At 31.8% G+C, this 279,834-nt stretch overlaps 5 protein-coding genes and 2 long non-coding RNA genes across 8 annotated transcripts; 5 read left to right on the top strand and 2 right to left on the bottom strand.

Moving 5' to 3' along the window:
- The first annotated feature begins 44,183 nt into the window (after positions 1 to 44,183).
- On the top strand, positions 44,184 to 114,401 carry LOC143083102 (uncharacterized). The gene is made up of 20 exons (XM_076259335.1): positions 44,184 to 44,831; positions 90,119 to 90,190; positions 91,270 to 91,341; positions 92,893 to 92,964; positions 93,264 to 93,407; positions 94,382 to 94,453; positions 95,240 to 95,311; positions 96,443 to 96,511; positions 96,922 to 97,065; positions 97,736 to 97,876; positions 98,520 to 98,585; positions 99,641 to 99,784; positions 101,834 to 101,905; positions 104,248 to 104,425; positions 105,306 to 105,402; positions 105,905 to 106,069; positions 106,770 to 106,997; positions 107,667 to 107,846; positions 109,028 to 109,153; positions 112,640 to 114,401. Exons 1-20 carry the CDS (start codon positions 44,629 to 44,631, stop codon positions 114,295 to 114,297), a joined length of 3,975 nt encoding a protein of 1,324 aa, XP_076115450.1. The 5' UTR covers positions 44,184 to 44,628; the 3' UTR covers positions 114,298 to 114,401.
- A 24,663-nt stretch (positions 114,402 to 139,064) lies between these two features.
- Positions 139,065 to 151,350, top strand: LOC143083104 (uncharacterized). 2 transcript variants are annotated; one of them, XR_012980540.1, is made up of 6 exons: positions 139,065 to 139,197; positions 139,411 to 139,556; positions 143,532 to 143,605; positions 146,465 to 146,549; positions 148,408 to 148,620; positions 151,261 to 151,350. It is a non-coding gene; the product is annotated as an uncharacterized LOC143083104 (long non-coding RNA). The 2 variants fall into 2 exon arrangements; XR_012980539.1 differs by lacking the exon at positions 139,065 to 139,197 and having other exon boundaries at positions 139,215 to 139,556.
- A 14,024-nt stretch (positions 151,351 to 165,374) lies between these two features.
- On the top strand, positions 165,375 to 174,089 carry LOC143081720 (perlucin-like protein). The gene is made up of 6 exons (XM_076257455.1): positions 165,375 to 165,428; positions 168,976 to 169,247; positions 170,648 to 170,721; positions 172,139 to 172,223; positions 173,377 to 173,598; positions 173,995 to 174,089. Exons 2-6 carry the CDS (start codon positions 168,983 to 168,985, stop codon positions 174,000 to 174,002), a joined length of 654 nt encoding a protein of 217 aa, XP_076113570.1. The 5' UTR covers positions 165,375 to 165,428; positions 168,976 to 168,982; the 3' UTR covers positions 174,003 to 174,089.
- A 12,965-nt stretch (positions 174,090 to 187,054) lies between these two features.
- On the bottom strand, positions 187,055 to 189,852 carry LOC143084207 (uncharacterized). Its single transcript, XM_076260618.1, has 3 exons — positions 189,822 to 189,852; positions 188,019 to 189,555; positions 187,055 to 187,422 (listed from the first exon to the last, which is right to left on the bottom strand). The coding sequence occupies exons 1-2, from the start codon at positions 189,850 to 189,852 to the stop codon at positions 188,843 to 188,845; spliced, it is 744 nt and encodes a 247-aa protein (XP_076116733.1). The 3' UTR covers positions 187,055 to 187,422; positions 188,019 to 188,842.
- A 443-nt stretch (positions 189,853 to 190,295) lies between these two features.
- On the bottom strand, positions 190,296 to 191,597 carry LOC143083106 (uncharacterized). The gene is made up of 2 exons (XR_012980541.1): positions 191,260 to 191,597; positions 190,296 to 190,663 (listed from the first exon to the last, which is right to left on the bottom strand). It is a non-coding gene; the product is annotated as an uncharacterized LOC143083106 (long non-coding RNA).
- A 21,751-nt stretch (positions 191,598 to 213,348) lies between these two features.
- On the top strand, positions 213,349 to 225,473 carry LOC143081721 (ficolin-1-like). The gene is made up of 6 exons (XM_076257456.1): positions 213,349 to 213,576; positions 216,381 to 216,425; positions 216,925 to 217,052; positions 217,403 to 217,499; positions 219,309 to 219,473; positions 225,176 to 225,473. The coding sequence occupies exons 1-6, from the start codon at positions 213,435 to 213,437 to the stop codon at positions 225,427 to 225,429; spliced, it is 831 nt and encodes a 276-aa protein (XP_076113571.1). The 5' UTR covers positions 213,349 to 213,434; the 3' UTR covers positions 225,430 to 225,473.
- A 42,047-nt stretch (positions 225,474 to 267,520) lies between these two features.
- On the top strand, positions 267,521 to 277,408 carry LOC143081722 (ficolin-1-like). Its single transcript, XM_076257457.1, has 6 exons — positions 267,521 to 267,667; positions 271,657 to 271,701; positions 272,183 to 272,310; positions 272,844 to 272,940; positions 274,108 to 274,272; positions 277,090 to 277,408. The coding sequence occupies exons 1-6, from the start codon at positions 267,526 to 267,528 to the stop codon at positions 277,341 to 277,343; spliced, it is 831 nt and encodes a 276-aa protein (XP_076113572.1). The 5' UTR covers positions 267,521 to 267,525; the 3' UTR covers positions 277,344 to 277,408.
- The last annotated feature ends 2,426 nt before the right edge of the window (positions 277,409 to 279,834 follow it).

Below are 279,834 nucleotides of genomic sequence, written 5' to 3' on the forward strand. Positions count from 1 at the left end.
TATTATGACTGAGGAAGAATATCAAACATGATTTTTGACACACTTTTGTCATAATGGCCAATAAGCTTATGATGGCGACCGTAGAATTTCTTGAGTGATGACCTTAATTTGATTGATTTACAGTCCTGTCTTAGCAACTGTTGAGAAAGCAGTATTCATCGTTCAACAAAATCAACGTACTTTGAGCTAGCTCTAGAGTAAAGAATCAATTTAGATACATATATTGCATGTGCTGGTGCTGCTGGGATGTTGCTACACAGAAATGGAAAGTTAACTATAGGAAAATTAAAATTCCTCGTGTTTGTCATAAATTTTGGTATTTAACCTACCATCAATAGTCGTTCCGACAAAAAAGGTCTAAATATGAAGCAGATTTATATGTGTTGGTCTCACTTTAATTTCAAGTTCACTTGGATATATTAAATGTAAGTGATCACTGAATCTTTTAATATTAAGAGACAGTACATCATCAATATACCAAAAGCGGATATTAAAAGACTGGGCTAATTTCTTTTCTCCCTTCTGTACAAGTCCTTGGATAAAATCTGCTTCATAGGAATACAAAAACAAATCTGCAAGTAGAGGATCACAATTGGTACCCCTTGGGATTCCAATAGTCTGATTGAAGACCAAACCTCCAAATTCCACAAATATGTTGTCAATTAAAATGTCCAGCATGGCAGTGATTTCCTTTTCGGTGTATTTTTTTGACTCTGTATGATTTTTCATAAAGTAAGCTGAATTCCTGCTCAAAACTAGATATTTAAAACGTCTAGTGCACTTTTTGTTAAAGAAACATAAGCTGACGAGTTCTTTCAGTCATGCATTGAGTTTAGTATGTGGAATAGTGGTATAAAAAGTTAAAACTCAAAGGTTTTAATGTTAGTACAATGTTTTAATAATTGAGATTGTAAATTCACCAATAACTCTTTTGAATTTTTCAGTATCCACATCTGGTTAACACCACTTCGTCAATATGCCGTTTCGGAATATTTCCGAAGTCCTTCCATAACTGCAGTGAGTATGACAATAAGAACTTTAGAAAGTGGTTTAGTGTAAAAGATTCAGATAAGGCCATTTTATTAAATAAGGACCATAACTTTCATTCGCGATATCTCTGCTCAGTCGCTCTGTAACTCTCGTGTCACGGCCTTGAGACTTGAACAGACATTTAACATCGAAGTCACAACATCTACGCCGACGTTTTCAAGATTACCTTTGACAACATCAAACATTGTCTTTTGGACGATAAAAATACTAGTATCCGCACGATAGACAGACGTCGGTGTTTTCTACGTACAAATATTATTCATGCCCAACAAGTTAAAATGCATCAAAGTATCGTATACCTCATATTTCTTAATTTACTGTAATTGTTTTCACATAAAACTAGTTTAGAATATAGTGTTGTTTGAAACTCGTACATTTTTCAAAATGAAACAATATAAAATTGTATTTCTGGCTTTTTATCATCTGATTTGATATACGTCACTACAATAGGAAAACAAACGGGCATTCGTCTTCTCATATCTATTCGAAAATGATAAGTTCAACAACAAACAAAAAACCACTAAACATACTTATCCCCAAATAATTCAACGTAAATACACAGCTTATAACAGAACACTACAAATTAAACGACATAACTAATTAATGTCAATCACCTATTTGTATTAAAGAACTAAATAAAGGCAACAGTAGTATACCGCTGTTCAAACCTCGTAAATTTATGGACGAAAAACAAAATTGGGGTAACAAACTAAAACTGAAGGAAACGCATTAAATATAAGAGGAGAACAACGAAACAACATCAAAATGTAACACGCACAGAAACGGACTAAGCATAAGACGAAATCCGACGAAAATAACAAATATAACATCAAAACCAAATACATTAATTTGGGATAGAAAAGTACCGTGACACGTCTTATAGTAATGTGAATTCATATTCAAATATAAGAGAAAACAAACGACACAACCGAAACACAACGTAAAAATGTTTCTCACACAGAAACGAAACTTTGATATAACAATGGCCATTTTCCTGACTTGGTACAGGACATTTTTAAAGAAAAAAAATGGTGGGTTGAACCTGGTTTTGTGGCATGCCAAACCTCGTACTTTAATGGCAATGTTAAATATAACATGAAAATGACAACATAATATTACAGGACTACAATACAAATAAATAGGAGAACGTATTAGGCACAGAAACACATGAATAATAGATAACAAAAGGCATCAGGTTTAAAATCCAATACACCAAAAACGCGCCTCGTTCACACAAAACTTACCAGTGACGCCCAGATATAAAAGTTCGAAAGTCAAAAAAAAAGTACAAAGTTGTACAGCACTGAGGTTTAACAATTGAAAAAGGTTGTGCCAAATACGGCTAGGGTTTTCTGCTTGTGATAAGAACATCCTTCTTATTTAGAACAATTTATGATATTGCAAACAGTAAATTTTATCAGAAGAATATAAAAGATATACATGATAAAACTGAAGTCTTAACTAATTACAGAAAACAAAACCCAAATACATAATACAAAGACCAACACAGAAAATAGACACACCCGACTTAGTCCAGGCCTCAACGCAAAAAGTCAAGAAAATGACGTCACATTTGAATTTCTGAAACAGCCCCAAAATGACGTCACATTTGAAAAACTATATCTCAAAAATAAATGCATTATAAGGTGAAAAATCAGTCTTTTCATTGGGTAAAAAATATAATTATGAGAAAATTCAAAGTACTTTGTTGAAACATTTCATAAATGCAGACTCATTGTTCCTTAAGTGAATCAACTATTGCTTCCGTGTGAGTTTTAACATCTCTTTCTAAAGAAAAAACCTCGTATAATGATAATTAAATTTAGAATGTATAACATATTAAATACAATTCGATGTGCTGAAACAGCCATCTTTGAAAGAAAATTTTCCTCCATTTCTGTAATAATTTCTATATCCTTTCCTGTTTAAATCGTCAATGGCTATTGTTATTGATTTGTGATTCTTGCTGAAGTATTCTTGATTTAGTGATATCATTATATAAGCTGTGTTGGATCACAGACAGCTTGACATTTAAAAATATTTACGGTTTTGAGAAAAATAAAGTTGTAGCAAGTCATATAGTACAGAATGTCAAAAGATATACTTAGACTAAACAAATGTAATATATCAAACAAATATGAGAGATAAATCGGTGCGAAAAAAAAACCCACATTTATTCAAAAATATTTCCGTTGCTTTATTTCTACCATTAGTCTAATATTTTTGTATATTGACCTTATGAATGGGCTTGTACAATTAAAAGACTTCAATATCTCTCGCGTCCTTTGGAAACGGAGACTAACTTTTATAAATGTGATATTTTCATGTATGCAGTTGAAGGTAAAATTAGAAATTCCATTAATCTTTTCAGGTAATACATGTAAGCACTGATTATATGTGATTTTTAAAGCTATTTACTTTTTCAAAATTTTAGACATAATTCAAGAAACCAAATAAAATAAGAAATGTTCTTCAAAACTACCTGCTTTTTTGTTTACAGTTTGTGTATTGAACTAAGGAAGGGTTGTTCAACCCATGTAATTCTTAAAATTTTAGTAGCTATATGTAATTCTAAATTTCACTTATTTAATGAACTCTTTTAAAATACTAAAATAAAAGAAATTGACTTATTATTTTTAAGATATTGGAGAATTAAACCATATATACAAGATGCTAATATGGCAAATGTGTTTTACAAATACCACCTCTTTCCGTTATGGCATCTCTGAATAATCGCCCTGTAATTCTTGAATCACGGCCTTGGGACTTGAGCAGACATTAAATTTCGACGTCATAATAGATTCAGAGACGTTATCAAGATTAGTTTTGACAACCGCAAAAAAATATTTTGAACGATTAAGACTAGTGTCCTAATGATAGACATATTTCGGTGTTTTCTACGTACAGATATCATTCCATGCCCTACATGTTTGTTGTCGCTTTATGCGGTCATCTCGCCGAAACAACCTTATTATTACCAATTGTTTTGTGTATGTCGAGTCATAAATTTAATTTACTAGTCATCTTTAACATTATTGCCTCGATTGAACATTAAAAATCAATCATTATTCATGAGAGAATAACAAAAGAATAAATATAATTTCACCCATTTTTGGACATCGACTTTAATTTTCTGACATGTTAACAAACATTGGATAGAATATTCCAATTCATACATCACATGTTTCTATTGGTATGTAGGTGTTTCAGTTATGAAGTTTATTCATACCTTCATAATAAAAGAAAATGTAGGATTGCCATCCATCATTGACAGCTATCCACCAGAGACCAACTCATGTAAATGAAATCAACTAACGGTCATCGTACTGTCTTGTTATGAATAAAAATATCCAATATCAAATGTCTTTTTATTTACGAAATAATTAGGGCAGCCGTAGATTCTTTTCATTAAACCATGGATTGGGGATTTATATTCGATTATTTTACCCGGAGCGTTATTCAGTTTGTAAAACATGACATCTTTTAACCAATAGTTGTTTCGTCTTGCGTTGGATAGTTGTTTCGTCTTCATTAATTATGTGCTTCTATCAGTATCCCAGGTGGTAGTAACTTTCAATGCACAATAAAGAGGATATAAGAATTTCGTTTATAAATAATTTTTGATTAAAAAAATTATATTGTGTTAACTGGGATGCAAAAGATGCCATGAAGACGTTTAAACCTAAATATAATGACATCGCCTGACAAAAATAAAATAAATAGGACAAATAAAAGCATATCAAGAAGAGCATAAAAAAACAAACAGACAAATAATAGTACACAAGAGTAGTTTCTGATTTAGAGCTAGACATATGTCTAATGAAGACCATATATTGATTAGTTCATATTTTTTTGTTTCGGTAGATTATTTGTATTGCTATGTACCCAAAAATATGAGGATATTGAAAATAAATCAATGAATTTAATCTATAACCTTTACATTATAATTGTTTTTTTTTAAATATATGTAAATAATACTTTTATGGGTGTGTGTATGGTAAATTATACCTGTTAGTGTTCATTTTAATTAAATAGAAGACACACAAGTTCTCAGTTTGCCATCATCTACCCACATTTGAATCACGTGTGACACAGGGAGCGTCACAATACTTCGTGTGTGATCAGGTATAGCATATGAATGCATCAGAAGATGTCGATTCTGGAACACTTCATTTGTTATACCCTAATTCCATCATTATCAATTATGACAAAATATTTTTTTTAATGACTAGATATTTCTGTGCAACATCACATTCATCAATAGTAAAACGAAAACTGTATACCATCAGAAGTGTTCGATAGCATCTCTAGCCTTGTATGGCCAATCCTACATAATATTTTTGGTTAAACTGTAACCTTGATATTAGTCATGTCTATTGCATGTAACGAATATGTTAGTATTGAATAGCGGCTGTTAACATTTAAAGGGTTTTTTTTATTATTATTTCTGTGTCATATTGTCCATTATCATATAAGTCGGTACCAAAATCTTATTCAGTTCTCATCAAATTCATTATTTGATGGTTAATCAGCTTTTAAACGTTTGTATTAGGTTTTGAATTTTCGAATAGTTTAGCCTCGAGCATAACTGAAGAGACGTTAATTTTCGGAATCTTCATCTGGTGCAATGAAATTGGTATTCTAAATGTAAATATTATTTTTTAAAAACTGGGAGAAAAAAGTGAAATAGCAAAAATACTGAACTCTGAGGAAAATTCAAAAAACGAAAAACCCTAATCAAATGAGTTTCTAAAGGACCACCTGATTAGTATGACATGAACACTGTGTGCTCCCTTTAAAAATATTTAGAACATAGTTATCATTTACGTCAGAGATGTTATGTCGTTATATACATATATATAAATATATAACTCGTCTAAACATCAACCCAATAATGTTAGATCTGTAAATTTTCTTTCGCAAAGCCATGTATCACCATCATCATTGCGATGGATGAAAACCGCAATTTTTATACGTGCGCATGTAAAGCAAATTTTGTTGTAGAAGGGTCTAAATACAGAACAAACAACATTTTCCAAAAGACCAGAAAGTGAAAAAGTATATTTAAACAAAACGCATTTGACTCACAGGTCGAACAACTGATGTTCTTTAACCCTGCTGACTGCCATTGGAGATTTCCAAAACAAAAATGATCACAAGATGTAACAAAATGGATCCTAATATAAATTTAATACGAAACAGAAAACAATAAACTTGTGGGCAAGATGTTTTGACACAAACATGAGGTGTCAATATTTATTTGTACACCAGATCCGGATTTCGACAATAAATTCTCTTCGGTGATGTTAGGGATCGAAACGGTATTTGGAAGGCCATATAGTATACCTTCAATTTTAGACAGACCTTGCATTTCAAGAGTCAACATAGGATGAACAGATCATATAAACCGGAGGGAAAATATGATACAAGCCCAAACGAAAAAAAACATAAACAAGTCTAAATTGAAAACTACGTTCAAACCTATAATTGCGTTGGATAAAAACCGCAATTTTTATAGGTGTGCATGTAAAATAAATTTCGTGGTAGAACGGTCTAAATACAGCACAAACAACATTATACAAAAGACCAAAAAAGTGAAAAAGGAAATTAAAACAAAACGCATTTGACTAACAGGTCGAACAACTGATGTTCTTTAACCCTGCTGACTGCCATTGGAGATCGCCAAAATAAATTGATCACAAGATGTAACAAAATTGATCCTAATATAAATTTAATACGAAACAGAATACAATAAACTTGTGGGCAAGATGTTATGCCACAAACATGAGGTGTCAATATTTATTTTTACAACAGATCCGGATTTCGACAATAAATGTCTCTTAAGTGATGTTAGGGATCGAAACGGTATTTGGAAGGCCATATAATATACCCTCAATTTTAGACAGACTCTTGAATTTTAAGAGTCAATATAGTATGAACGAATCATATAAACCGGAGGGGAAAATATGATACAAGCTCAAACGAAAAAATATAAACAAGTCTAAATTGAAAACGACGTTCAAATCTATGATTGTGTTGGATAAAAACCGCAATTTTTATACGTGTGCATGTAAAAACAAATTCGTTGTAGCAGGGTCTAAATACAGCACAAACAACATTTTACAAAAGACCAAAACAGTGAAAAAGTATTACATTTACTTATAGATATATATGTCAGGGAGTCATATCAAATTAGAGAAATAAATCAACTTGATTTACAGAAATTTCCGCTAAGTATAGAGTAATAAAGATATTCTAAATGGTATTTTTTTTTTATAATACTAGTGTTGAAATGTTTAGTAAGGACCACTTGAATGGTGTGATATTGACACTGATGCAAAACTGCCTGACACCTTTAATAAAGATATGACACCTATTTAGTATTTGAGTCAGAGGTGTCGAGGAATTATATGCATATTAGAGAAATAAAAAAATTAATTTACAGAAATTTTCGCTTAGTATAGAGTAATAAAGGAATTCTTAAATTCAATATTATTAAACAATATTGGAATGTTTATAGAGGACCACTTGATTGGTGGGACATTGCCACTGTTGCAAAACTGTGTGACCCCTTTGATAAAAATATGGCAAATATTTATTATTTGAGTCAGATATGTGGGATAATAGTGTGCATATTGGAAATAATGATTACATTTGATTAACAGAAAATTCCGCCAAATATAGAGGAAGTAAAAAAACTTTGGTGTCCTTGTTTTTCTTTGGGTTTTTTCTTGCAATTTCATTCAGGAGAATTTTGCCCATAGACTCAAATATCGAAATATGAAATGCACTTAGATATACTACAAAATATGTTTTGGCAACACCACTGTGGTTATTATAAATCATCATTTAACCGATTTCTCTTTTTAATAAAATCGAAGTCGATTAGATTTCATGTGGATTTGCTGAGAAGTGAATTGATTCTTGGAGAAAGAGTGGGGGGTAAAGCTAGATGAAAACAGATCTATTTCTACAGTAAATGTCCTACATGTCGTATGTACACGATGCTGTTTTAAGTTCTTTTGCTTTCGTTTTGCCCATTTTTCAACCATAAATGTTCTTCTCGTGTAATTACTGTGTATGCTGGGGCGTCCAAGAAGCGTCTGGTGTTTCATTTGATTTTTTTTTGTTTTCGGAAGCATGCATATGGCGTGACCTTGTTTCGTAGCCATGCGAAGACGATAACACCACTTCGTGGAATTTTCGTTTTATAAAATTTTAACATAAAAATAAATTCAAATGGACTGTTGTTAATTTTTTTTTTTAGAATAGAGATAACTATATTGTTTTAGAATATTGGTTAATGTACACTGTGGGTTTTGATGTCGAAAATTGAGAATGCCTGATAGTATAATTTAGATTAGTCAGAACAGTCAGCTTTGTGTATTAATGCGATTGCGCTAAAAGTCGATATACTGGTTAACGATAATAAATCCTCTTATTAGAACAACTTATAATTCGCTAGTTCAACTAGTTTAAACATTTTCAACGTGATAAATCGATGACGTGAACATGTTATAAAAAGTATAACTGTTTGTTAAAGAGTTCCTATATCTTAGAGCTAGACATATGCTATAAATATTTGTCTAACGAAGATCATATAATGACCAGTTGATATATTTTTGTGTAGATGGATTATTTGTATTGCCATATACCAAACAATATGAGGATATTGAAAAATACATCAATGAGAAATTAATCTATAACCTTTACATTCTACTTAAATTCTTTAATAACATATATAAAGTATACTTTAATAGTCGTATGTATGGTTCATTTTAGACAAACAAAAATATTCCTCTGTTTGCAAACATCTATCCTTATTTCAATCAAACAGGTCTTACACAGTGGCTTCACAAGACTTTGTCTTTCGTTATGGGATATTAATGCACCATCAGACTTCGATTAGTGTACACTTTATTTGTTGAATCCACATTCTCAATTTTTTCAGTTATGGCAAAAAATGCGTTTGATGACTGGAGTGTTTAACCTTTCTGTGCAAAAAGTAAAATCACAAAAATACTGGGAGAGGAAAATCAATTTGGAAATCTATAATCACATGGCAATTTCAAATAACAAAACGCATCAAAAACGAACGGACAAGAACTGTCATATTCCTGACTTGGTACAACACCACAATCGTCAATAGTAAAATGTAAACTGTATACCCTCAGAAATGTTCGGTAAAAATCCCTACCCTGGTATGGTTAATCCTACATATTTTATTTTGTTAAACTGTTACCTTGCTATTAGTCATCTCTATTGCATTGTACGGACATTTGTATTGAAAAGCGGTTGTTAATGTTTAAATGTTTGTTTTATGTGTCATATTATTCATTATGATAGTGATGGGTTCTCAACATCTTCTTATCTTCAAATTGATTATTTAATGATCAGTTTTTTAACGTTTTAATTAGGTAATGAATTTTCAAATAGTTTCGCCTCGAGCATAACTGAAGGGGCATGAATTGTCGCAATCTGCATTTGGTGCGGTGAAATTGGTATTCTAAATGTAAATACAATCATATTAGAGAAATAAATAAATTTGATTTACAGAAATGTCCCCTTAGTATAGAAAAATAAAGGTTTTCTAATGACATTGACACTGTTGAACAACTGTGTGACCCCTTTAATAAAGATATATCACATATTTATTATTTGAGCCAGAGATGTGGGAGAATAATTTGCATAATGAAAATAATGATTACATTTTATGAAAAAAAATCAAAGGTTATAGAGGAAGTAAAGGAACGTTTTCTTTGGTGAAATTGTTTTGCTTTGGGTTTTTTCTTGCAATTTCATTCAGGAGAATTCAGGAGAATTTTGCCCATAGACTCAAATATCGAAATATGAAATGCACTTAGATATACTACAAAATATGTTTTGGCAACACCACTGTGGTTATTATATATCATCATTTAACCGATTTCTCTTTTTAATAAAATCGAAGTCGATTAGATTTCATGTGGATTTGCTGAGAAGTGAATTGATTCTTGGAGAAAGAGTGGGGGGTAAAGCTAGATGAAAACAGATCTATTTCTACAGTAAATGTCCTACATGTCGTATGTACACGATGCTGTTTTAAGTTCTTTTGCTTTCGTTTTGCCCATTTTTCAACAATGTTCTTCTCGTGTAATTACTGTGTATGCTGGGGCGTCCAAGAAGCGTCTGGTGTTTCATTTGATTTTTTTTTTTGTTTTCGGACGCATGCATATGGCGTGACCTTGTTTCGTAGCCATACGAAGACGATAACAGCACTTCGTGGAATTTTCGTTTTATAAAATTTTAACATAAAAATAAATTCAAATGGACTGTTGTTAATTTTTTTTTTAGAATAGAGATAACTATAGAGTAATAAAGGTATTCTAAATTTTAATATCATTCCAATGGGATCAAATTGTGCCCCTCTTCTTGCCGACTTGTTTCTTCATCATAAAAAGAGGGTTGCTGCTCACAAGAAAGCCATTAAACCAAGAGTTCCAAATGGTGAAGTTAATTTCATCCTTTCGTATATTTTATGGACGCCATCACGAGTTGGTTGACCGTTATGGCATAACCGTTTCACAAATAATATCGAATATGTTCCTTACGTCGTAACTACAATCCCCTTCCCTTTTATGAATGTGACCTACCGAATTAGACTATTTACCGGATTTGTTATAACATTAGCAACAAGATGGGTGCCACATGTGGAGCAGGATCTGCTTACTCTTCCGGAGTACCTGAGATCACCCCTAGTTTTTGGTGGGGTTCGTGTTGCTTATTCTTACTTTTCTATGTTGTTTCATGTGTTCGTTTGTTTGCTTGTTTGTTTTCTTTAATTTTTTGCCAGGCGTTGTCAGTTTATTTTCGATTTATGAGTTTGACAGTCCCTTTTGTATCTTTCGTCCCTCTTCTTTAACAATATTGGAATGTTTATAAAGGACCACTTGAATGTTATGACATTGACACTGTTGCAAAACTGTGTGGCCTCTTTAATAAAGATATGGCACATATTTATTATTTGAGTCAGAGATGTGGGGGGGGGGATGATATGGATATTGGGAATAATGATAACGTTTGATTAATAGAAAATTCCGTTAAGTTTAGAGTAATAAAGTTATTCAAAATGTTACTATCATTCCAATGGGAACCAAGTGTGCCCGTCTTCTTGGCATCTTGTTTTTTTTTATCATTATGAGGATGAATTCATACGTGATCTTCTTAGGAAGAAAGATAAGAAGTTGACAATATCCTTTAACTATACTTTCCGCTATATAGATGACGTTCTTTCACTAAATAATTCAAAATTTGGTTACTATATTGAATGCATCTATCCCATCAAACTAGAGATAAAGGATACAACAGATACAGTTAAGTCGGCCTCATATATCTTGACTTACATCTATAAATTGACAATGAGGGTCGATTGAAAACAAAACTTTACGACAAAAGACATGATTTCAGCTTTCCAATTGTGAACTTTCCATTTCTAAGAAGCAACATTCCAGCAGCACCTGCTTACAGGGTATACATCTCCCAATTGATACAATACACCCGTGCTTGCATTTCTTATTATGATTTTCTTGATATTGGGTTGCTGCTCACAAGGAAGCCATTAAACCAAGAGTTCCAAATGGTGAAGTTTAAATCATCCCTTCGTATATTTTACGGACGCCATCACGAGCTGGTTGATCGTTATGGCATAACCGTTTCACAAATGATATCGGATATGTTCCTTACGTCGTAACAATCCCCTTCCCTTTCATGAATGTGACATACCCAATTAGACTATTTACCGGATTTGTTATAACATAAGCAACAAGACGGGTGCCTTATGTGGAGCAGGATCTGCTTACTCTTCCGGAGTACCTGAGATTACCCCTTTTTTTTATGGGGTTCATGTTGTTTATTCTTTAGTTTTCTATGTTGTGTCATGTGTTCTATTGTTTGTCTGTTTGTCTTCTTTCATTTTTAGCCATGGCGTTTTTTTTTTTTTTTCGATTTAAGAGTTCGACTGTCCCTTTAGTATCTTTTGTATCTGTTCTTTAACAATATTGGAATGTTTATAAAGGACCACTTGTTTGTTGTTACATTGACACTGTTGCAAACTGTGTGGCCTTTTTAATACAGATATGTCACATATTTATTATTTGAGTCAGAGATGTGGGATAATGATGTGCATATTGGAAATAATGATTACATTTGATTAACAGAAAACTCCGCAGGATAAAGAGGAAGTTAAGAAACAGTTCCTTTGGTGTACTTGTTTTTCTTTGAGATTTTTCATGCAATTTCATTTAGAAGAATTTTCCCATGGACTCAAATATCTGAAACGCATTAAGATATACTCCTCTCAAAATTATGTTTTGTAAACACTACTGTGGTTATTATTTCTACACCAAACATTATCTTTATTTATGGTTAAAATCCATATTAAGACATTCACTAAATCATGAAAGTAAGTCAGTTCAACATAACCGAAGCTATTGTCGGCTTTAGATTAACCGATTTGTCCTTTCACAATAACAAGTGAGACATTATAAGGAATATGTTTCTATAAACATGAAGTTATGAGCAATATGAGCTACACATTACATGTTTATTTGTGAATAAACGAATACGTTGTTAAATTCCACATCTCACCTTGTATTGTTTTACATATTAATTACTAATTATTTACACATTTAGTGAATAACTCATGCAGTATATACGAAAATAATTCGTAAACATACAGCTATACAGTGTACAGTTATCAAGGTTTCACGTTATCTTTTGGTTTTTAATTGCATTTCAAAATGTGTGTTTAACATATATTTAAAAGGGGCTTTGACTTTCTAATTCAAGTTCACTGAGGTGTCTCAAATTATCAGATTTAATTTAAATCATACAGAAATGTATATCCAAATTACAGTAAGTCTAAAATAAACAACAAACAATACATGTACTCGACAAAGTGCGTGTGTACTTAAGTCAAGACGCCAGCTAGAATTGGGAATCTTGAAGTAAGTTACTTACTTCGTGTGTGAAAACAAAATGAAACTGTTCTGAATAGCTAGTGATGATTTCTGCGGATTTCATGTTAACGGTTTGTTTTTCAAACATGCCATTTTTAAAAGTGTCTAAAATGTGTACTTTAATATGCAACTAAAACCACCAAAATAGAATACGAACTTGACAAGTTCAACATAGAACAGTATGTAAATACATGTAATACCTGTTTTCTTTTAAAACAACGTTGTTTAAAACACGACAAATCATATCGCGTGATACAACATTTTGAATATTTGATGTTAATATCGTTATGGAATAATAATGACATAGGTATACTTATAACAGTTTGAAATACAAACATTTGGTTAGTCTATGAATGCTTTGCATGAACAAACATGACAAGAGTTATTACAAAACTATGACTCCAAGTATCTCAGCCAAAGTTGACTTGTGTTTTTGTTTGCGTTCTTTTATGTGGTGATTGCTCCACCTTTTATCGCATACTATTGTTGACTGCCATTAGGTTGATAATTTTTCATTTGCATTAACTAAATTCTTTGTAGAAATTACGTAAAGCAAAAGAATGACTTTTGAGGTATTTTCTTTATTCGAATTTTGCATTCAACAATATCTGTTGTTGTAGAATTCATTCAACGGAAAAATTAAACTCCAAAACATAGAAATGAACTAAAGTTAAAAATCATTCAAGACTAATAAAGACCAGTCTCCTGACTTTTGACAAGCGAGAAATGCGGCAGCGGAAAATATATGTTGTGAGGTCTCAACCTTCCCCATATCTTCATTATTTCCCATAAATTTTACACAATTTTTATATTTTTTTCAGGGAAAATTCTATCGGTATGAATATTTCGAGTTAAAGATGTGGGGATTTGGGCAATGATTAAATTGTTAATGAACAGAAACATTTGCTGGATATAGTTAAAATAAAAAAGTAGTTTCCTGATCACATTCCTAAGAAATTATGTTGCCCATGGACACGCACTTAGAAATATTTCCTTTTAATCATGCGAGTAGGATATTTAAACACAAGTGTACCGATTGTCGATTTTAACTTAACCGACATTTCCTTATAAAATTCAAAATAAGTGTTTTATAGACAAAATAAATATAAGAAAAATGTTCTACACTTTACCCGTCTGACTGTAAAAAAAATAGTGACGTCTTGCTTAAATTCAACATCCCAATTGTTTTAATTCATCGATTATTCCAATTTTGATTAATACTGGAAATTCTAGAATCATTTAATATTGTTGAAGTACTCAAATATATATAATGTATATGTACACATTAAGTCAATTCAGGTATATATCGTTCTTTATAAGGTTTGCTATGAAGTTCTTGTATCCATTATAAAATAAACAAATAATCTTTCCTCGTCCTTTTCATGTTGACGAACATGAAAAATACATCATTGCCAATTATTTAATCGAAGGTATTAAATCGAAATGGAATAATGATAGCATATGTATAATGATGACTGTTCGTAACTTAAAAGACAATATAAGGTTTATCAAAGACCTAGGGTTCAAAATCGCTCAGGCAAAATTAACGTTGAATGAATCAAGAGACTCCTTTTGATCGGCTAGCTCTTCACGTGTTTAAGTTGTTATACATTCTTTGCGTTCATAATATGAAGTATGAAGTATGAGCCTTCTTGAAAAGTGCTTCGAAAGCAAATCATATTTAATAACTTATGATAGGATTCAGTACCACAACATAAAATGTAAGAGATCTTTAAAAGATATCAATATGATTCAGAATTTCCGAAATGGTTTGCATCCTTAATTCTATATTCATTTGATATGAGGGACAAAAAAAGGAGAAATGAATAAAAAGACATCATCGATATATTTGAAGGTGAGATAACAGTCTATTAATCTTAAATAAAGATAAGTAATTCTAGATTGGTCAAATATCAAACAGGGATTGAAGTCATATAAATATGTAAACAACGGGTTTATTTTGGCACAATGTTGTCAATATAAAGATATTTAATGTGACTGTCATACAAATGAGGTGTTAAGTTAGCTATAAAACCAGGTTTAATCTACCATGTTCCGCATAGGAAAATGTCTGTCTAAGTCAGGAATATAATCCATTCGTTTATGGATTTGAGCTTTTGATTTTGGTTTAATACTACTGACTTCCCGTTTTGAATTTACTTCGGAGTTCGGCATTCTTGTTATTTAATTTTTCAGAAAGTGTAGCCTGGCAGTCGAATGTTGACGATATAGTTGCAATGTTAATTCAACAAAAAAGCAAACATGTCAGTTGAGATGGCATTTGAAAGTGCATTTTTCTAAAAGCAGTCGATGTGAAAAGACATCATTGAAAGCAGAACAAAAGGAAAATTGCTTTTTAAATTAATGAAAAATCACTGGATAATAACGATAAACGGATATTAGCCGGAAGACAAATACCGATCATCTTGCTATTAAATCGGAATTGATATAAAATGCAGTTCCATATGATGAAGGTCATACAAGAACAATCCTTATAACCCATGGAATTTTCATTACGGTACTCATTAATTTTAGTCTATAGGTGCAGATGCCTTCAAGAAGAGAACATTCGCAAACTTTCCAGTATAATATTCAAACAACCGATATATCGTGATTTGTTAGTTACATTTAACACATTCCATTTTACTCAGATAAAGTATAACATATCTTAAAACAAATGAACCAAGCATAGAAACACATGTTAAAATCACATTTCGAACGACAAACCAATATGGATAATTTTATCAAAATATGCTTAACAATGTAAATGATGTACCACCTGTTCTTGAGGGGATTAATTGAATTAAAAAAATGCATCAACATTTCAGTCATCAAATGTATATGCGATTATGATGCATTATAAGTATAAAGAACACAATAGAAAAGAAAGCAGCACGAAAAGTCAAACAACTATATTCAGCAAAATACATCGGGAAAAGACTTCGAAACACATACCTATTGTATTTTGTCTTACCGTAAGACCTATTCCAATTTATAAATTATCGGATATGAATATTCTTAAATCAGTATCAATAGGAATGATTGAATTGAAACCAAACACTTTTTTTTTTTAAATATGGAACCGATAAGACAGATACTAATCGAAATATGATAAGTAGCACAAATACAACATAGTAATCGCATGGTCTTGATTACAATGAAAGTCTCTGGTTTGCAAATTTTTTTTTGGCATTTTAATAACCATTTTGTACCTTAAAGAAATTAATATGATTTTGATAAACGAGCAAAAATTTAAAAGATAAATAACTAGGTCAATATTACTAATTGATGATTATAAATAAAAGATAGAAATAAATAGAACTGGAATTAAATGATAAATATATCATAGTAAAGCGGACAGACCCTTTTACTTCTAACATTGAACTATATATTCTTCAAATTCAACTTATCAAACATAACATCATTATATTTAACCTATTTTGAGAGTAAAAACATTATATTCGTGACTTTTCCTACAGCTGACCACTATAATCTGTTCCGTTTGCTAATAGCATTCTTATTGGACGCAATATAGATCAAGACTGACGCCAGTGCATACGCAAATGTCTTCCAAGTCTTTATTTGAAGGTCGATAAATAACTAAAATGCGCTAACTACTGATAATGGGTGATCAGGGAAACTTTGTCATCACTTATACATTAACAATTGACAGTCGATTATGACAAGTTTTAATGGACGAACAAAAATGGAATAAATTGAAATCGGATATCTTTTACGGCTGAATAATGATAAGTAATGAAGTATAAGATCATTAAGGACATAGTCGCTAGTCAAGGATTTCCGCTGCCTACTGAAAGGGGATATTAAAAATATTCAAGACGCGTCTTGGTAAATCAAAAGTTTGACAGGTGCATGCAATATTAGGTATACTTGTACTGTGACTGCAAAACATTAATAATAACAATTATGCTAGAGTGGTCTTATTTAACAACGGAAATTTCTATCATTAAATGAAATCATAGACACTTTCACCGATTTCTATTGTAATTATATCATGTAAATTTATTTCATTAAGATATAAAAAAAAATATATAGCAAACAGTGTTCTCATTGTCTGTAACGAAGTGTTTCTCTGTATTAACCCATCTAAAAAGCTTTTAGACAAAAGTTGATGTCATTGATATTAGTCATTTTTGTTGAATTGGTGAAATCATTTAGAAAAAAATAATTAGCTCCAATGATTTTTTTTCAAAATGCCATATAAGCTGGCTAACAAGATATTCCAACTGAACGACTGAAAAATAATTGACTATTCAATATAAGGCTAAGGCATACTGTTAGAGGTAGTTCATTTGATCATTTCATTTGTAAGTGTTTACCGTAAGTTGTATATCTTTCCATGGTGTTTCACGTTCGTTGCCAGAGATAAAATTATTTTCATTTACCCTTCACCAGTCTATGAAAGAAGCGAATCCATAAAAACATATGAAATAGCGATATTGTCTAATATGAAATTGTAAATATACACACTCCATTCGGCAAAGTTGTTTTCGGCAATGAAAAATATGTTTTGTTAAGAAAATACCAACATTAAAACATATTGTACAAATTCATACAACATTTAAGTCTAAACATATATTGAAAAGTTGGTTAAAAAAAGAGTTTATGTCCGTATAAAAGTGCTGTGTTTTTCTTATACATGTTACAGTAAATAGGTGAAATTAGTAATTACAAGTAATTACTAACAAATTCAGTAAATACCTGTAATTACTAGTTGAATTAATGAGTACAAGTTTTTACTTATTGTCTCAGTTAGTACAGGTAATCATTGATTTTTTTAGTAATTTGTACAGCTATTTACTAACTTTATATTTTTGTTTCAAAGTTTGAGACATAATTTAGGAAACCAAACATGAAAGGTGACATATCTTGGTATTAATAAGGTCTTTGCATCAGAAACAAACACATTTATTCTAAAACCATTTGTTGGCATGACACGGGTTATGTTCTTCTCGCATATTGTATGATAACAAACCCCCAACAGGGATGGAGGTGAGGGGGCTTGATTTTCATATTGTTTAAACACAATATTTAATCAGTTTAATTGGGTCTTGGGTTGGCATGTTAGTAACGGCTAGAAGTCTCTGTTAATCTATGTTTTATTGACATTTTACTTAGTTTCTTTTGTAAACAATTTTGACATCGGACGCGAGTTTTGTGTGTATTACATTTTAATGTTGTGGCGCTGTTCTCCTCTTATATTTAATGCGTTTCCCTCAGTTTTAGTTTGTTACCCCGATTTTGTTTTTGTCCATAGATTTACGAGTTTTGAACAGCGGTATACTACTGTTGCCTTTATTTACTGTGCATACGTATATAGCTGTGTGTGTTTGTTCTTTTTTGGTTAGAGGTAAAGAAGGGGGTTGAGATCTATCAAAACATGTTAGCCTAGATGCATGTGTGTGCCTGTATCAAGTCAAGAGCATCAGGCCTTTGTTAGTCTTGTATGTTTTTATTTTTATTTTAGTTCATTTATGATGTTTTAAAGATTAGTATGACGTCCAGTTTCATGTATACATTTTTATGTAATTACCTGCTGACCCCAACCCTCCGGATGTGGGATTTCTTTCTGCGTTGAAGATGCATTGGTGGCCTTCGGCTGTTATCTGCTCTTTGGTCGGGTTGTTATCTTTGACATATTTCCCATATTTCCCATTTCCATTCTCAATTTTATATCTTATGCCAACAACTTATTGACTTGGTAAGACAAATGTAAAATAAAAGTTGTAAAAGATTTTGTGTACAGTTAAATCTTGAAAATTGCTAATTCCGATATATTACTGTCTGCTTTTCATTGTTTATTTCATAATAAACTGTGTGTAATAAGATCTTTGAATATTGTTTTACTGGTGTAGATATAGATTTTGTTATCAGTAAATTAAAACCATATTAAATATTATTCTTCTACAAATATACACTTTTACGGTACTACAATCTGTCGATACTTTTGGCATTGGACAAAGGTCATGTTTTCTCTGATTTTAATGACGTCTTTACACTAAATCTGTTGGATGTTGGTGTGCATATATTGATATTTTAGTCTTAGATAATAGATAATCAAAACCAAGGAGTTAACTAAGACTAAAAAACCATTGTAAATTTATAGATGTTATTGGCTTTGAACAGCTGTAACTGCGAGTACTTTCAGATCTTTTGTGTTTTTTGTTGTTATGGTGTTCAAATACCGGTGCCACGTCCTTTCTGTGTTAATGTGACAAGTATTTCTGATTTGTATAGTATGAGTGCTAACAAGCATGTCCGACCCCACCACATTATGTAAGTTCCCATCCCAAGTCAGGCGTCTAAGTCAATGGTTGTCGTTAGTTCAATTATGTCATTATTCTTTTTTTTACGTAAATTCATTTTCTTATGAATTAGGTCGTTTTTGTCTTAATGACTTTTCTAATATTTTCCATATTGATGTTTTAATAGCCGTCTATATTATATCTGTTCTTCTCATGATTGGAAGCTGTAAGGTATAATCATATTAAACCATATTACCAAATCTCCACAGAACAGCCATCTCAGTGAAATACTATTTACAGTTTTACAGTATTATTACCAGAAATTGAAATCATACACACAGACAGTAAATATATTAAAATTAACACAAATATAAACGAATTCTACTATATTTGCAATTTGAGTGTGCTAAAAATAACTTTCCCGCATTTCCTGTGGTATAGAAATTCAAGGTGGTACCCAACACTTTCACTGAAATTCATTTGGCCCGTTTAATTTTCAAAAAAATTTTGTCAAAGTATTTTCTTTTACCCTTTAACAAAAATATAAAAAAAATCAAAACGTTTTAACCAAGCGTTTTGTCAGAAAAATTACACTGGTTTTATAGCAGTTTGACAAACACCTATTTTGATCATTGAGAAGCTTAATATTCCTTTTACAACAAAACGTAATTAAAAATTTTAGCTGACTTTATAGAGTTATCTCCCTGTAGTGTGAGGTACCACCTTAAAGGCCATGACAAATGTTTCAATTTGTAATCAGAGTTATTATGTGACGGAAAATAAATTACAAGGTCATTGTTTTAGTACTCAATTTCGAAAGTCATTAAATGTTACAAATCAATTCAAATATTTCATATAGTTATAATGAAAACAAATTATTGAGAAAGCAAATAACAATCTTAATAATCCGATCAGCCATGATCTGCATAGCAATAACAATAATAATGCATCCCATCTCAGTTATGACAGCTCATTAATCATCAGATTTAATCTTGTTAAAGGCAATCAACTGTTGAGACAAGGAAGCCATTACATCTTTCTCAATCTAAAACTAACTGAATTTTTAGATTGCTTTCCAATTTTAAATGAAAAATATTTGTTCTTGGATTAGATTTAGCAAATGCATCATTTAAGTGCAAGTTATAAGTTTACTGTACTGTTTGGAAAATTTAATTGATTGGCGAGTTAAGTTTCAACTTGAAGTAGGAATCTACGGAAAACGCAATATTGAATATTTATTTCTCTTTTTTTTTTTTTTTCTTTATTATAATCTCACTTCTATATACATATCACATATTACAATTACACATATATGAAACATTTATATCAATTATTGTCATTTTTCCCTGAAAAGAAAAAAAAAAACAACAAATCGCTCATTTACTCTAAGTCAACAAATCGCTCATTTACTCTTAGTCTTCAAAATGTCATATACTAAACTGATTATATCAATGTAACTATTTTAATCAATCTATACTATAGTAAACTAATTGTATAAATATACTTTCTTTTTTTATATTTTCATTTTTATATATAAAACAATAAAATATTGAACTATTACAAGAAAATATACACAAAATGTTAGCATACGCAAATGTTATATTTAATTCATAGTTTTAAGTCCTAACAAAATAGGTTGGTTTCCAAACTAAATTTTGATACATAATAAACAATACAATTAAAAAGTTAATTCACGCATGAAACGGATCTTGTTTTTTCCAATAACTGTTCATTCCACAAAACACCACGGACAAAGTTTGTTAACTTCCGCGTATCTTTCTAATTTCGGAACATGAAAAACATAACTACTTATAGCTTCATCGTCCGTTTTTCTCAAATCTCTAAATCTATTAATATAATACATTGTGTCTTCATAATCTGATTTGTTCGTATCAAGATTCACATGATTAATTTTCTGCTTTGTTGTATTACAAATAACTATTGTATCTCTCTTTTTAATTTTTCCTAATACGAGATCACCTTCTGGTCGTCTGTTAAACACTATTTTCTGATAATGGCTATCGTTACACGGACTGTTCCCGGTAATTATCGATTTGGATGCGACTGTTTTTATTTCGTCATCTATTTCTACACGTTCACATTCCTTTATATTTGTGTGTGCACTTTGTTTTTTAACTTCCAAACTCGTTCCACATATCGAACTACGACACACTCTTTTTTTCTGGTGGCGATTCATGATTGCTTTTATTGATTGACTTATTAATAGACACTCGTACCGGGTGAGTAATTTTCGCTACAGGTCTAATATTTACTTTTTCGGGGGCTACCAGCGGGATATCTACCTTGTCAATTTGTTCATTTTCATCACTTGATTCACTCATATCTTCCTCCGAACTATCGCTTTCTATGTCACTAGTGTCTAGATCGTCGTCGTTTTGTGTACTCTCTATTATTTTATCTTGCCACGTTTTTAACCGTTTAGTGTCCCTGTCTTTGTTGGATCTCGACTTATGCTTTACACTTTTGTTTACATTCACCAATTCACCTCTGGTCCAAATCAACGAAATTCTCATTTTATCACCTAGGTAATTCGAATTCCAAGTAAAATTTTCATATTCGTCTACAATACTGTTAATAAGCGCAAATAATGGTTTTGGTAATTTCTCCATTATAATATCCCTGCTTCGTACCTCAATATTTACACATGAAGAAGTAAAGTTCACAAAACATCAAATAAAGTCATTATTTTTGCAAAAATGTCAGTAATAAAACTTACATTACTGTTAGGAAAGCGTTTTTAACTATTCCGGCTGGTAATATCCAAATCCAATAGAAAAATATAACTTCAAAACAGGACAAGCAAAATATACGTCTATATCAGTGTATGGTGTACTCGACTTCTCCTATATTTCTCTTTACTTTATTAAGCTGTCTCATTTTCTCTTTATTTCGTCATAGACTTACTTGCTACTTCATTTTTCGAAACTCAAAACACTGTCATTGAAAAAAGGGGTGCGTCATATTTATTGATGACATAATTAACACACATGTACAAATTGACGCAACGGAACAATTAATGTATTGCTATTTTTATGGAGAGTAATAAATAAAAACATCAATAAAATCACTATTTTATGTTTGAAAATTGTTTCATCAAACTTACAGCATTATATATTTCAACATACCCAGACAAAGTGTGCAGTACTATACGTAAAAATCTCTTTTCAAATATTTGATTTATTCTAATTACAAATTTTAAAAGTAAAATTACAGAAATAATTCTAACAGGAAAGTCCCTAATCAAATGGTAAATTCAGCTCAAACAGATCAAACGAATGGATGACAACTCTCATATTCCTGAACTGATGCAGGTATTTTCAAAAGTAGAAAATGATGGGGTGAACCTGGTTTTATAGCTAGCTAAACCTCTCATTTGTATGACAGTCTCATCAAATTCCATTATAAGGACAAGGATGCGTGAACAAAACAAACACATACAATAGGTACAAATGTAAAAAACAAATGGGGTTACAATAGTCAACATTGTGTTATATTAATCCCTATAAAAACACACAAATGTAAAAAAGCACAAAAAGGCATACATCAAATTATACAACTTCATTTTGCGTTTTAATAAAAGATTTTATTTATCTATGTTAAATCCACCAATAAAGGATTGAAATATTTTCAGTACTGAGACCGAATCCTTACGCTAACAGACACATGGTTAGATTAACATTAACTGACGTAGAATTGCGCGTTTGAGGTCACACAGATGGTAGATATAAGATTAATTTAGTTTTTCAAAGTATAACGGGATGCACGAGTACAGAGTCACGTCAAATGAATATCACAAAAAACAGACTCAACAGAAAAAGTAATATTAGTTAAGACAAATAAAAGAATACTATAAAAGAGGGACGAAAGATAACAAAGGGACAGTCAAACTCATAAATCTAAAACAAACTGACAACGCCATGGCTAAAAATGAAAAAGACAAACAAACAACAGCACACATGACATAACAATGGTGTAGCCTATTATATACATATATACTTACATGTATGTGGTGTGATTTCCAATGCGACAAATGAAATGGATGTAAGCAATCAAAGGCCATTGCATAGCCTTCCTTAATGACCAAACCCATACCGTACCTATAAAAGTACTGAACACAATTTATCAAGAAAACAAAAAAAAAAAAAAGGTAAGCTTATCATTCGTTTATGTTTTTTCCTCTTAAACCAGCTGTACATTTAAGTCTTGCCTAATGGAACACATACTGAGTGTATTATCATGGGTTAGAATTCTAGAATTCGTTACATTTTGTTTTGATAAGGTCCTTTTCCTATCCTTATTTTGTATTGCCCACACAGTAGCCTTAGTTGACATTAATTATCATAGATATTGACATACTGTTTACAAAACAAAATCATTACGGTTTTCCCAAGTTTGGCCTTTTTTAGTTAGCTTTCTATGTTTTTTTATTACATTTAGATCATTTATATGTTTTGGAGTTAATGGTTAATGTGATGTCCATTTTCATTGAACTAGTACACATTTATTAATTTTTTGGGGGAGAGGGGGCGGGGGCAAGCTGAGGCCCGCTTCCGGGTTCGGGATTTTTTCTTTGTGTCGAAGACTCATTGGTGGCCTTCGGTTGTCTTCAGATCTTAAGTCGGATTATTGTTTCTTTGACAAGTTCCCAATTTCCATTCTCAATTCTAGGAATAGACTTGTACCTAAGTTGTATATGACAAAACCTTTTAGAAATTTGCGTCTCAATACACTTCAACTTCCTAGATTTGAGAGTCACTGACAAGTCAACTGTAGTTAAACACGCGTCTGACATACAAAAATGCAATCCCGGTATATATGATTATTTAAGTCATAATAAACGAGTGACAGGTGAAAAATAATGTTATTCCAATTCTTTAACCAATGCATACAAACATCATAAACTTAATAGTCTTCTGTGAACGATTTTATCATTTTGTTCGCATTAATTTCGTATAATCGTCATTTTTTTTTCAATCGGTCAGTGTTGTTGTGAAAATATCACAGGTAATTAAAGTTCGTGTTTTGAAGCCGAAGTTTAACGATTGTCACCTGTTTGTCAACAAACAACAAATCAAAGTACTGAAGTACTGAACATCAGAGGACCTCAAGTTATGTTGAATTGTTGATAAATGACAGGTGTTTATATAATACCTGCCAGACAGAAATGTTCACCTTACTATATAGTACAAATAATATAATTTGCTATCATATCTGAGATACTGACTTGAACTAGGAAACTTAACTTTGTGAATTATCAAAGATTACGTGGTCAAATGAGAACTATTAGATTGGCATTATGACCATATGGTTGCACAAATACAAAAATCATTGCATATAACTTATAATAGAGAATCAATATAGCAAACAATTCTTCGAGTATCTATATAGTCACTCACTGAACTATGAAAAAGAGGTTCAAGACAATCATATTAAAACAGATAAATTGTAATATTAGGACTAAATATACCAGATGAACAGCAAACTCATAAATCGAAAAGAAACTTACAATTCCATGACTAAAACTGAAAAAAAACATGCAGACAAATAAAAGTGCACTAGAACAACATAGAAAACTAAAGACTGAGCAACACGAACCCCACCAAAACATGGGGATGATCTCAGGTGCTCCGGATGGTTAAGCAGATCCTGCTCTACAAATGGCATTATTAACAATGTTTGTACATGTAGTATCTAAGTCTTCTATTTTCTGAAGCATTTAGCTTTTGGATCAACTGCTAATTAAATGGATGTTAACACAGCAAGATTACTATCCCTTATTCTAGATTTTTGTTGCAGTCAATACAAACTTTTTAAATGTTCATAAATAGCTTCACTGAGTTATCTTGGTTTTATTGTAATCACAGTCAATCATTTATTCATTATATTTTTTTTTAAATCAGCAGCTATACATGTACATTGTAGGTTCTGTTTTCTAATTATTAAATGGTTCATTGTAAATATTACAATGTATTATATGTAGATAGCCTTTCGCTATTAATGGTATTTTTGTAAATTGAATTTCACAACATCTGGATAGTTTTTCAACTGTTAGTCTTTTTTTTACTTTGTTCTAGATTTAATACTTTGGATACCCCTGGTTTTAGCAATGAGAATATTTTGCACCATACATATAGAACACAACTACCATATGAATGTGTTGGTCCTTAGTAAGAAGCCTGTAAAACAGGGCTTGTAATTTTTTGGTGTATATCTTGAATTTCAGTTTGTTCATTGATGTGACCATTAGTTTTCTTGTATATATTGTTTAACATTTGTCATTTCATGGCTATTTCTAACTGATTTGTGTATAGTTTTTTTCTGATTGTAAAAATGTTGTATGTTAAGCTTTATTTCTTTTTCATCGTTTTGTCTAGAGCTGGTGTCTGATTACCAATCATACATCCCAGGGTTTTTTTTTTTTTTTTTTTTTATGAATAATGACAACAGTTTGGTTTTAATTTTCATTTTAATATGTATGTACATTTAACAACATAAAACAGTATGTATGCATGTATAATCTCATTCCATCATTATTATTGGTCATTGGTGGTATATAGTTATCTTTAAATTTAACAATGTACTGTGAAAGAGCTATCTTCTAACAGATACTTAGTATTATGGTTATTGTGAAACCACTGATTCAAATGACAAGGTTCACTTATTGCCCAAAATGACCTAAAATATAAACAGTTACTTTACCATAAAACTCCAAAAAGTTCACAATTTGGTTCGTAAATGGGTCTATTTCAAAAGTCTTAACGCTCAATTAATCAGTTCTTTTCATGATAGTACATTTTATGTTCCAAATGTGTCAAAATGTGATGATTTTGGACAATTTTTAGACCTGAAAGCTTTAAGCCTTTAGGAAAAAAGATTTGGCCGCCACCTACCATCCAAAATGTTTTGTAACCAAAAGAATCCAAATCTGATATATACAATTTATCAATTTAAAAACTTTTTGGATCTTGGATGGCAGCCAAGGTTAATTATGCCAAAAACAATTAAAGTATTACCATAGTTATCTGTGGTATAATTTTCACAATTATTCAATGATTTTGTTGCATGTGTATGGTTTTCGAAAAGAAAAAATAAAGATGGCAAAACCTGAACGAGGCCGCCTGATTTGTTTAAGTGACATAAAACAACAGAGTCAGTGTGGGTCACTATGCTAAACTGCCCGCTTTGCACCAGCCAATATAAATGAATGCCTATGGTGGAAATCGAACCCACATACACCAACTCTGTTGTCCCTATATTTTTAAATGAACAAAAAATTGTCAAGAACAAATTTAAAACAATGTATAAATGTGTTAAAATTTAATTATCAAATCATACATGAAAATATAATTAGGTAGATTTTCGGTGATTCAGATGTCAACTAAGATTGAAGTCCCAAAGGCTTCCCTGTACAGCTACATGAATATACAGCGTAAAAGGGTTTAAAATTGCAAAGGCAGATTTATTGGGGGAGGAGGGAGCTGAAGGCACGCCCTTTTCAGGGAGCTTCATGTATGGTAAATGCGTAGTCCTTTTTTTTATAGCTTTACCCAAAATGTTGACTTGCTAGACCCCTTCCCCTTTAAAAATCCTGGATTCTCATCCGATTTGATATTTTTAACTGTTAACAATGTTAGCTGAACATTTTGTTTAAATTATCTAGCATGTACATGTGATTTTAATCGTGGACATTTTAAATTCCTGTTAACTAATGCGTGACGTGGGCTTCTGGTACATAATAAAACATGGAATTATTCATCCAAACTCACAGAAAGATTCCTGAGACTTAAATTTCCACAGAATAATAAATTATTAAACAATAAAATTTTAAACATTTCGAACATTTAACATTTTGATAAAATAAAATAATTCACTAACCCTTTGCCATGTTGCAGTTCAACTTTTAATCTGGGGTTCCTGAAAACTTAAAATATATCTTGCAGTCATATGCACTGCAGCAGAACATCCAATTTCTTTTCTCTCTAACGTAACCCATCAACAATGTATATGCACATCCATCGCTGTGGAAAAATCTTGTCTAACCACCCAATTTTTTTTTTTTTTTTTTTTTTTTTTTTTTTGTGGTAATGAGCACTGTTGAATAGTTTTAAGTTTTATATTTGTCTGTGGCAAATAAGAGTTAGAAATATTATTAAAAAGAGAAACATTATAAAAAGATAAAAATATTTGCACATTTAAATGGACAGGGGAACTGTTACATTGAATGCCACCAATGGCTTAGCAAAAGGGGCATTACAATTGTAATAACTAGTAAAGATGCATTGGGACTGAGAAAAGCATTATTCATGCATTAGTAGTTTATAGCATACAGTTTAAAGTACTTATGTATATGTGCAAACAAATGTCTAATTACTAAAATTTTATATGGATAAGGTTATACAATTAAATACTGCTGTAGTGTATGATTAGCACATATCATCAAATTATCTTATAATTTCTACAATACACGTACATGTCATGTATTGTCAAAATTATACAATACTTTTAGGAAGACTTATAAAAAACAGGACAGTTACTCTATATCTATCATGTTTATATCTCCAAGACTGTAAGGATTCTCTCAATATATCTTTAGGCGTAGCCTAGTAAGTTAGGTACGGACTTAAAGGCACTTGTTTCTATCAATGAGGGGTTTATTATCCACACCCATATGAAAAATCACGAAATCACTTGATTTTTCGTACAGGTGTGGATAGTTAACCCAACATTGACAGAAACAATTGCCTGTGTATGTCACTTACATGTATGGTAATTCAGTATTATAAAATGTGATTTACCCAGACTCTGTCATTTTAGTGTAAAGTAAGACGAAGATTCTTCCAATATGACATAATAACAATAAAATCAACCAATAATTACATATAGCTTACATACGTGACATATTCAAAGTCATTACAAATTCGCGTTTTTCATTCCAGTTTTAAAGGGACATAATTTACATATACATTACTAATGCAGCAAACTTAGTCGGAGAAGGAACGAAAATCCGACAAAGTATCTTAAAAAAAAAGTTCCACGTGTGTGTGTCTCATTGGCGGTTCCAAAAGGGGGGGTCCGGGGTTGGCACCCCCTTTTTTGGCCGATCAAAGCATTTGAATGGGGACATATAGTTGGAACCCCCTTTAGTCCTGGGTTGGAAACCCCCTTTTCAAATGGCTGTATTCGCCCCTGTTGAAGGTTACAAGAGCGCAATTATTCATAATGCATTTTCCATAGGGTACCACTGGTCTTCCGTATTTTTTTCCCTCGAAGACTACCCTTACAGAACTGAAATGTTTGCAGCAGGTCTGCAGCATACTTGCTGCAGGTCTGCTGCAAACAAAAAGCTTGCAGGAACCCTTTGAATAATGTTTGCAGAAGTTTGCAGCTAGCTGCGAACCTCCTGCAAACATTGCAGCTTTTTGCTGCAAGCTTGCGGCAAGTTTGCAGAAACTTTTATGTTTGCAGTAAGATTGCAGGAAACTCTAGAATTTAAGGGATGTTCGCAGCTAGATTGCAGGAATCTTTGACAGTTCTATATGTTTGCAAGAGCATTGCAAGAATTACATAAAACGAATGAGCATGCCCATTGGTAACTTCCTGGAAGATACAGATTTGAAATTTGAAAATGTTGAAGGTGTTTGAGTCATGTTATCATACAATGTAATAGTATTCAGGGAGTATTTTAGGTTGGAAATTAAAAGAAAAGTTTTCAAAGACATTTGTTGTAAGTATTGATTCTTCATAAACGTGTAAATATATGAAATTTCACCTCAATAAATACCTGCATGAAGTTTTGTGTTGTTATAATTCAAGTTGAATTATGTAAAAATATTAATTAAAAAGCAGAATATATGCACAAAATAAATTTCAAATAAACCTTTTTTCGTATTTTAGATATGCATGCAATTCATTTTAGCACGTACTTGAACAACAAGAAATCTTTAAATTATTTTTTAAAGAAAAAAACCTTTGCTAAGATAATTATGCAAATGATAAATTATTCGAATTATTGTATGTATGTATGTAACCAAACTTTTCAGAATTTACTGTGTAATAAAGATAATGTGATGTGTATGCACAACATGACTTAATTGGTTAATATTGTATAATCATTTATGTAGTTCCTGCAAGTTTGCAGCAAACACGCAGGAGAAAAAATAATTTGAATATAAATGTTTGCAGCAAACACGCAGCAGGTCTGCTGCAAACACGCAGGAGAAAGATTAATTTGCATAAAAATGTTTGCAGCAGGTCTGCAGCAAACACGCAGCAGGTCTGCTGCAAACACGCAGGAGAAAAATTAATTTGCATAAAAATGTTTGCAGCAGGTCTGCCGCAAACATTCATTTGCATATAAATGTTTGCAGCAGGTCTGCAGCAAACACTCATTTGCATGGTAAATTGTTTGCAGCAGACCTGCAGCGTATTTGCAGCAAACACGCTGCAAACACAGACTCTGTGGTCGCTGCAAGTCTACAGCAAGTTCGCAGCAGACCTGCAGCAACTATTTGCAGGAGGCTGATTTTTTCGGTAAGGGTACACAAACTAGGGGAAAACGGGTAGCAGTTCCTGTTTCTGGAAATGTACAAGGGCTTACAACAAAAAAAAATTTAGTGTCATGTGACTCAAATTGACTTAAAATCCAGTTGAAAAAGATCGTCTTTTTTTTTTCCATTAATGAAAAAGGCATATTTTTAAAGGCAGTGCATTTGGTAGTGTCGGCCTTGATAGATTTTGTCCTACCCGATTCCTCGTTATTACCTTAGACGTATTTTGCCAAGGCATTTGTGGGGCATCCGGGGTAACCCTTTCCCATTTAAAACATACAGATGTTTAAAAAAAAGGATATTTTATACATAGAAAAAATACACTTTTTATACTTTGAGGACTGAGCGAATCAGGTGAGTGTGTGAGTTCGTATGTTTTATTTTGTTATATTGTATTATGCTTAGGGAAGGTTAGCTTTCTGGTAAAAAGACCCCTCACGGCCTGGATGGTGAATTGGGTAAGCAAATGATCACATTAATCTGTATCGATACAGGCTCCAAATGCTTCCTTTATACGCCATAACTCATGGTGGTGATCCTTATAAAGGATGCTTGTACGGAGACAAGAAGAAGAATGGCTCCGACGGGCAGAAATGGAAGATATTTTCTTTACTTCGTAATATGTGAATATGATTTTCAGAAATTTTTAAACCTCATTGGAATAGCTTTCGATTAAATTTTATTCCAATCCTGTATCATACATCAGAAGCCCTATAAGATTCTGGGGCGGTAAAATGTAAACAAATAATTGCGCTCTTGTAACACATGTGTAACCCTATAAGTGATCTACTTAATATTACTTTAATACGAAGAAAATATATTTTACTCAAACAATTGTTGAGATCTAATATAAAAAACAAATTGTTGCAATAAAGAATGTACACAAAAAGTAACTTATGTTTAAAAGCCTTGCATGTTCTCGTTTCCCCAACTCAATCAGCTGGTTTTTTCATAATGGCGACAGGGAACGAGAAAATTATTTTCATATTGTGCCAGATTAAATATTCCTGGTTTTGCCACGATAATATGATAGACAAATATGCTACAAACGGTTTTAAACAAGTTACTCAAAATCTAATAATTGAAATATATAAATATATAACCTTTCTGTGTATAAATTCCTGTATTGATCGCCTCTCGTGTTTGTTCAAGCTCGCTCTTGATGAATGCGCATTGGTTGTATGCATCCGCAACAACAATTTGTCGGTACGTCATTGATATTAAAGACCGTTTGACTAATAATCTAATATTTCTAACGACAAAACATTTCCATATTATTAATTTGTATTTAATAAAAATAAATTTTCTAAGTATCCATTGAAAGCATGAATTTAAAAGAAGCGATAAGGAATTTTATTTTGCACTATATAATGCGCGCGGATCTATAATTTTTATAGGTCTGTTATCATTCCAAAACTAATTATATATGCACTTAATGATTCAAATTAAGCGGAAAATTAGGCGATGGCAATACACCCGAGTCCCTGACGGTCCTCTGATGTGAAAAGTATGGATATTGAGCACGTGTTTAACATGAACAATCAGATAATAGTTTATTTTAAGGACATCCATGAGTATTGTGATCACTGAATTTTTACGAAATGGGTCACACTGAGGTCACTGTGCATACGGAAAATATGTCGGGGGAAAAGTAAACTTCTTCTAAATATGAAAAAAATAAAGAATTTTCTTCAGAAGAAGTATATGTTCATAAGTTTTATATTGAAAACTATCCATTGAGTTATAAAAAAACATATGCATTATCTTTTTTTTAACTTTGAGGTTATGTATGACTTTAATCTTCAACCTTTGATTACGATATTTGTCAGCTCGAATCGTGTGAAAAATTGAATGAGGATTGAACACACTCAGCATAATTATACATGCGCGCACTGCTGAATAGTTGTAGCGGGGAATAAACTGCGGCAAATTTAATAAAAGTGGTGCTTACGTAAATTAATCGAACTGGTCATTTTAAGTTAATTGACAAACAAAATTAGACAAGTACTGTTACCTAACCATATTCCAGACAATTTTATTTCGCTGGCAGATACTTACTTGCACAGCTGCACTGACTGAAGTTCTCATTAACTACCCAAGCAGTCATTCTTATATGTGCTCGATACATGCGCTAAATCAGTGTTCAGAAAAGCTTTGTCTTCTTTTCATGACAACTTTATAAATAGGTCATCGATGTTTCTTTAACATGATATTTATTTTAGTCTGGCAAGTTGTGTAGTTGCTGCAAGTAAAACGCGGAATGAAGGCTGAAACCGTGCACGAACAGGTCAGATGACCTTTCCCAAATCTCTGATACTCCAAAACATGTGTAGGCCCCGATCGACATTATTTGAAATGGGCTATAGCTATTTAAGATAAAATTATTAGTGTGCCAACTAAAATCAATCAATTAATATGTACAAATGTACATCTAAATACATTTATAATTTCCTCCTGTTAGTAGTCAGTTTTGTGGTTAAGGATAGAGTTTTAAAGAAAGTATTCGGTCGATAAATTTATCACTAAAATGCACTCAAATATAGTTTTAAGATTCTCATTTTTCTGTTCTCTTATAACGTTTTGTTTGCCTTTCATAAATAAAACATATAACAATGTCTTATTTGGATTGTGTCTTTGATCTTTGACTACCTTGATGTTTATTCAGGAAAGAGACTCGGTCTTAGGAATCAAAATATGTTAAATACGCACAGAATACATGCAGACATACATAACTTATCAATTTCAGAAAATCACTATTCGCATTATAGTACGTTATATTTCCTCGTCTTTTTTAATACTCAAAGCAATCTGTAACTTTTGTGTTTATAGTGCCTAACAAGATTTTGTGAGGGAATTCGATGTTTGCTATACCACTGTTTATTTCAACGCACTTTATGAGAATACTTTTGTACCAATCAAAATGAAAAATTTTGCAGTGTTTTGAGAAATGATTTTATTTTGTAGTTACGTATTGTTTTTGAAACATGTTATGTTTTAAAAGGACAAACTTTCTGTATAAAGTCAATAATTATGTGGACTTTTGAAGCCCAAACTTTGTATGGCCTTAAATACATAAATGAAAGATCCAAAAACTGTACTAATACAGATCTACATGTTTATGAAATTATATCAAATTGGTTGCAAAATTTTTATTCGTTATTGCAAAAAAATAAATTTTTAATATCTTACATTTTCTCCCTAACCATTTTACCCCTATTACTTATTATAATGTGGACCAGTCATTGCTATTGAATATTACGCAATTTGATTGGGTAAAGTTATTATTAGTTTACCTTCAAACTGTTAATGCTTTACATACATGACTATTTATTAAATCAGAACGTGCATGAATGTGACAATAACTAAAATGACCTTCAATCTGGACACTGGATGAGTCCATGTTATGTTTTATCAATGAAAGTATAGGTATGAAAGGTAAGAATTGCCAATTCTCCTATTTTCACAAAATTTTCCAAATACACAGTAGATAGATTATTTTTTAATAGTCAATTGCGGAGAAAAACAGAAAAAGTGTACCATTAAGACGGTATATTCCAACCAAGAAGTCATTTTTCGGAGAGAAATGTCAAAATACACTTAACACACGGCTACGCCAGGTAAAATTATTATTCATCTTACAAAAAAACAACATTTTTCAGTCTCATAGGAACATGCTTATTACAATTAATCCCAAACTAAGGTAAATAAAGTCAAAATATGTCCGATCTACCTATTTTTGGAGCAAAAAAGTCAATACGATCGTTTTAAGGTCAATTTTGTCTACCTCACAAAATCTTGTTAGGCACTATAACTGTTTTTTTTTATCATGAAGTTTTTCAATAATAAATGCATGCTATTTTAAGCTAGGTTCACACTGCCGATCAGATCAACTCGATCAAACCCGATCAAGACAAATTACGTGATCGGGAGACTGGTCTGACTCAATCGACATGAATGTTCGGGATAGTCTACCTTGCTCGTCATCGATCTGACTTTCTACCCGAAAGTTTTTGACATGTCAAAAACATTCGAGTAAGGATCGAGAAGCAAGTCACTCGAGAAGAGATCGAGAATTCGTCTAGTAGCGGTCGAATTGATCGGGAAAGGATCGTGTAGAGATCGAGTTTTGTCGGAATACAAAAATTTTACCAATCACTACTCGATCATTTCGACCTTTGCTCGACTAATGTCCGATCATTTCCAGATTTACTCGACTAATGCCCATTCGCTTTCAGATCACTGCGACTTGTATATTTATATTATCCCAGCCCAACTCGACCAATACCCGATCCCGTCGCGACCACATTCGACCACTCTTCACTCTACTCGGCCATACACGAGAACACATGATTGCTACACGATTCTCTGAAAGTGTGTGCAAATCTGATTAACTCTCATAACTATGCTTTCGCAAAAATATTTTGGCAACATTATTCTTAACTGTACAAAAAATCCTCAATGTAAAGTACGTGTCTTTACTTTTGTAAAGAAATGTATCATTTTAAAAGAGAGACAAAAGACACCAAGGAACAATCAAACTCAGAGGTCGAAAACAAACTGACATAGCCATAGCGACAAATGGTAACCGACGAGAAGACAAACAGCAGTCCACATAACATAGAAAACTAGAAACTTAGCAACACGTAACCCAACAAAACCTGGGATGATCTCAGATGTTTCGGAAGGGAAGAAAATCCTGCAAATTTGGCACTGGCGGATTTTTCAAATATTAAAGTAATTGTGCAATAATATTAATTGTTAGACTACTGTTGACTAAGTTATCTTTCAAAGTTGGTTTATAAGAACATCAAGATTAAAGTTTTCCTGTTTTATGGGCTATTTTCTGTTTTGTCTGCCCGTATTTTCCGTTTGTCCAGAAATGTTTGTAGCATAAAAAAAAGATGTGGTACAATTGCCAATAAGACAGCTCTTCACAGAAAACCAAATGATACAGAAATTATCAATAACAACTATAGGTCACCTTACAGTAAAAAAAAATTCATTCGCACTGTTTGACGTAATTTCACACAAAAATGAGACGAAAGACAAATATTTTTTTATTTGGTGCAAATTCTTTTCTAACAGTAACGATACAAACTGTTCAGCGAGCACAAGTTTTGTTTCTAACATACTTTTGCAAGTTTGAATCAACTTTGACAAACTATACATTGTACACTCGCTTCAAATGCGTCTACGGTTTGCCGTTCGTCGTTTGTTAATTCAAACGATGCATTTCTTTCTAACTTTAACATTAAATCAATTATCTAAACGTGTTCTTGCTTGTCATAACTCAAAACATTGTCTAAAATTACTTGAAATTCCATTCCCCTCTAACCAAACGATGCATGTGTTTCTACTCCTGTTATGTTTAACAAACTATAACAAACGGCACACAACGTTTACCAAACTTTGGTTAGAAATAATTGCACTCTTAATCTCTGGATAAATATATGTAAAGTTGTATATATTTGACAAACAGTACGCTTTTATTTGTAAGAAACGATATGATGGGATGGGAAAGTTTATGTATATTGCTATCTAACATAAGTACTAATCCAGTGACAGATCTCATTTTGTGGTGTCATTTCCAAAAAAGAGCAATAAAACAAATCAGTGTCCACTCTGAGGAAGTTTTTATAAACATTGGGTTCCTCTTTATTAAAAGTGCAAGTCTCTCAAACTGCCCACACAGTGGTCGTCGTGTCAGCCACTGCATCACCTAGATTTCTCGGCGCCTGTTGATGTCTGTACCATCTTCTTCGTTTTCTCTGAACTCTACAAGCTCCGTCACAGCTATTAACCTGTCTCTCTGAGCTCTTACCACCTTGCCAACAAATCCAACTGCTTATTTCTATATAGATATTTTAAATGTATGATTTTATTTTGACCTTCTACTGAATATAACCAAATAAACGGAAAATGTGTCCATGGGACACCAATAATGCCCCAGCTAGCATATATAACATAATAAAGGGTCATGTTGGGACGTACGTGCGTACGGATGGACAAGGGTAACACTAAATGCCCACTCCGGAGCGGCAGGGAATAAAAAATTCGGACTTTTTTTTACTAAAAATTGCATACCCGACCAATTCCCGATTATCTCTACGACACATATACGATCAGGTAGATCTGGTCTGGTCGAGATCAGGCTGAGATCGTGAATAGTTGATTTGGTCTAGCTAGTCGAGTAAAGATAGTGAATTGATCGGAACTATCGAATAAGTAAGACTTAGTATTCATTTTGTTGTCGGGATGGAGTCGTGATGGAGTCTTTAAGGAGTCGTGCATGGTCGAGTTAAGGTCGTGTACAGTCGGATGGCGGTCGGGAAGAACTCATAAACAGGCCCGATCAAGAATTTGGTTGAGCTTGTTCATGGAAATAGGGACAATTGGGATCATCGAGTTGATCTGATTGGCAGTGTGAACCTAGCTTTACATTTGTTTCAAGTTACATGAGGTAACGTAATCTAAAATGATACAACTTTTTTAATTTCTTTTAAGATTAAGATATTATGTTCTTCTCGGTACCTATGATCGCAATAAAAACGTAAACAACACTTTAATTTCAATGTTAAGGAGTACTTATTGCGATCATATTTTAGATTTCTGTATCGATGTAGCACACAAGTCATATAATCTACTGTCATGCCCTTAGTCTGCTTCTTTCTGTTTCTATTTATTCTTGTAAATCAAGCGAATAGATAGCAATAAAATATCTTCTGAATTCGCAATTTGAATTTATGTCCCAAAACTCACTCAATATATGATATGTTTCTTCGCGGTACCCATGCTCGCAATGAAAAAAAGAAAACAACACTTCAAGTTGATAAGGAGTACGTATATATGGTGAGCATATTTAAGATTTCTCTATCGATGTATTTACTGTCTGTACTGTCATATCCAATTAAATTATATTAAAATAATAGATCTTTCTTCGCGGTACACATGCTTGAAATAGAAAACAACGTTTTAAGTTGAAGGATAAGCAATAGTATGAGGAGCATATTTAAAATTTCTCTGTCGATTTAGCACATATAGAAGCTTTACTGTCATATCCTATAAAATTCTAAGTCTTCTTTTTTCGATTTCATTTTGTTGTTCTCGTAAATAGATAGTTATTTTGAAGAAATAGCTTCTAAATACACCGTTTTATTCTGTGTCACAAAACGAAACAAATAAAATTGAGAAAGGAAATGGTGAATATGTCAAAGCGACAACCACCCGACCATAGAGCAAACAACAGCCGAAGGCAACCAATGGGTCTTCAATGTAGCGAGAATTCCCGCACCCGTAGGTGTCCTTCAGCTGGCCCCTAAAATATGCATAATAGTACAGTGATAATGGACGTCATACTAAACTCCGAATTATACACAAGAAACTAAAATTTAAAATCATACAAGACTAACAAAGGCCAGAGGCTCCTGACTTGGGACAGGCGCAAAATTGCGGCGGGGTTAAACATGTTTATGAGATCTCAACCCTCCCCCTATACCTCTAGCCAATGTAGAAAAGACTTTAGTAAAAGAATAACAATACGCACATTAAAATTCAGTTCAAGAGAAGTCCGAGTTCGATGTCAAAAGATGTAACAAAAGAAAATAAATAAAATGACAATAATACATAAATAACAACAGACTACTAGCAGTTAACTGACATGCCAGCTCCAGACCTCAATTAAACTGATTGAAAGATTATGTCTTCATCATATGAATATCAGGTACAATCCCTCCCGTTAGGGGTTTAGTATCATACTATCATAAAATATATGAGAAGAACATAACCCGTGTCAAATATATGATTAACATATGTTGGTTTTCGGTAGCCATGCTCGCAATAAAAAAGAAAACAACACTTTCAGTTGAAGGTCAAGGAATACGCATGGTGAGCATGTTTAAGATTACTCCATTGCTGTAGCAAAGAAACAATCATTATTGACATATTATATAATATTGATTGTTATTTTTTAAGTATGAAGAGAAAATACCTCAAGGTAACTTCTGTAAGTCTTAGAATGAAAAAAAAGTTGGTCACTTATAAGAATCTAGACCAGGTTCTACATATTTTAGCAAGATGTTTTTCTCTGTTATTTTTTGTCTTTTCTTTATTCTTTATGTTTTTTTTATGTTTGCTTATTTTTCTCTATTATTTTAATCCACATACAGTTTCTAAAGTAATATGTTTACTTTATTTGTCACAGTCCTCCGAGAATTTCTTGCATATTGCATAATCCTATATTTTTGTACATTTATTGAAATAGACTTTCTTTCGATTGTATGAAATCTACAGAATATTTCATAAGAACAAACAATGATTGCCACTTAGCCATAGAATAATCAATCCTTCAATTCGTTTCGAACTTTTTCAGCATCAAGATTCGAGCATAAGGTTTTGTGTTTTTTCCCCCTTTTTTCAAATGCATAATGTATAATATAACATTCACCCCCTCAACTCATCGGTATACGACTACAGCTAATGACCCATTATGTTTGGGGTGTAAGGGGAAGGGGAGATCTCGTTGTCCAACATAGTTTTTTTTTAAATTATAGTATATCTATTCTTATGTTTCCCTTTTCTTATTAATGCCTAAGATTTAATGGGGTGGGAGTGAAAGAAGAGAGTTGAAATAAACTTTAGGATGTTTATCTTAAATGTTCAATATAGGTTAGGAGTTATTATGTGCAAACGGTAATAAATAAATTTGGTGTATTAACTGTCTTCTGATTGGTTAAAAGTATTACTTTTATTTTCAATGTTGTCAATTTTTATGGTGACACGCCCACTCTGACGTTATGTATTCATACACCATTATGTCTGTACGTTGTTTTTTGTTAATATAAATAATATAAGAATTTCTTTGGGCATTTTTTATAGAAATTTATATATAATGAATGGCAATACTTATTTTGAATTTATTGGACCATAGAATTAAATAAATTCAAAAATAAAAAATAGCCATTTATTAAATATTTATAGTTTTCGATACATCTCTTGACTGGTTCATACAAGTAGGAAATCATTCAATGTCTAATGGCTAGATCTGTACTAAAGATTGCATGCACCAAAGAAACCGCTAGTTAGATTTTTAAAATGTGACAAAACGTTATAAAGAACAAAAAGTGGAAACTAATTAATTGTGGTCTATCATGGTCCACCGACCTTGCCCTATATGTACGATACACAGATGTCACACCAAACTTAACCTGAAGCATTTAATTTGTGTATCAATAATATCATTTTTGCCATTATTAGCTTTTTACTGAAACAACATCCCAGTAACAATGATCGTATTGATAGTTATGCATCTTATAAACATGTGCTTGTTGTTAATAGAGCTTGTGTTTCTTTCCAAGATTACATTGAACAAATTTCAAAGCTAAGCTGTATGTTAAAGTAGTCATTACTTTTAACAATTTACGTGCTTTGTCGGTTCTACATGTAAATTATAGCGTATAAGATAATTCAAATACAAATATTCAAGTCGCAAATAAACTAACTCGTTACTATTCTAAGTTCATGACTTGATATACAGCCGATATAATGCCTTGATGATTTGTCACAGGAAGCACAGCGGTTACCACTGTTATATCAAGAATGAGTCCCCAGTACACGAATGCCCCATCTGCACTATCATTTTCTATGTTCAATTTACCGTGGAAATATGAGGAAATTTCTAATTTGACATTAAAATTAGAAAGATCATATCATAAGGAACATGTATACTAAGTTTCAAGTTGATTGGACTTCGACTTAATCAAAAACTACCTCAACCAAAAACTTGAACCTAAAGCGGGGCGGACGGACGAACGGACGCACAGACCAGAAAACATAATGCCCATAAGTGGGGCATATAAACAAGGATATGCATGTGGTATGATTACTAATGAGACAATTTTCCAGCAAAATTCAAATGAAGTGCATGTATGCATTTATAAGCAAACGTACAGCCTTCTAAAATGATAAAAAAATCAAACAATACAGTATAGTTGGCTAGGAAAGGACCCAATATGAAAAAAACTTTAGACCATTCAATTCTTGTAGTTTTGTATGGAGCTGATTCAATTTCCGTTGTATCTGATAGTAAAATAGTTGTAAGATTTATATAAATTCAAACATAATGATATTGATAATTAGAAAAGCATCTCTTGTCATGCATCACTCTATCGTAATGCCACCGTAAGCATGTTTTGTAAAGCATAATTCTACCGTATGCCAACGTATAGGCATCTACGATCATGCTCGACTATAGAGCTATACCGTAGTGAATAGGAAGAAGCATATTTTGTCTAGGAAAACTCTACCTTAATGCAATAAAAAACACAATTGTTGTCTAGCATACTCTACATTAATACCAACGATTAAGCATCTAGTTTCAGGCTTGACTCTACTGTAATGCCAACGAATACACATACATTGCCATGCATGAATCTACCGTAATGCCAACAAATAACCATGTCTTTTCATGCTCAACTCTACTGTAATGCCAACGAATAACCATATTTTGCCATGGTCGACTCTACCGTAATGCCAACGAATAAACATATCTTGCCATGCTCGACTCTACCGTAATGCCAACGAATAACTATATCTTGCCATGCTCGACTCTACCGTAATGCCAACGAATAACTATATCTTGCCATGCTCGCCTCTACCGTAATGTCAACGAATAACCATTTCTTGCCATGCTCGACTCTACCGTGGTTTTACTAAGTGCGAGCAAATATTTGTGGTATGTAGTAGTACACCATGTGTCTTCTTGACTATATGTGTCTGTAGTGTAAGGTTTCCTAATGATTAAGGTTCGTGCTGTCATATATTAACAGTTATGAGGTATTCATTTTAGAGCTAAGTTCTTTTACACGAATTCTTTTCTGGTGTCTTTTATTCTGCACGTTTATTGAAATTGATTCGTCAGTTTGCAATGCTTGACCTTTTCACAAATCATATATGTTGTCTAGTTATTTAAATTCTATCTCGATGTGTCTGATGTCGGATAAATGTTAATATTGTTTTAATATTCTACAATGGTACTATCGGACAACTTGACATTTGTTCTATAATTTCTTTCATAACTTAATTACTAGTCTGTAATTATATAAAGTGTTGATCCGTATCTTTATATATGTCATGCTTCAAAGAACTGTCATAACAACGTCAATCTATAAAATCCAATCCAACTGATGTGTGTGACAGTCTTTTTTTAGACTGGTACCCAGCCATAATTGAAAATCTTGACAATATTCCGAAGGTATACCGAATATTATACGGAAGAAACCAACATAGACCGTCTTGAACTTACAATGATATGTTGTGTTTTGCTTCATGTTAAATGCCTCATTTTGACTTTGACAGGAAACAAATCAATACATGCATTGTTTCTCTGTTTTTTGGCTTTGATAATGACGTCTAATATTAATAAGGAACTCAAAAAAAAAAAAAAATAATACATTTTACATCATTTTCGGGGTTTTTGTTTATACTAAACAAAGAACTTACCAATGAGTAAAATCGTTCGCGATTTTTGTCGATACTCCGTCTGGATTACAAAATTGTGAGATAAATCAAATTTTATATTTAGAAAACAATCTATTTTAAGACGTTCTAAACCCAAGATTGAATGACTTAGTCTAGTGTTTTCTTAACATCCAATATAATATGATTGAACAGGACAGAAACAAACTAAAAATAAAATGAGTAGGTAGTTTGAATAAATAAAAAAGTAGATGTGGTATGATAGAACATGAGACAACTCTGCACCAGAGACCAAAATACTTGGAAGTTGATTAACAACTATAGTAGGTCACCGTACGTGCTTACACAATGAGAAAACCCATACCGCATAGTCAGCTATAAAAGGCTCGTGCAGAAGAGTGTTCTGGCGTTGATAAAGAACTAGGATCGAAGACTGCCACTTGATTTGAAAGTCCACTGGATGAAGCAGAAATTTTGCATTTTAACATGCTTCCCATGAACTCTACAAAGAGTTATAATTGATTCATTCACATGTAAAGTTCGTGATACTTTCGCTACCTGCAGAATTGCATTTTACGTGGCCATCTGAGACTCAGATATTTCATTATTATAGTCAATCACATCATTATCATGATTAAAGCGTCATATTTCCTACAAGATATACAAATTGTGAATCATGACATACTTAATAGTTATACTTCATTTTAAAATACCATTAGAAAAACATAAGATACGACATAATACTACTTCTGACGAGCTACTGTATCAAAATATGTGGCGTGCTTAAAAGTTTGTATTTAGATAATGAAATATAGTTCCCCGCTACCGCTCTGGTTAACCACAATATGGTGTAATTTAAGTATAATTTTATAATGTATATATTCTTTTATGGTAATATAATCAAACTGTGCTCGGGTGTCTTGTGTTATCATTGTTAGTTCACGATGCATCCAATATTTCTGTGCAATACATGAGATCTTATTATAGCTGCTAAATTGGTGTTTATCTATGATTTGGTCATATCAAGTCATCACGATCATGGTACAAATGTACATGTAATATGCATTTTTTTTTACATTGATGTAAGTAATTTAATATATAAACAAAGTGAAATAAATGACAAACAGATAAAGCATCAGGCTAGTGATACCAGACCAGACTTCATGCGTAAAGAAGTAATGCATAGGACCAATCTCGTACGTGAGTCAACAGATATTTTAGCGTAAATATTTTTTTAGAGATTTGGTAAAATTGTAAATATACAAAATGACACAGAAATTAAAAACTATAGGTCACCACACGTCCTTCAACAATGAGCAAAGCCAATACCGCATACATTGTAGTCAGCTATACAAGGCCTCGAAATGACAATTTAAAAAAATTCAAACGAGAAAACTAACGGCCTTATGTATGTTTAAAAAATGAACAAAAACAAATATGTAACACATAAACAAACGACAATCACTGAATTACAGGCTCCTTACTTGGAACAGGCACATACATACATAACATGGCGGGTTAAACATGTTAGCTGACCCCCCTTGTAACCTGGGACAGAGGCGTAACAGTATAACATTAAAACAAACTATAAAAATCAGTTGAAAAAGGCTTAACTCATCAGATGAATAAAAATACAAATAATACAAATACAAGTGGACGTGGCCGGGTACTTGTACATCCCAATAACAACAGAGAAATACTAAGTACAGATCTGAGAGTACTCGCAGTTACTGACAGCTAGTTCAAAGCTACTGACTAATAAAAAAATCATGCATCTAAGACTACAATTAGTACGTACTTATTACAATTGGTCAATTGTATCAATTTTGACATAAAAAAAATATTTTGATTCTCAATAATGATTAGAGAAATTGTCATTATACCATTTGTCTCAAGCTACGAGCATACCCGATATCAAATATTCGGAACAATGATCTTTCAAGTCTTTTTATTAATAACCAAAATGACTTTTTTTTCTACTAAGCATATAACTAATAGTTTCAAAAGGCATTATCAATTTTCCTCTCAAATGTGCTTGTTGCATCTTTCATTTCTGTCGAAGCGGACACTTTTACAATGATATAAATTGCATTCATACAAATTTGAACTATAATCAACGTTAATCATAGGCCTTTTTGAAAATTATTTTCATGCTTTTAAAACTATGCAATACCATAATTACATGACCAAACTTACAGTCACGAGTATTACAAAAAATGAAATAAAACTTTCAGAGATGGTCAAGTTTCGAGTAACTTGTAACATCATGTTTTCAATTCTATATTATGTCATGTGTCCACTGGTGTTACGACTCTGTAGTTTTCGTTGTACAATATCTCAATATGGTCAAACACAACACAACTAGATAATTTCATTATTTAATCTTTTTTAAATAGTTTTCATGTTCCTTTTTCGTTTTATTCACTAGTGCATTGAACAATATCTGAAAACCCTTATGAAAACATTTGCCCTCATTGATTAATTTTTTTATATCATTAATTTCCAACCATTTTATCCATTTTCAGTTAGATATAAAATCGATGTACAATCTAGAATAATGATGGTAGTATATTATTGACTCAAGTTACTGTCAGTATTCTCAAAATATCGAATAGTTGTTCGGAATTATTATTCATATATTAATATTGCTTGCTTTTGTTGATAAACAATCCTTTACATTAGTATTAATTGTGATATGATGGTAGATTGGCGTAAAGTCTCGTCATGCATTTCGTATCATTGTCTAACAACAAGTACGTGAAATCAGAACAATTGTAACTCGACTATTACCGATTTGTTAAGTCATTAGTAATTAAGCAGTGCAATTGTAAGATGTGTATTCGATAGAAAATAAATGAAAAAAGTATTTAGAATAGATTTGTGGGAACGAAGAAAAGAAAGTATCGATATTCTGTCATTATAAAACATCGATCACTTCGTTGATTAAAGTGGTGAAGTATAGATCTTAAACTACAGTCTGTGTATAAGGATTACACCTAAGCATAACTAGCTGAAGGACTATTGGTCGCTTATCAATCAAAAGGCGAAATTATCTTTAGCGGATAAACATTGTTGAAACAGTCACCAATTATAGAAATATGGTTGATAAACTAAGACACTTCATTGTAAATTTTATCTGTATTTACAGTTTACCCGGGAAAATGCACCCGTTTATCGAAATTGTCTGATAGCAGAGATGATACTAGAGTGTCAATCAAATTTGTTCATTCATTGTGGGAAAGAAGACAAGTATTCATCTTTCATAACCATATCATTATGGCAAAGAGAAATTACGAAAAGTTAAAATGTGTCATATTATTAATGATGTTTGTTTATTGTGTAAGTGCTGGTACTAATTGTGAAAATGAATGTCCAAAATTATGCCATTGCTCCGGTTTATGTAATTCAAGAAGAGTTGATTGTTCAGGAAAAAACCTGACAGCGATACCAGATGGCATTCCAGAAGATGTCGTAAATTTGTAAGTTATATTTTACTTTTGTATTCACAAGGATACGTTTAGTATAACGAGAGGTAAATTAGTAGTGTCTTTTGATTATCAATCAGTAATCTTAACAAGACACTGTATATAATTGCTGCAATGGTGATACAGCTGGTATGTTTGGTGTATCTTACGAAAATGTAGGAACATGTGCTAAAACGTTTGTTTAAAATTTTGATTAGTACTATATATATCACCTTTGAACTTTAAATGTTTGCACCAGTCCTAAGTCTTGTGTTCAGAAATTTTCATTTGTTGATGCGGTTCATAAATGTTTATCGTTTCTCGTTTTTTTTTATATATATATATATAGATTAGACCGTTGGTTTAACTGTTTTCATGAATTTACAATAGTTATTTTTGGGACCATTTATGGCTTAATGTTCGGTGTTTGCCAAGGCTCTGTTTGAAGACCGTACTTTGACCTATTATAGTTATCTTTTATTAATTGTGATTTGGATAGAGAGTTGTCACATTGACATTCATACCGCATCTTCTTATATAGAGTTTCATAAATTTCCTAATATACATTGTACATGTAGGAAATTATCTAAAATCATTAACGTGGTGTACGTTTTGTACATACATGTACGATTAGGTATAAATAATAAGATTCTCAAATAGAGATTGCAATCACTTGTATGAATATCTATATGTTTCCTGGCAGAAAATTGGGACTACATTAAACAAGAAAACAGACTGTACTTTGTATTCATACATACTATTCTCGACAAATTGCTTTTAATCTGGTGGTACTGGTGAACATATGGTAGTTCTGTATTTTCGGAAACATTTTGTTTGCCATTATTTTCATATACCATACATACGTGTAGGTGTGAATCAAATTTGGACAATTACAATAACATTTTGGTTCCTTATTACCTAATGGTATACTTTGTAATCACGGAACTTTACTAAAGACAGCATGAAAAGAAGAAACTTTTGGTTGGTTAGCAGGACAACTACTCGTGTTACAATTCGCTGTTTCAGAATCTAATGCATTCTTCAAAAATTTACACCAAAACGTCATGATTGGCTGAAAACGTCCAAAACAATGGAAATTCAACCAATGACGTCACGTTATTTTCATTTTGGGCTACGAACAATGAGATTACCCATGATTCTTTAGATTCTGAAACGGCCAATTAGGGGACCTATCTAGACTATTGTGGTCAGAACCGCCAAGACCGTCAGTTTTCGAGAGCACTTAAAACTAACAACAAACACGAAGAATTTAAATCACTTCTGATTGTTTGCCTAAATCTATTTGTGTCCTTAATTTGTTGTTGATTACTTTAATCTCAACTCATTTATTTACTTGCTTTGCCTTTCTACTATAATGAACAATATCGAAACCTCAATATATTTCTAGTTAACGTGGATAACATGATTAATCAGAACATGTATTGCAGCTTTTATTTATAGTCTGTATTAAAGTGGTATTAACGAGCAGAACAAAAGATTTAATCCTATAGGTCTTTAGACGTGTCATCATTTTCCCCAAGCCATAATTGCTTTGTTTGTATATTGGCAAATGAATGCTATTAAGTAATATTGTTGAATCCCTCGGCCCCTAAATAGTGGTATTAACGAGAAGAAAAAAGATAAAATTCTATAGACATGTATCCTCATATTGACCTAGAAATGTTTGTACATACGGAAATGAATATTATTTAGTGAGAATTGTTGAATCCCTCGGCTCCTTAATAGTGCTATTAACGAGCAAAAAATATATAAAATTCTATAGACTAGTGTCCTTATTTTGACCCAGACGTTGGTTTGTTTGTACTAAATTCTCAAAGGAATTCTATAAGTGATATATGTTCTCTTCCTAGGGTCCTAAAAAGCAATACATGTAAACATAAATATCAATTAGTTATTGTGTTGTTTTGTAGTTTATTGTTGTAGTTATTATTCAATATTATGATCAAAGCTCTACAAGCGTTCATCATATTTAGGGGAATTCCCCATGCACAGAAGAGTAATAGTTTTGTACCAAAGTAAACTAACACTGTGACGTAAACGAAGACATTTGTTTTCACTCTATAGCTAGTAGTGAATCTTGAATATAGATTCGTATCTCGTTAAAAAACACATTACTGACAGTACATTACAGATAAGTATCTTCAAGTTAAAATATATAATTTTTATGTATCAAATGAAGCCACTTGCAACAAACTGCTATTTTATTAGTGCTCACTGTAACAATACTTATTGTTCTATTGATGATAATTTACTGCAATGAAATCATTTTCCGGGTGCGAGATTAATTTTACTCTCTGTATTAAACGACATATCCGTGGCCTTGTGCTGCTGTCTCCTCTTGGTCGGGTTGTTGTCTCTATGACACATTTCACATTTCTGTTTTGAATGTTATTTGCTTCATCATTCACTTTTGTTTCTTTACCGATGTATATCACAACATTACACAAAGGTAAACCTTATCGATTGAAACTTATTGAATTATTAAAGAAAATGTGCAAGGTTTATAGATGAGCTTTTGTCCTTAAATTGCTTTTTATTTTAAAGGCTAGTTTATATTTAACAGAAACTGTTTTAAAAATAACATTATAGATTTAAACAAAATAATACTTATACATTTTTCAATGTTTTTTTTAATTTTTTTCAACTATTGATCTAACTTATATGATGAAGATTGATATTATAGCATGTAACAACACCTTCGTTTCCGTTTGTAGATTTTTAATACTATAGTTTGTCTTGTAATTCACATTTCCCTGTGGAATTTTGATATTGATTTCATTATCCATCATAAAAGATAGAATTGGTATTGAAGTTCTAGACCGAGAAATAAAACTGCTACAATAAAGATTCAATTAGAACACTTAATTATAAAAGAATACAGGAGGTCACATCGGCTGTGTGGAATAAAGACGCGTGTACGGGGAAAGTAACGCTATCTTCACGTGAAAGAACCATTATAGCTTCATGCATATTCTTTGATAGCTTCATTGGTGGTCAGTGATACATAGTACAATTTCTTTCCTTATCATTATACCCTCATTTCACCTTGTAGTCTAATTTCCAACCATATTTATGTTAAACAAATCGCGGTGACACCTTGTAGACCCTATAAATATAGAATTGATAGTCAACTTGTTCATTTAATATATTTGCTACTGTACGGTAGGAAATCAAGAAATCTAAATTCCTCCTTAATAGATTCATTTGATTCATTTCCTATGTTTGAATTCTATAGAAAAGTCGTGATGTCCTGGGAAATCTACGAAGACGGCCCAACATGGTCAATTTCTTTCGATTATCCAATAATGTAGACATAATTCTGCACGTCTAAGAAGAGTAATTTGTTTACCGTTACAATATGCACTTGAATTTATGTAAGTTAAAAGACACATAAGAATAAACAAAGACAGCAGCAATTGCCAACGAAATAAACACTCCAACCAAGTTAAAATGTATAAACATGGAAAAAAGTATTGCAACACCTTGATTTTTTAAAACTTGAAAAATCAGCCTCTTTTTTTGGATGAAATACAATAAAATATGTGTATAATATTATTGAAACATAGTTTATGATAACATTGGCATTGAAACGAACAAAAAATGTTTGAAAAAAAAATGATTTATATAACCACAATTTTAATACCAAAATGGAGTGTTTTTTGTGCAAAAAAATGCATTTTACAACTTTTACTGTAGTCGAACTTTACAATGTCAGACATTTCAAAATTAATCCTTAGATGACTGTTCATATCATGGTTGATCGTTATACACCGAAGAATTAGTACTTTGTGCGCAGCCACCATTCAAACGGATAACCGCATCTAAACGTCTTCTGATTCCTGCCATAAATCGACTAATTTGTTGCTAAGGTAGCAGCAACCATTTCTGATGACGGGCATTGTTTATTTCATGATGTGTTTGAACTGGGGTGTCCTTTGCGCACTTTCCGCCCAATAGTGTCCAAAATATGCTCGATATGGTTGAAATCCGGGCTACGATCGTGCCAAGAAAGATGAACCGAATTCCATTTGAACATTGGATCTTCCTCCACGATGCTAATTTCCAACTTTGGCGAGCTCTGCACTACATTGGATACGGGAAAACTGTGTGTCTGTTCGTTAGCAAAGGTCTCCGAAATGGTCTTATCGCACGATAACCAGTAGCGATGAGTCGATCTCGAAAAGTTCTTGTTAAAAGGCTCCTGTATGGCCACCACTCTCTTTTTAGGATTGTCTTGTATGCAATGGGTTTCCTTCTGACCAACCTTCATTATGCTTGATTTTCCTTAGCAAATGGTATAGGGGGTCTTCATTATCTCGGAATGTCTTTAACAGCATTTATTGCCTGATTTATTCTCAAAACGACTTATAGAGAAATGGTGATGACCAAAAATACGTGCAGTTTTTACAGCGACATCCCTGCTTCCCTTATGCTGATAATCTGCCATCTTGCTGCAGTTAAGAGTTGTCCAGGACCCATTATAAGATGTCAATCACATAACTTTAAAAATTTGGTTATTTAAAGGGTTGAAAACAATGAGGATAAAAACAACTGTTTTGCTGTTTACGGGTACAGTAGCTGCATGTGCAGATAAAAAATTATCGAGTCGATATTTTTTTTTATTAAACTCAGGTGATACTTAAATAATGTTTAACTAGTTCTATTTTACCAAATTATATCCCAAAAAAATGAAAAGTGTTTTTTTAATTTCAATTTCAATTTGATGTTGCAATACTTTTTTCAATGTGTATATAAAAAGTTAACATATATAGTTTAAAGTACAGCCCTTCAACACAGAGCCTTGAGTCCAACCAAATAACAAGCTATAAATAGACACAGAATGATTAGTTCCCATGACTACTACTGAATTGCCAACCTTACTTTGTCTTGAACTTCACGTCAAGCTAACTTTTTTTTAGCGAAAGTCTAAATCACGACGAAATGAAATAAGGGAATACATAGATTATTTCTGTGTTGTTTTGGTATCTTGTGGAGAGTTGTCTCATTGGCAATCAAACCATATATTTTGTTATGTGTATTTATACTTTATAGGAAAGCTAAGTAAACTTTTACAAAAAAATGACTTCGACATTAAATTACATCTATTTCGAAGGCTTCATTTATACATGCATTTCTTTCTATTCATGGTAGTGAAAAGAGCGAACGAATTAGTAATTTCTATACAAAATTATCGAGGCTGTCTGTTTGTACACTTGTTATGATCTGTCTGTCCTTTCATGTATCGCGTTGCAAATTAAGCCATAAAGTGGTATTGATTTGCCAAATGAAGTAGGCAAAATGAAGCGGTTATATTAATGATGCCAATTTTACATACAAGTTAATCAAGTTTTCCTCGGATGTTTTATTTGATCTGATAGAAAAAGATGTTATCAATGACACTAACATGACGCATGACATATGTTTTAGAAGGATATAACTTGTTATTTGCGTGTCTAAATTAGAACTTCACTTCGGACAATATCATTTTTTATTTCCTAACGAACATGGCGATGCAATCACATACTCTGTACTTTTCCTTCATAACCATACGAAAACAGAGTGTACTTTTTCTGAAAAAAATATAAAATGGAAGAACTTTGACTAGAATTAAGTGATTGGTGGGCATTACGATCATAAATGTTGTTCAATAATGCTTGACGTTTAACTTTGTTGTTTTTTTATACAAATTCTAATAATTTAATTTTGGATGTAACGCGTCTTCTGATTGGCTGACGTTATTTTGTAATGAGCCCATAGACATAATTTAGTCATGTGACCGTGACGTCATCAACGTTTTTTCATGGTTTTCTACGGTTTAAAATGGAATTTAGAATTAAATTATAAGAAATGAATGTAATATTTTTTCTGTCTATTCGAAATAACATAAAAAATGTGGTGCACACTGTTAAATAACCCGCTACGCGCGTTATTCAGTGTGCACCAAATTTTTTATGTTATTTCTTCATAGACAGAAAAAATATTACAGTCATTCCTTAAATAACCGTTGATTTTTGATGTAACGCGTCTTCTGATTGGCTGACGTTATTTTGTTATCAGTCCATAGACATAATTTATTCATGTGACCGTGACGTCATCAACGTTTTTTCATGGTTTTCTACGGTTTAAAATGGAATTTAGAATTAAATTATAAGAAATGACTGTAATATTTTTCTGTCTATTCGAAATAACATAAAAAATGTGGTGCACACTGTTAAATAACCCGCTACGCGCGTTATTCAGTGTGCACCAAATTTCTTATGTTATTTCTTCATAGACAGAAAAAATATTACAGTCATTCCTTAAATAACCGTTGATTTTTGATGTAACGCGTCTTCTGATTGGCTGACGTTATTTTGTTATCAGTCCATAGACATAATTTATTCATGTGACCGTGACGTCATCAACGTTTTTTCATGGTTTTCTACGGTTTAAAATGGAATTTAGAATTAAATTATAAGAAATGACTGTAATATTTTTTCTGTCTATTCGAAATAACATAAAAAATGTGGTGCACACTGTTAAATAACGCGTTATTCAGTGTGCACCAAATTTTTTAAGTTATTGCTTCATAGACAGAAAAAATATTAGTTATTCCTTAAATGTTAATTAACTTTTTATGTTTGGCCGAAACATATTTCATGTATCGACGTAAAATCTATAATATATACACTTGTCGCATTTTACATTTTTGTTTGCTATACATCTATAAGAATTGTTATGTGCTGGAGCAAATTGTTGAGGTCTGGACGGGATTGACAGGACAATGTATAATGGTCAATACATAAAACTAGTAAACAAGTGAAAATGCAAACTGATTAAAATTAAAAGTGTATATGTTGTGTACAAATTGTAATGTTGTACAAATTATAATTTGTACAGAATTTTTGTACAAGTTATCAGTGTTTTATGACCTGCTGAAGAAAAATGAATGATGCAAGCACACAGTCTCTTGCTCCGCATATTTCTGTCAATTTTTCACAACTTCATGATACAGTCTAATACTGAGCATTGATATAAAAACATTATAAGACCTCACAAAGATTTTGTATAGATATGAATATGGTATAAGGAAAAAAATAAAATTAGAATTTAAACCACTCAGGTATCCTCATTTCCAGTTTGAAGGCAAGGAGAATAGCACTAAATGTTAGGTTGACGTATATTTGTTTGAATTTAAAACATTACACTGGTACATTTTATAAGTTAAACCTGTATCCCCTGTTGCAAGAAGGTAGGTGTCAAAAAACTTATAACTTGTACAAAAACCCTGTACAAATTATAATTTGTACAAACTTACATCTTGTACACAACATATATAATGAATAGAAAACATATGGATCTTGAAATGTGTTAAGCATAAAAAAGTGAAGAATCCTCTCCCTCCCACGACACCTCCTTACAACCACACTACCGTTTCAGACCCTCAATTTCATCTTTTATCATTTTTTGTCTTTATAATATCATTTTCAGAAACGAGTTTCAGTCGTGTTAAATGGTTAGCGGGACAATATGGATGAATGTTACTGTAGGATAATTTATTACTCATGACGCGTTTATTTTTACTAAATCAACCAGTAAATCCAAGGCTTATCATTACTTTTTCGAGTAAGTGTCTATTCCTTTTGCAACTCGTAGACCTGCTAACCTATTTATATACGACCTACACCTACCACTTCCCAAAATAGAAACACTGATACCTCTAATTCTAAGAGTTTGACAATACATTGTTTCATTTTATATTATACGAAAATTACATAGGAAAATTTGTAACCGTCAACACTGTGTTTTTCAAAATATTTTGATGCACACAAAACGTCTTTGATATACAATCATTCGTTTTCAATATTGTTATTTTGATTTCGTTTTTAAAAGTACAATTTATTGAAGCAAATATATTTTATGATGTTACATAATTTATGCGCCTAGCTCGTTCGTTTTACACTTCTGACATACAACTTAGAACTATTCTCTGAAACGTTTATTTGATTATTCAATTGCGAACCATTCAAATCAAATCAATCTTGATGTACTTGATTAGAATTAAATCAGTAAAGGATATGTTTGGTATTGGTAAATCATTCTGTTCCCCTTTGGGGATAGACTATACATTCGCTTATATATAATTAATAGTTAAAAACACGAAACATAATATGGTTCTTCATTTTCTTTTGTATGACATTCTGTATTCTGTAGTTGTATCAATTTTGAATTGCGCATGATCGTGTATTTTTGTACTAATTTTACGTTGTTGTATTTAATGTACTCGAAAGAACAACAGTGATGTTGTAGTGCTCAGTGGTGTGATTTCTATATCAGCAGATATTTAAAGTACTTATTATATAAAAATTCATGTTCAGTATCTACAAACTGCACCACGGTCATAATATTTCAAGGTCGTAAAATATATTAAGATTCAAGTACATTGTAGTCTATCTTAACATTAATCGTCGCCTCGTCTAGACGTGAGACAATTTAGACATATATATAAATATTGGTAAAACACTTATCAATAATTCTTAAAGACTGTTTGCTGATCTCAAGACGTCTTATATTGAATAGTTTCCAGACTTGCTGTCTCATTGATCCGGCGTCGGCGGCGTAACAAACTTCTGAAAAGCTTAATATTTCAGTTGGTAAAACACCTGGTCTTATTGACGCATATTCTGAGTCTTTCAATACTGGTGTTGTTTTCAGTACTATATCTTGAATATTCAAATAAACAAATTACATTTTAAGAATAATTTATGACAAAGAACCTTTCAACGTAGATTTTGTTTTGGACTTCGTGTGGCTAAGTATCATGTTTTCTATATTGTGTTAAGTGTACTGTTGTTTGTCTTTCGATTATATTTCGTTTTGGCCATGGTATCGTCTGTTTTTTTTTCTTTCTACTTAATCTTATGAATTTGAATGTTCCTTTGGTATCTTAGGACTCTCTTTCTCCATCTGGCAAAATGAAGAAAGTATTCAAAACTATCTCGAAAATATTTCACATCGAAATCGGTGGTAATGTATTTTGCGAAAATGTATTTCCCCCATCTATTACTAGTACTTTTAATTGAACCCCTTTTGTACTTTCGAATTTACCACCGTGAATTTATACGCCCATTAGATAATTACAAATTCTGTTTCCAATCAACACACTGACTAGTAGACGGCAATATTATAGTTTTCACTACATGATACGTGCAATCAACGTCAATATTGTCATTCGCAAAACACGTTTGGAAAGTGGTAAATGATACTCATGTGATCATTGTGTCACTGTGGGGTAACATTTCTGTCACTATTAAATGCAAATTAGTGTATAAATATTGTGGATCCTGCAGATTTTACTAGTTCTCGTGAACCCAAATCGAAAACAAATGCACTTTATTTGCACTTTATTTGCTCGATATAACATAACTGATGGCAAGAATTGGTAGAATTTTATATCAAGAGCACTAATGAACATACTATCTTATGTTTCGTGTTTTCAAGTAATTCAACATATTTATGGACGTTATACAGCAATATATAGTTAATTGAAATAGTTATCAATCATATACTGAAAATATGCGTGGTTGCAATAAGCATTTGTGGAATCAATTTAATAATTGTAAAAGGATTTTTTTATAAAAGTTTGTGTAGTGGAGTATATATTTGTTTTGATATCTTGATATTAGAGATCGGCATCCTTTTTTCAACATTTGATAAGGGTCTTAATGTTGGTTTACGGAATGAGAAAATGAGACAAAAATGAAATAAAAAAAAATTGCCTAAAAAAGAAAAATAAAGAATCAGGAGGTGCTATAAATGGATATAAAATAATTGTCAACCAAGGTATAGAACATAGATTAAAGAGTGAATAAGTGAAGAGCCCTCTCAATCTGACCCTTGTAGTTACAATGTGTGTGGCAAGATCTCAACCTCTTTATCACCCCAAGTTTAGAAACAACAACCAAAAAACAATAGACTGTCAAATGTTCTCAATCAACACAAAATCAGAGGATAAACGGAAAGCATAACAAAATGACAAAGGCCAGTAATAGAACAGGAACATTCTTGCGCAACAAATGTACATCTTGTGCAGGGATAAACTTCTATCCCTTTTTATATTAGATTTAGGATGAAAGTTTTGTTTTTTATATCAATACACTATTTTCATATATATCATATAAATTAAGGTGACAATGTAGAGAAGTAAACCTTTAAGTAGATTATCAAGAATATACTCAACTTTTGAAACACATGTTAATCATGGAAATCGCATCCGAACAGCAAACGTACACATAAAAACCCTTTTAAATAGATATAGGAAGATGTGGTATGAGTGCAAATCATACTGATTTATAAAATTTAAGGTTCGGTCTTCAACACGAAACAGCAAGCTATAAAGGGCTCCAAAATTACTAGTGTGAAACCATTCAAACGGGAAACCCAACGGTCTAATCAATATAAAAAACAAGAAACGAGAAACACTTATGAACCACATAAACAGACGACAACCACTGAACATCAGATTCCTGACTTAGGACAGGTGCAAACAATTGCAGAAGGATTAAACGTTCTAACGGTACCAAACCTTCTTCCTTTACTGAATAAAAAGTATAACATCACAACATAGAAAGACACACTATAAAATACCAATTGGAATGGCTTTTCTCAATAAAAAAAAAAAACGTAGGAACACGTCATTACATGCACAATGAACGAATACATTGGATTTGTGAAAGAATGTAAATACATAGTTAGTACAAATAAGGGATGAATAAAAGTATAAAAATAGAAAGCTTGATACCATACACAATTATAATACACCAAACGGATGTTGTTTATACTGTTAGGCATTTAAAAATATTAACTCTTTCAAAAAATGGAGAGAATTGTTGAAAAATTCAAACAGCTAACAAACTCGTCTTTTAAGGAAATGCGAAGTTGATATTTTAGTATAAAATCAATGTTTTAAAGTATTCATGCTGCAAATAACCTGTCATCTTTAAATAGAAATTATATTGCATTACGTGATTTAGATGCAATATCTTAATCGAATATTATAGTGAACGAAATCATAGTATTGAGGAAGGTAATGCATCTATCAGTTTTATGTTTAAAATTGTAAAAAAGTTTTTTACATGCTTCGGACTGCGCCGCCTGTTACAGTAGTTTATTATATAATATGTATTGTTTGTATGATACAATTGTTATCTAATAGTCGATTTTAGTTATTTGTCATGAGATTGTCGTTCGTTTGATAAGTTTAATAAAGGCAATAGTAATTTAACAAATCCGTGTTACAAAATAAAACCGAGGGAAGCACGTCAACTATAAGAGGAAAACAAAGTAACAACAGGAACACTGAAATGTAACAAAAAGAAAAGCCAACCTGATTTATTGACTAGCCAAACCTCCCGCTTTATGTCAATGTTAACAAATATCGCTAAAATGACAGCACTACGTGACAGAAATATAACAGAAACACGAGCAAGAACATTCATCACAGAGAACAAATAACATAATAGTCGACACATCATGCAAACTGCAGAACAAAAACGAACTTATTCCATCAACAACACTGTCAACAGGCCCTTTTGTATCTTTCGTCGCTCTTCTTTGTGCTAAACAGAGTCTGTCTTATCAGAAAGGTGAACACAATTTAAAAACAAATGAACATGACTTCTTAATTTTATTAGAAAATATAGAATACCAATCAGCATGACACTAGAATTTAAAAATTTTACTTGAGTTTGTATATTGTCCTCTTTCAGTTCATTTAAACAAAAAAAAATCATTCTGTATTGTCTTAAAATATTTAAGTTGGAATCCACAATCATCATTGACTGTATGAACGTTTGGTTAATTCGTTTATAAATCATGTGTTCAATAATTCGAGCACATCATCATTATAAACAACACTTAATTTCTTTGTCATTTAGTATTTTGCTGGAGAGTTGTCTCATTGGCAACCATACCACATCTTCTTTTATAAACAGTTCATGCTTCTTGTTATGCTTTCTTGTGCTTCAAGTTGATGGAAGTCTACTTGATAAAGTAACAACGGGATTTATTGGAAAAGTTGTTTCAATGTATGTTTCTTTTATTATCTTGTTAACTGTTGGTATTAAGACGTGTTGAGATGAAAATAAAACTTATAAAACGTAATCATCGTCAGACAATCATGGAAGAAAAGTCACTTATATGGTTCTACAGTGTTAAATCTGGAGATATTGATGATTAATGAGCTACATGTCATCCTTTAACAGTGTAAAGCGATACCTTGTCTCCTTAAATGCTTTGAAAATCTGGGTTGAGTTTAATCTTTTATATATTTAAAACAAAATTGATAGGTTATGAATATATTGTACCTACCAAGTAGACTGTCAAACAGCAAATCAGAACATGCGCATGCTTGACTTAAAATATATTTTCTATTACATTTATGTAGGTATTAAAAATAAAAACGAGAGCCGTGGTGTAGTGGTTAGAGCATCGGACTACTATCACAAAGGTTGCTGGTTAGATTCCCGTCTGGGATGAAAATTTCAGGAACTGAATTTTCGGCTCTCTCTTGACACCATTTGCGAGTATGGTCTCGAGGAAACGATGATAGTTCGTCGGAAGGGGACGATAAATGGCTGACCCGTGTTAAGAGAGAGCCATATCTCTTGCATGTTAAAGACACCCTTGTAGATTTCGAAAAAGAGCAGGCTAATGCCGCTACAAGGCAGCACTCGCACCCGCAAAGTGGAAATGGATTAATATAAGTTGCAAAACTTGTTTCCCAATCCACTATAAATAAATATGTTTAAACTAAAATGAAACATTTATACTTTTTGCCAAGATTATCAAGTTGATAAAAACCTGAGTATTGGGTTGTAGTCTTTGATACGCTCACATGTAGAATAATTAACACATTCGACGCATGACATTTATAAAGTGTCGTTTCAATTTTTTGATTATGTTTTTATTTATGTAATAAAAACCATTGTTTATTTTAAGTTGTAACTATAATATTAAAAAGGAACTTTCATCATTTGGGTGACCATAATATAAAATCTGTATCTCATATAAAAGAAATTAGAATTGTTCCATACACCGTACTCACAATCTTGTCATCTTTATCTGTTCATTTGGCTTATAAGAATTTAATACAGGTTTAACACCTGTTTTGGAGAAGATCTCTTCTTCGTAGACTTGTATAACAAAATCTTCACTGAGGGCAATTTGTTTAAAAAAGAATCAGCAAAAATGTAGCATTTAGCAGTATATATTGTTAGACATATTGTATATCTTTTAAGGAGACATTCATCATCTATAAAAACTCTACCACAATGATTTCAAAACATAAAATGCAAATTTCCCTTTTCTGAGGGTACACTCTCATATTTATAGCATTTTAATTTGTATCAGACGGAATTTTTAGTACGTATGAACGTTCGACTTTATTTTACTACAAACGATGCATTCAGTTTAATCATGTAAATACTTGACAGGTTTTGCTTTTGATTAAAAAGAAAGAGTAAACTACTTGTTGACTCGGTTTATGGCAAAAACATATTAACTTTTGTGTATTCTAATTTGTATTATCTGATATGTAGTGTTTGTGATACTTTAGTACTTTCAAGGTTGAACAGCACGATGGATGATGCAGGTCTAGCTTTTAATAAACACGCGTCGAGCAAATAGTTTGACAATATTTTGTTGACTGTTATCTGTCTTGCAAAAAGTGACACTTGTCGAGCACCAGATTAACCGTCGTGTTTTGGTGAGTTTAGTGGTTCTCAATCCATCGTTTTCTGGTATAGTGTTTCGTCGTTTTTAGATTGCCTATAGTGATGTATGTCTATATTGATCTTACCCCGCTGTTATCTTCTATCCCTTTTTATATTTGATTTAGGATGAAAATTTTGTTTTTATATCAATAAACTATTTTCATATATATCATATAAATTAAGGTGACAATGTAGAGAAGTAAACCTTTAAGTAGATTATCAAGAATGTACTCAACTGTGTTTTGTCTTATTTAAAGGAATGTGCATACTATTTCATAAACATTCAATTTGATTTATATCTTTAGTAGTTAAAGACCCCATTATGGTATCATAATTTCATTGTACCCAATAACTAGATATACAATTGTCTTATGTATGGCACTTATTTCACAATCGTTTTAACCATATTTTAAAGAATGTTAATTAAGTTTTATGCAGATATCTTCAAGGCAGTCAATACCAATACTATTTAGTTACTGTTACTGTCTTTATCTCAACCGATGTATCGATACTGATGATCTAATATTGGACTGAATTAGAATTAATTGACCGCAAACTACTTTCACAGAAGTTGGTTAATTTTTTTTTTGTTTTTTTATGAAATGAAAAATAAATATAAATTTTTCTTATACGATGCTTTAGAAATTGATTTAGTTATACTGGTTCTCTTTCGAGATACAGTTTATGTTAAAGATACATGTAATGCATATTTTGAGGCGTTTCTTGTCGTATAACACATTGAGATGTGTCAGTATTGATCAAATGAAAGACCGACCGTAAGGAGTTCTTTATTTGGGGAATTCTAGTACCCCGAGGTTTGTTAAAATCATCTTAACATGTTAATTATCTGACTTATATACCATCAAATCTATATTCGTTTCTGCATTAGATATATTCAAATACCGGTATCTAATTCATCCTAATATGAACAAAACAAAAAACAACATGGAATGATCAAAACTCCGAATCAATATGGTGCTTATCTCATGCTTATTTCAACAACCTGTTCAAGTTGTATCCACGAGCAATGCATATTTATATATCAAATCAAGGAGTATCAGAATGGACCAAAGTTAACATATATGATCAGTTGCAGACATAAAATGTCACTAGTAAATAATGTAACGACCAAATGATGATATTTGCGTCCGTTGATGTTGTGAAAAAATTATTTTACTGTCATCGATATCCTTCCTCATACAATGTTTGGAGCAATCCTTTTTACTAATGGACAGAGAATGCTGTTAGGTTATAAAGAATATGACAAAGTTCTGGTTTAATATCAGTTTAGGTACTATAAGACAATTATTCCACAAGTGTTTCTTAAAACGGACCTTTCGTTTTTAAAACAAGCGACTCTCTTCAAATTAATCTTACGATAACATTGATCTTAAAATATATTAAAATTGTCCATGGCTTATGAGTATTTTATACGTATTCTATTTTGCGGAAAGAGCAACACTTACTGAAAATATTAAATATTCATTTCAATTATCGTGTTTATGTCTTGTGAATTTTAAATTTTCAAAACACAGTCATCATGTATTACTCGGTGATGGTTTTAACCTTGATCTGGATAAAATCAGATGTTAACGGAATAGCAATCTAGCATTACAAGTAACCAAAACAAAAAAATAATGGCAGCAATATTTGATTCTAAGGATGCAACAAGTAGAGCTCATACTGTGTGATCATTAAATGCAACATATTTCTTGATTAAATATGTCAATGGAGAACGCAATAAGTGCCACTATTGGATCGTTTGGTTTGCCTCAAACACATACGTTAGTCATGAGCAACCAATTTCCAAGTTCATACGATATTCCAAGGTTTGCTTTATCTTGATAGAGGGTTACTGCTCACATCGAAGCTTTAAAGCAAGAGTTCATAGTAGTACATGTTGAAATATTCCTTCAAAGAATTAACGGACGCCATCATATTGGGTTGACCGCGATGGAGTATCTGTTTCACAGATGACGACGGATTTGTTCCAATTGTCGTAACTCCAATCCTGTCCTCCTTTTTACTAATATGATCTACCAAATCATATTATTCATCGGATTTGTACTTGCCCAAGGAACAACACGATAATTGCTATACGAGGAGCATGATACGCTTATCTTTCCGAATCAAATGAGATCATCCCGATTTTTGTGGTCTTAAGATGTTGTGTTTTGTATTACTTGAATATATTTTGATGGCTTATTTTTGTCTCATCGTATATTTATTTTATTACTTTATTATGTTGGTTATGAGAAACACAACAGCTACCAATTTTGGGTCGATAACTGTATATAATGAAGATAATTTCAAAATACATGTATGATATTTTGACTGTTAATTGAATATCACAGCGGGATTTGTATGCATAGCTGCTTATTTTGTCGGCCACCCTCCCCGGTCTCCGGATCATTTTGCAGTTTATGCGATTCCCTCCGATTTTTTGTAACCTTGATATGTATCTTCTTTAATAAATTAAGAGATTTAAACGTTAGTAAACTATTGTAGCCTTAACTTGCAAAACAGTCGTCAATGTTATCGTTCGATAGTTCCTTCTTCTGCAACAAATGCAACAAAATGGGTCATTTAAACCGTCACATTATTACGTACTGGTTCTGCGATACGTGATAATTATATCCTGTGACCTAAATATCGTACTAATTACTGACAGTCTTTGATCGTCATTTACGTCAAAGATACGATGTATGCTCATCTGCATATATAACAGATCTGTTACTTCTTATATCACGGAAGAGGGTATAACTCTACAATCAGTTGTCAATTAATATACTTATTTCCCTAATGGAAACCTTTCATTGTCGAAAATGGATTGCTATTTACATATTTGAAGCCATATAGTCTAGACAATTAATATGATCTATTACCTAAACACGGCTAAAAGTAAAGATTGATTCATATACTTCCACAAAAAATAAAATACGGTTAAATTTAGTCATTATATGATCAAAAGGTATAAGTTTTCAGGAAAATCTTAATTGCAAAGATAAATTCGAAGTATTAGAATTGTAATATCTTATTTTCAAAGGGTCAATCAATCAGGTAATTAATGCAATACATTTTGGTGTAAATAGATGTTATTATGTTGTAATGTTTAGCGGAGTTTTAAGCATAGGCCGTTTTTGGTTATAATATTATTATTTTTTTCTGAAGCAAATTTTATGTTGTCGTATTGAGAAGTTTAGCTAGCTACAAAACACAAAACCAGGTTCTACATAATAAAATGTTTGTACCAAGTCAGGAATATGACAGTGGTTAACCATTCGTTTGATGTGTTTTAACTTTTGATTTTGACATTTGATTAGGGGCTTTTACGTTTTGAGTCTTCATCGGAGATCAGTATTTTGTGATTTTACCTTTTAATTGTATCTTTGTTTGTCAACAAAGTGCCAAACAATACTATAATAAAAGTCCCATTCAACAAGTGAAAGTTCACAAAAACCGTCAAAATCAAACGCTGTCAATCAACACATTCGTATCAAGTTAAAAACAACAGTCACATTTTCAAATATCGTACACATACAACGAAAATGTTTCTGGGTTCAACCTTGTTTCATAGCAAGTCAAACCTCCAAGTAATATACATGGCAGTTGTTTATAGCTCCACTATATTGACATAATTGAATGAGCAACTTTTTTGACAAACTAATTTGGAGTGACAGTTTTGTACAGCATTTTTATATTCGTAAGATCATGAACCATTTGTGTTAACAAATGGCACTACAAATTATGTTTACGATAAGACTAAACATGGACAGCACAAGCCCTTGTATGTAATCATTGGAGAGCTATATGATACTTTTTTATATTTAGAAGTCATTAGATGTAATAGAAAAAAAGGCAACAGTAGTATACCGCTGTTTGAAAGCCATACATCGATTGAGAGAAAACAAATCCGAAAAACAAACTAAAACTGAGGGGAACACATCAACTTTAAGAGAAAAACAGCGAAACAACATAAACCCATTGTTCCTTCGCTTATGACGTGCATGGTTATAATGTCACAAAAACTCACGCCAATTTATTTAAAAAACATTTTAATCTTTTAAAAAAAGATAACAGTCTTTATATTAAATCAGGGGAAGATATTTTCATAAATTCTTCATAAATGTTTCAGCTAATGTATCATAGATGTTACTTTTTTTATTACTACCAAACCTTTAATCTCAATAGACCAATCCACAGACTGACTTTTATAATGTAATCAACGAATCATATCTTAATTGATGAACATTTATCTAAAAACTACACTTTAATTGATACAAATGTTTTAGTTGAAATCTTACTCTTAAATAAGTACCAATGTATTTTCAAAGAAAAAATATAGAATTATGCTAAGTTGAAGTTATTTTCTAAAAAAATCGTAGATGGCGAATCATGCTTTGTTAAAGCAATTTTTATGCTCGATTTTACAATAGTGTTCTACTGTAAACGATACGTACATTTTTAATATATGTTAAACCAATCTTACAATTTAAAAGCATATAATTCATTTCAAGTGTTTCTCTGATTAAAAACAGGACGACGGACCTTTACTATCCTGATCAACAGAGTTATCTCCCTCGATTCATCAAATGTAGTAAAAATTAATTGTAAAAGCAAAAGGTTTATTAGTATTCATTTTTCTTTTTTACATTACTAATTGTTTCTTCTTAAATATTCATGCATGTAATGCGATTATACAATGTATCTCAAATATATATCAGCTTTGATAAGTGTTTGTCATTACTATAAATTTTCACTTCTATATACTTTGAACAAAAAAATAATTAGTTTTGTAAAAAAAAAAAAACATGTCCATTCTCAATAAAAACTGTATAAGGTGATCAACGAATCATATCTTAATTGATGAACACATATTTGAAAACTACAATTGAATTGATATACATGTTTCAATTGAAATCTTACTGTTATATAAATACCAAATTGTATAGAAAAGACGTATATATATATATATATATGCTTGGTTTGAGTTTGGTTTGTTGTGATTTAGTTTTGTTGTTTTACTTATTTGCAGTGTTTACTCATTTTTAGGCTAAAATGTTTTAGAAGATAAAACTTGTAAAATTTCATACATATACTGAATACCATCAATTCATTTGTATTTTGATTTTTTTCAACACTGATCACTTACCGAGCTTTAAACTATTATTCCCTGTAAACATTAAGCATGTAGGATGAACATATGAACATGTTTTGTGGCTCTAATGAGTCACAATGTTTAATTATTAAAAAATCTTGTCTAAAGTATTGATATATATATCAACATTTTGTTATAATACGAGTGCCTGTGTTGCATGCGTGACATAAATAATCGAAAAAAGAAATAAATGTCAATATAACAGTAATAGATAGTCTTACTATCATTGCACTTGTTGCAATAAAAAGTAATGGTGCTGTCTAGACAAAAATGAATAAATGTATATTTGTTTCAGTCGTATAACAAAAATGATGCTCAAAACGCGTACAGATACATTCATAATAAGTATTTTTTTTTCTCGTAGATCCTTGATAATTGGTAAAAAAATAAAATGACTTGTCGAAGTGATTCAACACCATTTGAGTTTTATCAAGACTTCATTACTAATAACTTTATATTTTTTTTTCAGAAATATTACTTTAAGGAGACTTAACAGATTCTCTGATTTACTGATAATTGTTTATGATAAAAGACAGAATATTGAATTGTGTTTTTCATCAAAGTATGGTTGAAGCTTTGTCTCGTTATTGCAATAATTCATTTTGCCTTAATGCAAATAAATATATTTATAGACAGAATTTAATCTACTTCAACAAATAACTCCTACTACATGTTTTTTTAAAGACATTTGGACTTTTCAAGGTTTTATTGAAATCCCAATTATTCAAATAAAAAATCACTGATTCTGACGTAAAGTACATTGAATAATGAGTATGTTTATATCTTGACATGGAATACGTAGACTTTTGAATTGAGAGCTGATAAGATTTGCATGTACTTTATAAGCGTTATTCAAATATACTGCGCACTTTAAGATTTCCTTGATGAATGTATCAAGGTTTAAATTATATAAGCCTTGTGATTTCATTGCATTCATGTCTTGTTACTTAAATGTACAAAGAAAGTCTGCAAACGTTCAAACGAAGTAATTTCAATTCAAACTTCAGACACGAATACATTCTTTTTAATTCAGATTTGATGGAATGATAAAAGTGATTTTTGCTTGTAAGGAAAATATACAAAATCTCAAATACTATTTGCATTTGTAAGTGATGTTTTTCTTTGATGATTATTTTTCACATTCGTTGAATATAAGAAGGACATGTGTACTTTTTTGTCATTGTCCTTTCTATATTTCAACGTGACTGTATTTAAATTCCATGATGACTGTTTGCTATCATGTTGTTCAGTTTCTTGATATACAATGTAAGTACCTGTTGCAGTGAATTCTTAACTTATAATTTAATACTTTTTGGCTATTTTATCCTTTCGACAAAATAACGTGGGTTGATGGGAGATGAATGCATTCATTTGAATAGTTGATGAATACTCATAAAAGCAATGCGTGGGTGACCTTGATAAGTTAAAGCTTGTGCTATGTGTTGAGGGATGCGCTTGTATATTAAAATCCTTAACCGAAACAGCTCCTGTTTATGGCAGTGACTGTCCGTTTTTTTTTTAATTTGTCAAGAGCCTCACTGTTTCTTCTCCCAAATACACAGAAAAAAGGACTAGTGTCTATATTTGTTTTGTACTGAAAGAAATATTAATTATAAGTAATACATGAAGACTAAGATGACAACCTTTGACTAGTTTTTGGTAGATATATTTACAATGTTTATAGAATATCTATATCATTACATAAGAACTGATTAGAGAATAAAATTAATATTTTGTAGTTTTTGGTGTTTTTGATGCGCTTTCTGGAATTAATGTCACCAGAAACATTTAAACCCAAACATTTGAAAGTATAATATATTAAAGTACGTTCAAACGTAAGGCGAAATAATCTTTGGTCTACATATAAAATACCTTAAAGATCGTATCATTACACATTTGTATTTATAAATGATCTACGTTCCTTACAAGTACAAGTAAAGGATAATTACTTTGATAAATAATTTATTTGTATCCGTGATTTGGATATATATAATCATGACTTAATTGTTGTGTTGCTAAAACGTTCTTGACTTTCATAGTGGTAATTGCTGACTTTATGTTAGTTATTTTTGAAAAATTGATATATTTGATCCTTTATTATAAATGATCGATAGACGCATACAAAATTGTGTTCAACGTTCAAACGTTTGTGCACTCTAAATATCCCTATATTCACATCGTTCAATATAAATCCTATGCAATCAATAAAAAAAACTCGGATAGCGTTCGCGATGCATGGTCAATGGGGAATCCCACTATACAGAAATACAGAAGATATAAAGATGATACAAGTTTTACACGAAAAACAGGAGCTAATGGCTCAGTCAGAAACACCTTAATTGTCATTTTCTGCTGGAAAAATGGACATGTATGGACTGAACCAGAAAGGAATACAGAGAAGAGTTACAGATCAAAACAAAATATCAGAGTCAACTGCCAGTTTCTAAAAAAAAACATGTACAAAAAACATTCATATACAATGTGTGTCAATGCATGTTATACTTTTAAATAGCTGATATTCTCTGAGTTTATTTGCGCTATGAAAGACATTAGTTCTGTAGTATAAGTATCATATCACTTGCGTTACAGCGCAATGGGGTTCCACTGTTTAACCGTCAGCTGAACTGTCATTGATCTGTTTTAAGACCTTCATACGTAAATAACACAGAAATAAAAATAATTTACTTTCTTTTGTAAAATAGAAACCGATCTTATTACCATATCAAATATAATGGTATACAGTGTTTATAACATGTCTTAGTATATAATTGATGCTGAATACAAATAAATGTTTCTGTATATATAGTCGAGAGTTTGATTTTGGCAGGTATTATGAACAAACCCTTTTTGAAATTACCTTGAATCTGGTATTTTTTAATACTTTTTCCCTGTCTTTTATCATAGGCAAAAAATATATACATTGGACTTACTTAACCTTTTAACTATTTTCCTGTATTGAGTGTTCTAATCATATTGCGTTTTGAAAATTGTTGCCTTAGTTCGTTGAACAATTGAAAAGATATAGATATAGGAAGATGTAGTATGAGTGCCAATGAGACAACTCTCCATCCAAATAACAATTTATAAAAAAGTAAACCATTATTGGTCAAGGTACGGCCTTCCACACGGACCCTTGGCTCACACCGAACAGTAAACTATAACGGGCCCCAAAAATTAGAAATGTAAAATCATTCAAATTGTGTATATATAAAACGAAACGATTAACTAAGGAATTTGCCTGTAAATAGAACATAATGGTTATTTCACACTTTTTTGTACTTTAATATAAAACCTATGAGATGTGTTACGATGAAATGCATTTAAAAAAAAAACGAACTCATGTCAAATTGATATCATGGCTGTTACATCCTTTCTAAAATTTCCTTTCTCAGTTAGTCAAACTTCATTATAATAAATTTAAAGGTCGTTAATTTTTTAACGATATGTAAATGACGCCTTTAATAGGAAATTGCTAAAATTAAACTTCTATAAACATGCACAATTTCCATTCATCTTTTATACATTCATTTTGTCGTGAAAGTCTTCAGGGATCCATACCTTTATATCAATACTTAAATTTCGAACAGCTGTTTTGCAAAAGAAAATTCATTTTTGCCTTAAGCATGTTGATCATGAAGTATGTGTTTACCAAACATTTTATGAAATACTTAACTCCTAGGTAAATTTAAAAGGAGGAAATTGTAGTACAGCAGACAAAATCAACTGATCGACTATTTCAACTTACGGAACAAATGGAAAACAACGGTTATATATCGGAACTCGGTACACGCATCCTCTTAATTGAGAAAAAGGGGGGTCAGACCTGTGTTTATAGCTAGCTAAATCCCAAGTTGTATGACAGTTGTTTATATCAATTTCACAAAATTGGTTACCAACCCAAATAGAAATTATTAGTTGACTTATAAATTATTGATATCATTCGGTAAAACTATGTAAATATACATCACAGACGTAAACAGTAGATTTGAAGCAACACATTAAAGTGCATATGTCTGGTAACAGACATCTTAAACTTTGGGAGGAAACAATGTTTGTAGCTTTCATTCTTTCAAGAGAAGTAAACAACTAAAAGAAATAAACACAACATACTTAACGAAAACAAGAACTTACGTGACCACTGCTAATGAGAACAAAACGCCCCTTATCAAGTAGACACATTACAACACTAAAAAGCCTTGCACAAGCAAAGTGATTATGATGATATAATAGTACAATGTTTAAGCAGTATAAGAGGTCGTTAAGTGAATTTAAACGCATTTGAAAAACAGTGGTGGGCAAGATTCGTTTTGTTTATTATAAGAGAAATTGTTTAACATTTTTTTTTTGCTTTCCTTTTTCGTTTTTAATCATTTAAAATAGTATGTCTTTCATGTGCAAATGCTATTATTTTAATGTTTATGTAAATGAATGATTCAAAGGGTAGTTTTGAATCGTGCTCAGGACCAGATTGTCTTGAATTGAATTAAACCTGTTTTGTACTTCGATGATATGCTATTATATAGCCAGAGTGTCATTCAAGTTAACAATCGGCTATAGAATTATTCCTCAGGATCAATCTTTCTTGATTCTGATGACCAGTACGTAGGTGTAAAGAATAAGTTGTCAATTACACAGTTAATGGTTTTAATCAGTCGTTTATCGGATCGACGACCTCCTGCAGTGAGGTATTAAACAACCGTTGAAGCGTTCTAGTTGCATATGATACGATAAAACATTCAAACAGCGTTTAATTGTTCATGTATATGTAATGTCTGGATTAGAATGTTAACAAGACTATAAGATATTGAAAGGATTGCTGCGTGTTTATCTTCATATAAGAATATTTTCACCAAAATGTAAAGAATAAAATATGCGATTAAATTGTGAATTATTGAGCAGGACAATTCTAAATGTTCTATTCTGTGGCATATGCATATGCCAGGTGGAAGGGCAAAATAGAATTATGTCTTCTAGATTTAAAAATAAATTAAAAAAGGACAAAATTAAACAATATGAAATGTCAGGAATTACAAAACAGATTTGAAACAACATCTGATAAACAAATTTAATAATACTTTTAGATATTTGGATGATATTTTGGCTCTCAATAATGACGACTTCAGTATGTATATTAAAGAAATTTATCCTTCTGAACTTACTTTAAATAAAGCTAATACTAACAATGACCACTGTCCTTTCCTCGATCTTGATATATCACTAACGGAAAGCTGAATACTAAAATTTATGATAAAAGAGATGATTTTTCATTTCCTATCGCTAATTATCCGTTTTTATATGGTGACGTTCCCTTGTCACCATCTTACGGTGTTTATATATCTCAACTTGTATGATTCGCTCGTGTATGTAACAATGTTTTAGATTTTAACGAGAGAAATTTATGTATTACTGACAAATTATTACACCAGGGTTTTCGATATCACAAACTAGTCAAAACATTTACTAAATTTTATCTTCGGTATAAGGACATCATTCGTAAATATAGCTCAACATGCAGACTTCTTATACGTTCAGGTATTTCACATCCAATATGTTATGGAAATATTCTTTATAAAGCACAAAGGTGTCAGTATTTACCTCAAAAACTAACAAAACCTTTGAATAGACTTATTAAGAAGCGATATAGTTACGATACTGTTGTCAGGTCATTAAAGATTGCATATTTTGGCGTTAATATTGATTCACTTATAGGGTCTTTGCATCGGAACTAAACACATTTATTCAAAAACCAGTTGTTGGCATGACACGGGTTATGTTCTTCTCATATATGTTATGATGGTATGATACTAAACCCCTAACGGGAAGGATTCTGTCTGATGTTCATATGATGAAATCATAATCTTTCAGTCAGTTTGATTGAATTCTGGAGCTGGCATGTCAGTTAACTGCTAGTAGTCTGTTGTTATTTATGTATTATTGTCATTTTGTTTATTTTCTTTGGTTACATCTTCTGACATCAGACTCGGACTTCTCTTGGACTGAATTTTAATGTGCGTATTGTTATGCGTTTACTTTTCTACATTGGCTAGAGGTATAGGGGGAAGGTTGAGATCTCACAAACATGTTTAACCCCGCCGCATTTTTGCGCCTCCCAAGTCAGGAGCCTCTGGCCTTTGTTAGTCTTGTATTATTTTAATTTTAGTTTCTTGTGTACAATTTGGAAATTAGTATGGCGTTCATTATCACTGCACTAGTGTATATTTGTTTAGGGGCCAGCTGAAGGACGCCTCCGGGTGCGGGAATTTCTCGCTACATTGAAGACCTGTTGGTGACCTTCTGCTGTTGTTTTTTTCTATTGTCGGGTTGTTGTCTCTTTGGCACATTCCCCATTTCCATTCTCAATTTTATTTCCGATTTGGCCAACAAAATGCAGAAACGAGTTTTTATTCTCATAAACAGAAATTATATAAGCTTCTATAGTGATTGCAATTTACTCTTTTCTACATTGTATCTACTGACAAAGACATAATTCAGACTTAATGTAATTATACTAATTCCTATTTCTCTAGGTTTGTGGTAACGTAATTTACAAGTACAGATAATGTAAAGTTACAACGTTGAGTGCAACAATGTTATTCTTGAAGGATACACATAGACAATAACGTGTTAAGCGATCAGGGACAGGGTTTTCTATTTAGAAGTTGTCAGCAATTCAAAATTGATTTAACCCATATCATTCTCAGTTTTTGCATATTTGCTTTCGCATTTGGTATACACATGCACATATAAAACAAATTGAATGCATCTTTGATACATCGAATCAAAAATAACAGTCATTTCTTTCTTTATGAATATGGTGATATACGAGTAACATCAAGGAGAAACCTCAATGGACCAATCACTTTTTGAAATTTAGCCTTTAAGCTTTCTTTTTTTTTTTCAAACAGAAAAATATCCTGCGCCAATTTCTTGTTAATTGTTCTCCAAAAATTATTTGTGCAAAGAGTTTACCGGTTTCCATCATATATGTTCCGCTAAGGTTCACTGGTAAAGGTCTATTAATCTTACGCAGAACATCGGGTAAATCTAAATAAAACAATGTAAAGCAAACTTCAGGTTTTTTTCCTTGAGATTGATGTTTCCTTCTCTCTTTATTGTATATTCAGATTGATGTGCTGATTGCAGGTATACGGCATAATCTATTGCACTATCCCTTATATTTAGTTTAATATACTGCCATTGGCGTTCCATACTGAAATATTAAAAAAGAAAATGAATTATTACAATCATGTCGATGCACTATTATAAGTGATGGTAAGAATGTCATAATTACTAGTTGTAGACTTGATACATGGTGAATAAACATTTCATTTCGACACAGTTTATTATTTTCTTTAGTTTTACTCAGTAGTGTTGTGGTTTGTTGTATGAGTTATTACAGCAAAACTACTAGAATCAATATAATTGTTTGGTGTTCACATTAAGATTTATTGTGGCTCCATTTCAATATGCATAATTGATGTTTATGAGCTTTCTTTTCAATTGAACAATATGACACAACGTATTGTTTGGTCTATACTTTCATTCTATTTATTGTTTAGATTGGTGGGTTTTTCTTGGAAAAGTTCATTCAATATCATTCCGATATAATGATATATTCAAATTCAAAAGAACCTATATAAATAAGTAGGTATACGGTTATTATAAACATTGTCCCTTACTGAAATATTGTAAATAAAATCTTTCAATATATGTTTGTTTTAAATCTAAAAAATTGGATGACATATATACAGAGTATAAGGATATCATTTTCTACTGAATATGAACAACTGCAAAGTGATTCATGAGTTTTAACCATGAGCATTTATCAAGGTCAGGGACATGCCAAAACTTATAGTGATATAGGATGGACAATAGTGGACATGTGGGACCTTTTGAAAAACGACTATCGATAGTTAGATAACAAAAGTGAGACACTGTTACCAGTTGGTGATAACAATCATCTCCTGCTATGTCGTAACCGCTGGAGTAATAAGTCTTTCTTTCGCTGAATTTTTTTTTTCTTTTTTAATTTTGCTTCATTGCTTCATTTGCATGTAAAGTGTTAGAATTCTATGTTTAAACTGTGCTGGATATTACGACATCGTTATGCTGTAGTACATTTCTGAGTCAATTGAAGTAAAGTATAAATAAAAAATTTCTATTATTCAACAATTGGCACTTATTATATGTATTTTTGTCCTCGCGAGATTTTTGGTTGCGTCCGAACTTTCCTATTTCGACATGTTTTGTTTTCTGTCGATGTGCATTGTTTGCTTGGCAATTGTTTTTCCTTTTTTAATGTTTTGTCTATTTTTGTCTGAGTCCATTTGGTCATGGTACGTACTGAAAATGTGTAAACGTCATTGCTTTCGTCATTGATATAATAAAAGCGGCATATGTTATATTTTATTCAGATTTCGTCAATGCTAATGAATGAATCTTAAATAGTAAATCGTTAAATAAATCTTGTTTACGTAAAGGTCTGTAATTGATCATATTCAATGCGTAAGTCTGTAGTTATTAAAGCTTTAATAACTTGAAGATAATCAATGACCACTCGTCCAAAATAGAACTGCATGCAGATAACCATACTTAGAAAATTGTATTGTGTTGTACCAAGTCAACTAATGCATTTCTATAGACACAAAAGTGAATGAAAAAAAAAACAACTTTTCTTCATGATTCGTTAGTGCTGTTTTTTTTTTTAGAATCATTCAGAATACTTCAATGATTTATGCATCAAAAAGATTCATACGGTATTTTTATTTGAAAACTTTGATGCACATTATGGTTTTCATAAGTTTAATATTAAAGTACCAATTCTGTTATACTGTATTTATATGTGATCAGTAAGAAAAAGTCTATCTAACAGCATAATATAGAATTGTTGTATCATCAAAATCGCTTTTAGATTTTAAAAAGTGTTTTGAACTTCTGGGGTTATTGAATGGTCTTCAACTATGTCGTATTTGATTTTGCTTTGCAACTATTTCATTCGAGCGTCATTGACGAGTCATGAGTATAAGGACAAAACGTTCGCCTGGTATCTGGGATAAGTGTTTCAAATTGACTACTTCAAATTCAAGTCTGTTGTGTTAAATTCGATGAATATTATCAACATGACATCAGTACCGGTAAAATCACGTTTCACTGTTGCTAAACTTTGATGCACATGCCAGACAGTAGATATTGCTTGTATACATTTTACACATAGACTCATCATTATTTTAGAGTTGATGCAAATGTGTATAACCATTTTCGTTTGTGCTCTACTGGTAACGCACCAAATTTACAAAGAATTATATTTTTTAGCTTACAACACTATGTAGCACTGTGTCGATATCTATTGTGATGAACTGCTAGTCCTGAAGGTATCAGTACTTACCTGATTTATACATAACCTTCTTAAATTTTCCGTTAATAAATATTTTGGGATTTAATCCTCTACAGGAACAATTGAGCTCAAGTGGAATTTATCCATGCTTTCTCAATCTCTTTAGTTTTAAAAGAGCCTATAGAATGCCCGTATTTGTACTGTTTTGCTTTCAGATTTATGAATTTGAGTGTATTGAGTTATTTTTGAACTTGGTTGTGGCGGTTTTCATATACATCATCTTAGTAGTCAACGTTTGCCACGACTTTAAAAAAAACACTTCATTAATTCTTCATGAAGGTTATTCATAAATAAAAACTCTTAAGGCGCACAATATATGTGTTATTTTCAATTCTAAAATAATCCATTGATAAATTGAGAAATCATTAGAAAACTAACGTTCAAACTGCTTCTGGCAAAGTTGGCTTTATGTGGATCTTGTATATCATTTTTGGTTCTTGTTGAATTCATTTATTTATACATGCCTGGCTTTTAAATTGTTAAGTTCATACGTTCTTGGTGTACGGTAATCCAGCAAAGCTTCGAACTCACAAAAGGGAAGGTATGATAAAACCATTATTTGGAAAATGTAAAATATTAAACTTTTTCAAGCCTTTGAAATTGCTGTAAATATTTTTGATAAATGAACAGGTTGGCATACTCTGGATTCTGTACTGCCGAAAGGTCATTTTTGATGTCGCTGTTGTGTAATCAACGTGTCAAGATTTTAGTATTTGACCCCATGGAGGTTGGTCGAAATAATAATGAGCTTCAGCCTTACCCAACGAGATTTGTTACGCAAAAGTAAATACTTTAAGATATAAGCTGGTATCTGAATATTAGTGTCGAAATTAGTAATGGTGACTTTTTTTGGCAGGTTTGCTGTTTTGCACTTGGTATAAGACAAAATCTAAATAAATAAATATCGATATCCATCTAACATGTCTTCTGTCATTTGATATTTTAAATATTTTTGATTTTCGAATTAAAGGTGCCAGAACGGTTGCCTTATAGTAATTTATCCTGAATTAAGATTTTATTTTTATTTTTAAGTACTTAGTCTATACCGCAGTTATAAAACTTTGCTCAGTGCTAGGAGCACAAAATTCATGCTCGAAACATGAAATCCAGCATTTTGATTGGTTGATTTTGAAGTGTAAGTACAAACATCTGACTCGAAAGTTTCATGACTTCAAGGCCTGCAAGTCGCCGTGTGTATCATCATATCTGCAGTCAACTATACAGATTTATTTTAACACATTTTGTCACATGCAACAGCATTATACGTTAATTTCATGAGATACTCCATATGCCTTTTCAACCTTATATTTCCCATTTTATGCATTTTTAATCCAGTTTGATGGTAAAACATCGATAGAAAATTATCAATGTGTCATGTTCCCTGAAACAATACTATTAACCTTTGTTATTTAATGACATTCTAGGAGTATTGGATGTTTTTTTGCATATTTTGTTAAATGAATGGATTTTCAAGGCCTATATATAAATCCGACTACTTGATATATGATCATGAATTTCCGCTGATTCAAGTTACTGTAAGAAATTGATCATATGAAACATTTAACAATAATTTTAAATTACAGCATAGGAAGATAAAACACGTGGATGTTTTGAGCAAATGATAATGGCATTGTTATTCATTAAATTCCTTTGAGAATTCAATGTATGCTCATCAGTTAAAAAGATTTGCATTCCATTTGATAATGATTTTTTTCATTTTTCTATTGTCTCGTTAGAAGAAAAAAACAAGAATTGACGTCATATTTAAACGATGTTTTACACAAAATATTAAAAATTGTTCTGGGGGTATACAATATACCCTAAACGTCACTATGCATTAGGGACTGAAGGGGAAAGTAGTAAGGAAAATATGTGATGGATCACACTACAGTTTAAATCCTTTCTGACGATATCGCAAAAGATTTTCCTTGACATGATACTTGAAGAAAGTCAAAGTGAAAAAAGGCGGGAAAATCAGTTATCGTCCCACTCACATTTTCCCTTTGGACTGTGTATAATTAAAACATTCTGAACAGATATTTGATTAATATTTAACATATGCAAGGTTATAAATAGTTAAAGACCTATGGGTCCATATAAAGAAAAATCAAAAATCGTTCAAGGGTGTTTTCTAGTTTATTAAACTCAAATTGTTTTATAGTGCATGAACATGTTTATTTTCCTCTGGATTATTTGATACAATCAAACATTGGCAGACTCGATCATAAATCAGGAGAGAAACAACATAAACAATTTACAATTACATAATATCAATAGATAGAAACATCAAAGGAAATAGATTTGTAATATATTCAATTAACTCAATGAAAACAACAGATTAAAAACAGGCAATATCTTGATTTGGACTCAAATATCAAATTCAATTGCTCGTAAATATCGTATACGAAATGTAATTTTGATATCCCAAATTTGCAATAAACCATCTAAAGAGCTAGAGTTTTCCTCAAAATGGGTTGCACTTAATAAATGTTTAATGTAGAGTTTAGACAAATGAACATGAAATTTGAATTTCAAATCTGATTGTCATTGCGTTTGTGTTGGCCCTAACTATCTTCTTACTTTTCTTTTTTAGAGTTTAAAATGCTCTATCACATAGTGAATTTATCTTTCATTTTTATTTCATTTTATGCATGCATGTATACATTGTATACTGTAGATAAATAGACTTGGGCAAACACGACGTAATGCTGTTTGAACGTGCTTGTCCCAAATCATGAGCCCTAAATTCAGTGTTTGTTTGTTGTTGTGCTACATATTTTCTGTCGTTAATTACTTTTTTGTACATCAACTTGGCCGTTAGTTTTCTCATTTGAATTGGTTTACATTTGTGATTTTGGACCTTTTATAGATGATTTCTTGACTAGATGCGACTAAAAGAAATTAATTGCATAACTTTGGCGTTGTCAGTTTGTTTTAGATATATGAGTTTGACTGTTATTTGGTATCTTTCGTCTCTCTTTTGTGATTGTATTGTACTCATTGTATTTATCCGGCCTTTAAGGATGTTGACTCAGTTTGCATTTCATCCATTGTTTTCACAAGCACATATTATATTAAGGAATTGTACAATCACTGAACGGCTTGTTTTTAAACATCTTCATTTGATGAAGATAACAGCGTAGTTCTTTACGATCGACGCTGATTGTGTTAACTATTCATTTATGCAACGTAATGTTTCGCCGTAGGAAATGGACTAGCGATTTGATTCAATTCAGTGTCTCAACTCCTATGCAGGTTTTTCGTTCATTCGACACTTAAAACGGTATATTGATATAGCAGTTATAAATATCCATTTGTCTTCTTTCTCACACCTAACAAGTATTCGAAGCTTTCAAGGGATATCATTTACTGTATTTAAAAAGACATTGAAGCTAATGCTAGTACAAAAAATCCTGTAATGTACTAGACAAACAAACATTATCTGATGTGTACATAAATTTATAAATTTTACCATATTGATGAATAATGATGAACCATTAACTAAAATTGTATATTTGGCATTCATACCACATCTTCTCAGTTTTATATCACAATTTTGCCCTATAGATAGTTACTGATTAGCAACATTTTTTCAAACAGTTTAAGCATGAAAATCTATTATCCTCAATATTAGTTGTTGTTGTTGTCGACAAAACCAGTTTAAAAGCCCAATTGTCATCATCTACATAATTCTAAGTTATGTAAAACAAAAGAATTGTTCGAAATCAAATGGTGCTGTTTTGTATAATTTGACTTATAGTAAGGTTTATTCCCTCCTAGTTAAAATGGTCAATGAAAGTTTTTTTTCAGTTTTCTTTTTTATGTTAAATAATGATTATTATATTTATCAATTTCGCTCTATATTTTTACATTACAGCTTATGAAGATTAAAAGACACAGCAATTGAATAAATACTTAGCTCTGGTGATACATAATTGAATGAGTTAAATACATCTTAATTAAGTACCACGGCTTTTTTAGCAGCTAAACATTTAAATAGTTGAATTTTTAAAGCATTACTGATTTTTGTAATTACTTCCCCCCCCCACACAAATCTAGCAGATGAGCTAACACATCTTCAGTGAAATAAACACAATCGCTATATCAACGTTATCAGCTTGGAATGTCATATATTTTGTGAAAAGCTTAGTTAAAGACATATAATCATCAAACAACTCTTTTAACTAGCATATGTAATGTTATAACCTTGAGGAAGAAAATGGGGAATGTGTCACAGAGACAAAAACCGAAGGCAGACTTCAGTTTTGCTAATAATCATCAGAATCAAACAATCGACACGTATAAGAGTTTTATTTTAAGGTATATTTTGTATTTGAAATAAACTTATAGATCGAACACCTTCAACTTGTTTTCTGTGTGATCTCAATAATAAATTTACAATAACACCTTTCTCCACTGTGGAAACTTTGAAATATATTCTCTTTACGTTTTGTTAGATCTCTAATACTTTTGTTGATGATCAATGAAAAAAATCTACAATGAACTATATCTGTAGAAGTGACATGAGTTTCTTCAACATTTGCATTTACATTACTTTTATCTGCCTAATATCATAACTAGTGCTGTCAAATTGATGTTTCTAAAGCACACGAAGACGTTGCTTTATCTGCTTAAAATTAGAATTTGTTCAATGTCGCTTAATTATCGTAGCTTACTAGTAACTAGTTTAAATTAATTAAAATTACTAGTTTATCTTTGTACGCATTTGCCGATGGAATGAGATGCACCGTGACATAATTGTTAAAAATGAAATCAGTGAACAGTTTATGTAAAGACTAAATATTGTTATTGTTTTACTGACCCTTATTTCTATATTTGATTTGATATGTGTCAAGGGTAAACAAACAAGTAATCAAGTAAGATTAATTTATCTGATTTAAAAGTTTTTTTTTATCTGTATATTTGTTTTTCTTTTTGTGTGTTGCTACATTAAACATTATTATGGAGGTATACATTATACCTTTACTGTTTATAGGCAGCAGAAGTGGAATGGAAAATGTAATGCGACACACCTCACAGTTTTCATTTTTCAATGCAAATATTGCGATGCAAACTTTGACGGATACATTGTAACTGCATGCAATATTTAAGCGTCAATGTCCTCTCAAGAAAGTGTGCTATACAAATGTCAGTTATGCTCCCACCAAGTTCCTCAAAGATAATGGAAACATCTTACATATATAAGGTTATACATGGTTTTATAATTTTTGCACCTTAACCACCAGTAAGCAACCCTCGAGAAAACATTGTTATAGAAGAATTGATTTTAACATGGTTTATATAGTGATAATTAGGTAAAAAAAGTTAAATTACAAAAATACTAAACGCTGAGGAAAATTCAAAACGGAAAGTCCCTAATCAAAATGGCAAAATCAAAAGCTCAAATACATCAACCGAATGGATAACAACTGTCATATTCTGACTTGTATTTTCTTATGTAGAAAATGGTGGATTGAACCTGGTTTCATACATGTTTGTAGCTACCTAAACCTGAAAAACATTGCTTTCGAAGATTTGATTTTTACCGTGCTTCATATATATTGAAAGGAATTTACTAATAATACTAAAATGTCGACGTGATAGATTGTCGTAGATATACTAGTTTTGTTTTCATGTAGACATTAGAAATCGTTTAAGTATGTTTTCTAGTTTAATAAACACAGATTATTTTATAGAACATGAACATGAATATTTTTCCACCAGATTATTTGATACAATCAAACATTGTCAGATCTGATAATAAATCAGTACAGAAACAACGTAAACAATTTACTGTTACGTAATATCAATAGATAGAAACATGAAAAGAAATAGTTTTGTAATATAATCAATTAACTCAAAGTAAACAACAGATTACACATGTTTCATAGAAGAAAAAAATACAACAGACAATATCTTGATTTGGACTCATATAAAATTCAATTTCTAGTAAATATCATAAACGAAATGTGATTTTGAGATACTGTACCCCAAATTTGTAATAAACAATCCAAAGAGCTCGAGTTTCCTCCAAAATGCAATGTGTTTGATAAATATAAAATGAAATTTGGTATCATTTCTTTTTTGTTGGCCCTTACTATCTTCTTAATTTTCCTTTTTGAAGTTTAAAATGCTCAATAACATAGTTTATCTGTCGTTCATCTTTTTTTTTTAATTTTATGTATGCATGTACATGTATATACTTTGCCTGTCCCAAGTCATGAGCCTGTATTTGTTGTTTTTTGTTGTGCTACATATTGTTGTTATTTTTTTTTTTTTTTTGTACATTAACTAGACTATTAGTTGTCTCGTTTGAATTGGTTTATATTTGTGATTTTTGCCCTTTTATAGCTAACTATGGTATGAGATTTGCTCATTGTAAAAGCCGTATGGTGATCTATAGCAATTCATTTCTGTGTCATTTTGCTCTCTTTTGGAGAGTTGTCTAATTGGCAATCATACCACATCATTTTTTTTTACATTAGACGTCCAATATAGAATGTATAAATACGCATTAGTTCACGTCTGTCTGGATAATTATAATGACGGTTGACACTAAATGCAATGTTGGAGACTATCATGGTTCCTATAAGTAAACAAAGTTATAATCAGCTTTCTATCAAAGTTGACCTTTTTGTAGACCTCACTAATCTTGTTGACTGTTTCATTCGCCCCTGTCTTGAATATGCATATTAGATTGGCAATTGGCCTCTTAGAAAATAGCACTCAATCAAGCGCTGTCGACCTGTGTATATCACAGGACTTGGTACTGTCTAAAAACTGACGTAAGAAAGATCTTATCAAATTTATTGATCATCAGAACGTTTGAATTTCATTTTAGCACTGCATTTGGTATTTCGATTTTTAAGTTCTTGATTAGATGTGACTAAAAGAAATTAATTATGTAACTTTGTGATTGTATCTTACTCTTTGTATTCATACTGCCCAATAATGATGTTGCATTTTTAGACACTCGATCCCTGTTTATTTGATGTTAAAACAAGCACGTAATATATTAAGGAATTATGGTTATTATACAATCACTTAGCAGCTTGTTTTATAACATGTTCAATTTGATGAAGCATAGTTCTTTACGATCGAAAACAATAAATGGTGTTCACTATTCATGCATGTCAAATATTTTTTTGCCATAGGTACATGGACTAAGTAATTGATGCAATTTAGTGTATCAAGTTCTTTGCTGGAATTTCTTCTTGTAGATTTTAGCCTTTCAGTCTACACTTACAAAAAACTGTACTGATAAAGCAGTTATAAATATCCATATTTGTTCTTCATTATACTTAACAAGTATTTAAAAAACTGTCAAGTGGTATCATTTACTGTATTGATAAAAGAAATTGAAGCTAATGACAGTACACCAAATCCCTTATTGCACTAGACCAAACAATATTTTAGAAATGAAATAATGTTGTATTGCAAGTTTTTTTTTTTTTTTGTGTTTTTTTTTTTTTTTTGTTTTTGTTTTTTTTTTATATATATCAAATCAGCTTGATGACCTTCAACATATAACAGATGACCATACCTGTCGTTTTGTAATGAGTTTGAGCGGAATTATTTTCAAATGTGGATTTCGTTACACGAACCTGCAATTAAAATAAAAGACGCGGTGTAATTTTAACATACGACAGATAATAACGAGCAAAGCATGTCATCCTGTTTTTATAATGTGACTGACTATCGCAATGTAAAATACAGAAACGTTTATAAAAACATATGAGCACAACATAATGTTTTTATCAGCACGATTATCTATTGGAGAAAACAATTACATCAAGGGCAAAGAAATCAAACAAAGTGCTTCAAAAGCATAACATGTTAATGCATGGGATGTAATTTATGTGGTTTCTCCATTCATTGTTGGTGTTTGTTCAGATCACCAGCTGCGACATGTAATACTTTAAATACTTTTTTTTATTGTCACAAGGTATCATTATCCTTGACTGTACCATCTTATTTTGTTATTTTTCGTCTTCAAAACTTTAAAACATTCTCTTAGTAAGAACATGTTTTAAAATATGACGAAAAATCATAATTAAACGTCATACGACATTACGGGCTCTATTTTCAGTTTGTGTTACCATATAAAAATCATGTTCTATTCAAATGGAGAATGTAACTATCACTAGATGAAATAAATACTAATTTTCAAACCCAAAACTAACATTGTTTATAAAAAGAATATTCTTGTATTTATGAACGAATTCATGTTCATATTTACCAATGTTTGTTATGCAAAGTTCTTTTAAGTTCAGGTTTGACTACAATTGGAATATTTTACGTGATTTTGTAATAAACATGAAAATCTTTAACCCTTATTTCAGTTGTTGCTGTTGTCGACAGAACCTGTTTATAGACAGGTTAAATTGTCATCATCTACATAGTTCTGAGTACTGTATAAAACTAAACAGTTGTTCAAACACAAATGGTATTGTTTTGTGTAAATTTACTAAACTTCAGGTTCATTCCCTCCTGGTTAACATAATAAAAGAAAGTTTTTCTTCTGCTTTCTTTCGTTATCTGTCATTATTTTATCAATTTTGCTTACAAAATTTCACATCTTATTTAGCACTTGAGCTACCGGAGCACCTGAGATCACACCTAGTTTTGTGTTGTTTATTCTTAAGTTCTCTTTGTTGTGTCATGTGTACTATTGTTTGTCTGTTTGTCCTTTCATTTTTAGCCATGGCGTTGTCAGTTTATTTTCCATTTATGAGTTTGACTGTCCCTCTGGTATCTTTCGGCCCTCTTTTATTTAGATTAAAAGAGAGAGCGATTGAATACTACTTATCTCTGATGACTTATTAGTGAATATGTGTAGCTATTTTATTTTGTAACAGCTAAAACTCTGCCAATGGTTTAATTTCATAGACATCACTCTTTTCATAATTCCCTTTTTTAACCAATCTAAAAGATAAGCTACTATATCTTCAATGAAATAAACACAATCGCTATATCAACGAAAGCTGTACTTCAATTAAAGCAAAATCAATTAATTTGTCATGTCAGGTAAGTTTGTTTTAGGAAAAAGCGTATTAAGAGACTTATAATCATTAGAAAAGTATTGCAACTGACGTTTATAGTGTTACACGATTGATAATGGAAATGACCAATGTGTCAAAAGACTACAACACGACCAGTGAGCACCAAAGAGCCTTCATCACAGAGAGACAATCCGGCAGCCGCAGGCGGCTTCAGTTTTGCAAGATAATTAGGATCAACAGTCAAACAATCGACACGTATACGATTTATTATAATGTTAATATGAGAAACACGAGGGGTGCCACATGTTGCGCAGAATCTGCTTACCCTTTGTGAAGCATCTGAGACCATTTGCAGTTTTGTTTTTGTTCGTGTTGCTAAGTCTTTAGTTTTCTATGTTGTGTATTGTGTACTATTGTTTGTATGTTTTTCTGTTTTAGTCATGGCATTGTCAGTTTATATTCGATCTATGAGTTTGAATGTCCCTCTGGGATCTTTCTTTGTGATACATTTTGCACCCAGCAGATCGTTTATCGTTCTTGAAAGATCTTATTATTAATAATACGTTTATTATGGCTATGCATCATTTTTATGGTATAATTTATGTTTGAAATAACATTTACGAAGTGAACTCTAATAGATTGAAATCCCTTCAAATTGTTTCCTGTGTGATCTCAGTAAACCATCGACAATATCAACTTTCTCCACTATTGTAAGAACGAATTGGAAATAAAAATTTTTTTTCTTGCTTTGTTAGATCTATTATATTATTGTTTATGATAAATGACAACAATATTTTTGTTTATGATGATCTACAATGCGATGAATTATATCTGTAGGAGTAAGAGGAGTTTTTCGAAGGTCGTATTTACGTTCCTTTTATCTGCTTAATATCATCACTAGTGCTGTCAAATTGATGTGTCTAAAGCACACAAAGACGTTGCTTAATATATCTAAATGAGATTATCAATGGGTTCAATGACGTCGCTTACTTAACATTGCTTTTCTGGTTTAAGATTCTAAAAATTATTGGTTTACCTTTGTACAAATGTGACAATGTTATTTGTCAAACCTTGACATATGTGTTGAAAAGACAGACACATGGAAAATGTAATCAGTGAATGGTGAGGTTTTGTAAAGACTAAAAATTGTTATTGTTTAACTGACCTGTATTTTTATATACGATATGTGTCAAGAGTAAACAAACGAGTAATCAAATAAGATTAACTTATCTACTCTATTTGTTTTGAAATATAAATAGGATTTCTCATTTTCAGTACTGAAAAGTCTTGCTTTTTCATTTTTTGTCTCCGTTGATTCTTTGCATGTGTATTAATTCTTAGAAATTGTAATTTCCTTAGTTTTTGATATTACAATAAGAATTACTCAATTAAAAAATATATAAAGAGTAGTAAAATAAAACATAAATCATTGTTATGGAGTCATACAATATACCTACATCTTTACTTTACATGTATACACCTTATAGTCAATAGAATGGGAAATTGTAAACGTTAGGTGGCACACGCCACAGTTTTCATTGTTGGACTCGAATATTTAATATGAGACCTATGACGAATAACTGCATGCACAATGCTCTCATAGACATAAAAACGTGAATAAAGTGTACGATAAAGATACCAGTTATGCTCCCATTTACTCCCCTAGGTCTATGAGATTTGAATACTGCAGATATGATTGATGCATGTTGTACATATGCATGATTGTATATTCTAAGATTTTAACACTCATCCGTAAGCAACCCCTGCAAAAAGAAACATTACAAAAAATATTGAACTCCGAGCAAAATTAAAAAAAAAGTCTGTTATCAAATTTGAAAATCAAAAGCTCAAACAAATCAAACGAATGAACAACAACTGTCATATTGTTGACTTGTTACAGGCATTTTCAAATGTAGAAAATTGTGTATTGAACCTGGTTTCATAGCTAGTTTAACTTACAAAACATTGTTATCGAAGAACTAGTTCTTTTCATGCTTCATATATATTGATAGATAGGGGAATAATCGAATCACATAGAATATCGACGTAAAAGATGTCTTAGATATACTAGTTTTGTTTATATTTAGACATCAGAAATCGTTTAAGTGTGTTTTTCTAGTTTCATAAACACAAATATATTCGTTAATAGTGTGTTAATTTACGTTTTTTGATTGAGTTAAGCCTGCCAATTGATATTTTATTGTGTGATTCTCTATGCTGTGATGCTATGCTATTGTTTCAGAAAAATAGAGAAGGTTTGGTACCATTAAAACGTTTATTCCCGCTAAAAATGTTTATACCTGTCCTAAGTCAGGAATCTGATGTACAGTAGTTGTCGTTTGTTTATGTAATTTATACATGTTTCTCGTTTCTCGTTTTTTTATATAGATAAGAACGTAGGTTTTCCAGTTTGAATTGTTTAACACTAGTAACTCTTCAAGCTTGTTGTTTGGTGTGAGCCAAGGCTCCGTGTTGAAGGCCGTACATTGACCTATAATAGTTTACTTTTATGAATTGTTATTTGGATGGAGAGTTGTCTCATTGGTACTCACACCATATCTTCTATATATATCTACAAATTATTTTAAAGTGCATGAACATGACTATTTTCCACCAGATCATTTGATACAATCAAACATTAAATAAATAAGTAGGGAAACAACGTAAACAATTTACTGTTACATAATATCAATAGATAGATCATCACTAGAGCTGTCAAATTGAAGTTTCTAAAGCACACGAGACGTTGTTTCATATATATGTTTGAAATAAGAATATCAATGACATGAATGAGGAAATTAATCGTATTAAATGTCGCTTACTTAACATAGCTGTACTGGTATAAGATTCATAAAAATATGTGTATTTCTTTTTACATTTTTGCCGATAGAATAAGTTACACCTTCCCAAAATTGTTTAAATAAAAAAAAACATATTAAAATTGTAATCAGTGTACAGTTTATCTAAAGACTAAATGTTGTTATTGTTTTACTATCCTGTTTTTTTTTCAATATTCTATTTTGATATATTAATTTCAAGGGTAAGCAAATGAGCAATCAAATGAGATTTACTTATCTGCTGTAATTGTTTTGAAATAAATAGGATGTTTTCCTTTTCAAGACTGAAAAGTCTTACACTTTTCATTGTTTGTCTCCGTATATTTGGCTTTAGTTTGTGGTTATAACTTCCATGAAATTATGAGTTCATTACTATTAAACTTCAAAATGAAGAAAATACTAATACAAAATGAATGTAGAATAATTAAATTACTCATTGAACATTGTTATGGAGGTATACAATACATCTAAATCTTTACTATACATGTATATTGCGATGAGACTTAAAACGAAAAACTGCATGCAAAATCTAAACGTCAATATTCTCATAAACATGAAACCTTTCAAAAAGTGTAAAATAAAAATATCAGTTATGCTCCAACTAACTCCCTTATGTCTATGAGTTCAGACAATGTTTGATACATGTTGTGCATATGTGAGGTTATAATTGGTTTTATAATTCTTGCATCCTTACCACCCACGAAATCATTGTAATAAAATAATTGATTTTTAACATGCTTTATATAGTGATAGTTAGGTGAATTATGTAATCAAGTACAATTTTTACGTACGAGATTGTCACAGATATACCAGTTTAGTTTTTTAGACATCAGAAATCGTAAAGGTATATAGACTCATCATAGATACCAGGAGTAAATTTTGTATATACGCCAGACGCGCGTTTCGTCTTCAAAAGACTCATCAGTGACGCTCGAATCCAAAAAAGTTAAAAAGGCCAAATAAAGTACGAAGTTAAAGAGCATTTAGGACCAAAATTTTTAAAAGTTTTGCCAAATACAACTAAGGTAATATATCCCTGCGGTAGAAAGCCTTAGTATTTCAAAAAAATCAAAAATTTGTAAACAGTTAATTTATAAATATGAACATATCAATGAGTTTCTAGTTTCATAAACACAGATTATTATATAGTGCATGAATATGACTATTTTCCACCAGATCATTTGATACTATCACACATTGTCAGCTCTGCTCATCAATCAAAACAGAAACAACGTAAACAATTTATGGTTACATAATATCAATAGATAGAAACATGAAAAGAAAACGTTTTGCAATGTAACCAATTAAATCAAAGAAAACGACAGATTACACAATAGGTTAATGTAAATAGAAAACAATACACAACATAACAATTTTTTGACTCATATACCACATTAATTTTCATAAATAACTTAAACAGAAATTCAATAGCGAAATATATTAACATCTCATAAAGTTTCCCAGGGTGCAATGAGCGCTGGCAGGTTTAGTGGTGTAAGTAGACAAACTAACGTAGCCTGTAAACATTAATTTTATGAGTACGAATCCCACAAATGGCAAATGCACTCGACTCCAATCCTAATTGGCTAGGATTTTTTGTCAATTTTCTTATCAAAGAGCAATGTTTCTATCCGGGCACTCAAGGTTCTTCCATAAAACAAAAATGTTTCCCACAAAATATCACAACAGTGCTAAAAACACCATCCAAGCAATCAATCAATCAATCAAAAATGAGATGGGTTTTAAAAATAAATGTTAAATGTTTTCTAAACACATGAATCTTCCAATTCAATTGTCAGGGATTGTTTATTATCCCGTAGTGTGTGTGTCTACTTTTTGTAGGGCTTTATGGTATTAAACTATGTAGTATAATAATACGATAGGTTATTCTATTGCTCTTTATTAAAGTTGCATGCAGTAATTGTGTAGTTAGATAAATACAAGAAACAGCTCCTGATTTTTGGCCGGTATGTTTAAATATGCACGAATTCGCGTCCGATTGAAGAAAGCTGTTTTATACCATCTTCCATGTTAGAAACTATCGTACTGTCTTCAACTTAAAAATTGTTTGGTCAAAACCCACACTCTATCCAAGTCGACCTATTTTGCAAAGCAAATTTGTTTAGTTTACTGTTTAAATGTTTTTGTCGTGTATATGCATAAAGCATGATCCATTAACCGATTACAATCAACAACCAAGCAGGCACTGTCACCTCGTGTATATCAAAGGAATTACAATCGTCTAGTATTAAAGGCGCTTAATTCTAATCAGACGTACAAAAGACCTAATCATGTGCAAGTGTCTTCAAAACGCTTTGTTTTATCATCTTATTTATTTGCATTTGGTCTCTTGAAGTTTAATGACTGACTAGTTGTGGCTTACTTCTAGAAAATTTATCACGTATGTGATTTTATAGTAATCATGTTGATTATATCACGATTTTCGGATGTAAACTCATTAGACAATGTATACTTGTTCGTGTCATATTATAAAAAGGAATGGTAATTCTACAGTAATTGAACGTTATTTTTAACATGTTCATTTTGATGAAATGCTTCTTTCTCTGTGATCAAAGACAATAAATTCCGTGATTGTGTTATCATGCATACAACATAATTATTCGCCCTAAATACATGTACATACCTGTTTATACAATTTCGTATTTTAAGTTTCTTCGTGTAAATATCACGATTCTCACCACACGTACAAACAATATTTCAATAATACAGCATTAAGTCTTAATTGTACTGCGAATATTTTTTATAAATGTCCATTTGTCTATGCTTTATTTAAAAACAACATATGTTTACATCTGATAATTGTTACCATTACCTGTAATGAAAGGGAAAATATATGTATATATATATATATATATATATATATATATATATGATAATTACATGCAAACCAAAAGAGAACATTTTGTATTACTGTACTGCAAAATACTATTATTACACCTTAAGTGCGTTCTCTACGAAGCAAATAAAACAAGTTTTGTTACTTGTAACGAAAAAGTACTAGATGTTTTTGTCGATTACTCAAAGTAAGAATAACCCCAGTGGTATCATCTACATATATTAAGGAATAAACCGGAACTAGTTTACATGTAAAACGATATGATACACTATAACGTTTTTTGTATTTACGAGTTAAATATATGAAATTTAGCAGTTTGTAACAAATAATAATTCTTTTCATAGGTAATATTTTATTATTTCTGCTATGACAAATAGTCGATAAGCTGTTACACCTTCAGTAAAAAGTGAAGTCATAGCCGCTATATCAATTACGTATGTCTTTGATTAAAACTTATTCGTCGAATAATTTGTTATGTCAAACTTGGTTGTTTCAGTCAAAAGCTTTGTAAGAGACATATAACCAACAGAAATGTATTGCAAATGTCATTTATATTTATGAACTTTACACTTAGCAGATAGTTTATTGTTCTAGAAAGACATTAATATTAATAATACAAAAGACCTTCAGCTATTTTAGAAATGCATTAATTTTATAGTATATTTTTTATTTGAAATCATTCTACTGAGTGAACTTTTATCAATTGATTCCATTATACTTGCTTGTTGCGTGATCTGTGATAAAAAATAATGCACCAAATATCAACACTGCAGGAGATTTTACTAACTATTACAGTTTTTGTACATTTTTATCCAAAATGTAATTATATCAGTAGGAGTCTAATGAGTTCCTTCTGCAAGACCAAGTTCAGTTACTTTTATGTGATTAAGATCATTACTGTTGTTTTTAAATAGATTTGAACGGAATCACATGACAACTTTATTTAAAAAATTTGAAATGACAATAAAAAAATAAGAACAAATCTTGTTTCATGACGATCATACATTAACATTGTTTAACTGGTTACAGATTTTGACCATTATTGGTTTGGATTGTCCTCATGCGATAATGGGATGAGTTCAACCTTGACATTATTATTTAAGAGACAGAAACATTGATACATGTAATCAGTTTACTGTTTATATAAAGACTAAACGTTGTTGTTGTTTTAGTGACCTATATTTCTATATTTGATTTGATGTGTGTCAACAGTAAATCAAGGAGTAATCAAATGAGATTAACTTATCTGGTGAAATTGATTTAAAATATAAATGTAAGATGTTTACATTTTAAGGTGGTACCTAACACTACAGGGAGATAACTCTGTAAAATCAGCAGAACGTTTTAATGACGTTGTGTTCTTAAGGCATATTAAGCTTCTCAATGATCAAAATGAGTGGTTGTCAAACTGCTATATAACCAATGTAATTTTTCTGATTAAACGGTTGGTTCAGTTTTTTTGATTTTTTTTATATTTTGTGGGTTGTTTTTATATTTATTCGTTTTTCCTTTTTGTGTATATATCATTTCTGAGAATTTATCAATCATTTAGTATACATGTGGACCATAAAAAATATATATATGAATACTGTAATCCAACTTATTTTCCCTTATACTTTATTTCGCGTTTAACCCTTTCTAGTCCTCTTTTCTGCTATTCAATTTCGCGACTTTCTAATTCAATTGAAGTAGTAACTTAAAGAAAGATCTTAGTTTTATATTCGCGACAATTTATTTATCGCGTTATTTGTCTACTCGTTAAAGTCGCGAAAATAAGTTGTTTACAGTAGTAAAAATCTAACGTAATACATTTCAAATGTTTTCATACACTTACAATGTTAAGCTACATCAGGAATGCTGCTACAGTTAGCTATCATTAATAATACACAACGTATCTAGCTGAAATAGAACAAGACATTTCATAGTCAGGATGAAATTTAATAGAAACCCGTAACTTTATAATATCATAGATATAGCTAAATAAAACGAGGACACAGCAATATAATCGAACACATATAGCAGTAATAAACTTTAATATAACTTTGAATAATACCATATATGTGCGTACTAGTACATGAAACTGAATGACGTTACGTCTGCTTTTTTCACGATGTTTGTACTTTCTAATTATGTAGCTCTCATTATCAAGAGATCTTTATTATTGCAATTCATATATAATTCGTTTGGGATGGAATATTCTTTACCTACTCTATTTTATTACTGGTATGCAATGGGTGTTTTTTTTTTATTAACATTCAATTATTTTTCTATTTACTGTACAGAGATCTTAGTATGAACAACATGACTAGCTTTCCTGACAACGCCTTTTTAAAGTTTAGAAAGTTAGAAGAATTGTGAGTATATTTTCTTTATAAATTGTTTATCATCTGTTTTATCCCGTTGATCGTCTTTCGTTCAGTTCTTACTCTCTTCTCTAAATTAGCACAATCTATGAACAAAACCTTAGAAATAATAGGAATAATTTGTGAACAACTTTCTCTATGTTATTTATATTATTTCTCAGGTTTGATTCGTAGACTTTGCATATTCAGTGAAGAAAGTAAGAACTTAATTAAAGGCGGTCAACTGGCTATGCAAGGTGTTTCGAAATTCCCTTTTTTGATAAAATCCAGCACAATATACCACTTGAGGCAAATCTTGATTTAATTGGTCTTTGATACAAGTAAGCGAAATACGATTTAGATAGTCGCTCGACCTATTTATTATTTCGTTTGTGTAGGGGCTGCAAACACATCAGGAAAGATGCATCATAAAATTGTAATGAACTAAAAATGAAAGTAACATTTCATCGTCATGCATCCCTAACATTTATAATACTGTGTACGTTAATTGTAATAAAACACATGTGCCATTTTTTCTGAATGGATAAACGAATGTATAGTAACTGGAATCCGAAGTAACGTTAACACATCTAAACACTATCTTTTTTGTTGCAAATTTGTTTTCTAAACAGCTTTGAATTTCACAATAAAAAGACACACACAAAGCTTTTAACAAAAATAAATATATAAATTTGAGTGTTTTAGAATAACACTGTGTTAGGACTACAATGTTAAATTTCGTGCGTCCGAATAATCTTTCGGGATTAACTTAACAATATCATTGGAAATGAAGGAAGTTATAAATGCATAGAAATGTTTGTACCTATATGTGTCTACAAAAACAAGTCTCTAATAATCTTATTACAGTATTACAGTAGGCATGGTAATGCTTAAAAAACGAAACTTTATCCTAAATATAAAATTCAAAAAAGGAAATTTTTAAAATACAGTTAATTTTAATCAATAGATTAGATAACAATAATGTTTTCTAATTTTTTCATATATTTCAATTCACTTTGTGTGAATGTGTATGTTAAATGATATCATCGAACAAGTGAATAGTCCTATTGTATGGCTTTTCGTTTCTCCAGGCGACTGGCAGGGAACAAATTAACAGACATTCCACCTAAAGCTTTCCAGGATCTTTACTTCTTAAAAGTTATGTGAGTATTTAGAATAATGCAATATTTGTTGCCTATTGAAAACAGCATACGTGTATTGAAGTAAATATTTCTCCGTTTCTTTATTTACATGGTTCATGAAAAGTCATACATAGATATAGGAAGATGTGATATGAGTACCAATGAGACAACTCTCCATCCAAATAAAAATTTATAAGTAAACAGTTTTTTATACAGATTTGTGTTTTCTAAAATGCATAAATTCCGAACTATTGGATATAATCATATTTCGCCTCCAAATTCAATAGGATTTAAATTCAATTTTGCATGGTAAAACGATGAAAAAAGACAAATATTTAATAAAAAATCGATGACAATACCATATACGAGGAGCTTAGAAATACCTGTATATTAATGTAACTCGCAACGCATTTTTCTTTATTGTGAGAAAAAGTCATTGACAACAAGCAACGTCATTCTCTAAATAATTTATAAAATTATGCAATTCAGATTTTAAAAAAACTCATAACTGCAATATATGACAAATCGAATTGAATGACTCATAGAGATCCTTTGGCAGTAAAGATAAGAGGAGTAAAGTTGCAAACACAAACAAATATACGCATGCACAAATAGGAATATTAACAATGTATCTACCAACATACCGTATCACATAACTTGTAAGGGTTAATTCGATTATTTCTATTACAATTTGATAGAAAATTAATAGTAAATTAAGTTCCGAGACACTGATATATCAATGATGATATGAAACTAAAGGAAATCATAGCATACATTATGGCATTCTGACCAAGCAAATTAAATAACTATTTCATATGCTCTTAAGATCAAATAGAATGAATGTGCTTTAAACTTTACCATACATGCAATCATAAATTAAAGATGCATACCACTATATGCCGACTACTTTTAATTCATTATGCTACACAGTTTCACACTTAACACCAAATTTCGACTTACCATCAGCAACACGACAGTTGTCCTATGTCGAGAAGGATATTATTGGCATTTTTGAGCACCCTGCATAACATATGTTTTGTTTAGTGGTCATTTCTGTTTAGTCTTAATTTCAAATGCAGTAGGATTTTTTCAGATCGCTGGGAATTCTTTTCGATATTGTTCGGTTTTTGCTGAGATTGTTAGTCAGTCTCTCTTCCTTTTGTCAGTTTTGATATTCATGTTATCATATCTCCCGTCTTTATTTTCATATGCATAAAAATGATATATTTTTACATGGTCATTTGATTTAGAAATTATTAGAAATTCATATACTGTAGGTCTGTACCAATCTAGCCAACCATAAAGCAAACGTGCATTGCAATAATTGTTTTATTGTTTGCCTCCAAAATTGGTTTAAAAGATCACTAAATATGATTTTCTGTTAATGTAAGATTCTTATATGAAAATTAATGTACATGTCGTTTATTTCCATCAAGGGAAAAGGCCAAGTTCAAAATTAATCTTATCAGCGCAATAATGTTCCAGCAGCAATAAAATAAGCAAAATAGAAGTAAGACGGAGTGTTGTCAAATTACATATTTGTATTGTATAAATAAATTCTTGCTTTTGTAGAAACCTTCAACATAATTCATTCAGAAAAGTTCCCGCAACTTCATTTCAAAACCTTTCATATCTCAGAGAACTGTAAGTACTTTCATATTCAAAACATGCAATGTAATATCAGAAAATAAAGTATGTCATTTATCTTTTTTTTTATTTCATATTGTTAAAAATGCACACTTATCTTACATAATATAACTTATAATCTTATACAAACGAAGCAAAGATGTGTAGTCATGTGACTTCGTGTAATTCGTCTTTATTAGAAGATAAAAGAAATACGTTGAAAATTTGAATTTAATGACTTTTTTCCACATATTTTGAAAGTGTATACATTCTATGTCAATCAAGAAATGAATAATCATTGATTATTGTATTTTCAGAGATCTTGACGCCAATTATATAGAAGATGTTCCAGACGAAGCTTTTAAGCGTTGCATGAGCTTACAGTTGCTTCAATTGGATGCTAATCTATTAACCAGAGTTCCAACAAAGGCATTACAGTATTTAAAATCCCTTCATGCTTTGTAAGTCTTCAAGTCTAAGATATTAAAATTATGATTATATTGATGTAATTCATGATATTGATTACTTTTTTGCCATAAGTAAAAGAAAAAGTAATCAATCTTCAGTTGCGATCGATCAAAATTTAAGCTTTTCTTTTGAAAAATGATAACATAAAATACAGAATAGAAATGGGGAATATGCCAAAGAGACAACAACCCGACCAAAGAGTAAAAAAACAATTAACCGAATGCACCAATGCTTCTTCAACACAGCAAGAAAATCCCGCACAAGGAGGCGGACTTCTGCTGGCCCCTACGTGATTGTTTGCTAGTGTTTAGGGCAGAATTCTTATGGCGATTTATGAAAGCTTAAGTACGAAAGACTATTTGGAATGTAATGTTTTTAGATTTATTATTTTCAATTTGACATTACTTAACTTCGACTATTTAGTCGTCACTGGTGCTCAACATTTTTAAACCCCATTTATGGGCATTATGTTGTTTTGGTGTGTACTTCCGTTCGTCCGTCCGCTCGTCCGTTTGTTTGTCCTGTCGTCTGTCCCGCTCCAGTTAAAGTTTTTGGTCGAGGTAGTCTTTGATGAAGTTAAGGTCCAATCAACTTGAAACTTAGTATACATGTTCATTTTGATATGATCTTTTTCATTTTAATGCCAAATAAGAGTTTTTACCCCATTTTCACGGTCCACTGAAAATAGAAAATGATAATGCGGATGGGGCATCCGTGTAATAGGAACACGTTCTTGTTCACTTCCAAGATGGCATTTATCAGTTCTGACTTGGACGTGAGAAATAAGTGAGAAATGCTAAATATCAACTTGAAACTGAGAAATCTAATTTGGAACTGTGAAACGTCAAGTTTAAAATGAGACATTTTATTATCAGATTGTCCTTCGCGTCCTTCGTACTTGCACCAGATGAATAACTGTCATTGTCAATACTCTAATGTAGCTTTAAGTTTTATCTATTCTTTGTAGAGACCTTTCAGTGAATAAATTGACGAACATTCCAGATTATGCATTCAGCAACTTAACCAATTTGATCGAATTGTAAGTATCATTGATGGATGATCAGGACATGTTGGTTTAAGTCAAATCTGTTTTCAAAGAAAAAGTGTATTATGCATTCATACGAGACGTAAATATTAGCATACATTTCATTTTATCTCCAAATTCACCAAGCTTTGGATACTGCAATAATTTACCACATATAACATCATATATCGACAAAAATCACTTTCCGAAATTTGTTTTTAATAAAAAAGAATAGTTTACATTTTCTCACTTGAATAATTTGTTTGTCGAACCCTGCACTCGTAGACGATATTTCCTGCGGCTAAATAAAATTGAATTCCAAACAATAGATTTGTCAACATTGATCAAATTATCTCATGTCTCAAAACAATACCGATATTGGTCAAAGTTGACAATTCTATCGTTTGTATTTCAGTCACATTTGGCCCTAGGAGGTACTTATCCAAAATGTTTATTAACAATAGAAAAATGACGCATTAGCAGTTATTTTCAGAAAATATATGTTATCAAATTAGGATCAACTAAAGAAGATACTTCAAATATGATAATACAGTTTCTAGCTTCTAATTAGTTGTTTAAGCGAACGAAGAAATTGGCAAATATAATAGAAAAAAAATATAGTATGAGAATAAATTCATTGAAAAAATATCGGTTAAGCTGCCATTAATCATTACTTAATCTCAAATTCATGATTATACTGTATTGTGACGTGAATTTCTCTAATTACTCTTGCTGTTTCATACATAACATCACTCTCGTCAATATAATTGGATTCAATCAATCAGTCTATATTGTTTTTAGAATACTTCACGAGAACAAAATAGAAGAAATCAGTGACCACGCATTTGAAGGATTGACTTCCTTGTCGCGATTGTAAGTATATACATGTCATAGAAACTCCTAAAAACAAGACTCATTAGGGATAAAAATAGATGAAATGTAAACACAAACAACAAAATTCAACAAACAAAACATGGTCCCTAATAACCTGACTTGTTAAAAGTAAACAACCTTAATTATATGATAAAGTTGCACTTAGTAATAAAAAAAACCAAGGAATTAATAGTTCATTTTCAAAAGTACTGATTTTGAAATGTGTACAAGATATATATGTTTATCTTCTTTATTGACAGCTGTCAATTGAACAACATAGAAGACATTCTTCAAAATCCAGAATGTTATGTATTTTTATTTGTTCAGTTTAAATACATATTTGTTTAAAACATTCTCTGAAATTCCTTTAAACGTACTTTGTGGTAGAAAAGGAGCTTAGAGGACAGTTAAAAATAAGGACAAACAATACAAGAGTTTGAAGGGAAAAAAACGATAAAAAAAATTGTCAAAAAACACTACACATAACAATACAGATTGTTGAGGATGAACATTTAAATGCATGGATGAATCTTAGGTCACATACTTGAGTTTCCTGTTTCATTGACCTAATGGAAATCGCCATATTGACAAAATTATAATAATCCATTTCTTTTATACAAATAAGGCCGTTAGTTTTCTCGTTTGAATTTTTTTACATTGTCTTATAGGGGCCTTTTATAGTTAACTATGCGGTATGGGCTTTGCTAATTGTTGAAGGCCGTACGGTGACCTATAGTTGTTAATGTCTGTGTCATTTTGGTCTTTTGTGGATAGTTGTCTCATTGGCAATCATACCACCTCTTCTTTTTATATATTATTTTTACTTATTTGTTTGTAGACATTGGTCTTAAACGGGAAAAAAACGAGCATGAAAAATAGAACAAAATAGACGCTTTGTAGGAATAATTCAAAACAAAATTCAGACCAGCAAATATCAAATGTGCAAAAGATGTCATTAAAATTGTTTATAATGAATATAAATAAGAAAAAAGTATTATAAACATTGTTTTGCAATATTGAGAATAATTATCAAATACATATATATGACAAATGTGGATTTGTTATATTAATAATAAAAACAACAAAGACTAATATAACATACGATGTTTTTAGTTTCAAATTCTATTTCAGAGAACTGCCAATGAATAACTTGCGCAAAATACCAGCTGCCTTTATATCTCTTAAAGATTTAGAAAAATTGTAAGTAGAAAGATTGTACTGACACTGGCTGATAACATGTGTAGATTTTTAAGACGTGATGAAAGTTGGAAAAATATTTATGTTTGAATAACTGTTCAGATTTTTTTCTGGAGTAGTTGTGTTTGTGTTTGTGGTATATTTTGTCCTCCTCTTAATTAGGGGAGGGGTCTTAATGCATTAGAATTTCTTACATGTTTGTCAAGAGCGAGTAACATGAAATTAATGAAATGCATGTAATGTGAATCAAATTTATTTTTGCATTTTACCATTTCAGTTATGCATGCAGTATGTTCTCGTTTCTTCTTTTTCAACTGCTTCGTTTTTGTATTGATAAGTCACAATGTCATTAGTATTCAAACCATGTTTCATGCGCCATAAAATTCTTTAATCAGTTTAAAATATAATTTCAGGTCTTTAGAGGATAACAGAATAGACTTTATACCGGATAATAGTTTTGCTGGTAATAAGAAATTGGAAATTCTTAAATTGCGACGAAATCCTATCAGATCGTTCGGAACTAAAGCTTTTAAAGAACTTCCGAATCTAAAGGAATTGTGAGTGAATAATCTTAACTGACATTAGTTCTTAACTTGATTTCCTTTTCCTTTCCATTCACGTAAGAGGGCATATAGCGTAAAACAGCGAATGATGAATGTCTTCTGGAAACCGGAAGAACATAGTTGTCTAGATGTTCTTGATGAACTTTCAAAAAATAGAGAATTATAGGTACATGCTACAAAAAAGTGTAAAAACAATAAATATTAGACAAAATTGGCCTTGAAAAAAAATTGAAAAAAAGAGAATAATGGGAGCTAAAATATGCAGAATAGAGAAAAATGGACAATATCTATAAACAAAAGAGAAAAATGGCTAAATAAGACTTGTAATGAATATGGAATTGAATGACCCAGTATCCAAACCTGTTAGTATAATCCGTAAATATAACAAGTCATAAAGATAGTAATTCTTTCACAATATAACCATGTTATCGTCTCAGTCATTTTGCCACATAACATCGGAAACATTTCACGTGTTTCCTTCGAAGTGTCCAGAATATAATGTTTTGCGTGTTTAAATTTTCATCTATGCATATGTAACCTATTAGAAAAAAACTAGTTTTGCATACCCCTAAATACGTATGCTTACTATTATAATTGTTCATATTCTTTTATCGTTTACTTTGATTTGCTCAAATCAAAACATTTTGATATATTTCATTAACAGGATTATTTCGGAAGCCAGAGATATGACAGAGTTTCCAGATTTAACGGGGAGTGTTAGTTTGAGAGAATTACAGTTCGACAGAAGCAGTATATCAAAAATTCCTGATAAGTTTTGTGACATGGTACCTGCTATTCAAAGGCTGTAAGTACTTTGCTCGTTACATTCCTTGATTAAAACCCAAACGATGTGTCGTATAACTAAAGATTTTTTATAATTTAAAAGTTGAATGGATGAATAGTCTAAGATCTCTTCAAAATGGCTTCTTCAAAATGTGAATGAAAATATAATCTAACATCGGAGCCATGCATTTTTTGTTATTTCAATACAGCAGCTATAACTTGCTTCCAGAAATATTCCAGGTTTGTAATAATTAACCTAGTAAAGTTAAATTACTACAAACACGTGTCCTTCCAAGAACTAGGTACTTTAAATCAATTAAAAAGTAACATAATTACAACAATTTACGTAAGAACAACTACATCAAGGTTATATTACGTCATAACCTACAAAGTAAATTAAAATATCACTTTGATATTTCATTGCTTCCGAACCGCTTTTCTGGATCTTCCGCTTTTCATCAAGAACATTGAAACTAAAACATTTGAAAGCAAAGAGTGTATAAATAAATATCCACAATACATGACGAGGAGCAATAGAGCAATAAAAAGAATAACACAACTCATCTATCAAGGTCAACTTTGTCTTAGTGCGTTGGAACCTTAGTTTCTTATTAATTCCTTAATTCAAAGTATCTCTGCATTGCATTTACTACATTTTTTTACAGCGATCTACATACCAATAAGTTAACAGAGTTGCCTGTTTTAAGTGGATGTTTAAATCTTAAATTGTTGTAAGTAGGCAGTTTTATCTCTTTAGTAATGTGCTATTGCTTTTGTTATGAAACATGTTAAATGAACTTTATAATGAAAATATACAAAAGTGTATACTTTATTCAAATTTCATTAAAATTAAAAAAAAACGTCAAAGACCTTGAACTATCAACATGCATCAACAAACAGTCGTATGTAGGGTACAAAGCTATAATTCGTCCCCTGTTGAGTAAATCAAATTGAATAGATTCGATATCTGAAAGACAATAACAATTAAAACCAAGAAGTAAACAAAGACTCACAAAACCAAAGGACATTTACATCAACAGTTCTAATAATAAATAAGCAACAAAACGAACTCCACTAAAAACCGGGAGTGAAATCATGTGCTCCGGAAGGGTAAGCATTTCCTCCACGTATACGGCACCGTCGTGTTATTTCTTTGTTCAGTTCGGTAATGATTCTGAAAATGATAGAGAACTTTATGATATTACTTTAATCGAAGTTAACTTGTACAGTGCTTTGACATATCGGTATAGTGTAAAGACAGGGATTGTCTTTCTGCGTTGAAGACCGACTGATGGCCTTCAGCTGATGTCTGCTCTTTTGTAGGGGTTTTGTCTATTTGGCATATTCTCCATTTCCATTCTCAATTTTATTGCATACTAGTATTTCACGACTTTCTCCATGTAATAGAAATTTATGCATGACGGGTTAAAGTGTATAGCAGATAATTGTCCTATTCAATGCGATTGGTGATATTGGAGTTATGGGTGTTCCTCTCAAATACCTTTGAGTTTGTACTTTAATTTATGATATTTTGAGTTCCATAGGCATAATAACCTTTAAGTAAAATATGCAAACGAAAAAAATATGTAAGCTCAGTTTTTTTTATAAGATGAACTTACCATTTCAATAAAACTTGTATATACAATCATTCAAAGATGAATTATCAAGTCCTCTGCCTATTAAATTTAATAATGTATTCCCTTGATAGGCGGACTTACGTACATGTTAAAACAATGACTAAGCTTTAGATCTATAATAACATTATTAATTGTCTTTTGATTTGTAGAAATATTGGAGAAAATGAAATAACGTCACTGCAAGACAGAATATTTGTGAATAATTCAAACCTACGAGATTTGATATTATCACATAATTGTATTGAATCTATTGGAGAAAAGTCCTTTGTTGGTCTGGCTAATTTACAATATTTGTAAGTGTTTTTATATAAATGTAAATCACAAAAGTTTTACCATTTTTATTTTTCCCTATGGTAAATAGAGTTAAGAATTTTACTGTCGTCTTTTAGACATGTAATTAACTTATATTTTAGGACAATAAAGAGGTCAATGATAATTCTGACAAATACAGTTTTATGAACAAATGTAAAAACCCTTTTTTTTTTCTTAAAATAAAGTAATCGTGTTTGTTTATTAGTTACATTTATATATATAATTGATAAATCTGATAATGGTATCTTTGCGAAATATTTGTTATATAAATTTGAAATGTCTTACATTATGATAATAAGCATTAAAAAGACATGAGACAATACTTTGCCTGAGAAAATACATATAGTTTATATATATAAGCAACCACTTTAGACCACTGAACGGTTTTGAACAATTAAGAAAACTTATCGTCGCTGTTATGCAAAAACTTCGTATCTCAATTTTTTGCGGAAATCTTTTTATCGATTATTTAGAATTAAATATGTATGTTCCACTGTAAGCGAAAATATCTGATATTCAAACCAATCATTAAACGGAATTCTGAAATGTGACGAAAAAGTGTAGTCGGATTGGTGAGACATTTTGTTGTGCAAAAATATCGTATCTCAAAAAAAAAACACATGGCACGGCAGCTGCCATTATAACAGGTACAGTTTTTATCAATTTTAGGTTTTCAAAGCTAATAATATAGCTTAGAAGTAATGACAAGCTTTGAAAATACAATATAGGTGCAGAAATTTTTGCTTGTCTTTGTAATTGATTGGTTAGAAGATCAAATATCGCATACAGTGGAAGATACATATTTAATTCTAAATAATCGATAAAAAAAATTTCAGTTTTTACTGCCTGGTGTAAAATTATCAAAACCTTAGGTTTTTGCATGACAGGGACGTTATGCTGTACAGTAAATTATAATCGCTATGACCTGACAAAATGTAAAACAATTTAAACGGAAATAACTAACTCATGATTTATGACAAAAGGAATAACGTAAAACGAACATGACAGACAGCGACTAACGAGTATATCATCTGATGGTCAATTCATCATTATCCTTTAGCTTTCTTTCAAATTACAGATTCTGGAATAATTATTCAGTCGGATTTCATGTAATCCTTTACTATGCATTTGTCAATCATTCCATATTGTGTTTGTCTTAATTTTAAGTATCTACAAATTTATAAGGTCAATTGTATGCTGACTTGAAAACTGTTTAATTGTAATATCCATTATTGTCCTTAGAAAATGTAAATCCCTTACTCCCAATGATAATTTTTATACAAAAAAATTGTAAAAAAACATTTAAAACGACGATGATAATGGATTATTTCAATGCAAAAAATGAAAGTTTATTAGGACTAATATGCCATCGTCTACACAGGATTTATCAATAGAGAAATAAGAAGATGTGGTATGACGTCACGCGACAACTAGCCTCTGAAGTTCAAATCATGTGGTGTTACAGAACAGAATAAGTCTGTAAGAACAGAAGCTATTTGAAATCATTTCATTGGCTCTAATCTTATAGAATATTTTCGAGAACTCTTTTACCCGACTAGTATGAAATTCCAAAAACAACCTATAAATTAGGCTATCCATTTCAATTATCATATCTCTCACATCTTTATCTAGCATTACATATATCTTACAATTTTTCGCTTTTTAACGGCAATGCATTAGATTATGTCCATTACAAGGCGTACAAAATATTTCAAAATATAATTCATTGGAGACACAAAATATCACAAATAATAGGATCTTTTAATACGATTTCTTTGTCAGTCGAATTGATATAAGCTATTATTATCTAATTCCACCATATTGGGAATAGTCTTTATCTACGACTGAATAACTATATTTTACAACATTGATCTCATCTATAATTGAGAAATTCTGCAAGAAATTAAAATAAAGGATTCCGAAGTAATGTATTTGATAAATATCATTCGTAGTGCAAATCTGACATTTATTACAATTGTATCTGTTATTTCTTCTTTCATTGCGTATTTGCATTTTCAATGTTATTTCAGAGATTTATCACACAATCAGATTGCATATATACACGATAAAGCTTTCTCTCCACTGGAGAACCTGGATGACTTGTAAGTACAATATATAACACTATAACACTAGTTCTGTAATATATTGTTACTTGTTTTTTCAAGACTTAGTGTTTTACATGACCAACTAACGTTCATTCATGTCTGTGATGAAATTTACATATTTTAAAAAGCGTAGAAATAAAAATAAAAAGGTGTGATATGATTGCCAATAAGATAACTCTCAATCAAAAGACCAAATTACTTATTAATACGTCACCATAGGTCAGCGTACAGGCTTTCAACAATGAGCAAAACCCATACCGCATTACAAGCTACCAAAGGCCACAGAGTGACAAATATAAAACAATTCAAAAGATAACACTAACGACCTGATTTATGCTCTTAATAAAATGACACGTCAATTTTACAATTAGACACTCAAAAGCAAAAAGTACAAAAGACATATTCATAGAGATTAATACAAGGCCTTTTCTAATCAGCCTGGATATCATCCCGAGACCCCCATTTCAGCCCGAGACGGAGTCGAGGTTCTGATATGGGTCGAGGGATGATACCCAGGCTGATATGGAAAAGGCCATGTATTAATCGCTTTATCATATACCTCCGACAATAGTGTTATGTAAATAAACTCATAATAGATACCAGGACTAAATAAGGCAAATAAACAAATGCAATAACTAAAACAGTCAAAAACTTTATAAAGAAGTTAAATTATGAATCAAATATACTATAATTGTCCAACAACAGCATCACTACCTCCATATATAAGTATGGTAACATTTCCTATTATAGAGGCATTTTGAAACATTGAAAATTTGGAAGAGTTTTATGATCATTATTACTCCATGTTTGTTGTACTATAAAATGATTCTTAATTGTCAATGTAAACAAGTACTAAACTGGACACAAAAGTTCCCGTAAATTTTGACGTCGTCATCAAAAAATAGCTGACCTCACAATGGAAAAGTAAACAATCGATACAAGAAACACCGGAAGTAACATGTACGAGAAGCACTGTTATGGGTTTTTGCACGAGACGCCCCTGGTATGGGTTATCAGCCCGAGATGATATGGGTTATCAGCCCGGGTGGAAAATTAGGGCTTGTGTACTTCCGCTCATTACACATATGCAAAAGCTATCATATCAATGCTAAGTATATGCTAAAGATCAATAAACCGTTTTTAGCTTTGTCTATGTCAGTATCATGGTGGTTACATTGAATTTCAATTGCATTTCCCGTTTTGCGAATACTGTGAAATTTCTGCAAAATTTATAATAAAAGCTCATTCATGTTAACTTTACCTTGCAAATTGTGTATTCAGTATGGTCCTTTCTATTAGAAGTAACGAAACAAATTACAGTTTGGTCTGTGTATTCCATAAAAAAATCATACTTAGTATGTCTTCTTAATTTTTTATTTTTAATGTGAGGGAGGGTACATGTAGGTTATTATTTTTGTGTCGTTTGGTCATTGTCTATGCTATGGATGAGTATTCCGTGTCACGTTTAAATTATATTCATGAAAACAAAGCAACTTCAATATTGAAAATTGATTAAAGCTGCTTTTCTATTTCGAGTTTTAAACTTATATTGAAACACAATTTAAATGAAGCCATCTAAATAAAAATCAGTTGTATCTAATTAATATTGATAAAACGTTGTCCTTGGTCTTTCTCAGTTAAAGCTTTTAGTGTTATAAATGTAACGACATTTGCACAGCTTCAAAGCAATATTATTTGATTGACAAACTTTTCCAATAAAAGATTCATTAACAAATTTCCTATGGCGGATATAACATTATTAAAATGCAAAAAGAGCTTGAAGATGATTTCATTCATTTTTAAAAAGAAACGATTGATTCTAAGTCGGTCCGTTACTTTAATTATGTATTTATCATGCATAGTATTAGAAGGTTGTGTGATGTAATGTTACACCACTACTTCAGGTTAGGCTGAAGTATGGTAACTGTTAAATTGTTTAAACCTGCTGCATTTATATTGGCACTTGTCCTAAGTCAGGAACCTGTTGTTAACATGTAGCTCTTGTTACTTGTTGATATGGTTCATAAGTGTTTCTCCTTTCTCGGTTTTATATAGATTGGAAGTTTTGGATTTTTTTGCAGAAGTCATAATGTGTACGTGGCCCTTTAAAGCTTGTTGTATGGTGCAAAGGTCCCGTGTTGAAGATCGTACTTTGACCTGTTATTGTTTACTGTTTACAAATTGTGACTTAGATGGAGAGTTGTCTCATTGGCATTCATACCACATCTTCTTCTTCATTTCTATTGACATATATGATTAAAATAGAACTAAATCATTTTGAACATAACTCAAATACACTATATATAGTAATCCAATCTTGCATTTATTTCAATTTGAAGAAATCTGTCTGAAAACCAGTTTCCAAGTTTACCAATGGACGGACTACAAAACCTTCAACAGTTAAAGACATTCCATAATGAAGAACTCAGAGATCCAATACCTGCAAAAGAATTACCAAAGATTAAAACGCTCGTGTTGTCCTATGCTTACCATTGTTGTGATTTTTTAAACCCGGCGGTAAGTTAAAAAAAAAGATGGAAAACTTCGAAATTCTAATCTAATAGTTTAAAGAGTTAAATGTCAATTCTGCAAGAATGTTTTTATGAAATGTATTTAAAATGCAATTATGCCATTAATGACGATTGAGATTGTCTTCAAAATGGAAACAAATACATACTATATAATTCATTAAGAAAATGATAGAAGAATAGTACAATGTGTGTTAAAATTGGACCTTAAATCAAAGTTATTTCAATGGATGATCAAAAGTTGAATCCAGTTATATTGAGTCTATAAATCACTGAAATTTCGATTTTTTTTTCATGAGTTGTCGAGTCATGATGTGAAAGCAAACCTAGCCAAATGGCAAATTTACGCACAGTTTGATAGTCTTTCCTAAATCTTGCGCCATACAAAATAACGCTTAGCGGGAATGAATGTTTTATTGCGCACTAATATGATTCGGAAAATATTTTGGGCGTTTTTTTTCATATCATGTTAATTTAAACCGGCGTTTTCAGTTTTAATAATGTAGTTTAATTTATTGATACGTGAAGCTGTTCTTTTGTTTGCCAACTATGCCTTTTGACAACGCGCGTCTTGTACTAATTTATAAGCCTGATAACTATAATGAGATTTGGCATGTGGGTTCTCAAAATTAATGTGTCCTTTTTTCTCTTTTTTTGTCTTGTTGACCCCTAAAGGATTTTTTTTTTCATTAAGTTGCTGTATCATTGAACTGTATAGAGAGATTAATTAAAAAAAGACACGCATACACTTATTGTTTTAGAAACTAATTATAAAAGAAGGATACGACACTGAATTATAATAAAACAGCTTCACACCGTATGATAACTACCTTAATAATCGGTATATTCCAACTTTTCTTTATTTCCAGACGAATGGTGAATTAAAATTAGAAGAGCATACTAACTGGTTATTTCCAAATACTTCTGAGCCTCGGATTGGCAACGGAACAAATTTAAATCATCCATGTAAGACAAATTACATCAATTTTGTTTTCAAACAATTTGTTTAACAATAAATCGAAAGTCTTTTGGTAATATGATATTTATAAACGTTTGTTATATTTCAAAAATCGACGTCTGTACAAACATTTTCAATATAGAACAAAGAATAATTGACATTAACTTTGACATTTTTATAGTACATGCCTTTTTACATTTTTTTATTCTGATTATTGTTATTCCAGTCTCGTTTGAGTATGAGTGTGTCAGAAAGATTTAAGGTAGAAAATATTAAACTATAGCTATAATACGCTGGTGTAGTTAACTGCCTGCTTTTTTCTGTTTGAACTTCAATTGAACTCAGAAACTAACTGTTTGTATTTTCGTCAAAGTTTTTAATGCTTTGAATATATTAATATAAATCGGTCTGAGTATATTAAGTAGAGTGTACCTCGGAAAAGGATCACCTGAAACTTATATAAAGAAAGATCTTTACTTGGTTTTAAAAAATGAATACTATTTTTTTCAGATGGCACACAGTATGTTTTCCCGTTTAATAATTATCATTATAAACCAATTGAGTACTTCGCAGCACCAGCCGATAAGGATTTCACATTCCCAGATACTCCAGATGTACAATATCCAGAAGAAGAAATATCTGTTAAATCACCAATTCAATGTGAACCTCTGCCAGGTATAGGATCATATAAACATAGAGATGTGGTATGATTTGCTAATGATACAACTAACCACCAAAAATCACATGAAGTGGATGAAAGCAATCTCTTGCATCTGTACGACTCTCAACAATGGGGAAATACCATACATGTAGTTTATACAATACAAAATGGGTAAACGGGTATCCAGTTGTTTATGTTTGATTAACCGGCTTTACAAAAAAATTGATATTATACTATAATTCTCGACAAAGAATGTAGGTAAGTACATGTAAGATCGGCATGGCCAGTTATCATATCGGCTTCGCTTGGTAGATGAAGGAACTATAACTATTTCAAAATCTTTAGCGTTAATCAATTATTTAAACAAAATATCCTTTTGAAATGGTGAAGATGACATCAGAAACGATTAAATTTGTAAACGAAAATACAGCAACCAACTTTTTAAAAATCTTTTTCCCATGCAAATGCGGACTTGAATAATACAGCATTCAGCAAAAAAATTATAGAAATGGCAAATAACACAAAATATTAGGTATACAAGGATATAATTGATTTGGGTCATTGATACAACAGCATAGTTATAATTTGCCTTTTTACCCGAAAATTTATACGTATAGCCGTTTATTTGGCTTAAAGTAAGAAAATATACACTTAAAATAAAAAAAAATCTTGCATGTTCAGGAAGCCTTAATCATAACCATATTTATATTTTAGGACCTTTCCTCCCCTGCAATGACTTATTTGGTTGGTGGACCCTTCGATGTGGTATATGGATAGTGTTCATGCTGTCTATATTTGGGAACGGCACTGTTCTATTTGTTTCAATAAGTGGCAGATCAACGATGAATGTTCCTAGATTTCTAATATGTAATTTAGCATTGGCAGACTTCTGTATGGGTATTTATCTTGGAGTTTTGGCTGTAGTGGATGCTTCAACGTTGGGTAAATAAATAGTTCTAGATAATTTCATTCCATCTGGTTTATAACTATTTTCTGTTGCTACAGCACAAGTAAAATTATATGTAGCTTATGGCGTGCAATGTAAGGCCTTAACACGCAAAACCATGGTAAAACTTAAAATGTTATAACAAGTAAAAACACTATTGAGTAAAGAAAGTTTCATTTACTGCACATTTAGATAAATGAAATTATTATGTTTCGACAAATTATGTCTAGAACACATGTAGAAAGTTGTATCGAGTTCATGAATGTTTTATACTGTGTTAACGTTGAACCCGGTCCCTAAAATAGAGGGTCTGAATGGGATTTACAAAATAGGGAGTGATGGTGTAAGATAAAGATAAAAAGAATAAGAATAGAAAGAAAAAAGGAGAAGAGAATAATATATATATAGAGTGTTAAAATATAAACAATAAAGAAAAATTACAACTGGTAATACGTTTCAATATCCCTTCGATAACTCTAGCGTCTTTGAATTGTTCCATCCAGAAGTTTGACGTCCAAATAAACGATAAAAAAAGGAAAGTTTATCATAAGAGTCTGGAGGGATTAATTCTTTTTTTATAGACGATTTTTTCTTTTTTGTTTATATTTTAACAAGCTGACAATGACAGGTCTTTTAGAAATAACACGTATAAAATGTATTTTCAGGAGAATTCAAGAATTATGCAATAGATTGGCAGACTAGTCCTGGATGTTTAGTTGCAGGTTTTCTTGGCATTGTATCCAGTGAACTTAGTGTTTTCACTCTAATGATCATAACAGTAGAACGGCATTATGCTATAGCAAATGCCATGCAATTCAATAAAAGACTGTCACTGAGAAAAGCGGGTAAGATCATCATCTTTAAAAATCTGTACATGTGTACTGTGTATATGTGCACTGTGTACTGTCTACATATGTAATGTGTATATGTGTACTGTCTACTGTCTACATATGTTCTATGTACTGTTTACATGTGTACTGTGTTCTGTCTATATGTGTAGTGTGTTCTATCTACATGTGTATTGAGTACATGTCTATTGTGTACATCTTTTTTTGTGTACATGGTTTCTGTTTTAATCTAATAGTCGGATAAATTAAAGAAAGAGAAAGCTAAACAAGGGTATGGCTATGAATTACATAATAGATAATCATGTGCAACTTTGGCCAAAAATAAGACGTAGAGAATAGTTCAGGACCTTTTATAGCCGACCACACAAAATGGGATTTTTCTTATCGTTGAAGGCCGTACGGTTGCCTAATATTGCATACATCCACTTTATTTGAAATTTGGTGGATAGTTGTCTCATTTTGATTCATACCATATCTTATCTTTTTAATTATTGGATGCCAAAATATAAAGAAAAGAAAGAAACAGGTAACAGGCCAGAAAATAAAGAATAGAAAAATGACATAACTAATTTCAAAAATAAAGAAATGAATCCAACCATATCAGTCCCTCGTATATATTCATAAAAGCAAATGACATGTCGTATCCCTTAAATTGAAGTACTACGTAATCATACACACTGTCAGTACTAGTACGCAAGGACGTCAAAAACATTGGTGTTCTCAGAGTTCACAAAGTGAGATAGCTTTAACATGGAGCAAATCTAACACTTCACTGCAAATTCACTAATTGTAATCCAGAACAATCAAACAAAACTATAATTTCATTCTAGTTCTTTCTAGGATGGATACATGTACATTAATACAAACTTATGAAACGATTTTTTAAAACCTGCATCAGTTTTAGATAAACCATACTTAAAACACCCATGTTCGAAATGATTGATTGATTGATTGTTGATTGCTTAACGTCCAGTGGCAAATATTGCATGTATGTTCAGGATGATGTTCGAAATGAAGGATGCCTGTTAGAAAAGAAATCATAAAATCTTGAGTTAATCCCCTTTACAGAAATAAAAAAAAAGATTGCGAAGGATTATAATAAAAATCCGAAACTAAATTATAAAGTAAATAATTTAATAACCAATATATATTTAATAGTGTTTTAAATTACATTGTAGGTATTATTATGACAGTTGGATGGTTGTTCTGTGGTGGTCTTGCCAGCTTGCCTCTGTTTGACATCAGTAACTACCGAAAATTTGCAATCTGTCTTCCATTCGACATAAATGACAAAGCGTCTTTAGGTAAGCTAATAAAACTTTAGGGACCACGATATTCTTATTATATGTTCGAAGGAATATCAGCAGATATTTAGATATAGAGATAGGAAACAACATCTTACAACACTAAAAAAAAGTAAATTAAAACGTCTATGGGGAAATTACCTCACTGACTACTCTTGTTATTCTTTGAACAATAGTAAATAAAACGTTTTTTAACGATTGTGTGTAAATGATGTACAGTTATTTGATATTTAATTGGGATTCTTTTCTCCATACTCTATAAATGTATGTCTGACTCAATAGCAGAGATGGAAATTCATCCAATTAAATGTCAATTGTGAGAAAACAAATTATCCAAGGGTACAATTTTATTATTTTTGGTCTTTAATCTGCAAATGGAATTTCAGTGATACTTTAGGATAACCTACATCGCAGCACGTTAACCTACGACTTGATAATGATATAAAACCTAATACCGTAATGAAATTTATTTTAAACCAATTCTGAAGTATAAACCGCTACCGATAAAATTTAAGTCGATAATGTGACACGGAAACTATTATTAGGCGACAACCATTAATCTAAAGGTTATTGACATTGGAGCAACCATATATTTACATTGCCACAACTGATGGAAATATATGTTTTTGTCTGTAAGCAATAACGATATTACTTAAATACTGAAAACATCACAAAAACCTATACAAAACGTGGATATTTAAGCAGAACATCATCTTTTTGGTTTTATCTTCTTTATAATTATCAATATAATGCAGAAAATAAAGCAATGGAATCCGATAAGTTAGGTCTGTGACAATATAACATTAAACCAAATTAACGTTCTCTACTACATTAGAAGTGTGATTTTCATTTAAATGTGAGTCCCTCTTGTTCAGTTTGTCATTTCTTAAAATTGACAATATTAGATTGTCACGATCCTACAAAACAACATTGACCCGTGTTATCTAAAACAAATGATTGATATATGGTTGTTGTACGTTCAGTCGCAAATATTTCATGCATACAATGGACGAGTTTACTAAGTAAAACAACTCACTAAAATCAATCCATGGTGATAACTATTTTTTTTTGGGGGGGGGGGGGGGGGGGAGACATGAAGGAAATTAATTTCTCTGATTTTGGCACTGATTCAGAGTTTGACATATTGTATAGACACAGTCATGCTCACATGAATAATAATTAAACTCATCATAGATACCAGGATTGAAAGTTTATATTTACGCCAGACGCGCGCTTCGTCTACAAAAGACTCATCAGTGGCGCTCGAATAAAAAAATGTTAAAAAGGCCAAATAAAGTACGAAGTTGAAGAGCATTTGGGACCGAAAATTCCTAAAAGTTTTGCTAAATACAGCTAAGGTAATCTATTCCTGAGGTAGAAAAGCCTTTGTATTTCAAAAATTCTAAGTTTTGTTACCAGTTAATTTATAGTGGCATCGACTCAGTGGTTGTAAATAAACTTATCATAGATAAAACACCCTAATTCTAAGTTGACCTTTAGGTGCCCTTTTTTGTTGGGTTGCTTTCGTTTTATTGTAAAATTTACATTTCTGGGGAATACACAATTAAAATTCGTTTCAGAATTTGAGACAAAACCGTACAAAATTAAGAAGGTCAAGTCGTTGCAGTGATAACAAAAATGTTAATCGTCAAAAACATTCGTGTATCATTCAAGATACTATAAATAGTCATATGCATTTACGTTTTGATTTATACAAGTAGACCCCGCCCAAAAGAAGCCGGAGCCGTATAGTTTTCAATTTGAAGGTCCGTCCGTTTGTCATAATGTTTTGGTAACATAAAATAAAAACCCAAGAACTATTCCACAAAGGCCAATGAAATTCTGCCCTATGCTGTTTACCATAATTATTTGTAGATGTTGCTCATTTATTTTGGGAATGGTTTCTATTTTGTGAAAAAAAAATGAAGAACAAAATTTGTGTAGGATTTCAATAAAAAGTAAAATCAATCATTTTTCTTACACAAATTGTAGAATGGGGATTTAACTGACATCGCAAGTAATGTTTTTTTTTTTTTTTTTTTTTTGTTAGTCATTTTGTAAACATATATCAATCTTACAGCCTTTTACATTTTTCTCAGTTTTTCTTTGATACTTTGTGTTTCGTAATTTGATAATGCAAATATCTTCACAGCCATAAATTACAGTTTACTACCAAATACTGGATGTAACTTGAAATTAGCATGACTTTTATTGCTGTTTTATATTTTTTGTGCACTTTATCTATCAATTGTTAGCATTTTTCAACGAAAGATTATTTTTTTCAGACAAAGTTATTAATACAGTTATTTTTAGAAACCAATTAAACAAATTGTTTCACTTTAAATTATCGAGTAGCTTCTTGAGACTATTTTTCTTAACAAATTGTTTATTTTTTCCTAACAAATATTCCGTGGGACTTTGCTAGATTGTTTGTTGTTTTATTAACGTCCTGTGGTTATTATTTCATATACGTTTTTCAGACATTTAAGCACTTTGCTTTCTGTTGATTTAAATTAATATGTTTTTCACTTTTCTTGAACCCAATATGTCGATCTTAACATGACACTTATTTGTTTAGTTAAACAATGTTTGTTTATTGTGAATTGGGATACAAGTAATTATAACTTATATTAATCCCTCTTCACTTTTCGAGTGCATATGTTGCCTAGTAGCGGCGTAAGCCTCTTTTTTTCGAAATCTTTAAGAGTGTCTTTTACGTGAAAGATGTATTGCTCTCTCTTAACACTGGTCGGCTATTTATCGTTCACTTCGAATGGACTATAATTGTTTCACAAGACTATACTCGCAAAGGGTGTCAAGGGAGAGCAAATCATTAAGTCTTTGCAATCCCCCCCCCCCCCCCCCCAATTGATTTTGTAGTCCGATGCACTAACCACGATACCACGGTTCTTGTTTTTTTACATACAAGATATATATGGGTATCTTTTGAATAATGATTTCGAAACCAAAACAAAGCATCCTTCCGATGTTCATCAGACTTAATTCTATCAGATATTATATATGTATAGTATGTCCTGCCATCGAAATTTGTCTAACTCTTTTGCCTAACGTCTTCCAACTTTTAATGCATTTTGAGTACTTGCTTTATAAAAAATTTAATTAATATTGCAAGGTTATACGCAAAACTATATTTTGCTTAATTATTTTTCAAACATGATAATCTCTTAAAGTATGGCCTCAGCTGATATTTATTTATTTTAAATATGTATCCATTTGATATATACCAGGGACGTCAACAGTTACTGTTATACAATTAAGTATCCATATTGTTTCGTCGTTTTCATTTATCAGTCAAAATTAGCATGATATTATGAGACAATTTCATGGTCAAGAAATGATGATTTGTGTAATCTATTTATTCTGTATTGAATTTGCTTCTTTCAACAATTATAATGATTAAAACCATGTAATTGAAACACTGTAAATGGTAAATTTCTATTTTTATTTCAAAATTTTATATTTTAGGATTTGTTTGTTTCATCATGCTGTTTAATGCTACATCATTCATTGTAATTGGTGGATGTTATGTCAGAATGTATGTGTATATAATGAAATCCCAAGCATGGAATTCTAAAGACTTTAGGGTTGCAAAACGAATGGCGGTTTTAGTTGTCACCGACTTTCTTTGTTGGGCACCAATCATATTCTTTTCTGTTTCTGCTGCGTTCGGAACACCATTGGTAGGACTCAATGAAGCGAAAGTACTTACCATATTCGTTTTACCGTTGAATAGTTGTGCAAACCCCTTTCTTTATGCAATATTTACAAAACAATTCAAACGTGACTGTGTGAAGTTGTGTAAAAGAATAGAAGAGTCGTCTATTTCAAGAAGCTTCTCAAATTTCAATAGCCTACGTCTTTCATTCGGAATAAATGCGTCTTGTCGTAATTCCGAATTGCATAGTCCATTCCACGAGAAAAGGGGAAGCAGTCGAAGTAATTCTGATAGTTTTGCCAGTAGCTCTGCAGGTGTTCCGAACCAAAACGGAGAAAGCGATACTATTAATGGTCAAAAATCGTTTACAATATCAGATAGAGTCTTTCAAAATCTGGAGTTAAAACATGGAGTTGATAGAAACAAACGTAAACCACTTCTTCATCCAAATAATAATTCACAATTTTCACCTGACAAGGAATGTGCATGTCAGAGATGTAAGAAACAAAATACAATTTCTGTTGGGTCCGGAGCAACAGATACTGAAATTGTCATTCATTTAGATAGAAACGGAGAAAAGATTGTTCCGAATGACGGACTACAACAGTTGAATGGAACAAATCCGAATGATGTTGCTCTAAGTGACGAGAGTGATAACGAGACTACAAAGTCAGACGATAAATTAATATCAAAAATCACAGATGAATTATGCACTGAATGTGGGAATAACCGAAATTCAATGCATTGTAAAAGTTATTGTCAAATTGATAGTAAACTGAAAAATACATCCGTGCGACCAAAATCTAATATAGCAATGGTAGGGAAAATGCAGCATACAAAATCTGCACCTTTTGTCCCGTGTCGTTCAAATGAGAATATTTTAAAACTTCCACAGCTTTCAGCTAATAAAGACAAAACATCACATATAAATGAATGGAGAAAGTCATCGCATTTATCATTCCTTTGGAGAAATTCATTAGATCTAGACACCGGTATGCCAAAATATAAATCAAACAGTTTGGTGGAACTTGCCAGATTACCAAAAACATTTGATAGGTCACCTTCGAAAAGACGTAGTCTTTCCTCGAGGCATGAAGGCTATCTTTTATTCAAGAATTTAAAGAGAGATTCAGCGTATGAAAATGAGGAAGAAATGTTTGAATATGAAGAAAATCTAAAAGATTTTCCAGTACAGTTTTCACAAAATAAATACTCAAATTGTGATTCGGAATATTCACAAATTGCCTTGGAAGAAATAGCTAATCACAATATTCAAAACTCTAAAGTGCCTAAAGTTCAGGAGGCATACAAAGACATAACGGACTTTTCGAACAGTAATGATGATGATGATGTTGCTGAAACACAAATGCTATTAACTGATTCCAATGTGGCGAACAATACACTTAACCGAGACGTATGTGATAAGGAGAGTGGATTTAGTTCAGACAGCCAACTTCTCAAATGTTAATCAGTCTTTATTTCATAGAACGCTCAATTTTAACCTGTTTTTTTTTCTAAACACATTGAATGTATATAACTACCAATATTGACATATATTTTTGTTTCGTTAAACCTGATTTGTTGTTGCCTTGTCTGCCTAACTTTGTTCCTACATCGATATACACCAGACAATATCTTAAATAAAATAAACTAAGAAACGTACACACAAAACTCAATCAAATTTACAAAGGACTATATAGAAATCTGAAGACCGAGCAACACAAATCCCATCGCATACCAGAGGTGATATCGTGCTTTGGTATAAATAGTTATTGTGCTATCCATGTCCCTTTATTTAATTAGTTATTAATTGACCGCATACATAATTGTTAGCTCATTGTGTTCTTGGTGATTGCTCATCCAATGTCTATTACAATTGCAGCTAAAAGATACATTGTCATTTTATTTTTTAAACAAATATTATATGCTAAGGCTCATTAAGTGAATATTATTTTTTATCAAAATGTGCAGAATTTACAAATCATATAGACGAACGAAATAAAGACAATCATTGTTTTGATTATTTTGGATAAAACAAATACAGAAAAAGTCTGCTTCATATAATGACTTACGTCTTAAAAATGACAGTGAGGGTCGGCTGAAAACCAAACTTGACAACAAAAGAGACGTATTCAGCTTCCCAATTGTTTCCATTCCTACGTATCAACAATCAGCAGCGCCTAAATGTGGCGTATATTTATCTCCCAGTTGATACGATATATAAGGGCTTGTATTACCTATCCAAATTTCCTTGATGCATGGTTGCTATTTAGATAGAAGCTATAAAACCAAGAGTTGAAATGATGAAGTTGAAATCATCCCTGTGTTAATTTTACGGACACAATCATCAGTTGAATATCCGTTTATATGATAGAGTATATGTTTAAGTGTCGTAACAACAATTTGCCTCCTACCTTTCTCCCGAATGGAGCATACCGCATTAATCTTATTACCATGTCTGTACTCACACGATCAACACGAAGAGTGGTACAGTGTGCAGAAGGATCTGCTGTCCCGAATGCTCTTCAACTTCGTTCTCTATTTGGCCTTTTAAACATGTTTTGTTTCGAGCGTCACAAATGAGTCTTTTGTAGACGAAACGCGAGTCTGGCGTAAATATTAAATTTTAATACTGGTATCTATGATGAGTTTATTTACACTTCCGAAGCACTTGTGATCACCTCCAGTTAGTGGGCGGCTTCGTGTTGCTGTTTTTGATTTTAAAGTTTTGTAAACTGTTGTTTGTCCGTTTATTTTTGACGTGAGAGTTTCAATGTTTATTTGGTATCATTTGAATCATTTGAGAAGTTATTGTCACTCCTAGATTGTTCTACCATTGAAACGTAAGAAAATTAAAAGCAGACTATCGCTAATGTTATTCGACGCAGGATGGAGGAAACCATGTCAGTAGTATTGCGTAGGTTATTATGATTGTATTGACTGTTATTGTATATCTGTTTCCTTGTCAGAGATAACCATACACGTATTATATTTGTCGTAGCTAGATAAAGGCTACAGTAGTATACCACTGTTCAAAATTCATGAATCGACTGTGAAAAAAACAAATCCGGGTTACAAACTAAAACTGAGGGAAACACATCAAATAGAAGAGGAGAATAATGACACAACAGAAACACTTAAATGCAACACACACAGAAACGAACTATAATATAACAATAGCCATTTTCCTGACTTAGTACGGGACATTAAAACAATGGTGGGTTGAACCTGTTTTTTTTTGGCTAGCCAAATGTAATTCAACGAGTGTAACTATTGAGTCTTTTCTGTTCGAAACATACGACTGGCGATCAAAACTATCAGCCTGGTATCACTAATAAACGTTTCATCTTTTGCTTGTTAGGAACATCATTGAATGCTTTCTGTTACTAATTTTCTTTTGATGAGAACGACAAACGGTGCCATGAATAGACATGTAACGCTATCTGGTTACATATCATGCCCGCATGCATCCGTCATGGGCTTGTTACGTAAAAAGGTTCGTGCATACTCAGAATGTTTTATCCTTTATAAATGAATGATTCTTAATCCCTACTTGGTATATCTTTACTAATTTCCGAGAGTACTATCTACATGTATCTAGTAACCATGTCATTGGAAGTATCAAAACTAAGATTACCTGACAAAACCATAACATTAGATCGTTGTTCAAAGACAAGTGACGAAAAGACCAGCAATAGCCTAAGAACATTACATAGAAAATTAAAAAAAAAAATGAGCAACACGAACCTGTCCAAATACGTTATGCGAGTGTGGTTCTTCGGAAGTGTCAGCAAATTTTGCTGCACACTTATCACAAATGACATTGTTTTGAGGCTAGATTGTGGACTTTGGAAAATATTCAAGTGTGCTAATAATGCAATATCAACTTTTCTTTACCTGGTGTTTTATGGTGGCACTATGAATAAACTAATGGAGAACTACTGCTTTTCATGGATAAATATTTTTTTTTCTGTTTTGTTTTCACACTCGTTCCTGATAATGTTTATTGCAGGAAGATGTTCTACGCTGTTTTATTATAGATGCATTCTACCATTTGTTTTTTTTTTTTCTTTTTTCTTCAAATCTTTGATCAATTTCTGTTAATGAACATTCTTATCAGCAATTTCATATTTAATCTTTTTTTTTTTAATTACAAACGTTGATCCAATAACTGTCTTTTTCTTGGAATAAAGGCTTTTGGGTGAAAACTTTCTTATTATTAAAATCCGTAGGATGACATATAGTTGTTAACGTCTATGTTATTTTGGTCTTCGACTGAGAGATGTTTCATTAGCAATCATACCACATCTCCTTATTTTCATATACATGTATCTTGATTGATATTATATTGGTATCCGTGTAAAATAGTTGTCTAAAAGCCTTGCTAGTATGACAGTTCTTGTTTTGATGTATACCCGGTAAGATTTGTTTATAATTTCAGCTCGGATCGTTTCCATTGAATGTTTAAGCAAATTTAACGATCGTATTTGCGTCAGAGACTATAATAGTTATTTGCCATTAAACTCTTTTATGTTAACTATGTAAAACAATATGGCGTGTAGTTCCGATCTGAAATGGTAAAGGTTAATGGATTAACCACGTATGACATTTCTATAACCTTATGGTATATTTCACATATGCAATACGACATAATGATATTGACATATCTCATCTTACAGATTCCTGTTTTAATAATAAATTAAGCAATTAATAAAAATGTTTAAATGATAAATGGTTTTAATAAACATTTGCAGGATCGGTACCAAAATGTAAGAAATGATCATTTTTCCGTAATGACTTTTTCATTTTTCTACCAATGTGTTCATATAACACTTAATTAGAGAAATTATATGACTATACCATTAAATTATGTAAACGTCAAGGAACCGCGAAACCTAATCATTTAAGTGTGTAATAATTATCATTATTCTAGAATTGTATTCGAAATATATCCTCTAATTCAGAAAAAAGGAAAACAAAAATAGTGAATGCATCAAAGTAACGCTAATCACCATGATGTTGAACTGTTGGTCAAATACATATATATTTAAAAAGGTGACATTCTATTCCCGTTACTCTATCATCCTCTCACAACCTGATTCCTGAAGCTAACGAATCTTTTTATTTTTCAATTAAAGTGGAAGAACGAAATTACAGACACACAAATTGGTCTTCAACAATGAGATAAACCCATACCGTATAGTCGGCTTTAACATGCCAAGACATGAAACATATGAAACAAATTAAACAAGAAAACCAACGGTCTACGGTTAATCTATAGCAAAACAATCTAAGAAATATTAAAAATGACAAGTATGAACCAAGGACAACCACTGATCTGCAGCTTCTCACTTGGCACAAACACATGCATAATGTGCTTAGGATGTGTATGTTTGTAAGCGTTTCAACATACCTGTAACCTTAAACAGTGGTATAAAAGCTAAACATTAAAACGATCTGTAAAAATAAGCAGCAATTGGTTAAACTCTAAAACTCGATACGAGGTACAATTAACACAATAAAAAATCAACAGAAACATAACTGTATAATATGAGTACTTGCAGTTACTGAAAGTCTGTAATTACTGGACGTAATATAGTACTGGATGAGGTATGTTACTACACGAGTCCACAACTCCTCCAGTTCATAAGACTCATAACAGAGAAGCTGCACTTTCTAGTTTGACTGTACCAGTACCGTCGACAGCAACCCAACAAAGAGCACCACAGCCACAGATAAGTGACAACACTTTTAAACTGTTTACGTCGTACTTCGATTCTAAATTTTAAGCACTGAAGAACGAGGTAGTGTCGGGCAACGACTCCCTAGCCACTAAGTTGAAAAGGGAAGCGTCGGTGAAACTAAAGGGTGAAGGTAACCAAATCCAGTTTACTTTCAATTCCGAAGTCCTTGCTGACTACATAAGCTGCAAAAACGTCATTTGCAAGAAAATTTCGTTTCTATCAACTTAATTTCCGAACTTATCTTAAAGTTGAACAAAATAAATAAGCTCATCAGAATAGCCAATACATCTGCTGGTTGGACCACAGTTTGTAAATACGAGAGTGACGAAATAGCATCAGATTCCGATGACGAGAAAAGACTACGTCAAGCTGAAAGCAGAGCACTCAAAACCATCAAGGAGAAGAATAGTCGTACAAAACCTTACACTAAGCCTTTAGCTACTGTTTCCAGACCTCTTACTAATACTACAGATATGTCTCATCAACAGTGCAACCAGCCCTTTCGAAGGAACAGTATCCGTGGGACGACTTCCTATGACATATGTTACGAATGCCACCAGTTTGGTCACTGGAAGACAAACTGTCCCAATCGAAGCAGCAAGAAATTTACAACAAGGAACAACCCAGGCACGTTAGATAAAAGATAAGTATCTTAATTAAGTAGATGAATATTTGTTGCATGGGCACATGAATGTACTTTTCAAACATGTTAAGTATTTTGATAAAGTTGATTTTTCAAAATTTGCCAAAGGCGTAAAAAGTAGTTTATCTAAAAATGTAGTATTTTGTGAGCACATTGGAGCAAGAAAATTTATAATTGATACTATAAACTCAGGTTATATGATTTCTTTTGTGAGTTTACCACCCCTATGAAATTCTGCAATAATAAATCTGCAGTTGATAATACTGGTTTTGTAAACGAAGCTGTTTTTGAACTTTCGAAAAACGGATGCGTACACGAAGTACCATTCCAGCCTTTTGTAGTAAATCCATTAAGTATTGCCATTCAAAAGTCAGGGAAAAAGAGATTAATATTAGATCTATCTGAATTAAATTTGTACGTCTTGAAAAATAAAATAAAATTCGAAGATTGGAAAGTCGCTCAGCAATTTTTTAAGAAAGATATATATCGAAAGTATGCTACCCTCACAAGGAGAGCTCATTTCTGATACATGTGTTGAGTTTTATTGAAAAATAATTTATGTTCGTTTAAGTCTGGCGAATTAGAACATAACTTTTATTATAGTATAGTGCCTGTATTTACATGCTTCAATGTAGAAATTCATCTGGTTGGATAGTAATTTGATGGAAAAGTCTGATCCCTTCAACTATCGATCGTGTTCGTGCTTTGATATCGTGTATGATTTTGTAATCAATCGAAAATCGCAACACGAGTTTCGAATTTAACTAAAATACAATCTTACAAGTTCTTGGCCGTGCTGTGTTTTTCAAAACCATGCAATGATCATACGTGGTTAATCCTTTTTAAAAACACTAGAACACACCCGCGAAATCGCGATAATATACAGCTTGTGAACTGTTGTAGGATGATTTTTTGTAAAAGATATTATGTATGGAGAATTTCATAAAAGGTATCAAAAGCCCTCTCCCTTTTTCCAAAGTCCGATATTTGTTTCCATTTTGTTAAATTTTATTATGGTCGTGTTTCTGGCCTCAGACCACAATTATTCTTCTTCTTTGCTACAATGCATCTTTTGGTAAAAGTCATATTAAATTAAAAGTTTGCACCGCTTCAAACATAAAATTAATATAACTGCTTATATATAGACAAGTATTAGTCTAATAAAATGCTTCTATGACAATCCATCAGAGCTTTTTCTTTTGAGAGCCTTACTAACATGCCACTGGTAGGATATGAATCTTATATAAATGACCAAGACCGACTAAAGCTAATTTGAGGGGTGGTCGGAGGGGTCCTGGTTCCGAAATCCCGGGCTTAAAAACATGAAATCCCGAGATGCAGATTTTAAAGAAATTCATATCCATAAATCTCGAAATCGAAAAATATATTCCCGGATCCCGTAAGGATCAATCCCCCGAATCACGAGCTTAAAAACACCCGATCCCGACGTCCTGTGCCTCCCTCTTATCTCTACCTTACTTTCAATTTTGCCAAATCACTACTTTCACTTTCAACAATAATTTGTTATGCCCCATTTTTGGGCATTATGTTTTCTAGTCTGTGCATTCGTGCATTCGTTCGTTCGTTCGCTCGTTCGTCCGTCCGTCCGTCCGTCTGTCCCGCTTCAGGTTAAAGTTTTAGGTCGAGGTAGTTTTTGATGAAGTTAAAGTCCATTCAATTCGAAACTTAGTAAATATAGTGCCGATGTGGCATCCGTGTACTATGGACACTGTGATTCTTGTTTCCACATGTTTTACGTATTTTTCTATATATGCAACTGGTATGACCCCTTAAATATTCAACATTTCAAAGAAAACAGTAGTCAGAATACAGAATTCTATATATATTAAAGCAGTATAATCGTTGTTTACATGTAGATAAACATAAAAATAATTGTCCATTCTAAGGAGGTATAATAGTTGTGGTTCTTGCGATCTAAACACCATGATATGGAGAACGCTCTGTTTGGCTTATTTATTTTTCATTTTATTATCTATCATACGATTGATTGTACTTGTGCATGTTTCAAACCGGAAGTCTCATATATGACTAACGTCAGTCTGATGATGGAATCATATCCGGACTCCTTTTTTTTCGTTTTTCTCCAAAATAACTCAATCTGAATAATTATAAGAATGGATGACAAATGCGACTATGCATGGTAACTATAAGACACAGAGGCATAATGATCGTTTAATAGTATAGATATTGAGCTTAAATGTCGTATTTGTATAATAAGTAGCAGATCGTCGTTACGTTTGGTTCCGCTCCTGTGATGTTTGAATTTTGAAAATGTCATTAAAATAACAGATGTACCGAAAAAAAACATTTTCACATTGAGGAGATACAGATCGACTTCAAGTTTGTTTAGCTCTGCTGATTTTGGCGAAATAATTGGCTTTGGAGTGAAAATTTTACGAAACTAACAGTTCTACCAAATTGTTTTCTAAACGCCTTCACATGTCGAGATAATTGTTAGTAAGTGAGTATACATGTACTATGATGAGATACAGATTGAGTTGATGTTTTGGTTCTGATCCACTAATAATGGATGAAATACGTGTTTTGAACTCTGAAAATATCCACATCTTGAACTACTTTCAAGTATTTTGAAAAACTGTCGAATCGACACATCTTATTTATAAATAATTATATCATTGGTATTCCTTCCACGTTTCTTTTTTTGGATCAAGTTTTAATATGCATAAAATGGTGTCAGATTTGAAATTATAGTTCTTAAATTGCAATGCCTAAACTAGTTAATCACTTTATAAAACTTTACGCAAACTTTGTAATCCTGATGAGAGATGTTCCTACTGAGAGCTAGTCGTTAGCATGTAACAATTCATTTTATTGAACGCTGTTGCTTATGGTTATGCAAAGAACCCTCAATTGGCATTCATGTGCTACACGATTAAACGTATGACAGTAATGACGTCGACTTTAAGATAAGTTGGGAAACCAATTCACAAGTTTGCATTACATTAAACAATTTTTCGTCATTATTCTTTTTAATTTGAATTTTTATCGGTTTTTGTTAAATGATTTTTTTAACAATCGAGGCCGTAAATAATGGAAAACAAGCAACGAAATATAACATAATTCAATGAAATACGAAAAACAACGAAACAGCCATTCTCGAAACACAACATAGAAAACTTAAGACTAAGTATGTTTAATCTCCCAAAACACCAGGGGTGATCTCAAGGTCTCAGGGACGGTAAACAAACTCTGTGATAAGTCTAATGCGGTTGATCATATTAATAGAAAAAATGACTGGATGATAGTTACAACAATTCTGATATAGTGAGAAGTACACAAGGCACAACTGTATGTGAGTTTGACACATCTAAAGGTGTTCTGCCTAAGTTTTAATGCAACAGGTTTCTTCTACTGCGAAAATTGCAAGCGCAAGAACATTGCTACATGTATATACCAATTTTTAATTTAAGTTCTTTAATTACAATTAAAATAAACTCATCATAGGTACCAAGACTAAATACGCCAGACGCCCGTTTCGTCTACAAAAGACTCAGCAGTAACGCTCGAATCCAAAAACGTTAAAAATTTCCAAATAAAGTACGAAGTTGAAGAGTATTAACCAATACTTTATGTTTCCAATTTGAATATTGCAACATACATTATGAATATGCATTTCATGACTTGATACAGCGAGCTAGCGCGTTATGTAATCTTATTTTATATGTCTAGCATTCCTTACGTCATACAGTGACCTTTTATTCAATAGACCTATAAAAAGTGGGATAAGATAATTACCAAAAATGATATTACGCAATGCCCTATGTGAATTTCATTAAAGTAAATGCATTGGAACATTCATTATCATTTTTAATTTTAAAAGGTATCATGTGACTTTGTATTAAACTACGGTATACTCTGCGATTTGATTTTGTTACTTAGAAATTAAAGAGCAATAGATGAAAAGAAAACGATTAAATAGTTCTTTTATTTACAAGCTTCAAAGTGGAAATAAATGTTGTTGCATGGTGATTTAATATAAAAGTTTTATCCATATTATTTATCTTGTCATCTTATTTGTGCTTTGATATCGTCAATTAGGTTGTATATGATTTGATGACATACCGAAAAACAGACCGCAAAAGTCTGATTTCACATAGGAAACTAACAAGTTTATGTCCTTGAATCGAAATTTAGAATTTATGCTGAAACCATGCAAATATTTAGTTTTGTTAAAGCCTTTTCATGTGGTTTTATTGCTTATTGTCACAGATAATGTTAATACCATACATTGTATATCCTTATTGTTTTCGACATAATTTCACATCAAAAGATGTTCTAATTTCAAATTGCAAACCTAACAGAACAGTGTTTTTATTACCGTGTCTTCACTTATTAGTTCATTTTATTAAAGTGAACGCAAACTATGTTATATCAGTTCGTTTTAATCAGTTACATTTATTTTATTGAACGAATTATCTGTTTACAAAAACCTTTATCTGACATTTTAAAATATATTGGTATACCACGTGGTGTAATATATGACGTCAAACTGCAGATAATTTTAAAAACCAATTCACATTTATTATTTTATTACAGTACATCTTACGTCATCATACGTTTTTACCATTAATTGTATCGGTTATTTGTGAGATAACTTGTTTACTTTTCAGCCACGAAAACACTGATAAATGAGAGCTAGAGTCTTGCTACGTGATATTCAAGCTCTAATTAGAAGAAGTGGTTGCTAAATGGACAATCGGGACATAGTAAGATGTAAAACCGATATAAAATTAATCACATATATAGCTATATACTACTAATGGAAGAGACCTATGTCATTGAGATGCAACTCATTAGAAACCATACAAAGTCGGAAATATTTATGATATGACACATACATGCAGTGTTTTGTAAATTTGTTTTTCAAACAATTGTTTGTCCACGGGAAACGCAAATGTTTTAGAACATATCCAAATTCGAAGGCTGGTGTCGATTAGTGTTTTAATCGCGTTTGTGCATTCACAGATAACGTACTGCCGGAAGAATTTAAAAGAGGGGAGAAATATACCCGAGGGACAGTCAAACTCATAATAAACTGACAAGGCCATGGCTAAAAAAGAAAAAGACAAACAGATAAATAATAGTACACACGACACAACATAGCAAACTAAATACTACGAAACACCATTTAACCTGGTATATAAATAATACCGGACAATGATGTAGATTAAACATTTCACCATACCAGACCTTTTTCCTTTCCCCCATAATTGATATTACCAATAATAAACAAGTTCCTGGTGTAAGTCGGTACTGATTCCAATTGCTTATGTCACCAAAGTACCTAATCCCAGTTACCTAATATGTACGTTCCACCTTTGCACACAGTTACACGGTGTATTCACAGTTTTGTTTATTACCACCGACTCGTAATAATCACACTCGAACGTCGTCATTATACAGGGAATAACTGCGCACCTTATATCAGCGTGACTTTTCAAAAAGACGATACGAATATAAGAAAAACAGGCTCAAGATTTTTTCTTGTTACATATGAAGTACAAATATAGATTTTATTTTTCTGCAGTGTACATGGAATACAAAGGTTGTTGCAATTTAAAATTTTCCTCTAGAAAATATAGTTTTTTCATATTAACTTTTGAATTTGTTTTTTAATGAAATCAATCCGATTTAAACGGGTATCACAATGAGGACCCCAAATTGACCTATAACGACATCAATAATTTGAAATATAACCGGTTGGTCATTACAGAGGCGGGATACCGGGAGTCCGTATATTTTATCGCCTCGCGTTACCTATCAACCTGCATTTGTTTGATAAAAAGTTTGACTTCATGATATATGTTTAACTGTTCCTGGTTTCTACGCATGTTTTTGATGATTAATTGTTATTTGATTGTAGCGTTTTCTTTTCTCACAAATTTGATGAAGACTCTGTCATTAAGTATAAAAAAAAACGTAATATTTGTCAAATCTTACTCATTTCGCATTATAGTGGAGTTTTGAAATTATCCTTTATCAAATGTTTGTACTTAGTTTGAAAATGACTGATAACCGAAAATGGTGGAATAGTAATAATTCTACTACGTTTTATACAATGCAAATATATGCTTATGGACCATGGCCTGAAGGGTAATCGACTCCTACCAAATGATCGGTCTCAAACCGTTACTACAGATTTTCTTTGCAGCCAAGTCTTAGCTTATGCAAAGTGTTAAATATCTCACTGTTACTTTAAGATAAGGAGAAGCAATAAAGGCAAATTTCTCTGTATATGTGTTACATCCAGACATTTTATGATTTAATAAACCATATAACTCTGTTCTTTATGAACACAGTGTGAATAATAATTTCAAAGCACCAATTTATTCGTAATTATTTGTTGGTGTTATTGGTGATTTTCGAAGAACCTTAATTATGAGATGGTTGTTTAAACCATACATTTAACTGCATACATTTAGTTGTTGCGTTTGGTTCTTTTTTTTTTTGTGCTCTCGTTTGGAATACAAAACCAATTGATTGATGAGTATGTGTGCTGATGTTTACTTCTTACACAATATTCTACACAGATGTATCATTAAATGAAAAAGTTCTATACTTATGAATCAAATCATATAAAGAAGAAAATGATCAGATAGATAAATACCATTTGAATATCTTATGCAAACACATTGATTTTCTAATTCCAAAACACTCAGTTAAACTTGTTTCTCTTTACTGCAGACATTTCGAATGCAAGAAAATTGCTTAGAATCAAGGTACAATTTAAGCTCTTTAAAACACAGAACATGTATCGCAGTTACAGTGTGTCAAGCTGTTTCTGCTTTAAACATTGCGCTTTGAATATTGCTACATAGATAATAAATCTTTATTACAAGACTTTAATACGCTATTTAGTATGTTATGTAATCTTATGTTCTACGTTTCGTATGTAAAGCCATATGCCTTTGTACAGTTTTATTGTAAAAAAAGTGATAGGCAATGCACTAATGGCAAATTCTATTCAGGTTACTTCAATTAAGCTGGTTTTAGATTAAAACATGATTTAATAATTCATTTGGTGCAATATTGAATTAGATTATACTCAGCAATTTGATCGTAACATTGAACAATACAAAGCCTTTTAAAAAGGAAAATATTTGTGAATTTTAATAATAAAAAGTGCCTGCCAATTTACTTGCTTTGATATTGAAAACATGTTGGTTTCAGTGTAATATAATGTAATAACATTAACGGTAATAATTTTCCTGCACCAGATGCGCATTTCGGCAATACATATCTCTTCAGTGATCGATGCCCGTGGTCAAAATATTTGAAATCCAAAGCTTATATAAAACATGAAGAGCTATAATCTAAAAGATCCATAAAATATAGCTAAATCCGTTAAAGGAATCAGAGATTAAAGTCTTATTCCTATTAATGTTGTATCATATTTGTGTGCTAAAATCGTCAAACGTTGTGAAATTTTACAACGAAACGAAATACAGAACATGAATCTAGCTAAACAGATATAAATATAAAACGTTCATGTCCGCGGTGTATTTTTGTTGCGTCTTTACCTTATTGCAAATGTTCATTAGAAATATAAATATTCATTCATTTTTTTACATAAATAAGGCCGTTAGTTTTCTCGTTTGAATTGTTTTACATTTTCTTATCGGGGCCTTTTATAGCTGACTATGCGGTATGGGCTTTGTTGAAGGCTGTACGGTGACCTATAGTTGTTAATGTCTGTGTCATTTTGGTCTTTTGTGGATAGTTGTATCATTGGCAATCATACCACATATTCTTTTTTATAATAGTATCTTATATGCAGTGATCTGTTGTTGTTTGTAACCTTCTCATTTGTTAAAAGATATAAGAAAATGCAGTATGAGTGCCAATGAGACAACTCTCTATCCAAGTTACAATTTGTAAAAAGTAAACATATATAGGTCACAGACCGGCCTTTAACGCGAAGCCAAACAAAACACCAAACACCAAGCTATGAAGCACCAAACAGCAAGCTATGAAGAGCCCTAACTTCACGTTTTGCAAACGATTCAAACAGAAATACTAACAGCCTAATCCATAAAAAACGAGAAACACTTATAAACCACAGAAACACACGACAACTACTTAACATCAAATTGTTTATGAGAGATGCAAAGAAATGCAGCGGGGTTAAACCTTCAACAGATTCTAACCTTCAACCTAACCAGAAACTGTAGTATAACATTGCAACATATAACTTGGGGCAAATTGTTGTAATAAAGTAATATACGCCGGCAACTTTAGATACTATAACTTTGTAGTTATGAATATAGATAAAGTTGTTCTTTATTGTAAGAGAACAAAAGTGAACATTTATCGTTATACTAAACAAAAGTAGGACATATACAAATGTGCAAAAAGATATAACACTAAACTGCAAACGTTGAATAACAAACACATTATAAATTGTGTCAACACGTCAAATCAACACGAAAGTATAATTTGAGAGTGTGTATGGATAATTGTATCCTTGGCATTAATAGACATCTGAGGGAACTGTCATACACCTATGATTAGGTTTACAATTACACTTACAGGCAATTTTGGGCTTTCTCAAAGAGTAAAATTAAACCGTCGATCCAAAACAATGTAACGAAAGTAATGTTTTGCTTTTGTTGAACAACGATTTTTCTAATACATTTTCAGCAATGTGTTAACATTAATTATTGTATACGGTGTTATCCAGGTTGAAAATGCTGTAATTGTACGACATATGTTAGAATGAACTAACATCATTTTAAAAATTAATTTAACATGAGACACACAAAATATTTATCGTTGCAGTAGCTAGATTGGGACAATTGCTGTAAAAAGTCAGCAAGACTTTAGGAAAGGTGCAAACAAACATGGAGTGTGTTAGCGTGTTTATGCTAAGACATCCTTTCTCTTTTTTATTTTGTTTTAAAGAGAATGAGCAAATACAGCGGACGGATGAGCTATTTATTCTTCATGAAATTTCACTTGCCGTTCGGTGTAACTTTGAAATCTTTTATTTTTTTCTGAATAGGACAAACACTTTTGTCTACGTTTTTGGTTTCAATAGAAAAAAAAATCAAAATTATTCGAGAAAAAAAAACAGTTATCAACGAAATTCTCTATGTCGGAAATATATTTTAGATTGTTCGTCAGACTCAGGTGAAATGTAAGAGTATAAATGTACTAAAATAGTTATCAAAGGTACCAGGATTATAATTTAGTACGCCAGACGCGCGTTTCGTCTACATATCAAAATATGTTTAAAGCCAAACAAGTACGAAGTTGAAGAGAATTGAGGATCCAAAATTCCAAAGAGTTGTATCAAATACGTCTAAGGTAACCTATTCCTGGGATAAAACTTGCCAACTATGTTTTCTACAGCAACACACAAAAAAATCAGAGGCGGATTTAGGAGGGGGCAGTGGGCCTGGGTCCCCCCTTTTAAGAAAAATAAATTGTTTATTATATAGGGAATCACTGACGAGTGACGTGAGCGGACCCTCTCTTAGGCAGCCAGTGGGCCCCGACTTATATAAATTTCCAGATCCGCCACTGAAAATGACAAACCAGTTCCAAGTTGTTTTTTTATGATAAAGATCTTTGGAATCATTAAATATGGACTTTTATTTTCGCTGTGTCGATAATTATCCGCCATGAACATGGGTGGGACTGGTATACTCGAAACATGAGCGTTGACCACTGTTCCGAGACTGGTACTAATTTCATGGAATTGTAATATAGATTGCCCTGACGACGCAGGGGTCGCTCCAGCCATCTTCAAACGGGGATTCCAACCCAAGGTAAAGGGTGGGGTCCGACCATATGGCTCTATTCAAAAGCATTGATCGACAAGAAAAGGGTGTTTTAACCCCCGGAACAGCCCGTGATCTCTCACTTCGACGTTGTTTATTTCAACACAAAGTTTATACGCAAATCTAATCAATTGATTGTTAGGGATAAAAAATGCAATAGGGTAGCAGGCGAGAAGAAATTGTTAAAAACAATCACAATCTATTTAAGTCGGCAAGGCAACAGTTGCGGATACAAACTTGTAATCGTGCATAACAAACACGACACCAACACTACTATTTCAAATGAAACAGTCTGTTGAGTATCCTCTCAGTGAACTTTTTTTGCTGGTTTTTGTATACTAACCATTGCATTAACAGTTTCACGTGGAAAGCCTATTCTTCCTGCTTATAATATATATCATACATCTATCTTCACCTTCTGTCCTTATAAATCCATGTCTTCAAATAATCGGCTTTGTGCGGTCCTGATGGTAAATCCAGAAAAGCGGCGCTTCGGACACATGAAATATTAACGTGTTGCCTGGTATAGTAGTATAATAGTCCCAAATATAATGGTCCCAGGTGTTGCTTACATCTTATTTTTTTTTTATGTTATAAATAGAAGACAACTTTCTTTTATTTTGTATTGTATTTTTGCTTTGTTTTTGTATTTTCAGATGACCCCTTGTTTTTGTCACCTGTAATCGTAAGTCTAAAGTGTAATCCTAGGTATAGACCTAGTTTCCGCAAATGTCTAATACCACATTATTTCATTTGTATCCTTTTTATTTTGTGTTTATCGACAACGTTAACTGTCTTATTGGCACTAATACCGTATTACATTTTACGGTATAACTGTACATGACAAGGTGTGAGATTTTGTAATTCCAAAGACAACAGTTCTTCTATTACCGTGTTATAACATATTAGTTACATTTATAAAACTTGACGCAAACTGTGCTATCACGATGATTGATGTTTCTACTGGGAGTTAGTTTTAAGTAGTTACAATTTATTTAATTTAACGTTTCAACTAATTGTTCTGCAAATTACCTTCAATTGATGGATGTGCTATGTGGTTAACTATATGAATTTAAGATAAGTTGCAAAAGCAGTTAACCAAATTTCGTAACGTTAAATCTTATTCATCGCCGTACTATTTGCTGGAATCTTTATTGTTTATTTGTGAGGTGATTTGCCTACCGCACACACACAGAAACAAGTAAAATTACAAAAATACAAAACTCAAAGGATAATTCAACAAGGAAAGTCCCGAATCAAATGGCAAAATCAAAAGCTCAAACGAATGGACAACAATCGTAAAACACTTGCAAGATGTATACATGATATGCTAGTATTTATTTGAAACAAATCATGTATTTGTATAAATCATAACGTTCCCCTGCTTGAATCACTATCTTCTTGCAGGAATTAAGTTCAAACAACGACACCAAATATTTTGTATACTACGTTACTCATGTTACCTTTTCGCTTCAAAATCGGAGTACCTCATCAACATAGAGTTGTTTTATTTTCGATTCAATTACTATAATCGAACATTTATAGAATTCACAAGTCAAAAGTGTGATTGATTGGTTGATTTTCAACGCCACTTTTAGTATTATTGTGCCATTTCGTGGCGGTCAATTTTGTTTTGGTGGAGGAAGCCGGAATATCCGATGAAAACCAACGACCGTTGGTTGGAAAACTGACAATCTTCAGCAGTTAATATTGGGGTCGAACGCTTCTACCACTGTCGGCAAGCATGTCCACTTCTTAGATACCATTTCAGACTTTTTAATTATGACATGGAATGAAAACTGTGGATTTGATGGTTAATTGTATTATACATGTTTCTACTTCTCAGACTTATCCATTTGCATCGGGTACATACTCCATAATTTCATCTAAGATAAGCAAGTACGCGTCAAAACGTGCCCGTAATATATCATTAAAACATACGAGTTATTCTTTTTGGTTATCATTTTTTAATTCCCTCTTAGTATAAATTTTAGACTGCACAGTAATTTTAAAAGAGAACCAATCTATAAAAAGGACGTGTTTTGCTATTCAAGATATTATCTGATGATAACTTAGTTAAGGATAATTACTCCTGTCTGTTTTCACAAAACGATACGAAGACTAGTTTGCTGCATGCAGAATATCTTTTTCGTCTTATATTATCAGTTTGTACATTAAATTGATGAATATATCTACTTATAAGACTTGGCGATCGTAAGTAACAGATAATGGCTTTTATTGAACTCGTTAGTAATGTGCATACATACACCACTGAATGATATTTTATGACCTAGTTGAGTGGTGTTACAATTAACCGTATATTATAATTAAACGGGATACGGTCACGATAATAACGAGATCTTAAACTGACAGACGATAACATGGAATGCAAAAAAATTAAAGACTTGTCTTCAAAACACTGAGGCGAAAGTTAGCGTCGAAATATGAAGCTCTAAGCCAAAGCAGATCGGTATATATCTTTCATTTTGCATTGGAAATTCTGAAACTATCACTATTCTCTGATGGAAATTAAAAGTTTGAAATGATTAAACAAACTTTTCTGAACCTAGAATAGATGCGGCTATTTATTGAAAAAAAAACAAAAAATAGAACTTGAAAAACAAAATATTTCAAACCTAACGTAGGAAAATTTCATTACAATTAACATGAGCTCAATTAAAACTTGAAAAAAAAGTGTTGAAGAGGCTGCGGGTAAATCAACTACAGTTCGAAATGCTACAGGAAGTTTTGCTATTCGTAATTAATGTCATCTTCCTATCATCTGTCTTCTTCGGATGCAAAACTCCATGATTATCAGAAAAGGTATAATTATAGTATTAATACCCCCATGTAACAATTGCGAATAGGTGCAAATATTGATAAGACAGCTTGAAAGTCTCATATATTTGTATTTCAGAAATGATTTACATAATATAAATTTTTGACCTTGACATCAACAAAATGACGTCATAAATGCGTTTCCTAATACATTTTCCTCGAGGGCATGCTTTCCGTTTAATTTTGACATTAGAAACGTCTACCTTTATTATATCGTGCGTGCTGTTTCAAAAAGCCTGACCATTATATTTTGTATACAGGGCTCTGTAAATGTTGGCATGATTAAGTATTTAGAAATTATGAGTAGATTGAAAAACATTCATCGACAAGAAAGGTGTTTTTGTAGTTAACCACATGAAAAAATAATACAAGGACACCCGATAGTTTAGTAAAGTTTAGCTGTTTTAAAAAGTAAAATGGGATCACATTTAAATGTGAAAAAAGAGATAGTAACATAAAAAATAAAATTCGTTTAACCTCACAAATTGAAAACTAAAGTAAATTTTTGTACAAATATGCACTATGTGAGCTCTATTTGTTCCCCCTTCAAATAAAAATTTGAGAAAATGGACAACTATTGTAATTGGTCTACAAAATGTCAAGTCTAGTGTCGTTTAATAATGTAGAATACAATGATTCGACAAAAATATGGTTTCTATTCATTTTTGTTTGAAAGCTAGCGGACGATTTGTTACTTCCGATTTACAAAACGATACTTCTGGTTCACATGAAAAAAATCTTCACACTGGTTGTAAAAATATATGGGTCCCTTTTAAAGTTATGGCAACATTTTGCTTGAAGTTCAAATAATGTTAATTTAACGTTTTTGATTTTATATGTCATCCAAACTAGGACAAAATAGTATGGCCTTTTCACGTTTGAAGTTTTAAAATACGTCAAAATCGAAAACATCACATTGACATGTGCTATTGCTCTCAAATTCAAGGTTATGGATCATGGATATTATTCCGAAAGGTTCAGGTTTCTGATAAATATTATATAGATGTTATCGTACAAAACAGCTAATTTCGAATATCGGAAGAAAACTGCTATAAAGAAAGTCACCAGAGTATTTCGAAATCTCATCTAATGAGGGCTTCATATCATTCCATTTATTGATTTAATAACAATCGCTTCCAGTGTTAGTAGGTCAAACTTTTATAGCATAATTTGTATTCCTGTTAAACAAGCTAGACATTCATTGACATAGTTATCGTCATGCAAACGGCGACTAATTACCTTTCGTTCATGGCATATTTTTCTCAATTGGTGATATAAATGTGTCTTATGGCAACATGAAATAATTGTAAAATCGTCTGGATAACATAGCTTGTCTCCTGATGAACTGAAAAACCTATGATGTATCACACTGAACATGAGTGCATTTTTAGAAATTCATGCATTTCATATTTACATATTGCATTATATGATTTACAAACATTACAAAATCATAAAATACAATACAAACAATGAAGTGATTAATGGAATTGTGATTTAAAGTAAGTATGCAAAAGTGTTTTAATTTAAGTGTTTTGATTGACGTCTCTCCTTTTGGCTCTTGAAGAAAGTTATTTATTACGAAAATTAGGCAGTAGCTGCCATTGAAAATCATATTTTATACTTTGTAAATAGGTATTCATTTGACACACAACAAAAATTACACTAAAAATTCATCAAAGAAAGAAATCAGAATCCTTCATATCAATGAATGAAAATCACAGTTGCCGCCCTTAGATCACATGATCCAACATTACCGGAAGTAAACAAACGGACTATCAACTTTTTCACTTTGACGCTAAAACTGTTTATTAATGAGGCTTTTCTCTTAACCTGTACTCCTGAGTTGCCCAGGAGACGAAGATTAACAACTGCTCAACTAACAAAATTACCCTCTTTTCACAGCTCTGAAATTCGACCACTAGTAAAAGGTATTATTATAATGCAGCTATATTATACCCCACTGATCTTGTCCATCAGATTATTAGTAATTACCCAACTAAATGTATTTAAGCCAGTATATACATGTCAAGCTCGTTCTATCATTAACCATTCAAACATTCGAACGACAGGAGTACTTGTCACCCAGCTCAAAGTAAACAAAGGTAGACCAGCAAGTAAATACATCTTTATCTTACTACTAGCCAATGCCTTCGACACAGAAACTAACCCAGGGCCCAGAACACCAAAATGGCCTTGTAGTACTTGTGGCAAGGCTGTAACTTGGAAGACCAGGGCAGTATGTTGTGATAATTGTGATAAATGGTTCCACATACAATGCCAACATATCCACACAGGTGTATTCAGATTCATGGATGCTAGTAATGTGTCCTGGGAATGTATCAATTGTGGAATGCCAAATTTTTCAACTGCTTTATTTAACTCCACCTATAGCATTGAAACAGAAAACCAGTTCTCAAACTTAAGCACAAGTTCTCTGGTCAGTAGCCCTGGTGTCCCAGTAGCTACTTCATCACCAAAATTGAATGAAAAAAATCAAAACATTCCATCTAAATCAACCTCGTCTAAATTTAAAAGACCAATTAGAGTGGTAAACATTAATTTTAAGTCTATCTGTAATAAAAAACCAGAACTTGAAGAATTATTAACTCTGCAAAACCTGATATAATTATAGGTACTGAAACCTGTTTAAATCCTAATATACCATCACATGAACTTTTTCCACCAAACCTTTACAATGTGTACCGAAAAGATAGAACACATAATAACAAAGGAAAAAAGTTATGGCGGAGTATTTATTGCTATCACCAAAGAGTTTATAAGCTCCAAAGTAGATGAATTCCAAACAGATTGTGAAAATGTATGGGCCGAAATTAACATTTCAGGCACCAAAAAGATCATTGTCGGATGTTATTACCGACCCCCATCAGATGATGGAACGTCTCTTGAAAACTTAAATAGTTCTTTAACAAAAATCAAAAACATCTCAAATTCTAACATATGGCTAGGAGGAGACTTTAACTTAGGCCATATTGATTGGTCACTTCCATCTATTATTGCTGGAAAACCAGAACAAAAATTACACCAACAACTTCTAGACATAGCTTTTGACCATAATTTACAACAAATGGTAGATATAGAAACACGCAAAGACAGAACCCTAGATTTGTTCTTCACTAATAATCAATCTAGTGTAAATAAAATGACAACTTTACCACCAATTGGTTAGGCAGATCATGATATAGTATACCTTGAAATTGACACATGGCTAAAAAGGGTACGGGAACTACCTAGAAAAATCATGAAATTTAATAAAGCAAATTGAGAGAACGTAAAAGCTGATCTCACTGTATTATTAACAACAATACAAGAAAAATACAAACACAGTAATGTAAATGAATTGTAGGAAAATTTTAAGATAGACCTCATAAAATCTATAGAAACAAATGTACCACACAAAATGATAACTTACAAACATAGATTACCTTGGGTAACAGACAAACTGTGTAGGCTTATAAATAAGAAAAACAAAGCTTATCAAAAAAGGAAGGAAGATCCAGAAAAATATAAAAAGTTAAAACAAATAGTACAAAAAGAATTACGAACAGAATATTGGAAATATATTGAAAAAATGATCTGTGACATACCAATAGACGAACCTGGTCAATATGAAACATCAAAACCAAAACCAAAAAATCTGTTTAGCTACATCAAAAGCACACGATCTGATAACACTGGTGTTGCACCTTTGAAAAAAGACGGCAAACTAGTTACAGACACTGAGGAAAAAGCGAACATTTTAAATCAACAGTTCCAATCAGTATTTACAGATGAAACAGATGATAACATCCCAGACAAAGGTACAGGCCCCCACCCAAAAATGCCAAAAATAACAATCACTGAAGCAGGTATTACTTAATTACTGTCAAACATAAATCCACATAAAGCTTGCGGCCCGGACAATATCAATGGCAGAGTCCTTAAAGAACTAAAGGAACAAATCTCACCAATTCTTACATTGATATTTAAAAAGTCACTTAATACTGGAGAAACACCTAAGGACTGGAAACATGCTAATGTAGCTCCAGCTTTCAAAAAGGGGGAAAAATACAAACCCGTAAACTACATGCCAATATCTTTAACCTGCATATGTTGCAAGCTAATGGAACATATCATTACAAGTAACATCATGTCTCACCTTGAAAAACATCACATATTATACGATCTTCAGCACGGCTTCAGAAAATCAAGGTCGTGTGAAACACAATTAATAGACTTCATTCAGGAACTAGCACGATCAAATAATAGTAACACACAAATTGACTTAATCATAATGGACTTCGCTAAAGCGTTCGACAAAGTCTCACATCGTCACCTCCTTTACAAACTCAAATTCTCTGGTATTGAAAATAACACCCTAAATTGGATTCAGACATTTTTACAGGACAGAACACAAACAGTAGTCATTAATGGCATTTCCTCCACCTCAGTACCCGTAACATCTGGTGTACCACAAGGAACAGTATTAGGCCCGATACTGTTTCTTATCTATATAAATGACTTACCGGAATACCTAGATCACAGTAAATTAGACTCTTTGCTGATGACAGTATAATTTATAGGGAAATAAAAACACAAGATGATTGTCATAAGCTACAACTTGACCTTGACTCAGCAGCTCGATGGGAGTCAGATAGGCTTATGGCATTTCACCATGATAAATGTACAAACCTTTCCATCTCTCAAAAAAAAAATAACTACCGGCATAATTACATCCTCCACAATCACATTCTCGAATCAGTTACATCCGCAAAATATCTAGGCATTACCTTACAATCAAATCTGACGTGGAACAAACATATAGACAACATAGTATCAAATGGGAACAGATCACTTGGTTTTCTAAAATGAAATTTAAAAATTACAAACACAGAAACAAAACCAAGAGCATACCAGGCACTAGTAAGACCCAAACTGGAATATAGTTGTAGTGTCTGGGATCCCACGATTACACGAGCAGTGTCACAAACATGCTAAATCAGTTGAAATGGCCACCACTAGCTGAGAGACGCTTAAAAACCAGACTTATTTTATTTTATAAAGTAATACATTGTCTTGTAGCCATTCCATCGCATATTCTTGAACAAACAGACAGCAGAACAAGACAAAATCATACTCAGACATACAGACACATCCAAACTTCCAAGGACACATACAAATGGTCATACTTCCCGCGAACAATTATTCAATGGAATTTACTACCACAAACTGTAATTGAAACCACCACTGTTGACAGCTTTAGAGATCAGCTAACACCAGCTGTTCTCTCTAGCTTCAAATAAACAAATTCAAACAAAACATGTACATATATTTTTAATCACAATCTGTAAATACAAACACTCCAATTGTTATAAAATATTTTTATAAATTTTGTATAAATTTTTGTCAATCACGCATGCGCAACAACATGTATTCTTCAGTATTGAAGCCTTGTTGACCTTAAAGAAGAAGAAGAAGAAGTATGTTTTTAAACTTGTTAATATTCAAATTCAGGTATAATCCACTATTTTCTACATATGAAAATGCCTATACCCAGTTAGGCATATGACAGATGTTTTCGTTCGTTTGAACATTTGATTTCGCCATTTGCTTAGGGATTGTCCGTTTAAAATTTTCCTCGGAGTTATTTTTGTTATTTTTTACGTGTTTCACGTTAATTTAACAACTATCGAAAATTGATTTATAACGAAAATACATGGTGCAATGGCCACATTTATTGCAAATTGATATTATTATCGTCAATAGAGAACAGATTTCTTGATATATATGATTGCTTTTAAATTGTTTACCTTGTACAGTAAAATTTGACAATTAGATTACAAACAAGAGGTCGACTCATAAGAATGTGTCTGGGAAGGGTGACATGTAATACAAATGTTAACGACGGATGTGTATATATATCCTTATGCAACTGGAAATAATTATCTAATATTTTTACGGTATCTAAATCAAAGGTTCTTGAAATTTACAGTATATCTATATATATAATTAACTTGCATTGCGTCTAACGTCAAAATGAACTGTCTGATCCAAAATATTTTGGAACAAGTGAGAAATTATTGACATAGTAACTCGTGTTACTCATGTTACTGTTAGGCATAAGGCGGTAAATTATATTTAGATTTTGGCCTAATTTTGTTTATTAGTGTTATAGATATGTCTATTTGTAAGTTTGAAATAGCAGTAAATTGGTTTGTATAACACAATTGAGTTGCTGACCAACAAAATAGCACTAATTTCACTGAACTTGATACCATTTAAGGAATACGTAAAAGTAACAATCACATGCGATATCGTAGACTACCGATAATTGGTGAAATAGTTTTCAGTATCAGATCATATCCAACTTCCATCTCAGACTTCGTGAAAAGAAGACAAAGGGAATGGGTAGTTTTAAGTTGATAAATAAACACATGAGTATAATTTACCAGTCTTTACTAGTAAATTAATGCAGGAAAATGTACTTCAAACTTGCCCGCAAACGTAATGAATTCTCCCCGACTATGTAACGGTCATGTTCGATAATGTACTTACCTAGCGCAAAAAAGGCTTATGGCAAACGAAACAGAAAGACAAACATAGAAACCGATCGAGTAATTCCTATATACCCCTCTTTTCCCTTAAATTAAAAAATTAACGAATACTGTATTTGTTTGTACTTCAAAAATCTCATATAAATTATTTTGTTTAACCTTTTTAGACACATTAAAGCAAATACATAGACATATATCTGTACCTTTATTTCATGTTCTGCTTTTTACATTTGAATGTTGAAATTCCTAAATTTATGTATTATTTTTCAGAAGATGTTGAACAAACCTCTAAAACTTTTATGTGTGGCAAGTGTCAGTATTTCGATTTAATTTTATCTTTATGTAATATATTGGAGCACATATGATCATTGTCAGACGTCGGTATGTCATCTTGTCTGTTATTAAATGGCGTTTTGTTTAAAAATACGTACGGAATGCTATTACTTTGAAACGATTTCATGCATTGTTTAATGTTTTCTAAGGAATCTTAGATATTCTTGTGCGTAAATGTTTTAGTAAGTCATAAATCATAATACAACAGTTTGAGTTACTATGATAGGAAGGAATTTAACTGATAATTCGGTTTTTTTTTTAGAATTTGGATGTTTTCAAACTTCTTTTATATTGATTAAGATAGCCAGTATATTTTTTTTTTTGTTTTTTGGGTGTTTTCCCAATATTTGTTATTTAAAGCTACAGGTCTATTGGTTTTAGAGTTCTTGATTAAAGTTGATCAGAAGTTATATGTGAAAGCTGTAAAAACCAAAGGTAATTTTTACTTTTCTCATCATAGATATTTGGAAAAATTTTGAAATAATAATTTTGGTATGTGGTACATAATGTAATAACGCTAACCTTATAGATACCAATTTCATACAGTGAAATGATGAACATGAAGTTTTTTGTTTTTATTGTGTTTATCTGTGAAAGTGTTTTAAGTTTTCCAAGCCGTGTAGTTAACCAAGATTTTAACAAATCTAGGAACGCACTTATTGCTTTGAAAACGAATCTTAGTGAAACTGTTGATACTTTGGAAACCGATGTAAAGAATACCTTGACCACTTTGAAAAGTAATATGAAAGATGTGGATGGGAAGATTTTATAATTAGTAGAAAACGATTTCAAAGGTAAGTTGTTATTTTATGACTAGAAATTATAATTAATGCATACCAATCAATTGCTATAATATGCAGAAATGTATGTGATGGTTCATGCCGATCCACATCAATATGTTCTTTGTATTTTTCCCTTCTTTTGTATGATGTAACAAAGTATCAACCGAGTCATGGCATTTTGTTCAATAATGTGAAGGATGAAGAACCAACTTTACTTTTAAAATAGTTCATCAAAATTTATAACAATGTTAGTGTTGTATTTCTGTTGTGTCGTTGTTCTCCTCTTATATTTGATATGTTTCACTCAGTTTAAGTTGTAACCTGGATTTGTTTTTCTCAATCGATTTTTCAATTTTGAACAGCGATTTACTACTGTGACTTTTATTTATCAATATTACCATTTACAATTAAATTTCGTAAACTTATATTCTGCTATAGTATTTCCATTTATCTTACCTCCTATACATTTCTATGAATGTGATTGGTTAAAAGCGACCTCGTGGAAACCGTGTATATTTGATATTAGGTTAGTAGGGAGGCGGGGCTTATTTCATACACGGTTAGTAGTGGAGTTACTTCCCTTTATATTCCATATAAGGTAGTAGGGAGGCGGGGCTTATTTCATACACTGTTAGTAGTGGTGTTACGTCCCTTTAGCAAACAAAACAGTACTTAGAAAAAATCTTAAAGGTTCCAACAGACGAAGAAATTGATGATTAAGATTGAAATAAATTCATAAAACACATTTAAAGCTAACAAGTTGTCATTGTTGGCATCTGTTTTTGTAGGATCAATGGAGTAGTTTCTTAATCATGTTAATGCTAACTGTATTGAAGACTTGCTCATTTTGATAGGTCACTGGTCTAAATTTTACACGTAAAGATAGTCGGTAAGATAAATTCGTTACATAGTTTGCTATTGACGTAATACGGTATATATGAGGTCAGTAAATTCCATATATACCGTTTTACGCTCGAATCCCCATATGGAATTTACTGACCCCATATATACCGTATTACGTCACTAGCACACTATGTAACTAATAATATCAATGATCTATGTTTATCATTGCAAACAGGTCAGACTTCAATTTTTGTCGGAAAAGTATCCTGATGATCTTTCCACACTTTAATTTCATCCTTTAACTTAATCTCCATAAATATTTCTAAAATTCTACCTTTTACCATTTTCTAGTTTTATTGTTTTAATGTCTTTTATACATTTCTGGTATATATTTGTACTTCTCACTTGGTAGCTTTTTTCTCGCAATTCGTTTTCGACTTTAGATATTTTTTAATGTAATTATAAGTTTGACCTCTGTATAGTAATATCAGTTTCTAGTCAAACTCTTAGAAGCATTCTAACTGAATTGTTCGATTCAAAATTTTTCTTGTCTACAGTAGGAGATAATCAAAGTACTGAAGTACTGAACACCGGATGACCGCAAGTTCTTGTGGGTGGTCACAAGCACTTGTCTCAGATAAAAATCACATCTTTATACCTGAAAGTGAGGTTAAAGTCATATGAAACGAGTGAGTGGTGAAAAATAATGTTTATCTAATTCTTGAACCAATACATGTATTTATCGTAAACTTAGTCCTCTGTGCACGATTTTATTATTTTTTACTCAAATATATCGTATAATCGTCAATTTTATTTCTCTCTGTCTGTTATGATTTAGCAAATATGGCTGCTCATTAAATGCCGTGTTATGAAGCCGAAGTTTACCGATTGTCACCTTATAGTAAACAAATAACAAAAAGCATGGGTGTTGAGCACGTGTTTAACATGTATAATCAGATAATTGTTTATTTTAATGACAGATCCATGCGTATTGCTATCACCGGATTTTTGCAAGGAGGGTCACGCTCAGGTCACTATGCATACGGAAAATATGTCGGTGAATTGCTTCCTGGAAGCAAGCAATTAAATATAAGTAAACTTCTTCTAAATGTGGAAAAATGAAAGAATTTTCCTCAGAAAAAAGTATGTGTCGTAAGTTGTATAATGAAAACTATCCATTTAGTTATAAAAAAACATATGTATATTTTTTTTTAATTTGAGGTTTCTTATGACTTTAAAGTTCAGATATATTTTTTTTTGAGACAAGTTCGTTCGTGGATGATAAATTAAACCTCATCGTAATAACAATTATATTGTAGTGATACAAATCTGTTACATGTATATATAATTTTCATCAATTTGTATATCATTCTATTGTACTATATTAATAAAAGCGCAGTGCAAGTGCAGGATGGACACTCTTCTGTATTGATTCGATTTTTCGAATAGATTGGATTTTAGAAGGCATTCGTATTTTCCCACAAAACGTTTAATGTCCCATGCAGAGTTATCGGTCCTTGAGAGAGAGCAAAGACCGATTGTTCTGAATGGGATATTGCAAACGTTCTTGACATTTTCGTCCACATGCATTAACACACTTTGTTTTTTCGTGTGCATAGATAGTAAAGATTTTTTAATTATACATATATTTCCAACGTCAAAAAATGTTCAAATTATTAATTTATGTTCTAAAATAATCATTTTTAGGAGTATCCATTGAAAAAATTAAGTTATAACAAGCGATAAGGAATGTTATTTTGCACTCGATAATATTCGCGTATTTATCATGTTTATATATCGGTTACAATCCCAACACGAAAGTAGAAATACTGGCCCTCACGGTCATCCGATGTAAACCAATGTTAAATTTATTTGTAGATAAGTCCATTGTTTGTTTCTTTTAAAGGTTTTTATACATGGTATTTACATAATACTATCCTACCCATATCTTTTTAATAGTTGTGATGTGTTGTTTTAATGTAGAATTATTTGCGTTAGTTAGTCATGTTAATGAATCATTGTCTAAATAAGATTCTGTATTTGTCCGGGTTGTGTCCGTCATGACATATTATTTGTTCGAGAACTTTATCATACACAAGACTTAATGATCAGTCGACCACATCGCTCAAGATTACGTCATGCATTTGTCCTTTGATTCCCATTTGATGTCAATTTCAATAGTTTTCTATGTTGTGTCTTTTTTACTATCATTTGTCTGTTTGTCCTGTTGTTTTTTAGTCTTGACGTTGTCAGTTTATTTTCGATCTATCAGTTTGACTGTCTCTCTGGTATCTTTCGCCCCTCTTTTGTAGTTTTCGTAAGGTTTTTTTTTAGAACCAATTCTTTTTGAAAGCGTTGCTCGCATACGGACTATCACGGGGTACATTCAAGGTTGCATAACAATGCTAATGAATAAGAATGTCCTTATTGCAACTGTACAATAGCAAATATTGTCCACTTACACATTTAGAGTTAAGAATATATTTGTTTATGTATATATTTCGAAATACAAGTTCTAAGCATAAATTGAAATGAAATTATCTTAATACATTTTTATACATGCATATAAACATTTAAGATTAGACAATAAATAATAAAAAGTAAAATCAGAAACATATAATACAAAAATTACCCTTGCGCACACGCGTTCGATTTCAAGGGGAGTCACAAGTAAATTCAAAATGAACACAGTTTTTCGTTCAGAGAAACCGTATTTAGTGGTGAATATCAATTTTATTTTTACGTAACTGTATATAAAACAAATTAAAATACACATCCTGTGTTTTTTCTATATTTATATTTACAAGAATCGATGAACATTCCCTTCGACTGCATCCAATTACGCACACCTTTTTTAGGTTTTATTGTGTGTCAAAACGATAAAACAAAAGGATCTTGAGAAATCGTTAAACCTTAGACTGAAGAACAGAACATTGTAATGTCCTTGTAAGCTGGGCATAGTAGTAGTATTTCAAAATTAGACCGAAAAAGAAGTAAAACAACCGCTATTTATAATTTTATTTCAAACAATATTCCTAAGCGTCATACACAGGTGTAAGTCGCTATCGGAACTTTTGCCGTGTATTCATTTCTATAATAATAATATAACAGCTATCTGAATTATTTCATTTTTTTTAAATAAAGCACGACAATGGCAGAAGTATAACGGACACTGTTATTATTTTGGAACTGAGAAAGTCAACTGGTTCACATCAGAGGTAATAAATAATTTAGTGTAATCTTATTTACTGATTAATTGCATGGATACAGACAGACTATATGTTCATTTGTACAAGGCATGACACGGTACTTTAAATTAATCATTGCCTTCTTTTCTGTTTGATAAGATGCAAGAGGCCTCTAACACGGAGCCTACGCTCATGCTGAACAGAAAGTTATAAAGAGCACCAAAACGCATAGTGTAGAACCATTTAAACAGGAAAACCATCCTTCTAATCTGTATCAAGAACGAGAAACGAAATACACCCAGTAGATAACAAAGGACAAAAACTTACCAACAGGTTCCTGACTTTGCGTTTAAACGGTTTAATAGGTGCCAACCTTCACCATTACATGAAACAATAGTGTAACGTCACAACATATAATGATAGCGAAAACATACAACCAACATTGAAAGACATTATACAATATCAATTGAAATGGCTAAAAATCAAACAAAAGACATATTTACAAAAAATGTGAACATTAATATTGAATGTGTTATCTGTAAATAAAAAGGCAAACCAAATCAATTATAGTATTGGATTATACATGTGCACTTAAATGGATCTACAATCTGTCAGTGCCTGTTTCTTGGCATAATCCGTTAGATGTTTTCTGATTAACAGTTTAGACCTAGATTTTTTTATTAGTTGTATGTGGCTTTGAACTATCTTTCGGTAATTGCGAGTACACTAAGATCTGTACCTAGTGTCCTTTTGTTGTTGAGTTGTACAAGTACCCGACCACATCCGCACTGTTCTTTTGAAAGATGCATTTCTATTTGTATCCATCTGATGAGTTCAGCTTTTCCAGACCTGTGGATAACTAGAAATGTAATTGAAATAAGCTGTAATTAATTACAATTTTGAAAGTAATTCAATGTAATGTGCAATTGAGCATATTTTCAATTACATGTAATTGAAGAGCATTGAAAGTAATGAATTGCATTGCCTATTTATACATGTAAGTATGGGTTACTTTTCAAATAGTTTGAATTACATTTGAATAATTACATAACATAGAAATTTAAAACATTTTGTCTCTTCTGGTTCAAATTGTATTTTATTTCCCTTCATTTAGTTTGTACTTGGTACTTTAATTTTTCTTAATACTTTTTAAACATTTATCATGATGATAAACATTAATATTCCTCAAGATATTTTATTATTCATTACAGCATGTATATTAATCTTTATTTATATTTAAGTCACTAATTTTTACATGTTTACATTAAAAGTCTTAAAATTAAAAAAAAATACCAATTTAATAAATACAATTTGTAAATTTGTTGTTCTAATAATCAACAATAATCTTAGTTACATTGTAGTGTTGTGTCGTTGTTCTCCTCTTATATTTAATGCGTTTCCCTCAGTTTTAGTTTGTTACCCCGATTTTGTTTTTTTTTTTTTTTTTGTCCATGGATTTATGAGTTTGAACAGCGGTATACTACTGTTGCCTTTATTTAGACTCGGGTTATTTCTTTCACTTAACTAATAATTAAGTACAATTTTTTCCCTTGCTTAAAATTCCAAAGGCATTCCCTTTTTAACCATAAAAGTACATGTTAAAATCAGTACCGTTGGATGTTATTTTAACAATTTCTACAAAATCTAAAAACAACAGCCAAAACAAACAAAATTGGAGTCCAAAAAATTTGAAAATTTTGACTTGTTCTAAAACAAGTTTTTTTTCCCTTAACAAATCTTGTTCAAATGTATTTTTTGTTAAAAGTGAACACACTGGACCAGTATATTTGTACCTAAACAATTGTACATGTTGTTAGTTCATTCTATGTGAGTCTGTTTTCATTTTCATGCTTGTATTCTAAATAACATAACTCTTACATGCCTTTAGATAAAAGTATTTGAAAAGTAATTAATAACATTGATAATGTATTTGTAATGTAATTTTAAAAATCAATGTAATTGGAATGTAATTAATTACTTTTGTATGTAATTGACCCTAGATGTTGCCTTTTTCAACTGTTTTTTATAGTTTGTTCTTATGTTGTACTGTTACACCACTGTCGAAGGTTAGATGGAGGGTTGGGTTCCCGTAACATCTTTAACCCCGCCGCATTCTGTATGTATGTACCTATTCAAAATCAGGAGCCTGTAAAAGAGTAGTTGTTGCTTGTTGCTGTGTTACATATTTGTTTTTTTTTCGTTCTTTTTTTGTACATACATTTGACCCTTAGTTTTTCTCGTTTGAATTGTTTCACATATTTGTCATTTCGGGGTCTTTCATAGCTGATTATATGGTATGGACTTTGATCATTGAAGAAGGCCGTTTGGTGACCTATTATTTTTAATTTCTGTTTCATTTGATGTCTCTTGTGAATAGTTGTCTTACGAATAAATTTGGTCTATGACAAAATATAATTTAAAAATTAATAAAAAAAGGGGAAGTGAGATTTAAAGTAAAATCAGCTATGACCTTGTACAAAATGCCGCTAAAAAATGTACATAGGTAAATAAAAAAAACTTTGTTGTAAGAAGAACAGAAAGTACGAAAATATGTATGAATGAATAAAAAGTATCCAGAAACTAATGGTCATTCAGTTTCAACTACGATTTTTAAAAAGACAAACAAAAATAACAACGAAAGAAACGTAAACAAAATCTACAGTACACAAAACTCTACACAGAATACTGAAAACTAACAAATTGAAATAGAACCAAACAAAAACGTTTTCAAACAGACGATGATCAAATATGCAATTAAGGGTATAAAACAGTTTTGTTTACCAATATTGGCGGTCGTCGTGCATTTACTTACATGTATAACAAGTAAATATTCTTTTTATGACACATTGCTATAATATGCCTATCTTTTTTATTTCTAAATCGTCGTAGAGAAAATGCAGAGAAATTGGTGGATATATAGCGAAAATTGACGACAGTTCTGAAAACAGCTGGGTGTCTTCCAATAGACCATTAAGTACATATTTTAATGTTTAATCATTATTATAGTCGTATTTTTTATAATATTCTTTGATATCTCTTAAAAACCACACAACACATAAACTATTGATTTGCAAACGACTTCGCACCTGGGGTCTGCTTGAGTGTTATTTCATTCACAATCATTGAGTATCTTCTTAATTGCGTAAACACTTGACTGTTGAAAAATAATTTCATAGACTTGTTAAATAAGCAATTATACCCTAATTATATAATTCTTTAAATTTATCGCCCTATGAATTATGACCAATCGACAGAATTTTCCCTTCCACTCATGGCAAAATAAGGATAAACGAAAAAAACGTCATAGAAGAAAAGGTCACGGGAAAAAAGTCACCAATCAAAATAACCTCATGGAGCCTTCTATAAAACATATATTAAAGTTGCTTAATAACCACCCTAAGGAGACATGCTACCCAAATTAATGCTTTAGTCACGTTTCTCCAACATTTGATAATTAGACTAAAACAACATAAGGGATTAGGGGATAATCATACGGTCTGGTATCTTGATGTTTACCTGTAATTTACCAATATCAGTTCTTACCTAAGATAATAAAGATATACCGGAATCTATGAGGAAAATTACAATCAAACTGACAATTCTTTTTTTTTAAAGGAATTTTATTGAAAATTACACGAACAATCGAAATAATCAATGACTGTACCTCATAATAAATTCTTATGCAATTTTGTACATGTTCAAATCAAAACCGATGAACTACAGTTTGATTAATTGTGAGAACTCGCTTATATCTACTTCATTTGAAATTTGGTGGATTGTTTTTTCATTGGCAATCACACCACATCTCCTTATTTTCATATTGGTGAATTGTAAGCTAGTATCAGATCTAAATATGTATTACAATCTAACTAGAATATTAAGTACTTTATTTAATTAGTGATGTACTTAGAATATAAGTATGCTAAAATGGTGTAAATAATAAAAAAAATGTTTGGATATTTTGTTTGCAGTTATTGTAACGTCGTTCTTTTTGTGAATTGTCATAGTTATAAATCACAGGATTTCGATTTTTGGAAACCCTTGTTAGAGGTCGCAAAGGATTTTGTTTGTTTCTATATAGTCTATGATGCTACTTGTTATAATGTACTCCATTTTTTTTTGCAGCAGATACACCTTAAAGGGTGTCTCAAAGTTATCTTTTATTAATGCACAGTATTTGTAACTATGATTCGGGAATTTGTAACACTGTTTGCTTAACAAATAAATATTTATTCTGTGATTTAAAAATCAAGAAACTTGTACCCCGGTATCTTATATTAAAAAGATACCAATATAACATGTATAAGATCAAGTCCTTTAAGAAAATGTAACCGGTCGGATAGATTTCAGTAAAACAAAGCCCATGTTCTCGGTAAATTATAATTTCATTGGAAAATACATGTACGTAGTAGGTACACAATTACAGTGACGGTAACACCATGCTAATTTATCCATACTGGTAATAAAAGTGTATCTTATCTCTATGATGTCCAAGTTTGTAGAGTGCTAATAACAAAATATATATTTTGGCTGATTGAAATGACAATAATAAATGTGAACGTAAACTACAAGAAAATATTATATTTCGCACACGACTCGGTTTGTATTACAAAATGTGTTCGGAAGTTAGTTTGCGATAAGAAGACTTTGGTTTAAATTGAACTAAATGGAAAACTTACATGAACTTACTAAAAACTCTGTAAAGAAATTGCTCTTATTCAATCAAATATGACATCAAATGATCAAGGGTTTATGTTGACATATAGGAAAAACTTGTTTTCAACATTATCTGCTGTAAGTTACTTTAATTGAAAAAGATATTTTTTTCACAGAAGGTCTAAATTACTGGATTGGATTGACAGATCTGCACGAAGGTCAGTTTCGATGGAGTTATGACCAGTCAATCAACACTTACAATAACTGGTTTAGTGGTTTGGGGTCAAAAGGCACAAAGAATAATTGTGTCATGTATCGTTCTTCAGATGCACATTGGTTAGACTATATATGTTCAAATAATTATTACTACATCTGTGAAAGTAACTTTTGTAAGTTTATCTATGTATATAGTTATATTTACATAATAGTTATTGAAAAACTGGTCATTATCATGATATATGGACTGTCCACAGGACAGTGGTATTGACTGAGAAAGTCAATATCATCAAGTTGCATACATGTACTAGATGCATTAGTGTTGTAAACAGTTTGTGGTACTGTTGCAACAGTTGTTGGTGCTCTAATGGCAACAGCATTTCCTATCGAAGAAGAAATGTTATTGACACTGCTTATATTGCATTGTTCTCAGTAGACGGTACATGTATCTCTGCTGTAGTATTGTATAATGATGACGCAAGAGCTTTCGAAATCTTTTTCTTTTGTGGGAGTGAAGAGTCCCTTGAGTAGCTTTCAGTACTTTGTAGTGACTTGTAATTAGATACAGTTTTGATTTTTCTGTCCTCAAAACCACTTGCACTCAGAGTTGGTATAGATGTTGATCGGATGGAGTGATAAGTATATACTTTTGATAATCCAGCACAATTAGAGATTTTCGCCATTAATGTACCTAAAGTATTTTTTCCAAGTGGTTTGTTCCTGAACCATGTCTCATCTGCTGTATGGTAATTTGGTCGCGGACGCTGAAAATGTACATCACATTTATGGTTCAATTTCCCTAGATAAAAAGTTTAAGACGCAACTGGACACAAGTCGCTATCCCTTTCTTCGTAAATTATCCTACCGAACGAATTTTCTACATCAGTGCGATGATTTTTTGTCAATTCTTATTCATTTTTTTTAATGAATTTTTGACCCAATCCGTCACAATCAACAACATAGGAAGTTTTTGAAAGTTCTTTCAGTCCCTCCCTTCCTCTACGGCAGCCAAAAATCATTAGATCAAACCAAACCTTTCTAATAAGGACTACTGGATCTGTTTCCCAAGTTTTGAATTAGGCAGATATCTTTGCTATATCTTCATTATTAATCACAGGATTGTGGGTTACATCACCAAGACCACTTTTTTTCAAGTCTACACACACAGCCTCAAACATAGCCTTTCTACGGTTAAAATTTTCACTGCTGATAATGTTGATCTCCCGTTTACGTGGCGGTTCAGTGTAGGGCCTGAAAAATAAATAACACATATAAATACACATCCAATTTACTGTGGATTCATTAATATTCGTTGGATACCAATTTTCGTGGATTTCGTGGGTACAGGGGAACCACGAATTTAAATGTTCAACGAAATACTGATTTTAATGGAATGTATGCAGAATTTGCCAAAAACAACGAATTTACATATCCACGAATATGCAAGTTTTCATCAATCCACAAAAATTGGTACCCACGAAAATAAATGAATCCACAGTACTATGATTTGTACATTTGTCATTTATCATGTTTATAGGTATAGTATATGTAAAATATACATGAATTAAAGCTAGTTATTCAAATTCAGATGCAGTGTATTCCCACGAAAATCAGGGCCTTTTGTAGCAGACTATGGGGTGTGGGATTTGCTCATTGTTGTTAATTTCTGTGTCATTTTACAGAGAGTTGTCTCATTGGCAATCAAAACACATCTTCTTTTATATATTTCTACCCAGAAAACTAAAGAAACGTGCCTGGAGAGCATGTAAACAAATTGATTCGGGCACAAAATTCATTGATATTTAAAATTATCAACATACACAGTAACATAATTATCTACACTTGCACAAATAAAGTTCCAGAAAATGAGACATATCGACCACCATTATTATTTTGGCAAACAGTAAACATTCACAATGCAGCTCGAGTGTACCTACCTTTGAATGCTGGCTCGTATTGACCTCAAGCTTTGAACAGAATACTTTTCTCCATTCTTGTTTCTTATTGATGGATAGAATTTTTCAAGCAGTTGATCAAGAGCCATGTCGGGTAGCAGGTCAATGGCCACGGTCGTCTGGTAGTTCGCCGTTAACATGCAATAATCATGAAAAGTCTTGACTGCAAATTTAGTGGCTGCTTTGTTGCTGAGGAGTTTATCTCTGTCAGCTTCAGAAAGTACTGCAAAACGGTCATTACAATTGTCAGTAGTAGCAGACGTGTCTTCCATTTTCAACTGTAAACTGTAAACATGTCTGAATCACGATTGCGTTTTATTACGACACGTCACTCAAATAGACAAACCACGCCCCACCGGTCATTATCATGTAAAAGTCCGTTGTTAATGACCGGTTTTCCGGTCCGTTTTGTTCTGATAATGACTGCTGGAATTTATTACTGAAGAATAAAAAATGGCATGTGGCCCATTTTTATCTAATAAGAGAAGCTGATTCTTAACCGATATGAAATAATATAAAATTCACATCAAACAAATATGTAAATGCAACAAGAACATCTTAATTGTTGCTTGTTAAGTTATAAAAAATAAGTAATTACAAAAACACTGGTTCAAATTTGAAATGCTCATATTTAAAGTAATTTATGCATATTACAGATCAAAACATTTTGTACTGATGTAAAGAGATGGTTACAATATTTTTTCAATCAGTGTACAGTAGAACAAACTAATTTTTAATACACGTTTTGATGTTTTCAGATATATAATTTTATTTGAAATGAATTTCAAACATGTCAATTATACTGTTATTTAGAATTAACTGAAATAAATTTAAAATTTGTATTTTCTGTTTTTATAGGTTTCTAATTCAGGGCAAATGTTTGACATTCGAAAATGAAAAAGACGTATTATGGATAGTCCAACAAATACTTGCAGTTTATTTTTTTTTTTGTTATTTTGTATAATATAGTAAACATAAGTGAAATAGTTGATATTAGTTCATTAATGTGTGTTTCAGTGTTAAAAAATAAAAATGACGATGAAGCCTTTGTCTTTTTTTCCCCTTTAAATATTGCTAATTGCGTTCTTTCAAAAAAAGTTTGTATAGAAAGCACATAAAATCTTCGAAAAACGTTCATGAATTTATGTTAAAATCATAAATTTCCAATTTTTACTCCATAGATTTTTCTAAAAAAACACTATATGATGTTGATGCAAACATCACCCTTTAAACATGTTTAATGATGTAAAATAATAATACTTCGGTATACATCAAGCAAAGCGTTGTTCTTGGTAAAAAAAAAGCACAAAACATCGAAAGTTTCGTACGTCATCGCGTGGTAGATGACCAATCAAGCTAGCGACCAATTCAATGATTTTTTAAGTTGTTTTTTACTATTGACTAGGCATCGGATTTTTTAATACATCTAAAAGTCGGTAATCATATTCCTATTTTGTATCATTAAAACGGAAATGTATGAAGAAACAATGGTAAGAAAAATGTATGGAGTAAAATCATAAAATTTGATGATTTTGAGGTAAATTGATGATTATTTTCGCCAATTTCATGTGCTTACTATACAAATGTTTAACTATTTTGAAAGAATTCTATCAGTACTATTTCAGAAATTAAAAGAGATAAACGTATTATTTTCTCGATTTTCAGATATAATTCTACGAGCCCAACTGGTATGCGAAATGTTTACTATAATCTGTGACATAGCCTATTTACTGTTCCTTGGCCGAAAGTTCATACTGTGGCCAATGTTCCAATAAAATTGAGAATAGAAATAAGGAATGTGTCAAAGGGACAAGAACCTGATCAAAGAACAGAAAGAGGGGCAAAGGTACCATAGGGACAGCCAAACTCATAGACTTAAAACAAACTTTCCACGCCATGGCTAAAAAGAAAAGACAAACAGACAAACATAATACACGAACCCCACCAAAACCTTGGGGTATTATGAGGTGCTTCGGAAGGGTAAGCAGATTCTGCTCCATATATGGAATCCGTCGTGTTACTCGTATTATTATAAACCAGGTTAATAGTCTAATTCGGTAGGTCATATTCGTGAGACGAGAAGGGGACTGTAGTTACGACATACGGACTGTGATCCAGGATTTCCTCTTTTGTGAGGAATGTAATGATATTTACACATACAAACGATGTTGTTTTGGGCTTGATCTGCGGGGACAACAACATATTTGTCATGGAGGTAGGATCAGTGTTTTCCAACATTTAGGTCTTTAAATATTGAAGTAGCATGGGTATTGCTTGACCCATTAAGTTTCTTAATTCTTATTTGCATCAACGACCTCACAGCCTCAATCCATTCGAAAATAGTATCTACGTCTTTTTTCGCGTTTAGCCCATAGCCTGGAATAATCCTCAACTGAATTCATCAGTATTTAGAAGTGGTATTTTCAGTTGATGGATTTAGGCTCCCGATGTTTCGGACCGTTGGATAACACATTTAGCAGGGAAGTGTTATTGACAATCTAAACATACCTTAATTATATTTTTTTGTCTGATTTGTGAAGTAAATATTGTGTCAGAGGTCAAACTGTATATCTCAAAAACTTAATAAAGAACCCTAATATGCACAAATGTAATTGTATAAGGCCTTTAGTTAAATGTAGTTCCGATAAAATACATACAAAAATAGTTGAAAAATTAGATTGTCATGTCCAAAAAAGTGTCATTCATGATTAGTACAGGCAACTAATATGACTATTAAATTAAATCTCTCTGCTAAAGAAATGATACCAAAAACCACATAGAATTTACTGATACAAATTTGTCATTTGTTACATTTCTATTGATTTGACCATATTGATTTACACAATCTGACTCTAATGTAGCAAGAATATTTAAGAGGTACATTTATATCGGTATTTATGTAAGTTTAAGATTTCAGAAAATCATTTTGTATGACTGATAATGCGTTCATTGGTTAGTTTATCAGATCAACATTGCGAATAAGCGTTTCATTGTATATCATTAACAATAACGTATATTAGATGTTGTCGTTAATTACAATCTGCAAGCAAGAGTGTTCAAATGCACTTAAGGGCAAAATACAGTAAATGGGCTATGTCACAGACTTAAGTTAAATTTTGCATACAACTTTGGCTCGATAAACTACAACTTAAAATCGAAAAATAATGCATTCATCACATTTATCATTTCAAATATTACTGATTGAAACCTTTCAGAATGGATGAAAATTTGTATAGGAATCACATGAAATCGGTTAAAAATCTTCAAATAATTTTCTTTAAAACATGAAATCTTTAATTCTACTCCCTAGATTTTTCTTAAAAAATGTATGTTGTGGATACATAAATTTCCGTTTTTATGGTGCAAAAAAAAAGATGGGGTCACCAACTTCGTTTTTACGGTATACATCATCCACTGTCGTGCTCTTTGTGAAAAAATCCCACAAAACTACGAAATAATCGTAACGTCGTCGCGTTACAGGCCGTAAATAGTGGATTTTTTCACTACCAACAAGGTAACAGATTGATTATTAGAAAAAAAACGAAGTCGGTGACCATGTTATTATTTTATATCATTAAAACAGAAATTGATGTTTCAACAACATATAGTTTTTTAAGAAAAATCTATGGAGTAGAATTAGAGACTTGATGCTTTTTAGTCGCCGATTCCATGTGCTATCTATACAAATATTCACTCATATTGAAGGAAATCAATCTGTAATATTTCAGATAATAAAAGAGATAAATGCATTATTTTTTCGATTTTCATTTGTAGTTCAACGAGTCAAGGTTGAATGCAAAGTTTTAGAAAATTTCTGCGACATAGCCCATTTACTGTTCCTTTACCTTAACATGTTCAATATGATGAATAAATGCCAAACCTAATAATAGAACTCTGTAGTATACTCAGGTTGAAGCCTGTTTGGAATCATTTCTTATTATTATCAACAATAATTCGCCTGTTAAATTTAAACTCGCTGCAGTTGTTTGCACCTGTCCTGAGTCAGCACATGTTGTTAAGTGGTTGTCGTTTCTTGGTTTGGTTCATCAGTGTTTTTTCGTTTTTTGTTTTACAAATAGATTAGACCGTTGGTTTACCGGTTTTAGTGGATTCATACTGGACATAGTTGATGCTCGTTTTATCTTGCTGATTGGAGTTAGCCAAGGTTCCGTGATGAAGATCGTACTTTGAATTATAATAGTTTGCATTTTACACATTGTTACTTGGATTGAGAGTTACATCTGCGAACATCTATTATTTGTATATGTGTTACTAAAAGTCTGAAATATTTATAGTATAGTCACCAATGGTTTGATTTTTAATCTTAATTGTTTATGAAATGGATAGGATGATAGTTTTCATAAAATAAAATAAAAACTTTAATAATTAGGCATAAAAGCTACATTTTAGGTACATAATTTTGGTACGCATTTTTAAGAAAGGTTTTCATAGAGGGTAGAGATGTTGAAATCACAAACGTTAACATTGATTTAACTTTACATACACTATATAAAAAGAAAATGTGGTACGATTGCCAATGAGACAACTATCCACAAAAGACCAAATTGACCCAGACATTAACAACTATAGGTCATCGTACGGCCTTCAACAATGAGCAAAGCCCATACCGCATAGTCAGCTATAAAAGGCCCCGATAAGACAATGTAAAACAATTCAAACGAGAAAACTATTCAATCATTTTTGTCACTCGAATATTCATTGTAAGGTTTCATGGTTTCATTGACAGTTTCACAGAGCATACTATTTCGATTTTGACCGGACTAGCCGAAGAATTTATACATTCCACATATTGAAACGGACTCATCACCATCATGGGACTGACTGTCGGAAAATTTGGAGACTATAATCCTATACCCTTATTCAACTTCATTAAACATTATAACAAGTCTGACCAGTTCAAAAGTAAGAAAATGTGGTTTGATTAATAATGAGACAACTAGTTACCAATCAGTATACTTCGTAGATGTACACAACTTTAAAAACCGGTGAGGTCAGTTTCCCTTATAAATATTCTCTATTGTGCCAACAAAAGTATTATAATGATGGTCTTTCACAAATTCATGGCATTTGCAACTTCGTAGTTTATGTTTATAACAATATTTCTAATAAAAATAACAAATTAAAAATGCCTAAACAACAATTTTGATATATTTAAGCAAATTTAAAGTAGTCATCAACTTTACCAGAGCAGAACTAAATTTTTGGAAATTCATCTTTTGAACTCTGTGTTGTTGATATTTGTTATTGATAGTCATACTACATTTCCTTATTACTATGTCTTTTATATTTACTATGAAATTTTTTAAAATACAAATATAATGTTACCTTTGTTAAATTAAATTTTGTATTTCAAATAAAACTTAATAAACTGATGAAATCACGGGTAGTAAGGTCGTCCTATCGAGGAGCGTTTAGTACAGTAATTTTGTCATAGTTTGGATAAGTTTGACATGACGGCCGACGCGGTGTTAAGTGTTTTTGATGACAATCAACGCAAAAATGTTAACATTCGGATATTTTGTAAAAGGAACTTCTGATCAATAATTCTAGCTGGTAAGTACCTTTGTATAAAGGAAATATGTTAGTACATCACAAGTTGTATCATATAGTTAATGATCAAACACAGAACAAAGCTTGCGTATATCAAAATTTAAAAGTTGCTAATTGGTTTAACGTGCATACAAAATTTATTATCTTTCTGTCTGTTTCATCACATATTTCTGCGTGATATAATGCTGCCATCAATTATTCTGAAAAAAAACCTACATTTGCACTCATTTCAAAATTACTAAAATATCTGTGTCATGGTTTGGTTCATTCGTATCATGGTTTAGTTCAAGTTCGACATGGTTCAGTTATGTAATTTTTGTCGTGTATAATGAAGAGTTACTATCAAAATTAACAACAATTGTTTCACTTGAAACACAAAAGGGCATAAGAACGCACATACAATGTAGTAATATGTTATAAGTAAATGCAATATGATTGATAATGAGACAACTATCAACATAAGTTCAAATGAAGTAGATGTTAGCAGCTATATGTCATCACGAGGCCTTCAAATATTCAACAATGAGCAAAACCATACTTCTTAGCAAGTTATAAAAGGCTACGACAAAATTCAATGTATAGGAAGTCCAATTAGAAAACCACCAGCCTAATTTCTGTTCAAAATAAATAGTAAAATATGTTATACAATTACAAACGATATTCACGGCATAACAGACACTTCACTTGAGACAGTATATACAAAATATTGCGGAGTTAAACATTTTTGCGAGTTTTCCAACCTCTTCTTTGCCTTAACCATGGCAGACATGTAAGATTTACCAGATTGGTTGTAAACAATAAAATCAAGTTGATTTAGTGGAATCTAGTTTCAAACAAATAACAAATTATCATAACAAAAAATCATGATTCCAAGATAGCTGCCTTTTAAATTTCAGGATGGAATTCTGCTACCAATAATTTTAGGAGTACAATTTAGACATATATATAGAAAAGGAAAATTCACAACTGGGAAGCTGCAATTATCTTTTTCTTCGTAACGTTTTCTTTTCAACCGGCCCACATTATCAATTTCTAGATGTAAGTCAAGATATAATGCAGACTTAACTATAGTATATTTTATCTCTAGTTCTAATGGTTGTACAAATGTATACCAATTGTTTCTTAGTCCCGTTTATACATAATCGTTTAATTAATGTTAATGCATAACAGTATCGTTTAGTCCCTTTCAAGTCATGTCTTGTAAACAGATAACGATCAAAAGAAAAAAGAAAAACGGGCAATTTCTTTGATATCTGTGATCATGTAATTCATATAAAATCTTATGAACTTAATATGGCAATAAAGATCTCAACAAGTTATGCGCGCTCTACTGCAAGTAAATCTATGTCTATTAAACAAACAACACAAATGTCAATGCAACAATCAAAAAAATATGGAGAAGACGGAACTAAGTTGCAAAACTTGTGTCTAATCCATTTGTTTTGAACAATAAAATATGTTTAAACTAAAACAATCAGTGCAGTTACTTTCACAGCAATAAATTTCAGATTTTAAAAACATGATGGGTACACGTTCTTCCTTACAGTTTACATCACGTTTATTTATATTGGAACCAGCAAGCACTAATAAGTCACACCACATAACGCTATAGTAGGTGTCTTCTCACATTTAGTGACTATTTAGAATCGAATGTATCACATTAGACTTAAAATACAAGAATATCACATGTACAGATAAGTCTGTTTCATTGATTGACCTACATTTAGAAATTGACAATAGGAATGGTCGATAACCAGTTTTCGACAAAAACGGGGATCTTTATATGATAACGTTGATGTCATTCCTTTCAAAGTTCAATGGATGCCTACATGATTTGGTTGTCCGTTTTGTAATATATGTGTAACAGATGACCACGGATATGTTTCAGCTGTTTCAGCTGTTTTAGATAGCCACAAAACCTTTTCTCTACCCTCAAATATAATATCAGAGAATGCAATTTATTATAAGTGGTTTACTTTCCATTTACAACCAAAATTGCAAGCCTTTCCAGTGCACCTGTATTCTCCAATGTTCTCTGGTTGTTTCGATATGATTCGTCGGTTTAAATATTTCTTTTGTCTTCTTATATTACTTGTTTTTTGTGAATAGTGCGTTCGTGCCAGTTTTCGTTTGTTCGTACACCCCAAAAAAACAGTCAAATAAGTTTGTATTTTGCATAATACTTGCCTCTATAAATTAACCAGCAAACATATATACTGTCGTGCATTATGATGAAACATAATTATAACAAACAAAAACTATAAGGGTTGTTTTCTTAATTCTTTATTAATATTACCCAAAATGTGTCATCACTATAAATGCTTTTGAGTCTTTACCTTATTTACAAATTGTAGCGATCGACTTTGACTATTGTGTTATACGGAGGATGTCATAAGATATGCAGAATAGTCTTAAAATATCTTATCTTCCTGTATAGAAGCATGTATCTTGCCAAAAGCTTGACACATAATAATTTTGGGGTTTTTTTTGTTAACCAGTTGTTAACTCGATCTTTTTTATGGGTTTAATCAATATGCATATCTTCTGATGTCCTGCAGTTTCATTGCCATTAATTTTCAAAGATAAACTATATCGTCCACCAGCTATCAAATTATGTGCACCTACACCTTAAACCCGGAAGACATTCATTTTAAGTGAATAAATTGCTTTAAGTTAAGAGTCCTGAAATGTATATCGTTCAAGAAAACCACAATTCAAAAAAGTTAGCTGACATTAACCAAAAAAATGGCATATTAAATGTATTCCCGAGATCATCAACATTGTCTAGGATTAAAACAGATAATATTATTGAAATCATTTATTTGAGACATGAAGATATATTTTTTCCCCATCAAACTTCTGTTGAAATGTTAAAAGGCATATTTAGAATACCGTTCTAATGAAATATGTAAGCTATGTCTGAACTGCTCTTTGGTCGGGTTGTTTTCTCTTTAAAATATTCCCGATATCCAATTTTCAATTTTACAAAAATGTACGTTTGTATCAATAAATCAAACATGCTGGTATAGAAATGCAGACTTTGGGTCATCAATCTTGTATATTCAAAAGTCTACTAGTTTCAATTGTGATTGCCTTACTTTGTAACGTCGACTCTGTGCACATTAAATATTCAACTTATTTGACAAATGCATGCTAATAACTACAATCCCATTCCGAATATGACCTACCGAATTTGACTAATTAACAGTTTTGGTACCACATGAGCCAGAAGACCGGTTCTACATTTGGATTAGGATCTGCTTATCCTTCTAGATTGCATTTTTTTGGCAATGACGGTTTTTTTTTATACATGTACATCATAGGATGTATTATGAGTGTAAATGGAATAACCCTCCAACCAAGCCACAATGTATTAAAAGTTAACAATTATACGTCAAAATACGGACTTCAATGCACACCCTTGGCTATTGAGTCTGTACCAAAATCGGCTTTAATCTGAACGAAGAATGTCGCAACCTACGACGGGTACTTCTATATGTGCGTCTGGTATCATTGATTTGTATGTTGTCTTAAAACTTCTTTTTTTATTTACATTAATTAAACATATACATGCTGTTGAGTCTTATAATAAACTATATTTAATTATTAGAGAAATACAGATAATAGAGAAATAAGGTGATGGAACACGTCATTTTTAAAATAAAATCATTTGTACTCTGAATTTACTAGCTTTGTTACAACATTATTGTAGGATATTATTCTCAAAATTGAGCTATTGATCTAAACTGTATTGGTACTCTACTTGATAATCGAGTTTTCCTGATTGACTTTGATTTCTGATCTAACAACTGATGTTGCATACTGCAAATGATGGTACTGACCTATCATAGTTCCTTGTACTAGTTTATGAAACTTAAAGTTTATATGTTGCCTAAAGCGTAACATATTGTTTTTGTTTCCTCTTTCATGTTGACCGAGTTTTTTTTCTGTAAAGATATACGTATTTTCTGATTTTCTATTATTTCCATTTCCTTTATCTTTCAAAGATGTTATTATATCGCCCACCTGCAAAAAAAATAACTCCACTTAATTCTAGGCCTTGGAAGTGGTCCAACTGATAAAAAAAATTAGGTCACAGAACTGAAATGTATCTCGTTCAAGAATCTTAAGAATAACAAAAAACACATAAAGTTGGCTGACATTAAAATAAAATGATTATGATATACATTCCGCAGATAATCAATGAAGATTTGTCTAGGATTTAAAAGTAATAAAATTATTAAAAATTAGTATTCAATGTTATCTTTTGAGACAACGAGTTATATTTTGACTTTTTCCTCATTAAATCTCTGTTCAGTTATTTCCAAGACGTGATCACAAAACCGTTACAAATAATGAAAATATAATCATTGTACAGTCAGCAATGATATAATGCTGTCGTCGCCATAGAATAACATTAATATGTTTGTGTATGTAACTAATTATATTATAGGATGAACCATATTTTTTCTAGATATGTTGGTGCGTTAATGCAGGGTTATTAAAGCACACACAGAATTTGAGTCTAAAGGAGGGAAGTGTGCAAGACTCATTGGTATCTATTTCAACCCCTTTGAATATTTTATAATAACAGACGAAGGGAAAACCCTATACCTCACTTAATTACTGGTCAGTTTATGTTAAATAAAATTAACGGTACCAATTTTCTTGCACCAGATGCGCATTCCGACAATACATGTCTCTTCAGTGATGCTCGTGGCCAAAATAAAATTAAAGGTGAATGTGAAGATAATCAATCGTTTCGGTTGAAAATGGATACATTGTTACACTAAGGTTGATGTAAATGCAGTCACAGAACTTCAAATATTTCAACCCTTTATAGGTTGATTTGAAATACATGTTAGAGTAAGCAATGAAAGTGGTTGTTAAATTTGATAAATGCTTTTTGTGCTTCTTTGTTAAATATTTGTTTTTGTTCTAATTGAGATTGTGACACAGTGATGACTGCTTTACCCCTATTTCGACAATTTTACCTATAATGTCTGTTTTGTTCACGTATCGTTGTAAATATAATAGAATTTGATGCGACTGTCATACAAGTGAGAAGTTAAGCGCTTTACAACCAGGTTCAATCCACCGTTTTCAACATTTGAAAATGCCTGAACCAAGTCAGGAATATGGCAGTTGTTGTTCATTCGGTTGATGTGTTTTATCATTTGATTTTGCCATTTGATTAGGGACTTACCGTTTTGAATTTTCCACGGAGTTCAGTATTTTTGTGATTTAACTTTTTGCTGAAAATTTCAACCAACGAATAAACGATTGTGCTTTAAATTTTATAATACGAATTTAAATTAATTTGAAAAATAAAAAGTAAGTCATAAATCATGTGATAGAATGGAGGAAAGAACAAAAAAATGCGACATAATAAAATAAATGTCTAATATCAAATGAAATTATTTGTATTAAAAAAAAAATTATGAAATTATTCTAAAAAAACAGATACTTTTGAATCAAGTAGAACATATCTACAACATATTCACATTATTGTTTGTCTCCACTTTTATCGTATTGGAATAATAAAAATAATACAATACTGAGGCTTGAAAAAAGTAAAATCACAAAAAAAGGTAACTCCGAGGAAAAGTCAAAATGGAAAGTCCATGATCAAATGGAAAAATTAAAGCTCAAAATCAGCTTAGTGACACAGTGTGATATCAATTACTTATATACTATGGCAAACTAAATATATTTATTTTAAATCCAAAATTAAGTTTACCGTCAGATTATTGAAAGATAAAAGCAGGATTATAAAGGACTTAATTGGTTTGTCAATGAGTATATTACAATGTATATAGGAAAATCATTATAGTCCGGACTAAATAAAAAGCCTTAATGATCAATTGAAAATATATAAAATGTCAAGTCTGAGTCAAGATTGAAATGTCTTTATCAATAACATGAATGTTGTCTTTTTAAAATGACAACTATATTTCGACCGGGCCACCGGTGAGTGATGACAATTTATCATTACATTCTATGTCCCTTTTACAAGATGGACCTGTAATGCAAATATTCGTGCCCAATGTCTGTGTTGTGTTTCCTATATCGACTTCCCGTCGCTTGATCTTGATTTGATTTGTATCTGGAGTCTCTTTGCTCTAATGCATTATATTTGACAATGTCTTAATACCGAGCGTTAGTGGTATGTTTAATGGTGACAATTATTTAATACCTACCAATGTTAAAATGAGCATAGCGCATGGCATGTTAACATTATTTTGATGATTATAGGCCAATTTTGAGCATGAGTACTTCAAAGCGGACCTATAATACAATCTCGAAACTATGTTTAATTTAACGAACAAAAAAGTTTAAGAAAATCGACAGTTTAACGATATTAAATGAACTGGTATAGTAAAGTCAATTGTAGAATGACTTTTTTTTATTTTCTAGCGAGCAACACCAACAAAAATATCTATGTTGATCTCCCGTGTTTTCCAAATCCAAATGACATTGCAATGTTGAATGTTATGTCAATGTCAATCACGTGCAGTCCATGTTTTATTGCCTATTGGAAGTAGAACATAGCTTTGTATTCAAAGCCAAAGAAGAACTTCATATGATAATATTTATTTAAAAGTTGCCTTCCTTTATTCTTCAGTTGTGTAATGTCTTGTGAGAATTGATGCATCTTTTTATAGCCACTGCAACAATACGTATTTAAATAATTTTATCAACACAATGATTCTCTTAATGAATAAAACTGATATGTCATAAATATATAACGAATGTCTGTAGCTTTTTTTAGTAATCAAATGCTTGTTAAACTGTTTTAGTGTCTGCATACCATCGTGACATTTTATGAAGATGTGTATATTAACTTGTTTCGAAGGCCTACTGACAAGCTAAGTTATCGTATCCTGAAAATACATTAAGACATTATTTTTAACTTTTAGTCGATTTAAATTCATGTATAGTAAGTTTGAATGAAAACGAAAAGAAGAATGACATGTATGAGCTATGTTTACCACCTTCCAATCTCTTGAACTTTAAAATGGCAATTAGGAATTAGGCACATTTTGTTGTATTGCAAGGATATTTATATCCATTAACAGAATGTAACTAATTGCAAACGTCAAGGAGGTTAGTTTCATTGCAATTCATCTAAGATTATGACAGAAAGCAATTGACTGGAACATTTTGTGCAAACAATATCCTAGATATAGTATCACAGAGAATTCATTGCTGTCAGTCGAAATACAATAAAGGAAGCTAATCATTTTACATTTTGTAACATAACATTTAGTAATAAAGCTATATATAGATGTCATCTCCTCAATAGTTGTTCACTTCACGGGATGTGTAATCACACGAAAAACACGGCAGGTGCAAGACATGAAGTAGGGTCTGCCTACCCTTCCTAAGCATCTGAAATTTTCCCGGTTTCTGATATGAATGTGTTGCTCAGTCTTTGGTTTTTTATGTTGTGTTTTGCATACTATTGTTTGTCAAAGGTCTCTATCAATAGTTTAGTCGTATAGTTTGTATTAATTATTTCTTATCCCAATTGTGACATTTTGATGATACATGCACTGCAGATTGAGGAGACGCGTATCCTAACTGATAGAGGTCTTTGATAGAAACAACAGTTTTCTTTATTTCATTTATGTAAATATCCAAGGATATATAACTCTCATATTGTTTTGATAAACTTTTCAATAATTTCATAAGACATTAGAAACATGAAAATTGATATCGAAAAAACTTTTATGAACGTGAAAGATGATCCAATTTTCCCCACTTATTTGATTAGTTATAGGCTAATGACACTTTTTTGAAAGGTTCATTAGTTAATTAAGATTAATTCTGTTCAGATGTTTTATTAGTACACGAAGCCATGGTATACATTGGAAAGCATTGGATCAGTACACCGTTAAGTCCAGATAAATGGTAATTTGAAATTTTGTTTTGCACTTTTATTTTTTTTATTCAGATAAATATTATTAAACAACCGACCTTTTCCTATCGAGTTTAAAAGCGTTGATGATATCCCTGCAAAATTTTCTTGGACACTAGCGTGTTTAACTTACTGGAATAGATCCATGTTTCACGGATGACTGTTTTTGCGTTCTACATAAAGGAGCCACAATTGTGTTTTTTTTTTTTAAATTGCAATATAATAGAATTTGAACCGCCATCCGGAACACAATGGCTGCCACTAATTGGGAAATAGCTACTCTCCCTCCTGAAGTATCTGACCATGGCTACTATACCGAATTTTGATATAATTTGTGACCTGCAAACTTTTTGTTAAAGGTTTGTTCACTGGTGGTACCCTTTCGTGGGTTATTTTTCATTGTGTTCTCTGTTTGTCTTATGGGATTTAAAAAATAAAAAGCATCTATAAAACATTTGAAGAGGAAAATGTGTACAGCATTATCGCCTATCGATTCTTCTATATTTAGACTACTATTCTTCATTACAGAATATTGCATAAATTTTCAATATTCAAAATTAAAAGGGCAAATAAAATTATCTTAAACGGTTATGATATCAGAAAAAAATGTATATTGATAATAAATTATTTCATAAATCAAGAAAAAAAAAACGAAAACAAGAATGGATTAATTTGTATCGTTCGACATGCTTATCAGCATGAACAAATTCAAAACATTTCAAACGATCAAGCTTAAGCGCCTGGTTAATTAACGCATAAAAATTTAATTCATTAACCAAACATCTAAGTATAAAAATATAACATTTAACTTTTGTAGATGTTTTGTGTAATCATAAATTGACATAACTACTGGTAAGCAAAGTTTGATTAATCCTTTTTAATCATTTTATTGTCAATTCGTGTAATAATTGGTTTAGCGGCAACCATTACAAAATGGTATGTATTAGTGGTTTGAATTATTCATGATTTTTGTTGAATATTCATTGTTTATCAAAGACTTTTTTGGAATTTATTATGTTTTGTTATGAATAATTACTACGCGCAGCATTAGCCCATCATTTGAAAACATGATGCGTTAATATTAAACGATAGCTTGTATCATAAGATTGTAATGAATCAATAAATCTATTTAAAGCCATCTTTCAAGGTTTCTAAATATACACCGCAAATCATTGTAATAAAACTATTATTTTTAAACATCAAATAAGAGGACAACTACAAACAAACTAAAATTGTATTATAAACAACCCCTCACCCCAAAAAAGCTCTTCCCATATCCCTACAATAGCAACAAATAAAATGTAATGTTCATTCGGTAGTTTCCATTTCATGTTACTAGGTTCGATTTGTTCCGTAAAATGTTACCAATATTCCTGGAATGACATAGATAAACATTAAAATGGTATATATTGTTTACCTGCTTTGATATCGATGTCAACAGCTGTCACCTATACTTATATTTATAAAATTAAAACTTTACTATTGTTACCCTTACTACATCGACACGATTTACTAATTGGTTGCCAATCGCAATGTGAGTATTCCTTGTTATGGTATATTTGTTTATATAGTTTAATCAAAATGTTTGTATATCTAAAACTTGAAGTGTGGACATGTTGACTACTGAAACAAACAATAGCTGGCTACTATATTTGTACATTGAGTTTGTTGTTCGAATTTTCAGCATATTAGAATAAAAACTATAATAGTACTAAGAAATAAGTAATATCATTTGATAATAATGGTATTTTAATATTAATACAATAACTAAATATGTTAACAAAATTCGACTTACCAAACACTGACCTGAAAATATTTTCAGCACACAAAGCTTAGTTTTCAGCTGACGTATTAAAAGAAGTAAATATTCTTTAATATTCATTTACCTTGATGATTGATATTGTAAAATGCTTTTAATGATTGTGTCAATCTCTGTCTTCTTCACTTTCATAGTTACCCTCTTATATTTGAAGTGTTTCCCTCAGTTTTAGTTTGTAACCCGGATTTGTTTTTTTTTTCTAAATCGATTTATGAATTTCGAACAGTGGTATACTACTGTTGCTTTTATTTATTCAAGTATAAGTTTTTTTTCATTGTATATTTCTAAACACGAATAGCAAATTGTGCTTTGCTTATCACATAAAAATGACTCCTTTGACCTGAATTTAAAAACATTCTACTAGCATATCCAAAATGATCCAGACAGTGACTGATTTGAACCAATGTGAAAACGGTTTAATGTGATAAAATTTGAAACACCGATGCATATTTTGCTAGTATTGGTCCCAAACATAAATGATTCAACAAATATTCGTTAACATAATTATGTTTATTGAATAATATATTGTGGTGAACTTAAGAGGGAAATCATTATTATAATTGCCTTTGGTATTCAGATTTCATTGTAAATTGCAAAATTCTATCCACAGTTCCAATCAAATACTGATATTACATACTGTAACTTACTGTCGATGACAAATACAAAATGAATGGCATATCAATTTATTAACTATGAACCTATGTTTTATCAAAACATTACATATATCGTTTAAAGTTTTTCACTCGCGACAGTTAAATTTTCATATATAAAACGTAAGGCTTGCAGACCGTTTAAATTATTAAAAATTTAACTGTCTAGAGTAGATAAAAATCGTATTGCACAAGATTACGTGGTAGATTCTATTTCTCTAGTGCTTTTGAAACGACATGCAGACAAATTGAATCCTTCCTTTCGCATAAGTTGCAAGAAGATGTGTTGTTTTTATGTAACATCAACAAGCATAGTCGCCTTTTTTAAAATCACGTTAGGAAATTCAGAGAAAAGCATGAAAATTTGACGTCATAATCGAATTTTAACCAATGAAGAACTGAGATCTAAAGTTGATTAGATAAAGTTAATAAACAGGTCAGGAAAAAGACAAATCTTGTAAGCATTAGATAAAATGCTTTTGACCACTATGGGGGTGTATATATTGTTTTTGTTGTTACCTGAGAAGGGACATTCATTGATTATACCAAACTTTGCCTATTTGAAAATATAATAAAGGATCGACCAAAAGAAAATCAAAATCTCCCAAAAGGATGTTATTCTTATACTTCTAAATGAACAGGTATGTCTCTCTGAATTATGTTGCATTGACTACGTAAAACACCCATTTTTGTTTTTAAGTAATGATTAAGCTTGCGTACATTACGGTCATCTGTTTTGATTCTTGAAAAAGATAGATATCACATATCTAAGTTTGAACAGCGTCCTTCTAAGGTTGATGGTGAAGGAGCAAGGACAAAGTTCGTTGTGTTGTGCGATAATTTCAGGCTGAACCTGTTCATGGACTCAATATCATCCTCTTTAAGTGTCTTTATGTTAACTTTTCGCACAAAAAACTAAAGGTGATCTCTGGTGCTCTAGAAAGGAAGCATATTCTACTCTAATATGACAACTGTCGCTAATGGCGATACACACCCGTGATATGTCTTATTCGGAAGTTCACAGTCCGAGAAGAGGTGATTGATTGTATTTACGATAATAGGAACATATCCGTTGTTCTCTGTAAAATAGATATTCAGTTATAGTGAACCAACTCGTGAGGGCGTCCGCAATATTTACGAAGAGATGATTTCAAATTCATCATATGGAACTCTTGTTAAACAGCTTTTTTTTTAGCAACAACCCTATAATAAGGAGACTCTGATTAGAAATACTAACCCTGGAATATCTGTAAACTAACTGGAAGATACATAAATCCGTATGCAGGCGCTGCTCGAAAATTGCTACATATAATTCGAAAGTTCACATTTAGGAAGCTGAAATTATTTCTTTTCTCGAAAGGTTATTTGTTCAACTGGCCCTTATTGTGATTTACTAGATATAAGCCAAGATATGAGGCTTAACTATAGAAGTTAGTTGATAATTATTTATAAATCACAAGTCCAGTAGTCAGCACTTCTGTGGTGTCGAGAATTTCCTTTGGTACTGCCATAAATCATAAATTACCTGTTTACACAAAATTTTTACAACAACTTATGATTTCATATCCCAGGAACAAATTTAATTTATTTAAGCTGTATTGGGCACAATCGTTGAATTTCATGACCTCAAAGCTCTACAGCTTCGTACTTTCTTTGAATGTTCAACCTTCATCTTTATCTTTGTACTCTATGTGGTCTTCAACACGGAGCCTTGGCTCACACCGAACAGCAAACTATAATGGGCCCCAAAAAATTCTAGTGTGAAACCATTCAAACGGGACAACCAACGGTCTAACCTAAAATAAAAAACGAGAAAAGATAAACACTTGTGAACCACACCAACAAGCGACAACTACTAAAGATCAGATTTCTGACTTAGAATAGGTGCAAACAATTGCAGTGGATTTGTATGTTTAAATGCTACCAAATCTTCATCCTTATCTGAAACAATAGTGAAAATCACAACATAGAAAGACACATTATAAAATATCAATTGGAATGGCTTAACTTAATCAAAAGACGTTGTAACAAAACGAACATACACTGAGCGAATAAATTTGATCTATGATACAATGTAAATACAAATTACAGTTAATAAAAATAAGGGAATAATAATTAAGGTAAAATCATAATACCGCCGTGAAATACTAAACAAATCTAGGAAAACATCAACTTTGAAAAAAATTCCGCCGTTTTCAAAATCAAAATATACACAGGTAAATGAAAATAATATTGTATTCGTTCTTGATTGAGTTCATCAGCTGATAAAATTTTCGATTTTGTCGGCCTTTATGGACGAACACTGAACATTTTGTAATAGTGATTATACAATTAAATACGACTTATTACAGAGGGTTTATATGGCATGAGAAATGATACAGGGACCACAATGTTGCTAGAACTTATAGAGAACACGAGAATAACCCTAACAAATTGGGTTTTAGCGGGTTTGTTGTTTTAAGTTTTCAAAGGGATGTTTTGTAGATTGTGGTTTATCGTTCTTTCGTTTTCCTTTTGATCACCATATTGTCTATTTTAGTTCGACTGGTGTTTTTTTTTTTGTTTTCTACAAAATAATATGATTCTTAAAAAAGTACTATTTTATATTTCAGTAACATTATGAACATGATTTATCTATTGGTACTTGTGTTTTGTCCGTATGATGTCTTATGTTTACCGTGCCTTACTACTGGATCCAAAAAAGATTTTGACGATTCAAGGAAAGCTCTAACTGCTTTAAAATCATATCTTGATTCAACTGTTAATACTTTGGAAACCGATGTACAAAAAACAGTAGCTACGTTGAAAAGTCACATAAAGAATGTGGATGGGAAGATACAAACTCTAGACAACGATTTACACTTGTTAGAAAGTGATTTTAAGGGTACGTTCTTAATCTATGATAAGAACAGTACTTATTTATAACTATCATACAGGCGAAACCCCAGTTTAAATAGAACAAAAGAAACGAAGCTCTCTTTTGAGAAGTCGATAAATGCTTTCTGTAATGTTTACTATAGTAACAAGATTTTAAAAAGTTAATAGAAACAAAAAAAAACAACAACTTTTTTTCTCAAGTACGAAGTGTTTTATTTTAAAAACACCGTCTGGATAAATTTTCAATTCATCTATTACATAGTTCTGCAGATATCAAGTCGACGACATTGGTATACATCAAGTTGGATGTAGAAAATGCATAACCTTCGATTTAAAAAAAAATGATGCCAATTTATTAGTTCATTAATTTTCGTGTCTTCCCTTCCATTATGTGACTAAAAAAAACATCCAAAAAATTGGTAACAATTGTATCGAAAAGAGAAAATCGAATGCACCTTTTTATGTTAGGGCTTGTTTGAGGTGTATATTTTGTCTTTAAAACGTACAAAGCAAGAGTATTTGACATATCATCTCGTTTCAGATTCTATCATGTTTATATATCAAAGCTACAGGTTGACTTTATAACATCCAAACATCGAAAAGATAAAATATATGGGTCAAGTGAAATGCATATCTAATGAATCACAAAAAAAAGAGTAGGTGTGTACGGATAGCTATTTTTATACTAAAATTGCTTGACGACAGTCTTTTAGCTTTTAAGTTGGATGATGAAATAGAATATCCTCGAGAAAAATTTAATTATAATTTTTTTAAATGTTAAAGAATTTTCCACAATTCCACCTAACAACAGATCAGACAATAGTTTTAAGTTGAATCAATGCAGAAAAGATCATTAACTGATGCTCATTAGCTAGTAGATACAGTTGTCTTTTAAAATACAACTGACATATAAGAATCGTAAATGTAGATAAATTTATCGGTTTTCAAGAGCAAAATTGGTAGCGCGTGATCCCTACAATGGCTTTCTACGATTGTGAAAATGAACTGGCGTAATGGGGAGATAATTTTGACGAAGTAGAATCCTGACTGTATATAGGTAAACATATGATAATGCGTATTGGTCCCCGTTAATTATTTTCTGTTCGTTCTTTCGTGTATGGAATTACAACCTAGATTTTCTGCTTTCAGGCAAAAACATTAACATGAACTTGATTGTCAAAGTTTATGAATCTTAACAAAAATCTAAATACCCAATTTGATCTAACTATTACATAAGAAATTGTATTGGTATAAAATACTTTCTATAATTTAGAATAGTTTGATTAGGGTCCAAACTTAAACGGGTTGCTATGCAAATCAATGATACAAAGTTTAAAAAAAAGGTATCACACTTAGTGAAGTTCTCAACTAAAGAATACATTTTTACTCTTCTAATTTACTCAAAAGCAAGACAGTGGCAGAAATACAATGGGCATTGTTATTATTTCGGAACAGACAACCTCGACTGGTTTACATCAGAGGTAACATATATATAGAATAATTAATATCTGCAAACCAGCTTATATAACGTAATTTATCAGAGTTCAGTTCACACATTTGGTTATGTTTACAAACGACACAAACAACATTGACAACGCTACATTATAAATCTTACTCGTGAATATTCATTGATCTTAAAATACGTAAATTATATTCAACAAGGTGAAATGCGTTTTGTTCACATTTCAAATGCATCATTTATGTGAACAGTTTCAATAACTATATAAAGACACTCTTATCATAGGTTTATATAAACCTAATAATGTACAAAGCAAAATACACTTAACGTAATACTGGTCAGTGAACAGTTAAAGGTTTATAATACAAATGTACACATGACTCACACTCGTGCAATTAAAAAGCAGTGTTCACCTTTTACATGGTTTAATTGTTAATAGCTATAAATAAACAATTAAAAGATAATTGTTACCTTGACTTCTTTTTTGAAAAAAAAGAATATTCCGTATTGGTATTATTTTTGTAGACTTTTTCAGCATATTTACTTGAAGAGAGAAATGTGTTATCTCCTCACTTTTCAATACTTTTTTGGCGATTAAAACTACCAAATTACTAAATTTGTTTTAAAAAAAGAGACTTGAGGAAAAAATAACTTACATTTTTAATTACATGTACTTGAAAATGAAAAAAATTATAACGAAGAAGAAAATGAAGAAAGACCAGGTTTTTATATGATTTCAGGAAATTGGTGATCTATAATACTTTAAATGTGCAGTGATCTTTTTATGAGATTTGCTTATTGTTGAGGGCCTATATTTGTTAATTTCTGTGTCATTTGGTCTCTTGTGGAGACTGTCTCATTGATAATCATACCACATCTTCTTTTTTGTATTCACCATTGCAAGACCGTTTGTTTTCAACTGACAATAACGATAACTCAAGCCAAATATACCTACCATACGCACGTCTTTCAATAGGCTGGTTTGCGCGTAATCCTCAGCATGATCTTTGAGTTTTGTTCTATGAAAAAATCTATGTTATGCAGACAAACACATACCGCAGATTGAATTGTATTGAACAAAACCGATGCTTCAAATGATTGATTATAAAAGTGTTTGAAAGCCATTCTGAAGAAACATAATAAAACATGTTGGAAGGGGATATCAATCACCAAAACCATCGGGAAAAAAGACGATTCGTAAAACAATTAGAAGAAAATTTGATAACGAAACATTATTATCTTGAACAACTTAAAGTTCAAGGAAACTTCGGAAGAACAATCACTTTCTGTTCCTCTAGTGGCAAACCTATGGTACTTTTTTAAAGTAAAAATCAAGTAAATCATTAAGCAAAAACCATTTCGAAAATATAAAATGTGTTGGTGTTTTGCTGCATATGCTTTTATGACATGTCGTATTAATTATTTTGGAAACTTCGTAGCGGAAATGCAGAGAAATTGGTGGATATATCGTCAAAATTGACGATAGTTCAGAAAACAGCTGGGTAATATCAAATAGGCCTAAAAGTAAGTATTTTAACTTTAAAAATACTCTCATTAATTATCAAATCAATGATTCTACAAATGTCATTAAAATCTGGAGCTGGCATGTTACTCTCATATTTGACACATCAATGATTAATTTATCCCAAAATGTCATTGAAATTTGTAGGTGGCATGTCAGTAACTGTTAGTAGTTCATTGTTAATTTATGTATTATTTTAATTTTGTTTTGTGGTTATTGTTACCTACTCTGACATCGGACCCAGACTTCTCTTAAACTAAGTTTTACTGTGCAAATTGCTGTGTGTTTAATTTTTCTACATTTGTTAGAGGTATAGGGGAGGGTTGAGATTTAAAAAAAAACATGTTTTACACCTGTCCCAAGTCAGGAGCCTCTGGCCTTTGTGGTCTTGTATGATTTTTAATTTTAGTTCTTGTGAATAATTCGGAGTTGAGTATGACGTTCTTTATCACTGTACTAGTATACATATTTGTAAAAAGACCACCCAAAGGACGCCTCCGGGTGCGGGAGTTTCTCGCTGCATTGAAGATTCATCGGTGACACATTCTTTTTTTACATTCTCAATATTTTTTTATTAATTTGTTGTCATTGTTACTTTTATTTATTCATCGAACAATATCTGATTTTCTCTTTTTCATACTGAATATCGTATTATTGAATATATCATTGGACTAAAGTAATTTATCCAATTATCAAAATTTCCGAGTAGACGAAAATTTATTACTTCATGTTTCGTATTCACTTCAAAAAATAACAAACACTGAACTTCGTTTGGATATTGAATTGTCACGGAAACATTTAATCAAAATTAATTTAAACAAAATCACCATCGATACACAACAAATTTATTTGACAATCAAAGAATTTTAGTGACAATTGACCTAAGCATTGCATGACAACTGGGCGATCCAAAGCTGATATAGTGAAGGGTGATTCATTTAGATACCTTCGGGGACTATCAGTTCACCGTCAGAGTCATCGACCCAGTGGTATTAATTACATAAATGATACCTTTTTTCTGCAACAGAAAATGTACACTTGCATAAGCATGTCACGGTCTGAAGACATGAACAGACCTTTGACTTTCAGGCATTACTAATTTGTTGAAAATTAATAAATCAACATTTATAGAGATTTTTTGTTTTATCTTGACAGAAAATATATTTTACTGGATAGGACTGACAGATCTCAAAGAAGGCCAGTTTCGTTGGAGTTATGACCAGTCCCTAATGACTTTCAAGTTCTGGTATCCATCAGGTGGCTGGGGTTCCAAAGGTCAAGGGTACGATTGTGTTCTTTTACACAACGATTCAACTGGTAACTGGTTGGACTACACTTGTTCTTCTAAAGTTTTCAATATATGCGAGAGTAATTTTTGTAAGTCATTGAGTACATGTTCTATCAAATCTGAATCAAAATAGTTTTCAATGAAAAAAGAATTCCTAACTTAAGATTTGCTTATTGTGTTGGTGTTTACTTAAAACACGAGACTACTCCAAATTAAATTTCTTTAAAGAACCTTAATATTTTACTTACTGAATAATAATGTCTACATAGTAAACATATCCATGCAGCATACAGTTAAATGCATCATCAAAAGCAGTTAAACATATCAAATTTGCTAAAAAAAAATTATAGTAGAAGTAAACGTTCTAAGGACAGTACATCATTTTACGTGTAGGAATATTGAATATGATTCAGTACGTATTTGATCATTTTGTAATATAAACAATTTGGTCTATAAATGTATAATTTCATATCTTATTTTTATAGGTTTCTAGTTCAAAGGAAAACACTTCAAACTCAAAGACTGAAAAGAAAGATCATCGGATATATAAATATATAGTCTAATAAATGCAACTATTAAAAGTTTGGTCAATATTATAAAGTAAGCAAGCCTTATAGAGTGATGAAACTCAGAATAATTTATACTCTATTAAACAGGTTGACTTGAAAATAATGTCAACCCAGTACATCAGATTCTGACCTTGCATAAGATGATTTACATATAATGTCAATATTAATTGACGTCACCAATGGACTTGCATGAGTAGCAATCTGAAGTGGTCCGTAATACGTAAGAAAGATTGACCACCGTACACCAATCAACTAATATTCAGGATATTGAATCTCTTTACAGTGAAAAGCCTTAATCAATCGAATAAATCGATTGTTCAATTCTATTCACAACCTAAATTTTCTTGAAAACTAGAAAATTTAGGGGAAGATGAATATTAAAAAAGGAACATAATAAAGCAGCAACACATTAACTCTACAGAAATAAAGACATGTGGTATGATTTCCAATGAGAAATCTATCCACAAAAATTCAAAAGAAGTCAGTGTAATTAATTATAAGCAACTGTACGGCATTCAATAATGCGAAAATCTCTTACTATATGGTCGGTTAAAAAAAGGCCCCGACATAAAAAAAAAACCAATGAAACAGTTTAATTGAGAAAACTACTAATGGATAACAATACAGGTTAAACGATATGATTGACTCGAATCTAAGACATCCACTGAACTACAGGTTTATGACTTTGGACAGACACATATATATTGTGGCGGGGTTAAACATGTTTGTGATAGCTCAACTCTTCTCCTAACCTGGGGCAGTCTTGTAACAGTACAACATAAGATAAAACTATGAAAAAAATCACTTGAAAAGTACTTTACTCATCAGATGGATACAAATAGAAATACATTTAACACAGAATGAACGTATGCACTTCTAGATCTAAAAACAAAAAGTATACATTGTTCAAAGCTGATAACAACTAATGAAACAAGCTCATATATTTTAGACTAAAATATCAATCAGTTCAGATCCAATATCCAATTCATTTAGTGAAAAGACGTCATTAACTGTCAAAGAAAAACATGACATGGTCACACTGTTGTCTTTTCTATTGTCGGGTTGTTGTCTCTTTCACACATTCCCCATTTCCATTCTCAATTTTATATATATCGAAAGATTTAAGTACCGTGAAAGTGCATATGTGTAATATTTAGATATAGGAAGATGTGGTGTGAGTGCCAATGAGACAACTCTCCATACAAATAACAATTTAAAAAGTAAACCATTATAGGTTAAAGTACGGCCTTCAACACGGAGCCTTGGCTCATACCGAACAACAAGCTATAAAGGGCCCCAAAATTACTAGTGTAAAACCATTCAAACGGGAAAACCAACGGTCTAATCTATATAAACAAAACGAGAAACGAGAAACACGTATATATTACATAAACAAACGACAACTACTGTACATCAGATTCCTGACTTAGGACAGGTGCAAACATTTGCAGCGGGATTAAACGTTTTAATGGATCAAAACCTTCTCCCTTTTTCTGAAACAATAGCATAACATCACAACAAAGAAAAACATACGATAAAATATCAATTGGCAGACTTAACTCAATCAAAGAACCTATGATTAAACAACGAACGAATAAATTTGATCTGCGATATCTGAATACAAATGCACAGTTAATTAAATATTAGAGACAAACATTCATGACCACAAAGCTAACAAACAAATTCAAACACAGGACATGACTGAGAAATATTTAACCAATCAATGTTCACATTAGAAAAAAACCGTTTTTTTTTAATAATCTTGAAGTTTATACAAATGTTGTAAGAATAAGTGAAAAATTGAAGATATTACAAATAATCAAAGCTGGTGTACAGACAAGATCCATATAAATAAAAAATAACAAAAAAGCATTATAAACGGTATCAACAGGTCGAATTAACAAGAAAAATAAGATTTGAGAGTACTAGCAGTTACTGACAGCTAGTTAAAAGCCAAAACCAATTAATAATAAAAGATCATGCATCAGAGACTAAAATCGACTAAAACACATCACAGGGATTTAGTATTTTAACGTCATTAATAGTCAAAGAAGACATGACTTGTGCAATGCCAAAAATAAATTTATCGACAGGTAGTAGTATAGTGAAGAGCGACTTCTATAGAAATAAAAGTTAACGTGTCTGTGTCTCTATACATCTCGCCTCAAAAGATAATGAAATTTAGTTATGTTTTAATTTGCTAATGACAATATCAATATTAGTGCCAATGTGAACTATATTCAGAGATCTTATTACAATATTGGTACGATAACCCTTACTTATAAGTTTGTTTAAAGGTTCGATGAGTTTACAAGGATCACATAGTGATTTCCTCGCTTTAAGTACAATATTACCATAAAATTTAGGATGTGAAATACCATTTTTAATAAGCTTTGGTATAGCCAAATTTACTAATCAAATCTTTGTATCTATGAATTTAGTATTGTTTTAATTTGCTAATAACAAAGTAAATAGTTATACCAGGCTTTTCTACAACATCACCGTAAAATTTAGGATTTGCTATTTCGTTCGAAACTCGTTTTCTACAAGGACATTTAAACTTGAAGTCTTTGCATCTATGTAAGAAGCTAATATCGGTTGGTATCAATAAGCAAACAAACAAAAAACTATGAAATTACTGTTGATAAAAAAAGTCTTCGTATTGGAATTTGTTTTATATTAAAATCGTACGAAAAAACATGCATCTTTAATGGACAAAAAATGATGAGATAAAAAAACGAAATAATTATTAATAAGGGCAACAGCAAACCGCTGTTCGAAAGTCATAAATCGATTTAGAGGAAACAAATCCGGGTTACAAACTAAAACCGAGGGAAACACATCAACTATAAGAGGAAAACAACGATACAGCAGAAACACTAAAGTGCAACTACAAAAAACAAGCAACAAAGTAACAGACACCAAAACGAACTTTAAGATAACTTTAACTGCTTTTTTCCTGACTTGGTGCAGGACATTTGATGAAAAAATTGTGGGTTGAATCTGGTTTTGTTGCTAGCCAAACCTCGAGATTTTATGGCAATGTTAAATATAACACTAATATGACAACATTACATGGCAGGACTACAGTACAATAAAATGCGAGAACATTCAGGACAGAGACATACACAAATAAACAATATAATAATACATTTCTACGTTTTTATATTCATCAGCGGTACCAGGCTTATAATTCAATACGCCAGACGCTCGTTTCATCAACTTTAGACTCTTCAGTGACGCTCAGATCAAAATAGTCAGAAAGCCAAACAATTATAAAATTAAAGAGAATTGATAATAAATTCTACCAATCAATATCCATATATTCATAATTAATATTGACTTTTTGATTTAGATCTTATCATTATATTTTTTTTATTTTGATTTATTTGTTAACTGTTAATTGTATCTAAACATCTATTTTGCTTTTACAATTAGTTGTTCAAAACAACAATTAGCTTTCATAGAGGATGTAGAACAGACATTAGTGTCATGGAAACTTTAACCGGATTGAATGTAAGCCATATCTGATTCAAATGATTTTTGTATAGTGGTTTTGTCAGTTTCTTCTGTTTCAAAGTTCAGAAAATGTATGGTTCTATTCTAATTAAATCACTTACAGTGCGAAATTGATACTCTGTTACTGTGAAAGTACTTTAATACGTGGGTATCAATTTTCGTGGTTTGAGCAATATTTACATGTTCGTGGGATTTTAAATTCATGGACTTATTTTCTCTAAAAAAGACACAAAAAAAAACAAGCCTTTAGAAACGAAGGTTGCACATAGTCTTGATTGAAAGAAATTGCAAAAACAACATTGACCCGTGTAAATCGTAGTGATAACACCAATTTACCCATGATAAAGTGATCAACAGATTAAAGACCATCAAAGGTGTTAATTAGGCCATAAACATGTCACTCAAGAAAACAATAACATAAACAAATGCTATAAACGTATCTTGAATTGTCAAATAATTCTTATTAAAATCAAGCTTAGCATGAAAGTATCATTTCCCATATGTCCGAAAACTATGAGGATATAAAATGAACACTAGATCATACTAGCATATCAATACTGGAAATCTAACTTTCATCGATCAAAAATATTTTATATGATAATTAAAAGATCAAAAGTTGTATGTTTCATTTCGTTGGACATTTAAAATCGTGGATAAAGTCATCCACGAAAACCTCGAAAATTGGTACCGCACGAATGAACGTACTTTCACAGTAGTTGTTTTCAGGTTTTTTTAATTTGGAATGTCAAATGTCAGCTTATTACAAAGAAGTTCTTTAAATTTATTTTAGTAGATCACGCAGTAGTTGGTACCTGAAAACAAAATAAACAGGTAGTAGCCACATTCAAGGCAGATTTTACATTATATCAGATTCAGCAAATGCGATAACTTATAGTATAACTAATCGCCGTATTTGAATATCAAAAACAAGACAACGCGTGACCGAACGACGCATGGATTTAACGAGTGCGCAGCACGAGTTTAATCCATAGTGGTGTTCGGTCACAAGTTGTCTTATTTTTGATATTCAAATACGGCGATTAGTTATACTTTTTATTACACTGGCTCATAGCTTTTTTTATGAAATTAATGTAGAAAATGTAAGGAACTATATGTTTTCCCTACGCATTCGCAATTTGTTTTGATCCGACGTTATCGACGTCTTAACAACGCCTATTATTGTATGACGTCAGAGAGTGAAATAACCACGTTTATTTCACATGTGAAATTATCGGTTTTTATCCAACTGGGAAATCAATGTAATTTATTGCAACCAATGTAATAAAAGTTTATAACAAGACATGAGGGTTACACGTTAATTATCAATGCAGCAATCCAAGAAAACAAGCACCCGAAAGAAATTTAGAGTAAATCGTACAGTCTTACAAAAAAATATGAAATAGTTATCACTGTACGCAAAACAATTACCAATCATGTGTCTAAACAATCATGTTTATCTTCAACATGTTTAAATTGTCAGTCTATAAAACTTGTATAAACGTCAAACCTACAAAATGAATACCGACGTCAAAATGATTGGTTTGACCGTACGGAATATCTGTGTCACAGTTGACCACTGATATGTTCAACTTGTCAAAACACCAAATGCAAAATATTATCAACGTTTCACTGGCCTTCCTGGCAGAAAAGAGAAATGCTTACGTTTTCAAACCTTCATTATGTTTGATCGGGTCGTGTTGCTCAATCTTAAAATTCTTTTTAGTGTTTCGCGGACTTCAATTTATCTCTTCGTCGTTTTTTCTTTTTGATATTGTCAGTTTACTGCCATTTATGTTTTTATTGGCCTCATCTTTCCTGTAATGTCTTTACTTCCATCTTTTAGGATGAACAAATTAATATATAGTTGTCAATCGTTTCATAAATATCGATGAGTTCCATACCCTTATAGTTTGCATATATAATTTTGTACTATGAACATGTATGAATAATCTTGTTAACTTGGAAACATTTCAAAATATTTTGATCAAACTTTCTTTTGAATATGGGATAACGCATTGACATAGATTTTTTTTTACTGAATATGACTTATTTTACAATTTAATCGACCTCATCAGTGGCGGATCCAGAGGGCGTACACCCCCCCTTTTTTTTGCTTGGACTTTTTTTTTTTTGTAAAAGATTAATCAGACAAGACTTCGTGAACTTTGATATTTCCCGTGTATTTAGTTTTTATGTGGCAATTCTTTAATTATAAAGATATTTCTCGCTCGTATGTACTGTAATATATTATTGGTTATGTCAAAGTCCTGTGATTCGCTACGGTGGAGTAAACCAGTGCGTCGAAAAAACTTCACTATGTCAATTTGAAAATCAAATTACAGTAACAAATTGCTTATGCTGAGGGTGACAAGAATGACACCTTCAAAGAGACAAGGATTGAACAAGAACGTACTGACTTCTATTTCACAATTCCACCAAAAAGAAAGTAATACTCTATTATAATATCAGGAACAAAAAAACAATATCATTTACACGGCCAAGTCTATTAATAACATAGCTGAATAATGATCCTCTGTCAGTAAGCTTAAGATCTAAGGTACGGACCATTTTATTTGAGGGGGTAGTCTGAGATGTATGAGAGGAAAATTTCTGACACTCTTTTTGCCTTAACCAAAAACATGTGTCGTATCAGGATTGAAAACAATTATCTTGTCCACTTTTTTGTCATTTGAAACCAAAATTTCCAACAGAATTTTTTTAGAATTAAATGAACATGATGATTAATAAACGGGAGTAATTTTTTGGTGGACGGGGTTTTGCATATCTGACCGGAATGTCTGTTTCGCCGAACTGATATATTGAATACTTTGTTCAAGGCCCGACTGCAACCTTCCTAATGGATGTTGCCTTAATGTTTCCATTTTTCGACCGTCATTCATAAATTTGTTGTCATTTTAGACTCATTCGTAGCCTTTGGTTGATTTGGAAACCCCTGACTTTCCTTGTTGGCGGAAACATTTCTACCATGCATTTGGATACAAATTGTCTGTTTGTTTCTCAACTCGTGTCGGTCGTATTGTAAATTTCATCCGGAATAGCCCGGCGTATATATCTTGATACTAATTAAACATACAACAAACGAGAATTTTACATGTCAATTTTTAACTGGCAAGTCCCACATCAAATATATTAGTACATAGCTTTGGATCAACACATCCTTTTATAATAGACAATTAATGTGAAGAATACGGCATAAAAAATGTCCAACCCGTACACTTTACAGCAACTATAAAATATACATGCCCGAAGTCAACAACCGTTTAAAAAGTACATTTTACACTTATTTTATGTTTTGAGTCTAAAAAAGGTTCCAAAAATTTTTCAAAGATAATTTAACACGCCAGACTCGCGTTTCGTCTACATAAAACTCACCAGTAAAGCTAAACGAGTACAAAGTTGAAGAGCATGGAGGACCTAAAACTCAAAATACAGCTAAGGTCATCTATGCATGGGATAAGAAAATCCTTAGTTTTTCCACAACTGCAAAGTTTTGTAAACAGGAAACACAATTTATATTTGTATTAACTACTTACAACAACTATAATAGCCATATTTCTCGTAACAAGATTTATTTAGCTAAAAGAACTCGTTAACTCGCCAAAGAATTGGTTTTTGTACGGTTGACCAGGTTGGTAATAATACCATCCCTAATTCACCTACATTCCAACTTACTCCATTTACAGGAATTGACATCTGTAACAAACATAAACCTTAAGCTACCTCTTAACACATACGACAAGCAGAATCAAATACAATGAAAGTTCCTACAATGTACTCCTTCCAAGTCTACAAAAACACTCACAAATATAGATTTATTTCGTCTTCAAGCCATTTATCCACTTCTAAACTGTCTGTTCTACTTAATAATTCGGTAAAATGATCATCTCTGTCAATGGCCTGACGATTTAAATAGTGCCAATTTTCATAGTATTTTAAGATAATACCTCACGTACAAAAGTACGTTTGAGAGTCAAAATTAGACACAATTAATGACAATTCCTTGATTCTCATAGTAAAATATTCAAATATTGTTTTTATCGGTACTTATAACTTTGATTTTATTTTTGATTGATATATAGGTACGAGTCATACATCTTGTCGATACTGTTGCGTTTCTCTGTGAGAGCATGATTTATCCACCGGCTGCCTTGACGTAGAACTAGCTCTAAGTGACTTCGAGTTCTCTTTCTTTGTGTCTACTTTGTAGGTTCGTTGTTTGTTGTGTTTCGTACAAGTTTATTGAGTTTATAAAGAGTAGCGTTCAAAAACATTTGTACAATGTAACCTATCCATATTATAAGTGCTCCATGAAACCGCTTTCTAAATTATAAACATCAACTTCATCAATAATCAAAGCCGCGTTTCAAATTTAAAGTTATTGTGAAACAGCCTATTCTAGAGGTGGCGTGAATAAAATATGGACACCAAAAAAACAAAGATCTTATAGAGTACATACAATCTAGGTTTTATTATCTGGCAATAGTATTACAAACTTTGACTTTTCTGCAGTTTACATAGTATCCCCCTTTCCAAAATAAAAGACAAGTTGAAAGAGTTAGTAAAAAAAGAATGGTCAACGTAGAAGCAAATATCTTGTCTTTTTGGAGGGATAAATCCTACTTTGAAAAAAAATCACTCTCATTAAAACAAAAAATTCTCTGTAAATTTTTTCATCGTCAAGATGCTTCATTATTGATTGAAAAATATTTTGTAACGCTTGGAGGTCGTGTTTTTCAACAAACAATTATCATTCATATGGAAACCAATTGTGCACTTTTTCTTGTCGACTTGTTCCTCTATTCTTATGAGGATTACTTCATACAAGAACTTCTTTGAACGGTATTTTACGACAACAGAGATGATTTCTGCTTCCAAATTATGCATTTTACATTTCTATGTAGCAACATTCCAGCAGCGACAGCATACGGAGTATAAGTCTCATAATTAGTACGACATTTCCTATAATGATTTTCTTGATAGAATGGTGCTGCTCACAGGGAATCTAGTAAACCAAGAGTCGAAAATAGTGGTTGAAATCATAATAAAAATTTATTATGTACAGCAACTCTTGACAACAATTGATTTACAGGTCTCCGACTTTGGACAGGCACATACATAATGTGGCTATAAAGTTAAAAAGATGTGATATTATTGCTAATGAGACAACTCCCAAGTAAGGCAAAATGATACAGCATTTTGAAGATCAAACATGTAGGTTCCCGTTCGGCCTATAACAATGACCCAAACATGGCCGCATACTCAGCTCTAAAAAAGCCTTTAAATGACAAATGTTAAATAATAAATGAGAAAAATTAACGACTTGGTTTATAGTATTAATAACGAACAGAAAACAAATATGATATTCGATATAATAACACCAAGCACCGAAATGCCGGTTCCTGGCTTTTGACAGAAAAATATAGAATGTTGAAATAGTTTGTTGGCGTTAAGTCCTCCCCTAACATAAGCTAGTAAGACTGTGGTGTTGCATTACAATATAAGTACTAACTATCCCCACATCAAAAAAGAAGATAAGTACATATCTAAAAGTACTTGCAGTTACACTTGTATTGGTACATTGATTTCGCTACGTTGGTATACATGTATTGATATACACACCTGCCTTACTTGCGTATAGTTTTAAAATGGTAGCATTGTACGTGTATTTGATTGGATTAAAACTGTTTATTGCATGTTATACGTTGGTACTTCAGAGGGGCTGATTTGTGGCGTTTCCTGAAGGAAAGAGGGTATAAGTTACTAAAAAAAATGGAATGAACGAAACTTTTAGACAAACAGATGATGGAACGGGGGTATTCATTCAATATATAAAAAATAAAATTGAGAATGGAAATGGGGAATGTGCCAAAGAGACAACAACACGACCATAGAAAAAAACAACAGCAGAAGGTCACCAACAGGTCTTCAATGTAGCGAGAAATTCCCGCACCCGGAGGCGTCCTTCAACTGGCCCCTAAACAAATATATACTAGTTCAGTGATAATGAACGCTATACTAATTTCCAAATTGTACACAAGAAACTAAAATTAAAATAATACAAGACTAACAAAGGCCAGAGGCTCCTGACTTGGGACAGGCGCAAAAATATTTATGTGACTTTAAAACTTTAAAATTATTTTTGAATTTTGGCATCACAGTAAAAAAATATTATTCATGTTATTGGTCGAGAAAAGTTATTATACAAACTTTAAAAATTTAGATAAACGTAATGTAAAAAAAGTATAAATTATCTGCTAAAAACATCTAAGATTGAGGACTGTCTCTTCATTTTTACACCTTAATTAACTTCAAAGAAATCGATCAAATAATTAGCGATTGTTGATTACATGTTCATTGTATAAACATACCTGTCAAAGTACATGTATTTAGCCTTAAGGTAAGTAATGACAACTTTATGACTGGTGATTACGATAGTCAAATTGATTTGATCGACGAATTTATTTTTCAAAATGTTCAAGGTGCACCATTTTTTGGTACATGGTGCACCATTTTTGCAAACCCAGGGGGTGGTCACCGGCACCGGGTGACCACCCCCTGGATCCGCCTCTGATGATCCCGTTTACACTAATAAAGTAGTTATGCATGTCATCTGTAAAAGAGAGGCGAATTACACCAAAGGTGACATTTAAAATCATTAGTCGTAAACAAACTGAAAGCGCCATGCGTTCAAAAAGGAGAGAAGACAAACAACAGTATACAAACACATATAAAGTCCTAAAACAACGGAGTGATATCAAGTGGTCCGGAAGGGTAAGCCGATCCTGCTCCACATTAAATCAATGAATAAAGATTTGTTTTACATATACAGGGGAAATATTTCAATTGACAACATAGAACTGTTCAAAACAAAAATTTGGCATATCGGTTTAGCTGGTTAGAATTTTTCTCCTTTATTTTCACTATATAATCTGCAATAGACTGCAAAAATGGTAAAAGGCAGTTAGTCCTATGAGGAATCGACTTAAAATGTCACCCTTTTTTATTTATTTGTAGATCTTATCCTGATGACCATTTTGACGTTCAACTGTTTCTCTTTATCTACTATAGTTTCCAAAAACCTTTTAGGTAACGTGACATAAAAATGTTAAAGGGGCTGGGCATAATCATAATTGATATGATAATTACTTTGTAGATTATGCTTTTAGAAACATATATACTATTCAGAGATATTTTGTTTTGTCTACTTACTGGTTCTTATATATTATCTCTGTTTCAACTCATAGAAACATAACTTTGGAATATAACCAGTAGATTCAAAATGGAGTGAGGTGTATAACTTAAAAACTCTTAGAAGTTTGAAGCATACATCACATAAATGTTGAAAATATGCTGCACTCCCATATAGTTTGACCGTTGAAAAAAATGCATATGAGCTCCCCATTTAAGACATATTTTGTTACGAATCTTCATTGAAAAAGTGGTAATGTTAAAACCCTCAAAGAAGTTCCTAAAGTAAAACATGGTCTATGTTATCAGAAATGTAACCTATAAACCCATTTGTAAAACAAACTGATAATCATCAATAATAAAAACGATACTATAATTCTATATCATCTTTTTTCCAGTATTCCCAGTATTTATCTAATCTATTTTTAAATGCGTTAATAGATGGCGCTTTTGTTACTTTATCCGGTAACTTGTTCCATAATAGGCAATTCTTACTGAAATGCTGTTTTCCTCAGACTTGTTTTGAATCGTTGGTCAATGATTTTATTACTATTTACTCTTGTGCTATGCCTATTATCGGTGTTTGAACTTAATTTAAGAAATGGACTGGTTTCTGGATCGTATTTACCGTTTAGTATCTTGTATGTCTCAATTATGTCCCCTCGGACCCTCTATATGATAATGTTAGTAGCTTTAAGTTTTTTCAATCTTTCCGGGTAGCTTAATTTATTGAATCTAGATACCTGGCGTGTTTCCCTTTTTTGTACATTTTCGATTTTGTGAATGGATTTCTTTTTGAAAGGTGCCCATACTGAACTAGCATAGTCTAAGTGTTTTCTCACTAATGTTTTGTAATGTGGTATAAAGATTTTTTCATTTAAGTTTGTCCTTCTGATTGCAGCAAAAATTGAGTTAGCTTTGTTCACTTTTTCGCATATGTGTCTTTCAAAGGTTAAATCTGCATTAATAACTACTCCAATATCTTTCTCTTCTTTGCATCTGCTAATATCATGACCTAGTAGTTTATAACTTGTTTTGTCATCTCTTACCCCTCTACTTGTATTTATGTTTGCATTTTTCTGGATGGAACTTCAACAGCCATTTATCACTCCATTTCTCGAGATGTTTAAGGTCATTTTGTAGTATATTTTGAACTAATTTGCTTTCAAAAATTCTGAAGATTTTTGTGTCATCCACGAATAAGTAGGCATCTGATGTCACGCAATCAGGCAAGTCATTTATGGATAGAACAAATAACAGGGGGCCTAAAACTGAGCCTTGTGGAATTACTGATGTTTCATCTTTCCACTCTGCTGTTTCTCAATTCACTGATACTCGTTGTTTTCTATAAGACAGAAAATCTGTAATCCAATCTAGGATTGGATTTGTTATCCCAAAATTCTCGATTTTCTTAACGATTCGCCTGTGGGGTACTTTAGAGAAGGCTTTCATGAAATCTGTATATATACAGTCAATCTCATGGTCATTGTCTATAGCTTCTGTTTATTCATCTATAATTACCTCTAATAGTTGTTGATGATGTTGGTCTCCCAGAGATAAAACCGTATTGCTTGTTTGAAAATAGTTCATTTTCTTTCATATAGTTAATTATATTTTCTCTTATAATTTTCTCCATTATTTTACAGACAACTGATGTGAGACTAACTGGTCTGTATTTTTTTGCTTGTGATTTATTCCCCTTTTTGAATATTGCACTCACTAGGGAGCTTTTCCAAACATTTGGAACTACTTTTTGTGTTAAAGATTGACATAAAATGATGCCTAGTGATTCAGCTATACCTTCCTTGACTTCAAACAGCAGTTTAGGGTGTAGATTATCAGGGCTAGGTGATTTGTCTGTTTTTATTTTCTGTAGGTGTTTCAAAACCAAATCAGTGCCAATATTTAATTCCTCTATTTTCAAGATATGGAATATGCTTAGGTTATGAAACATAACCTTGTGGTTCATTAGTGAACACGCTTGTAAAATACTCTGATATTGTTTGTTATCATCTGTTTTTTTTCCGATTTTCCATCTTCTGTGTCTACATGTATGTCTCCTATACCTTCCCTGATCTTGGATTTGGATTTTATGTAGCTCCATATGGCTTTATGGTTTGTCTTAGCATTTTCAGATAATCCTTACTCGAATAATTTCTTTTGTTTGTTGACTGATGTTTTTGCCTGGTTGTCACGGATAGACGAGAGCTGACTTAGGAGTTTGTACTTACAGATAATAAATGACTACTTCTTTAAACAAAATAACAATTTAATATTGTACAAATTTACAAATATAAATAAATGAAATCAAATGAAATAATAATGTCAAATGTTTAATGAACTGTTCCTTCTTTATATTTAGCTTTGAAATCTGGATAACGATACTACGGAATTTTACGTATTTGGTTTTTGGTAACTACACAAAACTGGCCCAACATAAGCGGTGTACACATTACGGCTGCCCTATTGTCTAGACTCGACTCCAAATATTGTAGGTTGCCAAACTATTGATGAAAAACATGGAACGTCGCACCGTCAACAGGTGTCACCACCATTTGTAATATATCTCCATACTTTACTAATCAAAACTACATACATCTAACCCGAAACTGGGACCTATTGAAATACATACTGTACGTTAAAATACAATACTATACTCAAGAAATATACATAACTATGTTTATGTATTACACATGTCGCATAAATAATGACAAATACTTAGTACGACTACTTATGTTCAATCTATAGAAGATTACAGCATATTGAATAATGCATTACTTACACTCAAATAATTACGGCATATCGTATAATGCCTTACTTTACAAGTCACATAATTGACTTTATTGTATACTATCATTATACAATTACTACACACAATATACAGCTTTTAACGCTGAATATACATTTATGCTTATACGTTGCATATTACTTTACATACTTATGGAGATACATACATCATTGCATTATCGTACACAAACGTTCCTAAAATACCAAACGATTTCGACACTCGAATATTTACTACAACCGAAAACATATAACCGTGTTAAACTTTCATTATAATGAACATTAATTAACTTGTGATATTTACAAAATAGCAATGTCAAAAATTCCAATTACAATTTAAATAATTATTCTATATTTGCGTTGTTGCAGAAAACTGAACACTTTAGAACGAATAATGATTAAATAAATAAGAATAAATTGAGTCCTACCTCAGAAATCCAGTGTGTGTGTCCACGCCACATTGTAAACTAACTTTATACAAAACATATCTGGCCACACCTTGACTCGTTAAGGTGTTACCTGAGAGTGAATAGTCAGCTCATCAAATACAGGTATCACATGTTACTCAACCCGTTCAACAAGTTTACAGGTAAATGCCCAAGTAAATAGTTGACACTACCTAATTAATTAGATGTAAAATGTGGACATGTATTATACACTGAAGTCTGCAGAATATAGCATTTATAAGATACTGACGCTCTGCAAATCGAAATAGAATTAACAACCAAAATAACAACATATATGTGAGTAACCAAAGTCACCCTGTGACAGTTCCTCCCCACAAAAAGAAGTACGAAGTACTGATAATAATAAAAAAAAAAACAACATATAAACAGAAATAGATTTACATACAAAAATCCATCAATACAAATAAACTAGTCCAAATCAAAAAGAAACTATTCATACTAACGACACTACCGGACAGTACTCGACTCTTGACCAGGTCCAAATAAAATACCAACCGACCCTTACAAAAAATCGACATATACTCACCTAAAAGATGAATAAGGATCATTATCAGGTCTAGTCGCCCCACAACTTACCTATTCAAAGTGTTATATCACGACATATCCTGCCCACAACATCACGGTTTGTCACCATTTCAAATCTAGTCCTGTGATATTTAGACTGTTCAACAAAATAAAACTAAAACTATCAAATCTTCACTACTTACTATTCATTATAAGACAAAACACTAATATTTACATCCTAAACCCTACTGAGATAATCTGCACCCACATTATCTATACCTTTAACTGCTACAATTCTGTGCAATATGTCCATTCTTACCACACCTAAAGCACTTTCTATCCCTAACAGGTACAAATGAAGTACGTTCTGCTGGTTTTATACTTCTCTGTTCTTTCTTTGTACTATAATCACCTGCTTCCGGACCACTTTGGTTTCCTACTGAAGATGTGTTCGACTGATTACCTTTATCTATATGATTGGAAGCACTAGTATGTCTTGCCTCACGATACTGATCAGCTAAAGCTACCATTTTCTCTAAAGAATCTGGTATTCTCTCTTTCAAAAACAAAGACAAGTCCTTCGAACATATATGTAGAAACTGATCCCGTATAATCAAGTCATACAAACTTTTATAAGTATTTTCTGTATGTGCCATATCAATCCAACGCTTAAAATAGCTATCTAACCTAACAGAAAACTGTATAAAAGTCTCACCTGGCTCTGGTCTGCAACTTCTAAATCTACGTTTAAATACTTCTTCAGTCATATCATACCTTTTTAGTAGAGCATCTTTCAAAGCTGGATAATCAAGAGCTTTATCAACTGGCATAAGTGCATATACATCAAGAGCCTTGCCCTTCAATAACGCACTAAGATGAGTGGCCCAAATATCAGGTTTCCACTTTTGAGCAGTAGCATAACGCTTAAATCTCCTAAGATAACTATCTATCTCATCCTTACCTTCTTCAAAAGCTGGAATTTTAGGTCCACGAACTGTATCATGTGACCCCCTGTACTTACTAATTGTGGTAACTCAGCTTGTTTATTTAACTCTTCCATTTTCTGACTATGCGTCAACTTTTGTAGTTCCCATTCATTCTCAACCTTAGCTTTCTCAATCAACGCTTTTTCTATAGCTGCTTTCCTATCTAGTTCGTCTTTCTGTTCTTGCCTTAAAGCAGCCCTTTCATCTCGGACCCTATCCTGCTGATCTTTAACAAACCTTCTCAACTTATCATCTTCATACCCTAATGAAATACCCAAATCTCTAATCTGTTGAATCTGTTCCATCTTGAACAGTCAACAAACCAAACATCAATTTCAAAAAACAAAACTCCAATACCCAATGCACCTACTGCAACCCCCAGCGTACTACAATCAATTACTAAATATATGTAAGTACCGATACTCACAGTTTACAATGTAGAGCAGAAACAACACCAAACCTCCAAGGCACGAACCAACATAGACACAACTGTGAAATCTGGGTCCCAAATATTCAGTTCTCCTCACAAACACCTGAAACTATACAATTCAAATATATAATAAAACAATACAAATGGAAAAATACATGGTGGAAAAAAAAATATACAATCAAAAAAACATGAGATTGAAAATTTAACTTAAATGAAAACTCTCTAAGCGTTTTAAACAAATCCCACTTCTGACACCAATTGTCACGGATAGACGAGAGCTGACTTAGGAGTTTGTACTTACAGATAATAAATGACTACTTCTTTAAACAAAATAACAATTTAATATTGTACAAATTTACAAATATAAATAAATGAAATCAAATGAAATAATAATGTCAAATGTTTAATGAACTGTTCCTTCTTTATATTTAGCTTTGAAATCTGGATAACGATACTACGGAATTTTACGTATTTGGTTTTTGGTAACTACACAAAACTGGCCCAACATAAGCGGTGTACACATTACGGCTGCCCTATTGTCTAGACTCGACTCCAAATATTGTAGGTTGCCAAACTATTGATGAAAAACATGGAACGTCGCACCGTCAACAGGTGTCACCACCATTTGTAATATATCTCCATACTTTACTAATCAAAACTACATACATCTAACCCGAAACTGGGACCTATTGAAATACATACTGTACGTTAAAATACAATACTATACTCAAGAAATATACATAACTATGTTTATGTATTACACATGTCGCATAAATAATGACAAATACTTAGTACGACTACTTATGTTCAATCTATAGAAGATTACAGCATATTGAATAATGCATTACTTACACTCAAATAATTACGGCATATCGTATAATGCCTTACTTTACAAGTCACATAATTGACTTTATTGTATACTATCATTATACAATTACTACACACAATATACAGCTTTTAACGCTGAATATACATTTATGCTTATACGTTGCATATTACTTTACATACTTATGGAGATACATACATCATTGCATTATCGTACACAAACGTTCCTAAAATACCAAACGATTTCGACACTCGAATATTTACTACAACCGAAAACATATAACCGTGTTAAACTTTCATTATAATGAACATTAATTAACTTGTGATATTTACAAAATAGCAATGTCAAAAATTCCAATTACAATTTAAATAATTATTCTATATTTGCGTTGTTGCAGAAAACTGAACACTTTAGAACGAATAATGATTAAATAAATAAGAATAAATTGAGTCCTACCTCAGAAATCCAGTGTGTGTGTCCACGCCACATTGTAAACTAACTTTATACAAAACATATCTGGCCACACCTTGACTCGTTAAGGTGTTACCTGAGAGTGAATAGTCAGCTCATCAAATACAGGTATCACATGTTACTCAACCCGTTCAACAAGTTTACAGGTAAATGCCCAAGTAAATAGTTGACACTACCTAATTAATTAGATGTAAAATGTGGACATGTATTATACACTGAAGTCTGCAGAATATAGCATTTATAAGATACTGACGCTCTGCAAATCGAAATAGAATTAACAACCAAAATAACAACATATATGTGAGTAACCAAAGTCACCCTGTGACACTGGTTTCTGACATTATTGTATTCAGCTCTTGTTTCTGTATCTTGTTTAGTTATAATCTTTTTGTATAGTATATTTTTCCTTCTAATTAACTCTCTGTTATTTTGTCTATTGGGAATACATTTTTCTTTTTACCTATTTGTTTCATAGTTTTTGTTGGTACAAATCTGTTTTCTAATTCCCTTAAAATGGTTAAAAATAATTCCAGTTATTATCAATGGAAATTTCAGCATTTAGCTTATCATGACAGTCTATTTTATTCGGGTCTTGAATAAAATCTTTGTAATTTCCATGATTATACAGTTTAGCTATTTTTGGTGCTCTTTTTATACTTAAATAACAGTTAAATTCAAGGATAGGACGCAGTGGTCATTTTTTCATCTCTTCTCCGTTTGTAATTAGTAAATCCAGTGTATGGGGTGTGTCAGCTCCTCTCCATCGTGTTGGTTTTGTTGTGTGTTGGTATAGAAAATTGTCTTGGTGTGCTTCCAGAAATTTATTTTCAATGCTATTTGGTCTTTCTCCCTTTGTGTTCCATGTTTCTCAATTGATTTCAGGATAATTAAAATCTTCCATAATGAGTGTGTGGGAGTACCCCATATCTGTTGCCTCTGACATTAGGTTTATTAGATTATCATTGTCTTCCTTTGAACTGTTGGATTGGGTTCTATATATCAGACCTACAAGGAGTTTATCATTTTGATTAAGTTTTACCTTTTTAAATATACTTTCTTGAAACTCTTCTCTTCATTGTGATTTCTGCAGCTTCTAGTTTGGAGTCTACATATATTAAAAGGCCTCGTCCTTCATCTGACTTTATGTTTTTCTCGAATATTTTGTAATGTCCTACCTCTGGTAACGAGTATTCCGTTGATGGTTTATATCTGTTAGCTTTTGGTTTTACTTTTGTTATACCAATTATATTTGGTTTGTTGTCTCTTGTTCGGACGATCAATTCTGACATTTTGTTGAATAGCTGATCTGCATTATTATAAAAAATAGTTCAATTTGGGTAGAACTGTAAAGTTATTTACATTGCCGTTAAAAAACCTTCCCCTTCTTGTGTACATTTATATTAAATAAAGGCAACAGTAGTATACCGCTGTTCAAAACTCATAAATCCATGGACAAAAAACAAAATCGGGATAACAAACTAAAACCGAGGAAAACGCATTAAATATAAGAGGAGAACAACGACATAACACTAAAATGTAACACACATAGACAAAATCCCACGAGAATAATATATATAACATCAAAACCAAATACATGAGTTTGGGATAGACAAGTACCGTGACACGTCTTATCGCAATGTGAATTTACACTCAAAAATAAGAGAAAACAAACGACACAACGTTATAATGTAATACACACAGAAACGAACTATAATATAACAATGACCATATTCCTGACTTGGTACAGGGCATTTTTAAAGGAAAAAATGGTGGGTTGAACCTGGTTTTGTGGCATGCCAAACCTCGCACTTTTATGGCCATGTGAAATATAACATCAAAATGACAACACAGGACTACAATATAAATAAATTGGAGAACACAATTAACAAAGAATCACACGAACAACAGCCAACAAAAGGCAACAAGTTCAAAATTTTAATACGCCAGAAGTGTATTTTGTTCACACAAGACCTATGTGTGATGCACAGATACAAAAGTTTGAAAGCCGAAACGAGTACAAAGTTGAACAGCATCGAGGACCAAAAGATCAAAAAGGTTGTGCCAAAAACGTCAAGGGTTTTCTGTTAAGTTACCAGAAAATCCCTATAATTTAGAGTAATTTATACTTTTGCAAACAGTAAATTTAATAAAATGAATATTCAAAAGATGTACATGATAAAGCTGAAGTATTAACTAATTACAGGAAACAACTGAAATACATTTACATAACCAGACATTTGAAACACAAAAGTAGACACATCCGAATACGTTTAAACCTCTACGCCAAGTGACGTCCTATTTGAAACTGAAAAATGACGAAAAAATGACGTCATTTGAATTAGTAAAACAGAGCATCAAAAAATGAAAAATGACGTCACATAAGAATGAATAAGATAGAATAAGGATTAATTTAAGATTATATATTTGAACTAAATACTGATATTGCATTTAATAACAAAGTACATTTTAATTCTTATTTATATAAAACTGAGGTAGCAATTAACTATATTATAAAACTATGTCCGGTTTGCTATGAATCTAACTTCAAACGTAAAATATCGTACTGATTACTTTGAACGAAATCAAATCTGATAAATGAAGGCGGTGATTAATTTTCTTTACCATAACACATAAATATAATAGAAAAGACGTCAACACATTTGACAAAATCCGATGAGAATTACAAATATAACATTAAACATTTAAACTAAATACATGAATTTGGGATGGATAAGTACCGTACCACGTCTTATAGTAATGCGAGTTCACACTCGGCAAAATAGTCACAATCGGGAATAAGTCACGTTTGGTAATTTAAAGATTAGACGACATTATGACAAAACACAATCTACCATGTGGTAAAAATGTCCTTAGCTAGTTTGGTCAACGAAACATCGTATGGATCCACCAAATCGTGATGGTGTCCATAAAATTTACGGAGTGTCAATTTTAATCTGTCCTCCTCATAACTTTGTTGGAGCAGTTTCTGCGTAAGGAGCACACTCCTGTATATGAAGTCCGTATAGTGTGAACAAGCACGAGAATAACGTATCAATTGTGATATGTAAACACCATACGAAGGGGCAGAGGGTATGTTACTGCTGAGAAATGGGAAATTGATAATTGGGAAGTTGAAATCGTCCCGTTTATCATAGATTTTCGTGTGAAGTCGTCCATCTACGTCAATATTGAGGAAAAGATCAAGGTATGAAGCAGTCTGAAGCAACATTGCTTGTCCCTCTTCTTATTTTTTTATTTTGACTACTTTCCTCGCCCATGGCGGTCCCCGCACTTTGAACAGGAATGTTGCCTTAAATACTAGGAATACTGCAAGGAGGTTTGTACTATTTTGTTTTTCTTTTATATAGTTATTCAGTATTCTGCTTATAAGAATTGCCGACATTTTATGTATTTTTTGTAATGCCGCTGATCGAGAGAAAAAGGGTCACAGAATTAAAAAAAAAACAGTTTATCCCTGTCACATGTTTATGTAAAAATTCATGAATACTTTTCTTCTTTTCCCTACCCTGCTCTGCTGGATGGGATACACAAATTCTTCTATGTATGTCCATCAGTTAACATTTCAATCGCTATTTTCTGAGGAACTTGAAGGTATGTAGGAGAGTTTATAATAATGGGTTTTTATAATGTTTTCCCTTTCATCTCATCAATATCTTATAAACCATAAGAAAATGTGTTGAAATTACTAATGAGAACTAACTACCAAACTTAAAATGAATTTGAAATGACCAATTAAGACCCCGTATAGCATTAAATAATGAGAAAATCCCATACTGTTTACTTGCCTATAAAAGGTCCGAGATTTCCTATATTTGTCACGGTTCTAATCATTACGTCTTCAATTAATCCATTATACAAGGAAATCATATTACTTTTGCCTTATATGTATTCTGAGATTCAGGAGCGAAAGATTTTTTTCCCGTTTATATACACAACTTGATCAACTCAAATCGCAATTCAAGTTATGTTACCATATATTTAGGTTTACCTTGCTAAAATGGCAAGTCAGACAACTATTGTTTGCTTCTGAAGTGTTTTTAACTGGTGATTTTTTTATCAAAAGACCAGAGTATGGAGAATTTAAGAGAAGTTGCATTTGGAAAACGAACAAAAGAAAGTTCAGTCTTTTATAGTAGTAATTTAGCTTTCGATGGAAATTTTGATACAATATCAAGTACACAATTTGAAGAGATGCCATACTTGGAGGTTGATTTAGGAAACCAATATCAAAAGTTTTCGACAGGGAAGATTGTTGTGGTAAGTAGAAAAATATATCTCCCTCTATCATATGCATATCATTAATGGAATTACATATAAACAGAAGATATGGTATGATTGCCAATGAGAGAACTCTCCACAATAGACCAACTGCCACAGAAAGTAACAACTATAAGTCACCATACGGCCTTCAACAATGAGCAAAGCTCATACCGCATAGTCAGCTATAAATGCCCAGACATTACAAATAATAAAAAAATTCAAACGAGAAAACTAACAGCCTAATTTATGTTAAAAAAACGAACAAACATATGTAACATATTAACAAACGAAAACCATCGAATCCCTTGTTTACATGTTCTCACATGGTCCTCTTGTTACCAGTTATTACTGAACTCTTAATAGATGTAGCTGATCTGCTTTCAATTCTTGAACACGAGAAATCAAAGAGTATGAATAAATATAGTAACGCTCAAAATCAAAATATGTATTTGGCAGGTTTCAGTGAGACGTCTTCTGGTGAACTGTTACCATATGATGTAAAACATGAAACTCAATTCAAATCATGTGTCTACTGCACATCAAAATGTTTTCATAATATCAATAAGTATATCTACTTGATGCCCTCATAAAAAAGATACAAAATCGAAAGATAAACATTAGATGACATCTACTATATTTTTCTGTTGATCTGAAAACAAAACGTATTCTTTGCTAGGCTCTGAGTGTGTGATAATCTTTTTTTTTAAACTTCGCATTTCCTGTGATCTGTCAAAACGCACTGTTATTGATCAAAATGAACAGTTTAGCAAAATCAAATATTTCAGGAGAACGACTTCATGACTTAGACATAACAATTGGACCATCACACAACCAAATGTCGTTATGTGCTCATTACAAAGGACCGGGTCGCAACGGAGAACACCTTGCTTTTACATGTCACCATACCAACAAATATGCACGTTACGTGAAGTTGACGATAAAGGGAAAAAACTTTCTACAAGTTGGTAAAGTAAAAGTGTATGCTGTTGTAGATTTAAAATGAAGTGATAAAACACTTTCAAACTATTGTCATAAATAAAGCTTTAACTAATCATTTTCATTGAAAAATACCAGTACCAGGTCAGGAATATGACAGTTTCAATTTGTTCTATTGTTTGTTATCGTCGAGGAGCGTAAACCTTTGAGTTCGTATTTTTTTATGGTATATAATTTTTATTTCCAAATAAGCACTGTTTGATCTGAGCGTCACTGATGAGTCTTTTGTGGATGAAATGCGCAACGAGCGTATCAAATTATTAGCTTGTTATCTTTGATAACTTATTTTCACCACTGGCTCATTGCCACTGCTAGTGGACGTTACGTCCCTGATGTTACCACCAGCGCATAAGTCAGGACTTTGGTGTTGACATGAATAAATAAAATATGAATTGTTAGAAAAACTAAGGATTTTCTTATCACGCGTATTTGGCAGAACATTTGAAAATTTTGAGTCCTAAATGCTCTCCAACTTTGTACTTGTTTCGGTTTCCTGCCTATTTTGATATATTCGTCAATGATGAGTCTTAAATGCCTGGTACCTTTGATAACGATTATCATTTCGCTCAATTCTATGGTAGTCTACAATTGTGATACTGTCAAATGGTAATCACACAAAACTGTCTTTCAAACAAATTTGATGTAATTAGTTACGACTCATCAGTGCCGCTCAGATCAAAATAGTTAGAAAGCCAAACAAGTACAAAAATGAAGAGTATTAAGGACCCAAAATTCCAAAGAAAAGTTTTGTAAACAAGAAATTTAAAAAGATGACTACGTAATTAATATACATGTCAACACCAAAATGCGAAACGTTCATCCAGATATAAATGTGAATTTCAATATTTTACAATTTAATTCTTGACGTTTAACTATGTTAGCTTTGCTTTAATGCTAAACAAGACTCATCACTAGCCGCTCTCACTCAATTGTATAACGGCTCAACTAATAAAAACAAAACACTACAAACAGTTATATTTCACAAAATATGGTGTAAAGGTAAACTACAAGCCATGCAAAAATAAATTAATAATCCAACAAGCGACAAGCAATCAGTATCAAACAAACAGAGACAAAAACACATTTGGATTAGCAACATTTAAGTAAGCCGTACATTTTCACTTTATAAATAGATAAATATAAATTTTAATTTTAAACATATTTAATTATAGTGGATTGGGAAACAAGTTTTGCAACTTATATTAATGCCTTTCCACTTTGCGGGTGCGAGTGCTGCCTTGTAGCGGCAATAACCTGCTCTTTTTTCGAAATATAAATGCATTAATGCAGTAGTAAGTGGCGGATGGTTGGTTAACAAAATCAAAATTAACATTTAAATGTGTCGCAAAAATCCAACACTTTAAAAAAAAATAATATGAGCGTCTTATGTCCAAGTGACATCAACCAATCAGAATAAAGAATACTTAGAAACATTTTTCTAGTAAAATATAACCAGTGGTTCGCAATGTAATATAAATTTTTTAATCATAATTCAATTACAATTTCCAGGCTTCTCAAAAATTAACCTAAAAGTTACTTAGTACACTCAGTATCAATATACGGCACAATTGATAAAAAAAAAACATTCCAACAACTGTCTCTTTTGTTCACGTATCGTTGTAAATATAATTGAATTCAATGCGACTGTCATGCAAGTGAGAGGTTTAATTATATAAAACCAGGTTCAATCCACCATGAAAATGCTTGTACCAACTCAGGATTATGAGAGTAGTTATCCATTCGTCTGATGTGTTTTATCATTTGATTTTGCCATTTGATTAGGGACTTTCCGTTTTGAATTTTCCTCGGAGTTCAGTATTTTTGTGATTTGATTTTTTTCCAAAAACAAGACGAAGATAGCTGGATTTACAAAGTAAAACCTAAATGAATATGAGAGTAACACGATAGGTGTCACATGCTTACTTTTCCGGTGCTTCTGGAATCCTATTATTTCTGTTGTTTTGGTGGCTCAGTCTGAAGACTTCCATTTGTGTTTTGTGTACTCTTGTTCGTGTTTTCGTCGTTTTTCGTTTCTTGCCATGACATTATCAGTTTGTTTTCCACTGATGAGTTTGGGTCCGTTTAATATCTTACGCCTCGCTTTGTCAGTCTAACAATTGTCTATAATAAATCTACATGACTGTATGTTTTATAAGAATCTGTACATTTGATTGGCAAACAACAATAGCTAAGATTCTGAAATATTGTTATAGTTCTCAATTAAATGCAGGTTCATATCAATGAACTTGATATAGCAAGTCATCGGAACGCATTGTAAAGCGATCAAAAAGCTTGAAGTGACACGTTATTTCAACGTTACAGCCTATAAATATGTCTATAATACATTTTATTATTCTTTCATTTACGTTAATAGCATATTGTACAAATGAGCTCCGACCAGTACATTAACAACAACATAACATGTAGTGTAAGGGGTAAGTTTCCTGATGAGTGATAAGCTTAACCTGTTAGAGAGTTCGCAAAACACATAGAGTCAATGTAGTAAAATGGGGCATATTGATATTACATTTAGATCTATACATAATATTTATAGCTGTATGTCGATCCCTTTTTAAACAATAAAAACAGACAAAATGAAATATTAGACTGTATCAACCATGGATGGTAAATGTATGATGCATTTTCAAAAAAAGCATTGTTCAGTTGTAAGCTATTAAAAAAGTAAGCAATAGTAAAAACTTGTTATCCGAAAAAGTTCCCAGTTACATGAAGGATTTGTTTGCCGTTATTTTACCCATTCTGTTGTGCATCAGTATGATTTTTGTACTTGTGTCTTGCTATGAATCTTCATTCACACATTTCTTGTGATATTGTGTATATTTGAACGTAATGTAATGCAGACTGTATCGAACTGATCGATTTGCATTTGTTGACTGGACCGGCCCCCCTCTGATGTCAGTCAGTGGGCCCCCACTTATGCAAATTTCTGGATCCGCCACTGTGAATGGCTATCACAAATCGGTTGATCTAAAAGATATGTTGGTGTCTGAACTAACTAACGGAATTTGCACTACGTCTCATATTGTAGTTTTAGCTCTATATCGAATGTCTACTGCGAATCGAACGTGACCGATTCTCGAATCTGACTACTTTGCCCAGTGTGAATTTACATGTACATTGCTATACGACGTATTTCGGTATAAATACATCCAACGTAAATGTATTGATTTATAATGTTTCTGTTATGTGATTTGTTGGATATTGTGTTATGTGTTATGTCTAAATAATTACATTAGATGTATGTTTCATTATAATACTTTATTCTGATTGACTAACTGCACATCACATGTTATTCCTTAAGCAATTGCATTACTCAATAATAGTTAAGCAGCTTACCACACAAATCATGCAAATGGTGATACAAGCATGAAACTTTGTAAGAACATGCCATTAGGTGTATGTAATCATATTAGGGGGGTAGCCACGAAAAAAAATCATCCGATCATGGCGGCCATCTTGGATTTTCGAAATGACGTCTTCACAGGGAACAGACATCATATGTATGGCCCGTTTCGCTTGTATTGTATCCAAAATGTTACAAAATGGAGTAAATCATTGTTATATAAGATAAAGTATCACTTTCGGTCAAATACCGGTCGATAACCCACTCCTGGTTTTATGAATATCCCGAATATGACTGTTTTACAACCCAAATAATGTCAGTCGTTATATTCCACAAATCTACGAATAATCTTTGATTGCTACATTAGGTTCAATAGGTTATAGACCGATAGAGGGAGTAATTTTAGTCTAGTTAACCTTTTTGAGAGTGTGTGTTCTCATTGTTATAAGACGTGTCGCAGTACTTGTCTATCCCAAATTCATGTATTTGGTTTTGATGTTATATTTCAGTTATTCGCATAGGATTTTGTCTAATGCTTAGTTCGTTTCGGTGTGTGTTTTACATTTTAATGTTGTGTTGTTGTTCTCCTCTTATATTTAATGCGTTTTCCTCCGTTTTAGTTTGTTACCCCGATTTTTTTTTTTTGTCCATGGATTTATGAGTTTTGAACAGCGGTATACTACTGTTGCCTTTATCTATCCACCGTTCATAATTTTAGTTACGAAGTTTTATTTGCAATTCTGATCGGATATTGATTTGAAGGAATTCTATCCCTATTACTAACACATGCAGTTTATAATAATACTGTTGTTAATACATCAATTAATGAATTAAATGCCCTCCCTATCCCTCTTAATATTTTGCGATTAAACTACGGAGAGGGTATTGAAAGTACAAAGAAAAAAGAAAATGCCAAGTACCATAATTTGTGTAGGATAAAGTTCAATAATACTAAACTTGAGAGAGGCCAGAAACGCAATATGTCACCGATACCATCCGGAAGTTATAGTGATGGTACGTCTCTTCAACTTTTTAGGCGTACTCCTCGTTCTATTAAAGATCAACAACAAAATCCAGTTGAAAATGTGCATAAAAGTTTCATTTGTGATAAAGAGTGACCTTTATCTGTCTTAAGAGAGGCAATGGCAATGAAACTAAACCAACGACTAGTGGATTGTGCAACAGCTCTTCGGGATAAACAACTGTTGGCAAAGCTGAGTAGTGGTGATGTTATAGCACAAGAGATGAAGTATCACCCGTCTTGTCTCGCAGCTGTATCCATATAACAAAGTGAGATCAAAGAGACAAACAGAGATCGAAAGCAATTGCACACAGGAGGAAACAAAATGAAAGAAACTGCATTAGCTGAGCTGGTCACATACATTTTTGAAACTCAAAGAAACTCTGAAGAGTATGTTGTCTTTCGATTAGCAGACCTGGCAAACCTGTGCGAGGAAAGATTGGCACAACTTGGTTCTTCTTCTGCACAGGTACATTCTACTCGACTGAAGGACAAGCTATTGCAAAAGATGCCAGAATTGAAAGCACACCTAAAGGGCAGAGGTGTACTTTTGATGTTTGAAAAAGATATAGGACCAGCTATAGAGTTTGCCTGTGATTATAATGACACCATGGACTGTTACGCTTTGCAAAAACTAGGAAATGACATCTTATAGATACATTATTTCAACATGGGTTATGTATCTCTTACGATCGGGTACGGGAAATTTCAACTCAACTAGGTGAAGCTGTTGTTGAACGTTATTTAAATGAAGGTGTGGTATGCCCGCCTTTCTTAAAGGGCAGCTGTTTACCACAGCTGCAGTCGACAACATAGATCACAACCCAAGCTCAACAACATCAAAATCATCTTTTCATGAGACCGAAATCTCTATTTTTCAACATCCAATTAAAGATAATATCGGTGTTAGAAGGGATGAGTTAATATTACCTACACATAAACCAAAATCTAAAAAGGTATCTGAACTCCCTGCTGCTTATATGAATATAAAACCTGCATATCTTAAAACCAAACCAGAACCTCTCATGCTGCCTGCCTATATTACTAATATATTTAACCACAATTATCTATTCATGAGTTTGCAAAATGAGTATGAGTGGTTAAATACGGTGAGGTTAACAAGTGAAGATATAACGTCCGAAAATATTTCATGGTCATCATTTCATTCTTCAGAGACGCGGACCAGCTGTTGAAATGAGTCTTATACTGCTTAATGCCATTATTTCAAGAACAAGCTCACTCAGTTGCTACCATAAACATTCGATGGATAAGCTCAGGGATGTTGTGTCGTTTCTTAATCCTGGTCAAACTCCAGTGATTACAGCAGACCAACCGCTATTTGTTTTGGCAAAGCAAATTAAATGGAAATGGCCAAATGAATACGGTGAAAACAAATTCGTTGTTACGTTCGGTGGATTACATATTGAGATGGCATGACGGGAAATATTTAATGATGTAACCGAGGTTTTTGAACGATTAAGTAAGAAACCTGTATTGGTCAGTGACGCTGATATGGAGTTGAAAGAGGCATTTGTTGTGGTTATGTACGACAGAACTACAACAACATTTGACATCAACGAATCCAGACTTGAACTATTTGCACGCAAGCAAAGACAGTATGACACCATTCGACCCACTAGAGCTGCACTGCTTGATCATACCAAACTAGCTACATACCGAGGTGGCCATGTATGGGGACAGGCAGTCACACATGATCAACATCTACCTAGTCCTGGTGATTGGGAATGGGTTAAGGAGAACGCAGATGGAATGTGGATTTCTAATTGGAAACAATTAGCAGCAATTGCTGCATCTTGCCATGAGTTACACAAATATGGCTGCAAGAAAACTTGTTCTGGTAATTGTAAGTGTTACAAAGCTGGCTTGACCTGTACAACATTGTGTTCATGTAGCTGTTAAAACGGAATACATTGGAAAATATTGATTATTACACTAATCATTCCTCCAGCATGTCTAACATAATTACCGATATATCAAACGGAAATTTTGATCGTATATCTATACCACTATTATTTCACTCGAGTGTACGAACTTTTTCGACCCAAACCGGAAGTGGTGATTTTTTTTTACAATTGTTGTCTGTTTGACATATTTTCATATCATTTTATTGTATTTCAAATAGTTTTCATGACCTATATAGCGTTGAAAATGGTAAGAACAGTTTTTCAATCTCCACGATCGAGCAAAATGATGTCAATTTTGAATTCAAGATGGCCGCCGTGAAAAAAATCGAAAACATGTTGGCTACCCCTCTAATATGATAAAGTACTTCCTAATGAACGTCTATGCCAAATCCCTTACTTGTATCACCATTTGCATGATTTTGTCAAATTTCGGTACTAAGCCGCCCTACTATAAAACTTTTCATTCGTGATAACACGTGGTCCCACAATAAAGTGCACAGGTGAATTAAATAAAAAAATTAAAAAATTCGTGTTTTCGTGATCATAGCTAAAAAATGTAATTATAAGTATTGAATGCTTCTTTTTGTAACTTTATAGGGTTGTAAAAGCGTTCACCGTGCGTACATTTTTAGAATGAAGCGCGGAAGCGCTTCATACAAAATGTACTTCGGTCAACGCTTTTACACCCCAATTAAGTTACAAAAATAAGCATTCAATTCTTAAATGTTTGTGGTTTGAATTTTGTATTTTCGGAACATTTTACAAACGTCTTGTCACTATAGTCGATTTAATTTTAATTTGTCATGAAAAGTGCATTGTGTTAGTCCAAATAATTATGACGTTGTCACAGCTTTCTTTTCAAATTAGCTTTTTAATACTGCCATAATCATGATAATTGTTTTGTGAAAATAGTTGTATGAATGTCAGAATTATATATTCGTCACTGTTTTAGATTAGTTTTATTTACATACAAGAAATTTCTTGGTATTCCTAAACGGAAGATTATATAGACAGAAGATGAAAAGATATATGAAGATGTGGTGTGAGTGCCAATGAGACAACTCTCCATCCAAGTATACTAAACAACGAAATTATTTTCATTTACCAGTGTACTATATGACGTAATTTTTTTTTCAAATTCGATGTTTTTCTAAAATTTTTACATTTCAAAGCAGTTTAATACTTTTACTTTAATAATTCATCCCTTATTTTTCATTTACTCTGTATTTGCATTGTATCAAAGATCAAATTTATCCGTTTATTCGTTAAGTGTGTGTTTATTTGTTTCCCTTCGTTTTTTGATTGAGTTAAATCATTCCAATTGATGTTTTATAGTGTGCTTTTCTATGTTGTGATGGTATGCTACTGTTTCAGAAAAGGGAGAAGGTTTAGTGCCATTAAAACGTTTAGTCCCGCTGCACCGTTGCATCTGTCCTTAGTCAGGAATCTGATGTTCAGTGGTTGTCGTTGGTTTTTGTGGTTCATACGTGTTTCTCCTTTTTTATATAGATAATGTCGTTGGTTTTCTTGTTTATAAAAAAGAAGATGTGGTATGATTGCCAATGAGACAACTATCCACAAAAGACCAAAATGACACAGACATTAACAACCATAGGTCACCGTACGGCCTTCAACAATGAGCAAAGCCCATACCGCATAGTCACCTATAAAAGGCCCTGATAAGACAATGTAAAACAATTAAAACGAGAAAACTAACGGCCTTATTTATGTAAAAAAAAAAAATGAACGAAAAACAAATATGTAACACATAAACAAACGACAACCACTGAATTACAGGCTCCTGACTTGGGAAAGGCACATACATAAATAATATGGCGGGGTTAAACATTTTAGCGGGATCCCAAACCCCCCCCCCCCTAAACCTGGGACAGTGGTATAACAGTACAACATAAGAACGAACTATAAAAATCAGTTGAAAAAGGCTTAACTCATCAGATGGACAAAAATACAAGTGGACGTGGCCCGGTACCTATACATCCCGACACAAAAAGACACAATGCACAAATCTGTGAGTACTCGCAGTTATCTGACAGCTAGTTCAAAGCCACTAACAACTAATAAAAAATCATGCAACTAAGACTAAACTATCAATCCGTACACATCCAACATCCAATGGATTAAGTGTAAAGACGTCATAAACAGCCAGAGAAAAACATGACCTTGTGCAATGCCAAGTTACAGGTATCGGCAGATTGTAGATCCATGAATATGTATATGCATAAAACATACTAGTACTATTTAGTTAGCTTTTAACTTACTGATAACAAAGTCAATATTTATACCAATAAAAACAATATTCAATGATCGTATTACAGTGTTGAATAGGTGACCTTTTTGAAAAAGATTATTTAAAAGAGCGACAAGTTTACATGGATCATTTCTAAATTTCCGGGCACGGTTAACAATATTTCCGTAAAAATGAGGATGTGCTATTCCGTTTGAAATTAGTTTTCTACAGATACAACCAAACTTCAAAACCAAGTCTTTATATCTATGGAAAAATTTAGTAAAGATTTTAAGTAATTTATGGTAACGATATCTCTGGTTTAATAATTTACCAGTAATACATAGGTTACGTTCGTTAAAATCAAAAACGTCACAACAGACACAGGCATAGCGAACAAGTTGTGAAATATAAACACCGTAAGATGGTGCCAAAAGAACATCACCATCTAAATATGTAAAATTAACAATAGGGAACGAAAAATCGTCTCTTTTGTCGTAAATTTTAGTGCGGAGTTTCCCGTTTAAAACCGAAATATCTAAATCCAGGAAAGGACAGTAGTTACCGAATAAATTTGATTTATTTAAAGTTTGAATGGTTTTACCCTAGTAATTTTTGGGGCTCTTTTATAGCATTCTGTTCTTTGTGAGCATAAGCTCCGTGTTGACCGTACCTTGACCTTTAATGGTTTATCTTTATAAATTTTGACTTTGATGGAGAGTTGTCTCATTGACCTTCATACCACATCTTCCTATATCTAATTATTGTTGTTCTGTGGTTTACATGTTGTAATGACAATTCTGTTGTTTGTGTGTGCCTTTCCTTGCGCTGAATGTTATTGTGTTTATTCATGCTCTATTCCAGTCACATACTGGTGTCGTTTTAGCGATATTTTGTAGCATTTCCATATAAGCGAAATGTTTCTCCATCCATAAAACCAGGTTCAAGCCACATTTTCCCCAGTAAAATTGTCCTAAATCAAATAAGAAATATAGCAGTAGTAATCAAATACTGTGTTTCTCTGTTTGTTAACGTTTGTTTTTGTTGCACTTCAATGTTTGTGTTGTCCGTTGCTATTCTCTTATAGTTGATGTGCTTCGCTCGATTTTAGTTTTTAACATTGACTTGGTTTTCTCTTAATAAATGTATGACTTTTGAACAGCTGTATACTACTGTTGCTGTTATATATAACATATCCAGGGTTTATTGGTGAAAGGGGGTTGTAGAAAATAGTGGTTTTTGCTTGGTTCTATGCAACGCACAATGTATTATTATGCACCGAAACAAAGTTTGATAGAACCATGTTGTATATTTTCAATGATGTCTTATTTGTTAGTAAACCTTTCCATGGCAGGTAGAATTTAGCTTCAATCTTGCATTTTTCCCCATTTTAAAAACATGTTCGGCAGTATAACGCTTGTGAAAGGGACCTCCGTTTGGTTGTTTTTAATTTATATTAGAATGCAGTATTGTTCCCCTGAGCAATATATACCTATTGTTTCATTTAACTACCCAGTCAACAGACTAACAGTGGGCCAACGTTGGCAAATTGTCGGCCCGTTGGTCGACCGTTGGTGTTGGCTGCACAACATTGGCCCAACATTGGCAAATTGTCGGTCCGTTGGTCGTAAGTTTATGTTGGCTGCACAACATTGGCCCAACGTTGGCAAATTGTCGGTCCGTTGGTCGTAAGATTATGTTGGCTGCACAACATTGGACCAACGTTGGCAAATTGTCGGTACGTTGGTCGCACATTGGGGTTGGCTGCACAACATTTGCCCAACGTTGGTCTGTTGTTGTAAATCCGTATTATTATCTCATGTTGGTTATAAAAATTCGGGCAAATGTTGGCATTATGTTAGTAGCAACATAGGGCCGATATGAAATTTTGTTTATAAAAATTGATTTTGAAATATTTCTCTTGGGAGGCGGATAATTTCGATTGCTGCATGCTTTCTGAAAAGTTAATGTTGTACCGAAAGTGTTCATCAACTGAAATTACATTCACAACTCTATGTTGGGCCAATGCTTTATTGGTGAAAGGGGGTTGTAGAAAATAGTGGTTTTTGCTTGGTTCTATGCAACGCACAATGTATTATTATGCACCGAAACAAAGTTTGATAGAACCATGTTGTATATTTTCAATGATGTCTTATTTGTTAGTAAACCTTTCCATGGCAGGTAGAATTTAGCTTCAATCTTGCATTTTTCCCCATTTTAAAAACATGTTCGGCAGTATAACGCTTGTGAAAGGGACCTCCGTTTGGTTGTTTTTAATTTATATTAGAATGCAGTATTGTTCCCCTGAGCAATATATACCTATTGTTTCATTTAACTATAGATATTTTCCCTGGAGAACATCCCATTTCAAGTCATATGAAACGAAATAATTGTTAATATAATGTTAAGAAATGTATACTTGACTAAGTCTTCAATGCACATTTTTTACATTTACATGTTTTACCAATCTGCAACGTAATATCTACAAATACTATTTCATTTAGTGATAGTTGATTGCAAGCTTATTAACTTTCGAGTTTGTTGATAATTAATACAGAATTATGGAGCTTAATGTATTATATTTGTTCTTCCGAATCAATTATCATTTTGTTATCTTCCAGTGAGGGCCTGTTTCCATTCTTTTTTAAACCTTGCCGTTGAACTGTGCATAGGCTAGGTGTTAACGAGCGGTCTCGTCGGGAATGTCTGTTCTTACTAAAAATACATCATTCTACGAAATCTAGAACGGAAAGACATTAATTCAATACCAGCTAGAATATTTTTTACGATAAATGATAGTGTTAGTACACTTGTTTTAAAGTAAAACTTGACCATTCAAGTATATAAAGCATCTTCACTTTTGTATTTCAAGTTTCATATTGCTTAAATAACTTCGTTAAGTTTATATCCCTCATTGGAACTATATTTCCCTCATTTCTGTTCTATTTGCACATTTCTTGATCATTGTGAGAAAAATATTCTTCTAATTCGTGAAATATTTGTTTTCGGCAAATGATTGGTCAAAATTTGATAATGACGTTTAATTCGCTTGGTTTCTTCTAATTTTTCCTATTGTAACGTCATGAATATAGCGAGCATGTATGGTAATGTGGCACACATCTTTCTGCAATTCTTTGAAAAATGAGGATTAAAAGCATTACAGAAACAGATTAAACCACTTGAAATCATGTTTAACGATATTTCTCCAATCTTTACAGTTACATTTTAATTTTTCAAAAAGCTCAAAAAACCTTGCGCTTTGAATATTATAATTAGACACTCATGTGTGGAGAAAAAATGTTACACACTTGTTGCAGTAATGGAAATTTATTACTAGTATTCCTTATGTTTAATTAAGTTTCCAATACAAATGTAAAATTCATGTGCATTGTACATTTTTAAATACATGAAATATCAAAATGATCAATATCTTTTTGGCCAACTTATTTGTTCTTCAATGTATTCGATCAATATTGCTTGTTCAATAGCCGAACACATTGCATGTTCATGATGTAAGTAACAGCTGAATCTTATATTTCATAAATTATGTTGTTTCCAAGAACTTGTATGTATAATGTTTTTATTTGTATTTCAAAATTGATAATGATATCAGATTTCAAAAATCAGTCGGCTCGATTTTGACATTTTACATAATAAAAGTCATTTATATTATAATTTTAATTTCGATCATTTATAGTACTTTTAACTAACTTGATAAAGTAGTAGGGGCATTAAGGCCTGATTTTGGCCCAAGAAAATAAAAGGTGTAATAAATGTTTCAAATTGGCACATAATGTTTAGAAATGCATATATGGTAAAGAAATATAAATGAAAATCATCAAGATTTTTATCTGATGACGTCACAATTACGTCATAATATGTACTGTTTTCACAAAAACAATGAAAAATACAGAATTTATGCAGTTTTCTATCTTTATTTCGGTTGTGGAAACATCGTGCGCAGCCAAGAAACAACAAAATAATTTAACAGAATCCTTATTATAACTATTGACATTATCTCACCAAATATAAAGTTGTTTCTTGGGTACGCACATACTTTTTCAATCTAAAACATACTGAAAAATTTGATGAAAAAACAAGGAAAATCAAGAAATTTTACAAAATATGCAAATTAAGTCATGATTTGTTGCCATGGTAACTTGTTCAATGGCAAAGGACAAGGTATGATAAATTAAGGGCCTTTTCTGGTCCCCCTTTTTCCAGAATTTTTAAACTTTGAAATTGAAACCCATCACGCCTGTGTAATGAACTGCAGTATCTGATCGTCCATGAAGAATCTGATTTTAAGGTGTTATGTACTCAAAATATGTTCAAACTGAGACCTTGAAAAGCCCCAAACGACAAAAAGTGTAAAAAAATCTACAATTTCGTCATGTTCGGAGACAAAATTTGACATCAGCGCCAACGAAGACTATCTTGAAATTTTCAACCATCAACTGTACTCTTATGTATCTTTCACATAATAAAATACCATGGTGGTCTACGTTCGCGCTCATGTCTAAAATTAAAAAAAAATAATTCGATTGTTTACATATTTTGACAAGTCATTATAATACGTCACAGTGAACGGCACGGGTACGAAATCATTCCGGGATCCATAATTTATCAGAATATCACGTACGGATTGTTTTATGTCGTATCCAGTCATCCAGACATGTCACTCTCTTAAAGAAATATGTTGTACGTAAAATTAGACCCATAATGATAAAAAAAACGCCTAACACTGTGCAGCCAAATACAGAGTTGTGTCCCTTGAAATATGATGAATTAATTTTTATTCATTATAATTTTCAAATATTCAACGAAATCTTACTAATGAATTTTATGGTAAATTCTCAATATATTCAAACTCTTTTTGAGGTTCTGAAGAAAATCATTTCATCAAAACGTATATCTTTTACACTTTGAAGTTTTCTATTTAACTGTAACGTGTAACCGGGTGATCAATGGATCCGTATCTGAATAAATCAGGATTTCAAGTGTTCAACTCATTTTTTTTTTCACCACAAGAAGCTGTCCTATCTAAAACAATTAACACACCCTTAAATGAATTCACAATGTCAAATATACGCCACACAATGCACATTAAATGCTATCTTTTATTTAATACTAAAATTGAGAATGAAATGGGGAATGTGTCAAAGAGACAACAACCCGACCAAAGAGCAGACAACAACCGAAGGCCACCAATGGGTCTTCAATGCTGCGAGAAACCTCCGCACCCTGAGGCATCTTTCAGCTGGCCCCCAAACAAATATGTATACTAGTTCAGTAATAAGTCATACTAAACTCCGAATTATACACAAGAAACTAAAATTAAAAATCATACAACACTAACAAAGGTTAGAGGCTGCTGACTTGGGACATGCGCAAAAATGCGGCGGGGTTAAACATTTTTTTTTTTAGATCTCAACCCTGTTTTTGGTAACAGCATATGATTTAATATTTACATCATCAAGATATAATAATAATGCCAAAAACCTACTTCTGTTTACAAAAAAACAACATTATTTAACCGTTGCTAAGCACTATTTTGGTTGCTAATCTTTTTATCAGCATGATATACAATTGACTTGCTTTCATTTCTTACTGCTAGTTATTCTTGCATGTATTAACCAATCTTACTAACCTGATTTTACTCTAATTTGTACAATTAAAAATCAAAAGGTTTTTTTTTTGTAGTTCAATTTAATTTCTATCTATTTCGGCTGTTGCTATGATCAACTTCATTTTCTTGAAAAAAAATAATGATGACTCAAACATCATATATGTGAAAGAAAAATCATTTACAGTAGCTAAATCTTTAAATATTGCTATATTTATACCTCATATGGCCGAAATTACAAATTTTGAACCGTTGCTAGGCAAAATTTTTGTTGCTAGGTTGTTGCTAAGCATTTTTTAAGTGACTTTTCATTTGCAAACTCAAGCTAGTGTTAAACAAACAATATTATTTTGAATTATGCTAATGTGTAATGAGAAAGCAATGCATATGTGATAATTTGACTATTTATTTAAACCGTTGCTAGGCAACCTTCCTTTCACCGGAACATAAAAAAATCATAGTTTTGAATAGTTTCTACACTAAGGCTATCAATGATGTATATATAAACTTATTGGGGAAAGGGGCCAAAAACGCCTCTTATATCTTGTTTTTCTGAAAAGCTTGTACCTTAATCATGTTTTCAATAATTTAGGAGTATGTATGATAACTTCTAAATTTGCAGTAATTTTTGGGCCAAATAAGGGCCTTATTGCCCGTACTCCTTTATGTATTGTAACGTGTTTGTATGTTTTCACCAGTAATCAGGGTTTTTTTAATTAAAAAGTTACTGAATTATAATCCTGGTACCTTTCATAACTCCCGTGCTCTCCTCTTTCTGGAATATCACAAATGTGCGCTCATCTTTCTGCAATAAAACAACCCACACACGATCGTAAAGTTAATGACAAAAGGGACCGGGTATTTGCATGTTGCAGAAATCAACGTTATTCCAGTTTAAAATACATCGGATTAATCAATTGGGATAGCCCACATCGTTATTTATTCGAACGATGGAAGTTTTTAACTGTAAGCCCTATGTTGAATGAATGAATATATTTTATTGCAAAAGCAAACATAATGCTATAGCAAAATAACATAATATACAATTACAATAATGACAGTAAACAAACAGAGAACAAGACAATATGGTCATAATAAGCAAATAATTACAACTGCTATGCAATGATTATTTGTGATCTTAACTTCCATGCCGCATTAAGAAATTTACACATTATTGTTTAGTTAGACTCTTTGAGCTAAGCCTGTAAAAGAAATAACAGCTTTCTAATAGTTGGCCATGAACAATAATATTTTGGTAAAAACTGTAGTCTCAATGATCTAAAGGCAGGACATACAAGAACAAAATGGTACTCGTTTTCAATACAATTCATACGACAGCATATACATATACGATTTTCTCTTACAATATTGTCAAAACGACCAACTTCAATATTTAGTTTTAATGTTCCACTACGCAGTCTAGTCAGTATATTACTATTAAAATCATACTTTAAGTAATCTTCTAAACAAAACTCATATTATTAAAATATGTTAATTTCAAAATTGAATCTGTTGATTTGATAGGTTGTTGGTAGCTTTACGTCCAGTTGCAAATATTGCATGTAAATTCAAAACAAGACCACCAATTTTAAATATAGAAAACAAATCTAAATTAGGTTGGTTACATATACTTTCTTAGAGTATTAATATACCAAAAAAATGTCTGGCCAAATTAATATCAAGATGTTCATCTTAATTTAATAATTTTTAAACATCAATTTAAAAATGATTTCAAAAGTGAAATTTGCGTGAAATACTATTTGGTATATCTTCTTTAGAATTAGACTATTTACCGGATTTGATATCTCATAAGCAACACGAAGGGTGCCACATGTGGAGCAGGATCTGCTTACCCTTCCGGATCACCTTAAATCACCCCTAGTTTTTGGTGGGGTTCGTGTTGTTTATTCTTTAGTTTTCTATGTTATGTCATGTGTACTATTGTTTTTCTGTATGTCCATTTCATTTTTAGCCATGGCGTTGTCCGTTTATTTTCGATTTATGAGTTTGACTGTCCCTCTGGTATCTTTCGTTCCTCTTTTATTTAATTTGCATTCAAGCATATTTCAATAATAGTTATCAAAGGTACCAGGCTTATGAATTTATACGCCAGACGCGCGTTTCGTCTTCAGAATACTCATAAGTGACGTTCAGATCAAAAAAGTTTTAAAGCCAAACAAAGAACAAAGTTAATGAGCATAGATGATCTAGCAAATGCATGCACTCTGGAAAAAACTTTTGCGGTTTTTTTTTTTTTTTTTTTTTCTTTCTCGTAAATTCTATATGATTTGGCTGTCTATGAAAACGCGTTTTCAAAAATAAAAAAAAAATCGTTTAATTCTATCATTCGTTGTATGGTCAAGGCCTAAATACTTCATTAATCTACAAAAAAGGAACCACTGGACCTTTTTTAAATCAAAGTAAAACCTCCTCAAAATTTTACTGACTGTGACTACAAAAAAACATATCTAGTTTTCAGTTCTGACAAAATCGATAGTGTTCTCATATTTTTCTTTGAGTTGTTTAGTTAAATATACAGCAGCAACCTATCTCTTTTATATTCCGATAACACGATACATGTATCTAATGACATCGATGCGTGATCATTTGTTTTTTGTAAAATACGCACTATCTCTTTTTCGAAAATAACTTATTATATTTTTGACAATATCACAGAAAGTGCTAAATTTTGTAAAACAAAAATGCCAGTTATAATTGTTTTTATTTTTTTTATAATTTTGTCAGTATCAAATGGAGATTATTTACGAAGGTTGGAAAAAATAGAATCACAGTTAGCTGATAACACTGGAAAACTGCAAGAAATACTCAGCCGACTACCAAAGGGTATGTAATTATGTATATTCTCACAACCAGATTATTTCGATAGTGCACAAATAACAAGAATAATCTACAAATAATTGTTCTGCAGTTGTAAGATAAGACAAATTCTTTCTGGAAATGTGTCAAACATAATTGTCAGAATACATTGTAAGTAACATTGACAATGACTATTTTATCTCTTCTATCTCTTATATCTTCATTATGGAATCGTTTTGTTGAACAATATTCAAAGCAGTATACTGTTGAACACAACTCAAAGATCCATAAAAAACAAGTTACGAAATAAAGGAATTCATGAACTCAATAAGGAGCCAGACGGTGAGTGAAACAAACATGTATTTAAACACTAATTCATAATATCTCTATAGTCAAAAGAGTGCAGTTATATGATCATAGCCATTAAGTTACAGGTTTTCAAATATTTCAATCCTTTATGGGTTGATATTTAATACCAAAAAAAGTAAGCAATGAAAGTTATATATGCTTTTTGTCCTTCTCCGTTAAATATTTAAATTTCTTGAAATGATTGAGATTGTGACACATAGATGACTCTTGTACCCCTATTTTGACAATTTTACCTATAATGTCGGTTTGATCTTTTATTTGATGCATTCCCCTCAGTTTTAGTTTGTAACCCGAATTTGTTTTTTCTCTATCGATTTATGAATATCAAACAGCGGTATACTACTGTTGCCTTTATTGTTCAAGCATCGTTGTAAATAAAATATAATTGAATTTGATGTGACTGTCATTCATGTACAAGTGAGAGGTTTATCGCTATAAAACCACGTTCACTCCACTACTTTTTACATTTGAAAATGCCTGTACCAAGTCAGGAATATGGTTGTCTTGTGTTTTTCAAATCGCTAGATTATTAGACCTGTGAAACCTTCAATCTAAAATTGAGAATGGAAATGGGGAATGTGTCAAAGAGACAACAACCCGACCATAGAAAAAACAACAGCAGAACGTCACAATCAGGATATTTATACAACTGATGATAATGACAGACATTACATATTATCGAACTATTTACAGAATTTGAGTCTACACAACCACTCATGATACCTTTAAATAACAAAGAGAAGTCAGGAATATGACAGTTGTCTATTTTTTTTATGTGTTTTATTTTTGTAACACATGCATGTGAATAACGTATCAACTTAGATATGGAAACACAAAAGACATTGAACAATTAAATTGAATGTATCTACTTGAGGAAAGTTATACGTAAAGAGGATACTAAATAATTGTACTGATATTGCCTTTTGAAATGGTGATTTTGTTTTTTGCCAGGTTTAAGGGTTACACATGAAATCATATTAGTACACATGTAATACTAAATTGTAAGAACATTGCCACTTGCTGAGTAATCTAGAATATAATGATTCTTTCCAGCGCCTGGTATAAACATATCTACAATTGAAATTTTAACGTGGAAGTAAAATGTATAATCAAATTGCATATTGCATGGAATAGATAATACCAGAGGAGTACCAAAATATTACTGGCTACTTGCATTACTGGTGTAAATCTATTTCATATTAATATAACTGAGTATATTGATATGATATTGTTCTTGTTTATTTGAAAAAAATAACTAGAAATGTACTGTTATAGCACTAACTCCACTTAGCTTAATAAACCTTGTAGGACCGTGTCGGTTGATTTCACTTGGGTTCAAACTATTGGTTTGGTAAATATTGCAATTATGCAATCAAAACTCTAATGTGGCTTACGATATATAGTTATCAATTTTCCAGCCTTCAAGACAATTTTTGAGACAAACAAAACATAGTGCATTGATTACAATAATTATCAAAGGTACCAGGATTATGATTTAATACACCAGACGTGCGATTCGTCTTCATAAGACTCATCAGTGACACTCAGTTGAAAACAGTTATGAAGCCAAACAAATTCAAAGTTGGTGAGCATTGAGGACCTAAATTTCCAAACATTGTGCCAAATATGACTAAGGTTATCTATTCCTGGGATAAGAACATCGTTAGTTTTTCGAAAAATTTAAAGTTTTATCATGTGTTTATCAAAAGGAAATTTACAAAAATGAAGTCACAAGTCTCTATACATCCTAGTCATAAATATTGTAATAAATCTATCAATGACATATCAAAAACAAATATTTCAGAATTCATTATCCATTACAAAAATAAAGGATGCCTTGTTTAAAAAAAAGTATATTTGAGTAATTTTCCTTTATCTATAAGTGTAGTTTAACTAACTTGAAAATTATATCTCTAATTCCTAGCATTGCCCTCTAATGCTTAATTCCACGGAATAGATAATTTGTAATTCCTGGTACGAAAAAATGTAAGCTGTACCATTCAGTGCTTGCAAGCACTTTGATATGCTTTTCTTGTAATGAAATAATGGAAGCAAGACTGGTGTTATATTCCCAGCAATCAATTGTTTACGCTAAAATTACAGATAAAACAGTTTTTTCAATATCATGAATAATCATTGATATGCAGTTGATAAAACCTTTGCACATCATACTTCCATTGAAAATAATTAACCCTGAACTTTATTTGTTTTTTATGTATGTATGTAATTTTAAATTTTTCATTGTGTTTTAAGAAAACATTATTCTCTATCATTTTCTATTTTTCAGCAAAGTCTATCCTTTGTTTTTGGTGTCATGTTATTTTGTTGTATTTCTGTCGGCCAAGTATTCTCTACATGCTCTATTCGGGAATCCAATACAGACGTTCATAGTGTAGATTTAGCTAATAAAACATAAATGTGTACCTGTACTAAATGTTATGTTATTTTTTATTAATTTTTAGGAATTTGTGAAAAGGATGATTCCAAACGAACGTCAAAATGCAAAGGTACCAAATTCATCAACTTTACATCACAAATATTGCTTACATTGAATATTTAATTTTATTTCTAAAAAAAGTTCCACTTTAGAGCAGAGGAAATATGAGTTTAAATAGTGTCTTAATTGTCTTACACCAATTGATTAATACATAGTGCATACACTTTTAACCTTAGCCTTTGGACGGTGGTTTAAACTGTGGTAGAGATCATAGTATAAAGAATATGTCCCTCCAAAAGTACACAATATATAAAACTGATTTGATTTCAACAGCAAAATATTTCATGAAATTAATAAAATTCGATGGCAAGATTTCACAGAAGTCATATGATGCATGTATAACAATAGAATGAATGAAATACTGGACTTATGTTAAGATTCTATGCAAGATGAAAGGCACACTTTTCTATCAATCTTAAAAGTGTTTTAATCTAAATCTGTTGATATTGATAACAATGCTCATAAAGATCCAGAATAATTCAGAAGCACTTGATTTGATCTTTTTTTAGAAGGAAGACCTATTGATTGTAATGATATTCCTGACAAGTGTCCAAGTGGAGTATATAAGGTGTTTCCAAAGCATACACAAGGAATTGATGTTTATTGTGAAATGGTTTTAGACGAGGGACACTGGACGGTAACTATTTTAGAGAATTAAAAAACAAATAAACATAATGATAGAATAAAGAGCTTTTAGGAATTTAAATGTTATAGCATGCAATTTTCTATTTTCCTCATTAGGAGTAAATATATCATAATATATCATAAACATACCACTAAATAGTAGAATTTCAGAAACACGAAGCTATTAGGTTCATACCACACATGCATGTATCAAAATGGTCAGAGAATAATATTATTTGCACGAAGTCTTTAAAGGGATAAATGAACAATAGGGAAAAAACGCGACAAAATTCATATAGCTTCAAAGCCAAAACTTAACAAGGATAAGCTACAATCGTTATATTGTCATGTATCTATACACAGGTTTTTCAAAGAAGAGAAAATGGCTATGTTGACTTTTACCGCGGATGGAATGACTACAAATCAGGATTTGGGAACCCTGCATTTGAGTTTTGGCTTGGTAATTTTTCACATGCTCATGCATAAACTATAGGTTTTCCTTTGCACAATCAACAGCTAAGTATGAACACAAGGTTTTTTACAACTCGTTGTATTTTTTTAATTTCTGGTATTGTTTGAATAGTCACCTAAACTTTACCAAAATACGGTAAATGATATCCTTTGGTTATGTAAAGCAAACAATGACAAGGAATTATAACAATATGGACCAAAATTCAGGGTGACATGCCTGCTTGTAATTTGTTACTTCATTATAGATGAGATTACTCATGATCAGAATTTTGAAAGTAGAATTTATATTCATAAATGATATTATTGTTAAGTTCGCCACTGGTGGTACAAATGTCTAACACCTATCAATCTATCTTTTACAACACTTCATCGCTATCATATAGAATTATTTCATAACTTCTATAAGTTATTGGACAATAGAACTTTTAGATTGTTTTAGCTCACCTAGCCCAAAGGTCCAAGTGAGCTTTTCTCATCACTTGGCATCCGTAGTCCGCCGTTAACTTTTACAAAAATCTTCTCCTCTGAAACTGTTCAGCTAAATTCAACCAAACTTTGCCACAATCATTATTGGGATATCAAGTTAAAAAATGTGTCCGGTGACCCGGCCAACTAACCTAGATGGCCGCCATGGCTAAATAAGAACATAGGGGTAAAATGTAGATTTTGGCTTATAACTCTGAAACAAAGCATTTAAAGCAAATCTGATACGTAGTAAAATTGTTTATCAAGTCAAGATCTATCTGCCCATAAATTGTCAGATGAATCGAACAACTGGTTGTTTTGTTGCTGCCCCTGAATTAGTCATTTTCAGGAAATTTTGCCGTTTTTGGTTATTATCTTGAATATTATTATAGATAGCGATAAACTGTAAACAGCAATAATGTTCAGCAAAGTAAGATCTACAAATATGTCAACATAACCAAAATCGTCATTTCCCCTTCAGGAGTTATTGTTCTTTATAGTCGTTTTTTACCAATTTTTCGTAAATTTTTGTAATCTTATACAAAAGTCTTCTCCTCTGAAACTACTGGGCCAAATTTAACCAAACTTAGCCACAACCTCTATTATGGTATTTATTTTCAACAATGTTTGAGGTGACCCAGCCAATCATCCAAGATGGCTGCCATGGCTTAAAATAGAACATAGGGGGAAAATGTAGATTTTGCCCTATTACTCAAAAACCAAAGCATTTAGAGCAAATCTGTAAAGAGGTTAAATTGTTTATAAAGTCAATGTCTATCTGCTGTGAAATTTTCAGATGAATTTGACAACTGGTTTTTGGGTTGCTGCCCCCAATTGGTATTTTTAAAGAAATTTTGCCTTTTTTGGTTATTACCATGAATACTAGATAGAGATAAACTATAAACAGCAATATTGTTCCGCAAAGTAAGATCTACAAATAAGTCAACATGACTAAAATGGTCAGTTGATCCCTTAAGGAGTTATTGTCCTTTATAGTCAATTTTTAACAATTTTCATTAATTGGTAATTTTTTGTAAATTTCAACAAAATATTTTCCTCTGTAACTAATGGGAAAGTTTATTATAGATAGAGAAAATTGTAAGTAACAAAAATGTTCAGTAAAGTAAGATCTACAACAACATCGCCATCACCAAAACAATTTTGTAATTATAGATAAATGTCGTAGTAAAGTAATGCTTATGAGAATTTAATAGAATACTCGTTTTTTTCAAGGATAACACAAATGAAAAAAAAGTTCAAAGAATATAGAAATTAAGGACCCCAAATGGACCTTCATATCACATTATTTAATTCTATTTTGTATTATTTTTAGGCAACAAAATTTTGCACTCTCTAACATCACGAGGGAAGTATGAAATGCGGATCGATTTATTCGATTTCGATGGAAACAATGCATTTGCAAAATACAGAGAGTTTAGAATTGGTGATGAAAGGTCAAAGTTCAAGCTAACCGCAGATGGATATCATGGTACTGCAGGTACGAATTTCTTTTAATGATATTTCGATGTTTAGAGTTTATTAAGGTGGTACCTAACACTACAGGGAGTTAACTCTGTAAAGTCAGCTAAACGTTTTAATTACGTTGTGTTGTATCGGGAATATTAAGCTTTTTAATGATCAAAATTGGTGTTTGTCAAACTGCTATATAACCAGTGTATTTTTTCTGACAAAACAGTTGGTTCAAAATTTTTGAAATTTTTATATTTTTGTTAAAGGGTCAAAGTAAATACTTTGTCAAAATTTAAATAAAATTAAACGAGCCAAATTAATTTTAGTGAAAGTGTTAGGTACCACCCTAAGTTGTATTGGTACACTAGGCTTAAACTTGGTCGAAAGAATAAGAAACCTGAATCTTTTTGATAATATAGTGTCAAAATCTTGATTTTTCTTAAAGGATTCTAATAAAAGCAACATACATATTCTGGGATTTAGATAATGTTAAATTGGCCCTAGCTATGTTCTGCTGTTTGACTCAAACTCTAATGACTGATGTATACGAATGTTTAAAGTGTATCAAAATTATAATAAAACATCTTAAATAAGCAATTTACAGGGCACGGGTTCGATAAATTGTAGCTTCGTTTCGGGTGTATTTTAGTCTAGACGCCATCTAAGATCCAATTAGCTATCGAGTTGACCTCCAATGGGCATATACGCGATATTAACATCCATATAAAATGAATAAATAGCGAACTCGTTCACTTTTTCTATAGGTTTGTGTTATTTCATATTATAGATATATAAATATATATTAATCGTCGTTTTTTTTTTTTGTGTGTATAATAATGATTTTTTGTTGATCTTATCAGTCAAACAAATTATTTAACTTTTATTTCACATTCAAATTGACATTTTTTCCCTTTTAATAACTGAACATGCACAATTCATGTGTTGTCCATCTCTAGTTAATGGATTAGATTGAAGTTTACATTAATACGCATTCAATAAGGTAGAAATATTCACTTACAAGTTAAAAATTCATTATCAATGTTTCCTTGCTTATTTTGACAAAATTTAACCATATTCGCTGCTAAAAGCAAATGATTAAACAAAATAAAATCCTATTTTACATTTTTTATATATCTCGTAGCAAGTGCCCCTTTTCGTCATTTAACGGGTTGCGTTTTTACATATCGTCCTTCTGAACTATATACCAAATTATAAAGTGTTATTTTCATCTTCAAAGTTTTTTTTTCATTTGCGTATGCTGCTTATTTTAAGGTGGTGTTTATGTGGTAAATAAAGCCAACAGTAGTATACCGCTGTTCAAGATTCATAAATCGATAGAGAAAAAACAAATCCGGGTTACAAACTAAAACTGAGGGAACGTATCAAATATAAGAGAACTAAGACACAACACCGAAATGTAACACACACAGAAACGAACTATATTGTAACAATGGCCATTTTCTTGACGTGATACAAGGCATTTTATGAAAAAAAAATGGTGGGTTTAACCTGGTTGTGTGGCATGCCAAATCTCCCGATTTATGGCAGTGTTAATTATAACATTAAAATGACAACATTACACGACAGGGTTACAATAAATAAACAGATAAATGGAACAAAATATAGGACAGAGAAACAAACAAATAATAGCCATCAAAAGGTAACAGGTTAAAAAAAATAGTATACGACAGACGCGCACTACACCCACACAAAACTAAGCTCAGATGTAAAAAGTTCAAAAGCCATAACAACTACAAACTTGAATATCGCAGAGCACCAAAAGTTCCAAAAAGTTGTGAGGCCAGAGTTATCCGCCTGGGACAAAAACATCATTATTAACAAGAATAATACATAGTTTTGCAAACAGTAAATTTTATAAAAATGACTATATAATAGATATACATGATTAAACAACTGAAGTGGTGACTAGCTATAGAATAAAAACGGATACATTACAAAATCACAGCTCTGTTAGCCAACGCCCAAAGTAACGTCACATTTAAATTTCTAAAATGTTTTTACCAAAGTTGAGAAAGAATTTGGATGAAATTTAAGATTAGATTTGTTTGACCTATCGCACTTTTATTATATTTTAATAATAATGAAATTATAATACCAATCAATATCTATCTGCAGTAGCAATCAGATAATCAATTAATTGTATCATCCAGCTCTGCGGGTGTCTTCTCTGATCAAACTGCAAACCAAATATATCGTTTTATTCCTTTCATATTCAATAAAATTAAATCTACCAAATGAACTGGATGTGTAGTTATTCCCAACACAACACACGAATACAACAGAAAAAAATACGATTTACAACTACATACGTTAAGACATTTGACAAAGTCCGATGACAACAACAAACACAACATCAAAACCCAACACATTAATTTGGGATGTAAAGTATCGTTCCACGTCTTAACGCAATACGAATTAACACTAAGCAAAACAGTCACATTTGGTGGGAATAAGTCACGTTCGGTAATAAAAAGATTAGACGACGTCATGACAAACCACTATCTAACACGTGGTAAAAATGTCCATAGTTAGTTTGCACATTTTTTTGAAATTGCACTTTAACTAAATATTCTTAAAAGTTCATAAGACCTATAAGTTTGAGGAATGTAATGGTGTTAAGATCTAATTGTTTTTTTCACAGTTTTATTATCGACTATCATCTGCAAAAGCTCGATAACAACAGACATTCAAGGAGTTTGTAAATGAATAATGTTTTTGTGTATTATGTCTAACAAATCAATCTGTGTTGATATTAAAAAAGGGGGGATATTTGCCTGAGCAATGCAATGCCTGAGAAGTTGACATATGCTATATATAAATTTTAAGCTTTTAAGAAAGATTGGTTCCATGACATATCTTTAAATGTGTTTGTTCGCTTTTATAGACTCGTGCCAAATTGGAGCTTGGTACATTGTATAAACACAGCACTATGTTTAACGACTGTATGTTGACTTCTTTAGATTTCATCAATATATTTTTATTGTTTTGCTGCCAACTCATTGTCGCATGACTGTGTATACTCCAAACAAAAAGTAAAGATCACAAAAATACTGAACTTAGAGGAAAATTAATTTCTGAAAGTCCATAATCACATGGCAAAATCAAGTAACAAAACGCATCAAAAACGAATGGACAAGAACTGTCATATTCCTGACTTGGTACAGGCATTTTCAAATGTAGAAAATTATGGATTAAACCTTGTTTTATAGCGCTAACCCTCTCACTTTGATGACAGTCTCGTCACATTCCGTTATATTTACACTGATGCGTAAACTAAACAGACACAATAATCAAAATAGTCAAAATATGGTTACATCAGTCATCATCGTATAACAATTTTAAAAGGAATATTTTAACAGAAAACAAAAACATCTATCTACAAACACATTCATTGAATTGAGTATATGACGTCAGAAAATTTTATACGTCACATAAATTTGCCGTTCAATTTTAAAATTAACATAGGCAATGTTACATATGTAGCATATAGGGTTAAAAAATCAAAAGTATTTAAGAATAAATTTCAGAAATAGAGCGAGATTGAAAATAGTCCAAAAGTTATATACAGAATTTATAAGAATCCACAAATAGTAAATTCCACTACGCGATTGAATGATTTTGACGTTTATGGTTCAACGTATTTTGTATTTCATAATAGAAATATATTATAATAATATAAACTAGAACAATATCATACTGACGGGATCTTTTAAAGTACAGAGTCACGTTGTAAGAACCAAAGAAATAAAAAAAAGTCGCATATACAAAGCACGACACCAAAAATTGAAAGACAATACAAACACATTGACGAGGTGTACAAGTACCGAGCCACGTCAAACGGATATCACATAAATAGTTATCAAAGGTACCAGGATTATAATTTAGTACGCCAGACGCGCGTTTCGTCTACATAATACTCATCAGTGACGCTCATATCAAAAACCATTCAACAGTAAAAGTAATATTAAATATAGAACAAAGACAAATGAAAGAACTATATAACACGTTGTTAAGATGATAAACAACATCAGTATGCAGAATCTATACATCAAGACCATCGTGTATTATTTGTGAAGTTGATACGGAACATTTATCAACAAGGTCTTGGTACCTTCCGATGAACTTTTTTAGAAAAAGGACGAGACGTTCTTTGACATACCCCTGGTTCATTTACTTTCTACTCAGACACTAATGACGTTTTAAAAAGTCTGAGTAGGAGCTGCAAGCTCTTGAATATTGAATAAGTTGGGAAATATATATCCCATACGCAGGTGAAGTTGGTATATTGCTACTAAGGTGGGGGAAATTTTTAATTTCAAAATTCAAATCGTCTCGTTTGTCATAGATTCTGGTACTGAGATGACTGTGTAAGTCAAATTCGAGAAAGTCAAAAAAATGAGGCGGAGGAAGCCGTGTCTGTTGTTTCTTTAATCTCTAGTTCTGGGGGATATATTAATGGAACCGAATCAGAAAAGTTCGGATTGTTTATGGAAAGAACATCATCAATATATCTGAAAGTGAAATTAAATAATCTGGCTACTTTGATCCTCTTGTTTTTGACAAGTGTCTGAAGGAACTCCGATTCTTAAGAAAATAAGAAGTCGGCGAGAAGAGGTGCACAGTTTGTTCCCATAGGAATGCCGACAAGTTGTTGGAAAAGTCTACCTCCAAACTCAACAAATATGTTGTCGATAAGAAACTCCAGCATACTGACCACTTGTTCTTCTATGTAGCATGTTTTACCTTTTTGTTTGTCACTATTAACGAAATATGCTTTATGAAATCCCAAAGTAATAAATTCATAGCGTATGCTACCATTTTTATGTTGAAAGGCATTGTGGATTATTTCTTTCAGGCGATTTTTCAATTTCATAGGGAATGGTGGTATACAGAACCATCGAATTGAAAATTCAGTTCGAGAAATGCGAACCCCAAACAATGAGTTGCTTTTAGCCCTATTTATCTAGAATATATTGAAATTTTCAATTGATAGCCTATCTCTATTAGATCTTATTCATTTTGTTCCGGGAAATGAAGACTGCCTTATGGTTAGGATTATAAAACCAACAAAGCGGGAAATAGACAATAGTAAAAAATGTCAAGAGTCATCATAATAGACAAATTGAATAAAACATTATTACATACAATTATTATTCATGTTAACGTTCTCTAACAAAGTAAAAATACGATGATGAGCAAACGTCAGCGCACTTCTTTTTATCAATAGCTTTTTGCCATATATGATTTTGTTACCTTTGTTAACAGAGTATCCCGAGTATATGCCTAATCCCAACACGCCTACATTCGGGGACAGAACATGGTTATAACTTTTATACAATAATTAGGATAACTATCAGTCCCCGAGGTAATCATCAGCTCATCAGTCAGTACTTTAATACTTCGGTACTGACATGATTTATAAAAAAAATTGAGATTATAAAGAAACTAAGGTTTCAGCTCCCTCAGGCAAAGTTGACCTTAGATAAATTTGGCTATTTGAAAGCGTTCGAAGAGCTTTTCTAGATTTACCTTCATCAGGAACGGTCAAAGCAAAATATTTGAAATCCGAGGGATGGATAAGTACCGAAACAGTTGAAGAGCTATATGAACGCTTTCAATAATAAAGGTTTTGTTTTTAAAAGTTTTCGTATTGACCCATGAATCATTTTTAGTATAGTTCAATTTTCAATGTAGTATTCGTGTCTTTAGGTAACAGCTTAGAACATCACAATGGCCGTCGCTTCTCAACGAAGGATAGCGATAACGATGACCACTCTGGTCACTGTGCTACAGCATACCCTGGAGCATGGTGGTTTGGTGGCTGTGTATCAGCTGATCTAAATGGTCAGTATTTTCTGAGAACACCAGACTCCAGCCATCTAGGTGTTTACTGGCGTAGTTGGAAAGGATATAACTATTCTTTGAAAAGCTCAGTGATGATGATGCGAAGAGTGTTAACTTGAGATACATACATTACTAACATTTCAAATAAATTAAATAATGAGTATTCAATGTCATTTTCTATAAATTTAGAGAGTTCTATCTAATGTCTGGTAGTCTCCGAATTTATTACAATGTACCATCCTAGAAGCTATCACTTCTGTTCTGGTATGCAAATATGGAAACTCTTCTGTTCAAATTTTGCTGTTCTAAAATTTCGAAATCATTTTAAAGTAAGGAATATATTTCCCTCAAGCCTTACTCGGATTTCTTCTCGGGCTCGGCTTTACTTTTGGTTCTATCTATAAATATTATTAATACTTCAACAACATTTGTATTAGATTTTGAACTTTCAAATGTGGAATAGGGATCAAACTTTGTATTATAAATCTGATACAATGAAATAGTTTAATATTATTATTTGCTATAACAGTGCTACTAAAAAGGAAAATGTTCAACTGCGTGCTAATCCTGTTAAAAGCTTTAACAGACATCATCATAAATAGGTTTCATACTATCATAGGTATGTTCCCATTGTTACTTCAATTGCACTCTCTTTACTCAATTTGGCATTGACAGTCTGCAATTTGTGTTCTGAATTTCACTAGCTATGCAAAAAAAGACGAGAATCACCATAAGAGCGGAAATCTCTACCCTTTCGGGTTCGTGCCTATTAGGTGTTTTTTCTTTCATCTGATTTTGCCGTTCGTTAAAAGGTTTTTCTTAAATATTCCTTGGCGTTTTTTGTTGGCTATATTATGTTTTTGCAAGGATTGTCCGTTTGGCTCAGCATGATACATAAGTACCTACGTTCGACGGCATTTGAAACAATAGACTTATAGTTGATGTATCACACTCGCTTCATATCTACATATCAAAACGCCCTTGAATCAACTTAGGATCTGAGATCCTCCTGATGGATACACGTTCCTTAAATAGACGTCCAAATCTGACGTTCAGTTCTCAAAACAGTGTCCAATATTTTGTACTCTAATTGACGTCCAATGTGATGTCATATATTTCCAAACCGACGTCAGATCGATTGTCGTCTTTTCTTATAAATTTCCATGGCAGTATCAATAAAAAAAAAATAATTGCAAGTACAAATATATATATGTACATGCATGAAATTTTGAACATTCACATACGTCATAAAAGATCAATTTTGGTCTATTCAAAGGGGTTCCTATAACCACTAAATTTTCAAATAGTTACAGACTTTCCATCGCGATTTTTCAAATCGAAATAGGTATCATATGCATTTATATTCATTTACATACGGTTGATATTCTATCCGACGCAGCATTAATATCGTCATTAGATTGATCTTTATGTATATCATCTTTCTCTTTTCGTCTTTATGCAAAGCTGTTTGAAGAAACTTACTTTATACATTACGAATTGTAATGTTTTAGTAGACGTATGGAAGGAACAACGAATCAGTGACATCTCTCCCAAAAGAATTAACTTAAATAAATAAAACAACTAACATTGATAAATGTCATACATTTATACATTTTGAAAAAAAAAGCTTTAATGCCGGACGAAATGTGTCCAAAATGTAACAAGTTACACAAATATTGTCACAAAACCAAAATTTTATGATTTAATAATTTAGTTTTATACGTGTAGCAGATAATACACTAATAAAAGTTAAAAAAAAATATATATATATATATATATATATATATATATATATATATATATATATATATATATATATATATATATATATATATATATATATATATATATATGATTTTCCAGTCACTCGCCAAAGCCCAAGTTTGATCATATACCGATCGCATTGAATAAGGAAAACATATTATTATATATTACATATAGTGAAACATTTTTCTTTTTTTTTTCATTGACTATTGATATCATGTAATTCAACAGGTATTCCATGTATCTGAAGCCTTGGATTCTATCTTTAAATATATGGACGCTATGTTTTTATTTAATCTTTAAAATCTTGCAAAATCACAATGTAAAAAGCATACAATATTCATGATACAATATTTACATATGAAATATAAAATTTAGGACTTTTGACCAGTTTAATACGTTTTATATGGACCTGTTAGATTACATATGTACTCGGATTTCGTCCTCGGTCAATATAACTCGAACAGGTATAACGTATTGAACTTGTCAAAAAGTCCATAATTGATAAGTTTTGTTTTAAAATACAAACTGAAATAAAAGCGTCTAATTCATTATTATCCTGTCTTCTGATATCTATTTATAAACAAATAGGTTAATTTTAGCATCAATAAAAACAGTACTTTGTTCTTTTTTAAGCTATTTTTTTTATAAATAGTTAGTAAGAAGAACTGTTTTCAAATAGCATGTCATTGTCTCAATTGAGATCAAGAATGAAATTCATATCACAAGGACAGTATTTAACTATGACATTACACTACTGCGCACATTTTATTCGGTCATATGACAAAGTTTTTCTTGTGTAATCCTGTTTCCTAAAAATGTCTGAATTCATCATGTGGTCTCATTCGAAAAAATGATTAAGTTGTTAGAATAAATTACTAAAATAATGACTAAGCTTGTGCTAAGGCGGAAAAAAAATAAACGGATTATTGTATAATCAACCTACTTGACACACATCTATTTGTTATGTTTAGATTGTTTAAGTGGTAATATAAGACTCAAATTCTATAAATGGTTAGAGGATATATAATGTCTGTCATTATCTTCAGCTGTTTATATATCATGATTGTAGACTAGATAGAAGGTTTCACAGTTTTAAGAATCTAGTAATTTGAATAACACAAGACCAAACCAAACCAAACTGTCTCGGGAAGGTATTATTCATTTTACCTTTCTAATATTTTGTGATGTTGCAGCGTACTTACTGATAATCCTAGCAATCAAACTCATTAAAAATATAAACATATATATATATATATACGATGCGTTGCTTTAATTTGAGGGTAAATTATCTCTGTTAACAGTGGTGAATCCTTTTTTCTGTATTTAACGCCATCATAGATTTTTGACAAAGCCAAATTGTCCTATTGTAGATAATGTTGTTTTGCTTAATCGTAATGCCATGTAAGTTCATGAAACAAACCCGATACTCGTGCAATAGCTTTATTGGAAGAGCCCCCTCTTTGGACATGACTTTCTCTGTTCAAATACGGCAACTATTCCGGCTGGAAAGGAAAAGTTATATTGAGAGTATTTTATGCTTTAATGAAATATACTTCTTCATCACTTAAAGGCAAAAGAATTTCCACTAAATCTATCTATTTTATATCAAAGAACACCTTACAAAAGTCTGTAAAAGGCGTTAATTGGCCATTCTTTGATCTGTTTGTTATGTTTCAGATTAAAGTTTTCGTTTAATTAATTCAGATCAACTTGACACTTGAGGCGTACATGTAAGTTCATTATGAGGTGAACTTAATATAATAATAATGCCAATTCTTGTTTTGGACATTTTTTTGCGGTTCTCTGAACACAGAAATGTGAAGGCGCGAGTAAGGCATTGTGTCCTTTTGACACACATTTGAGTTAGTTTTATATGGGATCGTTGTCATCGCTATATGACATATCATATCTATGATCAGATCATTTTGTAACATTTAGTGTTAACAAATTGATGAATTATTTGCAAAAAAAAAAAATAAGGATGGAGGCATAGATGGTTCAGTAAGATTTGTTGATAAAACATTGAGTGATTTGGTTTTTTATGCGTTTGAATTTCGAATTTGTATATAGTTTTTATCATCTCTTGTATTTAAGTTACGACTTACTCCTCCAGTGTTGATATACTTTTTTTTATAGACTTTTATATTATTTTTCCTCTGAATGACCTGTATCATGTTACTCACATAATCCCAGTAAATTTAAGTTTTTAGCTCCTATATCATGAACATCAATGATTATTTTAAACAACTTAGAGCTATAAAACAAAAACAAATTAGAACTGAACACCATTTATCTAATTTGATTAACTACGAGTATAATGAAAGTATTCCTAACGGACTACAAATCAAGATCAAGCCACAAGCACCTGGCTCTTTATCCAATACATTACTTCGCAGATGGGACCAAACCCTCTTTCATTGCTCAAAGCGGTTAGTGGTCCTCCTCAAACAACACTGCGAAGGACATCTCAAAACTCTCACTGGCGAGTTTAACACCCTTTTGAATAGCTGCAAAAGAGATCTAACATCTGACAATTGTGATGCTATCAACACTCGCCTCAAGGACTTAACTACTATACAATCCAACAATTTAAGTGAAAAACAAAAACGAAAATTCCGCAGGGATGGCATGGAATACATCCACCCTTCCTTACCATCAGAGAGAAAGACTAAACGACTTAGACGCTTTAAACGTAGACCTCAAAAGACTGATTCACCCTCCAACATCGTGGTCAATCTGTCTCAACACCATTTAACGGAATCGGAAACATCTCTTCTCTGTAGAGGCCTTAATTTCTGTCCTCTACCTGCTCCTGTCAATGACACCAAATTGTCGGAAGACCTTGACAATTTTGCTAGAAGTCTACGTATTAAGGAATATTTCGCGTCGAAGGAGGATAACATAATAAGCTCGGATAGGGACTCAGAAATTTCAGAAGACGAGAACAACTACAAATTTATTAAAAAGAGCTCTTGGATCCCTAAACCGAGACAAAATGCTACCCTGGAATCATTTATTGATAACTTTAAGTCGGACATTATTAGAAATACTAACAATAACAATAAACCTTTTGACAATCTTACCAATGAAGAACGGACTGCACTAAAAAAACTTACGATCTAACAACAATATCGTCATTAAACCTGCAGACAAAGTCAGTGCAGTGGTTGTCATGGATAAATCTGCCTATATTCAAGAGGCTGAACGACAACTTGGCGATGCAAGGTTCTACCAAAAACTAGACTCTGATCCTACAACATCTTTTAGCAGAGAAATTACTGATAGTTTGGTAGAAATGCATGACGATGGTTTCATCGATGACAAAACTCTTGAATATTTGAAACCAGAAAATCCAAAACCGGGCAGATTTTATCTTTTACCTAAAATTCATAAGGCCAATAACCCAGGAAGACCTATAGTTTCAGCGAACGGTCATCCAACGGAAAAAATATCGGAGTTTGTTGACTTCCATCTTCGTCAACATGTTGAAGACTTACCATCTCACATCAAAGATACAACCGATTATCTAAGAAAAATGCAGGCCTTAAATCCACTCCCCTCCGACACGACTCTTGTTTCCATGGATGTCACCTCCCTCTACACTAATATTCCACATGCAGATGGCATCGATGCATGTAAAGAAGTTTGGAATTCCAGACCAGTGAAATATCCACCTACCGAATGCCTGGTCAAAATGCTCACGCTGGTACTTAAGAAAAACAACTTCACTTTTGATGGAGATCATTATTTGCAAGTAAATGGAACTGCCATGGGCACCAAAATGGCTCCGTCATATGCCAACATATTTATGGGCAAATTAGAGAAACAACTCCTTGAAACTTCCATCGAAAAACCGCTTTCCTGGTTTAGATTCATAGATGATGTGGATATGAAATGGAATAAAAGCGACGAGGATTTAGATACTTTTATCACTCATGCCAACAACATACATCCTAGTATCAAATTTACTCATGAGAAGTCTAAATCCAAAATCGCCTTCCTCGATACTTCAAGTTCGCTCACAGAGGGCATCATATCTACAGATTTATATTCTAAACCCACTGACACTCATCAATATTTGTCCCCTAAAAGTTGCCATCCTGCTCATCTTACCAAGAGCATTCCATACAGTCAGGCACTTAGAGTCAAGCGAATATGTTCCAACACAGAAACAACTAAAAGACAACTACGTCAACTTGAAACTCGCTTGAAGAAAAGGGGCTACAAACACAGAAATATCAAAAAAAGCTTTCAGAAAGCGGAATCAATTCCCAGGAGTGAACTATTGGAATACAAAGTTAAAAAGAAAAATAAAAGGACTCCATGTGTTCTTACTTACCACCCATCTCTCAAAAACAGCTTTGGTGTCATTCGTGAGCATTGGAAATCAGTTGAAAAGAATTCCAAACTATCCAAGATTTTTCCCGAGCCTCCAATGATAGCTTTTAGGCAACCTAGTAGTCTGCGGAACCTGCTGGTGCGGGCTGGAGTGTCTGATAATAGAAGTACTTCTGGAGAATGTCGTTCGTGTGAAGAAAAACTCTGCAAATGCTGCCTACAGATGCAGCATTCATCAACATTTCACAGTAAGGCAACCGAAAACAACTATAAGATATTTTGCAATGTTACCTGCAAAAGTATGAATGTTATTTACATACTAGAATGTTCGGTTTGTGGCCTCCAATATGTTGGTGAGTCAAAGCAGCCTTTCCACAAACGCCTCAATGGCCATAGGAGTGATATCTCTAAGAAGCCACTTCTCCCAGTTTCTCAGCACTTCAGACAGTCGGGTCACAAACCTGATGACTTTAACCGCATGAAAATTCTAGTGATTGAACAGAATATTCACTGGAGTGATGCCCAGCGACAGGTTCGGGAAAGCTTTTGGATAAAGGAACTTAATGTACATCATCCAAACGGCATCAATAAGAAATACTAGCGTTTTTGTTTTTTCACTCATTTTTATTGTTAATATACACAGTCACGTATATTGATTTATAGTGTTTTGTTTATATTATGATATTCAGGCTTTTGGATTAAAATCAATCGACCAAAACTTACCTGTATTATTACTGATCTATTTTTACACCTTATTCATTATGTATCAGTATTGTTAAAACTTGTGACACTTGAAGAAGAAAAAAGTAAAATCACAAAAATACTGAACTCAGAGGAAAATCAATTCGGAAAGTCCATAATCACATGGCAAAATCAAATAACAAAACGCATCAAAAATGAATGGACAAGAACTGTCATATTCCTGACTTGGAACAGGCATTTTCAAATGTAGAAAATGGTGGATTGAACCTGGTTTTATAGCTAGCTAAACCTCTCACTTGTATGACAGTCGCATCAAATTCCATTATATTGTCACCGATGCGTGAACAAAACAAACAGACACAATAGGTAAAAATGTCAAAAATAGGGGTACAGCAGTCAACATTGTGTTATCATCTTAATCACTATAAAAACAACAAATGTAACGAAGAAGCATAAAAAGGCATACATCAAATTAACATCCTCATTTTGATTATATTATACGATTTTATTTGTCTATGTAAAATGCACCCATCAAGGAAGAGGGTTTTGAGTACTGGTGAAAATTGCGCGTTTGAAATTCGCACAGGTAGACATGAAATAATTTTGTCGTTCAAAGTATGACGGGATGCATAAATACAGTCACGCAAAATAGATATAACAAAAACTGGCTTAACAGTTAAAGTAATAATAATAAATAAAATAATAGTGCGGTTCAGAGTATGACGGGATACATAAGTACAGAGGCACGTCAAATGTATATCACAAAAACAGTGGGTTAACAGTAAAAGTAATATTAATAAAATAAAATAATTTTGTCATTCAAGGTATGACAAGATACATAGGTACAGAGTCACATCATGAAATAATTTTGTCGTTCAAGGTATGATTGAAGGCCATTTGTTGAGCCGAAATATTTGTCAGCACGATTTAATAACAACATTTTCGTATTATAACATCTTATATCAGTACCGTTGTGCAAATCTTTAGACTGATATATATATATATATATATATATATTAGTGTTGTCAACGGTTAACCGGTTAACCGGTCGAACGACCGAATACCGAATACCAAAAACGCTAACCGGTTAACCGGACTCTTTGCAATTTTGATAGATTTGATATAAATTTGTATTGAAATCATTAAATAGTTAGGTTTTATCTAAAAATTGTCGTCGTGGTAATTAATTTGACAGATCAATTGTTCAGTAAATTGATTGCTATTGTAATCATTTAAACCATTGTGGTGACGTCAGCCTATTCATTTACCGTGGATTCTTTTTCTAGAATCAACGCTTTCTAAATCTGTTTTACTACATAATTTAAGAACTGTTAATTCGCAAATTTCTATGCTAAAAAATCGTAATGTTCCTTGAATTAGGATTTTTGTTAGAAAATTTGGAAAGATACTTATTATATGCACTATATATATGTTCTTTGTCGGGTTGTTTTCCCTTTGACACATTATCCGTTTTACATTTTCAATTTTAATAGAAATAAGTTCGAATATATCTTATTTTGTAAAAACAGATAACATTCAGATGCCTTATAGTATGAAAATCTTTAAGGGTAGACGTGTTTTGTTGTAATATATTTGTATTTTTTAAAACATTTAATTGTGATATTTAATTTATTGTAATGAATCGTTTGACACGATTACATGGTTATCTAAACTCACTAACAATACCTTCTAATTAAGAATAGGCGTTAATTTTTAAAAGTCATTAACACAATAGTTTAAGTTATAGATACAATGGATAAGCGTTGATTCATGGAAAAAAAACCATTCGCCCTCCTTGCTCATGGTTTCTTTTTGAAGAATCAACGCTTATCCATTGTATCTATATCACTTAAATCATTGTGGTGACGTCAGCCTATTCATTTACCGTGGATTCTTTTTCTAGAATCAAGGCTTCCTAAATCTGTCGCTGAAATGGGCTCAACATATTAGATTCTTTTGTTGCCTTTGTGTGCCTAATTTCATTAAGTTTGCAGTGACTAATTAACTGATTTCTGTTCACTAATGGAATTGTTTTAAAAATTTACCTTTCATTTTTGTGATTTTTATATGCTTTGATGGGATTCGAACCCGTCCATGAATTCTGGTACGTGTTACTGACATCAACATATCGACGAAACCTCTGGGCTAACAATCGGTTACGATTTAAATGTCTATTTTATATATATAAATGAATGTATGAAATACATCGGTACAACAGACACATAGGATATTATACCTTTATATATACATAATAGGCAAACGAATAGTATGAATTGGTAGCCACGAGGTTTCATGGTTAAGATAAATGAGTTTAAGGTACGGACTTGTATTTTTAGGTTCGAATCCCTGAATTATCTTTGTTGTCCCTATTCTCTACTTTTCAAGTTTTTGTTCTTGTTTTGTATGTTATTGTTGATGATTTGTGTAATAAAAGCGAGTTTGGTCGTTTATTTTTGGATTATTGTTTGCTATTCCACATGTTTGAAACAAAACTGATTACATTCTCATGATTTGTCCACTTTTGTTTCATAAATTTATATAATATGATTTCATCTGTTTTACTATACAATTTTACAACTGTTAATTCGTAATTCCTATGCTAGAAAACCGTGATGTTCCTTGAATTAGAATGTGCTTTGTCGGGTTGTATTCCCTTTGACACATTCTCCTTTTTCATTTTCAATTTTAATAGAAATAAGTTCGAATATATCTTATTTTGTAAAGAACAGACAATATTCAGATGCCTGATAGTATGAAGACAGACGTGTTGTGTTATAATATATTTTTATTTTTGTTTTAACCATTTAATTGTGATATTCAATTTATCGTAATGAATTGTTTGACACGATACTAGTAACATGGTTATTTAAACTCACTTACAATACCTTCTAATTAAGAAAAGACGTTAACACAATAGTTTAAGTTATAGATACAATGGATAAGCGTTGATTAAAAAAAAACTTTTGCTCTCCGGGCTCATGGTTTCTTTTTCAAGAATCAACACTTATCCATTGTATCTATATCACTGAAACAGAAGGATAAACAAAATCAGATGATGGTAGGAATAACACATTTGAGTATCGATAGCCTGAAACCAACATTGCAGCAATCATTTGATGTAGAGCTACGATTTGCCACTTGGTGTACGTTATTGCCTGATTGTAGAAGAGCATTTGCATGCAATACATCTAAAAAAATTCGAGTTTTGAAGCCAGATGGTCCACCAGAATTTGCAATTCGAGACTTCGGCCCGGTATTCAATCTGAAATAAATAGACGACAATTCAGTTGCTGTGACATCTGGTTATGATAAGAACTCCCTTCAAATTAATTTAATTCACCCAAACATAAGGAAAATAACAGAAACATTGAAAGTGAATTCAGTAAACTCTGGAGTAGAATATTGTGAAGACAAGTTGATTTATTGTGCCGGACAGAAAGGGATACAAATGATCAACCTTAACGATGTCAATATAACTAAAACTGAAGGTACTGATTTATCATATGTTACAACATTCAGAGACAACATTTTCTATACAGACTGTAACGACCATAGTGTAACCTGTATTGATTTTCAAGGGAACATACAATGGGTGTTCAAAAACAAAAGTGATTTTCATGCTCCTTTTGGTATATCTGTAGATATAGACAGAATTGTGTACGTAGCAGGGAAAAAATCAAACAATGTAGTTGTTATTCTTTCAATGGACAAAATTTTAGACAGTTGCTAACTAATGAGAACGGATTACGGGGGTCAGTTGTGGTAGATCAAGTTGTAAGATGCTTGTAGCAAATAGAGCGGGAAAAGCGTTCGTGTATAGTCTTGCATAATTTGACAACTGTGGATGTGAGTAGAGCTGTATTTATTGCTTCGTGAAAGTTTATAGATGCTATCATAGGACAAAACGAATATCTCAAACGAAAATTTCAAATTATTTGCTTTGTTTATTGCTTGTTTTCAGAATTTTTTTAATGAATTCCTAATTTCTGTACAAAATAAATATGCACAAATCTTGTGAATAATTCTTTCGAACATTGAAAAAATTACTTTGTTTAATACTCTTATATATAAATAATGATAAAATAAATCCGTATTAATAATTACGTTATTTGGCATTAACTCTTTTGGTTCGAGAGTCACTGACAACACGATTGTCTGGAGTACATATTTGTTAAGTCTGGTTTCTGTGATAATACCTTGAATATTATATGGAGGTATACTTTTTTGAATTGCTGAATTCGTGTTAACCCGTGCAGTCGTCATCACACATACAATCACCTTGAAGTACATGTTAATTCTTAAAGCCTTGGCTCGTCTGCAGATTCGTTTCCAATGTCTAAATGTCAATATTATAAAACTTTTTGATACCTGCATTGCTATTATTGAAACAACAAGTACTGGTGTAAACGATTTCATGGTATGTTAAAGTATACATTCGGATAGCCTGCTGTGGTTAAAAAACTATTTACACATCTCCAATATTTTATCGACTGAAAACAAAAATAAATAATCTAGTGATATTTATGACCAAGACAAACAGATTTTTTTCAGTGAGAAATGATGTGTTCCGTATGGAACGTACTAATTTTAGAGTTTCTGTTATCTATGAAAGGGTGTAAAGAAGAAGGTGAAATGAGTCTTTAAGGTCTTTGAGACAGTTAATATGCACTAAGCAGTATGGAAAGTATGGAGTCTTAACAATCCTATAATCTCTTTTTAATCCCATACCGACGAAGCCGAAATGGACTTTGGGTTTCACGCTGCCTGTCTGTGTCTATCAGTCAGTCTGTCCGTCCGTCAGTCCGGCAAATCAGATTTATTTTTTTTCATGTCTGAAGATATTGTTTCGATATTTTGTGTATTGGTTTATCATGACAAGTTCAATTTTCACAATTTTATTTTTCTCCTTGTTCAGTTGAAGCCCCAAATCTATATTCTGATAAGATTGGTTGAAACCCTTTTCCTAGAATTAAATGTTTGATAAAATACTTATTAATTTCTAGATTTCTGTTCAAAGGGTAATGGTTAATTTTTTAAAAGATTTGTAAAAGATATTTTATTGTAAATGACACATTTTGGAATTTTTCGTTTTCTTAAGTAAATTGTTTGAAAAATTCAGGGGTAGGTTTGTTTGATATTTTATGTAGTTTACGACATGCCAGGTTATAGATCAAGTTAGAATTTCATTCCATTACAATGAATTTTTAACCAAAAACTGGGAGTGAAATCAGGTGATCCGGAAGGGTAAGCATTTCCTGCACATTTATGACAATGATGACAATGTGCGGTCTTTGTCTTTGAACTAAAAGCTAATTTTAACCTTCTGGAAGCACAGAGAGAAGTTGCAGCCGCTGAAGCCGAGTCTTGTTTCCTGGAATACGCCGGCAGCCAAGCATTTAGCGATATCCCAAACGAAACGGAAGACCCTCTTGCGCGTGTGAAAGACTTCGTCAATAAACATCATGCTCCAACTGCTGTAAAGGAAGTAACAGGGCCTCAAAAGATAAAAAAAAATCCTGATAAGATTGAACTGAATCATGAACCACCAGCGTTCGTGCTTTCTTTGGCACTGAACTTGCCGCCACAGACATCTGCTGTCTTGCCTTCAGATACGAAGTAACCAGCAGAAGTTACCTTAATCCCAGAATAAGAAAAAGTAACTTAACTGTCATACAAAAACTAAGCCTTTCAGAGGAGATCGCTGCTGAACACTAAAAACAGGGTGTTAAAGAAGCGATCCCTGTCTTACACACTAAACAAGACGGCATAGAAGAGATCCCTGTTTCACAGCAAAACCAAGACGTAATAGAAGAGACCCCTGTTGAAAACTAGCAACAAATCATTCCTTCGTCGGAGATTACCAGATTTTTCCTACGTAAGGACCTGTTGTTCTCCCGACTAACAAGCTGTATTGTTAAACCATTCAAACGGGAAAACCAACGGTCTAGTAAATATAAATAACGAGAAACACTTATGAATCACATCAACAGACGACAAACACTAAAAAATCAGATTCCTGACTTAGGACAGGTGCAAATAATTGCAGAGGGTTTAAACGTTTTAATGGTACCGAACTTACTCCCTTGTCTTAAACAATAGTATAACATCACAGCACAGAAAGATGTTAAGGATATATTTGTTATACATGATAAACAATTAATTCAAAAGCAAACTTCAATCAATATCATTAAAACATGGTAAATTGGCATATTGCATGTGAACTTTTGTAAATCAGGACAGTGTACAAACATCATTAGAATATCAAATGTCAGTTGATTAATTTGTTATCCCAAAAGTAGGTTTTTATCAATAAAACATGTATATAATGTCATCAGCCTACATTCGATGAATATATGACAACTTTCAAATTGAAAACTCATAGAATGTTTAGTCCATTGGTTTTCTCTATTTGGTTGCTTCTGGTTTTGTCATCCCGGGTCATGCTAAAGTGTATGGGTTTTGGTTGAGGTCCTTTGGTCTTTTTATATGCAATCATACCACATGTCCTTACCTTCTTTCATTTCAAACTCTGCAAACGATGTAATATTACCAGTTTTATAACATTAACGTGCAGAAGATTTTGGCTCATATCAGTAAGCATGCACTACTAATGGATACTTTTCAAATAAAGGTACAAGTTAATAATCAAGTTTGTGATGTTCCCCTGTCATCATAGTACGGTGTTTATATATCTCAAATTTTTTGATTTGTTCGTGTATGTAGCAACGTACTCGATTTAAATTTATGTATTACTGAAAATTCATTATACCATGGTTTTCGATATCACAAACTAGTCACAACATTAACCTAATTTTAACTTCGGCACAAGGATATTATCGCAATTCGTAAATATATATAAACATGCAGACATCTTATATTTGTTTGGCTTCATAACTATTTTGATCTGAGTGTCACTGATGAGTCTTATGAAGACGAAACGCGGGTATGGCGTATAGAATTATAATCCTGGTACTTTTGATATATATTATACGTTCAGGGATTTCACATCAAATGTGTATGGTAATATTCTTTACAAGCACAAAAATGTCGACATTCACATCAAAAGCTTACCAAATCTTTAATCGGATTTATTAAGAAAGGATATCATAACGATACTGTTGTCAGGTCATTTAAGATGGCATATTCTGTATTGTATTGATTCACGCAAAACATTTTTGCATCAGAAATTTATTGATTCATTGTGTCATTGTTGTTATTTTTACGCACCTTTTGACCTTTATCTTGGTGGTCAGTTTTTATGGGTGGAGGAAGCATGAATGGCCGGTAAAATCACAAATTTAAACCTTCGATAGGAAAACGTTCAATCCCAGTCATTTTTAAAGATTGGAGTCGAGTTCATCAGCGCTAGCAGGGTCAAACTCACAACCTCAGTGTTGACTGGTTAGTGTTTACAGTAGTAGAAATACGTAGACAATTAGCCACCGTGGCTCCCCATCGGAAATAAACAAATTTATTTAAAAACCTATTTTTGGCATGATGCCAGTTATGTTTTTCTCATGTATTATATAATAGTATGATACTAAACAATTAATGGGAGGGATTTTGCTAAAATTTTAAATGATTTAGACATAAAACTTAATCGTATGTATCAAAGAATGAATCAATAACAGATAGCAAGGTCGAAGTATTATATTGCTTCAAACCTTGTGGATAAACGTAGTGTCGTAGAGTACCGACAAGTTTATCAGGATCGTTTTTAAACCGGGCACGGTAAACAACATATCTGTGAAAGTAAAGATGTGCTATTTTTGCCGATGTCACAATACATTCTAAATAGCACGAAAACTCATTATACAAGGATATATTATATAATCCATCAAATGTCAAAATATGAGACATATATATGTTCATTCGGCGTAATTTCATTATACGAACCGAAAGGTTAGCATCTGTACTCATTAAAAATGTTTGCCTGTTAGTTATCATTGTCATGTTTTCACTGTTCTTAATCTTGTCTGTTCAATTGGGTGTGTTTAACATTGTTTGTTGATGATTTTATCTTAATTTCAAAGCATTAATCCCTAAGACAAAACACTACATACTTTTACATATTAACAGTCTATATATAAAAACTCGGGAGCCAATAAAAAAAATTAAGCGAAAACCTAGTTGAAATCAAACATAAGAAATGGAATTCTTTGTTCAAGAAGGTATCACAAATCAAAATTTTAATAATTGAATTGTATACATCTGTTTCTATGGGCTTTAAAAGATTAATAAAGATGCATAGTTTTGAATTTTTTGCAGCTTATATAAATGTTATTTCTTGAATTACAGAACTGAGCTTCGAGGTATTTGCCAAAGTTTAAATCAGAGATTGTCTTGAAACCGTATAGAGCAAAAATATTTAAACATCATATAACTTCAGATTATATTATCTTATATATTAACCCTATATTTTGAATTAATAACATTACACATTCACAGTAATAATAAATAAACTGTATGCGTGAAATACCTTTCTTATGAGTCCTTAAACAGAGATGGTGTGTTCGAAAAACATTTTTTTCTCTAGACCTACTTGACGACGGACTTTTTATTGGATCTTAGAAATGCATCACGTGACAACCGATCAGACATGAGTTGTAAGTTGACTTACAGAAAGTACATAAAATGATGGCCAACATCAAGTAAATACATTTGTCTGATAAAATATAACTGGCATATAAGTATCATAATTGTGCTATTTAGATAATTGTTTCGAATTTCAAGATGTTAACTTCGCAGCGCGTCATCCCTGCAATGGCTTCCATTTTAACGATTGTAAAAATTGACTGGAGTGACTTGGAGATAATTTCGACGAAGTAGAATCCTGAATAAACTATTCATCAAATTTCAAATAAAGTGGATGTAAGCAATATATATTTGTTAGAGACACGTGTGCGTGTACAATTTGGTCGCACATGTGACCTTCTACTTAAGTCTACTCTTCTATGTTTTAAATGGTTTACTTAGCCTTGATGTTATAAGACCCACTGATGAGGCAATAAGCGGTAATATTACATTTAATCTTGAGTAAATTTGACCTTAAAGTATAATGCTACTTGAAATATAAAATAAGTACACACTCTTTCATATCAGTTTGATATTGTGTAAATATGATGTACATGTGTTGAAGACAGTACATTGACCTATAATGGTTTACTTTTATAAATTGTTATTTGAATGGAGAGTTGTCTCATTGGCACTCACACCACATCTCCCTATATCTATCAATATAGATAACAGTTGTGTTTCGTTCTGCTGTATACAATTTGTATTACAATGTAGACCATGCTCTTTTTTTTAAATCTGAAATGATAATTATATAAATATATAGATTAAAGAACACAAAAGAAAACACCTACCAGAAGCACCGGACTCATCTGTAATCATGATTATCTGTTTATTGGACATAATATCAAACTTTATTTCTATTCGAGTGAAACATGCATGCGATGTAAAAGTCACTTTATAATGTACAAGCAGTGATGATCCTTTATGAGAGAGGCGATAAGGAATATAACAAACTTATCAACGGAAAACGAAATGTCATTTCAGTGGATGTCTTTTGCTGCTGTTTATTATGGTTGTTCTATTGTTGTGCTGTTGGACCACTGACCAAGGTTAAGGGGTGAGGTGTGAGTTCTCAATAATGTTTCGACCCACAAAATACTGCATATGCCTGTCCAAAGGGCAGGAATCTTTACTTCTATATATTGTTTTTCGTTAATTATTTTGTACATTTTGTTCATTTTGTTGAAATGTTGCACAACTGACACAGGTTTGCATGAAGATTCTGCGTCCAAAATCATAACCCCGCCCATTATGTATTTTCCTGTTGTCCAAAGACAGGATCATGAAATTCAGTAATTGTTGTTTGTTGTTATTTGACAATTCCGTTGTTGTACAAAGATCAATGCGTTAGTTTTCTTGTTTGAATTGTTCTTAGCTTTGTTATGTTAGGATCGCTTATAGCTTGCAATGCAATATTTGTATTGTTCTTTGTCATAGGCAAGTGACCGACAGTAACTATTGATAAACTTCTACTTCATATGGCTCTGGTAAAAAGTGTCTACATTTGCATTCATACAACATATTCTTTTTTATAGTTATGTATTTCATTCTCAAGATAAGTTGACGCAAACTACAGTTGGTTTATCATTATGCGTCGGATACTTGTTAATTATGGCTTGCATTAGTATAAACAAAACCGCATATTCATATATTCTACGAAGTACCAAATTATTTCATGTTTTATCAACACTTTGGCAAAACCGCGAAATCAAAGATTCATGAAATTACAAGTAAACTCAATCCAAGGAAATAAATGAATCCACAGTATCTCAAACCAACCTTTTTATAAATCTTAAACTAAAACTTTAACCTATTACATAAACAATGAACTCCGGTCTAAACTATAATCAAATTTATATATGTTCAACAATTAACGTCGTTATATACGTATGTATATCAGTTTGGTCGACCAACATCTACTTGAAACCAAACATAAGTGTCAACAGGTTACAAAAATAGACTAACTAAAATAACGACTAGAATATTGTATTTCGTCGGGATAATAGACTCTTCATATTTTATCTCGTAAATTTAGAGATTACTCTTAATGTGTTACTCTAAATATAAGTTAAACAGTCTCTTGTGGACAGTTGTCTCCTTGGCAATCCTAGCACCTCTTTTTTTATACAAACTGATTATCATGACCCTTAATTTTTACATTTACAAGTTTTGACACCTCACCCTAGAGTTTTTAATATTGCTGATTACATAAGTGACCGCCGTGGTGAAAGCTTGCAAGGTCACAATAAGTATAATATCAAACTTCCCTATTCTTTGTTTATAGATGTCTTGTGATATAGCTCAACAGCAGTTAGACACACAGACACGAAGTTGTAACTCAATATTTTTAGGGCTCTATTCACTAGGACGATCCTGTTATCAGTTTCACAAATAATCTTACGACTCAAGTTGTGTATATATCAAAATCATTTTACTTACATAACAAGCAGCACCTTTAGTCGAAAGATTTTTTTTGTGAAACTGATCATTGATGTACGTTTACATTGACAAAACATGAAATAATCAAATCTCTGACCAAGAAAAACATTTATTTTCGGAAAGCAGATAGATAACAAGCTACTTAATGAGATTAGAGAGCATATCAATACAGATAATTAATCAAAAGTCATACATTTTACTTACATAATAAATAAGCATAACTAAGTCATAATATATCAATGAAAATGTAAAATTCCTGATAGTTCACCTAACACAAAAGTTTTAAGGTTTGCAGTTGATTTTATTTTTAAAAGGTTGGATGTATCTTCCAAGGTCCTTAATAATTCCCAGTTTATATTTAATGTACTGATTGTGTTTGGATCTGTTCAATAAAATAACATTAACAAACTCTATACTATTCTGTAATTACTAACTTTTTTGTATGATTAAAACTAAAATCAATTATCGTTTTGTATTTGATCATTTAAATTAACGCTCAGGATAAAATTCGAATATCACGGCCCAGGCCATGTGTAAATTTCCAACAATCTATGGCTTCCATGAATTATTTCGATTCTAATAGGACAAATACAGTCATTAAAAAACTGAAGCGAGGGTGGGTATGCAGTGTGTGTGGCTGTTCTTTTTTACTCCCTGTTAGATAAAGCTCAAATATCTTTGTAAATATCTAGCTTGCGTAGGTTATTTCGTGAATAACTGCTAGAAAAAACCTTTTTAATTCTTTAAATTCTCAAACCCAACATTTGCCATTTTTAATTTACATGTTTTGTTCGTAAGCTTCCGTCAAATCCAAAGTTGACATTTTTTAACTAAGGAGCCGCCATGTTGACTTGCTGAAATGAGTAAATATGCAAATAATGCAATAGAATAGAAAATAAAACAAAACCTACCTCAAAAATCAGTATTAATACAATATCATACGAATTCCGATGGTTCACGTAAAAGAAAACTATTAACTTTAGCGGTTTCATTTGTATGACGTCATGTTTTGAAATGACTTAAATGCGCCAAAAAGATTAATAGACTTTCGCGGAATTTTATTTAATTTTTATTTTGTTGATTTCACCGAGCTCTTGTGCATTACTTCTTTTTATTTTGCATACGAATAAGAATAAAAGTTATTTTGTCTTTTTTTAATTGCCTTTTTTAAAACAATAAATCGGCAAAGGGTCTGCAAATAGGTTCCAATACATGTAGATTTACGTGGGAAGTATATTGTAACAGCCATTATTATGTATATCTCTGAGTCTGCGCTAAGTATATTTTATCGAGAATTCTATCACAGTGTTATTTACAAAGCTAAAGAAGCACGTCATATTAGAATCAGATATTTTACATAAGAACAACTTACTAGTACCAAAATGAATAAGATATTTTATTCATTGGGTTAGTGACAAAAATACAAAATTAATTAAATGCAACGACATGAATTTGCATAATATGAACAAAACATTCAGTTGTGAAATGTATTTTCATCAGTGACCATGTTTTTTTAATAAATGAAGCAGCATACTGCATTACTAAGGCACATGAAAGACATCGAAACCATGTATCTGTGTTATCCATATCAATTATATTTGAACAGATATTTTTTTATAGAATTCAAGTCTTTAAAGGTCTTAGTTGTATTCAAATAAGAAATGAGCTTCGTCATCTATTTCAATTGAAAACAATTTTGACATAAACCCACTTTTCTATAATTAAATTGCATATGGTACAAATACCAGACGACTTGGAAGTCAAAAAACTAAAATTAAATTTTTTTTTAATAATACAGCTCTTGGATAATTAATGAATACACTGCAATCATTTCAGAAAACCAGCAAAATCAACTTCGCTTACTTAATATATCATTAAAAGTACAATCTTAAAATAAACAACAAAAAGTACATTTCTATGATTACTTTAAATAGACACAATAAGTATCAAACAAAGCGTTTGATGAAAAAAGGGGCATCAAATTATCCATAGAATAAAACTGACACTGGCAGTCATATCAAATTCCGTTTAGAAAGATTATTCTATCAATGACTTGCATTATTTCAACTTGTATTTTCTTTATAAAATGATAAATGTAGATACATACATTTTTTGGTAAATGTAACACATTTATAACTATCTATTACATGTTATGGATTACATTAACCATGTGTATTCATTGTTTTAACATGCATGTCCTGTTATGATACAAGACATAAAGTGTTATTTTATAACTCTGGAATACACTTATTAAATATTTTTACCAGTGTTTTCAAAGCAAAATTAAAACAAATTAACAGTCTCTTTTTCATGTGCAGAAAAACGAAAAAAAATGTTTCATTTCGTTTGGTAATTCTTACAACTAAATTATTTTATTAAATTTTGAACTTTTGGTTCAGGAAATAGATCAATATTTAAATTATAATTTTGAGAATGATCTCCCTTAAAGAAGACATCCATAACAATGCATATCCCCTATGATCAGACAGGTATTCCAAAAGTAAAAGATATTTATTAACCAGTTCAAAGGGAATCTACAAAAATAGTTCATTAAGTCGTGAACATTTTGATGTATCCTGTTTGTTTGTTGGTGTGTTTGTGATCTTGATTAAAAAAAATCAAGACTAAAAAAAAATTATGTCTGATGTCTTTAACCTTTAACATGATATGCAAAACTCTTTTTGATATAAATATTTTAAAAATATGGCGCCAAAATTTCTGGTTTTAACCCAAACACTTTTTATTATTTTTACAAAGTAGTTAAACAGTGTTATGATATTATCACTGACTCCTTAATTTTCGATAAGTATCATAATAATCAGCATCAGATTCAAGACCTGTGATGACATTTGTAATTTGTAGCCATTGTGGATATGTCCTGGATGTAAAAAGTGGCTGTAATGAACAATATTGGTACAACATATTATTCGCCAAGTACATGAGATATTTTATTCCAAATGACTCTCTATAACATGAATAAGATTTTCATGAAACCTATATATACTAAGTAGTAACATGAAACTAGCCATATTACTTATTTTCATAAAAACAAGCTAAACTTAGTATTTTACATAAAACAAGTTCAACTTAGTATAATCATAAAACAAACTATACTTAGTATTTTCATAAAAGCAAACTTGTATAAATGTTCCTGTTACATATTGGAAAAGCAAGATCATCTACAAAAAATAAAATACAGATGATTTAAAATCTTGGGCATTTACAAAGTACATTCAGTTCAATAAATGCATGAACTTTATTTGCAAATATATATTAAATTTGGTCTGTTGCAGACTGGTGTTTCAATAGCAAGCATACCTCCTTATTCTATATCACCAAAAATATCAATACAAAATTGATTCAAAATTATTACTTTTATTCAACAGAGTGTACTGATTCTTGATATTGCAGCTGTCTTTAGAGTATAATAAACAACTCTAAAGGTGTTTTCATATCTTGTGTAAAGCTTTAACCTAGATTTCATAATTCATTAGTTTCTTTTAGATTTTTCAGCATTTCAAGGTAAAGAATCTGAAATTGAATAATAGGAATTAAGCGTCTGTTCTTCTCTTTGGGGGTTTATAGTTTCTATATACAAGGTAGATGCTGCACAAATATTATTTACAGATATAAACCATTCCACATATTGACAATATTGTTTTTTCAAAATGGTTACAAAGCAATAAATTTACAATTTCTTTAATGAAACATGTGCCAAAACAATTAAAAACACCCATAACACTTCGGGTTTGTACATTTCATAAGCAGAATACTATATCGTATAGTCATATACGAACGTATAACCCCATCAAAGTATCATACATTGTATTTTACATGAATATTAAAAATTTCAACCAAAAACTGACAAAAAAATGGACTAAATTTTGCAGAATTCTCTACCTTTCACATGTTAATTTCCAAAAGGTGATTTTGAGTTTTCCTCAAGTTAGATTTTTCGAGACTTGTTGCTTTGTATATTTAGGGCTGCATGCTATAGATTATAACTAAAACATTTTTGTTACAATTAGTTTGAGGTTCAAATTAAGTTTGACTGGACTATAGGATATACTATTTCGTCTAGTTATATGCTTAAACCTGCAACTTTAGATTTGAAACAGGCGTGTAGTATTGTGTCAGAATATTTATATGAAAATGAAAATTAAGTGGTTAATTGCAGTCATCAGACTGTTTTCACAAATATAAATTATTACATTTTTGTTCGAACCAATGTTTAACCTGGCGATTTAAAGGGAGAGAAAAAAAATAGAATGGAATGTCAAAAAAAATGTACTTATAACAAATGAACTAGTGCTTTAACAATATTTATTTAATGAATAAAAGCAATTGGATTTCAAAATTAAATCTCATATGCTCTAATTTTGTTTTTCCAATAAAAGAGGGACGAAAGATGCAAGAGGGACAGTCAAACCCATAGAATGAAAATAATCTGACAACGCCATGGGTAAAAATAAAAAGACAAACAGACAATAAAGAGCGTTTTTTCATGAAAATATTTTTTAGAAAATATATACAAGTTATCCAACCAATTATAAAATCATAGCTTTCATAATGATCATTGCCAAAATAGTGTATAAATTACGTGCGTTTGAAATGATTATCCCTCAACATTTACATGCAGATGTTTAAAACAACGTAGAAATGATAGAAACGTTATGTCTAAAGGGAACCTTAAAGCCACAGCCAAATTCATTTTTTACAGACATATAATTTTTTTTTTAAATTCTAATTTTTCAACGGAAAATTCTAACATAAAGACAATTCATATTGTGACATAATAATGACTAATTAACAAAACCATGAACTTAAGGAAAATACATGTATAACTTTACAATGTGAGCAGGTTGTTATCTTCTTCATTTATTGTTACTATCTCATTTGCACGGCTTTGATTTAGTGGTTCTAGCCTATTCATCTCTACCTCATGAATACGGCTTTGTCCTGGTTGTTTTGTCCTATTCAACACTATCTCGTGTGTACGGCTGTGTTCTGGTTGTTCTATCCTATTCATCTCTACTGCATGTTTAATACTTTGACCTTGGTGTTTCGACTTTATCATCTTTACCTCATGTGTACGGCTTTGTCTTGGATTTTCTAGTCTATTCATCGCTACCTCATGTGTACGGATTTGTCTTGGATTTGCTAGTCTATTCATCGCTACCTCATGTGTACGGCTTTGTCCTGGTTGTTCTATCGTATTCCTCTCTACCTCATGTGTTCGGCTTTATCCTTGTTGTTCTATCGTATTCATCGCTACCTCATGCGTTCGGCTTTGTCCTGGTTGTTCAACCGTATGCATCTGTACCTCATGTGTATGGGTTTGTCCTGGTTGTTCAATCGTGTTAATCTCTACCTCATGTGTAAGGCTTTGACCTTGATATTTCGACCGCATCAACTCATGTGAACGGTTTTTATCTTGGTGCTTCAACGAATTCATCTCTATCTCATGAGCATAGCTTTGTCCTGCTTGTTCTATTCTATTCATCTCTTCCTCAGGTGTATTGATTTGGTCTTGCTGTACCATCGTATTTATCTCTATGTCATGTGATCGGCTTTTTCCTTGTTGTTCAATCTTATGCATCTCTGTCTTGTATGTTGGCTGTGTTCTACCATGTGCAGCTTCCCTTGTCTGGTGCATTTGATCCTTGTGTGTACAGCGGGTAATTATTTTCGTGAGGAGCAAAATGATTTCTTTCCTCATTTTTGTTGACATCATAATATAGATGATAAAATTTGACATACATCCTATAATTGTAAAAAGTCTTATACCTTCCATTAGCATAGCGAAAAAGAAAAATGTATAAGAATAATTGTTACTAATACCTATAATAAAACTAGCCAGCCATAATGACATTTCATATTCATACCTTTGTATCAGCATCACTGAACGTTCTTGGGCACTCCATGCGTCGATCACAAAATTACCGTTAATGTAATTAAAACACCACCACAAGTACACAATTACTTTTGGAACTTCTGTAATGATGAACATCATTAACACTACAATAACCATTGCAACTGACCTTCTTTCTTGTCTCCTTTGTTCTGTCATCTGACCCCTGAATTTGTTAGTGAGTAACTTGTAGACGATGAATATTGTAGATATCAGCATGACTAAACAACAGCTTGTCAAAAGAACGGTTTGGATCAGGAGATATGTTACAGAGGAGTATTCTAATATATCATCACCTCCGGATTGAACAAGGCAAAAATCTGCGAAATCATTCAAATTCTCAGACCAAATGCTAAAATGTCGTGGAATACCTATTGCTATGGACAATAAGAAACACATAACACAACAAATTGCAGCTTTTTGTTTGGTCAGCTGATTTTTTGTCCAAACTGGAAAAAGGATGGCTATGACTTTCTGTATCCCGAGACATGCTGTGATCATTGATGATACATTGTGGAATGTGAAGGATAATATTGAGAGATGAGGAGAAATAGAACAATACGGATATGGTAAATAACACTGGTAAAATTTAAAGTCTAAATTACAGACATATTTTGACTGGAATATTGGTTGCAGCCCATAGCATGAGAACGCCGTTAATAAATCAGCTGCTGCTAAACCCTGCATAAGTATTGTAGCAGGTAAACGCAATGTTTTACGACAGAGAATAGCAAGTATGACGATGTTCAGTAGCACTGATATATAGGATATAACAGAACCAGCACGGTACAAATCCAGTAAATACTTGTCCTCATCTACAATAAAAGTATCTGTATAACCTTTCATTATTTATATCAGATGGTTTGAGTTGTATATAAAGATGTTCATTATATTTCCAATACTCATTTACGATAGCGTAATCAAACATCTATGACCTCACAAAAACCAACAAGTGACAAGGTAGATGCGCGCATCATAATTTCTTATTGTTCCATTTTGATGACGATATAATTCACAATATAAGGAACGAAATTGAGTAAGTCTTTTTGGGTCATAATTATACCAGACGAACGTTAATGTTATAGATACGGACGATATACAGCTCCATGTTGCATTTATACCCCTAGGCTTTTATCTCAAGCTCACAGCTCACAGCTTAAAACAACTCACACACAAGAAACATTTGGATAGATTCATTAGGTCAGTTTTACTTGTTTAATATCATCATTGACATGTATCTGTCTTGTGATCACTAAATGCTAAATCGCAAAATAATACCAACCACTAATACTAATAAATCACTATATATATATGACACCTGATTTGTCCTTTTGTAAAATAATAATTTTTTTCCCATGAGTAAATGAAAATGAAAAATGTATTGATTTCGTGCCTCCGAGGCATATTTCTAATTTTATCTTAAACTGGAAATGCTCAAATATAGCCGTTTGGAAAGTCGGTGATAAAAATGCAAATGAAGGGTTGACTTTCGAACAAGAATTGAATGTTTTTACAGATGATATTGATTCCAATAGACCACATTGGACTGAAATTTTAATTTAAACAAAATGTTACTGATGGTAAATATTCCTTTTAAAGAGTCGACAAATGGTTTCAGTCAAATCCATAACACCATTTGACGTGATTGCAGATCTTACATCGAAGATCATATTTGCTGTTTTGTCGAACCATTTATAACATAGTTTCAAAAAATAGGAAAACACACTTTTGAATAAAAATCAAAAATCATTATTAGCAAAGTGCATCACCTCCTATATAAAGTATCAATTGATAGTTTAAGACGTACGTGTATTTGTTCAGTTAATCTTGCGGTTGTTTTAATAATTGGTATTACTGATTTTTTTTATTTTATATATCTTTCAACCTCTACAACGTAAAATGAAGGATAAGTAAATCAGTTAATGAAACAGAAAGTGACAATACTGATCAATGACACATATAAAACGTAAACTGATGATTTCATTTCCTCTTGCAATTTGGATTTATAATAGGGCTAAGTGCAATCCATATCGTAGATGGTTTTTGTACTTTGAATTTGTGTCCATCTATTATTAAGTTTCCAAAACGTAATCACAAGCGCTAATGTAAGGACAATAATACCAACAAAGAATAATCCGGTATTTCTTTTAAGGAAACATGAAGTATGTAAATTTTGACATTCTGGGAATTCAGTACCATGTAAATTTTTCAAAAGATTAATATAACGTGCATTTTACTATACTATATGTTAAATTGGTGTAGCTGCTTTATATAGGAGATATTTGTTTTTATTACAGGATACAACGCATGAAGTGATGTAGTTAAATTGGCAAAGTGGGACAATATTCTATGACGAACGTTTTATTACTCAGTATATATACAGTCAATGATGATGCAGTTCCATCCGGACAAATGTGTATTTCTATCAATTACCAAAACGAGCGAACCAATACACAATAACTACATCCTCCATGGCCACAAGCTGGAACATGTTTCATCAGCCAAATATCTAGACGTCACTAAAACATCTGATTAAAAATGGGTTGCGCATATAAACAACATCTGTCAGAAAGCAAATAGGACAATAGGATTCCTTAAACGAATCTTAAACATAGTGAATAGTGAAATCAAGGAAAAGGCATACACAGCTTTAGTTAGACCAACAGTTGAATATGCAAGTCAGTTTGGGATCCTCATTTACAAAAAGACAAGCACAAACTAGATATGGTACAACGAAGATCGGCTAGGTACGTTACAAACAGGTACCATAACACGTCATCAGTTGAATCCATGCTTCAAAAACTGGAATGGCCAACAATAGAGAGAAGAAAGAAAGCTAGACTAACCCTCTTATATAAGATTTGGAATGAGGAAGTAAAGATTGATGCTGGCGATAAACTGATACCACCTGACAGATTATCAAGACACACCAACGTTCACTCTTTCCAAATACCATCTTGCAAGACCAGCATAAGAAAAGAGTCCTTCTATCCACGCACGTTCAGATTGGAACACCTTACATGCCTCTGTGACCGCTGCAGAAAGTCTTGACTCGTTCAAGAGACTACTGCAAGCACATTAAATTTCAAGTCCCATGTTTTTATTTGCACCATGTAAAAATGCTATGTACAGCACATATTATTTCCTTTGTATTAAAATTATTTTTTGGACTTGTTAAGTTTGCAAGCGCACACCAAACAGTGACAGGATAGTCAACCAAATGACGGTGGTCACTTAGTGTAAGAAGTAGAAGAAGCTCATAATCGTACTTGCTCTCGCTATCTCATGTTCATATCTCATGTTCATCTCATTATGATATTCACCCCATTCTTCACACAAGCGTCAACAAATAGTCATAACGAGTCGCCACAAAATAATTTTCGAAGGAGACAAGTGCAACGTACAGTAACAATACTTAAACACCAATTCAAATTATTTCCTCTGTAATTTTCCAGAACAAAGGAAACGCGTACTCGCTGGCTCTCGTGTCCGCACTCTGTTACTCACGTACGCCCATACACGCTTTGCACACACACTTTCCATCGCACATTATAACTCTCTCTGAAACATATGAACAAACACCCTTACAAGAAACACTATCACTCACGCAAAAACATTATGATACGCAGACGCACTCTCGTACAATTTATTACATGTACACACATACCAAATGGCAAAATTTGGGGTAACTTGCATAAATAAAAATGCCAATATGCCAATACCTATGTCGAATGAACAATTTGTTCGCATATAGGTTAATTGTACATGTTTTTAGGCTTCTGTCCGTGTACAAATGGACATTGTCTACTCTGAAATCTTTTGGCGTTTTTAGTTAAAAATTCGGAAGCGTAACCATAGTATAGTTGCTATATAAGATCATATAAAATGACGGAAAATCGTAAAATAGCAAGATTTAAAACAGAAATACATATGCAAGAAAATATTGTTTATGATTTGTTCGCATATAGTGAAACACCTTGTAGGTTGAATTTTAAAGTTGAATAACTATTAACTTACCTGCTTTCTTAAGTTTTCGGCCAAATTCTTTTAAAAACATGATGATTTCAACCCTCCAATTGCGTAGAAAGTCGTATTTTAAGCATTTTCCCTTTGAATAACACAGCATCTTTGTAAATATCCGTCAAAGGAAGTTTTTAAAGAATAGTTTTAGATATATGACAGAAAAGGACTGGATTATTCTCAAATGTAAAATTAATTACATTTTCAATCTTTAGCTAAGGTAAGTAATTTGATCAAAAGGGACAAAGTCACGTGGTGCAAATCATTTGAATAAAGTACCTTTGATTTTGTCATATGCTTTATAACTCACGCATTCATATTCACTATTCACATTTTCAACGAGGCCTTCACACTAGGCACTTTATTCCTTGCAAGCTTTCTCTCGCGAACGCACACCAACATACTATCTTACACACGCGCACAAATTCTCCCTGCATTATACCAACCCGTCTTTCACACTCAAAAACAACTCTCTCACACACATGCACACCTACTCAACATCACTGTCTTTCTCGCAATCAAACACAATTTGTTTCTTTCGAAGTTTCTCTCACACACTCTGTCTCCAGACAAATGTGTTTAATCATATAATGAACAATTTTTTAGGTATCCATGAGGTACACTAAAAAGTATATAAAACTAGTGCCAATACACACATATCAGTGCTAAACATTAGTTCAGTGGTTTTTGTTGAATTTGAAATTGTATGCATTTTGGAATTTTTTAACCCACCAAAGTACATTCAAAATCATAGAACTAAAATATAATGGACTGATGATACACAAGTTCATGAGTAATGTGGTATGTTGTACTGTCCAACTTACCTCTTTGTTCGTGGTATTTGTTTTTCTATCAGTGAATCAGGTATGAAGAGATATTTCTAGTTTCAAAGATTTTCTAGAAAATAGTACTGTAGCGTTTATATCCTAATCTTTTAAATTTTGAAAGAACTTATAAATTAAAGGAAATATAAATAATACAAAGTGAACTGTTTTTCAAAAACAAACATATAAATACCGTTTCTTGATTAAAGTGATTTTAAAGAGTCGGGATTGTGTTTACCTGGGAAAAAGGGAATAGTATTGAGAAAAAAGGTAGAGATAAATTGGCAAATCAAAAATAGAAAAAAGGAACATTGCCGAACTTATCGAAAATTGAGTTACAGTACCTATGTCTTCTTTTAGCCAGGATGTTTAGTTTTCGTATTCCCTAACCATTAACCTGATGAATTTATGATCATTGTACGGTGCACAGTTCTCTCTGCATTCAAAAATAATCTTTCTGTTTTACCTGTCCTGGCTGATTTCTTACTACAATTAACTTACTAAAACAGTTATTAAATCTAATGAGGACCTCTTATAACTTATTAACCAAAAATAATATTGGCATGGGAGTGAAAGAAAACAAACGTTTCGATAGTGTACAGTAGTGCTACATAGATAGAAAACAACGACTTCAAGTATACCTCCGGAAAGTACATGCGACAATACAATACTATTGGAATTGGCATTATTGAATGAAGGAAATCAAATCCCGTATTACTTGGAATAAAATACAAAGTGGAAAATTCAACTTTTTATGGTAATAATTCAAACGCTCTGCCAAACTTTGTTTCTTATTTTGAAAACCTTAAATTTACAAGCACAATTATTTATCCCGACTTGATAAAACTATTTATTTCGTTAAGCAACCAATCATCAATCAATCAATGCTAAAATTCGTTGCACATTTAAACTTTCGATAAACGATTAAACTATAAATCATATAAAGCATGCATGAGTACCTATTTTTTGTTATTTTTGTGATTGATTAAATGTCTATGTTTCTCTTTTCAAAATTTTCAAAAAAAAAGTGGATGGTATATTTGTTTTCTTTTTAAAATTTTTACTTGAGGAAGGTATGATGTTGATAGGATTGAATATTTATCAACGCAAAGGTCATGGTTCCTACCTTTTTTATATAAACATCCATTTAAAAAGTATAATTGTCATCTATGATCATTGTATTGACCGGGTTGCACGATTTCCTAACCAACTGATAGAATAATGATCTTGGACAAACGGGCGAGTGGTTACTTGGTTGGTCGGGCAACCATTGTAAAGGTGGTATCTATTTTTGTAATCTTCTCAATATTGAATCATTTTCGTGAAATTTCACATGTAGATTACAGTCATATTTTAGTTGTGCACCAGATTTTATGGAACTGTTTAATAGTTTTGTCACATTTATTTACTCAGTTAGAAGTAATAATATTTCAGTAACATTTACATATGCTGGTGCCCTTTTTTTATAATAAACATATCAATCAGTACATACCCAGGGATTAAGCCGTTAAAACCAAGTTTTCATTATTTAAGAAACGTTTTAAGTAACACGGGCACTTTTTTTTACTTCTTTAAACTATCAAATTTGAATTCGTACATAGGTTCACCTTCCTTTGAATAGTTTAACAATTCAAGAAGAAATGAAAACCTAGTCATTTTAGGACCTGAATTTATGTAGGGTTTCAAAAGTCTTACAATCCTTACTTTTAGTTGAACAGTTGAAACAAAGTAGAAAAAGAAAAGAATTGAACTTTGACATACCTTAAACATTGAACATAGTTTTTCTGTAGATGATGGCAACCTCTGTACCTTCCTTTGGTGTGTGTCAATATCGTCATATATTTAAATATATAGATACTATACCGCTATCAAGATCACAAAAACCACGAAGACCTCAAACACTTTTCTAGAAATTAAAGACACATTACACGAAGTTGCTGAAAACATCAAACAAATTCTTCAAGATAAACATTGCAATTTGAAAACCTTGTCCGAGAACAAAAAAACAGATAGAATGCAAAATTGTACAGGTTCCATTTGATATCAACCAACATCTCGATAAAGTGCAAATTAACATCATAGCGGAATGGTATAAGATAGAAAACAAAAATAGAAAACAAAAATAAACAAGCTAATTAAAGCTTTAGATGAGCATGAAAGTAAAGTTGACGAGCACGAAAAGAACATCGCATACATAAAATAATATGCATCAGACCTACGGACCTTCCTCGCTATGAAACAACAAACGTTATACTCTCAATCGTTTAGAGATTAAGTGTAACATTAATACATTACTGACAGACATTACAAATACTCTCCCTGTGTTTGGAAATATATATATTGACTCCAAGCAATCGGTAATTATTGCAAAGAAAAAGGAACAACAAGCCCAGCTAATACTACATAGACACGCGCCTGTGTCCATTGAGAACTTGAAAGCAGAGTTACAACTAACTATCAACACCGAACATGATATTGAAGGGTGTTGCATATTGCCTGATGGTAGAATTGTATTTTCCTATCCTAAATTAAACAAAATAATAGTAGTTAAAGAAGATGGGTGGGTTGATTTTTCGTTGAGTGTGACAGCAGCATTCGGTGAAGCATACAACAATGAGGATAATACTTTAGCGATATCATTCAGCCTTGGTAAAAAAAAATAACAATAATTGATTTAACGAAACGAAAAATAACAAAAACTGTTTCTCCCGGAGGAAGAACCTTTGGCATTGCGAAAATCAATAACAAATCGATTTATCAAGTACAAAACTTAGGAATTTTGGCCATGGATCTTACTGACAAATCAATACGTACTATTACGACTGAGATAAAGGACACAATAATCAACCTAACAATATCAGGAAACAAACTTATTTATTCCACTTCTAAATATCACACAGTAGTATGCCACAAAATAATGGTCATTCAATGATAAAAGTATTGTAAACATTCTCTGTGTGGGATTTCTGCTGACAATGATGGAAATGTATTTGTTGTAGGGTATGGAACGAATAGTGTCGTAGTTATCTCACACGATGGACAAAAACATACGGAACTTCTATCACTCAAAGATGGCATAACATCACTCTGCGCAATAAACTTTTGACGTGCAACTAACCAATTACTAGTAACCAGTGATAATCATAAAGTATGTTTGTACAAGGTATCCAGTAGTTAAGTTGGTAAACTCATCATAGATAGTTCGGTAAATTGGGTCACAAGGTATAAACATAATTTTTTTTAAAAAGCCTCTCACAAATATCACACATTAAAATGAAAACTTAATACAGATCCAAATCAAATAACACATTTCGAAACAAGATCGTCAACATTTGAAAATTAGCTGTTTCTTATTTTTTTTTTTTTTTTTTTTTTTTTAGAGTGATCCCTTAGATTTAATTGTTTACCTTTAATCTTATTTTATCAAGAGCAAAAACAAAATTGATAGTACATAAGTCATACCAACATAAGAGAAGTCAAGTTCAAAAAGACCAAGGCCACGTAAAAGCTATTTGGTTTAACCAACGAGTTTATGAATATTTTAACTATCAAAACAAATCAAGAACAATTTCATTAATCTCTTTTTTTTTTTTTTTTCAATTTGATATATATATAATATAAATGTATCCCAAATTATAATAAAAGATATATTTCTAATTTAGGATGAACAATTTAAGTGATTTTGTTGGCTGTTGTTACCTCATTGAAAAGGTATTATATAACTATTGTATGTAACCATGAAATTTATGTATTTTTTTGAGTAATTTAGAAAAATTATCAAGAAAAGAAAATGCCAAACAAGAAGCATCTTAGTAAGGTTATTAACCCCCAGTATATGTGTGGTTTTTAGGTAAGTAAACTTATCATAGATACCAGAACATAATTCTGTATATACGCCAGACGCGCGTTTTGTCTACAAAAGACTCATCAGTGACGCTCGAATAAAAAAAAGGTAAAAAAGGCCAAATAAAGTACGATGTTTAAGAGCAATGAGGACCAAAATTCCTAAACGTTTTGCCAACTCCAGCTAAGGTAATCTATGGTCGCGTATTGTTCAGACTTGTCGAGTATTGTTAAGACTGAACAAATAGGTCGGTTATAGGGCGACAACGGGTTAAGACTGAAAAAAAGGTCGAGTACAGGTCGAGAACGGGCAAAGACTGAACAAAATAGGTCGAGTACAGGTTGAAAACGGGTTATAACATCATTTATGAAAAAGATATTTCATAACGGTCAACCTAACTATATAAAGACAAAGAACCCACTGTTCACAATTTAGATTCAGCTAGAAAAACTATTACCGCAATCCAGAAATATCCAAACCAAAAGAAAGACTCAAACAAGACACACCTTAAACTACTCACAACTCATTTGACCGTAACACCTCTGGAAAATTCATTAATCCTATGTAAAGTTAAATATAACAATACATCTACTTTTTTTGTGGTTGTTGAACTGGAAGAAGATGATGAATATTTTTGTTTACGATTAGTTGTGGACAAAAAGGCTTATTTATTATGAAGGTGTGATGAATTGTTATTGTTGTTTTATATGATAATTCGACATGCAAATTTGAAAAAAGTCTTTTAATGATTTTTATCATTTTGATGTTTACAATTAGAAATTCAAGCTAGTCGTAGATGCTCTCTTGAATATACAAGTGTATAACTAACGTATTGTTGATTCCGGACGTTGTGTGTTGTGTCCCGTTCGTTGATTTTCTTTGTAAGTTTGTTGCATGATTTCGTTATCGTTCTGTACCGTTCGTTTGTAAAACATCAAGAGCATAATTTGCTGTTTCTCTTGAAATATCTCTCTCATAGAGCGTGTTCTGATATAAAAGGAAAAGAATGTCAACAGTGAAAGTGAAACAAGGTATATAGACTCATCATATATACCAGGATTAAAACTTTGTATTTGGGCCAAGTATTAAATCATCTGACTGACTGATTTGATCCACAAAAAATCGGTCAAAAGGTTAAAACGATTATAATCGTATATTTTTCATCTATAATATGAAATGAAATAGTTATCAAAGGTACCAGGATTATAATTTAGCACACCAGACGCTCGTTTCGTCTAAATAAGACTCATCAGTGACGCACATATCAAAATATTTATAAAACCAAACAAGTACAAAGTTGAAGAGCATTGAGGATCCAAAATTCCAATAGGTTGTGCCTAGAAAAATCCAATTGTACGTTTTCTTTTATTTATATCTATATTTAGGTGTGCATATATATCGCTTATATGACCAAGGTGTTCTTCAGAGATCAACTAGATAGTTAACTAGATGGAGTCAAGACTAAAATACACACGACATGAACCTACATATTTTATCAAATCCATGCCCTGTCAACTGTTTATTTTAAACCTTTTAATAATTTGGATTACTGTTATACATGGTTATAAATCAAATATGAAAATTTGAGTAGAATCGGTGAACAAGACTTGGACAGCTATAGCCCCTTCAATACATTCAACATTCATGAATATCGTTATGATGTTTCTATTTCATGTTTTGTTGGATTATGTGTTATGACTCAAAGTTTGTGAGTTGAATTTTTTAATTTCCGTCTTCTACACATATGTCTTATTTGTCTCTATAGTCGAGATAATTTGGATTTTCCATGAATTGTGTACTGCGTTAGTCTAAATAATTATGACGTTGTCATAGCATTTATTTGAACTATCCTTTCAATAGTGTCATACTCATGTTTATTATTTGGTCTAGTTTTGTGAAAATAATTGTATGAATGTCAGAATCATATATGTGTCACAAAAACAAGTCACTGTTTGCTTATCATGTGCTGTCGTTGATAGAAGATGTTTGTTGTTGTTCTGTGGTTTACAGGTTGTAATGACTATTATGTTGTTTGTGTGTGTCTTTCCCTGCGCTAAATTTTCTTGTGTTTATTCGTGCTGTATTCCGATCACATTATGGTGTCGTTTAAGCAATATTTTGTAACATTTCCATACACTGCACTACAAAAGTCAAAAGGTCTGAAAAGACCAGTTTTTGTCTGAATTTGCATGAATTTTTACTCGACATTCTTGATTTGTCTAAATAATTTTTAAAAAATCTTGACATTGTATGAATTTGTCTCATAAGGTTCTTGATTTTTCTTGACAAGTGTCTTGACAGTATGAACATTGTCTTAAAATTTCTCGACACTTCCTGTATCATCTGATAAGAGTCTGGATTAGTCTCGACCAATTATTGACTGTCTTAAATTTGTCTCGATCTGTCTTGACATATTCTTGACATTCTTAATAATGTCTCGATCTGTCTTGACACATTCTTGACATTCTTAATGATATCTGAATATGTCTTGACATATTATTGACATTCTAAATAATTTCTAAATATGCATGATATGTCTAGACACATTCTTGACAGTCTTAAATATGTCTTGACACTATCTCAACAGTATAATTAGTTATATAAATTTTGCCTAAAAATGTGAACAGACTTATTCTGCACTGTTTGTGACATTCTTTTGCTTTATATACTTATTATGGCTTAACTAAACTTTGAAGAATCAAGGATTAATTTTGTGTAGTAAGATACCCTTTTGGTGCAACTTAGTTGGAATACCCTGAATAATCCCCCATGTAGTTTGATTTTGATTAATTTTTATTAAACGTTCAATTAATTGGTTTCACTTGGAATATAAGTTGAACTTGCTGACAAACAGCATTTAGATTTTTGCCATTCGCAAAACTGCCAGTCAAATTTGCTTTACTAAAATAAGTGTCTATAAGGCAGTTTTAAAATGTGACCTTGCGTCTCTTTTGGACCCCAAAATTCATCTTTTGAGTTTGTGTGGCTGAAATAAGAAGGGGGGCTTTCGTGAAGGTCTATATTATGCATGTCTGTTTGGGATCCTTTTCATAAGACCAATGATTTTTATAGAAAATGGACCCATTATAAATACATTTTTTTTTATTATTCCTGGGGTAGATAATACTTTTCTTTTAATCTTTGGGAAATATTCAATTTTCAATTCATTTTTTTCATCAAAATGATGATTTTCATTTTCGTCTGAACAAACTTTTTAGATTGTAGTGGCATGGTCGGTCAATTGATAAGTTGTATTGCTTATTACAGGTAAAGCAGTAATTTCTATTTGACAGTTGCGTGTACTCTGGGTGTGTGGAATACCTTAATTTTATGGGGAACATCCTGTCCATGTGTAATACTTAATATATATTCCAACAGATGACATTACACAATTTTTCTTCTGTTAAATGAATGATTTGTATATTATCATAATTTGCTATTAATATGTAAACCACATTTTGGTACAATAATTGTTTTACCATATAAACATTTAATATTATGAATGTAGAATGAAATATGTCTACAGTATGATTGGTTTTAATCATTTAATTTATAAGATTTAGGAATCAAAATTTGTAAGTATTTAAAACCTCAATTTAAATTGTTTAAACTTATATCAACACATCCAAATTTAGATTATTTTAAACATTTGATTTAAACTCAGAACTGTCAAGTAAATTTAAGACACAATTCAAAATGTTCAGAATATGTCAAGCCATACTGAGATAAAATAAGAATGTCGAGAACATGTTGAGAAATTTCAAGACAGTATTTAAATGTCAAGAATTTGTAAAAAAATTTTAAGACCATATTCAGAATGTTAAGAATATGTCAAGTAATTTTGATACAAATTTGATATAAATGAGAATTTGTCAAGAAAAATTAAAACACAAGTCATACTTTTGGAGAATGTCGAGTAAAAGTTAATGCAAATCAAGACAAAAACTGGTCTTTTCAGACTTTAAACTTTTGTAGTGATATAAGCAAAATGTTTCTCTGGCCATAAAACCAGGTTCAACCCACAATTTCCTTTCTTAAGATTGTCCTGTTCCAAATCAGAATAAAGCAGCTGTAATCTAACAGTGTGTTTCTCTGTTTGTTTGTTTTTGCATTACTGTGTTTCTGATATTCCGTTACTATTATCCTATAGTTTTGTGCTTCGCTCAGTTTTAGTTTTTAACATTGAGTTGTTTTTTCTGTTAATCGATGTATGACTTTTGAACAGCTGTATACTACGGTTGTCGTTATATATAACATATCCGGAGTTGATTGGTGAAAGAGGGGTTGTAGAAAATAGGGATCTTCGCTTGGTGTTATTCAATGCAACATGTATTAATATGCAATTAAAAAAAATGATAGAGCCATTTTATATATTTTCAATGATGTCTTATTTGTTAGTTAAACCTTTCCATGGCAATTAGAAACTAGCTTCCATCTAGCATTATTCCACATTTTAAAACATGTTCAGCAATAAAACGCTTGTAAAAGGGACCTCCGTTTGGTTATATTTTTATTTATTTTTTTATCAAAATGCTGTAGTGTTCCCCTGAACAATACATACCTATGTTTTATTTAACCAGATATTTTCCATTGAAAATATCCCATTTCGAGTCATATGAAACGAAATAATTGTTCTCCTGGTATAAACAACCCATCAATGTAGACATATAACCAATACTTGTACCAAATATCCAAGTATAACCAATTCTTGTACCAAATATCCAAATATATATATAATCTCTGAATATACACGCCATAAAAAGGCTATAATAAATACCAAAGACTTTGTAAAGTGGATAGTCGCACGACAACGCCGATGCTCTATATTTAATCAGAAATAAACATAATTCATACATATATCTACCCATATAATATATAATTCAAACATCAGTATCAAACAAAAAACTCTCAAATAGCTGAATAAACTTTTAACCAGAAATAAAATTTACCAAGAAAAAGTGACTGTTCAGATAGACGGTGTCGTGCTGAATGATTACATGGGCAATAAAATATCGCGAAAATAATTTTGAAGCGGGAAAACCTAACGCCCTCTATGCTACATTGGTGAAAACACCCAGGAGAAATTAATTTCACTCTAATGCACTGCCCGTTTAAACGAATGAAATTACAATTATAATAATGTTAATAAAAGCATACATGACTTAAGTCTTCAGCGCACATTTTTAAAATTGACAATTTTTACCAATCTGTAACGTTTTATCTAAAACTACTATTTCATTCAGTTGTAGTTGATTGCAAGTGTATTAATTTTCGAGTTTGTTGATAATAAATACAGAATCATGGAGCTTAATGTGTTTTATTTGTATTTTCCGAATCAATTATTATTTTGTTATCTTCCATTGAGGGCATGTTTCCATTCTTTTATTTAAACCTTGCCTTCGCCATTCAACTGTGAATAGGCTAATGTTTAGCGGTCTCGTCGGGAATGTCAGTTCATACTGAAATATATCATCAACGAAATCTAACGACATTAATTCAATATCAGCTAGAATATTTTTATACAATTAATTGTATTCATTTTTTGTTAGTTCACTTGTTTATAGTAAAAGTTGACCATTCAAGTATATAAAGCATCTTCAATTTTTTCTTCAAGTTTCATATCGCTTAAATAACTTGGTTAGGTTTATATCCCTCAATGGAACTATATGTCTCTAATTTTTGTTTTATTTTCACATTTCTTGATCGTTGTGAGAAAAATATTTCTCCTCATTAGTGAAATATTTGTTCCCGGCAAACACTCCTACTGCAATTCTTTGAAAAGTAAGGATTAAAAGCATGAGAGAAACAATTTCAACCACTTTAAATCGTATTTAACGATATTTCTCCACTCTAAACAGTTTTTTTTTTCAAAACGCACAGCAAACCTCAAATAATATTAACTTCATGTCAATATTATAATTAAACTCTCATGCGTGGCGAAATATTGTTACACACTTGTTGCAGCGATTGAAATTTTATTACTAGTATTCCTTAAGGTTTTTTTTTTTTTTTTTTTTTTATAAAATATAAGTTTCCAATACAAATGTCAAATTCCCGTGCATTGTATATTTAATACATGAAATATCAACATAATCAATATCTTTTTTGCCAACGTGTTTTAACTTCAATGTATTCAATCGGTATCGCTTGTCCAATAGCCGAAATCATTGCATGTAATTGATGTAAGTAACAGCTGGAACTCATATTTTATTTACATTCCGTAAAAAATATTGGTTCCAAGAACTTGTATGTATAGTGGGTTCATTTTGATTTGTAAATTGAGAATGATATCATTTTTTAAAAATCAATCAGCTTGATGTTGACATTGTACATAATGAAAGTAATTTATATTATAATTTTAATTTCGATAATTTATCACTTCTAACTAATTTGACAGATTCATGTTTTGTAACGTGTTTATATATTTTTACCAATAATCAGGTTTTTTTAATCAAAATAATTACTTAAATATCACAGAAATCCTACCCTTGTGGTAGTCCAAATTACCCATCCTTCGTTGTGGTCATTCCAGTGTTTATAACCCACGAAATTCTACACTGGATAGATTACACATAAAAACGTCACACTATATTTTTGAGTTATTATCCTAGGATAATCAAAATAGGTGACTTGACATTACTTTATCAATTCGTATTGATTTTGCACCGTATTTTCGAAACCTATTCTCTTATATATATTGTAGCCTATACTGTAAGTTTTCTTGATGTTCTCTTTGTGGAATGTCACAAATGTGCGCACATCTTTTGCGAGAAAAAAAACAATCGTTAAGTTAATGAAAAAAGGGACCGAGTAATTGCATGTTGCAGAAATCAACGTTTGTGCATTTTAAAATACACCCGATTAATCAATTTAGATAGCACTCCCCGTTATTTATTATTTGTTAATTTTCACTTCAATAAAGTCATGAACAACTTCAACGATAAGCATTACGTCGATAAAAGATAGTCTTTATTAATACATTCATTCCTGATACAAACATAACAATTTGTCTTTTTAAAATGTCGCCCTAATGTAATCAGAGAATTTTTTTTTAGAAACATTGTTTTACTTTTAATTAAATTGCAATTGATATAGTTTGACATGTATTATATAAATTGTTTAAAGTCTTTGATTTGTGTTTTGATAAGCAAAACCCATATCGCATAGTCAGATTATAAAGGAATCGAAATAACAAATATAAAATGACAAATCTATATATACAGGCACCTGACATGAGACAGGCATATCCCGTAATTTGGTTAAACATATTTTGAGGCTTAAACAGGTGTTTCCTATATCCAATTCCTTCCCTTCTCGTTGTTTTTTTTTTTTTTTTTTTTTTTTTTAGTATCCTCTAAGAAGAACATCGTTTATGTGGGGAATGTCAATTAAGGTATAAAATGGTATAGCCTGCTGTTCGGTGTGATCCAAAGCTCCGTGTTCTTTAGTTAACTGTCCTCACTGCAGACATTTTCAATTTTTATGTTTCCAAAGTTGTTTGAAGGATGATAACGAAAGAGTATGGCGGCCCTTTATAATATATATCGCCTATGAGAATTTATATTGGTATATGATCTGTAAGTTGTCCATCACAAATGATGATCCTGACTTTTATTATTCTTTTATGAATGTCCAAAATTAACTCATTATGAAATAAAAAGGGTAATCTGTTTGAATAACTTTACATTATAAAACTAAGCAACTATGAAAGGGCATACAGATGACAAAACAGACTACAATAGACTATCCGACTTATCTGACGTACTTCCCATATTTTATAACCAAACTATTCCGTTGAAGAAAAACGATATAATGATTGATGATCATATATTCTTAATCCTTTGTCTATTCCTTGTCGAGTTAAGACATTTGAACATCGATTAACTACTGTCGACCTCACTACAGCAATAATTATAAAGATTACTACAGGTAAAGCTGACTCTTTGTTGTTGGACATCTAAAGAGTGAAAATGAGAGTCGGTTGACACTCAATGACAAAAGTAAGAATGTCAATTTACCTAATGTGAACTTTCCATTCCTGTGCAGCAACGTTCTAACAGCATCTGCGTTTCCCATACAGAATTCCTTGATAGAGGATTGCTGCTTACAAGAGAAAAAAAAATTTGGTACTTTAATCATGTATCCCTGGTTCGGTTTCAAAGGGGTTTATGTTGCATTTATTTTTGGTCCTATTAATTCTCAAATGTGTATGTTGCTTCTGCAATAATAATGTTGTCTATCCAGATTTGAAAATTATAAACAAACTTAAAAAAAGTGTTTGGTCAAGTATCAAAGTGCGAACTGTCTAAGTTTTCTTTTGTGTGAGAAACAAGAGCTATTTTTTTTATTTGGGAGTTCTGAGTTCTGAAATAGGGATTTTTTATTTATTTTTTTTTTAATTTTCAAACATGAACGATCCAACTTGTCTTTCTTTCTTGACTGGTCAATATGTTAATTTCAATATTATTAGTGTTGATAGTTGATTTGTTGTTAACAGCTTAACGTCCGGTTGCAAATATTGCATGCAAATCCAAACCAAGACCATCAATTCTAAATATAGAAAAGTAAGTTGGGTTCGTTACATATTTTTTTCTTATAGTATGAATTTAACAACCAAAATATCTAGCCAAATTATATCAAGAGGTTAATACTTGTTCATTATGTTACTCACATATTTTCAAGAATGATTTTGATGGTGAAATGTGCGTTAAATACTATATCATCTTATTTAATTCGTGTCCAAAAATATTTCAATAAAAACGATTACATACATAATTATATAAATGCATTATATTGAGTAATATATCTAGATCTAAAAAGTGAATGCATGAGGCAAAATTATATAAAATAATTTATTTGAAGAGACATGTATTGTCGAAATGCGCATCTGGTGCAAGAAAATTGGTACCGTTAATTTTATTAATGTCGAATAAACATGATAAATGCGTTTTTGTCTTTTTGTTAACAATATCATAATCAATTCTGTTTTTGGTTTGTAAATGTACATAATGCACCTTTTCCCCTTTGTTTGCTGTTATTTTAATCGAATTTTTATTTCATTTTGAGTTAAGCTACAATTTTGAGGATACGGCATACCTCATTTTAAGTTAAATCATGCTATATCTTTTATAACACTTGCAACATAACATAATGTGATCTTGCTAATAGATATAAGAAGATTTGGTATAAGTGCAAATGAGACAACTCTCCATCCTAGTCACAATTTATAAATGATAACCATTATAGATTCATTGGCTCACACCGAACAGCAATCTATTAAGGGCCCCCAAAAAATGCACGTGTAAATCAATTCGAACGAGAAAACCAACGGTTTAATCTATATAAATGAGAAACGAGAATGGACTCTGTAAAATATTTTTTTGCAGTTTTTTCTTGTAATTTCTGTATGATATCTTTGAATAGGAAATATTAATTCTAAATAATGAACAATTTATCTGTTATCTTCATAATTATTATATGGTCAAGGTCTAAATATTTCAAGTATCTACAAAAAAGGCAATCACTGGAACATTTTTAAATCAAAGTAAAACCTCCTTAAAATTTTACTGACTGACACTACTGCAAACATATCTGGTTTCAATAGTGTTTTAATATCTTATTTCAGTGGTTTAGTTAAATTTAGCAAACTATCTCATTTATATTGCAATAACACGACATCTAATTACATCGTTGCGTGATGATTTGTTTTTCGTAAAATACGCACCATCTCTTTTTTCGAAAAACTTTTGTTTTTTAAATATCACCGAAAGTTCTAAATTTTGTAAAAACAAAAATGCCAATTATGATTGTATTTATTTTTCTTACAATTTTTTCAGTATCAAACGGAGATTATTTACGAAGGTTGGAAAAATTAGAATCAAAGTTAGCTGATAACACTGGAAAACTTCAAGAAATACTCAGCCGACTTCCAAAGGGTATGTAATCATTTATATTCTCACAACCAGAGTATTTTGACAATGCACAAATTACCAGAGCTGTCTTCAAATAGTTGTACTGAAGTTGTAAGATAAGACAAATTCTAACTGGAAAGGGGGACTTACAATGTAAATACTCACAAAGATGTCAAAATTCATTGTAAGTAACATTGACAATGACTATTTTATCTCTTCTATCTCTTCTATCTTCATTATGGAATCGCGTTGTGGCACAACAATCAAAGCAGTAAACCGATGAACACATCTCAAAGATCCGTACAAAAACAAGAAACGAATGAAAAAAGGAATTGTATGAACTCAACAAGGAGCCAGACCGTGAGTGAAACAAGCATGTATTTCTATATTGTTTCATAATATCTATAGCGAAAAGGTGCAGTTATGTGAACCTAACCATTCAGTCAAAGGACTTCAAATATTTCAAATCTTTATGGGTTGATTTAAAATACAAAAATAAGTAAGCAATGAACGTGGATGGTAAATTTGATATATGCTTTTTGTGCTTCTTTGTTAAATATTTGTTTGTAATTGTTCTAGTTGAGTTTGTGACACGGTGATGCCTGCTGTACCCCTATTTTGACAATTTTACCTTTAATCTCTGGTTTGTTCACGTATTGTTGTAAAAATAATGAAATTTTATGCAACTGTCATACAAGTGAAATGTTAAGCGCTATAAAACAGGTTCAATCCACTATTATCTTCATTTGAAAATGCCTCTACCAAGAAAGGAATAGGGCAGGTGTTGTCCATTCGTTTGATGTGTTTTATCATTTGATTTTGCCATTTGATTAGGGACTTCTCGTTTTGAATTTTTCAGTATTTTTGTAATTTTACTTTTTAGTACATTCATTGATCAGAAGATTGTTGGTAATTTCAGGTTTAAGACCATGGACAATTGTCTCTCTGGAGTTGAGACACAATCAAATTGTTTTAGTCAATCAATTTGTGAAGGTGAACGTAGCGTTTATGTTTTTCAGTCGTTCTCCTGGTAACTCTGGCCCATCAGTTTTTAAGATCATGTACCCGTAAATGAACCCGTTCTATTTGAACATGCATCCGAATGACGCATAAACTTAAATATAGAAACCAAAAAAAATGTTACATCTAATGGGAAGTGATACGTAAAACGAATAATTTATAATTGTACTGATATTGCCTTTTGAGTTGTTGATTTTGTTTTTCGCCAGGTTTAAGTGTAACACATGTAATCATATTAGTACAAATGTAATACTAAATGGTACATTTCAAAAAACGTTGCCACTTGCTGAGTAATCTTCTAGAATATAGTGTTTCCCTGAAGCACCTGGAATAAAGGTATCTAAAACTGAAATGTTAACGCTGAAGTAAAATGTATAATCTAATTGCATATTTCATGAAAAAGATAATACCAAAAGAGTACCAAAGAGTGTAAAAGAGGAGCGAAAGATACTAGAGGAACAGTCAAAGTAATAAATCAAAAATAAACTGACATCGCCATGGCCAAAAATAAAAAGACAAACAGACAAATAATAGTACAGAAGACTTAACATAGAAAACCAACGACTAAGCAACACGAACCCCACCAAAAACTAGGGGTGATCTCATGTGCGCCAGACGGGTATGCAGATCCTGATCCACATGTGGCACCTGTAGTATTGCTTATGTTATTATAAATCCGGTAAATAGTGTTATTCGATAGGTCACATTCATGAGAAGGGAAAGGCATTGTAGTTACGACGTCAGGAACATATCTGATATCCTCCGTGAAACGGTTCTTCCATAACAGTCAACCATCTCATGATGGCGTCCGTAAAATTTGCGAAAGGATGACTTCAACTTCACCATTTGGCACTGTTGGTTAAAGAGCTTCCTTGTGAGCATCATTCCTAGTATCAAGTAAATCATGATAGGAAATACAAGCGCGAGTATATCGTATCAATTGCGAGATATTATTAGTTACTCAGTGTGGTAGTGACCTAATACGATATATATGGGGTCAGTAAATTCGATATGGAGTAAATATAAAAAAGAAGATGTGGTATGATTGCCAATGAGACAACTGTTCACAAGAGACCAAAATGACACAGACATTAACAACTATAGGTCACCGTACGGCCCTCAACTATGAGCTAAGCCCATACCGCATTGTCAGCTATAAAAGGCCCCGATAAGACAATGTAAAACAATTCAAACGAGAAAACTAACGGCCTTATTTATAGAAGAAAAAAAAAAGAAGTTCACTATGTAAAGAATTTATCTCACTTACTATCTTAACATGTAGCCTTAGACTAGTGGTCTATCATAGTGAGCAAGTCTTCTATACCGTTAGCATTAAGAAACTATACTCCCATTGATCATTCAAAAACATATGCTTAAAATAACATTTTTTTAGCTTTAATTGAGTTTTATGAATTTATTTCAATCTTTCATCGTCTGTCTTTTTTTCTCGGTACCGTTTTGTTTTTATAAAGGAACGTAACATCACTATTAACCGTGCATTTAAATCATCCCCGCCTACCTACTAACCTAATATGGAATATACACGATCTCCACGCGGTTGCTTTCAACCAATCACATTCATAGAAATGAATAGGAGGTAAGATAAATACTTCGTTTGCAGGTGTATATCTATATCATATTGATATCACTGCATATATTGATATAGAATATTTCTTGTTTATTTGAAAAAATAACAAGAAAATGTAATGTTATTGCACTAACTTCATTAAGCATATTGAACCTCGTAGAACCCTATGGGTTGATGTCACTCTTGTTTGAATGATTGGTTTGCTGAATATAGTTATCAATTTTCCAGCACAATTGTTAGACAAACAAAACATAGTTGGTTTATCACATCCTATTCATAAATATTCTGATAAATTTATCATTGACATATATACCCAAATATTTCATAATCCGGTATATGTTCAAAAAATAAAGGATGACTTGTTTATAAAGTAATATAATTGGAGTCATTTTCCGTTGTCTATAACTGTAGTTTACTAACTTTAAAGTTATATATTTAATTCCTAGCATTGCCCTATAATGCTGAATTTAATGGAATGTATAATGTGCAGTTCCCGGTACAAACAAAAGTTATCTCTATAGTTCAGTGCTTTCCTTGTAAAGAAGTAATGGAAGCAAGCCAGTGGTGTGTTTTTCTCTGTATTGTCAGCAATCAATTGTTAACTTTGAGATAAAACATAACCAGTTTGTCAATAATATTAATAATGATTGACAGGAAGTTAAGATAACATAAGCACATCATATCTCCATGGAAATAATTTGAACCTGAACTGTATAAGTATATTTTTGTCATCTGATTTTTTTTACTTTTCATTATGTTTTTAAAAAAAAAAATTATTCATTATTTTCTCTCATTTTATTTTTATTAAACAAAGTTTATCTTTTGTTTTTGGTATCATGTTATTTTGTTGTACTTCTTATACATGCTTTATTCGGGAATCCTATCCAGACGTTCATAATGTAGATTTAGCTAACATAACATAAATGTGTACATTTTTCAAGCCTTTTTCAAGCCTTTTTCAAGCCTTTTTCAACTGATTTTTATATTTCGTTCTTATGATGTACTGTTATACCCCTGTTCAAGGTTAGGGGAGGATTGGGATCCCGCTAACATGTTTAATCCGCCACATCATTTATACATGTGCTTGTCCCAAGTCAGGAGCCTGTAATTCAGTGGTTGTCGTTTGTTCGTGTGTTACATATTTGTTTTTCGTTCATTTTTTTATATTAATAAGGCCTTTTGTTTTCTCGTTTGAATTGTTTTACATTGACTTATCGGGGCCTTTTATACCTGACTATGCGGTATGGGCTTTTCTCATTGTTGAAGGCCGTCCGGTGACCTATAGTTGTTAATGTCTGTGTCTTTTTGGTCTCTTGTGGACAGTTGTCTCATTGGCAATCATACCAAATCTTCTTTTTTTAATAAACATGTACTGAATGTTGTGTTATTTTTTATTTATTTTTAGGAACTTGTACAAAGGATGATTCCAAACGAGTGTCAAAATGCAAAGGTAACAAATGTTTTAACTATACATCATAAATAGAGCTTTCATTGAATATCTAATTTTATTTCTAAAAAAAAGTTCCACTTGAAATATGATTTTAAATGATTTTAAATAGCATCTGAATTGTCTTACACCAATTGAATAATAAATAGTGTACTAACTTTTATAACAATATTGTATATTTGTCGGCTATTGGAATGGGATTTCGACCCTGGTAGAGATCATGGTACAAAGAAGATGTCCCTCACAAAGTACACAATATTGAAAATTGATTGATTTTAACAGCAATTTCTTTTGTGATTTCAAATCGATGGCAAGAACTTCATCTATTTCATATGATACATATATAACAACAAAAATTAAGCTTCTTTAAAACATATAAGGCACACTTTTCTATCAATTGTTTTGATGTACATCTGTTGATATTGGTAACAATGCCCTTAAAAATCCAAAATAATTCAGATTCACTTTGTTTGGCATTTTTTAGAAGGAAGACCTATTGACTGTAACGATATTCCTGACAAATGTCCAAGTGTAGTATATAAGGTGTTTCCAAAGTATACACAAGGAATTGATGTTTATTGTGAAATGAACTTAGACGAGGGACACTGGACGGTGAGCTCTTTTTTTAGAAATAAAAATAATTCCAAAAACAAATATGTCTAATCAAGAGCGATAACGAATTTAAAAGTTCATAACATGTATTATTCTTATTTCCTCCCTAAAAGTAAATATTAAGTAAACGTACCATTTAATATTCGAATTTCGAGAACACTAGGCTATTAAGTTTATACCACACATGCATGTATCATGGTGATAAGCGAATAGTATAATTACAAGTATATCACAGAGTCTTTAAAGACGTTGAAAATATTCACTTTTTAAAAAAACACTAAGAAGAGATTTTAAAATAAACAAAAGGAAAAAAATCGACAAAACACAGATAAGTTCAAATCCAAAACCAAACAAGTATAAACTACAATCGTTTACATTACAAAAATACTACATATATATGTAAAGACTGCGCGACATGAGTTATTGAATTATATTATTCAAAACAGTATGTCTTTAAAACCAATGACATTCGGAACGTCTTCTCAATAATTTGTCTTGTACTTCTCATTATATTGTCATGTATCTATTAATAGGTCTTTCAAAGAAGAGAAAATGGCTATGTTGATTTTTACCGCGGATGGAATGACTACACATCAGGATTTGGGAATCCTAAGTTTGAGTTTTGGCTTGGTAAGTTTGCACATGCAAATGAATAAACTACAGTAAACCTTTTTCATAATTATCAGCTAAGTATGAACACAAGCCTTTTTTACAAATTAGTTTTTATTTCGTTGTTTTGTTGTTTATTGGTTTAACTGTTCGTAAACTTTGATTTTTTTCGAAAAACCAAGGATTTGCTTATCCCAGAAATACCAGAGAATACCATCGCCGTATTTGGCACAATTTTTAGGAATTTTGGGTCCTCAATGCTCTTCAACTTTAAACTTCCTTGACTTTGAAACTATTTTTATGTGAGCGTCACTGATGAGTCTTGTGTAGACGAAAAGCGCGTCTGGCGTATTGAATTATAATCCCGGTACTTTGATAACTATTCACTAAGTCAGAATATTACAAGTATAGTATGGATATTCATAGTCTAAAAAAACAAAATGGTTTCTTAATGACATCTGATATATTTAAGTTTCTTATTTTATTTGAAAAATTACTCAGTGACGTCACAAAACAGCATTTTCGGTGATTGTCAAGATTATCGAAGACAATTATGAATCCGATGTGTTGAACAACTTTAATATTATCATGAATCTGAATGATAGTCTGTCTTTGGTTTCCTTATGTGTTTCCCGTGATTGAGAGCTTAATTATTTAGATTACAATTGATGACATTTACCGTATTTGGAAAACACAAGGTCGATCATTCAAACAATATCACAAACAAAAACAAATAAATTCAGATACGATCAGTGTTAACTTATCAATCCTTAAGAAAAACGTATTCTAAAAAGTTAAAAATCCTATATGTTTTTAATGTCAAATGCTATAGGATATTGAAAGGGTTTACAGAATTCAAAATAATGGATAAAGAACTTAATGAATAGCTACAGAAAAATCAGCAAAAAATATGAATACAGTATAAGGATGTGCAATATTATGACGAATAACTGTGCTAATAAAAAAATTGGGCAATATGAAATTCATAACAGCAACGAAAGATGTACAGTATATCAAAATCATGTTATTATAGATAAAAGTCGTAGTAAGTATTGCTTATGAGAATTTTTACAGAATACTGGTTATTTTCATTGATAAGAAAATTGAAACAAAAGCAAAAAATTTATGAAGAAACCCAAACTAGAAGCTTATATCACATCTTTTTATTCTATTTTGTATTATTTTTAGGCAACAAAATTTTGCACTCTCTAACATCACGAGGGAAGTATGAAATGCGGATCGATTTATTCGATTTTGATGGAAATAATGCATTTGCAAAATACAGAGAGTTTAGAATTGGTGATGAAAGGTCAAAATTCAAACTAACCGCAGATGGATATCATGGTACTGCAGGTACGGATTTAACCTAATTCATAAGTTGATGTTTAGAGTTAATTAAGTTGTATTGGTACACTGGGGTTATATTTGATCTGAGGAATACGAAACACGAATATTTTTGAATGAGTTGCTTTCAGGCATACTTAGCTAGAATATATTGAAAATGTCAATTGATAACCTACCTCTATTACATAGCCGTCACTCGGTTAAACGAGGTAGTGGTCGGTTAACGTTCCTGCATGTGCTGCTGTATTGTCTGTTGGTATGTTAATCGGGTTGGTAATACGTCTGTTAACAGTAACACGCACAAGTTAATGTTAAACTCTGTTAAATATACAAATTTTTGGCGTATTATTAGAACCAAATCATCAAAAGCAAAGTGTCTGCCAAAATGATATCTATCATAGAATATTTTCCATCTGTAAAAACATTTTATAGTCTGCGCAGTTTACAGCAAAACTAAAATGCGTCGCGCAAGTTTGTGTATGTATGCTTATACGCATAAAAAAATCTTTTGATATAAAACGGAAAAACAAATTTTTGATTATCATTTAAAAGACGTAAAATAGTACTATGGTTCTTAAAAATACATTGAGATTAGTAAATATGTCATACTTGTAATATAATGTGAAAATTACTACATTTTAGTGAAAAAAACTAGAAGGAATAAAGTTTGGTAATGGGTTGGACAATTTAAGCTGTGTCAGTTTAGAGTTATTTAGCCACGACAATAAGTTTGCTAACTTTTTAGTTTCCCATTTAGAAGGTTAAGAACAAGATGTACTTGAGTAGAAAAAATGGCAATACCGTGCAACAGTATTTTTCTAGTAAGAGCATTTTAATTTTAACTTTCTGTTCACATTTTATTGATGGGTGTGTCGCTTTAATATAGCGTGATATGGATTGGCCGCTGGAATATGTTTGAATTCATTATTAACGTTTTGAATTAGCCTTATTTTTTGTGTCTATATAAAGTCTGCAACATCTATGAATCTGTCATGTGTTGCAATGCAGCTTGTTAAATCCATCTTTATTTTCTGTAACTGTGATTTTTATATTTTCTCTTAATGCTAAAATTAAAAAAAAAACATCTTACTTACTGATGTTTAGTTATAATATGAGGCAGGCATTTCCTGTAAATGGGGACGAAGTATGTATGAATTAATTTTTTGTAACTTAAATATTTGTTAAAAAAAAAAGAAACGGAAATATCATAACGTTTCCGATTTTGGTTCTGTTGTTAGGGATTTTAGTTGTGACGTTGTTTAAGTTATGACGTCATATCAATGTAAACAAAGAAACGCTATCATGAGGTAACGTTTTTTCATATCAAGGAATTATTAAAAATGATTGGTATTGCGTCCCTTCCTATTTTATACTAGACTGATAAATATATATTTTACTCAAAGTTTCATACAAACGAGACCAGAAAAAGGAAGTACATTGTAGATTTCTGCGCAGATCCGGAAATTCAAAAACGCGACAAAAAAAAATTGAACGATTTTGAGTTCATTAGAACAATGAAAATATCGGGAAAATTTTCCCGATTTTTTTTTATTGAATTTTCTACTGTTATTGGGGACTTCGTCCCCATATTACGAAGTTTATCTCTGATTTATATACTGGTTCCCAATGAAGAAGACAAATTGGTGTCATCCATAACAATGAAAGAGAGTCCATACGATATATGCGACCATTCGTGGATAAAATTAATATGACTTTAATAAATAATTTTATAAAATTTCAATTTTCGTTTTCTTAATCTATGTTTCATGGCTCATGTGTTGTTTCTATATTTGTCAGCCACTCGTCTCGAGCCTACCCATTTGTTCTGATAGCATACCATATAGCAATCAAATTATACTTTTTTTGCTATTCAACACTCTTAACAGACCAATTAAAAGATTAGGTTTTATATCCAACCCATCAGGTTTTTAATAAAATTGATTTATGTATAGATTTTCATGTAGATTTTTCAAATAATGATACTACTCTGGTTAACAAACATAATGTGTGTCCTTTCTCTATGTTCCAAATATTGCATGCAAGTAAATATAACCAACTTGTCATTTTGTGTACATTTTGTGTGTGTGAAATGTGTATAAATTCATTAATGAGTAACCCACCTTTTCATTTTATTTACGTTTATCGAAGTAAAAACAAAAATTAATTATACCGCTGGATTCAGTAAAATGAATTGTTTTGGTAGACATGAACAGTTCTTATGATAAAAATATATTTTAAAAGTTATACAATTATGCAATGATTTTCACGATAACATCTGATTAACAGACTTTCGCGGACCCGATTAACAGACTACCCGCCCATATAGCCGGATACGCAGGTAGATTCACCGACCAATCTCTCTGAGTGACGGCCGTGTATAAGATTTAATTCGTTTTTTTTTCCGGGAAATATAGACAGCCTTATCAATAGGATTATGAAACAAACAAAAAAGGGGAAAATACATCAACGAAAATACAAAAAAAAGCATTGCAATAGAAAAATTGAATACAATTTTTTTTTACAATTAACATTAATTTTATGATAATTTTCATAAAAATTATCGAGAGAAAAAAGTAAGTAGACCTATCCAAGACGATGATGAGCAAACATTAGTTCTTTACTATCATTTGACTTTGCTATATATATACGATTTGTGTTGACGTTATCAACATAATATCCACAGTATATACCTGATTCCAAACACTTCTACATGTGAGGACTGAAAATGATTGTTACATTTCTACAATAATGATAACTTCATGTTTACCAATCAATATTTTCATTTAAAGTATTGTTCAATTTGCAATGTAGTATTCGTGTTTTCAGGTAACAGCTTAGAACCTCACAATGGCCACCATTTCTCAACGAAGGATAATGATAACGATGTTTACTCTGGTCACTGTGCTAGATTGTATCCCGGAGCATGGTGGTTTGACGCATGTATTACATCTGATCTGAATGGTCAGTATTTTCTGAGGACACCAGATTCTGCACATCGAGGTGTATACTGGCGTAGTTGGAAAGGATACAGCTATTCTTTGAAAGGATCAGTGATGATGATGCGTAGAGTGTTTACTTGAGATACACACACAAATAACATTTCGAATAAATTAAATAATGAGTATTACAATTTAGAAGTATATAGTATGTGCCTCCTTTTTAAGCACAACTCATCAGTAAATCAAAAAGGCTTCAGATAAATTTCTTAAAAGTATACTTTAATTAATGATGGTTTGTCCCCGAGTGTATTACAACGTATCAGCCTAAAAGCTATTACTTCGGTTAAGGACATAAGAAACGGGGAATCTATTCTTTTCAAATTTGCTATTCGAAATCATTCTAAACGTAAGAATGTATCTCCCTCAAGCACATTTCAGATTTCTTTCCCTGGTTTGAATTCATTTTGTGTTTTATCTTGAAGTATTATAATCACTTCAGCGACGTCTGTGTTAGGTTTTACACTTTCAAATGGTGAAGAGAAATCAAAATTCCGCATTATAGATTTGATGCAATGAAATAGGTTAATTTGATTATTTTCTATATGAGTGCTACTAAAATGTTCAATTACTGATCTCGAGAAAAGCTTTTACAGACATCTTTTTGTTGTTGGGATGTACACGCAACCGGCCACATCCACATCCACTTCATTTGGTGAGTTAAGCCTTTTTCAACTGATTTTTATAGTTCGTTCTTATGTTGTACTGTTATACTGTCCCATGTTAGGGGGAGGGTGGGGATCCCGCTAACATGTTTAACACACCACATTAATGGAGCCTGTAATTCAGTGGTTGTTGTTTGTTTATGTGTTACATTTTTGTTTTTCGTTCATTTTTTTTATATAAATAATTCTCGTGTGAATTGTTTTACATTGTCATATCTGGGCCTTTTATAGCTGACTATGCGGTAAGGGCTTTGCTCATGGTTGAAGGCCGTATGGTGACCTATAGAAGTTAATTTCTGTTTTATTTTGGTCTCTTGTGGACAGTTGTCTCATTAGCAATCATACCACATCTTCTTTTTTATATCATCATAATTTTGTTTCATACTATCACGGGTATTTTCCAAATGTAGTAGCCTCAGTTCAATTCTCTTTATTTGTGTCCGACTTAATTGAAAACAATGATATATCTCACTCTCTACATATCTACATATCAAAGCGCCTGTGTATCAACTTAGGATCTAAGATTCCCCTAATTAAAATTGAGAAGGGAAATGGGGAATTTGTCAAAGAGACAACAACCCGACCACAGAAAAAATAACAGCAGAAGGTCACAAATAAGTCTTCGATGCAGCGAGAAATTCCCGCACCCGGAATACAAGTGTCCTGCTGCACTAATTCTTCATGTTAGTCTCAAAACTTCGGTTGGAACGGTTAACCAACACACTAATTAAAGGGGGTTTTGCTCTTTCTTCGTCGACTTATTACGATACTTCATAGTAAAATTAAAACTGGCCAGCTCGACGTTATCACTACCTTTTTAACCTGTTGCACGTTGCTGATACAAATCGGGGTTACCTTGTCAGTATAGTAGCAAGTGAGTTTATACACACAAGCAAATGCTGCCGCTTTGAGTTTTAATAAAGGACAGTCATTTTACCATTGTCTACATAAGAAAATGCATGTTCCAGTTGTTATCTATTCGTTTGATGTGTTTGAGCTATTGAATTTGACATTTGATTAAGGACTTTCCGTTTGGAATTTTTCTCGGATTTCAGCATTTTTAAGCCTTAACTTTTGAACATCAATAATTAATTCACGTATCACAAACATATATCTCTGTTAGACTCAGATTGTCGTACGATTTCTTATCGATGTCTATTCCTCAAATAGACGTCCACATCTGACTTCCAGTTCTCAAAACAGTGTCGAGTATGTGTGTACTCTAATCGACGTCCAATATGATTTCATGTATTGCCAAAAAAAGACGTCCGAACGATTGTCGTCTTCTCTTATAAATGTCCAATATCAATGATTATTAAACTACTGCAGATACAAATATATAAACGTAAAATTTATGCCTTTAGTTTTCTCCTTTGAATTGTTTTGAATGTGATGAAAATTTGACTATACTATAAAAAATAAAATTGTAGTATGATTGCCAATAAAACAACTCTCCAAAAGAGACGAAATGCCACAGAAATTAACAACTATAGGTCACTGTACGGCTGACAAAAATTGTCAAAGTACATATCGCATAGTGAACTATACAATGTAAAACAATTCAAACTAACAACCTTATCTATATACAAACATTCAACGAAAAATCAATATTTAACATATAAACAAACGACAATCACTGAATTAAAGGCTCTTGACTTGGGACAGGCACATATATAGTTACAGAATTCGGCGGGGTTAATCAAGTTAGCGGGATCACAATCCTCTCTCTAACCTGGGACAGTGGTGAAACAGTACATTCACTATTAAATAAAGAATATACATAATGTAATAACTTGTCAATTAAAGGAGATGTAAAATATGTAAAGTGTGAACCCTCTTTCATCATAAACATAGTTTTGAATAAGGGTGAGGTTCATGGAAGATAAAATAAAAGGGGCAGAGAAAAGTAT

The sequence above is a fragment of the Mytilus galloprovincialis genome, chromosome 7 (genome assembly GCF_965363235.1).
Source record: "Mytilus galloprovincialis chromosome 7, xbMytGall1.hap1.1, whole genome shotgun sequence".
In the NCBI taxonomy this organism is placed as follows: domain Eukaryota; kingdom Metazoa; phylum Mollusca; class Bivalvia; order Mytilida; family Mytilidae; genus Mytilus; species Mytilus galloprovincialis.

Excerpts from the sequence above, each read along its gene's own strand:
- LOC143083102 (XM_076259335.1), top strand. The coding sequence starts at position 44,629 with ATGGCAAAGAGAAATTACGAAAAGTTAAAATGTGTCATATTATTAATG. Across the intron at positions 95,312-96,442 it reads TTGACTTCCTTGTCGCGATT|AGAACTGCCAATGAATAACT; the intron begins GTAAGTATATAC and ends ATTCTATTTCAG. Across the intron at positions 107,847-109,027 it reads ACTGTCACTGAGAAAAGCGG|GTATTATTATGACAGTTGGA; the intron begins GTAAGATCATCA and ends ATTACATTGTAG.
- LOC143081720 (XM_076257455.1), top strand. The coding sequence starts at position 168,983 with ATGAACATGATTTATCTATTGGTACTTGTGTTTTGTCCGTATGATGTC. Across the intron at positions 170,722-172,138 it reads TCGACTGGTTTACATCAGAG|CGGAAATGCAGAGAAATTGG; the intron begins GTAACATATATA and ends GAAACTTCGTAG. Across the intron at positions 172,224-173,376 it reads AATATCAAATAGGCCTAAAA|AAAATATATTTTACTGGATA; the intron begins GTAAGTATTTTA and ends TTATCTTGACAG.
- LOC143084207 (XM_076260618.1), bottom strand. The coding sequence starts at position 189,852 with ATGGAACAGATTCAACAGATTAGAGATTTGG. Across the intron at positions 189,556-189,821 it reads TCAACAGATTAGAGATTTGG|TTCGTGGACCTAAAATTCCA; the intron begins GTATTTCATTAG and ends CACATGATACAG.
- LOC143081721 (XM_076257456.1), top strand. The coding sequence starts at position 213,435 with ATGCCAGTTATAATTGTTTTTATTTTTTTTATAATTTTGTCAGTATCA. Across the intron at positions 216,426-216,924 it reads ACGAACGTCAAAATGCAAAG|AAGGAAGACCTATTGATTGT; the intron begins GTACCAAATTCA and ends ATCTTTTTTTAG. Across the intron at positions 219,474-225,175 it reads TGGATATCATGGTACTGCAG|GTAACAGCTTAGAACATCAC; the intron begins GTACGAATTTCT and ends TCGTGTCTTTAG.
- LOC143081722 (XM_076257457.1), top strand. The coding sequence starts at position 267,526 with ATGCCAATTATGATTGTATTTATTTTTCTTACAATTTTTTCAGTATCA. Across the intron at positions 267,668-271,656 it reads ACTCAGCCGACTTCCAAAGG|GAACTTGTACAAAGGATGAT; the intron begins GTATGTAATCAT and ends ATTTATTTTTAG. Across the intron at positions 271,702-272,182 it reads ACGAGTGTCAAAATGCAAAG|AAGGAAGACCTATTGACTGT; the intron begins GTAACAAATGTT and ends GGCATTTTTTAG.